The 288,358-nt window shown below is 38.9% G+C and overlaps 1 protein-coding gene across 5 annotated transcripts; it reads right to left on the bottom strand.

The window, feature by feature from the left end:
- Positions 1–104,828: 104,828 nt before the first annotated feature.
- Positions 104,829–243,046, bottom strand: CHL1 (cell adhesion molecule L1 like). Of its 5 annotated transcripts, XM_031049278.2 has the most exons (28): positions 243,019–243,046; positions 211,823–211,903; positions 164,642–164,831; positions 161,202–161,307; positions 159,399–159,589; positions 151,295–151,417; positions 150,028–150,198; positions 148,217–148,264; positions 146,211–146,331; positions 143,027–143,211; positions 136,885–137,016; positions 136,131–136,268; positions 135,326–135,437; positions 134,486–134,652; positions 132,766–132,931; positions 131,466–131,590; positions 128,590–128,691; positions 128,232–128,429; positions 127,311–127,381; positions 124,635–124,857; positions 122,497–122,612; positions 122,129–122,333; positions 121,779–121,901; positions 120,370–120,549; positions 113,598–113,759; positions 112,788–112,919; positions 111,873–111,945; positions 104,829–109,940 (listed from the first exon to the last, which is right to left on the bottom strand). In XM_031049278.2, the coding sequence occupies exons 3-28, from the start codon at positions 164,730–164,732 to the stop codon at positions 109,724–109,726; spliced, it is 3,678 nt and encodes a 1,225-aa protein (XP_030905138.1). In that variant the 5' UTR covers positions 164,733–164,831; positions 211,823–211,903; positions 243,019–243,046; the 3' UTR covers positions 104,829–109,723. The 5 variants fall into 5 exon arrangements, with proteins under 5 accessions (XP_030905138.1, XP_030905136.1, XP_030905135.1 ...); XM_031049276.2 differs by lacking the exon at positions 113,598–113,759 and having other exon boundaries at positions 243,019–243,043; XM_031049275.2 differs by lacking the exons at positions 113,598–113,759; positions 211,823–211,903; positions 243,019–243,046 and adding an exon at positions 197,023–197,234 and having other exon boundaries at positions 109,724–109,940.
- Positions 243,047–288,358: the final 45,312 nt, after the last annotated feature.

Genomic DNA, 288,358 nt, shown 5'->3' with positions numbered 1-288,358 from the left:
CAGGCTGGCCTGGGTAACCTGATTCAGCATGTAAAAGCAAGCTCCTCGTTTCCTGTTGTGCAGTCAACAGTGCGGCTCTAATGCCATGGGTTTAATAGGGTGAACATACTTTCTGTAATAGAAAATAATGGAGCACTTTAAATCTCCTAATACATTTGTTACATTATCAAGTAGAGCATATCATCCTCTGTATGTGGCAAACCATTAGCCTTGGTTAATTTTAGCATATAATGCAGATGGCATTTTCTTGGAAAGATAGAGTTGTGTATCAACTCTGCAGACTTCTCATGTTGTCCATCAGGTTTATGGAGCCTGGAGGAAAGGAGTTCATGGACAAGGAACAGCTGGCACAGGCTGAATTTAGGAAAGATAAACATAATGTCATTCAGAAAGGCAAAGTATTTTAAATAATCAGACAAAACACTAGTGCCCAGTCTCTATTCCTCAAGGGCTGTGGAGGCTTCTGGAAAATGAGATTGCATCAGGTTAGCTAAATGCACTTCTCATCTACTGCTCTGGGGTGAGCTTTATCTCTTCTTTCAGGGGGGGTCTTTTCCACAACAATCCACATATTTGTCATCTTCGTCCTGCATCATTGGCACTTGTGGATTGCCAGCTTTAATTGTTTTACTGCAGTACCTGGCTCCGTACACAGGGTGCAGGCACATGTCTGAGAAGAAATTTAGCTATTTAATTAGTCTTTTCATAATGCCTTGAAGTAATTCTGCACTGCTAGTGTTGAAAGATGTAACACTGATTGGAAATCTGTCCTTGAGCACGTTGTATGTGAAGCAGAATAATAAAACTGATAAGGGAACATAAACAATGAAATACAGTTGTTTGCATGGTGTTTTAGAAGGAAACAAGAACACTGCTGTGCTCAGTCCTGGGAGACTCTGCAGCTACATGGTTTAGGGCTCCATGAGCGGACTCCTGCAAGGCCAGCAATAGGATTTTAAGCTTGAATAGCTAAATGGAAATGGGGGGTAAATATTTCTCTATCCTGCTTTCTCCCATCTCTGAAGAAATAAGACATAGAAGCTGAAATCATCCCCCAGGTCCCCAGTAGGTATCAGTTGTTAGGCTGTAGGACAAGTCATGCCTATAGAATATAGATATATGACAGCAATAGTAATTATTTTTAATTTGCATTTCAGTAGTCAGGTTATTACATGTATAAAACTTCAATTATAATTTTAAAAAGCTATTTGGATGTGTTCCTGTGTGCATTGTGAGAAGTGAAATATCCATTGCCCCAAACCTGTTAATGGTGCATAGTGGCTGGTTCTTGCAGGCTCTGTTTTCTCTCAAGAATGGCTGTTGACAGGTTTTGGTAACATTAATATTGTGGTGTCAGCTGTTGGTATCATGTGTGTTTACAGAAGAATGAAATGTCACTACCAAAAGGAGGAGGAGGAAGAGATTTCTCTGAAGCAGAGTGTTTACTATCAAGTTCAGCGCAGGAGATGAATTTGTGATGTGGCCTCAGGAGTGATAAAGTAGTTTCTCTTTTATTTATTCACCAATGTCAATTGTAGCCATGTGGTCTATTTTTGATATTATAAATACCTCTATCTACTCTTTACCTTAGCTGGGATTGGATTGTAATTTGAGATAAGTGGGAGACCGTTTTAAGGCTTAGTGAATCTATACGCAGGTATCACAGCCTTCCAGCACATCCTCCAATATATCTGATGGATAACAGAGGGTAGACAGCTATTTGCCAGGGCAGGCAGAAAGACACAGAGTGCAGGGAGGTAGGAATGTGTTCCAGTGATTGTTGTAGCACTAAAGACTGATAATCAGTAAAATAATGGGGTTTGTAATTTAAAATGTGTCTATCACAGGGAGTAATGTCATCAGGTTTATATCTGTTTATACCCTAAAATCTGAAACAAACAAACAAACAGGTTGCTTTTGTTGTTCCTCTGTATATTCTGCAGTACCTCATTATACGTAGTGCCATTGATTTAATAAAATGTATGCGGCAGTTTAACCAAAACAAAACTACCTTGTGAGTATTTTCATGTTGGTGCAAACTCAGCCCTGAATAAGTATTTCATGGAATAAACATTAGGTAATTTAATACAATTAAGATTTTATTAATCATAATTAAGATTTTTTTTCATAAGATATTTGTGTGTAAGGCAAGAATTGAGCTTGATGTTAAAGAAGGTCAAGAGATTTCAGGTGAGATTGTGAGGAAAAATAACTGAATTTTAACATTTTGCTTTAAACCAAAGAGTGGGGGAAAGCTATGAGCAATAGACTTTCAATTTTTCACCTCCAGCACGAAAATGTACAAGTTTTGTGCATGAAGTATCAAAAGAAGGAGGAGATGGAAAATAGACTATCAAAACTGTTGTTCTGTTTTGATTTTAATAAGGTACATAGAAATTGTTGTAGACAAAGGGCATAATATACTGGAATCTGCATGGCTGTATGCTCAGTGAACCCAGTTCTCCATATTACCAATACAAAAGCACAATCTTGTCCTTTAAAGCCATCACTGCATCAGGATCAGCCTCTCTCATCTCTGGCTCCAGCCTGACTGAATTGCTGTGGGAGAATAAAGTTCGGCTCACTGACTGCAGAGCAAGCCTGTTCATACTGTGAGTTTTTCAGTCGTTTTTTGCAAAGAAAAACTCCACTAATGATATCATTCTTTAATAATTTCTTTGTTGTCTTGAAGCACACATTCCACTCACTTACCTCCCATCTCTGCTTTGCAATTAGCATCTCTGCAGGGGAAATGCTGCCAGCAGGTATATGTTCACCTTCTATCTCCGACGGCTTTTGCCATAGCATCCTTCTGGCCATAAAAGCTCCTCAGAGGACTGCATCTCCCTTCCTGCCTTAATTCTGATGATTTGGGAGCTTCAAGGGTTGTCTCAGCTATTCAGAAACATTAAGGGAAGAAACTAAATGTGTTTCTGTAACCTTCCCCACACTTGATTTCCATTCCAGTAACTTGCAGTCTAGGTAGAAACAGAAAAACTAGTTTAGGTATATTTTTCGTTGGTCTTGTACTATGTGGCATGGAATATCCAGCTGCTTCTCATAATATGTAATAACATTTCTGAATTAGTTTTATATAAAATAGAACTGGAGAACTGTCAGACTATCAAAACTTGGTAAAAGAACCAAAATTTAAGAATATTGAAAAGAAGAAATATCAAAATACAGTTTTATCTTTGTGTTTAATTACAGTGAAGTTGCAAAAAGATTATATTCCTCATGTGAAACTCAGTTGACCATTGGAAGTTCCTGTAGTTGTTTAGGTCCTTATTTATCATCACTGAACTATTGCTGTTCTTCATAACTTAAGACAGGATTATTATGATTTTTGAGCTGACCAAGTGATAATGTTCATCTGCAAAAAACACAAGCTAACTTAACCAGACATGCAATGGCAGGTTTTCCATTTAAAAGCATAAAACGCTATTAGTACTAGCAGTGCAAGTTTTTAAATGAGTACCCTCCTTGTAGGTTCAGTTTCTAGGCACAAGTGCTCCTCGATGTTCAAACAGTACAGGTTTAGGAGATTCTCTTAGCATACATGATGCCTTCTGAGGATATGACTTGCTCTCCACTGACAGTGGAGATGTAAATTAGCTTATCTTTTTGTTGAAAGTAATTATTGGCGGTATCATGAGATAATTATCCTCTATGCAGGTCATATTGTGCTGTTTGCACTACAAAGCTGGGTGAAGATGGGATCAGTAAGGATAAGCTTAAACTACTGTGTATCTGTCAATGAGATGACCAGCTAACTATTCCAGAGTATTCCAGTACATAAGTGGAAGGAAAAGAGATTATATTTCTTAAAGATTTTTTTCAGTTTTATACTAAGCTAGTTCTTGGAGAAATATATTAATTTAAAATCACTATAAAGACAGGCATAGGCTGAAAAAAATGTGCTTTATACCAGTGAGATACATAGTGGCTATTCTTATAATGTTATTTTAGAAAATTACTTTCTGTAACTTGTAGGTGTGTACAAATTTAGGCTTTCTCAGGCATCTATAAACAATCCCCATATGCCTAGATGGATGTAAACTGTAAATGTGAACAGAACTACTTAAACCTTTAGCACCCAAATCACAAGCTTGAAAACTCTACATTTTAGTATTTATTGGAATTGTAGCAGATGGGAAACTTTTTCTAGTTGTACTGTTTAAGACATCCCTCTGAAATGTACTTGTTCTTCTATATCGTGGGTTTTTTTTTTCCTACAGATAAACAGCAAAATTGGCTTCTGAGAAACCCAAATCACCAACTGCTTTGTTTATAATTATAATAGCAAGTTTTAAGTGAATGCAGTCAGGGCTTTCACAGCTGTTTTTTCTTGAAGGACAATAATAACAGTAGTCTTTAAGCAACTTTCATACCTGATAGCTTAAAATATCCTTGCAGAAAACCTCCTCAGCTGTGCCACATATTCTGTAGCACCTCTTCCTAAAGACAAGCATAAAACAAAAAGAACACAAAGAGTCTTTCTCAATGCATGGTGAAATGTGGAATAATATTCCATGTTATTTCAGGGCCAAATTCAATCCTTGCTGCTTATTCCATCCACCACCAAACTGGTGTATGGGGTGCACTGATGCAAAGCAGGGGTATATATCCCCTGTTGTACCTTTTCCACAAAATCTTCTTCTCCAGTACTCTAAATGTTACCCAGATCACCCCCCTCTGCTTAGTTTAATTAAAACCAGTTGAGATTTTTTTAAGGCAAGGGAGATAAAAAGGACTTATTTTATATCTCCTCTGCAGACTTTCTCTCTAAAGGATGCTCCTTCTTAAATGACCGCAAGGAAAAATAAATGACATAGAGTGCTTTGAATATGCACGTTAGGGCCAATGCATTTGGCATGTATAATAATTACCTCCTTTCCATTTGCTATAAAGGAGCAAGCCAACAACATCCAGGTTTTTTTCTTGGGGGGTAGATTATCCACTGTTGTAGTAATTTCAGAGGCAATCCAATTACTTATAAATATCCCCAACACAAAGCATAGCAATTTTGTGCTGGAGTGACTGCTCTCACCTACCCCCAGGCTGAGCTACGGTGCTCTTCACTCTTCCAAAAGTCAGGTCACTGGCAAGAAAGTTGTTTTTGCTGGAATTAGACAAATGCAGGTGCTAATGGGAGTTAATTATGTAACAGTGTGAATGCTAGATATCCTAAAGGATGTCGAGCATTTCCCACTGATCCTAATCTCTTTGGGAGCAAGTAGCACCTCTGAAGAAACGTTTCACATGACAATGGAAGTTTGGAGGAACTCAGCACATGGTCTCCTCCCAGGATTCCTTTTATGCTGAGTTTGAGCATAAAGCAGGGGAGATAACAGCTGGACAAGGACTACAAAAAAATGATACTATAGAGAAAAACATACAAGCTGATATGCCTGCAGGAAAAGAATCTAAAGCACATGAGATCTTGCTTACAGAGAAGACTGCTGTAAATTTCTGCCCATAGATGAATCTTGCTGTAAAAGGAAACTGAACTGTCCCTGTATGCTTGAGGTCCCAGTGGAACTGTGTGTGGAGTTCTGGGCACTGCATGGTCATACTGGGGAAGTGATCACACCCTAATAATAAAATAATAAAAGTCACTGGGGGATTAATGACTTTTAGTTGTCATTAAAATTGAATGAATTCAATAAAATTTAATTGAATTAATTAAATTTGAAACTGGAGGATTTCCCTCATCACCCACTTCCCCCTCCCCATTTGAATTCATCTTCTGCCTTTTGTTTTCTGCTTAGCTTTCTGTGTTTCTTGTAGCTGGTGAGGTGTAAACCCTGAACCCTACCAGTGCTCCGAGGTAAGTATGTATTTGTAAGTGTGCAACTTTGGTAGGCGAGAGCTAAGGTGAACAGCAACCAGGAGCTGGTTTTGGTGCAGATAACTGAAGGGTGTATGTACCTCTGAAAAACGGAAAACCCTCTGAAGTCTTTAACACTTTGTTAGGAAAATAAAGTATTTTCCCTGTCTTGACTATAAAATCCTGTGGCGCTCCTTCATAAAAGTCAAATTTACTGTTCTCACCTTTGGCATTCACCTTCTCTATTATCTGCTGTGCAGCACACAGTGTTTTACGTTTACCAGGTCTGCCTTGGAAACGACTGTATTTTAAGTAACTATAGTGTTCTGGAAAGTCTATTTATTTTAGCAACTGAATCTGCTTGGGTGTCAGCAGGACCCTTTGTAGGCTCAGGGGTAACACTGGTTGGAGATAGTAGCTGAATCAACCTCTATTTCAACAGCTTTGGGACATTTTGTTTCAATCCTAGTTCTTCCATCTGTTTACAGATTTCAAAACTTGTTGCTTATGACAAAAGTGCGTGGAGTTCAATGAGAATTTAAAAATCGAATGAAAGGGATGTGGTGGGATCCTCTATGCTCGGTTCATGTGTAGGGCAGACAGAGCCTGTAGTTTATTGGCTGTAGTGAACACTGAGTACAGTTGGTAGCTCGTTGTTTGTCACTTGGCAATGTAAGGCTGCCTTGTTTTGTGGGGAGGGCTCTGATGTATCTTTCATCAGATGATTGGCTGGTGTCTGCCCTGCCAATACTTAATAATGAGGGAAAAGTTAAATTTGGTTGTTTTGGGGGTTTTTTCCATGTAAAGGATTGCTTCAATTTCATTGGTCTGGAAATGAGCAGTCAGGCATATAAATTAGCTTTTGATTTTAAGAAAAGAAGCATTGTGAGGTGTAGGCATGGAAATCACAATAAGACCTTTTTAACTGTTTTATCATAGAAATGTGTTTTTTCTTTTAATGCACCATTGTGCTTAATGGCAGTGTAAATAGAGGCTGAAATAATAGCACTGACATCTGGTTTATGGTTCACATAGTCACAAACAGTAAGATCAGTACTATTATAACAACTACTGCCCTAAGCTTTGCTATGCCAACAGCACAATAGTTTGCACCTGTTGGTTAAATTGGGATTCATCCTGTCATTTAAATTTCAAAGGGTGGGTGCTAGTATAACCAAAAGATGAAAGTCAATATCATGCAAGGGATTCGAGAAAGGTCGTCATCTTTTCCTGGTTTAGAGCTCATGATTTTGGAAGATGCTCAAGTTCAGGGGCTATTCAGAGGGTGCCCCCATGCCGGCACTGGGCTGGTACAGAGCAGCTCTTTGGGTGAAAAGATATTCAAGGGCTATATGGCATAAATCTTCACACTGCAGTGAGTAAAGTGCACATGTGTCAGTGAAAGTGTACTACATGTTTCTGCCCAGCATCAGCAGGTATTAGGAGGCAAAGGTGCTTTATAGTACTGGCTGTCCCCTAGAATCTTATTGTAATTGTCAGTGCATTTTGTTTAGTTTTATAAATAAGAATGCAGGCAAAGAGGCTATTGAACCACAAACCAAAGTGGTTATTGAACCACAGGTATTTGCTAGAGACACAGTCAAGCTTTGGAGTGACTGCTTTTTAAAACATATCCTCCTATTAGCACCTGTTTCGTGTGCTAAAAGAAAGATGGGTTACCACCTGAAGGGGAGTGAGAAGGTATTTAAGACAGTTCTGTCTCCTGTTGGATCTCAAGTGTTTGGTGCACAAAAGCTCCCATTGTTTTCTAAAACATTCTCTTGAATAGCTGTTGTAATCAACAGCTTTTTTTCCTTTTTACATGCTTGGGGTTTGTGTCATATCCATCCAGGAGATGGAGCAGGTCCTTAATGCTATTAAGTTTATTGCCATAACTCTGAATGCATTAGAGATTCAGAGCACACAGTAACTCCAGCATGACTACTGCCAGGAAATTAGCTTTTACCTCTTCTACACTGTCATTTTATTTGAAGTGTAGGAAGTAAGGAGAGAGGTGACTGGCACTTAAAAATCGCTACCTATTATCAGTCTTATCATATAGGTACATCGCACCATATTGAGTTACGTTAATGTGAAATGACTCATATATGTATGTGTGTATTTATACAGATGCACACAGCAGAGCTGAACTCATTAAGCCAGGACAAGTAAAACATTCATGAAGAATACAGGACATCACCACCTACTCAAATCACTCAGCATGCAGAAGAGCCACAGAAAATGTCAGTACTTATCAAGAATGAGCACATTTACATTTTCCTGAAAAGTAGAGTTTACTTTTTTCTCACAATATGAAATTTGCTTTCTCCTGGAAGCTATCGGAATACTCTTCGTAGCCTGATTAATGCAGTCCCCTGGGAAACAAACCACTGTGCAGTTTGTTGCAGAGCTCATTTCAGCATGACTCTGGCCTTGCAGGATCATGGGATTTCTCCCAAGTTGATAAGACTCTCATTTCCACCATCAAAGAAATTCCCTAAACTGGTTTTCCCAAAGCTGTTTTCTTATATTACAATGAGGAAAGATTAATTATGTGCTGGTGCTTCTAAAAGCCTGAGACTGGGAAACATCCAAACATATGAATTTAAAATTAATTTTGCTTCCTAGAGTAAAATAAATATTGCTCCCCCACTATTTGGGGGTGGTACATTCTGACGCTAAAAGATCACAGATCAAGAAGTGGGGGATACCCTCCTTACATCTGCAGAGATGAATGGAATAATAAATATTAAATGATGTTTTTAGCCATAGAAGATGATCTGTATTCCACAACTGTATTTCATGTATTAAAGAAAGGGAAGTGAATTAGCATCCCATGGAGATATTTTATTTATGCTTTCTTATTTCCAAACTTGAGAAACACAGAAATGAAACTCAGACAGCTAGAACTCCTCTTAGTTAATACAGCTTTTTAGTCTAATTTTGCTGGAATTTAATAATTTAAAATTAAAACAGAAAAAAAACTCTCCTTGAAATTATCATCATTTGGGACTGAAAATATATTTGGGTTGGTTTTCTAAATACCAGGAAAAAAGACATGCCAGGAGAATTTTTAGAATTTCATATTGGAGAGAAATAAAGAAAACCTCCATTAGATGTGCATCTTCTCATGTACCTTGGTTTCATGGCAGCCCATCTAATGACCTCAGTGAGCTTAACCCTGCTTTACAGTGTTGCAATTGAGAACAAAATAAAACCCTTTGTGTGTTGTACAGTTGCATATATGAAGATAACTGGCTTTAGCATTCATTGCTGCATATGGTCATATTTTAAAGGACATCTGTGTACATTATGTTCACATGGATATTACAATATTCATCCCTAGATTTCAGGGAAATCCTGGGGAATGCTATTCACAATACAGCTGAATCATTACATCTGGACTGATCTTCATAGTGATTTGGTGCTTGTGTTGCTGCTAGTATCAGAATTTTTCTCATATCTGTGTTTGGGGAGGTGATTTTTGTTTGCTTGTTTGTGATTTGTGAGATGTGGGTGTTGAAGCCATCTGTGAGCGAAGGACCACAACAGGACAGAGCTATCACTGGCAGTGGCCACAGTTTAACCTATTCCACTAATTCTATACATTGAGAGATATGAGGAGCATTTAAGAGTTTTTTTTTTTTTTTTTTTGCTGTCACTGAAACCTATTCCTTGTGTTTAGGAGTGGATTATATCACATGGAAGTTGCTGGAAGAGGGACTAGGAACCCATGACAGGAATGTTAACATGAGCTGGAGCAGAAAAGGATGGATGGAAGGAGTTTCCTGAAGGAATGAAAAGAGCTTTATGCTTCAACATCTTTTCCTCAGCAGCTGCACACAAATGCTTTTCCTACATCTTAGAATGCCTGATTCAGAGATCTGGTACCCATCACCTGCAGAGAATTGACAGAACTGTCAGTTTAACATTGAAATTCTCTTGCAACAGCAGATGGCCTCTGCACCTTTACGTTGCATAGGCTAGTTTGGAGGATTTCTTTGGCTTCAGGGCAAAGGCATGCCTGTAGCTCAGCTGGCCTCTTAGTATTTGCAGATGGTATGTTTTCCAGTATATCATATGAATTGGAGACTACACACACCTGCCTGTTTTTTCAGGATAGTTAGCGAGTCTCCCTTTCCAATGATGCTCTTTAGATTTGTAGCCCAAGGTGAAGATGTGTGCAAGTTGCTGGGAGACTGGCCCAGGACTGATGGCATTGAATTGAGACTACTCAGAAAATGCTGAACCACTGATCATCTGGAATCCATTTCATTCCTGCCAAGGAAAGGCGGAACAGAGTGCTCCAATTAGCTTGTGCTTGTTTTCAACCATGTCAGTTAATTAGCTGAAGATGGGGAAGGATTTATGACACTTCTTCAGAGGTCCAGGCACTACCTGTTGCCCAGTTTCAGGCACTTGGTAATGGGATTTTTTTTCCCCTCCCTTTTTTCAGGACACTTAATAAAGGGGAGGAAGGGGGATTCCCAGTTCTTTGTTCCTTTTTGAGAAGGGTTAGGTGCTCATTAGGCTTTAGTTTGCAGCATACTGCTTGTAAACCCAGTGACTTTGCCTCCTAAGGCTGTCTCTCATAAAAGATGCAGCTATGCTTTGTATCATAAAGGATGTGAACTAGGAATGAATTCGGTCCTTCAGGTATAGAGGTATATTTGCTAGAGAATTTGTCTTTCAGGCAGGCATCTGCCCGCTGCCTTCTAGATCTCAGAGCCAGAAGGGCAGAAGCAGGCACACAATCCCTGCCTTGCTGGCTTGCAACTAGGGACAGCTGGGCACTGGGGACTGATATGTGTATTGCAGCTTGAGACTTGGGTAAGGAGCTGGAATTCTAAGTCTCACATTTCCTATTCCAGCACAGTTCCAACCATCTTGGGGAAGAATTTATCTTGGATTGTGGATACACACATGTGAGTTCATGTGCTGGACAATGATATTATGCAAATCTTATGGTCTCATTTGGCAATGCCATCCATTCGGATGTGAGCATCTGTCACTGAGAGCACTGATTTCCCTCTCTTCTCTCTGTTCTGTATTCCTCTCTAAAGCCCCCAACATAAGAAGGACGTGACTTATTGGAGCAAGTCCAGAGGAGGCTATGAAGATGCTCAGAGGGCTGCTGAGTAGAGAGGTGAGCTATGGAGACAGGCTGAAAGAGCTGGGGTTGGTCAGCCTGGAGAAGAAAAGGCTTCAGGGAGACCTTGGAGCAGATTTCAGTGACTAAAGGGGCCAACAAGAAGGCTGAAGGGAGGCCTTTTGGGCATGCAGGAATAAGATAAGGGGGAATGGCTTTAGGCTGAAAGACGGGAGATTTAGATTAGGAAACAAATCTTCACAATGAGGGTGCTGAGGTGCTGGCACAGGGCACCCAGAGAAGCTGTGGCTGCCCCATCCCTAGCAGTGTTCAAGGCCAGATTGGATGGAGCTTGGAGCAACTTCACCTAGTGGAAGGTGCCCCTGCCCATGACAGGGGGTTGAAACTCAACAGTCTTTAAGGTCCCTTCCAACCCAATCCATTTTATGATCTTGCCTTCTCCCCATAGCAGAGAAACTCATCTGCACATTCTTTCCGCCACCCTTTAAGGTTTTAGAGAATTCTATTTGCTATAAATGGAACTTCTGCCCTGTTTCCCCAGATGCTTGTCTTTGCATCCCTTAGCTCAGGCAGTTCCACAGTTGCTCACTTCCTTTGACATTTCTTTTATTGCTCTCTCGTGCACTAGCTCATCCTAACACGTGTTAGAACAGCAATGTCTTTTTGTAGCACTAGTTTTAATTAGTCTTCACCTTCCCCTGGGATGACTGTTTGCTCTAAAGCTTTCTGCAGGTACATATTTTGCACTCTGTAACTCACTGCACTATCTGTATGGTAACGCAATTGCCTTGCCAGGAGCTTGTGGTGGTTGTTTGTTGTTTAGGTGACTGACTGTGTTTCCTCCCCAGTGTGCAGAATTCTCTGATCTTGGCTGATGAAAATTGCTGGTGGTGTGGAAAGAATATTTTTAATGACAAGAGAAGGGAAAGATGAAGGTGGACACTTTCAAAGCTACTTCGTTATTTTGTTATTCAGAGCCCACTTTTTTGAAGGGAAATCAGCATCTGAGTGCCATGGATGGCTTTCAAGAAGTCTTTCAAAACGTGTTAAGAGCAGAAATGAAGAATGTAGATTATAAGACAAATAAGCAAGTAAGTTATTTTATCCATGTTTTGTTGTATTTACAATCACAAGGCTAACTAGCAATGAAGTTATATTAGTTGTGCTGTGAAAGCCTGCAGATGTGCACTCTGAATCTGCCATGTGACACTTTCATATTATTATATTCCTGTGCAGTGTCTTTGATAATTTCACAGTTCCCTGTGTTTAACTGGTAGGCTCCATAAACCTTGACTAATTATTTTTACATTCTACATCTTCTCATTACAGCATGTTTGCCTGAACCTCTGTGCCATGCTGTTCACAGCAAGTTTTGTGAAACATATCAGATCATCAGCAGTTTTGCTTCTCTAGGCTGAGGAAAATATAAACCCTGGCAAATTCTTTCTTAGTTTGCTTTCTAACACCTGGAATCTTGACTTTACTTATGAGAGCTGCATCTTGGCCCATTTAATTAGTCTTCTGTCTGTATGCTGTAGCTGACAAATTAGCTGTAATCAAAATATTTATTATAACTGGCCATTTACCCTAGCTGTGTATGTGCTCTGCCACAGGGTTTCTGTGTACACAGAAGCTCCCAGTAACCCCTGATTAATGAAGCAGGTTTTGTTTCAGTGGGAAAAAAAAAACCCAAGGTAGTTTTTCAGAGAGACTTCTGCCTGGAACAGAGAGAAAGGAGACACCATCCTTTTCCCTGGTCTTGACAAATCCCATTGTGTCCCACACTAATACATACAGAATATTTCAGCAATTAATATTTGGTTCTCTCATCTAAGTACTTTATCCCCCTGGCAGTGCTCCTCTTTGTGTCGGAGCAAACAGAAGCTCCTTGTTCTCATTTTCATTACCTCTTCCAACCCAGATATCTCCCTTTCATTACTAGGATCTTGGCTTCATGACTCAATACCACCAACAGGCATTGCTCATTTCTGAGGGTTCTAGTGAAGCCGCTGGGTGCAGGATTCAGCCCTCATCTCTGCTGTGGGAAAAGCTTCCCTCACTGTGCAGCCCTTCATTGCTCCCCTCCAAGCTCAAGCTTTTCCATTGCCTGGCAGTGGGTGGGCAGCATGGACTCCTCTGCTCACCTGGGTGTTAGTTTCTCTGTCCTTCATCTGAATTAAGGCATAAAGCATCAGCTCTATGAAGATCTAATGCCTGAAAGGGTGAGACACACACAGTGCTGGGGACAGCTACTGGAAAAAAATATCTATTCTTCTGTTCATGTGCATGTCTTATATACCACATGCAAAAAACCCTCAATTTTGGCCTCCCATTGTCTGGGCTTTGGCTGTCCCCTTATACTGTCAGGGAAATCCCCACCACTGTCTTTACTGACTGGCTTCTGCCACATGTGGCTTGATTACTTTTATTCTTTCATTTGCTAACTCAGCGAGCTGGGAAATCGTTCTTGTGCTCTTCATGCAACTAGACAAGAAACTGATTCTTTCGTAATTAGCTAATGCATTTATTCATGTGTTTTTAACATGTTGCCGTTAATCAATTACCATTGTGGGTATATATTGATATCAGTTTAAACTGCTGTTTCTTTTCACTCAGCCATTTATTGTCATGTTAGTCTGACATGCTATACCATGATGATTATGATGTGATAAATTGTAATACTTTCTCATGCCAAATTCCCATTATTACTTCAGGAAATTAGGTGAGGCTATAACTTCTGTTTGAGAATGTCAGCACTGGACCAGTGGGCTGATAAGTATATGGGGAGATTATAGCTTGAATTGCTCCTAACTGAGCTTGAGTTATTCCTAAAAGAGAGCAACAACGGGCAATATTGTATGCTTCACTGAATTATTTTCTTCATGAAGATAAATAGTGGTTTAAGGTTCTAGGCAGTAGTGCAGTTTTGGTTTATTTTAGTTTTAATCCATATTTTACTGTTCCATTCTTTCCTGGTGGTGTTGAACATCCTGTTCTGTTCTCTTGTTATTTCCACGAAGAGCAGATGTGAAACCAAAACCTGAGACTGTAATTTGACAATTGTCACTATTTCTCTCAGCATTATTCATCGTTTATTCTCCTTTCAAGAATGAAGCCTGAAAAGGCACAGCAGCAATGGTAACAACAGCCAAAAGGCAAAAATGCTTGCCTCTAATGCCAGGCAAGGAACAGTGTACAAGATCCTCCTTGCAGGAGGAGGAAGCTCAACCACTCACCCAAGTTCACAATAAACATATGATGGTCCCACATGGAGCAAACCAGAAAAGCATTTTGGTCTTGAATGCCTTCTTATTTCCTTAGTATTTGTTCTCCAGCATTTCTGTTTATGTCATACATGACCTGTGAACGTGGATTGAGCTGCTGCCTACGCAAGAGCTGCTTTTCTCTGAGAGACTCAGAATCAGGAAAATCTGTGCACATACACTTGCTTTTTAACACACTGTGATTTTTTTAACTTCAATTTTTCTGTCAGATAAATAGCTTTGGATATCTTAATTACCTTTTCAATTATTGATAAGTTATCAGAGGAAAGATTATTTGGGCTATATTGGGGTCCAGGGTGGTCATGAAATCTGTTATAAATTTTTACATCCTAATGTCTGAAAATGCATTATGCCAGAAACCCTCTCACTGACTTCAGTGGTTGACTTGTCTGGCTTGCATAAAGGTGACTCTGTTTTAAGCTGCATTGTTTGTACTCCTCAGTAGAGTTTAAAAGAGAAAAGTCTTAGAGAAGACAGACTTAAATGGCTGTGTCATTAAGCCTTCAGCATTTGCAAATAGGGTTATGGCACAGCTTGACTTCCCAGTGGTAAGTACTTTATTTGGTTTTGGTCATTTAGTTGCTTATTAGACCTCTCATAAAGCTTTTTCAATATTCTTCCTTTTGTTAACTGCTGTCACAGAAACTGTGTTTAATGTTTTCTTTCTTTTTCCATACTAGAGCCCTGCAACATTCAAGTTAAAGTGAAAATTGCAGTGATTTAATTATGAATATGGAAAAAAAAGTTTGCAGAACTACCTGATAACATGCACACAGTAATTTTCATGGCACAAGATGAGCATGTACTGAATCTGCCATTATATTTAGAGGTAACTGAATCCTTTCGTCTTGGGGAACTTTTTCAGCTTAGATCGACAACCATTTTCTTTAGAGATACTCTATCATTTGAAAACCTTACAAGTGGAAATTAGTACACAGTAACCCGCCCACAATCCAAAACAGCTCTGTGGCTTTTTTAAATATACCAAAGAGGCTCCTGTGTGGAAATAAGCAGGGGTTTTAACTGTTTCTGTGATGAGAATTGATGGGATTATTTTTGTTACAGTGTCCGCCCACCTTTCTTTTCATTCAAACAATTAAACACCAATTTTCTGGGAAAAAAAAAAGTGTAGATAAAAGAATTAGCTTGTGCTTCACTGGTTCTTCATTAATAAATGCAGCCGGAATTGTTCTGCAAGAAGACCTGACAGGCACTTCACATAGCAGTAACTATTACTTTTGCCTTTCCAAGTTAGTTTGAACCATCACAGGGGGTCTCCAGTGTAACTCTTAGAGTGAGATTTCCAACAGAAAAGCTTTACATCAGCTTTGCTGTACCAAAGGCTTACAGGTAAGGTAAGATGATCCAGTGGAGCATGTTGTGCCACTGAACTTATGTCAAGCTGGTGTATTCCTGCTCAGGACTTGGTACTGCACTCAATCCAGCAGCTTTTGCCTGGCCTGTGGCCATAGGAGCAGACACATGTGGGCCATCCATGCTGCAGGCTAAAGCCCTAACATGATGAACCTCACTGGACTCTTGGGTAGGTTTCTCAGACAGTCTCTCCAGGGAAGTGGGCATGGGGAAGTCATAAGTTTCAGCCATACAGTGAAGTCAGGTACACAGAACAAAACAAGTCTGCATGTTTTTTTCATTGTTGTACTTTGGCCCTCCTTCACAGCAGGCCAACTGCTTTGAAGCATCCAATGCTAATGTTGTACCCCTTTATGCATTGCTCCCAGGTACCCTCATTCACACACTGCACAGTAAATCAGCTGCAGCAGAGCTTTCAGAATGGTATCAGCTGATGCCCATTAAAAGCCAGCCAGCCAGTCAGGTACCATAATGCCCCAGCAGGAGCCACAGGAGCATTATCTCTGGATGTACAACTGACTTGATAGCTGCTTTGAAAAAGTCATGACCTAACTGTCTGTGTTAGATCTGAAAGTAATAAGCCCCAAAAATGCTATTGCCTAGTGTTTCTTTTCATAAATGAGATGAGCCTCTAACACAGCCATTAAACTAGTTGTGTGTGAGACAAGCTAATTTTATTTAGGGATGACATATAATTCCATGGTGAGTTTTACTTTGCTGTGTTGTTGCAGCCTATGTCTGTGTTACCTACTTCCAGAGAAGGGATCATGCTCATCAGCAGCAGTACCTTCTGAAGCCCACAGCAGCTGAGCTGACGAACTTCCTTTCCTACAGGAGAGGCAAGGTAATAGCTTTGGAGCATAACCCTGTTACTTTAACAAAGACATTTTACAGTTTTTATTCTATGATCTGCAGCAAATAGAAAAAAAAAACATGCACATAAGTATAGAAATATTATATACTAGCTATTTTAATTAAAAGTTTTATTTATGATATTTTAGTCCATTTAAAATGTTGAGAATAGCTCTAGGTTTAATACAGGAAGGTTTTTTTTTATCTACGTATTAAAAGGAAAAGGAATATGGCTGTTTTAACATTTTAAGTGCCTTTATGTCAAGTATAAACTGGCATCCTAGTTTTACTTTTTAATGAAACTTAATTCAACCTAGTTAGGAAACCAATAACTGTATTTCATAATTCAGTTTATTAAAGTAATAAACACAGCTATTCCAGGAAATGAAAACATTTCTGGATATGAAATACACAGTTCTCTGAAGAAGATACTCAAGTATGGGTACCTGACATTTAGCAAGTAAGCCTGTATATTTTTGTAGAAAGCAGAGTTCTTTATTTCTAAAGATGCTCAGTATCATCTGGTTTCCTGATGTTTGTGAACATTGCAGATTCTTTGAAACATTCTTCTGAATTTTTTGTTATGTTTAAGGGGTATTTAGATGTCTAATTTTAAGCAATGAGATATTTGAGTGGTTGTCTTAGGACCTGATTTTCAAATATGAAGAGAGCATTATAAACGGCACTAAGCCTGAAAATGCAGAACTGGAACTCATACTTCATAATGCACTAAACTCTTCAGAGGCTACAGTGTACAAATACTGTAGTACAGCATGGTTATTAAGAGGGGCCATTAGACAATGCAGCAGAGTGTTTGTTATGCATTATGATTACTGAATTCCTAGAGTTTTAAGAAAGAGCGAAGTGGAAAAATCAAAAATTGTTCTATTGCCATAAACTGGAGTGGGAATGTTCTTTTTTGGCGGGCGAGGGCTCATGCAGTTTGTATTGAAGATTTTTCTTCTTTTTTCTCTTGAGTGACAATCTTGTTTTACCCATGCTGGGATCCTGGAACTTCAAAGGAAAGGGTTAAGAGTCTGGTGCTGGGCCAGGGGAGATTTACAGCCCCAGCTGATGCAGGCTTGTGGAAAAGCCTGAAGAAACTGACCTTTCCCAAATCTCAGGAGTGGTGTCTGAAGGGAGATTCACCTTGTATTGGTTTCTGAAACAGATTCACTCTACAATTCGTTTGTTAAAATAAATAGTATTTTAAAGAGGATGTTTGGCTGCAGGTTATCCCAGAGGAAAGAGAAGTACAGCCCTAGACTGTTGGCTTCAGGTAGCAGAGCAGGGACTAAAAGGAAGGATGGTCTCAGAGCCACTGCAGACACCTTGCACTAAGTGAGCACTTGAGACCTGAGACCAGGAGACAGATATGCTCCTGACACAAATTGAAATTCTCCTTTTTCTCTAAAAACTTAGATCCTTGAATTGTAAGAGAGAAGGTTATAACTCAGTAAGATGTTTTTCAGCTATGAAAATGTTTGTTTAGAAACATAAGTAGCTTTAACAACCTTTCTTGTAAATCAATGCACTGATAACAGAGATACATTGTACAGCTATAGAGATATGAAGACACAGTTTATGGGTAAATATAGATTTTTGAGCATTGATCCCAAATCAGGCAATTCTTGATATTTCAACCTTTCTTTTAGGTGTTTCTGTCTTTCCAAAATTCAGTCATCCTAGCCGATGAAACTGTCCTTTCTTCTCTTAATATTATTTAAAAAGTATTAAATATCAATTAGAAGTGAGCTATGTAGGAGTGGATTCCTTGGTAATTGGAAAAGTTTGCATAAGTGTGGGCATTCAGCAGAGGTCACTTTCATTTACCATTTAATATTTTGAGAGAATTACAGGTGAGAGAAATGTGAGGTTCCCCATGAAAGCCACATCTGCTGCTCTGGAGCCTTCCCTGGTGGTGCCGTTCCAGGTGGCTGATCTTTCACTTCTTGTCTCAAGAACTGGACTGGGCTTGACAACCTCCCGTTCCCCAGGACCGGAGGAGCTGCAGTTAATTAATCTTTTCTTTTTTCAAACGTAATTCCTCTGATTTGCAATTAAGGGGTTTTCAATTTATATTTTTTTCCAAAAAAAGGGATGTTTCACTTCATGGCTGTGTCACCCGTGATTTCACAGAGGTGATTGGCAGAGTCCCGGAGTGTTCGTTCACTCCTTGTGATGGAGGTCAGAACTCCCAGGCCCTGCGCATCCTCAGGGCCCATCACACTCTTCAGTTACTAAGGAAGTTCTGAGCTCCCTGTTTCTTGTCTCAGATAATTCTATTGCTTTCTCTTATGACTCTAAGAACATTGGCTGGTTTCCTTTAAAAAGGGATGAGGAAAAGGGAGTGAACAGCTCTTAACAGCCAAATACACACTGACAGTCTGGGTAACATGAGAAGCCTTTTCCATTTGCACCAAGTAAAAGGTATTCAGCAGAGCTACAGAGAATATGATAAAAGGAGCCTATCAGTTACTTCCAAAGTCCTGTTACAAACCAGGATGTGTTCAGTGGCAGTATTTAGAAAATCAGCAACTTTCTGTTGCCCTCCAGGCAGATCAGTTGAGTGTGCTTTAGAGGAGCACTCGGAGTGAAACGAGAGCAGAGGCGGTCACGAGAACCAGGCTCTTGGAAAAATGCTTCTGAGATAGCTCCCATGAAAAATTATCACTGATCAGCAGCTGCTGAATGACGCAGCACTGTTGCCAAAGCACCAGCCTGCAGCACCTGCTCTCTGCATATTGCTTGTTTTGGCAGTGGGTTGGGAAGCCTGTCCCTGCAGCTCGTCAAAGCAGCAGCTCCCTGTATCGAGTCCTCGACACAGGGCAGGGATACGCTGCTCACAGGAGCGATGTTTTCTCTTTGCTTGCATTAGCCACAGAATATCATCTGGATCCACTTTTACATTGTGTGTGCCAAGCTTTGGCTTTTAATCCAGAAACTTTTTAGAACCGTGCAGTAAGGTCACTCATTGTTTGCATTCCAGCACAGTGATTACTGCAGTTTATGTTCTAGGAAGCGGCATTAACATGCTGTAATACATTTGAATAAAAATATTTTATTTCCTGCTGGAATTTCATGCTGCTTGTGAATTTATGAATTGGATTTCTAAGGAGTAGTACTAAGCTCAAAGCAATTTTCAAAGGGGCAGGCAGAAAGTCATTAGCAACACTTTGAAAATAAATTCTTCCTGCTCTGCATCAGTGAGATTTGTGATCCCCTTTACATATATTTTATTATGGTCATTCATTGGTTATCTTTTTGGCACTATTAAAGTAATCTGGAAAATATATATTGCATATTATAAGAACCACTTTGATTATACCAGCCTCCTAAGTAGGAACACAGGAACACTGAAAGAGAAATAGAAGTTGGAAACAATCTCCTGGGTTGGCATATCCTGTTTCCCACTGGCACATCACATCATATAATTCCTTTCATAAATATAAGTAATAGAAAACCCTATGTTCTCTTGAATCTGAAAGGAAAATATCATTCTTGTGTGTCTAAAGATGATTAAAATAAGCCAATAATAAATGTAATTACTGTGAATTGGTACTGACGAAGATTTTATCCCTAGAGTTGCCTTATTTTGAGATTTTAGAAAGAAGGGCTGGTTTTGTACTTTGTAGCTAACATTTGTTTCTCTGAGTAGGTGTTGTTGAAGAAACTGAAAAAACTTGGGTGTTTTTCTCTTCCACAGCCTTACACAAAAGCAAGGCTGTAACAACAGCGTGTCCATGCATATACAGAAGGAGCAGTTAGGTGCTCAAATGCTACTGTAAGTCATCCAATGTTGTTATTCTGCACCTCTTAATCAGAATAAGTGCATTTGCATTAGAGGTTTTGTTCAGCACAGGCAAGAGTGCCCTTGTGAAGCATACCTTCTGGTTGTGTCTTCTCCCCCTTACTGCACTTTGGTTGCCATCTCAAAGTACCTGCAATGGGTCACTTCTGGAAGATTTGCTTCAGGACAAGCCTATATGGTTCAGCTGTAGGGAGGTGAAGCATTCAGTGCATGGCCATGGAATGTGTCTAGTATGATCAGCAGGTCCACAGGACCATTTTTTTCTGATGTTCCTTCTTGCTGAGCCATACTTGCCAGCACACACACCAGTGTGTCAGACAGTAACAAGTCACCCTTGTTCCAGTAACATCATCTTCGATTCACAACTTGCCATACAAATGGAATCCCATTTCTCATGGTGCTTGAGAAATAGACTTCTCGCTACAGCACAGAGTAAATAAGATTTACTGTTGCATATCTCAAGTATGAGGTATTTTTTAGGCTACATCAAGGATTTAATCTAAAAATATTTTCCAAAAAGGAGAGAGATGCAACTGAAAAAAAGAAACCCAAGTTAATTCCTCAGTGCCTCACCTGCAGTGCTCTCTTTCTTCCAGCAGAACCCCGTGGAATTTAACAGCACAGTGGCTGAAGAGCTCTTTCACGTCATGGAGAGAACAAAATAGCTCCTATAGTGTTTTTCCTAGCTTGTTTTAGCTGTTTCTCTTTCCGGTTGAAACTGCCTGAAGTGAGACTAATCAGCTATTCCTCCAGAGGGGAAAAACAGGCAACAGGAAATAAAAACAATAAATCATGGTATTTTACTATACAGAAACAATATCTATCAAAGGAGTGACTTTTACAACCTTATATTGCTATCTTTAGCAATTGCAAACTAATAGAATAGGCTAATTTGAGTAGGTTGTTTCTAGCAAATTATCACACAAATACTGCATGTCTACATACACATTATCTACTTCAAATTGAAGTTAGAAGCTAGGTTTTGAGCAATGAGCTTTATCTTTACTATTTCTTTCTCATTTTCTGAACCTTCCTGAAACAGGGTTATTTTTCTTATTCAGAAGCACACTACAAGTGATGTAATTTATTAACAAATGGGCATTTTTTGCTATGCACTTTAAAGATACCAGTTACATAAATTGCAATTTTATTTTGGTGTGTACCAGAGCCTAGCTTTCTTTCAAAGGCATATTTTTTTATCCTCTCTGAACACAACTCAGGTGATATGATACACAGTTCTTGGAATAATTTTCCTTTTTGTTCAGCTACATATGATTTAAATAAGTGGTTTTCATATTATTTACTCCCATGACCTAAATGAGAAGGCCAGTCTCAAACACCATTGTTTTTCTGGTCACTTTCCTGGAGGTCCTCTCATTTCTTGCATGTTCATGTATTTTTGTATCACAGGATGTCATACTAATGTCTAAGAGCAGCATGGAGCTGACTAAAGGTTTGAGAAATTTGCAGTGCTGTACAGTGATGTTTGGTACACAGCTCCCAGTCATAAAACTGAAAGACTGATGTAGTACACAAGTCTGAAAGCCAACAGGAAGGCTAAATTCATTGTATCATAATACAATGTACAACACTATCTTTTAGCTTTTCACAAAGCAGAGAAGTCCTTCACAAACTGTTCTGAAATAGAAACGGCAATTGAATTCAGTGAAGTTTGAATGTCAGCAAGATTTCTTGAATGAATTTCAACATGTTTCCCCTCCAGGAAAATGTTTCTGTAGGAAATGTTTCTACAGCAAATTTCAACTTTCTGCTGCCTATTAAAAATAACTTGCAATTGTACATATATATTTGTTTCCATATAATTGTAGAAGAATCTATGGGGTTTTGTCAGGTTTTCCCAGAAGAGCTCTACACGTAGAGAAGCCATGTCTGGATGATTCAGATCCAGCTGCAGAAATTCAGAAAGTTAAGAGTTACTGAAAATGTGAGTTAGATTAAAATTTTTTGTATATCATTAACTCCAGCTGTTGCTTACCTTTTTAGAAAAAATAGGTTTCTAAACAGGAAAATGCTCAAACACATACAGAAATACATGAATAATTATGTTAGTTTCATTAAGGAAACTAATGAATCCAGAATTCAACAAAATGAAACAGCAATGATCATTACTGAATCACCTGAGTGAGTTATGAGTATCTGACCAGTCACCCTCCACAAAACATGGAGGGAGACAGGGGTCTTTCCAGGTGGAGATTAGCCCAGAATGAGAGATACTTTCCTAGATTGCTTCCAGAAACAAGATTTGTTAAGTCATAGTTCTTAGTTGTACTTGAGGCCCTGAGTACCTGAAAAACACAAACCCAAAGCCTGAATTTGCAGTCAATGTGAAGTCAAATTTCTCTTTTCTCATCTTCCCATGATGTTGGGGTGCTCCATCCTGGAAACTTCTGCTCTGGCACATGAAATGGACCACCACACTGAGGATTTCATGCAGGAGTTAACATCGCCTCAAAGCACAGTCCTTCACAAGGGTTATTCTGCTAGTACTCTTCCTGCATGCTGGCAAGCTTGCAAGTAAAAAATTAATCCTGTGTACTGTATGTTTTGTTCAGAGACTTTGTACTACCTGGCTTCAGAATTTGTGAGCACCAAAGCAGCTGTTAATCATACAGTGCGAATACATCATTGTTCTTGATTGGGCATTTCTGCTGTTAAAAGCACATTCAGACTCCTAATCTAAAGAAATACAGGTAAATCAAAGTGGTGGAAGATTGTTAATATATTTAAATAAAATGCAAGATAAATCTTGCTGGAAAAAAGAATCAAACAACTGCCTTTTGATAGCAGTATGAATAATATTTTTAGTTCATTTTCCAGTAGCTACCTTTTAATTGCACACAGTTCAACAGGTTTTTCACATCAAAAAACACCTAGAGTCTTTGTATGAGAATCTTGAATCTCATACAGTGAATAAGTGTTGCATTTTTAATGCTGCAGTTCTAACTTTAACTGTAATCATTTGATTAGTAACCTTAACATGAAAAGTGGCAGAGGCCTTGAATGGTTTAATAACTCAGAGAAGTCTTGGCTTTTGAATGAAGTTCATAAATGTGGCTTAGAATTGATGTATGCTATCTTCAGGTGAATATGTGCCATATCCTTGAAGGAGAAGTAAAAACAGCTTAAACAGAAAGATTCCCTGCAGAAATAAGATTTTGCTTAGGATTGTTTATGTTATGATATCCCCAGATGTATTACTTATTCCAGTGTGATACTGAATTATTTTGACATTCCACACTATCAGAGGACACAGGACAAACTTCTGTCATTAGAAAAAAAAATCATATATCTATGTGTGTGCCTGTGTGTGCACTCAAAACTATAAATAAGGATAAAGGGGCATTTTTCCAAGTATGCATTTATATGAAGCTAAATTATGCAGATTCTGTATTTCTTTGTTGAGGATTTTACTAAAGTTTTTCCCATGGTGCAGGGAGTATGTTCATTGTAGAGTCACTTCATTTTATGTGTCTCTCCTTGCTTTTATGGCACAACTGATTTTGTGCTGCTAACCAAATGCACATACTCTATGCATCTTCTCTTTGTTGTTTTCTCAGTACAATGCTGCTGTTGCATGCCTTTCACTCCAGCTGCTGCCTACACTGAAGTCATGACATTCAGCCCAGTTTGTGTCTTCTCTATAGACCACAAAAATTTTTCAGGATGTAGCTTTCTGGGTTGTGTTGTACTGCTGTTACACTGGTTATGTTGTTGTCTCCAGCCTTGTGTTTGAGTTCTTTTTATATCTCATCTTTCAAGGCTCCTGGTGTTAAGCCAGTTGACAGTTGCAGTGTTTGAATAATAAATGGAATTTGTCAGTTCAAATAAAAACCTCCATCTCTATTTTTTCACATTACTGTTCCTTTTCTTGTAAATCTTGCCCACTTACTCGGTCTAATGATCTTGATCTCTATAGCTTTTTCAACAAATGGAATGGTCAAACAGCCTCTCACTGTAATGCATTTCTGCTCTGAAGAAAGCTGTGCTTTGTGCATATTTGCTTCCCCCTGGTTCAATTTGTTGCAGTGCACTCTGTCTTTTAGAGTTTCAGTGTGATCTCCAGCACCACAACAAGTTGTTCTGCTTCCTTCCCTCTTTTTTAATACATGATGTATCAGGAAACAAATGGTAATGTACATACTGTTGTTTTATTTGCTTTTTAACCTACTAGTAGGGACCTATTTGTTTTTTCACTGACAACCTAATGTTTTTATCCTTCATTTGCTAAAAGCTTCTGTTCCCTTTTAAAATGTACTGTGTTTCATTCAATTATATTTTCAATCTTAACCTGTATATATATATATACACACACTTACGTATACATATGTTCATATATAAACGTATGTTTATGCACAAGGAATTTCACAGCATTATGTTGGTGAGGCCAAAGAACAGAGCAGCAAAGCTGAATAAGGTTAAAGAAGTGAATCCTTCAAGCTGACTGCGAAGATACAGATGAAATTGGACTGATGGGCAAAGGAGCTGGTTTGCAGGCTGTCTTTTCAGAAGACCCAGGAAGAGGTAAGCTGCTGCAGTGGTGACTAACTGGGGCTCACTCTCTGACTTCATGGCTTCCTCTCCTGGCTGAAACTGGGCTCCTCTCCAGATCCCAAACTGTTCTGTTTTCAGCTCTTTCTGTGTCTTATACATATCCTCTCTTGCATTGTACACCTTTTACACATCCTGTTCCACAGGGGGTTTATTGCCATAATCAGCATCAGCAGTCCACACAAGATAATTTTTCATCCCTTCAAGCAGGACTGTGCAGTGCTTTGCAACATGACATGTACACAGACTGTGACACCATAATATCTCACCTGATGATTGGCTGTGTTGCTTTGTTTATATATTTGCATCAGGTTGGTAAAAAATAATAAGCTGGTAGTTAAATTATTCTATTTTGCTGTCATTTCACTGTGTTTTATCCCAGCTAAGGGAGCAAAATTGTCATCTGTGATGCTGCTTAATAGAGTGGCGACAGAAAAAGCTGAGGTAGTCAATAGAGGTTTTAGACAAATAGGAACCTGAGGACAGTAGTGTTATTTTCTAGCCCTAAGAAAAGACAAATATATTATTGTATGGTTTGTAAAGGTTGATTAATGCTTGTACTCCACTTTTCCTCTCTGAAGCATGTAGGAAAAGAGCCTGTGGAAGTCAATGGATGTTTTGCCACTGCCTTCCATGATTGGGCTCTAGATAAAAGGTGATTCATGGAGCTACTTATATGGTAAATGTGAAAAATGAAAATGACCTATCCATTAACTTAATCATCATTCCATCCCTTCTCTAAGGCAAATAAAAAGTGCTAGATGGAGGCAGATGTTGTTGTAATTGAGGTCTTTTTTATTATTTGAAGGGACCAGTTTCTAAAGGTCATTGGTGGAACTTGATGGAAATAAGCATTTAAAGTGTGAATATTGATGGCTGAGTAAAATGAGTCTTCAGAAGGAAGACTGTGCAAAAAACACAGCTATTTAAAAAAAATTATGGGTCAAATTCTTCTCTCACTCAGGGCACTTTAAATCCAAAGTCATATGAAGAAATCATTGACTTCAGTGTAAATGAGGGCACAGCTTTCCTCAACTGGAATGAGCTTAAGTATTTTATTCTCCCAGAGGAGAACAGAGCAAACGAAAATTTACTGTGATTTTGCCACGGCCCTGATAGAAGCAGAGATCATGATTGTCAGACATCCATAGGAAAGTTCCCTTATTTTCTGCTCTTTGGATCTGCCTTCCTCTCGCAATCCACCTGTGCTGTACCAGGCAGGATCTTGCCCCAGTGTGCCAGCATGGCAGAGCCACTCCTGACTCCTAACAATTTGCCCTGTGCTCAGGTAAGCAGAGGCTGCTGTCCTGCAGTGCCTCCTATCAACAGCCCTACTACATGGGGAGGAAAGGGAGCTCTACAAGTCTTTATTCTATTGTGTATTAGAAATACCAATATGTAGCCCTTATACTCCTAGAAAATAAGGTAAACAAAGGTGTGAAGCATTTGTATTCTTACAAATGTACTGACTGGAAGGGAGAAAGAGTATCTATCACTTGTTTCAACCACTTTCTAATTCCTGTCTCATCCTCTGACTGGGTTTGCTTAAATTCTTTTATTCTCAGTCTTATGATGTGGTATCGGCAATCTTGCATTTGTTTTCAGGAATGCCTGTATAGGAGTTCTTCTGTGTGCTTACTACTTCCCAGAAAGTAGGTACTGCTGTATGGATTGTTTTAAGGTGTTTTTAGAAGTTCAGAAACATATACAGACACAATGCAGAGGTGAGTTTTTGTTTTAGTTTTGAGGATCAATTATATCTACATGTCATTTTTATGCTTTATTAAAAAATGTATGTCCCAAAATAAGCATGCTGTTTGTTATTCAAATAAAATTTTTACATTAGAGTAATCCCCCCATCAAAATAGTAGTAATCTGTAGTTTTAGACTATTTATGATGTGCTTTTATTGTTTCTATTGGGCAATTAAAATACATCAATGTATTTTCTTTGCACATTATTCATAATTATTTGTTTAAATCACATCTACATTTATAAACATAAAAAGAATATCCTTAGCAAAAAACTACAGTTTTTTAGAGCAAATGTTGTCTGACACAACCTTAGCTGTCATAGCACAAACAGCCCTACTAAAATTCATCTCTCATTTGGACAGCTGTTAGGGTGTGATACATAGCAGATAAAAGAAATCATAGACAAGAACCAGGATAGCCTAGAATATAGGAGTAAGATAAAAAAACCATCACAAGTAGCAGTCTCTCTCTTAGCCAATAAAAGAAAAAATAGGAGGTCAAATAAGTTCATCTTCCTGAGAATAACATAGAGCTCAAATATGCAGCTCCTCTCCAGGCAAAAAAGAAGATGAATTTACCAACATCCTAAGAAAAGGTATGGATCAGTGATGAGAATTGTGCTGCTTTATAACAAACTGTAGAATCATCAGAATGGAGAGCAGAGCCATAGAGCTGTTTTGAGTAGGAAAATCAGAGAGAGGCTGGCAGGAGAAGGGATTGTCACCGTAAGGAGTAGTGACAGCTGGGAGGATGCTAGCTGCTGTTTGGCATGCCTGAGAAATGCAGAGACAAAATTAACTAGGCAGGGTGACATATTTAAAAGAATAAGATTGTTCAGGAAAAGAAGTTTGGCAGGGATTGAAGAGATTATCCAGGAAGCAAAATAAATACAGATGAAGTTAAAAATAAGCAAAATCAAAAAGGTACCTGTACCCCACCAAACTGATGGCTTTGCAGGTCAGAATTGGAATAGCTCCTGCAGCTTTGTAAGGCAGAAAAGATAGAATTAGCTTTAACCAGTTTATGGGGAACTCCTCAAGGACAAGCATAGGTAGCTGCTGTTTTCAGTAATATTTAGTACAGGACTCTGGTTTGTTTCTTGGAGAAACTGCATTCTGCTAGTTTTTGAAATAGTTGTTATAAACAATGCCAAGCCTTTATATTGCAGCAGTAGGTAGTAAAGATGAGTTTTTTATTAGCACTCCACTGTTCCCCCCACTTCCATAGCATCTATACTACCCACAGCTACTAATTCCATTTATATTACTATTATACAAGAAACTGCTCAATGCAAAATTGTTAATTATGTTGAGGCTTTTGCAAGGCAAAATTTGCAAAGTAAACTTTAGTAAACCTAGAAAAAGGTTCCCATGTAGTGATTTCTTTGCAGGAATGCACTTTTCATAAACATAAATGCCATTTCAATGTAAATAGCCCTCTGTTGTAATAGAAAAGAATAAATATTAATTACACAGTTTACAAAACTAAGTTGTTTTGGAAGACTTTTACATATTTGTGTGTGCTTGCAGAAGGATGTTGGCATTTTAGTGATCTGTACTGAATAGACTTTTATCTTTTTCCTCTTGGTCCTGGAAAAGAAAGATTTTGAAAAACATGTAGTGCCTTGCAGTAGGTTTAATCACTTCTGAATACTTGGCCATCAGTAAATATCAAGGCACATCAACACAATCTTCTAGGCTGACTTGCTGTGGTGATATTTTCAGTTCAGGTAAGGTGGGCAGTGCACAGCTTCCACAGGGATTTGAGATCTCTATCTTGCATTTATTTTTTTTCTCTGGAGTAATCCCTGATAATCTTTCCCCATAGCTTTGAAAAATCTGTTCAGTCAAGTTTTCCCAATGCTACATAAGGATCATTTTGTGATGCCCATAAGTTTGTATTTTCTCAGTTGGGCACTAACCATTTCTATAAAATGGGGACGTTTATTTAGCTATGCCTAAGGTTTTCTTGGTTTCAGTTACCACTTTCAGAATGAATACCTGCTGACAAAACTAACTGGCTTCTGCAAAAGGGTTCATAAAAATCACCCTTTACTACATTGATCGAATTTTCACACAGAGTCTGATCAAAGAGCACTCTTAAAATCCCTGCACTTTCACAGATTTTAGGAAAGTTGGTTTTGATTGCTAAAAGAGGGGTTTTTTTTTGCCCATTTGTGTGCAGAAATTCTTCTATTTTGTAGCTGGTGATGTGTTTTCCAAGTTTGCATGGCAAATGAGAGAGTCAAAATGCAACAGAAAATTAGACACACAGATAGATTTAGCAGCATCATAATTTTAATCTGGTAGTTAAGACTTGCCATTGCTTAGGGGGAGGAAAAAAGTAATATTTGATCTGATCTCCCAAATGAGACTTTTTTTTGTCATGATTTTGGTATAAAATCAACAAAATTTGTACTGAATTCACTTAACATACTGCTAACACAACAACAAGGAACAACAGCTGGCAAGCACTAGTTCATTTAATACATTACTAAAACTATTCCAGGCACCTGTAAATATTTACAATATGGTTTTGCTACATTTCTGAATATTTCTGTTTAAATTAAGGCAACTCATCCCACACACATGACTTGGGATAAAAGCACCTGTGTTCCCACTCAAATGATATCTGCAGTTTGAATGGACTTTTTATCCTTAAAGCTTATGTAGCATGACTTGTCTTGATTGTTATTATCAAGTTTTATTGCGGGGCATTTTCCACTGACACATTTATATAAATGCAAATAGAAAAATGCAAAATGTTTAACCTTCTATTCAAGCCTCGTGATACAACACTTGGTGTGTGCAAAAATCCAGAGAGCTGTCCATTACATCCTCAACTCTTCCAAATTTCCCTGCCTGTCCTTCACACCTAAACCATCTGTTTGTCATTTCTTGGCACTCCCCATACCTCTTTCACAAACGAACCATCTGCTCAGAGCCTTTAAACTTCTATTTACAATACATACTCTTTTATCTATTTTACAACTCTTTGCATATGTCAAAATTTTAATTACATAGTCACATATTAGGATGTCATCAGCTCAGGGGGCTTTTTCTAACAGTGTCTGCGATGGGCTACAAGGCTTTCAAAATGTGTTTTATGGCTTGGTGATATATGCTATTTATGAAGAGCACAACAAATTTTGCAGGGAAGAAGCAGATGATGCATGAAGTCAATAATTGTTCCAAGACACCTCCAAGTAATTGATGTATACATAATTCCATAAATGCTACTGCTTTATTAAATATTTATTAAAATACAATAACAATATTAATTTATATGAAAATTCACTTTGGCTAACAGCTAATGCATTTAAATGTCATATATTCTAATGCAGTCTTATCTCCTGTTAGGCTGGGGGGAAAAGGGGTTTCTTTCCAGAAATTTACTAGACACGTCAGATCTCATAAAACATAAGAAGTTATGAATGGTTTTATAGGTGTTATAAATATGATTAAGATATCCACCTCACAAAGAAGGAGGGCAAAACTGAACTTGCTAAACAACACAGCAAAGACAATGAAAAAGTATCAGTTATATTACAGGTACTGTACTGCATGCATAATGCACACAGCATTTCTTCACTCCCTTCAGAGGGAGTTTCATCCACACAGATGAGACACTTTTCATACAAACTGTGGATGAATGTTCCCTGTTCTTTCAGGATGTGTTTGCTTAGTTGATGCTATTTTAGTACACCACCTGTTTTGCATGGTAGTCAAGAGTGGAGGGGAGTTTTAATAAGACAAAGCATTAAAGAAGAAAGAAACAGCAAGGGCTTTCACCACACAGCTCACTGAGCAATAGCACAGTGAGATTCCGCTTTGCTGGAGTTCATGGTCTATGCCTGAATCTCTCAGGTGTGAGGGTTGTTCATCTTGTCTATTAAAAAGGAGAATAAACTAGCAATGGAATCTCGTACTATATAGAATGCACATCAGAAGGGAAGTGGTTTTATCTTTAGCTCTGAGAGAAAAAACAACAGTCGAGAAAGATACGGACAAGTTCAATGCTATCAGAGGGAGGACTCCCACTGAAGCACAGATGAGATGAGTCTGATTACACCAGAGATGATCCTGAATTGAAGGCATGACTTGAAAATCGCCCTGGCTCAGATGCCATGCCTGCAGTCAGCTTTCTACAGAAGTAAGACATGCTCTATAGAAACCTCTGCTTCCCATCTGCTTATAGGGAGGACTAAGAGCTACACAGAAGTCCTATAGAGTAGATCCCAATCAAAACAACATTAAATACAGAAACACTTGCCAGTGTTTAAATGAAAAACTTTTGAAATGGCTTAATTTACTGTAAGTACAATTCTAGGAAACAATCATTGAAATTCAGCTGCTTAGGGCAACTCCATCTCAAACTGAGCACAGCATCACTCCAAACCACTTGACAGTAAATTTGTCTGTGAATGTATTGCAGGTGGCTGCTCCGTGGAAGACATACAGACAATAATGTCTGAAGACCAACAGAAGACCAGCTGGTGGGAGGCAGGATTGTAAAAATTACTTTTCCACAAATTCCACAGCCACAATGCCAGAAGTCAGACATTTCCCAAATAAACCTGATTCAGAGATTAAATAACCCCATCCCTAGGACTCCATGGCTGATTGCTAGACTGGCAGGTATAGCTGAAATGTAGCACCATAGACCGTTTTGTATGTTATTTGCTTCAGGACTGCTAGGAGATGGGATCCTGGAGAGAGAGAGAGTCACAGCACAATTAAATCCCATCAGGGACAGTGCAATTCTTCTTTTTCATTTCCATTTTTTTCCCTTGGCACTTTGTTATATTCAAGGAAAGACTTTTCATGGTACCATATACTCCAGTATTTCTGAGAGGAGGGGTAGCATTGCTGCAAGGGAGTGAGATAAACCAAGCATTTTGATACTCCTTCATCTAGTTCTGCTCAAAGACTGAAGGGTATTTTGTGAAGTTTTGTTAGCCTGACTAGAGTGATCAGCTGTCCTAAATGTAAAATTATAGAGTATTGGAGCAATTCCAAAAGAGTTATTGTAAGCATGCAAATGGATGTGCCGATCCTACCTTTTTTTTGTAATTGATTGAGATAAATAGCTAAAGTCTAGAACAATTTGAAAGGAGCTTCTTCCTTTTTAATTACACCTCTTTTATTAATAATGTAGCTTTTGAAATCATCTTTAAAACACTGATGGCAATTTTAATATCATTCAATTTTAATATCAGCTATTGTGTACCTACCTGCAATGACAGCTTCTTTACTGAAATTAAGGAATCCAAGTTCCTCATAATAGTTAAAATATTGACTAGCACGATCTCTCAATTTACCAACTGATCTTGTTACCTAACTAGGGCTGCACAAATGAATAACAGATTTAAGTAATCTCCAGGCATAGTGATTCCTCTTCTCTACCTATTCAAACAGTGGGGATTATACTCATAATGCAGATCAATACTAGCTGATTTAATACCTTATTGTCAGTTGCTTTCAAATCCTCAGATTTAATCATGCAGCCTGAATGAGCAGCTACTTTGTTTTGCTAAAGTTTATTTTTTTTTTAAAAAAGGCATATATTTTAGAAACAGGTTTAAGAAACAAGGCATCACATTCTTTACATAAAAACTTGTAAATTTTCAGCTGAAATGCTTTAATGTTTCTATAGTTTAAATGATTGACTTGGAACACCTTTTCTATTCTTCATAAGTTGATAAAGAATAGTACACAACAGAATTAATTTATTTCAGTATGGAATTGTGTAAGTTACAGATCCAAATAGAGGAAACTCATTAGATAATAACTCTTCCTGTGGTGTCAACATCACTTACCTCAGTGCTTTTTGTACTGTTTCTGTACTGGCAAAACAATAGTTTAGAATCGATTGATCTATATTTTCTCACCTAAGATGACACAAAAATATGATCTTCTGTGATATATCTGTTCTTTTTTTACTGTGTATATACAATGAATTTATACATATTTTATGAAAACCTTTCACCACAAGCTCTTGCAATCCTATAAAAATGCCTGCTTGTTGCGTTTTTTGAGATGCAGGAAGATTGATATTTGGAAGAATGATGGACTTCAAAAATGACTTTGGATTCTCTGGACTGCTTCACTAATGCATGCTGCTTTAAAATCAGAGTGGGTGGAAAGTGCAATTCACAGAGGACAAAACCTGGGGGCATGTCCTGAAGCTTCATGGCACTGATCATGACCTCATAGCCAGACACTCCAGTTGCTAGAGCTGTCTTCTTCTCCACCAACCTGCTAAGCCTGGTAAGGGAATTTATTAGCCCTCTCTGCCTAAGAACAAAGAATAACTCTGTACTTTAAAAGTGTCTGTCTCTTGCTTTCTATTTCCATCATAATTTAATCATTTTCCCACTTTCCAGCACTGTAATCAGAGGGAGGCATTTGCACCTTTTGTTATTAATGTTCTTTCTATCCATGATAGTTGCCACAATAGCTTCATCATCAACAGGCTTGAAGTATGAACAATTAGATCATGATTTTCTTTAAACATGTACCAGACATCACAAAAATCCAGCTGTGTGAACAAAGTAGAATCATCTTTGAGAGCAAATGCTGTTTGCAATCTTACAATTTGCAGACTAAAAATTAAATGACTATTTTTATCCTCCCTTTTCTGCCAGACACTAACTGAATTTGTCAAAGTAAGCATGCTTAGAATTAAAGTTTTATTGATTTTTTTTTAAGGCAAACTTAAACTATTGCACATAAAGTTTTCATAGCTGCATTAGATTGCAGAAGACTGCAGATTCCAACTCCTACCACCTCCAGTTTGCCTGCCAAGAGCTCCTGAAGCCAGTCACAGTGACAGTATTCACTCTACTGTGGCTACCTGGCTCACATCTTGGTCATGGCAACCAAATGTAGGTGCAGAGGGGTTCTTAAGGAAAGGAAAAGTGCACTAGATGGAACCTAATAAACATCTGTGGGAAAGAATACCACCCAGTAATGGGCATCATCTACAGGTTAATAGGAATCACCATCAATGCAGGATGTCACAGTCATGAATAGAATTTGGTTTATTCAGTGTTCACTGTAAGAGGCTTCTGTTGAGCTTCTCTGCTGCAGTATCATTTGTATACCTAGGTTTGAGAGGCAACTTAAGGCCTTTTTTAGTCTTGAATTTCCGTTAGCTTTGTCTTTCTTTTCTGTAAGCTGTCTTCCCATCCCTTCTCTAGCATTTACCAAATGCAAATCCACGGTTTTGAGATGAGAGGAAAAGCAGAAATAGAATTGCAGAATATTTTGTTAATATTTTAGGAACTATTGGTTTCAGTAGTTCCCTTGACAAGCTGCTTTCCAAAGTCATTATCCCCCAGCTTTCCATGACCTTCTAATCCCCTTCTCTTGAATTCAGTAGAGTCCCATGGTCTTCAATTAACTAAACTGAATTTGGCACAAATTTTTATCTGGTTTTCCAAAGAGCTCATTGGTGTTCACTACTTGAAATATTCCATGAGTCACCATTAGAGGCTTAGATACCTAGGTTTTCAATGTAAAATTCAAATTTAATGTAAAATTCAATATTGTTTTGCAATATTTTCATTTGTTCATTTACATAGTGAAGGAATAGAATATAAACAGTTAACTTTTTACTTGTGTTGCAGGAGAGGTCCTGGAGTCTTGTATTATGTACTTCATTGAGCACAGCTGAGTTCCTGAAAACTTCTCCAAGGTCAGTGAAATTCATTGTGTGGGATCTGTGGCCATAACTGCTAAGAGGTCCAAGAGCAGTTACAGTGAAGGGAAAAATAATCAGTTTATGATGTTATTTGATAAAGACAGGAGTAATTTTAATGCAATCCAGAGAAATGCACCAATTTGCAGCATCTGCTGAGACATCAGCTCCACCTACAGAAAAGGCTGTTGTATAGCTCCAACATAAGCATATTGAGCAGACATCCAAAACATCAGCACTTGCAGTAGTTGCTCTAGTTCAGAAAGATTACATACCTCTAAAGAGGTACAAACAAACAGATTAAAGAGGACTGGAGGGGATTACTGAGTCCTAGACAACTTCCTGTGGATGGATTTTTGACAACAGGAGAAAATAACTACTAGAAGGTACATTATTATGCAAAGTATGATTTACATAAAACAGAATTTACATGTCTTTTTCCTGAAGCTGTCAGGATTTTTCATATTTCTATTACTAATTGAAAACAGGATAAAACAATTCACATCGTCTGCCCAGCAGCATTTCGAGCCTCAAGTAACTTAGTCTCACAACTGCTGAGTATAATCTGTGGTGCTAGCTGTGCTGGGCAGGGTAAGGGGTTTCCCATAAAATGATCCCATATCTCAATTTAAAATTCTGCATTTACCCCTTAGTTTATCTAAAACGGAAGAAGGCTGCTCTCTCTTGCAGTCAAAACATGTCATATGCATATTCTCACACAGATAGCAGTAGAGGTTCTATAGCCTATCTGAGAGGGTGTTTGATTTCCTGGCTGCCTTATTTGTTTACAACAATGCTCTTAAAATTGTCTCTACCATCTGTGTGGTTTCAAGTTGTTTGAATGAGAATGAGATATTAAAATGCCATCCAGATGTCTAGATGCATATCAGCATTAACATATTATGCAAATTGTCACAAGGATAGGGTTTTTTTTCTTCTTAAACAAAACAATATTTTTAGCTGGAATGGAAAGAAGTAAATCTGTGAAGGATGACAAGCAAAAAAAAGAATGCTCTGAGCATATTCAGCTGAACTTTTCAATCACTTTTTATGACAGGGTTAGGTACAAAGTGTCCTTACTTGTTTTTACTGTAAATCTATAGAAGGACAATTGGATGAAAACATAATCTTAAAAAAAATATCCACAAAAAGTAACAAAGCACCACTAATCCTGGAGATCTCATAAAAGGAATTCAGCAAAGTGAAATATAAAAGTTGTCTCTGTGTATTTATCTCATGAGAACAGGACTTTATGAAAAATAATAACAAATACCTATTGGCTACTGAGCATCTAATTTAAAGAAACCTTTGGCTCTGACTCTATAGATGTTTATACTTGAAGATAAGTATACTTGGAATCAACAATGTAAGATAGTACTTGAGCCTTCTTTGCTCTCAAAAAATATGAACTGGGATCAGAAAATGAAGATAAATGTCTTTAACTGAGGTTGATTTTTTTCTGGGACCTTGATTCTTACAAATATAAACAAATGTGGTGTCTCTTGAACATCTCCCTAGTTTAATGTATTTTAAAAAGTCATTAATAATGGAACATTACACCAAAACCCCTGAAAATTATTTTTGCATCACTTAGTATCAAGAACTAAGGGTAGAAGATAGCCCCAGCTGGTAGGTTCTGCAGGGAAGCTGGACACCAATGCAGGGAATGAGCTACAAATAGAAGAGATTCCTATTACTTCTTTGATGTCAAGGAGTGACAAAGGACAGAACTAGAGCTAATGCCATGTAGGTTAGAACCACATTTCACTTATGTGAAGGCATTTCACCTCCCGTACCATCTTTCTCTAGACTACCCAAGATCAGTTATGTTAGGCTTTTCTCATACTTCATGTTTTCTACAGTTCTATTTTGCATGCTCTCCTCAGAATTTCTTTTAGTTAATTCATATCTTTTCAGAAATATTGGGACCAAGACAGGCCAGAGTACTCCAGCTGTAATCTTACTGATGAGTAGCCTTGAAAAAGTACTTCACATACTACATTTTCTATACTTTCCTATCCACCTTATCACCAAAAGGCATTAGGTTGGCTTCATATGATTTGTTCTTAAAACATCAGTGCTGGCTGTTTCCTTGCCATCTTTTATCTTCTGAGTGCTTAAATAGATTGTCTGACTATTTGGTATCTTTCTGGGCACAGAACAGAGAATGATTTGTCTGTAATTCTTCAACATTTTTAACTGTAATACCTTATTATTGTTCTTTTTTTTTCTGCTTGATACCAGTGGCATATAGTCTTCACAAAGAGAGTGTTTATTATGTGTATGCCAAGGGCTTAATCCACAGAGAAATGCAGAAGAAAGGATTGTATTTCAGCTGCTACTGCAGCTACTGCTGGGCAAGGATGGCAGTTCCAGTGTTCTGTGTATCAATGATATCACAAAAATTGATCTTTAATAAATAGGTTGAAAGTGTGAGTAACCCTTAGGAGACATTAAAAGCATATGCACTATGTTATATACATTATAGCAGAATATATGCAAAATTCCATCCTGAGGAGGGGCAAATATATAATTTCATAGCTTTCAGTTGGTTGCATTTTCTGTGTTTTTGCTGTAAAAATACCAGATGCTTCTAATGATAATTCTCAATGCCAGTCTAATGTCACAAGAGAGAAAGAAGAAGGAAATCTAATTCTATAATTTAGCTCCTTCAGTCATTAAAACAAGAAATTCTAGTTTGGTTGAAAAAAATATTGCTGTTTTGATGTTTGCTAGCTATTCAGAGGATAAATCTGTTTGTGGATTTTTAACTGCAAAGTAAAAGTTTCTTTGCAATGAATGAACAATAGCTGTGTTTTGTATTGGTGCGTTTAGAGTGTTCTGCAGCCAGAGATGTAAACATTTGTAAACAATCCACCCATAGGGCTTCATTCAGAGTTCTTGAGAGTTATAAACTTAACACCAAGAAGATAATAAATAGACTTGACAGAATTTTTTTTAAGATCTGATTTTTGCTTGGCATGAGGGAAGTTTTAGTAATATTTCTTAAAGCAACAAGGTTTTGTTTTCAGGTCATTAACTACAAAATGTAGAATTCCTATTGGTGAGCCCCTCCAGATGCTAAAAGCAGAACCTCATTTACAATGTACAAGTTCAGTGGTCCAGACTTGTTATGTCCCAGACTTCTGCACCCCAAAGAATTCAGAAGTAAAAGCTCTTGTGTTGTTGGTTTAGAAAGGAAACCATAGTGAAAATGTGTTTGGCTTGAACCCTTACGGACTGTGCAATCGTCCTTGGTGGCAGCTAATATTTACAGTGCAATTTTAGCCATTTTTTACAGTGTAATTTTATCCTAAAACCAAAAAATTAAAAGTAAGAGGGCTCAGGTTCTGTTGTTCAGATGCTGTAGAGGATTAATGTGCATTTCCTATGCATGGTTAGAAGCAGAATGAATCTCTGCTGCTGCTGCTCACCCTGAAAAATGTTCATGATCCCAAAGGCCTGACCAACTGGTTTTCAATCATTCACAAAATGTTTTAGTTTATGCTCTCACAAGTCTAAAGCATGAATGACTGATAGAATATATTATAGATTTTAGTTGTCATTCTTCTGGCTTTTATACTTACTCTCACACATGGTGGTCAGCCTGGATTTCATGTGAGTGTAAGCAGTGGCTGTTTCCTTACAAGTTTTCACAAGAGTGTTTTAGTGTGAACTGTTTTGACATATTACAAGAATGGCTAATTATGCACATTCAGAAGTCCCTTTCAAGGCCTTATCTAAAATATATTGATCCTCCATTGACTCTTGTTGCCCTTAATAGACTGGTGGGCAGTCAGGCTTGCTCTGACTTATTTGATCTCTGCTACTTACCAGAAATGCAATTTCTTTTCCAGGAGAGATCTGGACACACTTTTCATTTTGTATCTTCCTGCATTACCTCAGTAGGTGTTTTTCCTGCTGTTTGAACCTTCTGCACAGAGACCTTCAAGGGAAATAACAGAACAGCATCAAGGGAAATAAAAGATTTGATGTAATCCTGAGACACATTTTAGTTAAACATAGGCAATTTGTCTTAGAGCAGCTCAATATCTGGATATAAGTATATGGCCTTTATGTACCTGAGAAGATATTGTCGATCCCAAAAAGCTATGGTTCTGTTAATTAAAACAGATTAGATGATAGCAAACATCTTACTGGCATATTAAGAAATAATTATTTTTTATTTGAGCCTGAGTCCTTCACAATGTCTTTTGTCAAGCATTTGATCAGTGAGCTTCAGTTGCACAAAGCCTTCCTAACACGTTCATTCTAGCTATAAATATTTTCTTTGAAGTTATTCCTTAAATACTTCTCAAACAGTATATGGAGAGGCAATATTAGACTTTCTCAATTTACAGTATTATCCGTTTGTATGTAACTGTCATGTGCAGAGAAAATATCTGGTAATTTCCTTTCAAGCACCAGTACTTTTTCAGAAGATACACTTCTAAACCTACTCAGGAACATTTCACAGAGTAAAACTGATGAAATTAAGTTAATACATTATTTATGATGAGTGATTTGCTCAGCCCCATGCAAAACAGAGGAAGATTTTTAACCAGTTAAATCAAAGCTCTGTGAAAAGAGGTGAAAGCATATTATGTTCCTCATTTTTCTCAGTTTTGTGTCAGATTGCCTTAATTACCTATTAGGCCTTAACTTTGCAACTTGTCATGTGGCAGCTGACAGTAAGGAGCTGTGCCTGAAAATATGAGAAACATCTGGACAGGACAACTGGGAATAGTGATAATGCTATTTGATGGTTTTGTTTCCTTTTGTAGCCATAATGTCTGTGCCCTTCGCTTGAGGTTTTATACAGAAATGTCTTCTTCCTCCTTTAATTCCATTTATACACAGTTCTAACAAAGATATTGCAACTAGAGAAACAATAGGGTGCAGAATGCAAAATGAATTCATATTCATCATGCATGTACACCTCACTGGAAAGTTAACAGCACACCTTCCTGCTTCAATTTAGGACTTCAGAACTGATTAAGTGGCAGCTTTCACTGCTGTCCCACCATATAAGAAAGTATGGCAATAAAAGAGGATTCAGCTTCACAGCATCATGTAAGCTTAAATTTCATTGATAGTAACAACGTGAACAAGAAAATGTTCATGTTGGGGAAAATATCTCAGGAAAAAAAAAAGGATAAGAAAGTAATTCTTCAAACATAAAAATAAAAAAGGAGAGGAAAAGCGTACCAACAAATGTAACAAATTTCTAAACCTAGGTTGCGAGAGAAAACGCTTCAGTCCCACAAGAAGCAATTAGAAGATCCTGTGGAAATAGTGCATGAAAAGGATGAGTCTCCAAAGGAATGAACTGCTTTTTCCTCATATCTTTTTTTTATTATTGTTCACATGGAATTCATCTAACTGCATATTCTCTCCACAGTGTTTGAATGTTGCCTTCCCCTTTCAGACTGATTATCTGTCCTCTATTGTATGGAGGTATGAATAAGCAAAAGCTTTCAAGGCTGCTGCAGAGAATGAAATACTTTTTTATTTCTCTTTGTAGAACAGAAAGCCTGTAGGAGGGAAATTGCAAAATACTGTTCTAGAGAAGTACTTGGTTTATTTACTCATATCCCACCTGAAACAGCCCACAGATTCATTTAAATAAACTTGCACTACACAGTAGGTTTTTATGTGTGGAGTGGGAGGTAGGGTAAAGAGAGTAAGGGAAATTCTCTCTTGTGTGGAGTGGATTAGTCCGTGCTTAGGCTTTTTCTTTTTCTTCTTCTTTTAAGTTTTACTGCTTCCTTTTTGAAGAAGTTTGAGCTGAATTTGGGAGTCTCATGCTCTAGGGCACTTAGCTGTTGGCTTTAGGCATTAATCACTTTATAGACCAGCTCACAGGTGGCTTACAATGAATCTTTCATTGTAATTCTTCAGTCACGGGCACCTGGAATCTGAAAAGACTTTTATACCACTGAATATGTTAGCTGACACCATGCCCATAGTGATGCCTGCTCTTCCTTGGAGGTAACTAGATATGTATTGAAGATCTAGTTTAATAGGTTTTATGATCAAGTAACACAAAGGCATATACCTGTCCTATTAATAATGCAAATGTGATAGGATTATTGAGTTATGAGTAGCTTATACACAAATATTAACTACTAATATGTTCATTAAAGCTGAGTAAAGTATTAATTAGCTTTGATCCTGCTGGATTGCAGAGTAACAGTTAGTTTTACCAAGGCCTGCTCAAATTGATTAGTGTGATCCCATGCTGTGCACTGTGTTTCCACAACAGAATTGATCTTTTTCCTAGATGAAGACAAACAGCATTCTAAACCACATTTGGAGATGTTTCTAACTACACTTTGTTTAGGTAAGTAAGTGATAGAAATATCCTGTTGGAAGTTTTATCCTATATGGGATCTTATTCTAAAAGTAACCACGTTAAATTTGGTGTGACTATTTTTGGGTGCAAAAGCAAAGTAGAGCAAAAGATTCTTCACTTTCATTGTTCACTATAAGGCTATAGGCAGTCTATAGTGGGATTATTCTCCAGTATTCCTGACATACTACTTTCTAATGTAATAATCCTGTTCTGTCAATCTTATTTATCAAGAAACTGTCAGCTTTGACTTTTCTGAACTACAGGTAAACAAACCCACCAAAAACATAATAATGTCTACATAGGCAAATACCTGTAGCTCATGCTTATTACTGAGTTTTAAAAATGTGGCCCTCAGCCTCTATCATCATCCAAATTAACAGTGGCAAAAAAAGCTTCTCCATAATCAGGAGAAAGACCCAAAGTGCTGAACAGTGCAGTTTGAACACAAATTAAATATAAGTAAATTCAGAAAGCAAAAAGATCACAGCTGGCATGCATATTAGTCAGGCAACCATGCACTCCTCAAATATGCTCGGATATGAATCATGTATTTTAAAGCCAGTTAAATTACTGTTGCTGAAATAAGGTCATAAAATATTACTGCCAATCACTTGAAAGAGATAGATGTTCATTAATTATGCAACAATTGAAAAATGTTTTTTATTACATTGACTTTTTTTTGCTCATTTCATCTTGGAGGAACAAGGGCAATAATCATCCATGGAAAATGATTGTTAGACACTGTGGATTTCTGTGCTGGTGAAAGTAAAAATACTGTCCTTCTCATCATGCTGACCACAACATCAATGAAGGCACTCATTAATGAAGGTGTAAATATTTCTACTTTAATATCACACAGATGTAATAATAGCAGCTGTTTTTTTATGTATCTTTTAAAGGGTCTGAGGCAAGCCTATGGAAGACCATGAGATGATTTCTAACAATATTACTGTCCTAAATTGACATGGGGTCATTCCACTGCATGCATTGAGGGACTGAAAATTTCTTCAAAAGGTTTGGTCTGAGTGAGCATTGCACAGTGAAGAATGTTCTCAAGGTTTTGAAAGGGTCTTTATCAAGGAAAATTTCAGTTTCTTCCCAATTTTTTCCCTGACTCTAGACGGCTCATTGTCCCTTTAATATTTTCTAATTTCTCTGACTTCTGAAAGTGCTTTTTAATTTGTAGCACTTCACTGACAGTGAGTGGCAGTTGTTCATTAGCCATTATCTCTTCTGATTTTCTGTGAACTAATTGTAAGAAACATAAGATAAGCTATTAGAATAGTAGAGCATTGAGGGGTAAGAAAAAAAAAAGAAAAGAGCAGGTCAAGATTACATTGGGTCATCACAATTTATAGCAATATTTCTTTCAAGAAATGTGGAGGTCTAAAAGTCAATTGTTAAAAAGAAGGCAGAAGCAGGCCCGCTAATATAAATTTAAAAATCAATAGAAATGTCCAGTTTGAGATGAACTTCTACAGCAATTTCTAGGGAAAATACTTACCTTATGACATGACAATCATCTTTATTGCATAGGTTAAATGAGCCAGCAAAAGAAAAAGTATTGCTGGCATCTTGGAACATAGCAATGGAACTGAAGAACAGAAATAGCCTGGGACAAAGCTAAGAGAGGCAAGAATTAAAAAAAAGCATCATAAAAAACCTTATTTGAGCTGCTGCTTACAGCCCAAAGTTGATATTTCATGAAGGTAACATGCTCAGTAATCAAAAGGCACTGTTTATCTGGCTAATGTTTCCCAGAATTTTGAAAGAAATAGAAATATCAATATTAGCACTATTGCAAGTTATAAGTAAAGTAATTTTGCTCATGTCCATATTACCTTGACTAACCAGAGCAAGAGATTCCCTATAACTTTAGCTGATTAAGTATACAAACCATCAAGTTTGTATACATATCACTCATGGTTAAAATTCATTTTTGATAGCAACAAGTGAGGGCGATGAAAAATTTTAAATTAAAACATACTTGAACAATGTCCTGTTGTGTCAATGTGATTTCAATAACTCACAGTAAAAAGGTAGAAAAATGTGAATGGCAGTTGTGGGAATAAAATTTTTCATATTTTCCTGTCTTTCAGAATAATAGGTGGCTGTAGCATGAAAAGACAAACAATGATGGAAAAAATAGCTACATTGGTCACATATAACAATCAAGTAAGATATAAGCATCTTTATAAATCAAATCTACAGCTAGAGCACAGACGGATTAACAGGTGGTGAAACAACAGATGACATATACAACACTGATGGTGAAGAAATATGACCAGGTTGAATAGTTTGGACAAGATTGAATTCAACACAACACACTTTTGAAAACTGATGGCTTTTAAAATAACTTAGGAGTGTTTCTGCCCTGCTCACAGTGCCTGCTGGCCCCTGGTTGCCCAGGGAGGTTGTGGAGTCTCCTACGTTGGAGATATTCAAGGCCTGCCTGGACAAGTTCCTGTGTGATGTATTCTAGGTTTCCCTGCTCTTGCAGGGAGGTTGGACTGGATGATCTTTTGAGGTCCCTTCCAACCTTTGGGATTCTGTGATTCTGTGAACTAATCCAGCACCATTGTGAAGATAGAAAATAGTAATGCTAAGCAGTTGCTGCTGATCACTTGTACCAATTGGAAATGATTCTTGTGACCAATTATTCAGGCTGTGTCTGGCACCAGTTAGAGCTGTTCTCATGACACGATGCAGTATTTCCACAGCTCTTCATGCACCATCAGATCAGAACCTAAAATGTTAGACTAATGTAAGGCAAAGGATTCGTTGTCCCTCCATACTTAGGTGGGGACAGGAAGGGTATTGCTGAATTCCTCATGGATGAGGCCAAAAATAAATGTTAGCCTTGGAGCAGATTAAAGGCAAGTAAACAGAGCAGCAGATACATCAGTCATAATAATGAAGGTGGAAGTAGATGGCTTTTCCAGATTGGTAACCTTCATCAAACAAATGCAGGATGAGATCATCTGAACACAGACTGGAAGAGTTATGGAATGAAAAGTAAGTTGAGTAAATCAACAATCATGTCAGGTGATACTCTGCAGCAAAGATAGATGTTTCTTTTCTAATTTACTGAAGGGGCACATTCTGTTTGGTTGGACTGGATGAGCTTAAAGGTCTTTTCTAACCTAAACAATGCTATGATTCTGTGACTCTCACAAGGATGAAGCTATAAGGACTCATTTCCAAGAAATGCTACTGGATACACACCTGCACCCTCTCAACCAGAAGACTGTTTCTGTGTTTGCAGGACCAAGATTTCTGAAATAAATTTCTGTGCAATGTATGAAGTGTATGTACATGTGCACAGTTCAACTTAGGGCATAAAAAAGTACCTTATGTATAGCATCGATAAAATCAGAAATGCAAGCAGTGGAATAAATGAGACCAAGTGCTCAGTCTGTATCCTTTTTATCATTTAGCTGGTCAGAGTTTTCCTCTGCAACTTTCTTTAGGAAGCTCCTTGCCTGCTCCTTAGGCTGTTAAAAGGAAGGATTGATTCTAGGCTTTAACCTGAGCAGTTTCAGCTGGGACAGCCTGGCCAGGCAGGCAGTACATGAATGCTTTTTGAAGATAATAATATTCCATCATGGACGCTAACAAGCAATAGTAAGAAAAAGAAAGGTTGTGAATTATAGCATATCATAATGCCATTGGAAAAGGGGGACATCCAGTCAAGCTTTTTCATGTTTCTCCTGGGAACAGCACTGTGTTCCACTCACCTCAAGACTGTGCCCCAAGGGATATTTTGACCAAGAGAAAATAAAACAGTCATGTAGACAGGTGGGTACCAATAATCCTAATAATGACAGTAGCATGGGCGTGCCAGACATGCTTTCAGTCTTTCTAGACTTGTGTATCTATCTATCTACCACACATGCACTAATTTTGCACTTTGGGCAAGTTTTGAAGCCCATTCTGACTTCCGCACAATTTGAATTTTCTATTTAGATATTACTAATGTATTTAAAACTATTGTTAACCTGCTGCCTAAACCCTTAGAGATCTAAGTAAGTCTTCCAAAATATCTGTACTGTCTGTCACAATCCAAGAATTATCATTCTAGTTATCACCCATAAAGGGATGGAGTCACCTACTTGATACGAAATTTATGCATAGCACCAGTCACTTGTTCACCCAGGATACCACTGAATTCACCACTGGGGAATTTTGCATAACTGGTGAATTAAAGGCTGGGTTAATCATATGCATAGAGGGCTAAGAAGGGTATAATGGAATCGTGGCTAGTTTAAAAGGGTGGATATAAATGAGCTTATGTGGGACAGAGCAAGTATGGGCTTTTAATTGCTGGTGGTAAAATTAAGTTATTTTGGAGCAGAGTGTGGGGATGAGGGAGATGAACATCTATTCCAAAGAATGGATTATACTAAAACTAGATTTACTTAGTCTTTACTTTTGTACATAAGCAGAGACACAAAGTAAGATTTGGGATTGAATGTGCCCTCAGCAAGTTTGCAGATGACACCAAGCTGTGTGGTTCGGTTGATATGCTGGAGGGAAGGAATGCCATCCAGAGGGACCTTGACACGCTTGTGAGGTGGACTGATGCCAACCTCATGAAGTTAAACCATCCCAAGTGTAAGGTTCTACACCTGGGTCAGAGCAATCCCAGGCACAGCTACAGGTTGGGCAAAAAGGAAATTCAGAGCAGCCCTGCGAAGGACTTGGGGGTGTTGGTCAATGAGAAAATGAACATGAGCCAGTTTCAGTGTGCACTCACAGTGCAGAAAACCAACCGTATCCTGGGCTGCATCAAAAGAAGTGTGACCAGCAGGTCAAAGAAGTTGATCCTGCCCCTCTACTCTGCTCTTGTGAGACCTCACTTGGAGTATTGTGTGCAGTTCCGGTGTCCTCAACATAAAAAGGACATGGAGCTGTTGGAACAAGTCCAGAGGAGGCCACGAGGATGATCAGGGGACTGGAGCACCTCCCATATGAAGACAGGCTGAGAAAGTTGGGGCTGTTCAGCCTGGAGAAGAGATGGCTGCATGAAGACCTCATAGCAGCCTTCCAGTGTCTGAAGCGGAGCTACAGGGGTCCTGGAGAGGGTCTATTTGTTAGTGACTGTAGTGAATAGGACAAGGGGTAATGGGTTGAAACTTAAACAGCAGAGGTTTAGATTGGATATAAGGAAGAAATTCGTTACTGTTAGGGTGGTGAGGCACTGGAATGGGTTGCCCAGGGAGGCTGTGGATGCTCCATCCCTGGCAGTGTTCAAGACCAGGTTGGATGAAGCCTTGGGTGATATGGTTTAGTGTGAGGTGTCCCTGCCCATGGCAGGGGGTTGGAAGTGGATGATCTTAAGGTCAGTTCCAACCCTAACTATTCTATGATTCTATGATTTATGGCTCTGTGGTGAGTGTGTCCCAGGAGCCTGTTTTGACAGTTACAGAGATTGAAATACCCTATTGGGTCTAGCCCATGGCATTTGAATAATATAAAAAGTTACCTTTTTGGTGATGCAAGTAATATATAATAAGAACCAATCCAGCAGAAACTGCTGATAGGGAAATCTGGATAGGTTAATACAGTTATTATCTAAGTCATGCTGCAAGCTATAAACAAATATTTTCCACAATACATTCATTGTTAATGAACATCCAAGCTAACAAATTAAAATAAACCCATTTTGTCACTCAGAATTAATGACTTCCTACTGGGCCCTTTTAATGTTCAGAATTTGCCTTCTTTGAAGTACTTAGCTCATCAGGAAATTTTCTGTCAGTCTTTCATTTCTTCCTCACTGAAGGTTACTCTGAAATCTTCACCTTTTCCTTTCAGATGTTTATATTTAAAGAAAGATGACCACTGCCAGCATGAACAATTTCTACTCCTTGAGTTTATAATGCTGTTTGAATAGGGTAAGCCCTTAAGTACTGAAACAAGGTGAACATTCAGCTCAACAAATTTCAAATCCAGGTGATGTGAACTTGCTGATTAACTGAATGAAATGGGTATTTTAGTAGAGTGCTAGGATGACAGCAAATGTAAATCTGTCCTAAAATACAGTAAAAACTCAGGAAATACAAGATACCTGCTGACAAGCCAGCTTTTTTTTAACAATAATGTTTAATCTTTTTGACTCTTGCCTAATTCTTCTGGGGAGAGAGAACATGGGTACAGATTTCACAGCCTTGTCATCACCATGCTCGTATTAATCTAGATTTGCATGGTATGTGACTGTTGGCAATAAGGACAGTTAACATTCCAATATCACTTTACCTTCAAGGATAGTGAAGAGCATTGGAAACATTAAAGTTTGAGGTTGGTAATTTACTAATGAGAAAACTGATTCAAAAAGAAATTAGGACCTTAATCTCTCATCCATTGTATCCAACAGAAATAATTTTGTGATTTCATTGGGCAGACTGCGCATGGCTTGTAAAAGGTCGTAAAAGAAAGCACAGAAAAATTAGACCCAAAGTCCAGTGACTTTTTGCTTGTTCAGTACAAGAATAACTGTCCCTTATTCTATGCCTGAATCTTCTGTATCTGAATCCCTTTTCCTGAATCATTGAATAAATTAGTTAATCTTAGAATCAATCATAGAATAGTTAGGGTTGGAAAGGACCTTAAGATCATCAAGTTCCAACCCCCCTGCCATGGGCAGTGACACCTCACACTAGACTATGTCACCCAAAGCTCTGTCCAACAATGAATGCAATTTAGAAATATTCCCGTAAATTTATATTTGCTAGGATTACATTTTCTTATCACAGCTTTGTGCTGCAGCAGAGGAGACTTGAAACAACTAATGCCTTAGAAGCATTACTATTTTTTTATTCAGGCCCAATGTCACAGGAGACCTCTGTGGGACCTGAGGTGGAGCCTTTGCTGGTAGTGGAAGCTGAAGCTCCAAGGAGATTCTGGAAGCAAAGATCTCTTGGGTGAGTTTCCCTCAGAAGAAACACAATCCAGTTCCCCTGAGCTAAGAATCAAAGCCTTTGTATCCTGTTTGCATTCTCACAATTATTTCAAGCACTACAATATACAATACGACTGAAAGCCATACCATACGTTACAGAAATTAAATTTTCAGATTCTCTGAAGTGGTTAAATTTTAACAAAAAGCTGCTCTGTGTTGCTGAGACTTTTCATTGAACTAAAGTATCCAGTTTTCAGAGTGACACGATGACACTGAAGAAATCATAATTAAATTCTTCAAACTTGTTATTTTAGAGGTGGTATTCTCCAAGGACCTGATCCAAACCACTCTGTACTCAGCAGGAACCTTTCTGCCTTGGGGCTCCCTTTATGTTTTGCAAGATCCTCTATCTCTGCTAATATTTCAAGCAGTTTATTACAAAATTCCATAATGCAGTATGCATTGCTTGTGTGGATAGGAACCTTTATATCAGCAGTCTAGATAAATGCTGGTGCTGCTATCATAATACACTTCAACAGAGGCAAGAAATATAGTGCTGTATTTACAAATTTGATCCGTTCAGGGCCTAGGGCTGTAGTAACTTAGATATAGGAGTGTTTATGCGCAAAATCACTGGAGCATACATGCAGTTATTTATCAAGATGGTCTGTGTATAGTGTTAGTATTATGCATTAGCACCTTCTTGTTATAACAGGAATAAACATTTCATGAAAGAACATGAAGGACATTGGAAAGGTATATCATAAGCACAGTGTTATAATGAACCCATAGAATATTTATGTCATACATTCCACATAACATATGTGAAAGCTAGCCAAGTAAAGCCCTCCCAAAACTAGGTGAGCAGGACACTTTTATAACAGTGATATAACCGAAAGAGTATTCCTAGACTTTAATGCACCTTATGTGTCACTTAAAGGTCATTCCACAGTACAATTGGATGAATAGATGTATTTTCACGATATACAGACCAGACAAGTTTTTTGCATTAGTCTGGTCTTAGTAAAGCCTAGTGTGCAGTGAGTAGCAAATGTTTTATTCTACTGTGTCATATAAAGGATTCTTTCAGATGGTTGAAATAATGTATATAGTTAAAGGTTATGGTAGAATAATGTTAAAGAAATTCATTGTTTCTGGGCCTTATGGTAATATGAATGATAAAAAGGTGATGACAATTATAGCCTTGAAGCATTACAGTCATTTTGCTATGATAATAGTCCTCAGATTTGGTTATAGCCCTAATATGTTACGTGAAAGTTAAAAACAGATTCTCAGAGCTGTTGGCACATAATGATTACTTTTTGTGTAGAATGTAAATTCTTAAAGAAAATGAGAGTTAATAGTGAGAAGAAATCCTGGTTTCTTTTATCTTTTCCTTTTTTTTTACAAAAAAATAAAAAAAGTTAAACTTTGATTCCCTCTTTCAAATACAAACTCCATTTACAATCATCATTATTAGCTTGAAGTACACTGTGATAAATATTTGTCCTACTCCATGCTTTTATCACTCTTTGTACTAAACTATTATGGACCAGGGGTGGACAATGTTTCTGGTGTTAGAAACAATATACCAAAGCTGTCAAATGACTAAGAGCCTCAAATCAGACTGAACAGATATTGCTTTGGTTTTACTTTTGAAATACTTTAAACAGGAATATGCAAAGGAACAGCTTACAGAAAGCTGTCCTGCCTGTTGGGCTTGGCTGGGAGTTACAGAATCTGAAGGACACAAGCTCCAAAATGACTTTCATCAAACTGAGTCCCAGCCTTCCCTACAGATGTATATGGCAAGAGAAAGGAATCAGGTCATGGTTTTTTACTTCTTCCCCATTGCTCCAGGCAGTTGTGGCAGTTCTGTTACAAACGGTGCCCGTTATCATCATATTAGCTCTTCACAATCCGTAACGCTTATTTAATCCATCATTTTTAGGACTCTCAAATGAAGGACTCACTGTCCATGATCACTACCAGTCCAAAGTGTAAGATTGTAATCTTAGCTATAACAAGGTCACATAGTAAAGCACATATCAGAAGAAAGATTAATATCAATTTTCATTGTTTAATAAATATATAATAAAGTTTAATAGTAAACATTAGAAGAGTTGTGAAAGTCAAAACATTTCTATTTCTCATTCTTCCCCTGCATAGAAACATACACACAAAGAGAAGGAAAATGATGGAAAAGGAAGAGAATAATATTCCAGCTAAAGCTGAGCTGGTTCCAGACAACTTGGAAAAGAAATGAAATGGTGTCACAATTATATAGAATTGTAATTCAATATTTGTTCTGTAGTTTGTGCTCTATTTTACTTTAGAAAACTAAGAAATGTTTGATTAAAAAGGCTGCATTTTTCATTCTTCATTCCAGACTTCAGGTTAGTCACATACATTTCTTACCCCAGAAGCTGTCTGATGTCTCTGTGTTGCTGGAGCTTCACACAGGTGATTGGAAATCAAACATTCAGGGAAGATACTGCAGTTAAGTATTAAACATGTCTGCTTTTATATGTCTACTACAATAATTGATTTAATGTTATGGTAACCTTCTCTGCGGGTTAAAGTGGCAAGGATAGTTCTTTTTCATAAAGTAGTCACCGAATTATTATTTTTAAGGTTTTAAAAGCATTGAGGCAATTTACATTTCTGTTTTTCCCTTTTAAACATACATATAGATGAAGAATACAGCAAACACTTGCACAGGCAAGAGGACAACTTCAACCCTGACATTTCCTCCAAGAAAAAGAAGAAAAAAAATAAAAGGTAAGATAGTAAAAATAAGTTAAATTCTTGAAGGGAGTAGTTTTATGTTTATTTTCTTTCTCTTTGTTCTTGTACATTTTATTACCTGTTTGTGACCTCTTTGTTAGAGTAGAGAGCTGGGGAGTGCTCAATAGTGGCAACAATGCGCAATTTCTGGCATTTCAGAGTTCAAAGGCAAACAAGCTAACACTCTTTTAAACAATATGCTTTAATACATTGTCATAATGTCACTGCTGACAAATTTTGGATTCACCAGCACTCCTCTTGATGAGAGAGGTTTCAGAGGAGAACCGATACTTCTCTAGTGTCCTTGGTAGAAGGGGTTTTTCTAGGTAATCCTGACTGGAGTAAACAACTTGCTATCATGATCCAAAATGCAAATTAATCTGTATTCCAAAACACTGCTCCTTTTTAAGTGCATAAGGAAATAAAGGTGGGATTCACAGATTACTGCTGGACATAAGAAAAGTTGTCTAACTTTCCTTTCCAGGGTACATAGCTCTTGCACTCTGTTTCCGTTTCATCTCAACAAGTCAGCTAAGCAATTTAAATGTGAGTTCCTTACTTTGCAGGAAACTCCCTAAACTGAAAATAAGGTGGTCTATGTTGAACTGCCTGCAGTCTTCCCAGATATTACTGTTTTGTTTAAATACCTATTACACCTGGAAAAAAGATGCTGCTTCTGAGGGCAGCTGCTCCAGGCACTTGAGTCACATCCCAATCTCACTCAACAGTCATCTATGTTATGCCAAGTGGAAAACCATTAACTTCAGGATTAATTCACAAGATGATAATGTCTTTTTACCTACTGCTACAAGTAATTGCCATGACCCAGTGTCTGTTGAAGTAACAGGATTTCTACTGCGGTAAGGACCAAATCAGGCTGTATATGGTTGGAGACCAGTTCTTTTTCCAAGTAGTTTTCACTGTGTATTTAGGGTGAGAAATGAATGTTGCTTTCCCTTTGCACATTAGGACTGCTGAGCTGAAGAAAATGGGTATAACTTTTCTTTTAATTCTATAATCTTATTATCCTAGCTCCAGTAAAAACTGATAATGAAATCTGAGGATATTGAGAAGTTGGATTTTTTCCATTAAGTTTAACTTGATATTTTTTTCAAGCAATGTGGTACTTACTATAGTCCAACTCTTTTTTAAGACTATCCAGGGAAACATAAACCCTTGCAGCGAGCCATTTTCTGTCAAAATTACATCTGACCTGCATATTTTTGCAATTCTCTGATGCATTATACAGTCAGATCAGGTTGTTCCTTGACCAGTTGTTCACCCCCATCAATTGCATTAGCATTTAACCTGTCAGTTTAAATTACAGAGGTAACAAAGGTTTTAGAAGGTTACAATAGATCCAATCTCACATAGAAGTGTGGAAGAATAATCTTAAATCATCCTTCAATACGAGTGTTATTTTTTCTCCTGACATACATATACTCACCTTCTTAGAAGCATCACTGTTACTGTGGGCGAACTTTTATGGTGAAGACAACATGAGATCAGCAAAGCATGTGACATGAGAGAAGTACTAGCACTAGGAAAAGAATGTATATTTCAACTTGGATTGCATCTCTTATATCTTCATTTTCTCTTCTATTCTCTATCTTTTTTCAGTGCTAAATTTCTCCTTTTTCATTAGAGATTCTGTTCTTCATTGTGTCTGCATAATAAATTAGGCCTTATTCTATAGTCATATTAGCACATCATCAGGGTTTGGAGTTGTTTAAATCCTCAATCCTTTAGACTGAAAGATACTGTGTCTGCAAGATGGGCAGCCCAGCCTCTCCTCAAACCATCCATCATCCTGTTCTGTACACTTACAACTGTACCACAACAGGTTTAAGGTTTTGGATGATATATTAATAAAATACTAACCTATGATGCCAGCATGCTAAGAGAAAAATCTATTCTCTTTTAAACAAGTGCATATGCTTGGAAAAATCTAGAAATCCAGTGCATCAGGAGAGAGCACAGGAAACCACATTTCAGCTGATATGTTGGGATGGGGTCATCATAGTGTGTCTCTGAACAATCTTAGAATCATAGAATGGTTTGGGTCTGAAGAAACCTTAAAGACTGAGTACCAACCCCTTGCCATAAGCAGGGACACCTTCCACTAGATCATGTTGCTCCATTCAATCTGGCGTTGGACACTGCCAGGGATGGGGGAGCGTCTTTGGGCAACCTGTTCCAATGTCTCACCACCACCATAATAAAGAGTTTCTTCCTTATGTCTAATCAAAATCTGCCCTCTTTCAGTTTAAAGCCATTCTCCCTTGTCCTTTCACTACATGGCCTTGTAAAAAAGCCCCTCTTCAGATATCCTGCAAGCCCCTTCAGGGACTAAGCTGCTCTAAGTTGTCCCTGGAGCCTTTTCCAGGCTGAACAACCCCAGCTCTCTCAGCCTGCCTTCATAGGAGAGATGAATAATGGTGAGAGAACATATAAGAGATTGAACAACAATGCCAGAATTCCAGCTACCCACACCAACCTCTCTGTGCCCTACCCACCGCCAACACAGGCTTGCTGAGTAACATGAAAACACTCCATAGCTTTTTGCTAAGCTAAATCAGCACATGATGAGCCAAAATTGCCACTGACCAAATGATCAGGAAGAAAAAAATAATTAAAACCAAATAAAAGCACTAAACAAAAACATACACAAAAGCAAAATCCTGATTCTATTAACCTGTAAATGTCAATGTATTTCCCACATATTTTCCTCCCTTTCTACTGAAGGTGAAACAAAGGGCTTCTGCCAATAATATTTATATGCACAAAGCTCACATCAAGATTTGCCTGCATGGAAACTGCATCATTAAGAGAGTAAAGAAGTAATATTGAAGGTAAAAACAGATTGAGGCTCTGAGTTCAGGAAACGCAGTTGCATATGTCTTTTAATATAAGCAGATATATTTTAAATGGTGTTTTCATTGTGTCCAGAATGCATGCTAAAAAGGCTGTAAAAATAACAATGCCTGCTTGTATATTAAATTTGAGCAATGGATAAATGCTAAAAATAACAATATTGGAAAAATAAGTTGGGCATATATCTTTGCATGCTTACACAAATGCCAGCTTTACCACATGCAGCTGTGCCACATTAACTGTGCTGTGATGAATGTTGTTTAATAAGCAGAAGAATGGAGGCTGGCCTACATTTGGCTCAAGCACTTGTGCTGCTGAAATTAGGATGTGCTGGCTTCATCTTCCCAGATGTGGAGCAGCTGCTCCACCCCTCATGCAGAAGAGGGCTGCAACAGGGTTTGCTTGCTAGACTCTGGGGAAGACACTTGATTGCTATAATTATCTAGATACGTGGAGATACTTAAATGCACAACCGATAAAGGATTGTCATGAGAATCTGAGTATCCAGATAGGAAATACAAGTCCATATCAGTCGATATGAATTTCCAGTGAGTCTTTGGAGCCATATGTATGTCAAAAAAAGACAGTCTTTACAGTGACAAGACTAAGTCAGACCTTATTGATGTAACCTACAATATTACTGCTCTTGAGCAAACACAGGTAGATTGCTACAGTTGCATGCCAGGTTTTATCAAAGAGTGCATTGGGAATTGTCAGACTTGTGAGATTGCTATACCAGCTGTACGCTTAGAACGCTCTTATGGCCTTTCCCCAGCAACCCATCTTCTGTTTTCAATACGTATAGAGTAATGTTAAGGAAAGAAACAAAAGGTGAAGTAATTTTCAGCTTCACTACAGCATTCAGTATTCTGCTCCGCAGCTGTGGATTTTGTTATTCCTTGCACAGAGCTTGGATTTAGATTTTTGGCCCAGTTTGTAATAAGACCTATCATAAACCTATCATTGTAACTGCCCAGCTGAAGCTATTTCTCCAGAAGAGATTCCTCCACCAGACTTACCTTTCACTGATGGGGCAGGGGGAGAGAAGTCCTACAGCTGAGGTGGAGCAAGGTGATAGAGCTGGTGAGCTGGTTCCCTCAAGGAACATGGGGGTGTCGGGACAGATTTTCCAGTGAAAAATGCTCCAAGAAGAAAGCAGGTTTCATCTGAGGATTCTGCTTTATGATTCCACCTCCCTTGCAATGATACAGTGGATATATCCACAGTTCAGTGGATACATTTAAGAAGTATCCTTCTAAGTTTTAAAGGCTCTCTTTTTTTTTTACTGAAGAGTAAAACGTTAAAACCATATGAAGTGAACTGGCTCCAGACTTATTTAACTTTAGTCCTAAACTTTATATTCCAGAGAAAAAAAAAAAAACAATAAATAACTGATGGAAAAGCAAATACAAAAGTATTTCAAAGCTGTGTAAACATATTTTGGCTGTGCAGATATTACTTCTTTGAATCAACAGGAACTGCTGTCCTCTGATCAGGGATCTTTTAAAGGACAAAGTACTTCTCTTATCTCAGATAATATCCTGGGATGTTCCAAAGGAAAATAAGCATTTAAATATAGCATAGGCCCTAAAAAAGCATCTCATCAAAACCTGCTCAGTGCTGCCACTGGTGCATTGTAATATACTTTAGAACTTGTTAAGTGAGACAAGCACTAGTGAGCAACAGTCCTTTTCCAGCCTCTGTAAATATCTCTAGCACACACATGTAGAAACACTCTCATACCTACGTTTGTAACTCCAATTTAAACTGTTTCTAATATTATATATTCTTAAATAAAGTCCTAAGTTGTTTAGTTTCTTGTGGCATACAGCCAAATGCAGCCCCCAGTACTACAAAAAATAAACCTAAACACCATTTGCTATGTTTTTCCCAATGAATATTTATAGCAGTGTAGATGTCAGAGACACTTTTCAGTGAAAAAAAACCTTATTCAGGTTTTATTGATGTAACTCATGATATTACTGCTCTTGTACAATATAAGGTCACGCTGAAGTTATATGTCAGACTTGATTAAAGTGTGTGTTGAGAATCAACTCGTGATGCTTGCTGACCTGAGCACCTTGTGGTTCACGAACAGTAGCAAGGCATTCTCATGCCACACATTTGCAATATGTTTGCACAGTCAGCTAATCAATATGGGTAAGAATTTGAAATTTGAAAACAGAACTTTCTTGCCTTATCCAGGAAAATAATCCCATTTGGAGGATGCTAACTTTTAAGCAGAAACCATCCTGGATCAGAGAGCTGGTCTTTAAAACTTCCAGCAAAACGGAGAAATTTCACAAAAAGTTTCTCTTTCAACTATATCCCCTCCCTTCCATAGAAGGCTTCAGAAAGAAACAAAAAAAAAGCAAAAGAAATGCCCAGTTTCCTCTATTTCCTACTCTAGAACGATTCGCCATGTAAGTGAAATTAGGTCATGTATTCAGTATGGCACACATGCACTATTTATGGCCTGCAATCAAACTGCAAGCTGTGAAGTTCAGTGCTACTGTTTATCATGAAGTCAAACTCTGAGGCTAAATAACTTAATATCCTTAAATTTTGTATCCACCATATATTCATGCTTTGGAGAGCTGAAGGCTCCGATGCAATTTCTTTAGAGTCCTGACCTTCTTTTGAAGTATTACTAGTATTTGTCACTGTTATAGTCATGATAGTACTTTCGAAGTAGAGATTTACCCGTTCTTGTTGCCTGTGTTATCAAATTCGTTAAGTTAAATATTTAAATGGAAAATGGCTTTTGCATTTTACTGACATACAGAGTATTCCAAAGACAGGGACTTTGCAATACAACAGAGGGAAATACTTATGAAGTTGATGACTCACTGAGATTGCTTGTACAGTCTCAGTGTGTTAATGTACACCAGAATTCCACCCAGATAGGTACTGCACTGAATCTCTGATTAACAACAAGGAGAAAAAGAGATCATTTTCACTTACCACCTGCAGAGCTGTAGGGTTGAGAAGCTCCACAGGACCAAAAGCCCATCTTGCTTTTCTCTGTGTATTTCACATCACATTTTGTTACATGCAGGGCATTAACATTTTGCTGTAGTGTTTGGTTTGCTTTTTCTTTCCTGATGTATACATTTTGCCAGAACTCTAAAGATAAGGAATATAATGAAAAATATGTTTAATCACAGTAAGAATATCAGAATCCAGTAAATAAATGTTCCTCATACTTTCTGCTTAATCCTAAAATTAATGTAATCTGATAACTTTCCTAGTACTAGTGGAAAGCTGATGTTCCTGTAAGTCTTCAGAAAGCCTCTGCATTCTAAAGTTCAGTGGGAGCTAGTAGGCTGATTTCTGTACATGCCTCTGAAAAGTCCAACTATAAATTAAACAAAAAATATTAGATATTTTAAAAGTGATTTGGGAGGTCTCCTTTGACAGGTCACCCAAAAGCTGTTCTTCCCCCCACCAAAACCTGTGTGCAAAGATTTTGTGTAAAAACATGGACATGGACACAATCAAACATACACACTATTAAAAAATAATCATGTTTCATAGCATTCAGAAAACCACAACTCACATAAGAGATACATTGCTTGTGTATACATAACAAATGAGTTTCAAACTGACATAATTTGTATGGCATTAACTAAGGAGGTGAATTTTATACTTATTAAATTAGCCAATAAAAAAAACCTTAATTCAATTCCAAACTGTTTTTATTTACTATGGGAAATGTACAAGTGGAAACTCAATCAAAGAAAAATACCCCTGCTACTCCAATATATGTCTCCAGCTGATAGCTTTTCACATACATAAGTAAGTGGGGAGGAGGATTCAAATAAATAAAACAAAGGCACTGTCTTTTATGTTAACATCTGTCAGAGAAATAAGTATAACATTGGGGATAGGGAACTGATCAATATCCCCTTCAAAGTAGACTAGTTACATACACTAATTAAATTTAGAAGTCTGAAGAACAGAATCTCAATAGTAAAGCAGATGATTGGTACTCACCAGCCTGCTAAGGTGAGATATTTCCATGCACTCCACTGGACCTCCATTACAGACTGAATTCCTGAGGTCATGACCAGCACAAATTAGAGGCCTCATCAACTTATCATCTGTCCAGGTATTTGCAAAGCACAAAATTCACTTTCAAGCATCCTTTCCCTTCACCCTCAGGAGCTGTAGCTACAATTGACAGCCTCTGGCATGTGTTCCTAATGGTCAAGGACACAGTAATCCTTATTTCAGTAATGATCTTGCAGTCCTGAAGATCTTCTCTGCTTTGTGTTAAATATAAGGAAGATATAAATATAAACAGAGATCACAGAAATGTATGTGTGTATGTGCAAGTTTTTTCTTTCCCTCTGTTTACTGTTCAATAGATTCCCATTCATTGCAAGCAATTGCCTGAAGTGACAACAGCTGCATTCATGTTTATTAGAGGTAACCACAACATTGGTTTGTCACATTCAGTCAAATATTTCTTTTCTCATGTCAAGTTCTGTTTACATATTGCCATTCTAAGAACTGCTCCAGAAATATGGAGAATGGCCTTTGCAGAAACCTCTCTCCAAGAATGGCATTTGGATGAGTATGCAAGATGTGCTTGGCATGAAGCCCACTAGCTGGATTTTGGAAATGGATGGGGCAGCTAAGCAGCTACCACACTGAATTCAATTAAATACCAGGCAGCACAGCTTCCAAGTATGAGGCAGGATTTTAAAATGGGCTGTAGCCACAACACAGAGAGTCTCTGTGGACTGCAGAAGCATTAACATCCCAGAAAGCATTGTGTGTCCAGTCCCAGAGAGCCAAGAGGATATGATGTTGAATAGGACCTGATGCTTCCCAAAAGCCTGCTGACAGTATACTTTCTTTTTCACAAAATGTATTTACAATTATTTAAGCATCAGAAATACCATGCCATATGATCTGCACTAAAAATACCTCTGTTATTTGCATCAGAAGAAAGATGCTTACATTGCCAACGACAAAGAGGTTACAGGAAACTCTTGGATTTCTTGTCAATGCACAAAGCTTAGAAATACTATTTTGCTGAGCTAAATGTCTTTTATATTTGCTTTTTAAAATAGTTGTTATTTTTTACCTTAACTATAACCTTTCCATCTGCTGGGTCAAGGGTATTGGCTGACCATGGAGTTCAAAGTAAAATAATTCCAAACAGATCCTGCATCTTATTTTTTCTAAAAGACAGCTTTATCTCTTTGCTTCTAGTCAATATTTTGAAGAATTATTAAGAGTTTTATTCTTTGCTAAGGAAAAATTAATAATCATATCTTTTCCCTAAACTATCTCTTTCTATCCATCCCTTTCTTACAGCAAATAGTCTACCTTATACAAGCATACCACACAGTCTAACCTACATGCAATCACTGTGTAACAATACAGACTTTAGAATAATTTTAGTCACAAATTCTTAAGATTACTTTCATGTGGAGTATAACACTAATGTAAAAGGGAAACACAGTAGCTCAGATTACTCAGTCTATTATTAACACTACTGAGAAATTTAATGGCACTATCAAAATGAGATGCTGATATTTATGTCACAATAATACTGTCATATCTGATTGCGCGTACCAAATGCACCTTCTGGAAATGTTTGAGTTAATCTCTACTCCACGAAGTGAGAAAAATCCTGTTGCAACAACTTCAGTGTTTCCTAAAGTTTGATGTACGTTTCATTTGTCAGAGCAGACATGAAAACAGGTTTCAAGTACTTGGACACTGAGAATTAGGCAACAAATACTGCCAGGGCAGTTTAAGCTATCTTAACTACAAGGCCTGTTTAGACCATGGCATCTCCACTACCATCACTAGCATTACAGGAAAGCTAGACAAAAAGCTATCAAAAACATTCCAGGGCTGATCCTACCCTGGGGCAGAGCACAGCTGAGGTGTCTGAAGTTTCTAGCTACAGATTGAAAAATTACTTACATCTCTGAAACCCATTTTTGTCCCCAGATGCAAATGTCCAACAGCCCCTGGCAGACAAGTGAGAGTGAGTATGGCCAGGACCTGGTGTCAACCACAGCTCACCCCTGCAGAAGTGGATGAGGATAGAGAATCCCTGGGTCAAACCCCTCTATGACAAGACCTATTCATGTCATTTAATAAGCATATGCAGACTTTTAAAGGCTCTATCTAGAAGTACATGAACACCTGATTGCATTTACAGACTATCACTCTTAAAAATATTTCCCTTAGTCTAGCAGACTTATGGCTCTTCAGTACTTGATGTTTTGTATAACCTTGAGCACAGATGCTTTGCTCTATTCTGAAAGGTACAATACAAAGAAATTAAGGAACCAATAGGTAAACTTGTGAGAAGAGGTATAGAAGGTATGGCAGTAACTTCTGTGAAGGTGAAACTGTTCTACTGAATATAGTTCTCTCAGGCAGAACTGAAGTAGAGGAAACTCATGTTTGCATCTTGATGCGTAGTTTTTCTTTTCTCCCCTTTATCACAAAATGAAGTATTTCCTCTCCCATCTTCAATCTATGCACCAGAAAACAGATCAGTAAAGCTGTGTCAGAAAAAGAATAATGTTTCCAAAGCAATAGAAATTCTTGAAGAAGTATCTATGTTAGGTTGATAAATTATTTCTTCATTTCTATATTCATACAAAGCACATGTATTTTCATGCACCATTGAACATAGAAATACTGTGCATTTCCATAGAAAGCTGCTATTAGGTTATTTTTCTTTTACTGAAGAAGTTATTTGCTACAGCTTTTCAAACCATAGTATAAAGCCTTGCTACTCTTCCTGCACCCTATTGAGTGCAAGTGCAAATTAATTTTTCTAAAATGTTATTAATGGAAGTTTTTTCAATTCTACTTAATATTCATTTTCTCCAAACCAGACTCTTTTCAAACTAACTTCACAAGATCCTGATATTACAATAATGCATATATTGAGCAAAGTCATTATTGGAAATGGATCACTATCAGTTTATCACAATAATGTGAGGTTCAGTAGGATTGAGCTAAAAAGGAGATGCTCAGGAAGACCCCAGCAAAGCTAAGCAGAACCAGGGATAGGCTGGCACATGCTAAGGAGGAGCTGAAAGACAATCAGGACACTGAGCTTAGCTCTGGCACAGGGTGATGGATGGAAACCAGCTGCTCTCAAGAAAGCAGAAGACACCAAGCAGAAGACACCTAGAAGGAGGAAAACAGACTGTTGATGCTTTAGTCACCAACATGCTGATTTTTTTATCCCAGTTTCCCAAGCTTCCTATAAGTAGGGTTTAGAGGGTATCAGCACTGTGGCAGCATGGCAAGGAAGTTCCTTGCCGAGTGTGGATTGTTTCATTGTCCCACAAGTTTTCAACAGTTTGCAGAGAAATCGTGTATGAGACGGGGTGTAAATCTGTGATCTCACATTTCCACCCACCAACACCTCCCCCTCTTTTTTTGTCAGGTCAATCAAATTAATTGGTTTCAACTTTTTTAAAGTAGAAGTTCATTAAAATTTTGAAGAATTGCCATCACAAGAAAAAGCACAATCTTCAGTTAACAGTGTCAACCCGCTACTGCGCTGGCTTCTTTTTCTCCTTAATTGGATATGTTGAATCAAATTCCGCTCAGCAAACGGTTTTGGTTTTGATAAATCAGCATTTTTTCCAGTGGGAAAAAAAAATTGTCAAGGAATTCCCAACCATCTCAAGTAATTTCTCAAATGTGGTGGGAGTTTAATAAAGTTGTAGCCTACTTAAAACTGCATTCTGGAATCGTTTAGGTCTTCTTGAAGTATCAAGGGGTAATCAGTCACCAGTTGTATTCAATAAACTAGCAGATGATACTACAGCAATTGATGCAGCTCTATAGAGGTTTGAAAGATGTGCATATACTGGAGAAAGCAGTAAATAAAAATGAAGCTTCACTGGAATTTAGGTATCCAATGGGTGAGTTTATACTTGTGTTCATATATAGATAACTCAGCCAAAGGGAAGAGAAAATTGTAAACTTAGTAAGTATTGACTAATATACAAAAATAAGGCCAATGCCATCAAGTTATACTCTTTTAATTCTGCATTAACTTATGTAAAGGTCCTTGCTTACTGATGCAGATAATTTCTGGCTCTCCATAAAGAAAAATCAATTTGGTGATATTATAGACTAAACCAACATTTTCTCACTATATTAACAGTATTTGTTGTACCTGCACTCCACCATTGCTCAAAGAGGTGATTTTGCATTTCCAAAGGTAACAGGGACTGGCATTGTAAAGGTGCAGAAAGCATAAGGAATAATATTGTCTCAATATTGAGTTAATACTGTTAATGAAAACAACTTTAAAGGCTTCTTAGACAACTCACAAGACAACTTTAGTCTTCTTGAACTATTAAGCATTCTGAAAATAAACCAGATCATTGTTTTATCTGCAATAAAGTCAAAGGAATTGCTGGGTACCGCAAGATTATTCCACATATAGTTAACACTGGCAATTCATTCAGTAAAGCTCTCATTTAACTACAGGAACTATTACACTGAGTGATGTGTTAAGTGTGATTTGTGTATCAGCTGTAAATATTCAGAAAGAGGCCTCCCATAATGAAAGCAGCTCTCCTCCAGTTCCCACCGCAGGTCACTTCAGTGTGTCAATACAAGAGGAGGGCATGTCAACAGGACTCACAGCATCCAGACAGGTTGTGTGTGCCTGGTGAGTTATAGGCAGGAAAGAAAGTGGCTTAAACATTGTGGTCTGACATAGCTCAGCAACTGCCCTGAGTAGCCCCAGGGCTCACAAGTGGGAGCAGTATTTCATATCAGTACCTTACAAGCCAGCAGTTGTCACTGCGGAAACACTCAGTGTTACCTATCAATCAGAAGGAAGAATGATGCTTCCTTGCTCTTCAGAAGCATGGCCCTCAGCCACTGGTTGCAGACACAAGCCAATTGTGTGCCATGACATGATCTAGGTTATGTCATCCTGCCAAAAAACACTGAGAAATTTGAAATGGTAGAAATCTGTCACTAAGCCTGCCCTCTTTCTGCATCCAGCAAGACTGCATCTGAAATTATTAATTATGAATCCATACTGATCTGCACAAGGTTAGGAAAATAAAGGTTCCCCCCCCAACCCCCCAGTGTGAAAAAAAGTAAATACTCCTCAGACTTGCAAATAAGTTATTTCTGACTGGCACAGTATTACACACTTGTGCATGCAGTGTGCTCACAGATGTCCACCTGAACTCACTGCCCTCATTGCTCTTGTTCCTCCTCCCTTGGGTTATCCGAAGGCCGATGGAGACTCTGCACCCCAGAGCTTTTAGAGGGAGAGATATTTAGAACTGTAATAAGTCATTGCCTCTGTATGAACTGTACCTGTGCTGTTTTAATGCCAAAAGAATGGAAAAATCACTCTGATTACTTAAACCTTTTCCTCCACGGATCTCAGAGCTTTCAGAAAAAACAGCAGAATGAAGCAGTTTATATTTGAACATCACACATTTTTCAACATCCATTTCTCAGAAAATACTTATTTTATCACGAATTTTAAAAACAACAAAAACCTCAAACAGTCAAACGCAGACGTGTCAAGCCTAACAGGAGTTGATGACACTCATAAAAGGCATAGCTTTCTAAAGAGACATCTTTCTTGCAGAAAGCATTAGCCAATTGATAATACAGGTAGTGTTCAGCACTCTACATCTATGCTGAGATATAAAACTGCTGTCAAAGCTGCTGTCTTTATTGACATCATCATGAATACTTTGCTCCCGAGGTAAAGACATTATTGTCAGAAGTAGATGAAAACATTATAGAAGATATTTCTCAGTTTAACTAGGTAAAAGTCTGTTGTTAGAAACATTTCCAGATTCCTTAACATCAGAAAAAGACTGAAATAACACAATTCACAGTAGCACTTCTCACTTAAAGTCTTCAAAGTGCATTTTAACTGGAAAAAAAACCCACAGGTTTGGTGTGGCTGGTCAGTCCAAGCATGGGCAAGTCAGCTATGACGGCCCACATCACATCCCACATCCTGGCACAAAGGTAAGTATGTCCCTGGCATAGGGACATAGAGCCTTAAAGAAATCCAACTGATAAAGAAACTGTTCAGTAACTGATGCTTGAAAGGCTGAAATAAGAAAGTCAGTTCAGCTACGTACAGTCCCTTGCAAAGCTCTAGTTGTGTATTACTGTTGCAGCACACCCAGTTTCTGTGACAATGCTAATGAGAGACAGACATCCATGAAGGAACAAAGCATAAATCCCACCGTGCCCATTGATGAATTCTTCACCACACACTGAAAATAATACTGTAAATAAAGGAATAAACCATTGTCTCCCTCAGTGCTGGCCTTATTTAAACTTGCTATAATTAGACAGACAAAACAAGTCACTGAAGACCAAAACTGCAAAAAAGATTTCAAGAATTTGCTACATGCTGGAATTAAAACCCAGAGACACTTGCTCATGGGCAAGCTCATGCTTTGGTCCTGCTGCAGTCTCAGCCCTTACTAACAACCTCCCTGCCCTATTCAGAGAATCAGAGGTGAGCACATGCCTGCACCATTTCACCCCATTGCCATCCCTGTGACATTTTATCCCACTCAGCTCTTGCCTCTAATCTAATTTGACTGAGATGGAGAAACCTCGCACTCTCCAGAGATCGATTCTCCTCAAGTGCAGCACATAAATGAATATTTTACAAGTCATATAAATGCAGCCCTTTCCATTTTTCTTTCCCAGTTCTGCTGTATGAAGGCAGGCACTGGTACCAATTTACAGCATTAAAATCGCATCTCAGGAGTGGGCAGAAATTCCTGGCCTTCTGTCCAAGACCCTCACCAACCTCCTCCTTTGAAAGGCTCCAGAAATAACATGCACTGCTTTTTAGCATGTAACTTGAACACTATTTTAACTCCTGCCCAGTTGTAACAGTTGATAATTAAAATGTGTGATTGCTCATTTGAGTGAAACCTTCTTCAATAAGTAAACATTCTGCACATGGTTATATGCTTCAGCACCTAACGGTCAACAGCTAATGTACCTTGAATGTGGCTATAGGGAGTTAACACTTGACATTTTAGGGTCCCACTGGAGTAGCCTTATGCTTTTGACTTAAAAGGCGACAGAAGTGTAATGATGAGATCAAAGACTTCCAGTACAATTACAGGTTCTGAAGTTTTCAAGCCATAGAAATTGGAGACATTTTAGTTCATTTGTGTTTGTACTTTCATGAACTCCTTAATACTTTGAGTCACTGTTTAGACTTTTATGCAAACTAGTGTTTTGATGCACAAGGATCTGAAGATGCCAGGGAATTCCAGATTAATCTATGCTGACAGCAAGGGCTTTCTTTAGCTTTCCATTGATCGTGCATCCAGCACAATCAACAACCAGCAAGTTTGGGGTTTTATTTTTGGTTTGGGGTTGTTTGTTTTTTAAAAGAGAAGCTCTGCTACATGGAGCAAACACTGTCTTTTCAAATATGTATAGGCAGCAGTCCCTATTTTTCGGATGAGGCATTAAACATGTAGAACTTTGTTTCTGCATTTCACTGCCAGCAGAATACTTCACATTTTCCTGCTCCTTCCTACTACACCCTCCAACAGATCAGTTAAAACTCTGAGCTCTTTTCACGCTGCTGCTCTCCTATTTTAGGTCTCTCTTCTTGCACTTTCATTCTGTAACTGATTTGTGATTGTATGTAACCATCCCCTTTATTTTCATCATTGGCTGAGCAACGCCTTTCGGTCCACAGTTGCACAGGATACAAGCATAGGTCTAATCTCACTCTTAAAATATTAATCACTGAATACTTCCAGTCCAACTTTCTTTTATAATCAATAGCACAGACACAAAACACTAAGTCAGATGTTCAGAAACAAAGAATTTGCTCATGCACTGTGACAGATGTACAGTTGCCCATTTCCTGGAATGTACATTTCTTAAGCTTCCTTATCCTTTTCTATATTTAAACAATCTTTTCTTCTTGCTCATCTGTTTCCTTTTATCAATATGAGTTATCTTGCTTCCTCTCATGAAAGTTTTCCAGATTGCTACCTAACGGATTATTTCACACAGACAAATTGTGCTTATTATAAAATTCAGTATTTTTGTGGAAAAGTATTTTTAACTTCTTGCTGCACAGTCATTCGTAACCAAAGTTTCCAAAGCACAATGAATGCTCTTTCTATTTCCCCAGTTCCTGAATAGAACAACAGACTGCTTTAAAGCTTACAGACACAAGCTAGATTGTACATCCAACATTTGCATAATTACCATGACAACATGTCTATACTTAATATTCCAAACTAACTATAAAACTTCAGTACTAAACATTTTAATCAGGCCTTGCAATCCACACTATTCAGTGACCCAAAGTCACATCTGACAGTGCTTTGAGTAAAACTTGACCAAGTCAAATTGTACTTGAAAAGCAAAACATGGGCAACCACCACCGGTAGCCAGAGAGCCAGCCCCTCAGAACCAGTGCACAGAGTAGAGAATCAGTTTTGGAGTTTCTGGAGACTGTGAAACAGAAAAACTGTCAGCGTTCCTTGTGCATGAGTATTCCCAAAAGTTGCATTGCATCACATGCTTAAGTGTTCAGCTTGGAAACTAAATTGTTTATCCTTTATGAGAGATAATCTTTGAATGCAGCAGTGCACTGTGTTAACCCCATTTATCCACAATACTGTCCTGGGCAGGTAAAGTGGTTATAAATCTTGGCAATACTCTGTATATCTGGGGGGGCTAAAGCAGTATCCTTTTTCTGCACTACAGGGTCCTTGTAAACCAGGCTATATGCAGCAATAAATCTGTTTATTTTTGTTATGGCTCTTCCGTCACTCTCTGACTGCTTCTGTTTTCTCTTTGAAAGCACTTGATTGTACCATTCTCTGTCTGTTTTCAGCATCATAAAATGAAATTCACTTCATTGATCAGAAGATGACCTCTATCCAATGCCTCTTAGAGATAACAGCAGGCTGCTGTCTCACTGAGAAATAATTTCTTAAGCTCCTTCAGCTCCCTCCTTATTATGATTGCTTCCTAACATATCACTTAAAATCTGGAACACAAAACAAACGAGAATATCTTATCCCAGTGTTTATATTTTGACTTACCAACAAGAGAAAGCACATACACACACTCGGCAGCACTCATTGCTTTAGAATAAATCATTTTTCTGTGAAAGAAGAAAATATTTAGCTATAGATAGATGAGCTGAAGAAAGGGGAAAAATGGATTGATGTAAAGTCTACATTTTGTCTAAAAGACTTCATGCTTTGAAACAAGAAAAATTGTAGATGTACATTCACATGAAATTTAGATGGTGCATATTCAGGAACTGGTTTTTAAATATCATCATTAAAGATCACATTAGAATATATTATCACATTCTGCACTGTGGCATGTGTTACATATTTATAACAAGGAAAGCATGAAAGACTAATCACATACTATGAATAATGCCATGTTTTTACAGTAAGGTTTGCAAAACGTTATCTCAGACATTCACTTCTATTGTGGGCAGAAGGAGGCAGAGTCTTCTCCACCACTTACTACTCAGCCTCTCAGCATCTGCTGCAGAAAGGTCCCACTACAAAGGTACTACGCACAAAGTAGCATTTATCTGAAAACAAACATAAATACATGTATTATATCAGCTATTTCAGGCTTGATTGATTTTGCACATATAATCCTTTAGACATAAACTGTTGACCAAGTCTGGGGTGAAGTCTGCATCCAGCCACACCTAATCTCCCCTCTGAGAAGGGGGAACGATCTGCAAGAGGATCATTTCTGAGCTTCATGACTCAATGGGAGGATCTCCCTGAGAGTTATATCTAACCCTGTCATCTATGCAATAAACAATCAAGTGCACCTAGGAACTGAATCTTGTTAAAAGACTGCCACATTAACTATAAAACTTTGTTAAATCATTATTTTATATCAATAAACATACTATTCTCTCTTTATGAATGAAATGCATCACTTCATCCACAACAGACTGTATTTTGTTCCCAGGGCCCTGCATCTTACCACCTTTGGCTAAGCAATGGGATTGCTGGAGGGCTTGTCAGCCCCTATAAAGCCTCTCAGCTTCAGTTTTATCATCCTTCACTATACTGAAGAATGCACTCTTTAGGAATAAAATGAACTTTCCCCAAACAAGACTCTGAGTGCCTCAGACACTGGATTGGGGTTTTGACAGCTGACCTTCTTTTATCAAGTCATGTATCATCAAAGCAACACAAATCTGATCGTGTATTATACTAGTAAAGATGAAATACTGCAGGGATATATCATTCAATTAATGCCAGGTTTATGATATCTTTGCCCTAACATGAGCTACCCATTGGAAGCCCTTTCTATTGTACTGGGCTTTTCTTGCTTTATTTGAGGAGAGGTATCTTTTGAAAGATGGAGAATAGAGAGGAAACATGTTTCTTTCTGTCTCACAAAATGCAACAAAATCTGCAAAGTAGTCTATAAGGCCAATAAAAATTAAATCTGCCCCACTTGCTTTGCCCGAGTGGATGGTGCTGGAGTCCAGTCTGCAAGGTCTCCAGGGAAAGCACAGGGAACAGGGACTGAGTGCATTTGGGATTCTCTGCAAGGGTAGAAAGACAGCAGTTAAGTCTCAGGCATCTCTATGCAGACTGCACTGCAGGAAATTTAGATTGAGATTACAAGAGTGAGTTTGAAAGGAAATATCAGTGGTAATTCTGCAAAAAGGGGATGGTTCAATAGGAAAAGGAATAAGCTGCAACAGAGTTTGCCCATAAAACACACCAGTTACTTTTCAGTGTTCTGCGCCAGCAGATGAAGGCCAGCCTTTAAAAGCATTAATAACATAGCTAGCATGAGATTCTTATACTTTATTCGCCAGTTGTAACTTCTAAACAAAATTTAACTTGCCCTGGCTTCAAAAGTCAGAGCACATTCCCAGGTAAAAAGAGTAGCTATTGTTCAAGGTCAGTCTCAATCACAGAATCATGGATTAAAGAAAGTCTGAGCATTCCCTAGGTAGGAATATATCTAGGAAACATCTCTGTTTGTCAAGTAGAAAGTTCTTGGGATAGGGACTTTGCTCTGGCATCACACTGGATCCAAGGCTCTGCTGTAGACTTGTTCACTGACATTCTACTAGAAGAATACATTAATTCAGAAAACTGATTCTGCACAAAGCTTTCTGCATACTCAAACGTGTCACTAAATTACCCTTTTAAAAAAGAGATGGGGTATTTGTGTTAGTAACACTGCCATTCCCCTTTACGTGCAAGGAACCCAAAATCTCGGGTGGTCAGAGTTGGCTGGAGATGGTTGATCATAAGACATGTAACACGTTGCAGTGCAGAGCCTGACACTGTTTCAGACAATTTTATCTTTTCTGTGATTTTCAAAACTACTGAAAGCACACAGGTAGGTTGACAGATACATTTGTATGTAATATTGGCTCTGAAATGCTGATATTGGCTGTTGCATGACATTTCATATAACAGCATTTATATAGTCAAAGTTTACGCAATTTCTAAGTTATCCAATGCATCACAAAATTCAAACCCAGCAATTCCATTTTCTTATCAATTTAAAGCTCATGACGAATCAAGTAATATCAGAGAAGATAAATTAGCCACTGTTTATTTACAGTTTACATCCCTGCAGTCGATGTACTCCATGTGGGAATTGACCTGTGGAAGAACTATAGCAGCACATTATTTTTGCAGCAGTAAAATTGATGGAAATTGATGATGCCTGAAAAACACACAATTATAGTGTCTTGATTAAAAATGGAGCACATTTCAATGAACTTTTTCCCTTCTTCGTATGATTATGATACACAAGTACTAACATTAATGGTATTTTTTTATATAATGAACCATAAAATTACAGTTGGCAGTCAAGAGCACTCTAGCAGATAAGTAAGGCAATTTTCCTCATCATTTTTCCCTTTGTTGTCAATCTTGTTGCATAGCCCATTGCCTTTTCAATGAGCTGTAATGTGAATATTCAAGATCTTGCTTTTCCCCGGTGTATATATTCCAGTTGAAATAATTCAGTTTCATGCCACCCATTTTAATAAGTTTTATTAAAAAAACTTAATATTTTTAGGTTTTTCACTAGTACTAGAATTTGCCTGCACATTGACAAAAATAATAATGGCATTTAAATGGTTTCATGCAGATCGGGAAAAGTGCTTATTGAGTTTGCTGTGCAAACATGCTTGAAAGTTTGGTTTAGATTTTGCTCTAATAATGCCTTTCTCTCTGTACAGGAGGTTTTATGAAGTTTAGACATGTTTGAATACTTACCCTTGTAAATATGACAATCCAATTAACTATCAGTTTAGACTGAACTGAATTACAAGGAACACACTAGAGCTCTCATATTAAAACATTTTAGAAAGAATTTACTTTGTGCTATTTCTAATTGTCTGGTAATTTACAACTCTTGGCATTAATTACAGTTACTGTAGTATGAAGGATGAGTAAAATGTCACATGGTTTCATCTGTGTCTTACATGGAATACAATTGCAGTAAGTATTAAAACGTTATGCAGTTTGGAGTTTGAAAAAAAGATGTGAAATGCTCTTGAGGGGAATTATCATTCTCGCTTCCCACTACATGTAAACAAATGTCTATCAAATAATCACAGCTTTCTCCTGCTCTAGCAGTAGGATGAGATCTGGGCTGCACCAAAGATGAAAAGTTGGTCAGTGTGACTTCCTCCATGGCTTGCCCTGTAGGGTGAGAAGGATTCTTCCAAGTTTGAAAACATTACTTTTCTGTCCCCTTAGCTGTGGGATTTGTTCAGAGTTTAGCAGTCAGGGAAGGAGATTATGGAGATAGCTCAGATTTGTTAAAGATCAACACTTTATCATTACAGTAAGTGCAGAGGCATGAGAAACCCCTCTTCTGGACATGCCCAAACCTCATGCTGTCTGAAAGTCAGTCTGATTTTAGACTATTGTAAACAGCCAGTTATTTCCTGATTCTCACTTAAATCTCATTTATCATCTTATCTGCTTGTATTATTTGCAATTCGCCAAGGACACATGTTCTTTTATCTGAACAAGATGTCAAGAAGTTGGCGGGTTTCTACATGGCATCTAGCAATCCCTGAGAACAGCAACAGCACAGAAAAAAAGCATGTTAACTCTCTCTTCATAAATAAGAGTCACAATTACAAAGGGCTACCCTAAAAGTAGCAAGCAGCAATTCTTTGTGTTCCAGTTCATTGCTCAACCCCTCTGACAAGCACAAAATTGTGGCTCTGTTCTGAGAGCTATTCCTGGCTTCAAAACTGTTCACACTAATCCCAACAAAATTTTATGATCTTATAATTTTACTTTTTTTCCCCACAGACTATGAAGAAATAATAGTAGTCACTGCCACTCAAGAAAAGCAAAAGCAGCAACTGTAACTTGGATACTAGGTAATGCTACCAAAATCCCCACATCTGTGGAATAGTTATAGCTCGTTTCATAGCATTTGCTTGCAGAAGCCTAGGAATTTGCAAGACTTTGCAGGGCAGGAGTGTTGATAAAAGAATTAAAATAATTTCAAGTGTTTTGTCAAAGGCAGCTTGGTTTATTTTTGTAACTTTTAATCAGCAAAGATAAATTATCATTTAAGTCTTGTTACGTTTTGTCAGATCAGCCTACACTAAGAAATGAAGTACTCTAAAGGTAAATAGTTTATGAAACAGTAATGCAAGTTAAAGGAGGTGACCCTTGCTTTCATTTTGAATGTCTGCCACTATGAAACACAATGCTTATTCTACGTGGGGGGGAAAGGCCTCCTAAGGCCTCCTATGTGGCTGATTTAAATTTTGCAATACTCAATTTTAGGGCTACATTCTGTGGTATTTAAACATATTAAATTCTCATTTACTTCAATGGGATTGTTATTCTGTTAAAGACTACATTACTTCAAATGCTTTATTGATCTTTACTTAAACAACCATGCATAAGCCCACTAGGTCACAAAGATCTCTACAAACACAGGACAAAAATAAAGAAAGCACTAAGCCAAAAAAATCTATAGAACTGAAAAATAATCTGTAAACTGAAAATGAGACATCAGGATTTAACAGCATAGATTTAAGTCTTATGTACTGCATTTTCAGTGATGCAGCTGTGATTTAGCCATTAAAACTAGAGCACCTGGCAGCTGAGCAGCTGCATGTGGGTTCAGTGAAGAGTAAAGGGTGACACAGAACTCCCTCTCCTCCCTCCAAGAGCTCCTCCTCATCCAGGAGCTGAGCCGACAGCACTGACAAAGTTCCCTGATGGGGTGAGGTTTGCCTCATTTCTCCCACCACTTACAATCAGCACTTTTGTTTTCATGTTCCCTAGTCATCTGATTCCCAGATGCTTTGGGTTTGCATAATCTACCTTTAGACTTCTTTTCAAACAGTAACATTTTTAAAGATTTGTTTCTGCAATAATGCTTTTTTCCCCCATGGGTTTCCCACCTGTAAGGAAACTCAAAAGGCAAACTTCAGTGGGTTACTCCTTTAAAAGGGACAAGTGCTGTGAGAATTTCCCAGTGGTATTAATTCCATTAGGACCAAAGATGAGGCCCAAGAACTGAATACGCAAAGTTTGCTAGAAATTGCTGTGAAGAACCGAGGCCAGCTTCCCGGTGACAAGAAGCTGATGACACCATGCTGGCTACCTCCCTAGGTGGCTTTGAAACAGTGGTTAGTTTTATTCAGTTTAAGGTGAACATGGGATCAACTTCCAGCACTCATGGAAGTACTTATACACTCGTATTAGCTGTAAATTTGTAAGACTGGCTCCTCAGATGTCAGCTCCAACAACTACAATTCTTTCCTAAAATGAAGCTTAAATATAGAGTTGATAAAAGCCAATTTTTACAAGAAGACACCAATATATCTAGCACAGACTATTTCTGATCACTAAAGAAGAATTCACTGCTAATTTCAATGGTCTACATTTCAAGCATAGGCCTGTCTGTTGTGTAAAAGCTGCTACTAAGCCATACCAAGTCTATAAAATAAATCAGAGATGAATAACAAATTTTGTCATGAGCTGTGAATAATGAGATGTGTGTTTCTGATATAAAATACAAGTTGGTGAATAGAGATCCAGTGTGAAAAAAAAAATCCACTCTTTGATGGCTTTTGATACACATCCATGTAGCTTTCACATAAACAGTGGTAGCTAAACTTGGCTCAGAGGGCTCAGAAAAAAAAACCTATGGCTGAGAAATTAAGAATGTCAGGTTTGCAATGAGCTAATGTGGCAGAAGGTCAAGGCTGACAAATCAGTGCTAGCCTAATGTCTTGAATATGTCCACTGCAGCCTTAGTCTACAAAAGATAAATGAAGTATCTGAAGGGGGCCTATAAGGATCCTGGGGAGGGACTCTTCATTAAGGACTGTAGTGATAGGACAAGGGGTAACGGGTTGAAACTTAAACAGCAGAGGTTTAGACTGGATATAAGGAAGAAATTCTTTACTGTGAGGGGGGTGTGGCACTGGAATGGGTTACCCAGGGAGATTGTGAATGCTCCATCCCTGGCAGTGTTCAAGGCCGGGCTGGATGAAGCCTTGGGTGATATGGTTTTGTGTGAGGTGTCCCTGCCCATGGCAGGGGGGTTGAAAGTAGATGATCTTAAGGTCCTTTCCAACCCTAACTATTCTATGATTCTATGATTCTAAGAAACTGTCAGCCAATTCTAAACAATGGAACAATTTAAAGTGGAGGGAATCATAATCTGAAGCAATTTGTTTCAGACTGTACAATCATGATAAGGAAAATCTCAATTTCTCTCTATCAAATTGGGGTGTAAATAGGAGTTTCAACCAAAACTCTTTTCATCAGAATAAAAGTCACATTTCAAGGTATCCTTAAGGATAAGAGCCAAGTTTTAACCTCAGTGGTACAGCAGATAGATAAGAAAAAACAATTTTGGCTTGGTTGTGTAGCAGTAAATAAAATGCTGCCAGTTGTACTGCCTATTTGGATGTAGACAAAAACAGATAGTTGAAATATGCATTTATGAGATGCGGTGCTTAGCAGCAAGTCAGAAAAGCATTCTGAAAAACAAACTAATGTGTATCCCCTGACAAGGTAAAGTGTATTTGTAATTTATTTCTTGAAGGATGATATGGCCATTCAGTTCTTAAGGTATTCTTCTAAATCAGAGTACTCTTCTCATTTGCCCTCCAAGTAACATATCAAAAGGAGTGCACAAGAACCATTGTTTCTCAAAGATTTACTAATGCTGGCTCTTCTATCAAAGACATCATGGGGTATTCATCATGAGTTGTGCTAATAGAATGGCAGAGAGAAGATCATGCAAAAAGAAACCTGAATAAATAAGTTGTAATGTGTATGTTCACTACATAAAAATGGTGAACAGTATGCAATAAACCCACAAAATGAAAGAAATTGAAACTTAAAATTCTCACTGATTCTCTCTGTAACTTCAGTTACAGATTTTTATTTCCACTCTTTCATGAGTCTCTGATCTTATGATTTTTTCTCCCATTTTCCAGATTTTAATGAGCCTATCAAGACATTGGTACAGCACTGAAAAGAAGGTTATGCAAAGTCTGAAGCAAATTCAAATTGATTTTGAGTACAAGGCACTTGAACTTAATATGTATCTCCCTCTACTCAAAATAGCTTGTTACTACCGCCTCACACTTCCAACCTCACATTGATTGTATTTAAATAAAACAGGTCCTTATTATCCTATGTGGTTAATAATTCAAGGTCCAATCCTGCCAATGCCAATGGGAGCTATTTGCTATTGACTCCAAAGGGAAGGCGTGTGAATGTGGTATGTGTATCATGAAATTCACTCTGATGCCTGTAAGTTTCCAAAAATCCAAATATTTCAGAGAGCTGCCAATTTGCAGAGAACTTGCTATTTGGAGAGTCCAAGAATATACTATACAATTACAATCTGTGTATATAGTTTTCTGAAACAGAATTATTCCTTGTATGATACTGGTGATGCTGAAATGTTGGATACATTGGAGACATGAATAGCTCATTTGTGGTGATGCTCACATTCAATATTCCTGTTGCTTCTTTTGGACATCCATTTTGGGTCTTTTCCTTCTGCTACTCTAATATTGGTCTGGAATTTACTGTTTACTATTGGATGGATTCCCTAGTATAGCAGCTTGCCCCCACAAGTACAGATGGTACAGCTGTGGAATTCATCCCAGTCTTTCATGTCCAGCATAGTTTCACCAGAAAGGCTTTCCTTGGAGAAAGGGTTGTTCTGGAGTTCTCTCTGCTGATTCCTTCCCATCACTGTGCTGGCCAAAATGGCATACTCAAATGGCAACAGTGGCAGAGACTGAAGCACCTTCATTCTCCACTGATTTTTCATACTTCCATAGGCTATTATGATCCATTGTCTTAACAGGAACCTTGCAGCTAGATTTTAATCCCTCAGCTCACACTGAGTAGCTCTGTTAACTCTTTACATAGAGCAGTCTTAGCTGAAAAAGTTTACTACTTATATTTAAAAATAATAACCCAAACCTTACATAATGGCCTCCTAGGTGTTATTATTTAAAATATAGCTCAAATACTTTAAATAACAGTCTTGATAAAATATATTTTAATACATGATTGGTTTTTTACTCTTCGGGTACTCAAAGTTCTGCAGAGTATCAACAATGTAGTAGAAGTATAAAATTTGTACAGCAACAAAGTTTGAAGCAAAAAAAATTCTAGTTTTTAGTATTAATTTCATTTCAACTTCAACTGCAGGTTGCAGAATAGCAAAAATAGACCTTGAACAACCTGTAGGTGATAATCAATGTTTATGGTAAAGTAATATTTGGCACTACTAATGAAATCTAAGAGATTATTTACATGTTTAATGAGATGCATATAATTACACAGTTTCTTGGATCAGTGGAGCTCATGTGAGATGGATAGAAGCACTACAGGCAATTTTAAAACACTTGTGATCTAAGACTAAAGGAACTTCCTTTCCCCAGCTCACTCATCGTTAGGGTCTGACCCTTATAGCCTGACATGATTTCAGGTGCAAAATCATGCAGATTTTATAATGAATTATGTTTTCCTATAATTCTTCAAGGAAGTTGCACAAAGGGAGGAAAACCTCGAACAAAACTGTATGACCTGAAGCAACAGAAAAGAAGAAAGTAAGATAAAAAGAGGAAGCCAAAGGAGACTGCTCTAAAATTAGTCTGTGTTTTTAAGATGTGTCTCACAAATGATTTTTAGGTTTTTGTGGTGTAAACCAACCAACACTATTGACAGAACGATGACAGACAATTGACTCAGATGGGGAAGGATCCAGGCCACGTACATCACATCTCTCTCGCTGGAATTTGAGCCCTCAAAGGTTACCGAGAATGGATTCTATAAAGCAAAACCTAAAAAGTGTATTATTTCTCAGAGGACACAATTGTAACAAGCTTTTCCTGATGGCAAAAATCCAATTATTGTAGTAAAGGTTGTGCTCAGTTATTTCTCACTTCATGTCAAAGCAAATTGTAAAACAAGGTGCATGGGAACTCAGCTACTCTACCTTTACTGATACAAAAGTCTTGTTGTTAGTAAGACAGAGGGAGAAACTGAAGGCTAATATCATCAAGTACTGGGCAAGAGTGTGATATATAGATTTTCTTGTATTTCTCAAGAACTGCAAAGAAAAGTTTAGCATAGATTGGATCAAATATATATTTTTCTTTGGTGACAAAGATAACTTTATCTTCATCTCTATTGAATTTTCTTCTTCTCCGATAGTAGTGTATGTTAAACTAGTACAAGTGCTTTTCCTATTTGTTTGGCAGATGAAAAGAAAAACTCTCAAAACTGAAAGCTAAAGAAATTATTCCCAGCTGTATCTTTGTTTTCTGTGAAATGGCAGTACAGCCATGAGGAAAGCTAACTTGTTTTTTTTAAGGAAACCAAGTGCAGTAAGAAAGAAGACCTTAGTGAGTTTTGTGAGCTGGCCACTGCAGATGATTGATGTTATATTGCTCCTTTTCAGCTCACAACAGTATAACATCAGAGCACACCTCTTTGAACATCTCCTCCATACTTTCCTGACTTAGCATCATTAGGATAATACCTATAAAATGCCTTTTTTAAATTATCTTTTATTATTTTCTTTTTAGCTTTCCTTTCAGATGTTATGGGTGTATGGAAGAAAGGCACTTCAAACAATGCTCACTTGTTTGAAGGGGGGGCTTGCCCCCCTCTTATCTGGTCCTTCCATTGGGATAAACTCCCGCACCTGAAACAGCCAGTTGTTCTCTAATCTTTGACTCATGGGTTCATGGCACATGTTTCATTTGCTGCAGCTACTGGAATAAGACTTACAGAACTGTTTCCCTTTCCATAGCAGTTGATTTATCTGCTAAATATCTGCCACACATCTACAGGATAATACATGCAGCTGTAGCTACATTAGTTTTTCTGCTCAATTGTTATAAAGGTGGACTTATGGCTTCTCTCACATTAATATAATAGGCAAATACAAGTTAGGAAATTATTTGCATACCACTTTGGAAAGCTTTGCGCAGATTAGGTCCTGAAGTAGGACCTAAACTGGGAACAGATTCATGGACAGAATCAGTGCCAAACAGCAGCTGCATGCAAAAGAAAATCTGGACTGCATCCTTTTGCCATGAGTAAGCTAAAACACATCTTAAAAATCAGGGATTTTCCCAGGCAGCCCACTTTGACTAACATCACTTGAGATGACTTAATTCAGTTTATGAAATTCTTTTTAGGTGTTTGCTAAACAAGACTAAATCAAACAAACAAACAAACAAAAGAAAGCAGCTACAGATGAAATCTGACCTGTTGCATCCCAGATTCTGCTTAACATTAACAGTTACGAGTAAGCTTTCTTTGTAGAGTGGGCACTGCCAAGCTACATGCAAGATAAAATTAAGCACAAAACACAGCCTTCTTCATGTTGATGGGATAAAACAGCACCCAGTGAGGAAAAGGACAGGAGAATTAGGCCCAATTCATTTAAAATCAATTTACATTAGAAAGATTTTTGAAAGAATGACCATGCAATATGAACGCTGTATTTGAAAAAGTGGTTAGATCTCACAGACATACTACCCATCAGCTGAGGAAGTACTGTATCCATATTTAACAATAATATCTATTGGACTGAGCAGTTTAAACATATTAACTGGGCATCTGCCTTCAGCTGAGATAGATAGCACTTACTTGGTATTGTTTTGACGAAGATGGCTGCTGACTACAAAGTTAGATAGGTGAGTCTTTAATTGCTTATCATTTGCCGACTCCTAACTGTACAGTCTGTATTTAGACTTGAGTTTCCCCAAACAGATACTAAGTATGTTGCTTTTAGCAGGAGGTAGGAGAGGGGCAATCTCTTTCCAGCCACTCAAGAGATTATTTGACTATTTTAATAGTTATATGTCAGTGATTAAAAACAGTGAGAAGTTCTGTCTTTAGTGGTCCCACTCACCTGTCATAATTGGTGTTTTGTTTGGGGTTTTCATCTCAAATAGCAAAGACTGAGATCCCTTTTCTGTATTGAGCCATGTTGTTCAGTAAACATCTACATTGTACCTGCAGTAGTAGTAGGGCTTTTTTCACTCAAAACTTACAAATGTAAAGAACAAGACAAATCTCCAAATTCTGCTGGATATAGTTATTTGCTATATGCTTTTAGTAAATGTCCTGGGTTCAGTCTTACTGCCATGGTTTGAGACTAACACATAAAAGGCAATTGAAATATGATTTGTAGGAGACCAACACTTCTGAGAGTAACTTTACAAAACTGCCCTTTGCTCAACCTGAAAAGCTTTTATTAATGCTGTGACACTCACGACACATTTCCAACAAATTGATATTTATTTAGTGACCCCAACCTTGTGATACAGGTCAGGGCTACAAAGGGTTATTTGCCAGACACAAGACAGGGGCCTGCCCACTGGCTACTGTCAGAGTCCTTAAGTCTAGTTTCATTTATCTTGGCAAAAATCTTGCCCAAGTAAAAGCTGCAGGGCCTGGCTCTCGAAGTTTAGAACAGGTTCATTTCTCAAATTAAAATTTTATAGGGCCCTGGCTGTCAGAGCAATTTCCAGGCACACCAGCCGTCGTCATTTCTGCTGACACCAGACTGCCTACAACCCTCTGCAGCCAGTATGATCCCTTGCCAGTGCTTAGAGGGTTTGTTCTGGCCTTGGATCTGGGGGAAACACCACCAGTAGCTTACACCCCTGTTTGCTTTCTCCTTCACCCCAATGCAACCATGCTGGCCTTTAATTTTCTATTTCACTCAGCTTACAGGGGTGTTTTATGTGGCCAGGTTTATGATTGTCATTCTGCCAAGTCTCAGTCATGATTGTATTTACCAACCCAGCTGACAACAGGTATAAACCATTTCTTAAACACAGTTATGAATGCATACTTTAAAAAATAATCCTGAGAAGAGTGCATTTTTTCGGTGGAAAAGAAAGCCAAAAATGAAATGGACAAGTTTATTTGGAAGTAAACTATGATAAATAAATTTATTCATGTGGAATACTCCAATAATCTGGTTTTAATATTTAGACTGCTTTAAATATCATGCAGATTAATTTTGATATAGATGAAATTTCAGCCTCTATTTATCTGTATCCATACATATAGCAACAGCATAAAACCCTCCAGTTTGTGGAGGAGTCTGTAGCAAATTGGCAAATAACCATATCTACAGCAGCAGTGTATAATGTACCAGAATAATATACTGAAGAAAGTTGTCACTTGTTTGGCAATTAACACTGATATAGGAGGGAAAAGGAATGAGAGGATATTAACAGATTAATCTTGGGTCCTTTTAGATTGCACTGAAGTAAAATGACAATTCAGTTTACTCAACTCCTGTTAGATCACTGCCCTCTGCTGATCACTGCTTGGATTAAACAACCCCACTCCTGCAGCAAAAAAGCTCAAAACAGCCCGAAATACATTCAAAGTAAGCGGCTTTATGTTTGCAGGACAAGACCATACTTGAATTTAACCCTCAACACCAGCTTTTAAGTGAAGCTGCAGGCAACAGGAAAATTTAGCAACAACCACCTACACTAACAATATTGCCTAGAAATAAAAACATCTTCATATCTCTTAAAACCTGTAGTTTAGCCTCAAAACAAAAACTCCTCTGCTTGTTGCATTGCTGCTAAGTTTTGTCTTTTTGTCCTTTCTCATCAAGCAAAATGTTTTTAATGTATTCTGAAAGAAAAACAAAAAGAGTGATTGACAGTTTCTTACTGCAGCTGTATATTGAGATAATCTGTCTTACTTTGCAAACAGTCCATGCCATGACACTTGGCTACTCAAAAAGTAAAGAAACCCTTAATGTGATTAAAACTGGCACAGCCAAACCCATGGATGCATAAATAAATGATCACTAACTTGCTTGCAGCCTTTCTTATGCTGAATGAAGTAAAATAGAAAATGTCAAGCATCATCTTTCATATCTGTAACTTGCTATACACATATCAGCTTGATATCCTTGTTCAGCTAATAAGCAAAGTGCTAACATGGGGCAAAACCAGCGATAGTTGCATTCAGCAGATACAGGTGGAAGGGAAATTTCTTCTCAGCTACACATAGTATTATGTAAGTATGTTTAAGTAAGTGTCTTACTTGCAATTGAGTGAGTGTCACAAATGAATAAAGCCACAGAAAAGTATAAAGACTCTACTAGTTTAAAACCCCTAAAATCTAGATATAAGAAAGCAGAACAGTTATGAAAAGAAAAGGAAAAAAAATAATCAGATAGCAGGCTGGGAAATTTGACAGAAGACTAAGTTTAAAGCTGCCTGGAGGAAGGAACACATTGCTCCATGAAGAATAGACAGAAAGGCGCATAGCAATTTTTGCAGTCTGTTGATACTCTTTATATTAATTCCTCCTCCTTTTTACATTGAACTTTCCACTTATGTGCAACAATAAGATTCAGCCAAACTTGAAAAAAGGATCAATAAGGTTTTGTTCTGGGAGTCCCTCACCCAGCAAAGTGTTGCAAGCTGCTTTACTGATGTACAACCTCACTTCTAGTGTTTGCTGTTGATACTTTTCACAGAAATTAGAATAGAAAAATATTTCTGTAATGGCTCTGCAACCACATATTCCCTGCATGAGTACATGCCTCTGTGTTATTTCAAGGAGTGGGTGAATTTGGGTGCTGATTTTGTTTCAGATGAGCATATCTTCCCCTGTGATACCTCTCTTCATTCAGCAGTTTCAAAAGTCATGGAGCTATGCAGCACCTTGCTTCTCAGTATCAGTAATATATTACAATAGCAAAAGCAAAGTTCATAACATATTGGCTGCTGAATGTCCCTAGCTATCCCACCGATCTCAAATGAAGATAGGGAAGGTCAGTGCTCACATTATTCGTGAGCATTGCCACTCCCCAGCTCAGCATTACCACACAGTGTTTTTAGCAGTTTGCCACTGTCCTTTCTGTGCCATGAAAGTGCTGCACATGCTACAGTGGTGCTTTTATATTGCTCGAGAAGCAATCAGGAAAAAAAATAAATCACTACCCATTAGAGTGAGGAGTGAAAATGAATAGACAGCTTCTTTATCTATTTAATCATTTTAGAGTGAAAACACATGGAAAGAATGCTGGAGTGCTGCAGACAAGGACCTTGTCTCAGTGTGATTGTATATCACTCGGCACAGTCCCCAACCCTCCTAGAGCATCTCAGCACAACATCAGCACTATAATGGTAGCTGGCAAAAACACTGCTGACTGGACAAAGGGAACAGTAGGAGATTTTGTACATCTAGTAGTAACTGGGACACCCGTGCTGGGGCTCTGCATGCCCTGGTTTGTTACCAGCAGGTAGGGACCTTGGTGCAGGACCACAGCCTGGAACCAAGCCACCGGTTCCCAAACAACATATCCAGAACAGATGCTGGGCAATCTCAGGAAAACACAGGAAATAACCTCTTACTGTGCTCTTTTGTAGGACACACTTTTTTCTGCACTTCTATGCTAATTAAGCTCCTGGAGGTACCACTTCCTCACAAATCCTTCCCTAAGTGAAATGTCAGTATTAGTGCTGATTCAGTGGCACTAAAATCTACAAGCACCGCTTTTGCAGGCTAACATTTAAGCACAACGGTATTGCTGGCAAGGTACTACTTGGCAGAAAGAGAGGGAAAAGTTTGGCAACTATGGGCCAACATGGGTAGCAGATGTTTTTAATGCCAGCTTCTCTCAAATTGTAAAACAGCAGCAACAGCACAGCATGAAAGGAAAATACCATAAATCTCCAATGTGGGGACTAGTCCACAAGAACATAAATTCTGCCACTTGTTAACAGAATTTGCTGACAATCTCCTTGCTCTATTTAAGATTATGTGGCATGCAATCCCATTTGGCTTCCTAATAATAGTCACAGAGAACTCAGGCTGGGCTTTCAGACACAGGTTGCTGTGATACAGTTCTCTGTGCCATGAAAATCACAGGGGCCAATTTGGAGTACATAGATGAATCTTACATAGAGTAAAGCCTTGGTGCCAGGCATCTTTGCTCAACAGGAGAGGATTAGCACATGTAATCAAAGTTCCTTTGATTCTGAGGATGCAGCAGCAGTAACAGGATTTTCCCCTCACCTGCAGAGAAGCACCCATTGCTTCAACAAGCTGTGAGGGTCAAGTGGAAGGAAAAGTATTCACTCTACAAATGTAATTTTGGCTTTGGGCCCTCACTTCAACAGTCATCTGTCTCTTTCCTCTACTGAACTGCAAAACCGTGAGTTTTCCTTAGGGAGGTGGGCTGGACCAGCTCCCACAGGAACAGCAGCTTCTGAGTCAGCAGTTCCTACTGGCTGCTAAAACTGCTATGATGTACTCTCATGGGGTTTGGGGATGATTTCCTCAAATTTTTCTACAAAAGAAACAAACAAAAAAAAAAACCATGTGATATTATTCCTCATCCTCAAGAATGGGGTATCAGCCATGCACATTTTTTTCCTGGCTGGAGGCATTGGTGATATGGCTTGGGTGGGATCCCAAGAACAGGGATGTCCAGGAACACATTCCTGCTCCTCACCCTATCTCACTGTACTGCTTTCACTAAATGGTAAGGGTTAAAGCACAAACATAAAATTGCTGTTGGGAACTGGCCTGGAAAGCAAAGTTTATAAAACATTTATTCACTCATCTGACATCTGGAGGGAGATACTTCATTTAGGTCATGAATTTTTCTGTTTAGATCCAAGCTGACTGCTCATGCTGCCATATTCCACCACCCTCTGTTCCCCTGCACCTTGTAGCCCACAACTAATTTTCCAAACAGGGGGAGCTGACCCTTAAGAAGGCTTGGAAAAGAGAGGGTTTTTTTCTAAGCCGCAAGAAACAAGACCAATCACAAGAGAAAATGCAAGAAATGCATGTTTGAAGAGGAGCTAATATGAAGGAAAGAAAATATTCTATATTTATGGTAAAATAAGAATGTGTCCTCTTGAACCTTGCAGTCTGAGGAATCTAAACTGAATAAGTCAATTGCCAGACTATTGATGGAGGAAAAAAATTACTTGTCAGCAAGCAGCTTGCAAAGGATGTAGATAGAGAGCTAGACATATCAATCCACTATTTTCTAAACAATTAAGGCCAGACTCAGCTAATTTAAATCCACATAACAACATCCTAATCAATATAGCTGAGTTTCTCAGGCTAAACATATTGTTTGTTCAACTTTTATTAGCTTTGCTTACAAAACTGGAGACTATGGACTCAACATTCAGTGTTCAATGTCATTCCAAGAACCTTACTCTACCTTCTTTGGTAAGCAATGCACTTCTCAGCCCCCATAAATGTTATCATAAAGCTGGAAGGGTATTTGCAAAGGAAAGGGTGAAAACTGCCAAAGAAGTCAAAACCCATATACTTCTCCCTATTATAATACTTCCCAAGACAGAATCCCCTGAAGGAAGAAACTGTGTGAAAGTGGGAGCTGTTTCCCTCACTGACAGAGAATGGATTGACAGATTCAGTATTTGTTTTAAGAAAATAAATTTGCTTAACTCAGCATCATTAGTCACCCATCATCCATATTTCTCTCCAGAAATTAGAGTGTATGAAGCTATAGTCTCTGGAGAAAGCAATTACAGTATTAATTACAACTAAATGACAACTAGTAAGAGGAGGGAAAAAAATCAGCTAGTTTAAGGAGTTCAGTTCACTTAGATCCTGAGTAAGAAAACTACTTCACAAACATAGAAACCCACCAATTATCAATACAATCTTTAAACGAGTTCCCTGAAAGGCACTAGGAAGAGCAACATCCATGCAGGAATGCATTTCAGCAGTAATGACTGTACAAGTCTTCAGGTCTGTCAAGCCTCAAGTTTGATCATAAAATAGGCCAGATGTTTGAGGTGGGGGAATCCAGGCACAGAGATCCAGCTAGTTTTATTGGCATCTTTGCACTGGAATTTAAGGAGCTATTCAAGGGCCCCCACCCTACTGTCAGCCATGATATGTCTGACGCAACTAGGTGCTGTCCAAAGCCACACTGAAGCCTTAAGTGACTCTTGCCTTTAAGAATTCATGGGCTGGGAAATCTTGGTTGGAGGTGACCACAACAAATCATAATTTACCCACTCAAAATGGAGCTTTTCATGCTAGATCAAGACAATTGTAGCTTTTTTCTACCTAAATCTTGAAAATCTTCCAGGATGGAGACTGTGCAGCCCCTTGATCAGCCAGTTCTGGTGCTGCTGGAGGACAATTTGGAGAAAAGACTCCCCATCCTTTCTTAAACTGGAGAGCTGAAAGAAATCTTGTAACTCACTCCAGCTTTGAAACAGCATAGAAGGCAAAGTCACAGTATGAAAGTCATTATGCCCCAAAGTGCTCTGGCTGTCTCCTCATCTTTACTCACTGCTGACAAGGTCAGACCCATAACCTTCAATGCCCAGCTCAAGCGTGTCGTGTCATCACTTTAACATCAATGGGACCCTTTGCCCTAATTTAGAGCTAAGGCCAAATTCTTCCGATGAAATGGCTTGAAATGACAACAATATAATGATTGTCTAATTAAGTCACTTAATAATGAAAACCAATTATATACCAAGAGCATTTTCTTTGTAAGTTATTTTCCTTCTTAACAGTCCTATTGGAAACATGATGGCCTCCTATCCTCAGAGCATCACAAAATATTTTAACCCAATTGTATAGCTGTCAAATACACACTGAAATGTGTTCCTGCCAACACCAATGAAATTGATGTGATCTTGCATTCTAACTACACTGGCTGGTTCTTGACTTGAGCTTTGCTTTTATTTTCTTTCTGGCAAAACACTCCACATTAAAAACTGTAATAATGCTAAAATAGCTTAAAAAAGAGTGGAAAGGGTTCTTCTGAAAGATTTCAAGGGACTTCCCATTTCAAACCAGCCTCTTAGATCACCAGAAGTCATCTGGCACCCTCAACAAGTTTGGTGATGACACCAAGCTGTGTGGTTCAGTTGGAGGGAAGGAATGCCATCCAGAGGGACCTTGACAAGCTTGTAAGGTGGGCTGACGCCAACCTCATGAAGTTTAACTATGACAAGTGCAAGGTCCTATGCCTGGGTCAGTGCAATCCCAGGCACAGCTACAGGTTGGACAGAGAAGAGATTCAGAGCAGCCCTGCAGAGAAGGACTTGGGGGTGTTAGTCAATGAGAAAATGAACATGAGCCAGCTTCAGTGTGCGCTCGCAGCCCAGAAAGCCAACCGTATCCTGGGCTGCATCAAAAGGAGAATGACCAGCAGGTTGAAGGAGGTGATTCTGCCCCTCTACTCTGCTCTCGTCAGACCTCACCTGGAGTATTGTGTGCAGTTCTGGTGTCCTCAACATAAAAAGGACATGGAATTGTTGGAACAAGTCCAGAGGAGGCCACGAGGATGATCAGGGGACTGTAGCACCTCCCATATGAAGACAGGCTGAGAAAGTTGGGGCTGTTGAGCCTGGAGAAGAGAAGGCTGCGTGGAGACCTCATAGCAGCCTTCCAGTATCTGAAGAGAGCCTATAGGGATGTTGGGGAGGGACTTTTCGTTAGGGACTGTAGTGATAGGACAAGGGGTAATGGGTTCAGACTTAAACAGCAGAGGTTCAGATTGGATATAAGGAAGAAATTCGTTACTGTTAGGGTGGTGAGGTACTGGAATGGGTTGCCCAGGGAAGTCGTGAATGTTCCATCCCTGGCAGTGTTCAAGAGTAGGTTGGGCAAAGCCTTGGGTGATATGGTTTAGTGTGAGGTGTCCCTACCCATAGCAGGGGGGTAGGAACTAGATGATCTTAAGGTCCTTTCCAACCCTAACTATTCTATGATTCTATCTTCAGAAGGAAAACACAACAAAAATACCTTCCATTCTAGTAAGCTTAGTTAACTTCCAAATATCCACAATTTGTCACAGAACTCATTCTTTCTTCAGAGGACTGCAAACACCTGTGTGCCTTTGTCTGATGAGTTAAACAACACCTTGTTGAACAAAATGTGGAATAATGTAGCTGATAGTCTTCCAGAGTGACATTATTTTGTGGGAGTTGTGTGATATTTTCTGTTGGCTTGGAAAATAAGTGGAAGTGCTGCTTCGTTCTCTTTGTCATATAATATCACCCAAATAAAGATATAAGTATAAGGAGCCAAATAGGAGCTGCATCCCATTTCTTGAACTTCTGCTTATGCCTTCAGATCTGACAGATTCGAGTATCTGACCCCAATTAAGCAGCTTCATCACCATACTTCAACGTAGGAAACAAATAGGTAGAAGGGACTACCATATGTTTTGGGTTTCAGTTCATTAAATCCTTGATTATGCAAAACTTTTTAAGAAACATTACTCCATAAAATTCATACAAAGCTGTATTTTGTGTTGTTTGGAAGACTCTTATTAAACACTTTCTCCAAAGAAATATTCCAACCTTTTGAGAATCAGCATGACACTTAAATGAATTATTCATGCAAGGCTCTGCAAGATGGGCAAGTTTCCTGCCAAGACTTGCACAGTGAGGAGTGTTATAAAACTGAAATTGGAATGTGGAGATAACTGATGGAAAAGATTTCAAAGATCATCTTTATTGAAAAAAAAACCCCAACTTCAGACCTTTAAACTTGCTTCTTCACAGTAGAGAACCTTCTAAATGTTCCAGCTTCACATACACTTCCAAATTCTTCAGTTTTCAAATGTGCTCTCAGATACATGCTTTGAAATGAAGCCACTGAATGATGTAGGTGCAATTTGTGACAATCATTGAGAAATAATTTATTTCAGTGATCCTTAAATGAGGATTCCTCACTGGAAATTCTGGTAAGATTTTCCTCGTCACCTTTATGGGGTGCTACCCACTGACACCATAGAGCTCTTCCTAAAGTACTCAGTGCAGGACAAACCAAGAGTTGCCCCATGCATACAGAAGATACTGAAAACCGATCCAGGCTAAGAACAAAATTTATGAAGCCTAATTCAAAAGTTGACATATGGTTGTTACCAAATAAAGAGTAAAAAAATTAAAGTCTTAATTTTTACCCATATTTGAAGGTTTAGATGTTGATGAAAATGAATAAGGCTTACTTTATCCAGCACAAATATGCCACACCGAATAACTAATGAAAACCACATCTTCTATAATACAACAGACACAAGAAGGGACTGCCCATCATTAATGCAAAGCAAATCAGTACCACCTAACATTGTTTTAGTGGTAGTTGCGCAAGGGGAAAAAAGCCCAGTAAGCATACAGGGTTGACATGAGTGATTGCTGAGCACATTTTAATAATTAATTCCACAAATAAGTGAAGTCCATTTTAATTTCACCTTAGACAGCATTGCTATCCCAGTGAAGAAAATTGCAAGCACTCTTCTGTTACTATACCCAACACTGGCACTTTGGAAACATTACAAAAGCAGTGGGAATGTAATGAAAAATGTATATAGTGCTGAGACTTCTGAGCTATCCAAAGTGCTCTTTTAAGATCCTGCAGATAATCATTAGGGAATAATACAAACAGTTCTGTTGTATACAGTTACATTAAATGACTGTACATCATGATGTGATTGAAAAGTCATGCCCAAAAAATGCTGATCAGTTTGATTGGACACGGATTCAGTTCCAGCATCTTAAAAGGCCTGCAAAGAACAGCTTAGTAAAAAAAAAAATAAAATAACTAAAGCCACCAAAGAGATCACTCTTGTGTGTTTCAAACAGAAACATAATAGAATTATTTATCTGTGAAGGAACTGCTAAAAAGGACTGGGGGAAAAGAATGGTTGAAAACCACTGTTTTCTTTACCCAAAATGAAAAGTTTTGTCCTGTATTTTGGTTTCTCAAAAGTTTATATAAAGCCTTTTTATATCAGTGTCCTCCTAGATAATACCACAACACTGCTTTGCAAAGCCCTAACACGTGTACCTATTTTGGCCAGGAAAAACTTCATGCACACAGAGCAGATAAACTGGATACTTTTTCTGACAAGTGAATGTTTCTGTTTCCCCAGCTGCCCCCCCCCAAAAAAAAGGTTTGAAATTCACTCATAATTTCAAAGAACAGGCCCTCTTGTCATTTTTAGGTGGCATGATTTTTTTTTAACTCCTTTTTTTTCCCAAAAGGAGTGGATTTCGTCTCGGGAAATTGCATACATCTGGGAGAGCAGCTTCATATTTTACCAGAGGAACTCCTGCTTCCAGAGTAAAAGAAATGCAGTTTTGGAAGAAAGTTAAGACTTTTCATCAGTATCAGGTTTCTAATGTATTTCTCTGGTACCTGAAAATTCATGGTCCTATTCCAGTTTTAAAAGAAAAATCTCTGTGGACGCAGCACCAGCGATGTATGTTTTCTCTTACAAGAGAAGCTACATTTCCTTATAACTTAATTGCAAATGAAATAGAGCAAAAGGACTTAGAAACAATATAGCTTGAGCACTAGGTACACATTTTATTCCTGTTAACTCTGGAACATTGCAATTTAGAATTATACTCAGATTGTACTGCGGACATGTACTTTTTCTGAGATAAGACCTCTGGGATTTTTTCAAGATCAAGTCATGTGAGAGGTTATAAACACATGTTACAGAGTTTTCCCAGCCTAAAATATATTCTGCAGATACATCTTAAGGTTTTGTAAATAAGGTTACTACACAGAATCCCACAGGTGCCAGTATTATATGTACATAATAAAGCTTAAGATCTTATTCAATTTTCAGTTATTTTACAAGGAAAGATACTGCCACATTCTCAAGGGCCAAATATTTCATTCAAAGGCAAGGAGATATTATCATATTCTGAGTAGATATAGTAGTTAGTTTGTACAGCATCTCATAAAAGTGTAATTTGCAGACTTGAGGAGAAAAGGAAATGCTTTAAGGAACACAGGGAATATTTATGTAGCTACACAAATTACTTGGTTGAGTGGGGTTGCTTTTTCAGAATTATTCTTGAAACTGAAATTACTCCTTGCAATATAACTTTTGCCATTATTATCTCTTGCACTTAAAGATATTAAATCCTTACTTTGAAATTTGGCTCATGAACAAGCAATTATGATTAAAGCACTTCATCATCTTGGCCTGTTAACTCATCACAGTAACTAGCCAAATTCCACTGCACATGAAGTCTAGAATAAATGAAGCTGGTCCAGGCAATCCCAGTGTAATACAGCAAACACAACCACAGGCTGGGCACATCCTCATTTTCTTCCAGCAACAACATCACCTCCGCTTAAATATGCATTTTTGGATCTCAAGCAATACATAGCAAATAACCCATTCATCTCCTATTTGGAAAATGAAGTGACTTCCACATTTTCAAATAATTGTCAAAATATAAACTTAATAGATTACTTATGTGAAAGGAAGATGTTTTTCCTCATAACCAGACAAAAATGCTCAGGCAAGTAGTATCATTCTTTCTTTGCTCTGTGTTTCCCTGAATGAGCTGTCAGAAGAACATGAAACGTATTATACTGAATATTGGTGGAAAACTTAGATTATATATCATTAAACTAGATGATTCAAATGCTGAGCAGGCAGGTATGCAGAAGGGCTCTTAGACTTCAGTGTCAATATGCTTCCATTAACAATACAGTTAATGAAAACCATTGCTTCGGACAAGAATATATGCCTATCACAGTTTATCTTATCTATCTTTAATACATTTAGTCAATATACAATGATGCTGAACATATCTGTGCAAACATACCTAATTTTTTACCCTGAAAGTTAATCAATAATATTTCTGTTAGCATACTTCAGCTTAACTATTGGAAACAAGTGGCTAGAAACAAGTAACTGGTATTTTCAACTTGTTCTATATTTGTGGGCACTAAATCCATATTAAGATGACTGCTGAGCCTTGTAGTGACACCTCTTTGCAACGCAAAAAATACCCAAGAGTTAGTCCGCACTAGATATTTTATAAGACTGAGGATAACCCAAAAGGATTTCAATCAGCTTCAAACATTTCATGACCCAGAAGACAAGACTGAAGGCTCAGCCCAACCACATACATACACAGGCAGCAATAAGAACCCACACACACCTCAGCCTGACTGGTCAGACAACAGCAAGGTCTCTAAAAACTGCCCTTCCTCTTCATGGAAGCGTGGAGTGAGAGTCTGCTCCCCTGTGTCCTGGGTTGTAAAGTCTCTGTTAACATCCAGGTGTAGCAAATCTATGCACAACAAAATACAAGGATGTATTGTTATTTTATCTGTACAACTGTAGTCATTAAATGCTTAAGAGCACACTATAGATAAGTCACTGGGCAATGAACAAAAACTAAATACCTGCCTACATACAATACCTCTCACTGCAGTTATGTTATTGTACAATAGACGCATCCCAACTGGATAAGCATGAAATGGTCACATCAATTAATGATTACCAAAGCACAAATATAAAATAATTACCACCTTCAAGAGAAATTGAGAATAATAAAAAAAACCCAGCTGGTAAAGAACAACATAAGGAATACATTAATGCATAAATGGGCAACAAGGCTAGGCCCAATGGTCTCGGTCAGAATCCAGGGCTAGGACTCTTCTCCGTCTACTAATGCCAGGTTTCTTTCTCAGCTTGAAGAACACCACAAGTTTCATCATTTTAGCACAACAGATGAGACCCCCAGCTAATCCTAGCAAGCAGCAGAGATCTTAAGTTCCAAATGAAATTACAGATCCATAAAATTCATACTCATTTGGCAATTAATGTATTTTAGCACTAACACCAATGAAAGACAGCCTGACAACACTTAAAATATGTACATATTACAATAATGAAGACTTCATTAGAAACCCTATAAAAAGTGACTTCCATGTTGCACAAAAATTGGATGTTAGCTGCTCATTGATTAAATTTTTGCTCAATTAAGGAAATCACATTTGCAGCAATAATAGTTAAAGATTAGATTTCATCTTTTTTAGGACTTGGAAACAGCTGATCAGAGAACTAACTTTTGTTCACCATCACTTGAATCAACTAATACTTGACAAAATTCTGTCAATCAATAATAGTTTGAACATTGCAGGTCTCATTGGACAACGCTTCAGGTGCAAAGACAATGTCTTTTGTTAGTAGTTTCTTTAGGGGTAAAAACAAACAAACCAACAAACCAACACTGTTAGAGAATTCAAAGTTTCTTATTTTTAACACCAAAGATATATAGAGAACATTAAGAATTCTAAGATCTGTAGAACATTGAGTACTCAGAGAAAAAAAGCATATGTTAATAGGTTTGGATTGAAAGTGATGCTATCCTACTAGTTATATTCCATTGAGTTGGATTCTGTTGATTGAGGTTAACTTATAAACTGACATGGTTCCACCCAAATCAATAGAATTTCATTTACTTGCTGGAAGAACATTGATCATCAGGCTCATCAACATCAAAAGGAGCAGAAATTGATTTAGCAGTCACAAGGAAGAGCCAAATCAGGCTCCCAAATCCATCCTAACTCTGCTAGTCCTCATAGACTTTTTGCACATGAAGGTATCCAGTAAATATTTTAATAATTTCACAAATATTATAAATAAAGAGAGAAAGCATCAAAGGTTTACTTCCCTAAAGGAAGAGAAGATAAAGTGGAATTTTGAGGAAAAGGAAAGAGAAAGCCAAAGGAGAGTCTGTGCAAGTGAATTTCTGGAAACAAATATATTCTAGAGGCTGCAGAAAAATGTAACCTCAGCACAGCAGGTGTGAGACAAATGAGTTGTCAAACTGTTATGAGCCATTCATACTTTCAGAACAGTCATGTACCAATATGATTGTCTGTTGCACTAAGGGACTTCAACCTCCTGAAGTGTTTTTTACTAGTAGCTAGGTCTAGGAAACAAATATTGCTCTATTTTGTGAGAAATATCAATATGAAATTTTACCAGACTAGGAATTAAATGAAAAGTAAAAAACTTAACCTGAGGGAGAAAGGTAAAATAGAGAGGGGAAGTGTATTGCAAAAATAGAAACTGGGAATTTTCCCCTAGTGAATGATATGATGGACTTCATGTAGGTTTAATCTTCCAAAATATAGGATATTCTTACAATGTCATTTAAACCCTGAAAAGCAATTCTTCATTTAAAACCAAAGCTAAACAATACTTTTCTTTTTTTTTTTTACTGGGGAAATTTGTCAAAAGCATCTTTATTCCCGAACCACCATTTTTATTTCCATGCCTCCTTTACACATTTCCTCTGTGCCTTAGACTGGATTGCAAAAATCTTTAATCATTCTAGTGAATTTTCCCTTAGCTCCTTCTAAATTTCCAAGCAGCTTTATGAATCGTGGACACCAAAAACAGGACAGCAGCATTGCCATGTGGATCTACCCCATGAAAGAGAGAAAGATTCTCCTCAGACCTGAATCGTGTTCAGCTATTGTATACCACTTCTCAGGATAAAATCTCCTATCTGGAAAGTATCAGCTACATTCATTATTCTTAGATAGATGACCTTACATTTGGTGGTATGAAACATGTATTGATTGAATGCTCATCTGACAGGCTTGTAATTACTAAGGTCATCCCATTTAGCCTTTTAAAATAATGGCAGAACATGAGCTTTCTTTCAGCCTATTGAAACTTCCCTAGTGATCCAGGACTTATTAAAAATAAACATTAATGATCCAAAGAGTAGCTCAGCTGGCTCTTAAAAATTTTAGGTGCCAGTTACCCAGACTTACTGATTTAACAGAGCCAGAAGATAGTAGCTGCCATTTAACTGCCTCTTAATCACTGCTGGGATATAAATTCCCTGTGAGGGAGCAGCAGCATCACACTCTTCTCTCCTGGCTGGGGAGAGGACATACGCACTGACAGCACGGCTTCCATCTGCAAACTGACTGGTGCAACTGTTAAACTTCTTTTCACTCCTGTCATATTTAAAGGCCGTTATGAAATAGGCTTAAACTTGCTGGCCACACATTTTCTCATGCTCTTTTGCTTGTCAATCTTACCATGCTCATCTCATGTGTATTCTTCTGCTATGTACTCCTAACCACCCCACTCACCATTGGTTACAGAGTATTTTGTCAGGTGTAGGGATGAGGAGGAAGGAACAATTAGTGGACTTTTATTGTTTTAATCTTTGTGAAATTGAGTCTTTTGAAGAACAATAAATAAATTAAGATTTTTTCCTCCCAATTAGCACATACTAGACACAATAAAACTATGCTTCCCTGAACCAAGCAACCACTAACTTTTCATGTGGTGATCTTGCCATGGAGATAAGATCTAACATAAAGCTTCCTTCTGTTGGATGCAACACATCCTGAATTAGGGAAATATTAACAGTTTATAAGAAACACCAAGGACAATCTCATACTGTCTACCTGAGACTTTCTACATCCATTTCTCAGATGAAAAGATACAGCAATGCTGAAGTTCATCTCCTGCTCCTCCCATGAGCCCACCACCTCTCTATACTGCAAACACACCTTGCAAAACAGAGTGAAACAGACCCCGTTTGATTTGTTTTCCTAGCAGGCATGACCAAGTGCCCCATCTTGTATTTTAGCTATTAGAAAACTGAACTCAAATACTGATGGCTCATTTGTATTAATCGCCTGTGACTGACAGGGGTAATGCACTCTGGTCTAAGTGCTATTTCCCTATACATTCTGCCTACTCGCTTCTTCCAAAAGAACAGAAAGAGCCACTAATTGTTGTGTTCAATACTCTCTATTTCCTGCAAGCAATACCAATTGAATTAAATTTACATGGTTATAAGTGACCAGCTACAACTCCTCTCATCTATTTATAAAGCAACTAGAATTGATAAATCTCCATTTCATTGCTGACATTTTCATTTGAAGTGCTCCCTCAGTCCCCTACTGACTTCTGTTTTTTTTAAAGCTGTTTTCTACCCTTCCTGTTCAGCTATTCACAGTATCATAGCTGAGGATGGTTGAAATAGAGGTCTTCTTCCAGAGGAGGCAGGACAGCAACCCATAAACCACAAAACCCATTGTGAGATATCACCGCCAGGGTATTTCCCTTCATGCCTAGAGAATGAAGGTTCTTTAAGAAGAAAATCTGAATATTTTTCTTTCACCCATTTAAATCCTCTAAAGCCATTCACAGATGAAACCAGAAGCTGCAATGCCATTATCTTTAAGAGGTCATCATCACCCACCACTGTTGTGGTTATCTGAAGCCTCCTGAGACAGGCATTACAAGTGACGCTACATCACGGCAAAGGCACTGCAGTGTTCTCCAAAGTGCAAGCTATCCTGCTACTTTAAACCCAAAACCAAACTGACCTATGGGCACCTTCTCTCTATTTTACTGAGAGTCCTCTGGCTCTGCTCCTCCACCACCTGTATGCCATCACTGAGATTAAAGCTCACCCCATTCCTGGGTAGTTTTCCCAGGCAGCCAGGGCCAAGCTTCCATTGCAATTCAGAAACCTGAAAATCTGAATAAAGCAGCTTAAGAACCACTCCTGTTCTGTGGCTTCTCAGTAGCTCTCTCTTAAGTTAACTCATCTCTATGCCCAAGCCCAGAGGAAATGCTCAGATGATTCGCCCTTGTCCTGATCTCCAATTCCCTTCTAAACCTGTCTTTTCTGGGGGTCAGGCAGGAAAGCTCCTAGAGCCTTCACATCCTCCACTCAGTGCTCAAAGTAGGGTTAATCTAATGCAGGTGAGGTTACTGCTTCCAGTTGAAATCACTTCAAAGCAGTGGAGGTTGCCTTTGAAGGTCTGGAAGGAATAAAAATGAAACACAGTTTTCAACTGCATGAGAACGAAGGAGGGAGGAAGGAACAAGCTTCTGGGGCTGAGCATCACAGGTTCATCCTCAAGGCCTGTGCTCAGAAATCAGTCAGTGCTCTCTATGTTGCAAGACAGCCCCAGTGCAGACACCAGGCAGTAAGAGAGCAGCTTGGCCACTCTGAAAAAGTGGAGAACTGCCTTGAAGTTCACACATACTAAGGAGGCTCATCGCACTGCTCCTTCCCATTACACTGGGCACTGCCTTTGCTGCACAACACTCCCTAGGGAGAAAGGCAGCCACCAATGGGGACCTTAACAACTGGTTCTCTTGCAATTAATAGGGAAAAAAATGTCTTGGGTTGTTTTTATGTGTTTTTCATGAGATTGTGTTTTGATTTTTTTTTTCTGGAATGATGGAGAAAAATAATAGCAGTGGCAGTTCTTATAAATCACTTACCTGTAGGTTTCAAAGGAATCTGCAAAGATTGCAAAAAATAAAAGTGGCTTTATGTACAAGTGAAGCAGGCAGTAACTGCAAAACACCACCAGCTGTGGGTCTCAACTCCAGTGACCCTATCAACACCAGCTCTATCAGCAGATAGCAGAGTGGCATGCTGGGGACAAGAAGCCATGCAGAAAGAAAACCATCTTTCCCATCTCATCTGGCATTTTCCTCAAGTAAGAACTCATAGCAGAAAATTCACTTGGTCATGGAAATGTATGCAACATCATCCATGCAAAACTTCTGCTTGATGCATCATGCCACATTTCTGAGTACGGTAGTTAAGAAAAAAATGGAAACTTCAGAATGTGGAAATGTGTTGACCATAAATGCAGTGTGACTGGACTTCTATCTTTGTGGGGAAGTGGGGGTAAAGAGAGGAGAAAAATCTTTTCAGAAGGAACTTACCAAAAAGAAACCCACAACAAATCCATGAGCTGAGATATAGACAAGCTGACAATGAAAGTGCAGCTCAAATTGAGTATATTGTAAGCATCCCTTTACAGTTTGCGCCATGTCTAATTCACCTCGGAGCTGAAGTCATCATATTTCATGAGAAGCATAAGAAAAATACAGGAAGCTTGGTTCCCCATGAAAATAAGGCAAATCTTTAGCACAATGATGAATTATTTCTAAGTCATTGCAAGGGACTCAAAATATTAATGACATGGAGCTGTCAAGTAAAATTTATCTAAACAGCTCTTAAAATCTCACAGGGAAACTTCTTTCTTCTGCAAAATATGGTTACAATGAAGTGGGTCAACTGTATAAATCTAAAAGTAAATTCCTTAGCATACCATGACTAAATGAAACCACAATAAGATCTCTGTTTAAAAGCCTGACTTGATTTGTCTTTAATCCAGACAGTATAATTGCAAGATTTGCACTAGAAGCAAAAAGCTTCAGTATATGAACTTCTTAACGCAAGTGAGGGCCTGATTTCAGACTCCACGACAAGAATGTAACATTCTTACATCTACACTGTGACTTTAGACTAGTTAAAGACTGAGGCTGTTTGACTCTAAACATGATTTAAATCCTCAGTGCTCAGTCCTCCTGCATCCTTAAGTGTGGGTGAGGGCCTGAAGTATGGCTGCAACTCAAATCCAGCTGAAGGAAGCTATATATTTTATCTCATCCTTTCAATTGCTTTTGTCTTGTGGCAGCTCTGTGCATGCCTGACCCCTGCTAAAGCAACCCTCAGGCTATCCTGACTGCTACCTGCTATGGCTGCTGCAGGAGAAATGCAAAGGTAAATCACTGCAGGGTCTCTGGCCACTTTCTTCTCATCAGACAGTACCTGTAGCAGAGAGAGAGTCTTCAGAGTCCTCCATTAACTAGGAAGATGCATTTGATATGCAGTTGAAGCTGAGCAGACTGATTATACCACTGTTGCCATGTGTGTTAAGGCAGACTGAGCTCAAAGCAGCCAAAAGGCAAATCTGGCCCAGTTTCTCCTCTTTCCCTCTGGGGAGAATTCAATCAAGAATTGATTAATGCTTGAATTCTCATCAAGAATTAATAAGTTCCTGATGTGGTGAAAATGAATAGTCTCAGAGAAGCAGCTAAGCTTGTTGTTTTGTACAGGGCAAAAGAAGAAAATTACATATTTGGCAACTCTGATTGCGATGGCTAAGTTACAGAGAGGGGGAATTCTGTATTCCCTGACTGTTCATGCTTTTTTAATAACCTAATGAATTAATTGACTGAAGACCAGCTCTCAGAGATGACTTGAATTGCTTCCACCACTGTTTCCTCAAGCTTTGATATGATGCTTAGACTCCTTATAAACAGATTGTGAGATCCGGGCACATCTCTTCCCAGCCTTGGTAGGAGCCAGGTCCCATTAAATAGGGAACAGAGAAGCTCAAAATGCCTTTCAAATTTCTTAAATATTGTGTCTTTCTGAAGCTTTTGCATTTTGCCACTAGCAACAGCAGCAACTAATGCTGAAATAAGACTAAGGGATGTTTTTCTGCTATGAGATTGATTAGTTTAAAGCACCCCACTTTTACAGCACATCTTCCCTGGTTGGAGCATGCCTTTGGAAAGGGATCCTCCAGCCCAGCTGGGTCTATGTCACACCTCACAGGGTCCTCACTTACAGGGTGCCCCACCAGAGGCCCAGTCCCACCAGTGTAGGTGTGCTGAAGGAGAATACAAGCCAACATCCATCTGCCTTAGTATCCAATTAGGTCTGCCCTGGTCATACCTGCAGAAATGAAAGCATTTTCCACTGGAAATCCTTCCCTCAGCTCATATACTAGGTGGTTTGTATCATTACAAACAACTTTGGGGTACACAAACCCAGGAAACCTACAAGCAGGTGGTAAAGTTTAGTATTAAAATACAGCTGTATCTACATACACCACCTTATGGTCAAGCGCTTGCAGGTTAGACAACTAAGCACTGGACTCAGGTGTGTTAGCTGTTCTGAATCTTGAATCTTCCAGCAACAAAAGTTCCAAAAATAAAAAATAGATGCTGAAATACAGTTAAAGTTCAAGAACAGGAGGCAAGAGAGTTTGAGCACATTACAGAGGTGCAAGGAAGGCTGCCATTCAGTCCAGGAGGGAGAAGACACAGGAAAATAATCTCAGGTGATTTGTTACAATCACTATGTCCTCAAACTCTTTCAGAGGACACAGCCAAGGAGGTTATAAAAGTCATTATCTGAAGAGACACAGGAACAAGCAATATCCCTGGCACAATCAGTACTTGTAATTATCTTGAAGCATTTCCTGGAAGAGTCATCATGCATGTTGCAGCATCTGCCTATTTCCCCAGTGTAATCACAGCAACACTTGTTTCTCTGCTTGGCGTGGCAAAGAGCAGAACAGATTTGGGATAATAGCAGGGAGATGAAACACCAGGTGAATACTGCAGAAGACGAAATTCCTGGCTGCTTTTGTTTATATTTAGCAGACATTTGCTCTTATGAAAAGAGTTATCAAGTTGTGATCATCTGGATTTAAGAAAACCAAGCGTGACTTTCGTTTGCATCCCCAGTAGATGTTTTGGTCCACAGAAGGCAGCTGCATTAAAGATAGCTGTGCTGCACTGCTATCATTACCAGCCAGGAGGGATGTGGATTGTAAAAATGTAACTTAGTGATGCCCCACAACCATGATTAAAATTAAGGTGGAACTGAATAAAATATCATTGTAAAGAAATAATTTAAAAATCTGGATCATGTATCTCTTACACACAGGAGAAGGGTTTTTTTAATTTTATTTTACTGCTCATCTTAGAGTGGAAACAAGAAAACAGGTTTCTGTTGTTTCATTAGATTTAGTCCATTGCTGCATGAACATTTATGTACAAAAACTTATGGAACATGCTTAATTTCCATGGGAAAAATGTGTAAGGGTGGGAAAAAAATCCCCTGTGCACATGTGGGGAAAGGGATCTTGGGGGAGGCAGGAAAGAGCAGGTTTAAGACCAGTGGAGTATTTTTTCTCCTCACTTTGTGACAAGACCACGTCCAAAACTGATTTAATTCCACCTCAAATCTCTTTGCCCTTTCAGCTACTTAGCAGGCATGGCTTTGTCCAAAATCCACCTTCACATGTACAACTTAAAACGAAGTCAGTAATTAATTCAAGTGGAAAGTCTCAGCTGGACTTGCATGGTGTTTGCATAGACATTTGGATAGAAGTTTTATTCTCCTTATTCTTCTCCCTCCTCATCTGCCAGCTCAAGCTAAGCATTACCACAGAAAATAGCATGATGCTCCCTGGTCAGGGATCCAATAAGGGATTTTAATTCATTTTTATAAAGGGGAAAAAAGCAGCACCTAAAAATTACAAGAGTAAAAATACACTTATTTTTTTAGCCCTTGTTGACTTGCACTCTTTGATTTACACGAGCAAAATCAGGTCAGAAACTATTGTTTAAATACATGGCACTACTCTTGTTTTATACAAGGCCAGGAACAAAAAGCTCCATACATTTCCCCATCTCCACATGGCTGTGGATGTCAAGAAAACAATGTTTCTTTTCTTTCATTCTCCTAAACCAAGCCCATTTTTTGTGAAAAGCCTTGCTTATAAAAACAATCTTGGAAAACACATTCTTTTCTCTGCCTTCCTCATATTTGAAAGTGTGGGTACAATGGAGTCTGTGGGACCTATACCTGATTCTTTTGTTTTCTTTTCCTTGGAAGGAAATCAAAGACTACCTGAAGCAATACCCCAGCTCCAATGGAACCATCTCAGCTGGGGAGTGCTAAGGCTGTATCAGCCCAACCACACCACTTGGAAATAGCCAACATGACTTCTTCTGTCAGAAAATAACTATGGGCTACACCATAGCAGTAAAGCCCATTCCCTTGTCCAAGAAAAGTGTCACTAAAGGTCGAAACTCAGAAAAAGCACAATGCCAGTCAATACTTTCTTATCAAAACCTCACCAATATATCTATAAATACTGGTTAAAATGAGTCACAGCAAGTACTGATAGAAAGCGATAAAGCTAAAGAAAGTACCAGAAGTGTCACTAAATGCTTCTTGACTGGCTGGACAACTAAAATAACTTAAAAAATACCTTTAAAGAAAGAGACACGATGCTGTAAGACTAATTGCACCAATAATCAAAGGCTGTCTCTAATTCCTGGACTAGGAGGTCAATTACTGAAATAAATTTGACAGCAGATAGATGGTAACAGTATGCAATTACCATTTAAAGACTTTATAATTATGGCAAGAATTAGTCTGCATTTTCAACTGCAGCAAAATCCATCAATTTTTACTAGTTATTATCTTGATTATAAGGAGAAACTGATTCAGCTACATCTTGTCAAACTGACAGAAACCTGAAAATACAATGGGTGCTGATAACAGGCTGATGAAATAGCCCAGTTGAGTTTGAAGTTTCCTTTCCTTAATTGGAAGCTTAAATTGCAGATGTGAGAAAAATTTAATGTTCGGAGTATTCATCAAGGGGAGATGTAGGCAAATTTGAACTTGCAGATAATAGGACTTAGAAATGCATATTTTTATGAGGTTTGCCAAAATTAGTCAAAATATGGGCTTCTCTCAGAGACACTTAAGCTCACAATTTAGAGTCAGCTAGAGTCACAATCCTGCATGTTTAAAGAATTAGTGTGCTCTTCTTCCATTAGTCACCATGCCTTTGTGAACATTTCAGTTAATGGGTTCACACTTTCAAGGTTCCACAAGGTTGGTGAGGAGGGGGGTTTTGGTAACCATTTCTTCAAAAAATATATGAAAAGTAAAATTCTCAGTCGCAGACTGAGCTTGATGAGCTTTCTTTCTTGAGGTAGACTGTTTTGATAAGGAAAAATATATAAATGCAATCTGAAAACGTAACTGTAGGAGATTGTTCTTAGTAGCAATTACAATTACTAGTAATTTTGCAGTCCTGAAAAGCCAGAAGAGATTCAGAAAAGTCATACCTGGGTGAAAGCAGAGACCGTTCTGCCCTGGGAGGAAGAAGACCTGAACAGGAGAGCAGCGGCACTGCTGAGCTTAACGAAGCACACCACTAACTACATGAAGAGCCAGAAAAACATACAAAGCATGACAGCTTAAAGGCAATGTGAAAGCAACCTGGACGCCACTAAGAATTAGATAATCTGCATACTTGGAGTTGCTAAAAACAATGCAACCATAGAAAAGGTGAAGAGATGTTGGTTGTGGGTGGTTTGGGTTTTTTTTTCCTAAGTAAAAATTTTTCAAGAAACATATCAAGAAAACTTAAAATCCTCAACAACTGATTGATTCTAGGAAACAAAACAAAGCAAATATTTTTCAGCCTATGACTTCCTCACCAGAAAAATCCCTTATGACAAAAATCAGTTATTCCTGATGAAGAAATAATGAAAACAAGTGGCTTCAATAGCTACTGTGATGCTCACCCTCCCTCAATGAGCTCACAACGCCACTCAAAACCTGTGTTCCAAAGCTATTCCACCTCCACTTGTCATTGCTACTTTCAGATCTCTTTTCTGACACCACTCTTTGCAACAAAGATTTTTTCCTACAGAACTTTTTAGTAAGTCTTTTTTACATTAAGAGAATTAGTGTGTCAAATGATCTGATTTTGCTGCACTTTACACAAATTTATTTACTTAGCGGCCTCTCAGTTCCATGCTGAGTTTGGAAAAAAATATATGCTTCTTTTAATTATAAATAATTGACCAGACCTCCTGCTCTACTGGAAGTTGCTGCTCCACTGTCAATCTAAATAACCCAGTAATTTTTTTTTATACATGTTTTGCATAAATTGCCACTTGAAGGAAAAGAAATGATCAGAAAAACAACTGCCTGAAGTCTTAAAGGACAACAACCCTCTTACATGGTAAGCTGATTTTCATTAGAAACTGCATTATGCATGAAATTATTATTAAATAATTATTAAAAAACTCCCTTAAAAATATAAACCATCTCCATTACCACGAGCCCAGCCACATGCAGACATTCAACATGACAGAAGGACAAAAGAAAGAGCAATGCAAGTCGTTCTCAGGTTGAATCCTGCACCTGCTCAGGAAGGTCTCCACACCAGCAACACAGTGCTGAGGACCTCAGTACCTGCAAAGTCCTCTTCACATCACCCTGCAGAGCACATAGAAGCCATGTGGGGCAAACTTGTGTCTTCAGCTAAATACTCAACACCACCTCCCTGCCCACTGCTTTCCAGTAAGAAAACAGATCATCCTCCCTTTTCACTCTCCCACAAGTGAGTGTTTATTACAGAGAGTCTTAAAACCTGCAGATTAATTTCATACTTTTATTCCTTTTTTTAACAGAAAAAAAGAGTTTTAAAGATTTTTTTCTAAACTTAAAAAAAATAAAAAAGGAGGGAAACACCAAAAAACACACCATGAACAATTCAGACAACTTGACCCACAGCAATCTCAAAATCCCAGGTGAATCTGAGGGAGAAACACGTCTCCCACCCTGAATGGATAAGGGAGATTACAGGCAGTAAAAAGAAAAACATGATAAGGAAGAAGCACAAATAAATACAGCATTGATGCAAAGAGGCTGGAAGTTTTCCAAGCCCAGGGATGGGGGAAGTCAAGAGATCAATACAGACAAATCTTGAGAGTCAAGAGAAAAACAAAGCCAAAGTTTTTACAAGAGAGGCAACCCTGCTGCCTCAAAGAGAGCAAACTTGTTCCAGCAGAAACACAGAGGACCAAACACATCATCCATCCAGGAGAAAGGGAAAAAATTCAGAGCACGCACTGTGAGTCAGCCATGGTGGGGCCCTTTGGTAACTATCACAGCTCTGTAAATCTCCCCAGCAGGGCCTGCTGACCATCACACGTTGCTCTTTCATGTAAAAGCAATGACAAATCCATTTTCACATCACTGGTATGCTCTTACCTGGGTGTGTGGGTCATCTTCCCAAAGTTATCAGGCTTATTGTGCTCCAGCTGGCAAAATATGTTCTCACCTCCAAGTCCTACTCTCATGTGATAAACTATAATATCCTTACTGTGCTTTCTCACCCATGAAGAGGCAACCACTTTGTAGTTATAAAGATAACTGCATCCCAGATTGGAAGGAAAGGCCACTGATTTGTTACCATGATAATTAGTGAAGTACCACCTCTATGTCCTTTTCTTCAGGAGGAGCAACAGAAAATGAACCACAGCTGTCCATTGCTTCACACCCTCCCTCTCCTCCTCATACCCACTGCTTCTCCCCTCTGCCCCAGGTGAAGAGCAGCTATCTAAGCTAACTGGTTTTAGAGGTTTCAGTCAATAGGAGTACTGAAAGCATGATGAAAAAAAGCACAACACAAAGCCACGGAACTCCAAAACAAGACCAGGTTGTCAAAGCAAAAAAAGAACAACCAACCAAATAAAATGTACTGCTGCCTGTATTCTGTGTTGAAAAGGATGATGCTGCAACACTCAGGCTGGGCTGCACTTGCAGCGTATAAATAAAAACTCTATTCTCTTTTTTACAGTCAAAGGTTCCTACAGCAGTCAGGAATGTCTCCTGCACCTGCAGAGATGCTCTGCAAAAGGGGAAGCCTAGCAGGCAGTGGGGCAGGGTGCCTTTTACAGAAATACCCATTTCTCCAGGCAGCAGTAGGGTGGGACAGCTCTTCTGTGCAGGTTTAGCCACATCAGATGTGGGGATGTGACCTCAGTGAGGCCAGCAATGCTGCAAGCATAGCAAAAACACCACACACATCTCGTTAAATAAGGCTTATAAACCTGCAGAACTTACACACATCCGATGACTGAGGCTACTGTTATTTCCCACTGGGTGACTGAGTGATTTCTCTGCATTTCAAGCTTATTAACAGATGGTAAAAGTCCAGAAGCGATGACATTTTATTGTAACACTGAAGAACAGAGTGAAATGTCTGAACATTAAAAGTAACACTTTGCCCCCAAAAATAGTGCCAATAATGCCAATGTGGTACTAAAAGCAAAATATGAAATAAAGGCATATTGCTTCCATGCTCCTTAAACCTTTTCTTGAGGGTTTGTCAGCTGGGTGTCAGCAGATGTGGGATGTGGCAAACTGGGATCTGCAGCCTGTGCACCTGACAGTGGCAGCAGCACCTTTATTCTCACTCCAGTGAAGCACATGATTGTTAGACCATTATGTTACTGAGAAAAGTGTAAATCTCATTATTCCACAATACGAGTAATAATAAAAAACTTGGCATGCCCTTGATGCCTTCCTGTAAGGTGAGTGCTAGTTAGCACAGTCTTACTTGTTTCTACATTTGCAGTGAATGTATTTAAGGGTGTCTTTTCAGGTGAAGGATGTATTTAAAAAGTCCTGCTGAAGCGAAGTAGCTAAAAGCATGAGGGGGAAAAAAATGTACAATAGCATTTCTTTCACTGAGTGAAATACACACAGAAATGATGCCAAGGTTGGAAGCCAGGGATTATTTTCTCTGTGAGCACTGCCTAGATCTTCCAAATTTCTGTTAAATACCTTTTTTTTAGGCCAAACCCCAAACAACTGATTTTGCAATATCAGCTGCCGTGGGTTTGTCTGCTGACTTCTAGTGAGTCCTCAGTAGTGGCAGTTTTGCTGTTTCAGGTATCAGATGGGTGTACCTGTGTTCACCGTACAGGTCCTGCCTGTATAACCTTTCTCTATCCACAGGCAGAGTATAATTAAAGAGATCAGGTAGCACTGAATATTGAGGGTGGGAGGGAGGACAACAGGATGACTATTTTAATAGTAATAAAAGAACTAAGGTGTTTTGTTCTTTTCCTACCTTCATTGGCAAACAAAGAACACTTGTTATATTTCTATATAATGAGTGCTTATAGATTTCAAACTTTTAGCATAACTTTTCCAAACTAAGGGATAAGAACCATGACAGAGTATTACTGGGTTTCTAGGTGGCTGGATACTTATAAGATCACCATTATTCTGGTGGTCTTTAACAAAGAAGAGCAGAAATTCCCCCTGCTGGTCTTCATAGTTGTCTCCCAGATCAGTTCCTTTCACCTCTGTTCATGCCTGGAATGTTGAGCTTTTGTCTTCCATTTCATGGCTAAATGTATTTTAATACTGGATGTTATTTTTGCAGGTATTTCATGTGGCATTTAGCTTCAAGCTCTGTGTGCTTGGGAGGTTATGTGATGTTAACCGACACAGAGTATATAAAGCATGTTATAGATATTAACATTATATAGGATCATCATTTGATCCAGGAGATGATCATACCATGAAATAAATGATGCATTTGAATTCAAGGTGTTCAGGTTCATCACTACTTTGGTGTAGATCATATCTAGATGGTTTGTGGTGGCCAGCAGTCCCAGTGAAAGCCAAGGGCAGCTCAACCTTGGTGTGAGGGCAAGAAATCCCACTAGAGACCACAAGCTAGAGAGGACTATGAATGACAATTAAACCAGATTCCCAGCAAAGAAATGGTATTCAGGAGAAAAAAACTCACAACAAACAGAAACAAAAGAGAAACTTGCTGATTACAGCTAAGGCTTTTGAAGATTACATCAAGTCAAACTTTTATTAGCAAAGTTGTATTTCATGTAAAATGAAAATATCCTTTAAAACCATACGTGCACATATGCATGATACAAACAGCAACTACAGTACAACACATTTCTCTAAACTTTAATAAATGCACAGTAACATTTAGCTCAAAAAGTAACATTGTAACAGTGACATCACATTTGCTTTGATCTTTTCTCATGAAATTACAAAGTATCTTATTTAAAGTAGTAGTAATAATAACAACAAAAAATGAAACAGATAGTGTGCTTTGGCTCAAACCCACCTACTGGCTCCTGCCTGAAAACAGAATAAATCAGTGCAGATCACTTGAGACTTTTACATGAAAGATACAGAGCTGCAATGTACATGTGCTGGTATTGCAACACAGTTTATAGGCCTTATCTTGAAATATTAAACATTAACAGAGATGCAGCTGAGGGCTTGATCCATTGTTATATAAAGGAAATTCTCTTGCCACCAAGAATTCCCTTTCATCACATCTGTTCTTACAGGTATGTAAAATAATCTAGATTTACCACTCATCTGCAAAATGACAACTATAAAAAATTACAAGATTTCCTTTCAGAAGCACGCAAGCATCAGTGAATTATTCTAACTTCAGTTTACAAACTGAATGTGAAATTACTGTTAAAAAACCCTATCTTTTTTATATAGAAAGATTGTGCTAGTATTTGTTTTTATCACAAAAATTGTAACTTTCATTAAAGCCTCTCATGCATTGGATCTGACCCATTCAGTCAATGGAAGTAGTTACCAGAAAAAGACCTACTCATTTAAATTTGTGTAATACGAAGGCAGCAGAACAAATAACACGGAATCAACATAAACCATTAAATGATATGCTAATTAGATACAGTTAAAACTTGAGTTACAAAGGTTTTTTATTTAGAGTGCATACACACATTTTATCCAGAGGGGAAAGCCATTTTCTGATTTGATTCCTGGTTCTGCTCTTCCTAAACATCCAGCCCCGGAAGGGCTTCAATACCCAGTCCTGTACTGTTATCCTTGCTACAGAGCAGAGTCAAGCAGAAGTGAGGATTTCTTGAGTCCCCAGATTTTAGTCCCCAAATTTTGCCAGAGAATGAATCTGGGGCCATTCCTACAAGTTCTTGGATGTGCTATTTAACTATATATATATATTATAAGAAAATGTTGTCTGAGATTACAATCCATACCAAACCAATGGTACTCTGCTCTGTGAACACAAATGGCTCACTGGCACAGGAGCTAGCACACAGGGCTTTTTTTCCCCATTAGTGAGGAAAACCTGATTTTCTCTGCTTAATCTTATGCACACTGAAAACTGCACAACTTTTTGGGAAACATCTATCCCTATCTTGTTCCAGGGGAGGCAGCTTAAATCCACAAGCCAGCATTCCTATGGCCTGGGAAATGCTGGGTGAAATTCCATCCTGGGTGGACTGAGGTATCAAATCTGAAAGTGGCATTTCCCCTCTCACAGTTGTGCTGCCAGCAAAATGTAATGGCACTTTGTAACCAAACATAACCGAACTAATAGCCATGGCACTGAGTAATAGTTCCCTATTCAGCACGATCTGCATGTTCGCACACTGTCTGTTTCTGACTCCCTCCTCTCAGTAGGGAGTCTGAAATCCCCTGCTAAGCAGTAACCAATGAAATCACCACATATTTCCATCAACTGATTTTAATAAACACTCATGGCCGGAGTAAATAAAAATAAAACACATCAATGGTTTTAATGCACTATTTTAGAACCGCAGCACAGTTGGTGATACTTTTTGCTCAGCCTGCATGGCCACACTTCCTCCCACCTGTAACAGACCATCCTAGAAAAAAATGAAGCCCATCTCCTGGCAAGGACAAAAGATTGCTCAGGAAAATTTAAGCTTGCTGTTAGGTTAATTTTGAAAGAAAACTGCTGATAAAACCATGAAGGTCCTGCACTGTCTGGGGTACACAGTATGAGTGGTACCCTTACAATAGGAAATAAAAACCCATTGTGGAAAAAAGAAAGGCAAAGAAATGATTGAGAAAGAGGAAAAAGCTCAGGTGAGTGAGATTCCCCAGGAGTTTTAGCCATTTGTTTAATATTCATTGGGCATATTCCTCAAAAGTCAGTGCACACTATACAAATTCCACTGAACATCTTTTTGTCACTGTATCATTTTTAGGCCCTGAGGCGTCACAAAACACCAACATTGAGATTTAGGGATCTGAATTAAAATTTTAATAGAAAAAGCACTCATACTGGCACAGATGAGTAGCACATCACAGGAATGTCATAAACATCTCTTAGCAGCAACAGATCAAGTGATAACACAGGGGATTTATATTCATTATTCGATAATTTGACACTTACTAATAAGATCTGAAATTTGTGTCTGTTTAATGTAGGCATTTTCTGGGACAAGGAGTCTAGTGGATCTGCAGCAACACAAGAAATGGATGACTGGGGCTGTGGGTGGGTGGCATCCAGCCTCACCATGGGCATCTGCCCTGGTTAGGGACCCTGTAGCTGGGAGAGCTCTGCCCTTCCCTCTGCACAGGATAGCAAGGCTTCACGGGAGTCAATCCCAATTTTGTTTCCTCAATTTTTGTTCCTATTTTAAAGACCCTTGGTCATGCATTAGTGCATATGATTCCTAAAGGAAATCATGAAAACAGCCTGAAGCTTGCAACAAATGCTGGGCTGTCACAAGCCTAATCAGCTCTTAGACTTTATCTGTTTTGGGCTGCAGCCCACAAGAGTCAGCAGATAAAGATCATGGTGGGAAATGTCTCTGTTGATGAGATGCCAGTTTTCACATTTGCCCAATTACCCAATCTTTCTCTTTTAAAATGAACATTTTTTTCTTTTGTTTTGGTTTGGGTTTTTTTTGTAAGTAAAAATAACTTTGGACATTTTCAGCATTTCGATTAAGTGAAATACAGATTCACTCAATACAGATTGCGGTGATTTTTAAATCAGGGCAGATTTCCACTCCTCCTTTCATACTCATATACATGGCATCACTGGTTGTTTCAAGCTGTCTGTTTGGGGTTTGCTTTTTCCAGACAGAGGCTATTTGAAAGGCCCTTACAAGCTAAATTAAAAAAAAAAACAAAACCAAAAACAATTAAAATGGAGAAGAACAGATATGCAGAAGCATCAAGGACCAGAGGCCACTTACTGCTTTCAGAAATGGATGAATACTGGGGAGGAACCCCTGCTAAGGTGATCTGTGCATACACACCATGGCCTTTCTGATGGTAACAACCTGCACCTCTGTGTGCAGCCAGCATGCCTTAATTGTAGCCTTTACTGGAAACTCATAACCATGCAAGTAATTCTTGCTTCCTTTCTTCCTTCCATTGAAGTAATGGAGACTGTGAAGGAGCCATTGGGGATATTTGCCTAATTAGTATCATGATGCAAAATGGCTTTTAGGATCTATTCCTCCTGTAGTAACTATTTAAAAGACATCATAATTGAAGTGATGAATTGTAAGTGCAAGAAGAAATGAAGCCATATTGATACTCTATTCAAATAAACATATTAAAAAATACATACTTTTAAAGAAATTCAAGAGATTCCAATACAAAAAGACCAAAAAAATGTGCTGTACAGCTTGCTGAGTTAGTGTTGGAGAGGCAAGGAGCCAGGTTTAAACCAGCATCCAATAAACAAAATATAAAAGAAATTATACCATAATATTTTCTCTTTGCATTTGCTTTTGCTTATTTAACAATGAATATCTTGAAAATAAATGATAAGAGTCAGGTAGGTCTATTTTATGTGATACTAGAAAGATGTGAGATTTATACGACTGGTATACACACAGCTCCTTCTGAAAACTAGTTTTGCTGGTCCAAACTCATACTGAGAAGCAATTCTATTTATTCCTACATAGACTCATGCTAGCAACATATCTCATTTCAAAATAAAACAAGGCTGATTTTTACTTGTGTCAATATTAATATCATATGTACAACATCCCTATGAAATGTATGCTAGTGCACAAATATACAGATATGAGACAGACAACAAGCATTTTGCTTAGAAATGCAGCTCGCAGAGACTTGGGAAAAGAAATTAAAATGCTTTCTGATGATGGTGGATGGGAACCCTGTTTTACCTTGCCACAGGAAAGATACTGCAGCTTAACTTACTTAAGGAAATAGTGCCAGCTACTGGGCAGAAGATTCATCTACAAGGCCAGAGCTTTGTCTTTTAGGAACAATTTTTCTGTGGATAGTTGCATGTCTAAGAGTTGGATATTGCAGTCAGCGGTAGCCACTAAAATAATTTTAGAATACCACAAGCAAAGGAGTTTATTTCTTTATGAAAAATTATACAATATATAGAATATATTTCTCCAGTATTTTAAATTATCATTTTTCTCAGTAGGATGCATGGTGTCACTTTGCAGAGTAACCCGTTGTCTGTTCAGTTTTCTTGGTGTGTCATAACCTCTACAATGCTGAGGCCATGGTATTTGAGGAAATACTGTGTATACATGTATGTACAAAGTGACAGCAGCCAGACAGGAAAAAAAAAATACTATACAGAGAAACATATTCGAAACCTAAGACACACATGGATTTGAAGTTAAGCATACAGATGTTACACTGAGAAATTCTGTTTTTGTAATACTAAGACATTTGCTATAGTAAAGAATGATTTATTTTGTTTTAATTAGAAGAAAACACCTAGAAATTAGAATGGAAAATCATCTTTTAGTGGCAGTGACTTATTTTTGTATTACCTGCATGTCAGGTTCCTGACTGGCTCAATTGGCAACCTGCTTCCAATCACATGTGTCAACTGTGGAGCACTAATCAAGATAAATATCACAATTAAACATAAATCATTCTTGCCATTATTTTAGGCGTGTAGAGGAAAAGTTGCCGTAGAACTCCCAGTGCTTTCCACTGACCCTTTTTCCTTAGATCCAGAATAAGCTCCAATAAACGAACCATCTTCATTGAACATCCCATGTTCCCCTTCTCCATAATCTACCAGACTATCAGCACTTTCAGTGGCTTTAATGTCCCCGTTAATTGACTGGAGGCTGCCTTTCAGCGGCTTTTCATCGCTGTCACTACAAAACAAAGAAATGCCTTTCCAAAAATCTAGCTTTGAATTGCAAGCATAGAAACTACTCTTTTAATGTGGAAAACAGCAGCAGGAGGGAAGAGAAAGGGACACAATTCTTCGTGGGCTGTATATTGGAAATGATCAGATCCTGTGAGTCCTACTTGGTCTGGTGCACCTTACACAAGGTCATGCACACCGACCTGAATACCCCCACGTACATGATTTTGTGATTATTTTAACAATGGGATTGGTCAAAAAGGCAAACATCAATGAAAAGTACATGTGTGCTTTGATTTTTTCCCTTTTTTGCCTTGGACAGACAGAAGAATGGACAGAAAGTGAAGGGGGAAAGGAAACGGAATGCTGGAAAGGATATGAGGGATCCATACCAGCAATCACTGCTGATGTCAAGTCTTCAGCATCTTACAGAAAGAGATGATTTCAATTTACAAAAGAGTGGGCAATATTCAGGGCCTGTTTATTTCATTTTTCTTTTGAGGTGGATGTGGGAACTGATGTATATGTGTGGGGTGAGGCATCAGCTGTAGGTTATAACTCTCTACTTTGTGAGCATTTGATTTGAGATGAGTAACAAAGAGGCTTTTTTCCCTTTTTGCATCTATTCTGCTGTTATCTTACTATAAATGACAGTTTCTCTCTGCTAAAGGGGAGGAATAGGGAAAAACAAAAGCAGAATCAAGTGTTTCTATCTGCTCATATGTGGTTTATGTTCAATAGCAATTTCATAAAAAAGAACAGACCCTCCACAAAAAAATCAAGAAAAAAGGGAAAAAGTCTGTTCTCCTTATGGCACTGGAGAAAAAGCAAAGCAGCCTGACTCCTCTTGACTGAACACTATACTGGAGGGGTATTTGAACATAGATTAAAAGATTATCAAAAAAACCCCAAACAAACTAACTATGCCTCTGAACTAGGCATATAATGACTCAATTATGGTCCTTGCTGATGCCAGCTCAGTGTCAAAGCTTTGGTAATGTTATCTAAGGAAGGACAGAAAAATACACCTGAAATTTACCTCTTCAGCAGATCATCAACACTGTGTATAATCAATACAGTAAAAAAATTTGCTATTTTTCTGCATGTGGCATTTCTACTTATAAAAAAGATAAGTTTGGAGTTTGGGGGGGAAAAGAGGGAGTCAAGGTTATTAACCTCAGGACTTTCTTACCTTTCTAAATATTTGTCCCATTAGAAAGCATTAAAAATTAAATAAAGATGAAATTATGCAGAAATAAAACCCTATTCCAGTACAAATAATGTAGTATATATAAGAAGGATTTCATCAGAAATTTTATGCTTTTAAGGTCAGCGACATCAGTTTTCCTGCACGGTTCTTATAATGATGCATTTTCCTTCATACCATGGTTATGCAATATTATAAGCTTTAGTTATTTTAAAGCAGCCAAAGTGATTGTTTCAGTTCTTCTACAGAAACTTCTGTAGTGAGGTTTGTTTGGGTTTTTGCCATCTATTACTGTATTTCAAACTTTTGCTTTCTTCCATAAAATTAACATTCCCCATATTGCACGATTTGGGCCTGACCAGGTTTCAGAAACCCACTGATGACATAAAAGTCTTTCTCTTGGTTTCAATGGACATTACAGCAGAAACCCAAATTATCATATATATTTACATTATTCATACAATGATAATTAAAAGAAAAAAAGGAGAGAACAAAACCAAGCGAAAAATAACCACTGGCACATCAACATTTACTTATATCCATCTCGGATGGATTTAAGTGTACTGGATATACCTTTATATTCCTACTTTTATCCACTCCTATGAGGTTTGCTTTGAAAATGAAAAACAGCGTTAACTGCATGCTATAAAAATGTCCTAAATAATGATGACATCTGAAAACAAACAAAACCCCAAGAAACACAAATGCTTTTTTAAAGCAGGTCCTATTTACCTATATTCCCCAAAGATTTCATCTTTTATTGATTGAGCTTCGGGATCTGGATGCAAATCTTCTTTTTCTTTCACTGTACAAATAAAATAAAGTACAGATCTGTATGCCATGTTCTGCTGTGGATGTTTCTTTTAGCTGGTGCAATGGGGAAAGCACCTGTCATCACGTACAGCTTAACTTGGAGGGCAGCAGCTCTAACTGCATGTGAACACAACTGGCATTCTTCTGCAAAGAGTATGAGGACATCCCCTAATTTTTAAGAAGCCTATAAAGTGTTTATAGTGTTTTAGAATGGTTTGGGTTGGAAGGGACCTTAAATTTCATCCAGTTCCAACCCCCCTGCCATGGGCAGGGACACCTTTGACTAGACCAGGTTGCTCCAAGCCCCATCCAGCCTGGCCTTGAACACTGCCAGGGATGGGGCTGCCACAGCTTCTCTGGGCAACCAGATTTATACTTAAATACTTATACTGAAAACCTTACTCATTGCTTTAAATATTACGGAATTACTTTTAGCAAATCATTCTATTGTTGGGCGGTTTGACTAACTATGGAAGTTAGGCCAGTATGTCAAGTAATTGCTATTAGGTGGAAAGTGAGCAGGTAGCACTACCAGCAGAGGCTCAGAGGTACAGCCAATGAAGAACCTTGACTTTACAGCTGGTTTAAATGTTGAAGGATTCAACAAGCCCTATCAAGGGCCTTAGCAAAATCTCTGACCAGCACATAGCACTTTCCACCCAGAAAGTACAGCTTCACTTATATTCATTAGAATCCATTCTGCGGATATGTATCAAAAGCTACAAATCCTAATTGGATGTTTCTGCTTGCGGCTTTGCAGCCTCCAGAGAAAAAAGTCTGAAGGATGCTTGTTATTATGTGCAAACACAGTGAAAGGACAATAAATCCATTTACCTGAATATTTTCCTCCTTTATTTCTTCTGACAAAGCAAATAGTTAGCAGCAGTAGGGTGAGCAAAGCGATGGCACACATCAGTCCAATAAACCACCCCTGGGTGGAAATTCCATCGTAAATACCAGCATAGGCTTTGTGGAACAAAAAAGGAGTAAAAAAAAAAAAAAAAGAAGAAAATTAATCAGAAGAAAAGGGCATCACCCTATTATAACATGAACACATAACATATTCTTCACTGGATCCTAATTATGTCAGTCTATCGCTATTATTTTGTTCAACTTAAAGAAACGCAAGACAGAAATATATCCAGAGAGTGACATTTTTAGATTTAACAGGAATGTGCAGTCTAGAAGGCACAACACAGGCATTTTGTAAAGGTAATTCTGAGAGAGTCATTGACTCAAAAGATTAATGCCAAATAGGAAAGCTGAACAGAGAATTGTTAAGCCTCTCATGCAAAAGCAGTTTGTGCAAAAGAAATAGAGTTAAAAGTGCACCTGATACATGCAAACCACTGGACTTTATATGGGTTATATCACAGCACTACCCTTTCAAAATCGCATAGGAGGGAAAACTGCTCTGTAAAGGTTTGTAATTTTTCCAGGCTATTGTGCATCAAGTAAAGCACAGGACTCGTCCGAAAACCAGAGATGCTTTTATACTCCCATGGGATTCAACTGCAAGGGTCAAAAACCACAGAACAAAATGATGATTTTGGTACACTTTCACTGCACAATGCAAGATGTAACCTCAACATTTATTTACATTCAAAATAAATCTTTATCACTTTGAAAGGTTGCATGTCTCACCTCTCCCCCTTGTCTCAATTACATCTTCAAAAATGCTATTGTTATCAACCCAATTCTTAGTCACTAGACGAACTGTATATTCAGTTCCAGGCTCAAGTGCCTCAATGGGGTGAAACTTTTGTGTGGGCTTTACTGCTTCTGAAATCTTGCCGATCCCTTTACCTATGGAATGTACATATTCAAGTCATATTGATTAATGGTATTCATTAAACAAAAGGCCTGCAAAATGCATAGTTACAGATAATGTAAATAACAGACATATGACACACAAGGATTTTTAACATTTGTCATCAGATAATCTGATTTTCAAAAGCAGGCAGTGAAGTAAAAATCATTTTCCCCATTTGATTTTTAATATGTAATCACATAAAACAAACAGCAGACTGAAGTAATCCTGATGTTTATGAAGGGGTTTGTACATTTCCCAGGAGAAAAGTTAATATTGATGGGGGATTATGGACCTGCTTTAACTAATGCTTGCTTAAAAATTTACAACTTGAAAATGGGCTTGCTTTGTATAGATAATCTGGGGTTTGATGCTTCTCCCATTGAACTGAACTCAGCAGGGAAGCACAGACAGCTTGTTATCTAGAAATGGATTCTTATATGTCTCATGGAAAAAAAAAACTTTGGGATTTCTACTCATTTCTCTCCTGACGGTGATTTTCCATGTCCTTTTAATTCCACAATGCCTTCACAAAGCACGGTTTTTGATATAGCTGAAGTTTGCTTTTAAGTTGATGTTTAGGCATTTAGGTATTCCTGATAAGTTTAATATATGATTAAGAGGTAGAAGGGATATTCCACTACCCCTAGTTTCAGAGTCTTCTTACTTGCAAAACATCTACTGTGATTTCTGTCTGCATTAAGATTGCAGGGAATTGAATAAGCTTTTTTAAAATACCATTTGTGGACAACAGAAAAAAGGACACGTACAGAGGTTAGCAGTCATTGCCTGAATGTGAAAAGCCTGTTCATACAAGAAAATTCAGAACTCTGTGTGGACCTCTGGAGGATCTCTTTAGTCAACCAACAGGTACAACACAGGAGGGTGCCTGCCCTCGATGGCAGCAAAGAGATTTGTTGGGTTTGCACTTAATAACATAACATTTTAATTGTGTTCAGTTGCCTAATTTGCCTGCTTTATTCAGTCTTCTAAATTAAGGACTGAGCACAAAGTATAATTTGAAAACTACTTGACCAATTAGCACTGACAGTAAAATAATGCTCATTAATATTTTAACTAGTAAACAAGCAAAGCAAGAATATTTCAGAGATTAAGGCTTAGCTGACAGCTGAAGAAAAAAAAAAGGATTAAAATGAGTCTAAGCACAGTCAAAGCAATAGTTGAAAATAAGTTTTCCAAGCAACTATACATGTATTATCATAAGCAGTTAAATTAGTAGACCATTGGGACTCAGAGAGAGCACCTAGAGCTGAAATACTGCTGATACTGAAGCACAGATTATTAGCATAAATTAATCCATATATCAGTAATTTTTGCTAAATGAAGTATGTGAAACTGAGCTATAATTTTTAATCAAACTACAAATTAAGCAACAGGATACCACAGGTGTATTTTTATTAAATGTCCTAAAATCAAGACATCAGAAAAACATAGCAAAGGAAACACTACCCATACAGTAACAAGGATGAATATGAACCTTCAACCTATTGTGTATTAAATACCGTATAACACTTATGCACGACAGGATAACCACATGTTCCAATTCATACACAACACAACTCCCTTAGGAAGGATTTCTCCTAGTAAGCATAATGTTCAAACCCTGAGCTCAGTGGTGGCCAGCAGCTGTGGTTTTGTTCTGCATTTTCTTAAACCAATTTAACCAATCACCATCTATCATACATTTATTTCCAGCTTGTACCAGACTCTTCTTTTTGAATGGTCAGCTCTTTACAGAAGCAGAAAGGGGTAATTGATATGGCTAAAGAAAGAACTATTTTGTGCCAGGTTACTGCTCAGTTGTACCAGCCCCTCTGGCTGTGCCGCAACCCTGGCACACAAAGTAGGGCTAGGATGCATGTACTGGAATGAAGGTTTGAGCACAACCTGACCTGGGACTGGGGATCTACCATTGGCTCTCCAGGCTGTTAAACATCATCTATCCCAGATTACTAAACACAGTTTTTTCTTTAAAACTCAGTACAGGTATCCAGTGATGGGTGATTATAAGATTTCTATCCATGTGATTTCTTTCTGGTCTGTGTTACACACTCAATATAGTATCTACAGAGGAGAAAGCATTGTTAATTGGGGCAGGTTTGGTGGCTGGAATAGAAAAAGCAGTGTAGAAGCCTGAAAAATAAAAGCAAAGACAGACAGATAAGGAAAATCTCAACATACTGAAAGGTCAGTGAGCTACAGAAATTAGCTTCAGAAAATTGAAAGCAGTTGGGTTAGGTTTTTAATCTACAATAAGGGAGAAGAAGCATTAGTAATAAAGGCATATCACCAGCACTTCTCATCTTCCCCCACTATTTATCAGCCATACCATGGGACTCACATGAACATTAAACACTGAACAGCAATTTTACAATATTCCTACTGGGCTTCAAGATTTATGAGAACAACAGAACACACATTTTTTATAGAAGCTTATGGTATAAAGGGAAAAACAACAGAAACTGCCCCCAAAGACTTACAAGAGTGCTAGTTCTCCAAAAGTTAGCACATCTGTTATAAAACATACTTACATAGAAAAGCTGGCATTCTAATAGTGAAATACTAATTGTGGGCAACATCTTAATTTATAATCATACCTGTCTAAAAACATCTGCTGTGATAAATGGAAAAATGAACTTTTATTAATTTTCCCCTACTGACCATCTATTGTATCCTTCTTCTTTTTTAGTGCAGAAATTCATGTTAAATTTGGAATATTTTAAGATATAGAGATTAGTAAACCTGTTGTATGTAAAGTCTATTGAGAAGAATTTATAGGTGAGTTAGTGACCATCTCTTCATACTGATTGCATTTGTAGAAGAAAACTGAGCTCACAAGATGACAGGTTATAGATAGTTAATCTCTTGCTGCTTCTCTTTAGCTCTCAGTGTTGGCTATAATGGGGCAGGCTGATAGAATAAGAAAAAGGAAAAAAGAAATATACAGAAGACAAATAATCACAGATTTGCTTCAACTTAGCGAATAATAGCATGAAATACTCCAAGATTGATATATTTAATATATTACGCTTAACATGCCTATTTTTCTTGCTCAGGATGATAGGGGTGTGAAACAGTGATATACCTTTTTCCTGGTACAGTCTGCATGTAGCACCTGGGCTGGTGGGACAGTTTGTTGCTGCGATGAGCAACAGGGTTTGATGTGCTACAGGTCCCCCGGCCAAAGAAGAGGCAATAGAGTGGAGTAGCATAAACGACAGAAAAAAGAAACTTCTCATCAAGATTTCATCAGGTTCTCTTGATTGTGAGCAGGTAGGGTATATTTGGGGGGTTTGCTGGTAACCATATCAGTGGTTACATATGGCTAAGGAAGTTGTATTTTTCCTTTCCCACTGTGCCTGTGGCAAAAGAGAACTAAAACTGTATGTTTTGTTATAAATGGTTACTGTCCTCACCTTATGGTGTGTGGTGAAGATTAGTACCCTCTGGGTAAGATTTTCAAAAAGCCTTAGGAGTTACATGACAAGTGCCACTGAAATATAATGAAAATGGTGAACTTCTATTCTCTGTCTTCTCTGAAAAGTAAAACTACAGTGGTATGGCTTCCTCTGGATTTTTCATTAAGGTTTGAATTTCTAGACACACAGTAATAATTCTCAACATGTAATACATGTTTGATAATCCTCAAGAAACAGTGGTAACTAGATCAAAAGAAGCTTTGTGTTCATAAGGACTGCTAAATTAAATTAATTTTTTTCACTTATGTAAGAACATTATTTTGTGCTGTTTCTCAGGGTTAATGATCATTAGGAAATCGACATTTTCAAGGGGAAAACTAATTAGTTTGTAGGTCATTTAAGAAATACTGCCTGAAAAAGAAAAGTTGGAGATAAAACTAATTTTCTAAAGACTGCATACCTTCTTCAGTGGGATGAAACTAAGATGTAGTCAAAAAATTGAACTATTATTTATTTTGTGGTACAACACAAATATCCTTTTGCCCGGGTTCTTCATGTCCATGGTATTTTATCAATAAATTATAAAAATCTGTGGTTGTCTATCAGCATTTTGTATCTGAGATTTTTGGGGTATGTTTAACATCTTTCATAAGAAAGAGGCCTTTTATTTCATTGACAGTATAAGCTGCCAATGTCAGCAGCCTTGGGTCCCTCCTGATGGAGGCAATGGCAGAGCAGAGGGTATGATCACCACTGCCAGAGAAGCACAGACTGCAGCACTGCTCCACCGAAGAGTTAAGAGATAGAGATGTGAGCATATGACAGTATTCACTCATTGACCTTTTGCTAAAGGGTTGCTAACTCAAAGCAATATGTTACTCCTGACAAAAATCTGAATGGTTCATTCACAGAGGAAGATGCTGCAGTTGCAGAGAAAAAGGATGATCCACCCATTTGTCTATACAGGGAGTTGTATTTATTTAATACAAAAACACTTTTTACTAAATTCAGTCATTCATGCCACTGCAATCTCACCCTCAGGAAATGGGTTGCACATAAATTACAGGCTGGCAAAATTATCATTTAGAGCACAACAATTTTCCCTATACAGACTTGGTTTTAGTGGTGATACATGCATACTCGCATATGTACATATTAAGAAAAAAGATTGGCTTTTCTTTCTGATTCCAGACTATAGTAGCAGGGATAACTGCAAATAAATTGAAAGCAATAGCAGTGATGCAGATCAAGTATCAGTGATAAAATTTGAATGAATCCATAGTTTCCACCTCAACATCTCCACTTTTGTGGCAGAATGCATTGTGAAATTCTGAAATACCAATGGCACAGCCTGCAAAAGCTTTATTACAGCAGTGGAAGCTATTCAAACTCTTAAAATGAACAATGAGAGCTTTATGTTTTTATTACTAAAACCAGAACAGAGTGGATATAGAATCACTGAATCAAAAGCCAAAGAAACTCAGAGTGCTCTATCATGGAGTTTCATTTCAGAGGGCACCACATTTTACATCTGTCCTTTATGTGGGTCATTTTAAATTATAAACTTCGACTTTTGCAATCATTCCCTTTCTTCAAAAAGAGTGATTGTTTTAATTCTGAGCAATCGCCCTGCTTCCCATACCACAACTTAAAGCCCCAAGAAGGTCACTGAATAGAGTGATTATTTTTTTTTCAGCTTACCGTGTTTAGTTGAAACATATCTGAACAATTTAGCCAGCAAATAAAGACACAAAACTAATGGCGTCTGTGACAGATGCAGTGTCCTAATTTAAGGTGGCTTGAGAACTGGCAAGGAGCACATATTAATCACAGAACTGGACCCTTGCACCATATATCAATTATACTACTCTATTCCACAAGCATTTCACAAGAATCAGCTGTTGCCACTGCAAAAGAGTCTTAGCAAAGAAGAGAACGAGAACAAAATGAATGGCAACATTATCATTCTTTTAAGCACATAAGGCAAGGATGCATTTCATAAAACCTGACAAGGTTATTCAGAGGAGGTATAAATTTTACAGTGGCCAAAACACATTATTCTGGCTGCCCAATGAAGGCCAGACAAGACAACTAATAAGGTGAAATTTTGTATTTTTAGCTTGGGAAACAAATAGGGTTTTTTACTTTCCTTAATGAAAAATACATTTTAAATTATGCTGATTAATAATTACTACTGTGTGAGAACCTGTATTCTGTAGTAAGACTGAAGGCTACAAGACAGTTGAGAAGTTTCACTACTTAAGAAAATGGGTGATAGTTCATGACTTGATCCTGAACTGGGACATGCTGAGTTTAAAGTACATTTTATATGTTTTACCAGTAGCTGAAGAGATTCTGCAACTTAGAAGTCCAGTAAGATGTTGTGCAACTATGACCATTTTTCTATTTTATATTAACATTGTTCCAGACTATTGTCATTGCTTAAAGATGACAAAGCCAGGACTCTTGCTTATCACAGTCTCTTTCTCCTTCCCTGGGCTAAGTGCACAGCAATGGTTTCTGATTAAGAGCAAGGACTTGTTCCTCAGTGCTGTAGACTTTTCAGACTTCCAAAGCACAGTACATTTTATTCCATTTCAGCTGAATGAAAAAGATGAACTATCATATAGTGCTTGAGATTTTCCTTTAAATCACCGATCACTGGTGTTTTAGGACAGGGTATAGAGGCACACAAATGTTCACTTACAGTGTCTGATAAAATAATATTAAAATAATATATCAAATGCACTGCAGTCAACTTTATATTCATCTGGATTTCTCACGTCAAATGCCTGCCCCTAATGCTGCTGCTGGCAGTCCCCCATCCCATCTTCACAAAAGGGCAGAATTCGTTTTCATAATATTACTGAGAACAGATTATCTAGATCTTCAATTTTCTGTTTGTAACTAAACTCAATTCACTTATTCTAAGAGTTGATCAGTGAGAACAGAGACAGCATTTTACAGTAAAACGAAACAGATAAGCTCTGCTTTCCTGAAGAATTGCACTGCTACATTAAAAAGTTCATTGATTGTTCTCATAGAAAGAGAAACAAATTTATTTCCTCTAATTACCAAGGAAATGTCAAGCTTGGAATATTCTCAATAGATTTTTCCATTATTGTTAGAGCTTCTCCACATAAAAACATATTGCCTATTAACTTACTCCCTTGAGCCATCGTTAGTCCTTCTTCTGTGACTGGCTTCCCACAGCCTTTGACTGTACAAGCCTTTACATAGAATTTGTACTTGGTACTGGAGCTGAGACCTGAAAGCTTCCAGCTGAGCGTGGAGCGGTTTGTTACACTGACATCGTTCAGGGGTCCGATTTCGTGTGTTTCGTTTACTGAAAGGGAAAAGGCAGTTAAGTCACATCCAGCGGCTAAAGGCTATGAACATGAAACTTGTCCTGGAAGGGAGGCACTCTGCAGTAAGTAGGAAGGATGCAGACTGAATAAGCATATCTCACCTTCCTGCCAAGTACTTAAATGGGATTTATCTCTTCCATGTCAATCTCCCGACTACTCAGTGAGCTATTGCTGTTCTTAAAAAGCTCTCTGATTCTAGATATGCACATACTGAGTGGGAAGAAAAAATTACTGTCTGCTAGATCATTAAATATATATAAACTGCTTCTTGCTTTGCTTCCAAACATCTGCAAACTTTTGCAAGCAAGATAATGGCTGTTCTGCTTTGCTCTTCTGCCTTGGCACAGTTGGCAATTGAAGGAGGGGTTTTCCCTCCCAAACTGCCTAAATAGACAGATCCACTCTCAGCCCATAGTCATGAAAAACAAAAGGAATATCCAGCCTCCAGTTCCTGCTTGCAAAGGCAAAGGGGCAGTTCTGTTATCAGCAGAGATCAGTGCTGATGCTTGGTTACATGTTTGGGTTTTTTTGTAACTAGGGCACAGTCTAATCCTCTTCAATCCCCAAAACCCATGCAAAATACCCTGAATTGCTACCACACCTTACAGCTGTGGCATGCAGTTTCTCCCCAGCCACACAGTTCTTCAAGAAAGAAAGAAAGAAATACTCTTGGTATTTAGTTGTTTCTCAGTGTGGTTGGTCAATAACATGGCTCACGTAGTAGTGATCTGCATTTCTGCTGAGGCATTCTACAGGGAGGAGGTACTCACTGACACAACATTGAGATCTGAATAGATACGGCTAAAGTGCTCTCATTATTTTGCACTGAATGAGTTTCACTTCATAACTACTATGTTAGGCATAATTTGTAAATGTGGAATAATTAAAGTTGTCTATAAATGCGGAATAGGGCATGGTAGCAATGTGAGCTAACACCAGAGAAGTGCATAGAAAAACTCTTTGCTCTGGAAGATGACTTTAGCTTGCCCTCTAGCAGGCTGTGCGCGCATCGCAGTTCAAAACACACTGCTCTGATGCTGTGGCTGTGGTAGTGATCTCAGAAACAGCCCTTCACACCAGCCTCTGTTTTAAGTAACTGTGCACGTATAATGTGCAACCACTGTCCCTCCTCCAACCTTTTTTTTGTCTCGTTTTTCTTTAACTAATAATGTGTAAACTCTAAAATCAAAGTAAAACAAGCACATACTCATCTGGTATTGCAAAATGTAGCCAGTAAGGTGGCCGTTGGCTTTCTTGGGAAGTCCCCATAACAGAGTGACAGAGTCCTTGTCAAAGTTCAGGATCCTGAGAAAACGTGGCTGTTCCGGAACTGAAAGATACAAGGATTAACTTTCAGAGAAGACTGAACTGGTCTGTTGCTCCACATACTTGTTAAATGAGGATACAGTTTAGCTCAACATCTACAATTCTCTTTCTTGTGAAGGGTTTTATGAATATTAGAGATTTTACAACCCTTAAATAAGGAAATCAACTTGCCTTGTTACATGGACAATTTCTATTTATGTCTCTCTGCCTCATATTCTCATTTTGTCTTACCTCCTTCTGGAGTTTCAAACACAACAGGGGAGCTTTCTGGGCCATCTCCTTTGGAGTTGTAAGCCAAAACAGTTAAGCGGAATTCACTGAAGGGCTCTAGACCAGGAATCATCCCGTAGTTTCTGTCTCCTACAAATGTTAGGAAGTGTTTCTCTGGGTGATGCCTTTTTCCGTCCAGCATGCTCTTTGTTTTCCACCAGCTGACCTGCATTGAGATTGGCATATCTATAACAATTTATGTTGTATGGGGTTGAAAACTATGTTGATTTATCTTGTCTTCCCAGAAATGAAAGATTGCAATCTTTGATCTGAGATTCATTTAGTAATTTATTCAGCTATATACAAACATTTAAAGAGAAATTTGTAACCTTATAGCCTCTTAAATGTCCACGAACTCTGTCCCTTGGTATCCCAAACCAGAAGACTTTGACCAGTGTGCTGTTCACAATATCCACTGACACGCCGGAAGGAGCAGCATCTGGAACTGTAAAAACAAAAGCACTACATATTAAAGACACATGCAAGAGTTCAATTTCACACTGATCACAGCTACAGGGCTTGGCTTTCCAGTTCAAGCTGTAGCAGTTCATGTAGTCCTACTGCAGGCAAGAAAAAAGCATCCAGTGGGTGAAAGGGGCCAGGAAATATTATTTTGCATTATCAGGGCTTTCTGCTGATGACTGGAATATGGGTGCACTGGGACATATGAATTTCTAAACCACTATTTATGATTTCCTGTTCAAGTAATGCTTACAGCAGTGAGAAGAAAAAAAAATGATTAACATAGCACTCAAGAAGGCAATCATGAAGTTTTTTTTATAATCAATTTCATTTTACAGCTAAGCTCATTAAACAGTAGGATTTTAATCACTACGCAACACAGAGAGCTATTACAGTGCCTGAAAAAAAGAAGCCTTGATCCATGGATGACTGGATTGCAAGAAAGATTTTCCACTGATAGATACAAAAATTAAATGTATCACACAAAGGAAATAAACATGCTGTGGGTTTTCTTCCTCTTAGTTCTCACTATTCACCACCTCTTCTTCTATACACCATACAGGGGAGAGAAGCGACACTGCCAAACCTTCCTGCTGCAGGAGTATATCCAAAGCAAAGTCTTATTACAGTGGGGAAGAATCCTCCAGAGACACAGGGAGGTCTGAGAAAGGGCTGTGTCACCCAGGAGCCATGGAAAGTCACTGGACAGAAATCCAGACCGAAGAGGACCTGTCCTTCAAGGAATCAATGGACAAGGTGACACCCAACATACATGGGAATGTGGTATTAACTATAAATTCACTTACAGTGTGCACTGCTGGAATGTTTGCACTTAATTGCCAGAGTATGCAACTTCTGACAGTGTTAAACTGTTGAACAGGGCCCCAGACAAGCTAAAGGCTTTTATTCCCCACCACAACACAATGATTGCTACACTTCATAGGCTTCTTATGGACCGTGGCTTTCAAACAAGTTTCTGGATTAAGCCAGAAACTGAGATTAATAAAATTACAACTGACCTTTCCAAAAACACCCTCAAATTCTAGCATCAGCTGTGGCTGTGTCTCATCTAGCCCATCACCCTGAGCACTGGCATTTAAGCAGTTTTTGCCATGGGCTACCTAATCCATCACTCCATATCTGATTGTTTTTTATTGCAAGAATCATAGAATAGTTAGGGTTGGAAAGGACCTTAAGATCATCTAGTTCCAACCCCCTGCTATGGGCAGGGACAACTCACACTAAACCATATCACCCAAGGCTTCATCCAGCCTGGCCTTGAACACTGCCAGGGATAGAGCATTCACAACCACCCTGGGCAACCCATTCCAGTGCCTCACCACCCTAACAGGAAAGAATTTCTTCCTTATATCCAATCTAAACTTCCCCTGTTTAAGTTTCAACCCATTACCCCTTGTCCTGTCACTACAGTCCCTAATGAATAGTACCTCAGCAGCAACCCTGTAGGCCCCCTTCAGATACTGGAAGGCTGCTATGAGGTCTTCACGCAGCCTTCTCTTCTCCAGGTTGAACAGCCCCAACTTTCTCAGCCTGTCTTCATACAGGAGGTGCTCCAGTCCCCTGATCATCCTCGTGGCCTCCTCTGGGCTTGTTCCAACAGTTCCATGTCCTTTTTATGTTGAGGACACCAGAACTGCGCATGATACTCCAAGTGAGGTCTGATGAGAGCAGAGTAGAAGGGCAGGATCACCTCCTTCAACCTGCTGGTCACTCTTCTTTTGAGGCAGCCCAAAATACGGCTGGCTTTCTGGGCTGCCAGTGCACACTGAAGACAGCTCATGCTCATTTTCTCATCAACCAACACCCCCAAGTCCTTCTCCGCAGGACTACCATGAATTTCCTTTTTGCCCAACCTGTAGCTGTGCCTGGGATTGCTCCCACCCAGGTGTAGGACCTTGCACTTGGCATGGTTAAACTTCATGAGGTTGCCATCAGAAGAATCTCCCATGCAGCATGTTTTCACATGAGCATTTCCACTACTTACCATCCTCTCCTGAATATCCGATGGTAATATTTGGTTCAGGACCAGATCCTAAATTATTTACTGCTTGGACTTTGATCTCATAAGGCACAAAGGTGGGAGTGTTTCGCAGGGTCAGGGAATGCTTCTTCACCATCTCCTCATTCCAGTCCGCCTCGACTCCCTGCTGTCGCCAGCTGACTTTGTACTCCAACCCCGGCCCATTTCTCTCCATGGGTTTCAATGGCTGCAGAAGAAGTTAAAAGAGATCTTGTCTGCCTCTGTTGTAGCAATCATGAAACAGCAGCTGAGGGGAGGGGGGCAATAATTTTGGAGACTGTGTTACAACATTGGCAGAGAAAAGGGAAAATAGAAAGCTTTAACTTTTCACTGTCGTGTTAATTTTAGGATGACTGGAAGAAAAATGTCATGACTTCAAGAGAAAGGTGGGTGAAAGAGAAACAGTTGGATTAAAAAGAGATTAATTCCTAGTAGATATATTTTTGCATACTACATACATCAGTTTTTGTTTTCTTATGTGATATAACTGCATACCTTTCAGCACATCTAAAATGCAGATTTTAGCATAAGGCTGTGTGTGCCTTTTAGTACAGCTAAAATCTGCAGTTTATCTGAGAATTTTATGTAGCGCAGCAAGCTGGGTCATTAAAATTTAGATTTGTTCTAAATATGCACCAAATGCTTGAAACTACGCCTGGACATTTAATGTGCAACTGCTGTGCCACTCTTTTTTACCAGTCAGCTGAAGAATTCATCACAGCATGTTTCCCATCTATTTAAGATTAATTTATAAAATATCAGAAGACACATAGCAATGGCTTGTCATGAGACATTCTCCAGTTAATTTATTTCTTTGAACATGTACTCCTTTAATTAATAAAGTTAACTGGTCAGCTGCACTACCAAAAAAGATGAGGGTTATTTCAGTCCACTGAAGCAGCTGTGGGTGTTTCCCACCACTTGTCCTACTTTTAATAATATTTTAATTATGTATTGTACATATTAAATATATAAGAACTGATATGAATTAAAGTTGCACACAGAGGTCTGGAATGAAACAGCATCAACACGTAAGTACCAGCAGAAAACAATGCCCCACTAAGGCTCCTTATGTGTGTGGGGACTTAGGTCTGAAGGATCCCCTTCTTGGCTCTTAGAGTATGAGGACCTTTGGTATGTGATGAAGAAGCTGGTAGACTAGGCAGCTTTCCAACAGGCACTTCTGGGAGAATCACCTCCATGGCAAGATCCCACGGAATAGGATTTGCAATAGAAGCTGAAGAAGTAAAAAATTCCTACTAAAAAATAACTTCTCTTTTAGAGTTACATTTCAGCACTGCTTGACTCTCATTTTGATCTTCCTTAGTGCTGCAAATCCTTGGCTGAAAAGCTACTCTCTAATACGCATCTGGTCTCTTAATCCAAAGTAGGCAGATTAACATCATTTTGCAGCCTTTATCTGCCAGAAATAGCATGTTCAGTGCCTATCATTTCCTCTGAAAAGCATACAGAAAACACCATAAATAAATGAATATCCTGTTTACGACATTTAAATGATCCAACAAGATTTAACAAAGCCTGACCATCTCATTTTCTCCCTTCAATCTCAATTTTCACTTCTACTTTTAAACAGTCTGAGTAGTGGATTACAGGCTTCCCAGTGAGCAACACTTTTTCTCTGCTCAATGAAACACTGGTAATAGCAACGTTTCCCAGCCATGCTGGTTACAACTACTCTGCATTTCTGAGAGGCAGAATTTTCTTCCCTGACCATGGGCTATGTTGTACAGCAAAAATCCCCATTTGAATTCAAGTCAATATATCTGGAGGACCATCTCCTTTTGTTATTATAGTCCAAGCCATGAATTCATACTGAGGGAACATTTATTGTTCTTTGCTGTGAACAGCAGATTGAGAAGTAAATCTCATGTATATTGTGTTTAATTCCAGCCACAAAAAATATGCTTCCTTCCACAGCTGTGGATATTTGTGCTAAATGAAGGAATATGTATCTCTTAAAACTGCTGGTGCAGAAGCAACAAGATTAAAAATAAGGGAATTTGAAGACTAGAAACCATCCTCAAGATTTTTACACAATTCCTTTGACACACGTGTAAAAGAGCTTTATCTACACTACTTCTTGATGTAAAAATTCAAGCTCATGTTCTCTTGTGTCATTCTCAAACCTCAAGACTGGAAGGGCAGAAACTATGTGCAAATCATACCCTCCATGGGCCTGGCTGTTTCATCTGCAGAGCAGATTAAGACCACAGTTATTTTAAGCACTGTCTTGTATGCAAGATCCACGGAAGGAGAGCATACTGTGCTTTGTAAGACTTTCATACTTCTTAATAACCTGCAAAGTTAGATGTAAGAAATTGTCTTTTGAAACAAAAATGAAACCAGGGAAGGAAATCTAGAACACATTCAAGTCAATAAGAACTTTACCTTTGACTTCAGGAGCATCAAGGATGCTACCTATGAAATTTGCTAGTATTACCTAAAAAACAGAGATAATGGAAGGGGAGATAAAGCTAAGCAATCCATTATTTCTTTTATTACTTTTTTAGTGTAATCATATTACGACAACATCCTGATAAATTTAGAATCCTTAGAAACTGTTGCTAGAAGGGAGAACCCGTTTCCAGTATTGTAGCACTGACAGACACATTTCCTTACCTCCCATTTCATCACCATCTCATTTGGCTCTGAAGCTTCAACTCGGATGTTTTCTGGGTTCTTGTCTGGAGCTGGAACCACACAGACGGTTAGTTTGCATATTCTGGGTTTTAATAGCATTTATAATTTAAATGCAAAAAAAAAAAGAGATAGAAAAAGCTTCTCTTATTTCCACATTAGTGATAGTGAAAGACACCTTAACAAAAAATGTTCAGGAGATTAATTACTTGGATCAGCAAAGCTGCTATGACCAAAATGCATTGTTTATGCAGTTTTGATTCCTAAGTGCCCTTGTTGGTTGGAGCCACCAGCTAACATGAAACTGTGACTTTTGGATTTCAAAGCACCAGATGTAGGGGAATTATGAGGAAAAGATTTTTCTCCCTATGGGAACAGCAAACAGAAGGTGTATCATTAGTGGGATACACACAGCTGAGGAAGGACCTGAAATTGAAGAGGAAAAAAAAAGCCTAGAGAAAAATGCCAAGGAATGCAAATGCTGCTCTGAACAGTTGGTGTCCAAGATGACTTTCAGGGACACAACATTTCACTGTGATTTTCTGTCACAGTAAGAAACGCACTGTGAATGGAGATGTTTGACAAGCTTAGCACTGCTGAAGGCTTTCATAAACCGTCGTCTATGACAACTTCTTGTCCATAAAGGGCTTCAATGGCCTTTAAAGGTGCAAAATCAGAAAGTGTGATGCTAGGTGTGCCCTAGCCGGAAACACCCTGCTAACCACAGCAGCGTAGAGTCCTCCTTTGGCATCCCTGTACTGTTACTAAGCAGTGACTCTGTACTGTTACTAAGCATGAGTGACTCTGACTCCCTTATACCCCTCTGAAGCACAGGAGGGCACTGTTACTCCCAGCAAAACACTAAAACCAATAATATTCCGAAAACTAGATGGCAGTGTTTACCAGCCGGAGGTGTTGCATAGCGCAGGGATGGTTTACTGGGCTGGCTCCTTCCCACAGCATTCACAGATAGGACACGAAACTGGTAATTCATATACGGGGCCAGTGACAAAAGGGCTGTAGTATGATTTCCCACGACCCGGGTTAGCTCCTGCCACCTCCCCGGCTCCCATCGGTTCTCTTCAAACTCTATAATTGACTCTGGGGAGGAAAAGAAACAAAAGAAAAGGAAAAAAGACAAAGCTTGTATAAGCAGCTTGTAAACAGCAAGGATAGAAATGAACTTACAGCAAATTAACTGTCATAGTAAAACAAAGGAAGTGTGGCTGTGAGCACAGTTTGCCACTAAAATCCTTCATACCATTAACAGGGCTGTTATGACTGGCCCCAGCTTTCCAGGATAGTCGAACGCTTCGGTTTTGATTTTCTGAGAGCTGAAGATCTTCTGGTGGATCAGGAACATCTGAAAAATAATGAAGAAACGTCAGGAGAGTCACAAGCTACTTCTGTCTGGATTGGCATTTCCCAAAGGGCAGGAACCGCAAGGTCAGGAAGGATGGTGGTAAAATACCTTTTGATTGCAAAATGGATAAAATTAGGAAACTGAGAATTGCTTTTAAAAATCCTTTTTATTACAAAAAAAAATGCTGAATTTTCTGGTCCTGCTTTCTCTCTTATAAAGGAAATATCCCTTCTTGAGTTCATTTCCATCTGCTCTCATTACTGTGCTTGCAGAAACAGATTTTTCTTTTTAAATCAACATTAAGATCTATTTAATTGTTAATAGATATTGACACTGCTCTTAGCGGAGAGTTATATTAGCATCACTTGAATTTACTCTGGTGCAAACCAAAGTGGTAGAAGGTGACTCAGCTCTAACAGTTATTGAATTTAGCCTTTTAGAGAAAGAGTGAAAGGATAACATTCATTATCCCAGCTATGGGGATCTATATTAAAAGGAAACAAGAAAATTCATTACCTGCCACCTCAACTAATGCTGTCCAGAGAATATGTCAAGAGTCAGTGGTGGCTGGTATAACTGCACTGCACTATACAAGACCAAGCACAGGACCACCCTGTTGCTGTCAGAGATCACTTTTCAGGGATGTGGTATTAATCAGGGCTGAGGTCAGCAGCATCACTGAAACAGGTTGCTCCCCCTCCCAGTCCTGGGAGATTGCATGGGGGAAACATGTCTGCAACATGACTTGGCTTCTCAACAACATCAGATGCAGAAGAGATGATCTGAAATCAGGTGATCATTTGCCCAATTCCCTGCAACTGAGTGAATACTGTTAAATGTGGTGTTTTCAGACTGAAAGATGTTTATCTTCCTTATGGCTTGCTTTTGACAGTTTGCAGTCTGTCTGTATTAGATTAGTTTGGTAACTGCAATGTAAAAAGCCTGATATAAAAGAGTAATTTCTCACTGCAGGAGGAGTAACCCTTGTCCTGATTTCATCCTTCCAAAGTCACATACACACACTCCCCCTCCTCAAACATCAGAGTGGTGTTTCAAAATCTAGAAAAATTACAGACCAAGGAAATGAGATTACACAATTTCAGGCCTTTGACCTCCTCCTGCCCCAACATTCCAACTGTATTTTTTGGCTGACAATGCCAATTCTTACAGGAAAACCAGCTACCACAGTCACCAAGCCTGCCTCTGTCATTGTGAAACAAATTAAATGTGTTTGTACTGAGATTTTAAAATAATAATATTGAGTCTTCTTTTCTTAACTCATGGTATACCTAAAGGTTAAAAAGATTATATTTGTGTTGTTTTTTTTTTTTGTTTTAGATTCCTTTGCATTTCTTTTCCCTATTTCTGTACTACTTGGTGAAATCATGAGAAATCAGTTTAATCTATGGGCTTTTGATGCTCTGCTCTTGGAGCGTACCCAGTGTTAAAATTCATTATATTAATATATTTTAATTTAAAGGCAGTGATGGCACTTCCTAAAGATACTCACCACTCTATCCGTTCATTAATCATAGAACAGATACTTAGAAGTATTCTAAATGAACATTTGTTTTGTTTTTAGCTGCCCATATTCTGATATCTCCATCTGTGCCATACTTAGTTCTTTAGCTATTTCACAGGTCTTCCATTGCAAAAGCAGCCTGAAGTTTTAATTCAGAAAGTAACAGATATTGTTAATCCACCAAGACCTTTCTTATATACAATAAACAAAGGGAAAAAAGCAGAAGACTGTGTCACCTCTTCTGCAAATCATCTTTTTAAAATGGAATAAAGTGATTCATGAAATTTACATAAGTAATGTAAATAGTCTGCAAACATTTGGAATTATACAGCACTAAAGAACTCAATACCATAAATAATGTGCACAGCATCATCTTAATTTACTATTGACTGAAAAATGCCATTAATTTAAAGTGAGAACACATCTTGAGGTTCAGATTATCTTAGTTCTTGTTTCAATCACTGTCAAAAATATATAAAAATGTAAAATGAAGAAAACGTAATGAAATCAAATGATGCAAAACTATGCATGTAATTCCAAAAATATCCACAGAATTTTAGCTATTTGCTGATGCCCTTAAATGCATGTACAAAGGACTGCACATCACAAGTTCACTCCCTTGATTTCAAGTAGCCCTTCAGGAAGAAAGGCAAGCTGTATGGACAATCAAATAAAGTCAAGCTTCACACTCCCTAGGTCAAGGCTTTTCTCTGCTGTGTACTTGCTGTTTGCCACTGTTTGCCTAGATTCACAGAGATAATGAATCCTTTTAGGTGCTCAGCTTCCACTGATCTTCAGAGGAGTTGGAGATCTAAATACTGGCCTTATGTCCTTCTTCAAAAAATAGTCCAAGTGGTAATTTGTGTGCAAATCTCTAGTAAAGTGGGGTGAAGGACTGATCAAGGACTTCAAGGCAGAAGCAGAGACATTCTTAATATGCTGTTACACCTCCCAGCCTGGGCAACCTCTTACAGCCACGGTGGATGACTCCTGAACTGAGAAAAAAGGCTGCCTCATCTTAGGTATAACAAAGATTAAATATAAATGAATAGTTTGCATCAGCATCCTCATTGCAGGAGACACAAGGACAGCACAAATGAGGTTAATGAGGGAAAGGTACATTGCACCTCTGTGAAACTGGGTTATCAAGGCTCTGTAACTGAACTGGATAAAAAAGGCAAATAAGCAAAAGTGCTGCAATAGCATTATATGCTGCATGGAGCTTTTGGCACACTGGGAAATATCATCTTACCAAGAACAATTAACCATGATTCAGCTGTGACACTGTCCAGAGAAGTCCTGGCCACACACATGTAAACTCCTTGATCCTCCTGTGTCACGCTTGGTATGAACAGTGTATCCCTGTCCAGAATTATCCTATGTGGCAAAGAAAAAAGGAACATACAAATAAGAAAGACAAAAATCTGCAAGATAAGCATATGACAGATAGACACCACTGATCTCCAAGATACTGTTCATAAAAAGCTTTGTAACATGACATTTTGAATAACATAACTGTACATTGGGCCAACTACTATAAAACATAATTGTAGTTGTATTATACACTGTGCTGTAGACTATTATTTGTATTTTGTAGCGATTTAGCCTCCGTGGCTGGAAGCTGGTGTGTCTCTCTTGGTCTGAAAAGAGCCACATTGATATGCATCAGCTGAGTGTCTGGAACATAGGATTTTGGCACATCATTAATGAGGCAAATACATGGGCTTTATATTGAATTTTTGAAAGGGCTCAGTAAAACTAAGCATTCCCAACCCACTTGTGCAATGTCCAATGCACCAGGGGAAGTTGGCACTAAAACAGGCACATGGGCTCTCTTGCAGACATTGCATTTACTTGGCGCTATCTCCCCATGCTATGTGATCTCAGCAGGATCTTCAATATCTCCAGCACTGCAGTATTTTGGAAAACATCTCTCTTTGAGGGTAATTAATAAAGACATCTGATTACCCATTGTGGGACTCTTCATATGAAATTAAGGCTTAGCTCAATCCCCTTGGGGTCAATGGAAACACAAAAGTAGGGCAAAATATGGCCTGGACTTGCAAGTATGCACTTATATGTAAGAAACCTCATTGCTTTTCATGTGTGCAATTTCAGGCAGAATCCCAGATAACTATTAACCATCCACTTCAACATTACAAGGCCTCTGCTTTGGCCAAACAGGTGTAAAACAAAGGAAAAGACCAGTTCCACTGCAGAGGAGAAAAAAAACCCCACCCAGATGACTGCAGTAGAGCTAGGGTTGTATTTTTGGGTTGAACCAACATTTACACAACATTCTGCTGGGATAGTGAGAGAGTTAATAAAAAACAAAATTATTTGCCAGCCACGGCTCAAAACTCATATATATGCATTTATATTTATATGTATATTAAAAATGCAGACCTATTCATATTTTGCATGAAGAATTCTTGCAGACATAAATTTGCATTTCAAGCTATTAAATCTCATGTTTATTGAAACTCATGCTCCAACACCATACAGCTTTATTCAGCTGAGATCAAGAAAACTCTTGTTTCTTCCTTGCTTACCTGCCACCTTCTGTGCTGTTGACTGGCAGTTCATCTCCATCTTTCCTCCAGGATAATTTAAAACTATGTTTCAAGTGTGAATCATACTCAGCCTGACATTTCAATAAAATTGAATGTGATTTCAACACTCGGGGGTTCTTCGGAGTAACAACAAGTTTTGTAGCATCTGATTGATCACAGAAAAACACTTTGATTAGGAGAGAGAGGCTATTACATCAAATTTCACCGCACAATCCATACACCAAAATTTACCTTAGGAGAAAGGATCAGGTCTTTTCTGTTGTATGTGCAAACATTTCAAGAGAAGGATGGTTGGTTTTGAAATTGTCAGGATTTAATTTTTTATCTTGAAAAATATCTTTTTTAGTTCATGCCAAAACAAAGAGCTTCACAAAAAGAAACAAACAACAAAACCACCAAAAAAAGTCACAGGTGAAAATCCTTGTTAACAGACTCATGAAATGGATGAGGAAAAAAAAAAGGCTTGAATATGATTTTTATGTCCAATTGCAATTTTAAATAAGCTTTGGCAACGCTCCAAGAAAAATTACAAGCTTATTAAAGTCAAGTGAGAAAAAATATTACAGTCAAGTTTGTTCTTTTAATTGAGTCTAATCTGAATACAGAAACAGATGAATAAGTGAGAAGAAAGCACTTGGCTGAATTTATTTCTACAGTGAAATGTGGCTCTGTGAGAATTTCATTGTACATTTCATGTTTATTATCACTGTAAAATTTACAAAGCAAAGGGAGTGGGTACAAACAGAACACAAAAAGAGTTGGGGTTTTTTCCTTAAGTTTGTCACAGCAAAACTGTAACTGAGAGTCCTTTTGAGGACTTTGCTAATTGAGCATTTAAGGTTTGTTTTTATTGGCAAGCCCTAAATCCTAAGTAAATTTGTATGCAATACACTAAATTTAATCTGTGTGCTCAACAGAAGCTGTGCTCTGCCATCACACACTCCAGGGGAAAACCCCACCTGCCCAGCCAACCACATAAATCCCTTTAAAACAGAATTGAAGCACAAGGTAAGTATCTGATATTTATAAGTAAACACACTTCAGTAATTATTTTCCCCTATTTACAAATATTTGCCAAGTTAAGAACCAGGCAAAAGCCCAACACAGAGCCCTTAATCCAGCAGCATCCCCTATTCCTTCTGCAATGTGCTTAGTGTTTGCTGTAGACGTTAATTCAGTTTGGGATGTACCTTCTGATCAACAGGTGGGATGTAACTTTAGGAAGGAGGAAGACCACTTTTGTGGAACCCTGTCTGGCTCAGCAAGGACCCCATCAAGCCTTCTAAGCACAGGGAGGCTTCTAGGTTCTCTAGGGTCAGCCAAGAACCTACTCCAAGTGTAATAGGGCTGATGGCAAGAGGGAAGGAAAATCCTTTCATGGAAATAAAGTTAATGGATCTGGGAAGTGAACTAAAAGTTTTTGGTGGCTTATGCAGCTTTTGCAAATGACCAGGAGAAAGTAAACGAGCTGTATGAGCATAGAGAAATCACACATGATGAAAAATGAAGAAAGTACTAACTGTTACATATATATGAGATGTGCAGCAATTTCAGGTCTTAGTATGCAGAGAATTTATAGCCTCAGAATAAATCTGTATCTTGGAGTGAATGTTTTCTGATTACTTATTTACTGTAATCTTCTAAATAATGAAACTTGGGCAGATGTGAAAGGTCTTTCTGTTGATAGGTGAGACATTACCTCTTATATCCAGATTGGCAGTGATTGCTCTTTTTCCAACAGAGTTTGCAGCCCAGCAAGCATATGATCCTGAGTCTTCTTTCGTTGTTTCTTTGATCTCTAGTGTGCCATTCTTATTTAATTCATAGCGTAATGTTGAAAGTGGTTCTATGCTGTCATCCTTAGTCCTAAGGGTGGTAACAACAGTTATGGCTGAACAAACCATTATGTCGTGGTTAGCAGATATTGCAGGGGGGGACAGGGGTTCTGGGAGCTGGTCTCAGCTCTGCCACTGAGGAATCAATTCAAGATTAGCAGGTCCTTTTACCTACGTGCAGCAAATCATAAAGGGGCATAAGCTTCCTGCAAGCCAAAAATGCACTGACAGCCTCTAGCAAAGTCTTTAAACTAGTCTGGCTGAGTCCTTAATCTATAGCTGTCATCTGCAATTTTATCGCACTTGTCAAGGGTTATGACAATCCTGTGATTTCCAACCGTGTGGAACCATTTCCAGGTAAATATGCTTTGTAAATCTTTGCGTTTCAACCTCAATAATGTGTCTGAACTTAGAAAGCTGTCAATATCAAACTAAGACTAATGAAGCTGTAGCAGGATTTGGCTACATATAGCATGGCTTGGTGTAATGAATATCATAGCACTTGTCTCACACAGGTATTGACTTTAATTAACATATAATATTAATACGTAAGTATTCTTAACACAGAATACTTATATACAGTTTTGTTACAAAGTTTTAATTTTCACTCCATAGAAACAATAACTAGCTTTGTATGTGTGTGTGTGTTTAAGCAGACTATATGAGCTTGTTTCACATTAAAACGTCAGTTCTCAGTGGCTTACCATCTAATATCTGCTGCAGGTGAGGCAAAAATTTCGCAGTGCAGGAAAGCACTGTAACCCACAACTGCAGCATAGTTTTCACCATCTGAGGTCAGTATTAAGGGAGCAATATCTGCAGAAGAGAATGCAAAATGAACAGCACTTCACTTCAGAACTGGCAATATAAATACTGTCCCTGCATCATCTCCTTTTCCAGCAAAGGTCAAAGACTTAGCCACTTAATGGGAATTTCACCACCTTTTGGAATCAGTTACACAGAGCAATTGAGCTCTTATAACGGCTGGACATGTCAGAATATGAAGCATCAACATGGTCCAGGAGAGAAAACAGACCAGGTTCTGCTTCCTCTAGAGATTTCCTGTATCTCTGTATATCTGTATATGATATATATATATATATATCTATATCTGTATATCTGTAAATGCCCATCACTCTCTTTCTTCACAGCTGAGCATTGTAGCTGAAATTCAAGATTAACAGTAAACTTAAAATTAACAAAACACTTCAAAACCAGAGTTGTGGTCACAATTCACACCCCAGTGGTTTCAGTATATTTGAATTCAAAAGATTTTGAACCCAACCACAACTGTATTTTAAGAAAAGATAGTATATATCAAAGCTCATAAGCAATTATATCAAGGATATAGCATTGTCCACGATAAGGCTTGTTGCATTAGTTTAGACAATATGGGGGCAATGCAAAGGAACAATGACATGGTTACAAACCCCAAGCTGTTCTGAAGATTCAGTCAGCACTTCAGTTAGATCTTTTCTCATGCACGTGAAAGGCTGGGAGGGTACTCACTGAGGACATTCACATTGGCACTGGCAAGGATGGTGCCATGCTTATTGCTGGCCTCACACTGGTACACAGCACTGTCCTGAAGCTGAAGGTTGGTAAGGCTGATCTCTCTGGCAGAGATTCTCCCTCTGAATGTCCTACCTGGAAAGACCCAGACTGTGTCAGGAGCTGGAGAAAACATCATGACTGTGGAGCTCTCTGTCTCTCCTCATTACTTGAAGGCCAAAGGCAAGCACATCTTCAGAACCAAACCTGAAACTTGCTCAACAGCCAAGGGGCAAGTTGCAGAGCACTACCTTTTCCAGCAGCCCCATGGCCTAAAAGAAGTGCTCTAGAGCACCAATTTCCAGTAATATCCCCACACAGACTTTTTAAATTGTAGCAATAATACAGCTATATCAGGGAGCAGGCCCATGCTCTGCAGCCATGAAGTCACTTGTGCTTGTTCAAAAGCACAAACAAAGATCAGGTGCCCTCAGTGAACACAAGCTATCTGTGATCCCCAAAAGATAGGAGCATTACAGGGTGAGGCAGTAACTTATGAGTACCACTCCACACCCTTCAGCACTCATCCTTACTCTCTTCAGGGTCATATTTAAATATCAGCTTTATTAAGTAAGCAGAAACTCATGTCTAAATAGATGCCAAACTAGACTTCATGTAGTGTTAGGATTTGGGTGTTCCCTCTAACTGGGTGCAACCCAAGCACATCCCACCCAGCCACCACCTAAAGCAGAACATTGGACCTTGCACTCACTATCAATGGGCATCCCGTTAAGTTTCCACTGAATGGTTGGCTCTGGGTTGCCAATAGCTTCACACAACAGCACAAGATTTGTTCCCACGCTGTAAACACCACCTTCGGGTTTCTTTATCCACTGAGGAGGCTCTGTAAAGAGGGGACATAGCAGGTCTCAGGTGCCACAGAAATGTCTAACCCTGCTATTGCTCTGGTCGTCCAGGAGATGGCAAACGCTGCCAACAGTTCCCAGCCAGCTTCTAGCAGCCTACTGCGCGGCTGCGTAGTATTTTTTGCAAACTGATGTTACAAAAGGTAAAATTATCATCAGCATGCATCAGTTTCTGTACTCTGTGAAATGTGAGTGTCAGGGAGAGAGTATCGGAAATGGACAGTGTTTATCCAGGTGGAAAACATATGCAAATAGAGGTGAGATGCTGGGGAAGGAGGTAAATGTGAACGGGCTGGTGTTTTCACAAAGACCCTCAGTCGTGAGGTTGTGGTCTGTGAAATGAGGTGAGACTATTTCAGCAGCTCGAACAAGATGCAAATATCCATCCAGCTCAGCTCAAAACCACCTCACTAGCCACTAACAAGGGCCCAGGAACGCCAGAGTACAGCAATACCGCAGAGCTCCACAAAGGATGTAGCATCTCTATCTGCTCATCTAGATGTGCTGAGGAAATGCACTGTGATTTTTTATATTCTGGTTTTTCATCAGGTATTCAGATAAGAGGCTGATCCTTAACCTATTTAGGAATGATGGAACATTTTCTCACCCCTGGTGAGGGAGGAGAGAGCCATCATCCTGAGCAGCAGCCCAGAAAGTTTGACCACAGGGTGGTGGTAGAGGAGCAGCAGTGTGCTGTTGCATTCCCTGCACTTTCCTCTTTACCAGCACTGACAGCTCTGGGAAAACCTCTTCTTTAGAGCGGCCCAAGAGCAGCAGGTACCAAAATCTCATTGGAAAAAAAACAGCCATAAAGGAGGGAAAGGAACTGAGGGTAGAAAAATTCTCCAACCAACAGCAAAACCAAAACATTAATTTGATGAATCCTTTGTTCTTTATAGACTGAATGAAGGTCCTTGAGCCTTCCTACACTTCATTGGGTAGCCTTAATTCAAAACACAGCCTTAAATTCATCATTATCTCTCCCTGAGAACCAGCAAACTTCCAAATTTTAATTCCAGACCTGATACTACCTCTTCTGCATGTGCTGGGCAGATCCCTGAGCCTCTTTCCCTATTTGAAAAAGATGAGCTCATGTATGGGAAACATGAGGATTCATTAGTTAATGCTCATAAAACGCTTTGAAGATTAACAGAGCTGTTGCCTGGTAATACATCTCCAGATGTTATCAGTGTGATATGATAAAACAAATCAACATTGCTCATATTCACACAGATACATTAAAAAAACACCCCTGAATTGTGATACTACACACAGTCCATTTCCACAGTAGATCACCCATGAAGAGACATGGTTATGCAACATCTAAGGGCTGAAGTAAAATTCAAGACATTGAAGCTTATCTAAAATTATAACATCTTTGCAACTCTTTTACATGATACGGATTTCTTCTACCACCTTCCTCACATAGTGCTTGTTGCCCTCCCATAGTGCAGCCTGTGACATGACCATACTTACTATGCTTCCTTCTATTTGGCTCCAAAAACAAAGTCTGCAAGCAGCAGAACATACAGTTTTTCATATCTTTTCCCTTCTTGCTCCCTCTCATATACATTATGCTTTCATTAGGAAAAGACAGGTCAAAGGCATGATGGTGAGAAGGTTTGTAACAGTCCTGATTACTTTGTTTTTCCTTTCCTCTAGGTTTGCTGCAAACACAGTACTTGAGACAGGATATTTCCTTGTTTTGGAGGAGGTGAGACACCAAGCACAGCCTGAATACAAAACACTTGCTAAATCCCTTCTTATTTTCACCTGTATACACTCTGGAAGTGAGATGCAGATATATTACGTCGCAGCTTTCCTTTCTCTGTATGGAAATTGCTGTGGTTTTCCCAAGAAAGTGTTGTAGATGAAAAGCCATAGGAAATGAGATTTTGCCAAGTATGAAACATAATTTCACAGAAAGGCTAAAGAACATCTTTTCTGTGTGGCAGATATGCTATACTACTTGTAAGTATATAAAATATAAGAATAACAAAGTAGACACATATTTCCTAATACATGTCTACAACAAAAAAAAAAAAATCCCAGTGGTTGGATAATGGAAGTGTTAATCTGTGTAAGCAATATGGTATGGCAAATATTTCACCACATAATATATTTTTCTTGGTGAGAATTATGAATGTGGGCGTTTTGATTAAGACATTTATGTCTTTGTGGGAATAAAAGGACAGATCCAAGAGTAGAAAGGTTCTAAAATGGGCATCTAGTCCATCCTTCTGCAACAGAGCAGGACCATCTACACCTAAAACACACCAAAAGGGTCCAAACCTTCACCACAGCCTCCCATGGTGTGTATGGCAGCACTCTGCTTTTCCCTACGATTAGAACAAATTTTTAATGTCTAACCAACTTTCGCTTTGCTGCAATTGAAGTCTCTTCTATCTTACATAACCCCTAGGGAACTTTGTAAAGACACTTCAGTTCATCTAAAGCTGTTATGCATTCCCCAGATTCATTCTTTCCTAAATTAAATATATCTATCAATTTTTTTTTCTCAAATGCCACATTTTTGAGCTCTATGACTGTCATTGATGCTTTCTCCTGAGTTGTCTGAGTTAACCCCGTCTTTGATGAAGTCTGCAATGTACAACTGATTATGGTACATGAGGCCTTATCAGTACTCAGCAGTCTTACAACACCTTTCTTTATACTTTCCAGGATGATTTTTATTCTTTCTGCAAGACTTATATTTCTAAGTGGTGTTCAGCTTGTGATCCAGGATATCCTCCAGACCAATCCAACCAGACACTTTCCATCCTGTGCTTATGAAGCCAGCTAATGTTACCTGATGAGAACTGCTCTGCACTTGTGCTTACTGAAGCCCATCCTTTTTATTCCAGACTATTTTTCCAATTTGTCAAGATAATTTCTGATTCTCTGACATCTTCTCAAAAGTTGGCAACCCACACCACTTCAGAGGCACCATTGGTATCTTCAGCTATGGTTACCAGCTTGGGGTCCCTATTGAACAGTTTTCCACTGAAATACAAAACTACAATTTGAGTTAAAACCAGCCATGGTTCTGCCTCACATTAGTTGTATCTATTTTATTTTTCTCCAGCTGAGTAATGAAAGTATTATTAGACATAACTCCAAAGGTCCTTAACTATATATCATCACTTCAATTAATCATTATATTGTAATAACTATTTCTATTAAACACAGTCTAGGAGCCTCAATCATCAAGCTACCATTAGATCAGATGCTGTGATCATGACAAGATCTTGAGGCTATATGTACATTTTGTATTGGGCTTGGAGGATAATATGCAATAACCAAATAAATAAACATTTAAAGTCAAGACAATTTGTGGGCTTGCTCTGCTTTTTATTTATTAATTTATTTATTTTCTTAGTAGTTCTCTCTCATTCTAATAACAATGGTGATTTTGTGCCTGCTCCAGTGTTCCAGGCTACATCTTTCCTTGCAAAGAGAGATTAAAATGTTCAAACAGCCAAGCAATTTCCTAGCTGAATACTTTCATATGCTTGGTAATAATTGCCTGAATCTTCGCCCTCAGACTCCTGTAGGATTAGTAAGGGCAAAATGCAAATATCATTAAGACTGTTATTTAGAAGGCTGGGGTATCAGTCTGAGATCCTCAAATACCAGAAAGAAGAACAGAAAATGTGACACAGTGCAGAAATGAAATCAGAATCCTGATTTGTACGCCAGCACTCGACTGGGAATGGTTGGCAGTTATTAACTGAGATGTTTTTTCTTCCCTGTTTAATTTTCTCCTCCCTGCATACATCCTTTGAGAAGAGCCTGTCAGGTGCAAGGAAGCCCTATGTCAGCATAACCTCCCTGAAGCCTACTGAAATTAATGCTTGTTTCCTCCAACTCAAGATCTGCCCTTGAGTGCTCACACAGGAGCTGCTGCAAGAATGATGAACGTTTCCATCTCTGATTAATGATAGCGACATTTTCTGGTTAGAAATTCTAGAAAGAAACTGCTTTGGCTCAATTTTACCTTGGTACCCTGCATGTGAGGTGATTCTGAATAGAAGGAGTTCCTGCTACTGACAGTAGGCATTATTATTTACACACAAGGAAAATGAATTTAATAGCAAGAACATTTTTTAGGCTATACTGGCATTATCTTCCCTTTTTCTGAAGTACTTGTTTGTTAATGAGCAAGAACAATTTGCCAGGAAGCTTTTCTCCCTCTAGAGACTGGGGGAAGAAGGGAGTCAATATCCTCAACTGCTTAATTAATGTTATTTCTCTGGTATTTTAGGTTTTGCAGCTCCTGCAATTTCTTTGAAGAATTCAATTTTTACAGCCGAGAAAATGATAGCCAGATTGTTAAAATATTCAGCTACAGCAGAGATGCTCCAAACCATCTGGAATGATTTCTAGGAGTCAGCACTTCCCCTCCATTGTAGCTGAAAACTTGCCATGCCCTGGTATCCCCCTCTGCCAAACTTCCAGGAAGGGAAAGAAGACTGTAAGACACAAGGTTGTGGCAAAGTGAATGGGGATGATTCATCACATACTGAGAGAAAAGGCTTTTCCTCAGCTGAGGAGTAAATACAGAGCAGGTATTTAAAAGTCCTTTTCCTCCTGTCAGGACTCCTTGTGCCCATGGAGTGAGAAGCAGCACAGATTAAAAAGAAGCAGTTGGCAGACTCTGGCAGTTTAATACTGCCTGTGATTCTGTTTTTCTGTCACTCTGCAGAGCTGTCTGGAGCATATTTCATTGGTAAAGAGAAAATGTTTTCAGCAGTACTTCAGGATTCTCATTTTGTAGCTATTTATGGGCAGCATCCCTGAAAGAGTTGCAGTGGAAATGATACTTCCGCAAGTCTTGCTTGTCTCTGCTAAGTATCACTGGAGCTCTGCTTTGTTCCTGGAAAAGAGCATCTGCGCCTGCCTCGTGTGAAGGGCTCGCACCTTCAGGGTTTGGGGAGTAGGAGAAGGAAGACAGGAGAACAAAGGCAGAGCAGGCACTACATGCCTCTGTCTGCACTCTGCATGATGCCCATTATGGAAGTATGTTGGTTGGCTTAATCTGCCTTCCAGCAGTAGCACAAATAAATAACAACCAAATGGATACACAACCATACCAGGTTCTCTGTTTTGCTAGCCCAGCACAAGCACCCAGTGCTCACCCTGCTCAGCCACCAGACCTGTGTGCATGCTCACACACAAGGACGCACCACTCTACACACAGGTGTATGATACACACAAATGTAAACCTAAGATTGTTTATGAATGCTGTTAATATAGCATTGGTCATCCTTCCAAGCATGAAGGCTAGCATGAGGTGAGAACAGGCCTTGGATACTCAGTGGGATGACAAAAAGATTCATATTTAATTTCTTTTAAAAAACAATTTCTTTAAAATTACTAGAAAGTAATATTTTATTTTATTTTTTTTACTTTTTTCACAAGTTTTCATGATACTTCTCAGGGGCTACAGAAACTACTCTTAGCTCAGGTTGTCCGTGTATAAAATTAAGGGTGCAAATAAGAGAGAGGTGGCACCGTGTTTGCTCACTGCATTTTTACAATCCTCCCCATCCATTCACTTTTGGTGGGAGGCAAAGAAAGGAAATTGAGCTAAATGTACCTCTGATCTGGCCCAAATTAGCTATTTACACACTCTTGAAGATCAAGCTCTTTTTGTCTGACATTCAGATTAATGCAAGACATTTTATCAATATCTCTGCTTTTCTAACATCTCTAGAATATTGGATCTGCTCATGTATTTGTACTCCTGTCCACCACTTTGTAGGGCCTTCATGGTTCAGAAAAATAAATGGATTATTTCCTTTCATGTGTTTTTAAAGGTGATACTTTCTGCAAGCTTCCCAAAACTATAAGGTGGGTCCTTGGCTAACATAAGTGTAGGTTGAATTTATGCATTATACTGAGTGATATTAGGAAAGACCCTTATTCATTTCCCTTTGACTACCTCTTTTGTCAGAATCAATAAGTTTAGTAAAGTGTACATAGCACCTTCCACATGAACGTGGAACTCATGCTTCACTCTCCCCATGGGGTTGCTTGCCGTGCACTGGTATGTTCCTTCATCAGCTGTAGTCACTTGGTCTATCTTCAGTATCTTCCCAAAATTCTCTGTTTCTGGTTCATCCTTGGGCAAGTTTCCAGTGATCTTGACCCAGCTTAGATGAGGAGTTGGGCTAATAGCAAAGAAATAAAAGAAAAATACATATATTGAGTTCAACAGTACGCTGCTGCAATGCTTCATATTGGCAGAGCTGCTGGACTTCATGCATATATGGTTTGCAGGGTGAAGTTTTCAGAGTCTTTTGAGCCTTTTTAAAACACTGGGGCTATCCGAAGGATTATACTATGGACTACAACTGGTCTATACTGCTTCTTGAGTTGAAGGGTCTCTAGAAGTAGGCCATGGTGTGAGGCTGCATCCCTTGTATGCGTATTGGCATGGGCTGCAGGAGGGGGAATGGATCTCACTTCATCCTGCTCCAGAAGGGCACTTGAGGACAGACAAGGAAGTAAAGACTTCATTACAGTGACTTCACTCAGTGCCCTGCCTGGTTGGAAAGGTGGCCAACCATCGGAGATAGCTGAAAACTCTCTTTATGTTTTTAGAAAGCAAATGGCAGTGACACAGAAATTCAGGACAGACTGTTGTCTGCACATTCCCAGCTGGACTTCACGACCCCGACACCACACACAACACACATACACAGTGTCATATCTGCTTACTCTTGTGTCCATCTGTTATTGTGGCAAAATGCCCGGCACAAGCTACTCAAAGCCCCAGGTACCAAGAAATTATGGGTTTCCACGAGCAGTGAGCACAACTGTGCAAATACCCAATTATTTCCTGCAAGAGTCCTTGCCCTGCTCTTGTACCGAAGTCAGGCTCTGTGTTGCCTTGGTGCTGTAGTGGGGCAATGCCTCCCTGACACTGTCATTACTCAGAATATAAGTCTTCAAAAATGACAGATTGGAAATGTACTTAATTCCTTATTTTGCAGTTGGCTGCCCCTGATCTTAGTTACTTGAAATCTGGCTCAGTCTATCCGCTTCCGTGGTTTGTGGACATTTGGTGGGATGGATTGGCAGAGATATAGGCAAAGCTGATCATTTTTCTGCTGAAAATGGGAACTTTAGCAAATAAAAATATCATTTTATTTTGGTCTAAATTTTGCATTTTTGAAGGGTTTCAATGGAAACAATTCTTGCTTGGTGATCAGACAAAAAAGAAATTTGTCTTCTTTTAAAAGCTAGTACATTTAAAAACACCTTTTCGTTTGAAAAAATAATTTAGAAAAATGTTTCCTGGAAAATTCTGAGTGAAACAAACACATTTCTTTGTTTCTTTTTTTTTTTTGGGTGTGTGTTTGTCTTTTTTTTATTTTTACCTTTTTTTTCCCCAAAGAAACAGAAAGCTGTTGCTCTTCTTGTACATGACATTAATTCTCACACATGAAAATTCATATTTGTATATTTCAAAGGTGATTTACCTATAAAGGTCTTTGAAAACACTATAAACTCATAGCTGTGGACTTGTGGAGGTTTGTGGAGCTCCAAATTAGCTTGAGGGTTAGTGAATTAGACAAGGAAGTGTTTCAACAGGGAACTAAAACTCACTGCAGATACCTGGAGTGAATCCAATAGAGACAAGCAATTCACCTTCTCTCAGAAATGGCAACCAACTGCAGAGGTATAATCTTGCCAGCTTGAATGAGCAATACCCTTTCCTGCCCACATAGAAAAACAAAATACCCTAAACATGCTTGTTCAGGCAGACGAATATCCTGATTTTTGAATTTTATAGAGAGGATATAATTGCTAACCACTGTCTGCACTCACAAACCTGCAGCTCTACCATACAGCATGACAAGATGGTGATTTAAGCCTCCATTCAACAAAAAGCTCTATCACAAATAAACCAGAAGCAACTGTGCTTTCATTGTGGGTTTAGCGGTTGGAGAGATTTGCGTTTTACCTCTTTCTCTGGTGCCAACTCCTCCAAGGTAGACTATTACATCTACAAGCACACGGTAAAAATTGGAAAGCTGGATTGAGGACAGAGCGGAGCTTTTGTCTGTCTGAGTTATAGCAGCAAGAGCAAAGGCTCAGAGAGTTATTCACAGCTCCATTGTGAAGGCTGCACTTAACATCTATTTAGCCATTCCCTTTCCCTATTTGCCCTTATTTTGCTGTGTGTTATTACAATAAGGAACAAAATTGTCCTGATTTCTATCACATACCATCTACTTTAACCCTTTCCTATATTTTTACACCAAGCACTGAGATATTCTGCCATACTTAGTGCAGCCAGATCCACAATTAGAGCTTAATAGTGCCCTAATATAAATACTGATAACAATAATAAGCTTGACATATCCATGCAGCACAAAGCACAAGAGGCATGCATAGGCGTGGGCCCAAGCAGAAAACACAGGAGTGGAACTACATTTGTAGGTAGCCTATTATTGTTAGTTCCAGCAGGATCAAACCAGTATGGCTAACTCCAGTTCACTATATTTTTACATAGCTGTGGACTTTGTTTCTCAACATGCTGTTGTCTGTGAGAACATCATGGAAGAATATCCTTTTCATGGATATTCTGGATGCTGGTGAACAGCCCACAGAAAGTGTCTGGGTTCAGAGCCACTCTTAAGAGAGCAACTCCCACTGCAACTAGGGAACTCAAAGAACTCAAGAAGTTTGCTTTCAAAATCCTGAGTCTGACACCTGGAAAAATGGTGAACAACCTTTCAACCAAAACAGAATTGGCAAAACTAGACAAGAAACAGGTTGTGAGCCAAAGCACAGAAGCTGAATTCTGATATTTAGTTTCTCAGCTTATCAAATGTTGGACTACTTGAAAGTGTTCAATAATAGTGGGTTTTTTTAAAATAAAATAGAAAAATAAAATAAAATAAATGATAGTACCTTCCAGGGTATTATTTTAATTACTTATTTATAAGCTATAGCAAAGAAGAATACACAAATGTTGCATGCTAGCTTTGTGCTCCTTTACAAGGAGTATGCATACTTCAGGAAAACTCTGCATAAAGATCCAATTTAAAACTGTACAGGCAAGCAGGTATATTCATTTATAGTTGTATAATTCTTAATATAGCTTTTGCTTTGCTTAATACTGTTTCAAAAGGTTTGTGCAGTATTGCACATTACTCACAGCCCTTCAGCAATACATTCCAGTAGCAGGACACCTCCCTTGATGACAGTGACTGATGAGCTACTGCCAGCAGATTCAGGAGGGATCAGCAGTCTGGGTTTTCTTTCCTTGATAAAATTTGCTAAAAAATGAAATAAAATAAAAGTTAGGTATGAAATCTTAGAGCCTTTGTTTATCCTTCAATATGCCACAGGCATTACTTCTGTCAGAAGGTTTTGGACATCAATTTGTCAATTTTCTAGTTATACATATTGAGAATAATCAAGGACTTGCCTGTTTCTCCTGTTAACAGTCAGTAGATAGCTACAGTAATAATAACAGGCAGCAGTACTGGCGAAGCCCCTTTTCCTAGAGTTTCATGTCCTGCTTCCCAAGAACTGCCCCCTTCTGTCCTACACATCAAGCCAGACTTGGTAATCTGGTCTTAATTGCTGATCTTCTAGTGCACACCATCTTTCTTAGCAGCTTTCTTCTGCATTGAGTCTATTACATTTTGATCTAAGATGAAACCCCATGTTTTCTGACTTGAATATCCCATAGAATTGTCCTCCTTGCTACGATTATTAAATTTGCAGTAATGAAAATGAAATTTGTAAAGAAGACTGTTAAAATAATAAAACAAGATTGACCTGCATTTGATTTCAATGGACCATTTGTTCCAGCCTGCCAAACAATGGTTTCATGATGGAATATGCATAGAGTTAAATGGCTATCTAGTTATCACTATAATAACAATTAGCACAGTAATGAATAAGTCCCCAAATGGTACTACTTCTTGAAAAAATAGTCAGTTACAGATGGATTGGTAAAAGATCATATGTATCTCTCTGAAACATTTTCTAATGCGGGCTTTTTATTTCTTCCCTTGCTTTGTATCTCTACAAATCTGTGTCACAAGTGCTCTGAGCTGCAACAAAACTCTTCAGTGCCTCTGGATATGCTCACACGTTTTCCATCTGCCCTCCACCTTCCACTGCCAAAGGCAGGCAGTGCCCCTTCCCCACCAGCGACAGGAGCTCAGATATCTCTCCAAGGAAAAAAGAAAAACAAAAAAGGATTTTTGAGTATCTGTCACTCTGCACCAGCCCTGCTTGTTCTGCTCACAAGGCTTAGCCTCCATTCTGTGCTTTGTTATCCATCAAGAAACACTGGAGGAGAACCCCCATTTCAAAAACTTCAGTGCTTGTCCAGCAAAATGAGGTCTTACAGGAGTTTCAAATTGGGAATTTCAAAACACAGAGTTGCTCAAAAGCAATGTAACCAAATAAATCAGAGGCAATAGCTACATACAAAAGCCAGAACTCTCATTTTTACCTATTTGAAACAATATTAGCTCAGTGGAGAATTGCAGGAATTGCTGCTAGCTGCCTACTGACTTGTCCACATTGCCTGTATGAGCAGGCAGAATATATTCAGGATATTGTTCCACAAAGAAGAGAACACAAAGCAAGGGAAGATGTGACTCCCCAGGATAAGAAGTGCTGTGGTGATTATCAGACAAGGCAATACATGGCCAAGAGAGCCACCTCTCATATAACACCAGGTAGAGCTATAGATGGGGACAATTGACACAGAGCACCTGAAACTCTGTAAATCCACACCTTAAGTTCACCCTGAAGTAATGCAGCCCTGGAGTGACCTTTTAGACATGAATTCATGGTTTCAAACTGTGGGTACTCAACACCAGAGTCTTCTTAACTGCTCCTGCTCTGAACTGATAACACAAGAAAGGCAGGACATCAGCCTTCTTACTTACAGCACGCTATGAAATGTGAATGTTATTTTCTCAAGTAAGAAAGGTACCTCTTTGTTAAAAGCACTTCAGATTTCTGTCACAAAGTACAAGATGAGCAAATTGTACTCCATGGACCATTTAAATCCATCCCCATCGCAATAAAGAGGCTTTTGTGATTTTCTTTTTCCTGTTTCCTGAGCAGCAGCTCACATTTAATCTCAGATGGTAGATTCTCTGTTTAAAGGCTAAATAACAGATGTATTTAACTCACCCTTAGTAACCGCAGCATTAGGTGAGCCTGAGTCATTAGCATGCTTAACTGAAATAAATAAAAGTGACAACCAAACACAAACATGCATAATTGATATAGAAACAAAAGAAACAATAAATCAACCAAAACAAAACCATGCCCCCCTATTTCTGCCGTAAAAGAAAGAAACAAAGGAAAACATAAAGTAAAGCAACAGATGAGCAAAAATTTATGAAAATACAAAGAAAATTCTTCAAATATATGTATTATTCTGCACAGTACTTCATGGATGATATAATTTCATTCTAGCTACCTACTACAATAACAAATAAAAACATTAACCCCTAAGTAACCACTATTAAGAAATTTTATATCTTTATATATCTCTTTATTCTTACTGTTCAGCTTTTTTCTGTGTATTTTCTTAAGTACAGTCCCTCACCTGGGAATTGTCAGAGTGCCGTGGGCAGTCCCAAGCTGAATTTACAAAACCATTTAGGTGTGTGCATGTGTGTGGGACTGGACCCATTAGAAAATCCACAGAGAGCAACATTTCATTCTGATATTTTTCACACAATTATTACCCCAAGATATGGCTTAAGCAAGTATTAAGAGATACAAAGCTGCATTTATTCTTTATCTCTTTATCCCAACAAGAAAACTCTCAAAATCATAATAAATATTAGGCTTTCATTCATGAAGCAAAATCTCCTTGGCTTTCTGGGCTGCATAAGCCCAAAAGGTCAGAAGTATTAGTCAAACAGAAGACTGATATTAAGGGCACAGGCAGACTCAGCAAGTAGTAGAAGTGATACCAGAAACTATTACAGCCAAAAGAGATTCAAGCAAAGGAGGATGGATCTCCAGCTGGTATAAGCTGCCTCAGTTCCACCAGCTTCTGTTGGGCTTTGCTGATTTTGCAGCTGAGAGTGTGCCCAAAAAGACTGCTTTTGTTTGTTTTTTTTTAATATTTTCATTCTTTTCTTCTGTTTCCAACACTGATGGCTGTACAGCCTATACATTCAGAGGCTTTAAGAAGCTTGAATTAGCAGTTTGATACCGCAGCAGGTGGGTATACACCGAATAAATGCATGTGTATGACAGTGGAACAGAAAACCCCATATGCCCCAAGAAGACTCAGGGGCAGCACCTGAAACCATCTTTTGCATAAGACCCTTGGAGACTGCAGGAATAAAGAGATGTTAAGATAAATAAACAAATACAATTAGAATCATAGAATAATTAGGGTTGAAAAGGACCTTAAGATCATCTAGTTCCAACCCCCCTGCCATGGTCAGGGACACCTCACACTAAACCATGCCACCCAAATGCAATTCAAATACAAGTACAATTCAGTGTTCCCTGCACTACATTTCCTTAAGGAAATGGAAAATGCCTTATGTGTCACTATTGATGCTCAAGGAAGCTTACAAAGACCTGGCAAGCACTGTCCCTTCAATCACATTGCTGCACCCAGACCAACACAGTTGGCACCCCAGGAGGATATGGCCACAGAAAGTCCTCAAGACTCAGGGAAGCCCATCCATTGGTGACTGCAAGAGAAGCAGTTTTACCTAATGCATCACTGGCTTTCACTGGAAGGAGAATAGGAATAAAAATGTGGCCCTTTGGGCCCAAACAGATTGCAAACAGCATTTATCGGTTGAATTTAGCCCTTAGAGTAAGGTTTATAATGCAAGAATAAGCACAGTAACACGCATTTTCTTCAGAGAATCACATCATAGACACAGGGCACACATCTGTATTTGCTGATGCCTGGGGAGTTAGAAAAAAACAACTGAAAACAAGAAACTACTCATCCACAGACTTACAACGGGAAACCTTCAGCGTCATTGGCATTTTTTGCACAATCGTCCTCAGTCTTGGAAATGCTGCAAAGCAACAATAATCACTCCGACTGTCATTTTCTTCCACATTTGCAAAGTAGAGATCTCCCTTAAGGCTCATGGAGACCCTTTCATCTTGTGGAATGTGCTGCAAATCTAGCAAGAAAAAATAATTGTGATATGGTAATGGCGCTGCTATGTTTCAACAATATGACTACTAATGCTCCCCTGTCTTACGCTTGCTTCCACATACAGAATGTAACTGATGCAAAAGAGGCAGAAGACCCAACATAACAGACAGGTTATTTACCAAGAATCAGCATACAAGTGATAATAGACAATAAATATTATATATAAAATATGTATTTTATATAATATATGAAAAATAATTTATAATGAAAATGGGTAATTAAAAAATACTCAGTACAAAATTCCTGCTTAGGTGAATGGAAATATCCTGCACCTTTCCCCAGTACAAAGGCCAATAATGATGATATGAACATCACCATTTACAGATGTCCCCATGGCCAGTTTCCCAAACACTTTGCCCTTCTGTAATTACAGATTACAGCAGGGAAGTGTTAGTGTGAACTAAGGTTGTTCCTTTGTCTCATTGTTGATCCAGCCAAATACAGATCTGTGCTAAATATGCATGAGTAGAGAGGCTGCCTTATAAGATCAGAGGTTTAATCTGGCACCCTGTCTCTGCAAATACTTGACCAACATCAGAAACAAACTCTTCACGTCATGGTGGCAATCTGAGTTACTTTGCTTCCCAAGAGCCAGAATTTGCCACAAAACACAAATGCCGAAGAATAATGGGACAGAAACCCACAAGGAACTAATTATACATACCTGGCAGATTTTTTTTTCTTAGTATCATAAATCAACCACTAGTTTATGAAAAGAATAAACTACTAATGATAGAAATAATATATTGACACATTTTATCATCTCTACTGTAAATTCAGTAGTCCTCATTACTGGTAAACTCATTTACTGACGTGTAAGATTTCTGATGTCTCATATTTAATAATATGTTGTGTCAATGTACCCTACAATTTAGCTTTGTGTTTTGTAAAAACATATCCCCATTCACCATTTTTCAATTTTGTTTTTCAGTGTCCAGATCTTTTTCCTAAGCACTTGCACAATTACCATTCCCATCAATTATGAATCTGTAATGAAACTGCTCTGGAAGACAAATGTTTTAAACCTCCTCATATGAATCATGTTAAAATTGTTTACTTACCAATATTCATCCAATAGATATGCAAAGGTGGGATGCCTTTTGGGGGGTTGCAGTGCAAAATCACAGAATCACCATGCTCCACATCAAGAGGTTCAATTTTTTCTTTTGGGAATTTTGGTACACCTGCATAGAAACAAAGAAGTTCCTCTTATTGTTAGCTTTTGACATTTTGCCCTTTGCTTCCCCCTTAATATAGTTCTTAATAATATATTTACCTTAGCATCATTCTTTGCATTATCTGTCCTTAGTTACTACTATTGTTTACAAGGTGGTACAGAGTAACAATGCATTTACTAAAAGAAAGAAATCTCTGCTGCATCTTCATTCATAAAGCACACAGATTGCAGTGTTGAAAGCCAGGCAACCAAACTGTGAGGCTGTAACACTTGTCTGTGATGCCCACGGGCTTTGCTTAAGCTTTATTTCAATTCATTTATTTTCAAATGCTTTTTATAGCTCCTTTGTGTGCACTGTCTGGAAGGGACAACTAAAGGGCTGCTCCCAGGGGATCAGAAATCACTCTGAGAATGCTGTATGTTCTGTGAAGTCTTGGTTAAAAAGTGCTTCCAAACAAAGAACCACAAGTCAATGCAGATGAGGACTGACATTAGGCAGCTACTCAGCCTTGTGCCTGGAGTGGTCCCAGTTATCCACCTCCAGTATCAGATGAAGCAGAAGACTGGTCTAAAGACTGTATGGCCTCATCCTCTCAGGTGTAAAACCTCTGCTGTGCAGAGGCAGACTTTCTCAGCAAGCTTGTCTTTCGGGATGCAGAGACAGGCTTTGCATGAAAGAACACACAGGGTGCACAAGGGCTCTGCTATTTGGGCTTAAATATATGTCAAGTAATTGTTCCAGGAATTGTTCAAACAGCCAGAACATCAGCACTGATGCCAGCAGGTTGTCCAAAGCCTGAACCATTCTTGTCAAACCAGGGCAACCTGGCTAGTTTTGCCAGCCCAAAATGCCACTGGAGCACATCAAAGAAGAGGGGAAGCAGTGCTGGGCTGGAGCCCACACCAAGCCAAGGACCGGGAGGCTGCAGCTCAGAGATTATTGCAACAAAATCAGTTTGTGAGAAGTAACCACTCATTAAACAAATTTATCTAGGACAGTTTCAGGCAGACGTTGTCTTCTGCTTTCATTTTAGGCAAGTTCAAACCAGCAAAAGTTTCAGTTCAGGCAACCCCATTAAACAGCAAAATTAACAGCGATTAAACAGCAAAGGAATGAAAGCATCCCAGCTGTGCGGAGTCAATCTGGCACAGAAAATATTACCATCCTGGTGTTCAAGTCATGGCAGGGAACTCTGATAGCAAATAAGCAATTTGAAACATCAGTGGTCCAGCGCCTCTGCAGGATATCTGCAGTGTCACATTGCAGGAGTCACACTGAAGGAGGAAGGTGAGAAATGCAGGCCAGGACTCTCTCTGAGGAGACTATACATTGTAGATTAGTAAACACAAAAGAAGCAGTCACTCTAATACTGATTGCCTGAATGCAGATTGTGCATAGATTTTATCTCCAGGAGGATTATTAATGCGTTATGAATTCTTAGGAGAGGCAAAATGAAGCTAATGAGCATTACTCACTCTGTAGGTGAAGTTTCAGATAACAAAGTGACTATACGTTCAAATCCCAAATGTCCTCCACCTCGAACAAGTACTCAAACCACAGGTGGTCAGGCCTTCTGGGTTATTCCATGCTATTTCGCTTCATTTAGTTCATTGTGAAAAACATTGAAAAACTTTGATTTTTCCTCTCAATACATAACTTTGAATGTTTTGAACCCTTTAAGTTTTGCAAGAGAGGAAAACTCAACTTTCATGATAAGTTGCTGTGTCAGACCTTCTGACAAGCATATTTTCATGCTGGGTTGCAACAGTGTCGAAGACTAAAAAAATAACTGCTTCTGAATTCTTCATGAGGAGATTTATTAAAATGAAGAAGCTACTCTCACATTAGACTTTGGCTCTTGCACATTAATCTTCAGCATGCATATGTATTTTTTTTCAGTGTTCCTCTGTTTTAGTTAGTGGACATTCCAGAATCAATCAATACTGATTTGTGGCTGATTGCAGAAACTATCACATCTGAAATAAGCTCGAAAGTATCATACAAGATTAATTGTGTCATGAAAGTGTTTAATACTGTATGGAGTTATCAATGCAGCATACGGACACTGTAAAATTTACAGCTAATTGATCTCTTTGCAACAATACCATTAAAACTGTCATGTCAATCTTTTATGCAATTCCTCACACATAGATGTAATGAGGAGGGACAGAGAATCCAGTGTAGCTCCAAGTGCTACCTCTCACATATCCATAACACAGGGAAGAACAACACTATTCAATGACTCTGAGAAAGGCTTGCTGAAGTGCCAGGAGGACACTTGTCTCATGACACAAGCAATCAAGTGGCATGTATGAAACAGCCTTAGGGAAGATGAGAAGCTGCACACCTGGTTTCTGTTATGGAAACATATTCTAAAGGCCCACTGTGACATATAAAGCTCTCCAAACAGTCTTGCTGCCCAAGTGTTATTTCTTGATAAGGCTGTACCGTGCTCAAAAACCAGAATTACAGTGCTTTGAAAGTATGTAAACCATGGAAATGGAAGATTATCAGAGTCCAGAGCCATTTGTGCAAGGAACCAGGCTCTGTTTAATCCCTGGGGTGACTCAAAGTTTAATGACTGAACTGTGCTTGAGATCAGGCTGAAATACCACTGGCAAATTAGGCTGGCTAAGAGAAATATCAGAGAGGAGGCTGGGTCACTCTCTCCTACTTCTGCTCTGTTCAGAATATGCAGTATCTCAACAAAAAGCAAACAGGAGGGATACCAATACCATATAAAAATCTAAATTGAAATTAGCAGTATGAATTCAGAAATAGAGCAACCACAGTTGCGGTACTCCAGTCCCCAGCAGGATGGATTCAGGTTTACTCAGGTACCTATTAGCACAGTTTTGTTCTACTGCTTAGCTTTTGTCTTACTGTTGATCACAATGACAAGAATGGAGCCCATTCAATCTGGTATTTTATGTGTTTCTGTGTAAAGTGTTGAGAAATAGAACTGAAGGAAAAGGGTTTCTCCATGTAACTGCAGAAGTTCTTGAGACCGCTCTGTCTGTTTTCTGCCAGTATCTACTGTAAAATGGGAGCCAAGTCATTATGACAAATCAGCAATTAGCATTTTAGCTAACATATACTGGGTCTGGTTTTATAACCTTGTCTGTGGGCGCTGCTGGAGAAGTGTCCTGAGCTAGACGGAGGCGTAGATTCTCCCACCACGGATGTTCTTAAATTATTCCATACAGATAAATACTTGAAGGATGCAAGAATGAGGGAAAGTGGAAACAGTCAAGACATTTCCATATCCTGGAAATTCCCAGTTCCTCAGACACTTTAATTAGTAGCTGACTGTTTGTTACACAGATCTATATCTTGTCCAGTGAATAGCCCAATGCATCAAAGAATCTTAAACATGACTTACAGTCACTGATTTCATACATTATACTGAATATAACTTGGGCAGCTTCCAGTACTCATCTCAGTGTATCAATTGGTATTCTGATGCATGTAATATAAGCAGTAGCTAAAACTGTAACTTTCTTTGCAGCCTTTGAACTGTTTATGAGATATGATCCTGCTCATTTATGGACTTTTTAATTGCTGCATTAAATTGAAAAAGTTAGGAAAATCTGGCTGTCAGGAAGACCAAATGGCCATCAGTTCATTTGCTCTCAAAGAAGCTTTTATGATGGCCTTTTTCTGTGTAAATCTCTAGCGCCCTTTCCAAAATTATGGTCAGTGGCAAAAATCAGAGTGATACCAATGATTTAGATGGCCAGAAAAGTTGTCAAAAGTATAGGACACTGATTTAGGAGGTAAAAGGTTTCAATTTTATTTCCATCATCTACACATTCTCAGAGAGTTACTCTCTTTTGTTTTCTCTTCCATAAATGCTATACTTGAAAACCTTCACAAAACTTTCCATTTTACAATCAGCTCAATATCTTTTAATAATTTCACAATATTCACATCTAGATTTGTTTGTGGGTTTGTTTTGTTTTGTTTTTTTTTTTATATTAACACAGGTTTTGCTTTCTCTGGGAATTCTAGAACTAACATCATTGGCATAGCAAGGCCTGCCACTGCACAATTTTATGTTTAGGCTATGTTTCCGTTCTCAGATCTTTGGTCTTTTGGAGCAGTAGCTTTAGAAATACTGAGCATAAATCTTGATGCAGTCTACCATGAAAAGTCTTTTACACTGCAGTTAATTAAAGAAGTTTAAACTGTACTTCTCCTTCCTCTGGCATTGAGCCTACTCAGTAATTCAAGCAGCAGATTCCCTAAATACAAGAGGAGGGTAGCTGAAGTCTGTGTTCTCACCATTTAAATTCATTTTTCATGCTGCATGTATCTTGTAACAATCTGGACTTTTTAAATGATGCAAACATCTAGAGATCCTCAGACCCCATTCTTCCCCACGCTCCTTAATGTCAACATCATATATAGGGGAGGTGTGGTGTTTTCATTATGTAGGTAAGATTTAATGATCATTTCTACTGACATTTCTATTGCTTTTCTGGAATGACTACTGTGAGTAAACAGTCTTTTGTTCTCCTTTTCAGCAGCAACCTTACAGACTCAGTGTTCTACTTCTCCAGCGTAAATGTAATTTATGAGAAAAACCTGGCCTAATCTGACTTGCTGTTTTCTTCACTTCATTGGCATAGTGACTTGCCAAGTAGCTTACATTTTACTTGAATACAGCTGGCAAAGCACAGCCACCTTTGCATCATTACCATGAATGCATGTAGTGATCTCACATGTACCAGTCTCTGCTTCAAAACTTGTGGGTGAATAGAGGTAATTTATCCCAAACCTTTCTGTGTCAGTGATTGCCTAATTTACAGTGGATCTATGCATCAGCAGCTCTCTTTCACTTGAGCACAGTTATAGACTATCCAGCACTTTAAGAAATCAAAGGTGTCTTCTATTACCCTCTGAATTCCGATTTAATTTGCAGCATCTACATTGCACCATTAAATGAAAGATTTCATGGCAGGAGAGTATGAATAAAAGTAAATGCGTCTTAAAAGCTGTGGGAGTTCGGTAAATTCCTCTAATATTTTGTCTGTACCATGTATTTACCTTCTGGATTTAGGACTTTGCATATACTGGCACTAAAATTCCTCTCGCATTTGATAACAACCATGCTTATACCCTCTCAGTTAATTTGTTACTAACTACCCCCAGTATATTTAATATCTACTCAAGCTAGTATAGACAATATTTCATCAAAAGCAAAAATTATCTACTCTGAGTATCGACACAGTAGTCTCAGATACAGACATCAACTTGCTCTTCTTTTCCAATTTTAAGGATCTTTTTCAGTTCAGTAGCAAAGAGGCCCACAATATTCTGATGCTGGAGGTGACATACCTTCACTAAAACATTACATTGATGTCTTGAACTGCTCTGAATATTAATGAGTTTGAGAACCTTTGTTTAAAAGAAGTTTTATTAACTCCACTGACCTGGTCAAAATACAAAGGGAATAATTCTGTCCTGTCTAAAGCCCTGAGTAAGTGCATCACTCTCCCTGTTCCTGCACAAGATTTAGCTGACATCAGCTGTACTGTCCTACCTGTGGAGCCAACTTATATCATTAGTTCAATAAACTTCATCTTACTGTCTTAAAACTTTGTGCAATCATCTACTCCAGAATGCTATTCCCTTAAAGCAACCACAAGTTGGTAGACTATAGAGCAAGACATGTAACCTCAGTAATTCCTCACCAAACACCAAGCTATTGCATTAGGGAATACTATGCAATGCAGTGCAATATGAAATAAATTTCTCAAAGAAAATAAATTATGTCATTCAAGAGGAGCACTCATAAAGATACATTTACATGGCATCCTTAGCAGCGCCCCTCTCCCAGGAACTCTTCCAGCCCCTGTGCTGAATTTTCAATATGACCACAATGCCATGACTCTCACCACCAGCTATTATGCCTAGAATGATTCTTAGGGATGTTTTCTATAAAAAATGCATGACAAAAATGTTTATTCATGTTTCTCATAGCCCATTTCATCTGCACTGACATGCTAGAAGCATTTTTTGTAGCTAGGTAGACCTTTCCTGTCACTTCAAAGGCTGAGAAGACTGTGGAGACATCACCTGCCATATGAACACAGCAATTCCACATGTGCACAGTGCTTTCAGGTGACTTGACAACAAAACACTGCAGATCCCCTAGAAATACAGGATATAGTCTGAAAACTCCACTGCACTGCTGATTTTCTTCTTTCTCCATGCCACCCAACTCCATTGTAAAGTCTGCTCCATGTTTCACCCTGCTCCATTGTGGAGCCAGGGAAGTTTCTTGTCCTTTCTACTTTCATTAGGAAGGTTCTGCTCCAAATTCTCCTCTTCTTTCATGTATTTCAACCCTGAATTTAAGAGCAATTGTGTGTTCATCTTCCTATGTCATTTCCAAACTTCAAGTGCTTAAACGTATTTGTACAAAGCATCAATGTCATCCTTATCAGAACCTTGAGTTTTGTATCAGTAAATTTCATGCTACTTCTGGTCCTCAAAATCACCCATTCCCTCCTCTGCCCTCCCTCTGTGCTAAGGATAGAAGGACAAGTTTCTAGGATCAGTAATTTTCCTTACTATATTTTTGAGCTCATTTTCCATTCAATTTAGGTCTTTAATATTCTCCCCATAAGTATTTGTATCAAACTCTTAGTGGTACTGACATCAGACTCATGAACCCACAGTTAATTGGATGACATCCCTTCGAGCTTTCAAACATTTGTATCAGTTGCTATTTTGCAGGAATAAATTGCTATTTCTCCCATCCTTTCCCCCAGCTTCTGTTTCCATGTTCCTTCCTCTGAGATAGACACCATACTGTTCTCCCAGCTTCTGGGCACTCTGTCATGGTTGCCAAGCTGAAATATTACAGTCTGATGACTGTAGCATTTGCTTCCCAATAAATGTGTGGAAAGTGAAAGCATCACATAATGTCTAAATCTTTATCAAATACATTCCTCCAGTAGTAGTGAGAACGCTCCAAATTTAACTCAGGAGTTTCCCTGAACTTACAGTGTCTTTTACAAAATTTCCCCAAAGTGATCTGAGTGAAAGCAATTTTATTTTCCATGACAATGACTTCCTATTCCTTTATTGTCCACTACATTTTTAACTTTTATATATTCCTATTTCATGATGTTTGCCATTATCCCTATCTTTCATGAACAGCTAATATCTTTCAATAGCGGTACTGCAGTTAAGAAAGCTACTCTGATGTGTTTTTCTGTTATTTATCTCTCAAATATTTTAATTATTTTCATGATGGGCTGACATCAGCTCACAAATTATCTCTGCTGAAATTAGATTCAGAATTTACCAGACTACGACTCTTGTCAATATTTATGCTTTCTTCTTTGCAGAAAGAGAAAAGCATTAGAAGAAGAAACATCACAAGAACAAATAGTGTCTTTTAAGCAAATACAAATCAGAAAACAATTCTTATGGAGGTTATGGCAAAGGCAAACCAAGTACTTTATAAAAACATTTGAATACTCAAGTCAAAGTCATTTTCTGACACTGAACATTCAGCTCTCCTGAGATGGTTATTAAAAGGTTTATACTAATTTATCTATCAACCCATCCTCTACAGTCAAAGTGGGACAGACAATATTCAGAAAGTAAATAATAAATGTTTTCCAAATTAATATATCAGGGAAAATATATACATAATCTATAAAGTGCATTTGAATTTATAAAAGTTGGTAAGCAGCATCAGTATCAGCATGTAGAAACCTGTAAGGAGTTGATAGTCCAGAAGTATTCTCTGAAATCCTACATTCAGGTTTGGATTCTGTCCTCAAAACCAGGCATGAAATTAAATCATTCCAGGGGGCACACAGAGCTTTTTTCTTCCAATATTCACTGAATAACAGTGCATGTTTTACCATATACTACCTTAGTAATTCGTGCTTTCCTATTTAATTTGAGGAAACGCAGTTTTCATCTTAAAAAAGCCCCAAACCAAAAGCCAAGTAAAAACCCTTACTTGGAACAATTAGCTCAATTTCTTCTGACATGGCAGTTCCCAGCACATTGGATGCAAAGCAACGATATTTCCCTTGAAAATTGGTGATGATTCCACGGTTTTGAATCACAAATGTTCCAGAGTTGTTAGTTGCAACTATCCTTGGGTCAGATAACAAATCAAATGGTTTTCCATCCTTAGTCCAGTTAAAGCTGAAAAACAAGACCAGTGTTACACAAGACTGGCCACAGAACAGGGAGCACTATGGTACAAAACTAGTGGTTAATAGGGATCCAAAAGTGTACTATTAAAACAAAACAAAAAACTTTGATGTAGGAGAGAGTTAAATGGCAAAATAACCACTGTGCTACCATAAGTTGTGGTAGCTATTGGGCATGTCTCTCCTATCAGGCACTTTACTTTTGGATAATTGACTGTGACGTGAAATAAACACAAAGCTTAAGGCAAGGACAATAAATGAGAGAGGCCATCTGTGAAAGCAAGAGCACAGAGTGAAAAGAACTATATGTCTACAAAAAAGCTGTGTCTGTAGAAGAGGTGGTACTTCTGACTGGCAAGGATTGACAGGAGCTTTTCTCACTATCTACAGGAGATATGGTCGAAACAAGGAGAAACCGAGATGACTCAACTGAGTTTCTCCTGGTCTTGACACAGAATCAGTTGTAGTTTTGATGATACTAGCGTGACTTTGATTAATGCTGAAGGCTTGGTCATAGTTTATGTATCTGAAAGTCTTAGATGGATTGAAATAAGGCTGAAGTGACTAAAATCAGAGACAGTTGGAAATTAGACTATTACATGTATCTATGGAAGATGTACATTTTTCAATATTTTGCCATGTTTAAGAGAAAAAAAAGTCAACAGAAATGTATGTTTTGGTACTTCACTAATACTGGTAAAACTGCCTTCCTGCAGTATGGAAGGGAATATGGGTTCCTATTGCCTAACCCATACATTTAAATATACTGGAAAACTTTCATTAATCCACTGATAAACAGTGAAACAAAGGAAATTTGTTATCATGCTACAAATCTCCATTCAGAGTTCAAGTAAACATGCTCAAATAATCTTGATATAAAATAACAATTGTCTTTTTAAATCAAGTTTAAATCATGCTGAAGGTAAAGAAGGGAAAGATCAGAGTAAAAATAACATGCAAGCCAGCTATTAATTTAGCCCATGCACCATCCAGTGAGGAAAGCCTCAGGAGAAGCTTTTACTGTGTTATTACATTTTTGCTAATCACATTTTCATTAAGAAATTTTCCTTTTCACATTGGCGTAAAATATGTAAAGCTTATCTTTGGATATTTGTTTGAATAACTCCTTATGTGTATATTTGTAACATCACCATGGCCATGATGATGCTAGGTGCAGACAAGGTATCAGATAAAATGCAAATGTGATCTTTGAATACACAGTTTAATGTGCTTGGTATTTTTAGGGTTGCTGTGGAAAAGGCAGAACAGCTGGGACCCTTTGATTACCATTACACATCTCCTATCTTTTGCAACACAGCCCAGACGAGCCTTTTTAAATCAGACAGTGAACTCAGCACATGCAAGGAACATCTCCCAACAAGAAAAAGACATGTTGATGTCTATTCACAGAGTGAGTGGAAGTGATGGAGCAATAAAAGCTGAATGGCCTAAATGGAAACCCAAACCTTAACCTTGTCTTACAGTGATGAGCAGGTTACTGTACATCAGCTATTTCTCCCCTTCTCAAAACCACACTGATGTTTGGCAAAGGTTACAAGCAAATTCAATTTCTGCTTGCTTCTCTGGGTGAAAGCAGTACTCACATGGGCTGTGGGTTTCCTCTAGCTTCACATTTAATTGTAAAGTCCTCATCAAAGGGGTAGGCAACCTGGGTGTGGGATTGCTCCGTGATTGTTGGAAGCTGTGCAACTGAACACAAAGAAGTAGCAGGTTAAAACAACATCCAAGCAAAGCTATGCTCTGCTCAGGTCATTTCTTAGAAAGATTTAATGTCAGGATTGCCTTACACCTGCAGAGTGAGGAATTGCCAACACTCTCTGTTCCCCAGACTGAACACTGTTATTGCTCCGACAGCCAGAGGAAAGCTTGATGACACTGACTGCACCCAGCCAGCCACTCACAGGCATCAACTGCACACACTTCCATGTACAACCAACTCATTCAGGGCAGAGGAGAGCTGTGGCAACACTAAGCTAACATTAAAGCATGGGTGTGTGGAATGGTAAATTTATTCAGTGGTGAAGTCAGTAACTGGCTTTTCAATCCAAACAGATACACACACATGAAGTAGCAAATTGCTATGTCCACCCTGGATAAAATTGCCAGGAAATCTATGGACTCAAAAGATGACTTAATGTCCCCTCTAGGGTACAGCAGTTATCAGTGACATGGTAACACAATGATGTTTCAATAGCTTTTTTTTTTAGAGGAATGTGTTGAGAACGTCTGTGTAACAGAGGAATATGAGGGAAGATGCTCCCCACAGTGGAGCTGGGGATAATAGGATCATCACATTGCTATAAACAGCCAGGAAGAAAATTAACATGCTCATTGGTTTCTCTTTTAAGTCCAGGAAGCTCAAAGCTGGAGCAAAACGTGGTGCCTTGCCATGCCATGTAGTCTCAAAGCTGAACAATTCCAAGCCCACCAGCTTCACTGATCAGACATAATTCCTTTTTATTAAAATATAAAACGCTTCATTAAAGCAAATTAAGAGCTAGGTGGTTCCCCTGTGTAGGTACATAAAAGCAGTGGATGCCCAGACAGTTTGTCCTGCACTTTACAGTCACAGCTCCACTTTTACCTTATTTAAACACAAAGAGCCACTGCTGTACTTTCCTCCAAAAAACACCTTCTACTTCCAAATGCTGATAACCAAATTTGGATAGCTTTAAAAAATATCCTATAACACTGCTTGATTGATTCTCCTTTGCAGCCAGGGACATTGGCAGACTCTGGAGTGCTAACAGCTCACAGCAGGTCCACATGATGCCCTGCAACTGGCCTGTATCCTATTCTGAGGCTACAGTACCCAAAGCACTGCAAAGAGCCTACATGTCTTTTTACTTAGGTTTATTTATTTATTTCCCCCCACTGTAATTCATAAAATCAATAGAGTTTTACTTTGCTGGGTTTCTCCCCCACCCCCTAAAAAAATCAAACTATAGCTTGCAATCCTCCTGGTCCACTTACGTTTGAAAAATGCAAAGCCTGGGAGGTCTGGGCTCTACTCCAGGCAGTGGGGTCCACTGGTGTTCATTTTATTGCCCCTTATGAGCCTCATCCCATATTTTACATGTGTCCTAAAACCACACCAACCGTGTAAAACAGGCAGTTTGAATGCATTCACAGCCAGAGAGGGATAAAGGAGATGCTCCCCAGGGTGGTATGTAGGCGTAGGAAATACTTCTCTGGGGACTAACATATGCCTTGAGACATACACCTGCTCCTTTTTCAGACTTAACAGCAGGCTACAAGACAAGTAAGGGCATAGGTACCTCACAGAAGCTTCAGGGAGATTCAGAGCCAAAATGAGGAATTTATGTGAAGGATAAAATCAGTCCCTCAGAGCTAAAGGCTGCATTGGATTGCAAACACCAGATATATGATAGTAGGCAAGTTTGCTGCTACATTTACAGAACTATAGAATCATGGAATTTATGATTCTATGATTCTATTCATTCATAGAATCGTGTTTGGGTTGGAAGGGACCTTAAAGCTTCCAATCCCCTGCCATAGGCAGGGACACCTTCCACTAGAGCAGCTTGCTTCGAGACCCTGTGTCCAACCTGGCCTTGAACACTGACAGGGATGGTGCAGCCACAGCTTCTCTGGGCACCCTGTGCCAGTGCCTCAGCACCCTCACAGGGAAGAATTTCTTCCTAACGTCTAATCTAAATCTACCCTCTGCCAGCTTGAAGCCAATCCCCCTTGTGGGTGGACACCTTAAACCTAGGTCATCACTTGTCCTGCAGGCTTGTAGGCATAACCTAGCATAACCTAATCGAAACTATTTCTATTCTATTCTAGTCTAATGTAGTCCATTCAGTTCCATTCCTTTCTGTTCCATTTTATTCCACAGAGTTCCATTCTATTTCATTCTATTCCATTCCTCTCCATTCCATTTCCTATGCTCACCCTAAGTTGAATAACAATGAGACTGTTCTTTCCCTGTCCGAAAACACTTTCAAGGACACAAATCACAAAGCATAAAAGTTGAAACAGGATTTTATTATATGATTCTGTTTTATGTTGGTTTTGTAACTTTTAGTTTATGTTACATTATGTTATTTTATGGGATTTTGTTGTTTGTTTTGGGCTGCGTTTTTTACACTGTTTCAGAGCTGATGTTCATAAGCACATATGTAGCCAGGAGAAGACTGGTGCATTCATCATCTTAGCTTGAAGAAAAAACTCCTCCAGTCTGTGAAAGGAAAGCCAAGAATCATGGAAAGCAACAGTAGGAAGACAGGCCAAGCAGTCACTGTCTCCTGAAGAATGAGAACCAGAAACATGAGCATCAAGATCAACCACACACAAATGTTCAAGAATACCATGAGGTATTTCCCAAAGCATGACACCTACTGATGACAAGTTCACAACTTCTAACACTTGTTCAGAGGCTGTACTTCCTGGCCAGGAGTAAATGAAAATTGCTCTCCTGCCTGCCCGGTGATGGTGTTGCACATGGAGAGTTGGAAAGTGGCAGCTGTTGATGTGGCAGCAAATCTGAAGCCCTTCCAAGCACAGGCTGCTTTGTGCAAGCAAGAACCCACTGGGAAATGGAGCCAAGGGAAGAGCAGAGCTTGCTTTTGCTCTGAGCTTGCACTGAGTGATGGAGCCAGAGAGCACCAGTGACTGCTGTATTGCTGGGTGGTGACATGGAATTGAGAGGCATAGAATGGAATGGAGAGGCATAGAATAGAATGGAAATAGAATGGAACGGAATAGAATGCAATGCAATACAATGAAATATGAATCACTGGGGATGCCGGGCTCTTATTGAACAGGATGTTTAAACAAAGAGTGAGCATGTCCACCTAAACAGGTCCAAAAAAAGTAGCTTACATTTTTATCACATCTGAATTTCCCAAAAGCCATGTTCTGGCAGAATTAAATCCAAAATGGAACAACTGAAAAGGAGGATTTAATATTTTTTTCTTCAGTGAAAGATTAAAAAAAAAAGAAAGAAAGGATACCAAAACAAAACATCAGTGTGTTCAGTAAAATAGCTACAACTCACCTGATAATGGTATTTCAATAGCTGCTGCCAAACTCAATAGAAAGAAAAACAGGCATATGGTGATCCCTTTTGTGCTTAATAGCATCTTCATCACTCTTCTGTAAACAGGGAGTCCAAACAGAATGAGAGATAACTTATGCTTTCTCTCACCGTCACTTCAAATCAGATGTAAGGATGTGAAATTGAAAGTCTAGTGAGGGGAAGAAAGAACCACATTAGCTTGCAATATTAACTTGCTTCTAACAGGGTTACCAACTTATATCAATGCTTCAGGATTTGCAGCTAAATTGCAAAACTGCACTGAGTGGTACAATTTCCTCTTCTCTCTCCCCACCCCCTGGCTTCAGGAAAGTCCTCTATTACATTTCTGACAAAAAAAAATAAAATACATGCACAAAAGTAAAATCCATTATAGCACCAAAGTATAATTATTTTGTGCTTTGCAATTAGAAGTAGAGATGGTTTAAAAGATGGCCTATTTGTAATCATTCCACTTCATAAATTTTTCTAATGACAGCTGTGTAAGTTGGAAAATAATGTAATACATCTAATGAGAGAAATTCGGTATACTAATGACCTTGTTCATAAATTTTATGTCTTTCATCTTTCATTTATGTTTAAAAAAGGACACAATTTAGTTCATTAATAAGGACCAGAACATGAAACCTTTGCTTTTCTTTATAATCTCAGAACTGCTATACATAGATTTTACACATTATACATCCTTAGATTCTACATTACCAAGAAAAATGTCAGGTGCCTGCCAAAACCAGATATATTCAGCTCTAATGAGCATTTAAGTGTAATTCACAGAGCAGCAAAGGAGAGAGACCTGTACAGATGTGGGTGTATGGAGGATTTCAGTCATCAGCATCATTCACAGTATCTCAGCAATATATTAACCAGTATAAGACATGTTTTGTACCTGTACATTTTCTAACAAATAAGGCTTAAGGGACATCAGTCTCAAGAGAATTTAGACCTTGGTTGCCAAGACAGTTTTGCAAGAAAAATTTTCAGAGCATGGCTACTCTGCTGGAGATAAGGACCAGCCCACATGGCACAGCAAGCTCTGACTCAAGTCACCAGGCAAAGGTGTATGACCATGGCAATGTATTTCTAGACTAAGCCTGGCTCACACACAGTGCTTGTATCTTTGCACATACCACTCGGTTAATCCCTGGATCAGAAAAGCAATCCCCAGATCACTGAGAGCAGTTGGCATGCGAGGACAGGCAGGAGGTGTGACCTGGGTAGCGCACTGGGGACGCTCGCCCTTGCCCTGCACAGCTGGCTGCAGCTGGAGCAGAGACAGCACCGAGCCATGAAGCCCACACACTCTGGTCTGTAAAGTTTTGCTCCTTATGGTTGGCTTGCTGGACCTCTACACACAGGCACAAAGCAGAGATTTCCCTTTTGCCCTTCATGCTCCTTCTTGCATTGGCTCTCAGAGAGGAGCAACAGGTTGTGCTGTGGCCCGCTCTGCAGAGGATTAGCAGGATAATTTCTCTTCACATGGTCACCAGTTCATGAAAGCTTCCTGGAAGTTAACGTCTTTGAAACCAAAATCCTTGGGTGGAGATTGAAATTGGCCAACGAGGGGACAAGAGACAGACACCATAATCACATAAGCCTCATTTGTTTAGAAATGAGGCTAAAAACCAGATGTCTTATAAGTATCTCAGGCAGTGAGTATTCGCTGATGGAAGAAGCTGACTAATCTGCTTAGTGCCTCACTCTGCAGAGGGGGGTGGCACAGAGGGACACTGGAGGGGACAGGGACCCACTGGCTGAGCTGGCACCTCAGGCAGCTGGGGATCTGGGTGCAAATCAGGCAGAATCAGGCAACATCATTAAGTTCTGTTTTGTGGTAGAAGAGATTTCCCTCATTTTAATTTCTCCTAGCTCTAACTTGCAAGCAGTAAACATTTCCAAATCTCAGCCCAATAAAATCCAGGCTGTGTCACAGCGTGGGGAGTACACACAACCCACAGCAGCACCGGGCAGCAGGTACCTGATGGCTGCTCTACTTCTGTCACTGCAGACTGGGCTCTCCTCCCCTGCCTTACCTGGTGCTGGCAGACGCTGAGTTCCAAATCTGTCTGTGTCACCGATGGTAAAACAGATGCTCTGACAGCAAACCCTTTAGCCACACAACTGCAATTTAGGCTCATAAAAATCTGACCAGTGCTGCTGCTTGCAAACAGTGCACTAGTGGCAGTGAAGCCCTCTTCTCTGTCTGCTGACAGCTCCAGGTACAGAGCAACCCATGTCAGGATTCCAACCAGAGGAAGGGGAGGTAAGATTACAGGTGTGCAGCTTGTTAAGATTGCAGACTGTCTAGTGGGAAGCTTCTTTATATGTGAATGTTACAAAGCACTGTATAGATTCAGATTAAATTCAAGGAAAAAAATAGGACAACAGCTTGATTCCTTAACCAAACCCATTAGCTCACACTTTTTTCCTTTTTTTTTAATAAAGTGGCAGGGAGCAAAGAAATGTACCAAATAAAAGGATATCTTTTATCATGTTGTACGGCACGACTTGCCTTTGCAGGCTGCTGTAATTAGTTGGTCTGTCTAGCGCCTTGCTCTTTTTCCCTGTGTTGAATACTAATGCAGGGGTCTGACAGCACCAGCATTTGGAAGCAGCGAGCACTTGGGGCCCAGTGGTGCTAGACTTGTACACAGCAATCAGATACTTCCAAAGGCCACTTCGAAATGTCCCTGCAGCAGCATTTAACCTCTGCTGTTTTATTCTATGGCAGTTTCCATGAGGTACAGTCTCAGGGTGACCTGAATTGAGCAACAGTATCTTTGCAGAGGTATTTACCTAGTGATAACTATCCAGCAAGATAAGCCTCCTGTTCATATGTTATATATATTACTCCTAAGGGAGTAGCAGAGGTGTTATCCTGCTGTGCTGGTTGCAACAGCAGTTATTATGGAAGTCTAACACCTAACACACATCACCCTGTACGTGCCCCACTCAGCCAGTTGGTCTTCTATGCCCTGTTCTGGACAGTGATGGTCCTCACCAGACAGACAGGTGAGACATACATCATCCCTGCATGGAGACCTGTGTCAAACAATTAACCTTATTTAAGGTGATGTATAGACAGGCTTGCCAAGCGCTAATGTTCAGTATGGCTGTCACGTGTTTGGCTGTCCTACCAAGCCTCAGGCCCACAGCTCAGCTGAAACTGCAGAGTCCTTGATTAAATCACCAGCCTTCCCTCTCATCTCCAGCATCCAAACAACCCTGAGCCCCTTCCTAAATGAGTAATATCAGATATCCTCCAGACACCCCATCCATCCCAGCCTTAAACGCAGCCACGTACCCAAACTTCAGGCAGCATGGTCTTTCTCTCCTATGATGATTCAACTCCAAACCAAAAGTTCTCATCTTGTGCCAGTTCCTAGCAAATGAACAATTTAGCTGCTTAAGTAATTTGGAGAAGAGAATGAGGTAGCTGTGCAAACACTTGGCAGCTACAGGCAGGTTTCGGTCTCGCTGGTGCCCAAACACAATGCTCTTGTAGTGTCTAGTAAGTGCCAATAAGCAACGTGCAAAATCTTGACCTTGGTAAGAACATCAGTCCTGCCTTCGGAGCCAGTGTGCTGGATGAGACACAGAGCTTGCTGTGGACCCCCACTTTTTCCCAGGAATTCTATATTCTCCTTTGTTCTCAATGAGGCATTGGCTCGTTGGCTGCAGCATCCCTTGCGCCAGGGAGGGGGGGGGGGGGGGGGGGGGGGGGAAGATTACCAAAGAAAACCTTTCCTCAGCACAATGAATGAACATGTATTGCTAAAGCATATTACATTTACAGTCCCTCCTCTTCCTTTTTCTTTTCCCCCTCCTTTCTCTATTTCTATCTTTATGTTCCCTTTTCTCTGCCTCAGGCTTAAGCCAAGTAATTTGAATTCACTGCAAATACTTATCTGTAGTTCCTTACCTGCAATTCATTATTTACTGTGCTGTTCACTTAATAGTAAATACTGATTGCTCTAAAGGACAGCTCATTTGTTTGTTTAATGGTCTGCCTTTAACTTACAGTTAACAAATCTTTCAAAATATCACTATTCTAAAAAGCAATGCAGTTCCAGATTCTTTTATTGTATACCCTTGCTTCCAGAAGTATGTAATAAAAATATTGGACAACTAAACAAGAAAAAAAAATTAGATTTCCATTTATTTCATCAACCTAGTGAACAATTTTCCCTACATGTAATTACTACATTAAAATTGCTCATAAATAGTAGCAGGATGACAGCCAAAATTCCCAGATTACTGGTCTACTGCTTCCAAGAGAAATTATATTGCAGTACTAAACATGGCATCAACCACGGCTATTTGTTTCCCTTGCAAAATATGTAAGATTTGGTCTTTGTATAAGTCCCGTACAGCACAAATATTCATGAAAGTACTGGATTCCCACAGTTTAATACTGGTACATTGCTGGGCTGACCTTTTCATTAGCTAGAATCAGATTTAATTTTTCAGTGACATATATGTGACAGGATTGTTAAATAAAAGCCATTGGTAATTAGAAATCACAGCCTTCGGTGTGGCCCCAGTTAGAGAATAATAGAACAAAACTCTGGAAAAAAATTACTTCCTGGCATGAGAAATAAAAATTGGGTTATTTAATTACACCTTACACTGAAAATTAAGTGACTATATCAGACAGGTGCTTAATTAAGTGCTCTAATTTTTTCTCTATTATAATCACAGAAGCAAACAATCCTAAACACAGTGGAAACCACCATCCCTACACTGTTTGTAGCTGAAGTTCAGCCTGGAACCAGCTGAGGAGGTGCCTCTTACCCACATATTCCTCTGAAGATGAGCTTCTTGAAGCTCTATCACTTTTGAAGGTCTCTTTGGTGAGGTGTTGAGAAGATGACACTCAACCAAAAATCATAGTGAGCAAACCCGGCTGCTGAGGAATTTGAGTGTGAAAAGCAGCAGGGATGCTCCACCTGCCTCTTCCTGCCCTTGCTACTCCCTGGTTCAGGGGACGTTGCAGATGACACCATTTTGATGACTTTACTCAGACTTTACTTTTGATGAACTTTACTCAGAAAGTGTCCATCTCCACCCCAATGAACCTCTATGCCCATTTCTCTCTTCCCCTGCACAGGCTTTCACAAAATGGGTGACAAAAAGCTTGTGAGGCAAGGAAATGGTCAAATTTCATGGAAAAAGGGTAAACTGGCCCCACAGCAGCTCCCAGCAGAGGGGGCATGGTCCATAGGGGTACAGGCAGAGCAGCAGAGAGCACACAGAATCAATCACCTTTGTGTTTTTCCATGCCACAGGTAAGAACAGCTGCCTACTTGGCTAATTAGCTAAGAAAGGTTAAAATTTATGCAAGTAAAACCTTAAATATAATGTTACAGCAATAGTATTAATGCAGTCATAGTTCTTTTATTTTTCCCTAAACCCTCCCCTCCCTCTCCCCACATGCAGAGTCACTCATGTGTTTGGAAAAGATCAGAAGGAATATTTATAAGGTCCAGATTTTACTTCAGGTGTCAAAGTTATACATAGCTTTTCCCTAAAAGCTTTCTGACATCTCAGTGTTAGTACCAGGGAGAAGATAACCTTCACTTGACTCTATCCCTATCACCTATTTTTGGATGTTGTCAGTTCCCAGAAAAGCAGCCCAGATGCATATGCTGGAGGTGATTATAATAATCATCCAAATTAAAGAGATGTTCTTCCTTCCATGGTAAAGTATTTCCAAATAGACTGTAGCACATCAGCATGAAGATTTTATTTTTAGATGCAATTCCACTCTCAGGAGATTTAGTTAGAGAAGTCTATGCATTAAGCATCTTGCCAAGGACTTCAGAAACATTATTGGACAACACATGTAAAGTAAAATTTTCAGTGCAGTAAAACAACTTCAACATTATTTCACAAAATTTGTGTTTCAAACCTGATTGCAACTATTTTGCCTTCCCAATTCTGTAATCCATCAGTCTTTCAGTTCCTCAAGCCACAAGGAAACCTCAAAAAATGTGATAGAATGAATATAAATAATAAAGAAATATGTACACAAGGCTGTGGAATGTTCTACTGCAGCACAAGCAGTAGTAAAACATTCAAGTCAACGAACAGTTTAAGTATTAGAATTAATTTCCCTGGAGAAGACTTTAAGAAGTAAGTAGAGATTTTGGGAGCCCAGCCTGTCAGGTCCTGGGTTTCTGGAAGAAAAGTCACCTTTGAATGGTCAGGGCATCTCCCTTTCTGGGCAGACACAGCAGAGTCATGGCTGCTACCGGTCCCTGAGCCAGTGGTCTGCTCTCCCCCAGCTGTCACTGACATCTCAGTCTCATGTTTGTGGGGTAACTCAGTGGATGCTGCTTCTGCCTAAGATCTACTCTGAGCTGAGCTAAAGCTGAAAAGGTGTACGAGCATCTTCCGTTCCATGTGCCTGGCCATGGGAGAATGCATCTGTCATCAACTGTCTGGTTTTGCAAATGCTGCCTATCTACTCCCAGCTGTTCCCAATAAACTCCTAAAATGAAATCTCCCTTAAGCCTCAGTAGATCACATCCTGTGCTCTCAAATCATTCAAAACCTGACTATAAACGGTTAATGATCTCTCTTGGTCATCACTCTGCCCATATAATGGCACAGCACCTAACAGATTTGATTTGTTTCATACATCAAGTAGCTGAAGCACTTTATCATTACATCACAGATCACATTTCTTAAAGCCTTGCATATCTTTTGCACACATACAATGACTGAAAACTAAAGAAATGTGGTTTGTAATCAATGCAAATTATCTGCTTGCTGGCAACTGTCTGTTGACATTTGCCAATGTGATTGTTCTCCCTAGGATCTAGAGGCGCTGCTGCCAAAAAATGTGAGGTCTTCAGGTTTTCCTAAGAAAATAAGCAAAATGGATTCGCTATTGTCATTTCACCAATACAAGTCATACAAATTAGATTATCTCAATGCTTTTTTGCCTTTTCTTTATATCTTCTAACATGCGCCATTGAGTGGCTCTTTTCAAGACAGCAAGAGCTTGGTCTTTAAATACAGCGTGGAACTGAGCAACGTTTCTGGCAACACATGATATTTGAACTTCATAATTTGTCAGTACCCATTTTGGCCTAATGTCAACTAGACTTGACTTAGAGCAAAGGATCATTTGTAAACTTTGAGTCAAGCAAACTTAAATGAAACTTCCCACTTCTTTAATTGCTTCCTGTGAAAATCTGTGTGAGCAAGAATATTTGACAAAGCCACCAACTTAATACAAATTACACTACTGCTGAAAACAAAGTTCACTTTTGCAGCTGTAGATATTCATAATGGAAACCTACTCAAAAAATATCAGCCCTGCAAAGACAGCCAGGAGACCAGGTTTGCAGGCCCCATCAGATCAGCTCTGCTTGAGGTCAAAATGCCCCTGAGCAGCTCTTGTAATAAAGACTCAAAAGAAAATCCAGTGTAGAAATCAATACCTGGTTCAGGTTTTTCATTACCAAAGAAATAAACGTTAACTGTGAGCGATACATTGTTTATGATGAATACGTCATTGAACTTTAGTTATAACATTATTGACATGACACTTAAAAGTAAATTGAGATAACCACTGATGTGGTTACTCCTACTATTAGGAGCACATAAACGATGATGCCCAGCAGCCAAATTCCACCCTAATGAATGTTTTTAAAAATGTGGAGAAATACAAACATCTGTTTTGATTTAAAGAGAGCAACAGCACTTAACAACATCAGGACACCCAGTCAACCCAGTCACTCTGGCTCAGCCCTCCTGACTGGGCATTCACAGGTAGGCAGCAGCAGGAGTGCAGGAGAATCCTCTCCTGGTACATATATCCTCCTCGCTTCCTATAACTGCTTGGGAGCATTCTGAGCCAAATGCTCCATTTAACCTTTTGTCTGTAACAGCTACCAATGGGCCTTTATTCCACAAATCTAAATACCTTTTTCTTTTTTCTTAATTGATTATATACTTTGACCTCCACCACCAGAGATAACGAGTCCCTAAATACATACAGTGTTAAACTTGCTGATTAATAATCTCACTGGTTCTCCCTAGCTCTCTACATCTTTACATCACTTGTGATTGTGCAATTCCTTGTATCCCCTCTTTGGAATCCTGTTGCCAAACTGACCTTCCAGAGCACCAGGGTATCGAATTGTTTGTGTAAATATTTTGCAGACTTCTGAAAAATCTACATTTAATTTCTAAGGTATTTAAAGTAAAAGATGAATGAGAAAAAGAAACATGAATTTTCAGATCATATTTCTTCATTACACTATAAAGGGTACTTTGCATAACACTTGTACAGGTCACCACAAAATAAGGTTCCTGGTTTATATATACTCATATTTACAGATGTCAGAGCAGTCTAATCCCCACATGTGTATCTGTTTTATCTCCTTTACTTCAAGGTATGGCCATACATTCATTTCTTTTTTTTTTTTTTGTTAACCAATAAAATCAGAGAACTTATTCCAGCACAAGGACATAACATTGTAGTAGAGGAATGTTGTGAGCATGGCTTTTTCACAGGCCTGTACATATGCAGTGACTGTCACCCCCCCTTGCTGGTAACAAAACAGCACAGATTTGGTCTTTGCAGTCACATCTGAAATCACACCAGCTGGTTAAAAATTAAACTATTGTCTGAGGCTCTTGCCATTATGCATTTCCTCGAGACCCTACATCTCTAAATGAGCTTACCACATTTCTGGATGAAACTAGTTTTATATTAATTGAAATCTTTATCGGTGATTAACATTTCAGCTCATAGGTCAAGCATGAAGCATAAAACAAAGTACAGTAGCAACTGGGTAGGATGACTGGGAATGACAGTGTGCCAGCCACACACAAAGGAAATAAAGACAGGTTGCAGTTTGTTTTCAGATGAGACTGCTAATGTCAGCCTCCTCAAATGGAGGCAATGCAAATTCTTCTGCATTTCAAAATGAGTTTGAGGCAAAGGTACGTTTTTCTTTTGTATGCTCATTCGCTCTCTCCCAGAGCACAAAATAATAACAAAATCATGAGCTTTCTTGTGCTAATAAAAACAAACATGAACTATAGTAAAGCAACACTTCCGAGGAGAAATCCTACCTCTCCCTGAAAGCCTCTCCTGAAACTCAGCTCATGCCACAGTTAGTTTTAGCCATTCCCACTCCTGCTCACAGCACATCCTTCAACAGACACAAAGCCAGGCAGAGCCCTATTGAATTGGAAATGTGGGGAGGGGATCTGCCAGGCAGAGCTCCTTGCAAGCCTGGAACCTAATGAGATTGTTCATTCAGCATAAAGCTCAGTGAAAACAGCATATCACCCTCTCAAACACACACACACACACACTTATCTAAAGTATGCCACTGGAGAAATTCTGCACTCTATCAGACATTAAAGGAGGGGGAAGAATTTACAGCATCCAGCACCCACTGGGTTCCATTCAAGTGCACAGTGTGCTTGTGGTACAGGACCAATCCTTATGCCACAAAAATCATCTGACAACAACAGAATCCACTGCGGAGTAATGAAGGTTTGACTTGGCACTAGTGATTTTCACTAATTCACAGCAAGGTTTGTGTTTACTTGAGAGTTCCCTGTGCTAGTAGCAAGGTGACAACATGAACAGAGAGGAAAGAAAAAGGTATTTAACTGCAAATGAATTACCTCTATAAACAGCAGAAAATAGCTATTATTCCCACTTGTCCCATTAGAGATAATTTTTTCCTGATGCATCCCACATACATGAAATCATTCACAAGGTAGGACACTGTGAATACTGTCAAATATCAAAAATCCTAAATCTGAACCCACTGCTTCACATGCATCATGTGAGAGCATGCTTACAGCACTCCCAGACTTGGGGGAGTCTCAGTGTGTTCCCAAGATCCCGAGAGAAAATCCGGGAAGGCTTCACACATGAAATCTTAAAACCAAAGGAAAACTAACATCAAAACTGAAGCAAATCTCCTTTCTATATCAATACTATTCTTGTATCTCAGCATAATAGCACTACATGACAGTGAAAGTCATTGGGACATTGTGTGTTTCTAATTTAAATTGCAGTCAGTGCTTCATGAAAATGGAGAGTTTCACAGCAAGTGATCCTGTGTACTTTCTGCATTCCTTTGATTTTTCCCTCTTCTGTGTAATAAGAGAGATTAGCTCATCCAGCTTTGTGGAAGATCCCACAATACTTGCTTTTCCTGCTAAGTCAAATCCATTAAGCTTCCATGTTATTAAAGATACAAGGAATTACTTAAAAACTCAAGTGAAATGTATTGATTTAACCACAGACACAGCATGAAAGCATTTAAGGATACAAGTAAAACACCATCCACATCACTTCAGGTTGGATTCTGAAATCCCAGAATGTCCTCCCTCCTATAGCTTTGGGTATCTTGATCTGCTTCTACAGGACAATCCACACCTATCAGTTGAATTTACAGTTTACCAAGGAAGAACTACCAGAGGAATTAGGGCACTAAGTGTAGGATTTGGCCCAGTTTATGTTTGCACTACAGCAAACATGATAGCATAAGAGAGAAACCAATATTATATCCTGATTCTGCATTTCCTACTTCACTTGTGTTTACCTTAGATGAAGTCTGCATTTTCCTACACCATATCCTTTTCCTATGACCAACTTCACAGCTAAAAACCCCAGTCAGACTAAAGAAAAATACACACGCAAAAGCCTAGTCCATATATGTGAGCTGTTCTTATTTCACCTGTATTCTTTAGGAACTGATATGATCCCAGCAAAGGCATATGAGAAATTGATAGGACAATTTTTTTTGCTGGGATCTCTAGGGTGGAAAGAGTTTATAATCTTAATAGAAGTGCCTGAGGATATTCTTTTAAGTAGCATAATGCTACAATTTCTCTGGTCATCATTTTGTTTCCACAGCTTCTGTTAATGGAAACATTTTGTACCAAGGTTTTCCAGGGAATGGAGTTGTTTATTATTTCTGAGCATGGGCAGCAGTTTCCTCACTTGCTTATGTAGTTTTACCATTGTAAGAGAAAAGCGTTCAAAACACTCCTGATCCCAGTGATTTTCTAGCTTAACAGTTACTTCTCTCCATTAACACCCTTTTTCAGGGCACTGAATCAGAACATCAGTCAACTGCACTGAAGACAGCTGACAACATACTGAATGTATCTCCTGTACCTGTGAAAGAAAGGGAAGAGATTTCATAATTCTCTTTCCTGGTTCCATGTTCATCATCCCTTTCACTACTGGCAAGATGCAGAAAAGCAGCTGTCAGTGACTGAATTGTTTTCTGGTGATCACATAGAAGGTATTTCATTAGGCAGATCACACGCAAATGGTACGTTTTAAGGCACAGTTGATCTCTAGAAACACAATTTGACTCCAACTAAGTAACTGAGCAGGAACAATGAGGAAGCAACACAAGCAGAAAAACACACTATCAAAACAGTCTAGAAGTCTTATGAAACATAAGATTACTCACCTACTTACTAAGTACCTAGTGAAAAATGTACTGAGTAAAACTAAGTCTATTTCATCAGATAGCTGATAGGAGCTTGGTAAAGTATCTCCCAAGACCAGACAAATAGGTTTAGAAACAATCTGGAGGTAGCATCCACTAATTACATAAGTATAATTTCATCATTATTTTTCCTTTCTCTTCACTTTTGACATTTTGCTTTCCATGGCAACCATAAAACACATGCGCCTAAAATGTACTTCCAAATATTAAGTCCTTGTTCCAAAAGCTGGAGCTGGTGCTGGTCCCTCACAATGCAACTATGAACACAGCACAAACATACCATGTTTTCCCCTATCCCAGTTTTGGAAAATAATTAACTCTGCCTTGCTGGAAATCAAAGTAAAAAAATTAAACTAGAAGTACAACAAACATTTATGATGAGAGGAAAATTCCACTTGAATGATTAAAGTCAGTTCAAGTTACATAAAACTGTAAGGAGAATCTTAATGTTGAATGTCATGCCCGCAGAACCAGAGTCTTCATTACCCATTCTGTCCATAACATGATGTTCTTCAGAACAAGTGTGACTTTTGCTCACCAGCCTGTCTGCAAATGTATTGTACTAATCAATTTACATGCACATTGGGGAAAAGCGCTCTCCATGTCACACACGTGCAAACTGCATTATATACTTCATGCAGAGCTTCTATAGCATTACACATGTTGTTCTACCTTTTTCTTAAAAAGACAAAAAAAAGAGAAATCATAAATACTGTTGGTCATATCGTTTTTTATCTCCTTTGTATTGCATCATGCCAGTAGGTCCACTTCATTGCCCTCTATAATTGATTATGCACCTTAGAAAGACTAACCAGAAAATGACAGCAAACCATAGAGAGGAGTCAGTTACAAAAAAAAGACAAAACCTGCACAAAAGCTTTCATACACTTGACTTTCAAATATTTCTGACTTCTGCCTCTTCATGCTTCCCTGTAGCCAGCTGTGAGCCTACAAAGGTCCTTAAACCACAGAGAAGACTAGCTGCATGGCCTCACTCCTTACAGATCTTAGCATTTCAAATAGCTCTCCCCAACACATACAAATGCACGGACACCTCACATTCTTCTTGCTTCTCCAGCCTAATTGGTGTGTACATCCAATTCATCCTCCTTGGGGTAAACAGCATCATTTATTATAAAGCTGAACTGCATCTGGAAACCTGATGGACACTCTTAGGTGCCACCTGAAAAATGTGACTATATTATTATAAATAATATTTCATGTTAAATAAGTAGCATAAATCCTTTAGAGGTCCAGGTCAAAGCATAACATATAAAGAAAGCACAAAACGAACTCACAAAGAGCCTGATATTAAATGCAGAAAACTGTCCACAGGTAGGGCAGTTCCCTGACACGAAGACACAAAGCTAAACCTGATGGAGTGGGATATGCTAATCTATAACTTAGCCAGTGAATACTTGAAAAGAACTAATCTTGTACTATACTTACCAAATTCTGTTTTATTCTACATGGCAGAAAAGCCAATGGGAACCTTCCTCATTCCTTGTACATCTAAACTACAGGTAACAGGAGCTGGCAGGTGATGTATTGACTTTCTTGACACTCCTCTCTCTACTTTTTGCAACTCTAGAGCCTGAATTATTGTGGTTTCCCAAACAGCGAAAGAGCTAATGGCTACTAAAGACATTGCACTGTAAAAATGAAAAACACTTCTGCAATTACAGCACATGCCCTTTGAGCTTATCCCTTCACTCTCCTTTTTCTCCCTTTATTTATCTGAAGTTGTTTAAAGGACAGATCTGTTTAAGCAGCTGCTGCCACAACTAGTTGGCCCAAACATCTCTTTTAATTAAATATTTGCTGCTGTGAGAGTTTTGTCTCCCCACCCTGCAACCCTTGTGGACAGCATTTGTTCTTGCAAAGATAAGAGGTCTGCTGAGCAGCCTCTGCCTTTGCCTGCAAGGCCTCCTGCACTCCAAGCCCCATAATGATGTGAAGTCTCCATAAAAATTAATCTTATGATAGGCACCATGATATCTGCTATCAAGGAGAACCATCAACAATAAAGAAAAGAAACAAAACTTGCTGGGGTTTAATAATCATTATTAAATTTTCATTTATATAATTAGACATTAGTAATAACTACAGCATATCTCTTATGACATGGCAAATTCACAGAGCACTTCACAAAGTGATTTTCTTTTTCCTTCTCTCCCACCAATAATTGAAAAGTAGATTGGGTAACTGATATCAAAACACATACTAAGCAGATTTGCATAGAGGATGGAAATGGAGATAAGTATCACAATGCAAATAAGTGAACTCTTGAGAAGCATGGATTTTAAGCAGGTTTATTAGAAATTTCTTTCTCTTAGAATTTCTTCCTAGTCAGTGGCCAGGTACAGCAATGCCTCTGGACTTTATAGTATTTCCATGATCAGCAAGGCATTGGGTTTACTCTGCTATATGTATTAACTGAATTGTCCACTGTGCTCCTCCCAGCAGGTAACCCAGGGAATAGCATTAAAGGCAGTTGGGTTGACCAAATACTGGTAACAGCTTGACTTCCTCAGGGAAAATCTGCTGTCCTACTGACATCTCACAAAGCAGATATGTGAATTGACTGATCTTTACCTGGTTTAAGCATGACTCCAAGATTCACGCCTGTTTCCATACTGGAAAAACAAAGCCAATTTAGTGTGAAAAAAAACCCTTATCTGTTAGACCAGTTTGACACTGGAGGTAGAAAAGGTAAAGGAAAAAAAGAAATTAAATGCTTTGCAAGCCAAGATGTTTCAGTAGTGGACATGGACACTCGTGGTACACCTCCATGAGAAAACAGCAAGGGATCAGGCTGAGCAAGCAAAGTGCTGCAAAGCTGCACAGAGGATCACAGGACCCTGAGTGTGAAACTGAGATGGAGAGATACATGCATCAGGAAAAAAGAGGCAGCAAGAGAAGTACATGAGGAAATTAGACCAGACACCAACAAGCTTGGTACAGCTACGCAGGGCCTCAAAACAGCTGCCGTTAGATGTAGATGAGTGAGTGAAGAGATCTAGGGAGAGGACTGATACTGTCAAAATAGCAGGGAATGCAGATGAGCAAGGGATCAGCGCTGCGTGGAGACAGGCAGGGTAGAGGCTCAGGAGAACTGCTGGGGCTGGAGCAATAACACACTGAAGAGGAAATGAAAGAGAGCCTGGGTCTCAAAGCACCGAGCAGGGAACTGGAGATCCCACAATGGCAACAGCAGTTTGTGAGGATCTTAAGGAAAAGCAGCTCACCAAGGCAGAGCACAGCAGCAAATTCTTCATTCCACAAAGTATTTCAAACCTGTCTGACCTCCTTAAGCTGAGAGACACAGTGGGAATTTATTTCAAAAAGAAAGACTAATAACATCAAGCAAATTTTATTTTATTTTTACCTATAAATGACCTATATCAAGACAGACAAACTAGTTCAAGCTATTCAGCTACATCTGCATGAGAGAACCCAATTCCCACTTACTCTGCTCTACACCACTGTATCCTTTGAGGTCCAGATAGATGCTCCTGACTGACATCACCTTCACTGGCAAAAAAACAGTTCTGATCTTCTGTTTCTATGGGAAACATATCAAATTCTAGTCATGCACCTGATCTCTTCTATGTCTTTCTAGCTAAAAGAAGCAACCAATAAAGCAAAGCAAGGCTGGAGTTAGGGCCATTCTCTGTCACCTACCTCAGGACAACCCTTCTTGGGTGGATTTATTGAAATGATTTATATGGTTTATAAACATAATCAAATAAGTGAAATTCAGTGTGCTTCCTGAGAGAAACACAAAAGGGCAGTATCTCAAGTCACTCTGCTTTCCTCAGATCCATTCACAAGTAAGCCCCAAGCTCATTAGCCCTCTCACAGGCACCAGTCATGTCAATGCAGACTGGCAACATACACAGGTCCTTCAAATCAGTGGAGAAATTGTGAAGAGCCTGTGAGCTATTATAAACTGCTGCTCACATTTAGGAGTAGCCAGAAAATGAAAAACATAAAGGACAAAATCTCCAGGTAGACTCCCACCTCTAACAGACTTCACCAAAATCTAAGCACTATCGGACTGGAAGCACAGACATAAATCCAAACAAGTTTCTTTGTTCAGAGGTAACACCTTTGGCAGCTGCTAATCCACCTGAACATTAAGTTTCTGTTTCTTAATTTTGTCTGCTTTGTTTTTGCAACAGCTTTTCTCATTTTGCAACTTTTTCTTTATTAGAGTGAAAGTTGGTTTCATTCTCAACTTGTCTAACGTTTAAATGGGCTTATGCGAACTTGCTGGGCATGAGGAACACCGCTTTCACACTCAAAGGAATCAGTGTTTTCAACTTTATAATCCAGGACAAGTTCAGGCATCTCAAGCGTTTGGGAGTGGCTCTCGCTAGCTACAAAATCAGTTCTGGGGCTGCTACCATCAAGCTACAAGCCAGGAAGAAACATCCCAGGAACTGGTTATTATCTCTAGCACAGCTTCTCCTTCTTGAGAGGAAAATCCAGGACTCCAGAAGACATCCGGATGGGCAGACTGTTTCTGAGCCCATTCTGTTTCTGAGACCTAACGGACTGCTGTATAGACAGACCCAGCGTTGCAGAACACTTCCCAGTGTTAAGTAGGCTGAGTCTAACCCATTGTCTGCTTAGCATGACAGGTCTACAGTCTGTAAAACAGCTGAAGGTGAAGCATACACCCTGAAATATTCAGCTTAAACACACGCCTTTACCCTGCTAGCATAACTGAAAAGCCTCTCAGCAGCAATTTAGCAATGAATAGTCAGGAGGTGGCTTTAAGTTTCATCAGAAAGCTGACACTGCCTTTGCTCTAGGCTTCATAGAGATCAAGGGCTGAAATGTAACCTGCAGGAAGCGATGACACCAACCTGGTCCCAAAGTTATCTCCATTCCCCTACAGGTAACGAAGCCTCCCGCGGGTGCCAGGATCCCCATGTGGCTGCCAGCCCACATGTTACCCACTCAAACAGTTTTGCCTGTAAATGTTTCACTAATCCTGAACCACAAAAAGGCTTAAAATATCTGTCAATCACACTGCCTCCCCGCTGTCCTCCCCACAGCCCTCACAGCCTTGCTGGGAGGATTGCTATTGAGATCTGCCAGTGCTGCCAATGTACTGCAGAAAATTAAACCCCAGCCATGGAAACAATAGCTATTACAAAGCATGTAATCAGCAGGAGATGGGATGAATGTTTGTAATTTCAAGCTGTATAAAAGGTTTTTAAAATGCCTTTGGTCTCATCCATACTACTTTAATATTTTGCTGCCTAATAGTTGCATTTTATAGCTAGGCCATAATCTTATTGAGGTACAAACTTTTACAGTATAATGTCAAGCTATGTGGTAGAGTCAAGCAAACGTTTGTAGCAATTATATGCCCAGGAGATTTCATAACATCACAGAATTAACAAGCAGCTCAGTAAATTATATATCACTTGATCTGCATTTGCTCCGTCTCCAGCAAAGAACTCTGCTTCTCCTACAGGAACTCTGACACGACATGTCAGTGCATGGTGCAAACCTGTCAGGCAGTTATTGTGCACTAATGTTAGTTATCACCATATCTTGTAATGTTTTTTTTTTTCCAAAGAATTAAAGTACAGTCTTCTCACACTTTCTTTTAAAGAGAAAACCCAATCCCAACTAGCAGAAGAGAGTTTTCTCGCACCTTGTGATTGGCGCTAGAAATCATTTCCACTTTTCCTTCGCTACAGAGCAACCATCCAAAGAGATGAACTCAATATAAAGGTGATGGTAAACCTAATTCAAAATGGGTGTCTTGAAACATTTAAATGCTACACGGATAAGCTAAGCAGAAAGATGCAGCCTGCCTGCTGAGGAGCATCGTGCCCAGCCAGTGGGAGCAAGGCTCTTGCTGGAGACATATGTTACTAAAGCAGTCAGTCTGGCACAAAGCTCATTAAACGCACTGACAATCATTCTGATGAAGCATAAACCAAAAGCTACTGCTTCTCCTGCTGAAAACTTTAGGAACAAGAATGGTTCAAAAGATTTCCAATAAAGAAAAAGCAGATTTTTTTTTAATATCTCTCTACAGACTACTCCAGTGATACCAAGGTTACCAGTCAAAGCAATTACAATTGACCCGATCAGGTATTTGAGCACTACAATGAATTGCAAAAGCAGCTGCTTCATTTCAGCTCAGAGATGAGTGCCCTTTAATGTTTGCTAAAGTGATTTCCTACAAAACCTGTATCACTTGTCAGGCCACTACCTGAGAAGTGCAACACACTTAAAGAACTCACAGATTCGTCACCAGCTAATTCTGTTTTCTGAACAGAACAGAAAAATGAGACAGTGCTCAGGCATCAACTCCTGTCCTATTTTACATCAGTTTTAATGCAGACTTTTACTGTCTTACACGTCTGAGTGAGGCAGCCTGAGCTGCCTGGACTATGGGGCTCCATTCAGGACATGTTTCTCCACTCCAACCCTTCCAGGGATGTGTAGGGCCACAGCTTTGGCTCTGCACCATCCAACTTCTAAGAAGACAGGAGCAAAAAGATGGGGCACAGCTGGGGACATGGGTGACCTGTAACAACAGTGACTTCATTTCTTACATGGGAATCTATCTATTAATTTACTTAATTTTGCTGACAAATTTGATCCTGCTTCTCATCCTTTTGGTTGCAGGAGCAAAGCACTGGAACTGCATCTCAAAATGGGACTGACCTCACCCCTTGTGTATTGTTTCTTTTACTAAATGACCAGTTTATACTGTGCAGACTCTAATACCACTGTCATCTGCCAAAAGGTGTACAAGCCATCTATATAGCAACAGAGTCTATTAATATGTATTAAAAGTCACTTTACAGTTGACATGAGCCATTTCTGAACATGAATATGAAAAAATATGATTATTATACCTAAAACTTTCAACTAATCTTGCATCACTGATTTTCTCACTCTGAGTTTATAATTTAAACCTTTAAATATTTCATAGCAGCCTCATCAAACTAAGATTTCTGATGGCTGGAGAGCTGAGACAGCCCATTACAGTAACAAGAAAAAGAAGAAATAAAGTAAATAGGAATTTGTTCTTGAGGGAGCAGGAAAGGAAAACATGAAAGATTAAAAAAAGTAATCACTTTTACATAAAAATAAGATAACCACAAAAATTTAAGAAATAATGTACACCTGTTTCCTTCATTATTTCATATTATATCTGTCATAGTGCAAGTATAATATATAACATAAATCTGTCCAAAAGGACATCAATGCCCAGCAGACAGAGCAGCTTTGACAGACAATGTACACAGAACAGACAGATCAGAGGTGACCGAGAGCCTGTGTCCATAACAGGACCAGTCCTGGTAAAAGCTGTCTAGACATCAGATCCAATCCAGCTCACTGGTACAGCTTTGCCTTCTGCAGAGTGAGGGAAACATTCCTTAATTTATATTTCACTCACAGTTTCAGGGCTTTTACTCAGCACAGTTCATTTAAAACCTTGGGACTCAACAGCCTGAAACCTCTGAGATGTGGAAGCCTAGAGCAGGAGCACAAACTCCCAACTCTCTGCAGAAACCATTCCCTCCAGGACATCAAGTCCTCCAGGCATGTGACATGATTGAGACCAACATTTCAAGGGACTTGAATACTCTGTTCACATTAACACCATAAGCAATCTGTGTGCCCGATCTCCAAGGGCAATTTGAAAATCCCAGAGTGGGTTTTTGGTTTCTTTTTGGTTTCTGCATTCTCCTCAAGCACTGAGGAAGCAAATCCACTTATGAAAGCATTTATTAGACTTGCTGAGCTGTCTTTTTCCCATCCCTGAGTTACTTTGTGTGAATGTTAATCACAGTCATTATACATTTTATCTTCTATTAAATGCTTACCTTCATTCCCACACACACCCCCAACAAAAAAAAAACAGACCAGGATTGAAAATGAAGAACACAAAACCCAAAACCGGAAGCCATTTAATAAGGAATTATTTCCAGAGATTCAGATCCCTTCACCACTGGCCACACTGCTCATTTCCAAACCATTCCAACCACCTCTTCACATAATTGTCTTCAAAAACAATGCTGAGAGAGAGTGCAGTGCTCTCCCCCATTTAGGAAGATGGAAAGCTGAGAGACAGAGCAGGTATTTTTGCAAGCAAACATGCAGCTCAGTAAGGTTATAAGGGTTTCAGGTAGGTGCAATATCTCAGTCAAGTAATTCAGTATTCTTCCCAGCTTGTGTGCAGGCTCTTGGAGCTCTTCACTACATCAAACATGAATACACATAAGTATATATACATGAATGTATCTAGGTATGTATATATGCATGAACATGGAAAAAGAGACTGAGGTGGACAGCAACAAACTCCTTTGCTTTCACTTATCCTCACCAGAAATATTTGTTTTCAGACGTAAAGCTCAGTGAGGCAAGAGCTGTCTGGCCTCCATCCACTCACTACCAGCAGCTCTGCTAAGGTAAGGTGACAACACTAAACCAAGGAAAATCAGTGTACTTAAGCTAGAAGAGCTGCCATAAGCACCTCTCAATTCATAGCATGCTCCAACACGAACACAACTCTCACATAAATTACACCTTTTCTTTCATCATCCCTCTCTAAAGGCAGATTTCCTGGAGAAGTGGTGTGTTGGTGAGTTTCTACTTAGTCTGAGTTTGTCTTCTTGCCTTTTCCAGGCCTTTCTGTGATTAACAATGGCCTTTGCAGCACAAGCACAGACCTTTTAAACTGCTTGTCCTGCTAAGAGAATATTCCACTGATCTCAGCATATTCGTGGAACATCAGGGACTTTGGTAAAGCTAGAAAGAATCAAACATATTTCTGTGAAGATCATAACACATTAAAAAGAGAGAGAAAAAAAAGGCATACACACAAATGAACAGGAAATGTTTCTTAAAGTAATTCTGTATTGGTCTGACACACAGAAACCCTCTGTATGTAATAGTGAGCTCTGAAGAAGGAAAATCATTCAAGTGCTTTTCCACCTGGTGTGTGTTGGCAGAGCCATGGGCTGACTGTGTCTCCCCCCATCACTCCCCAGCCAGATACAGCAAGGGCTGGAATACAAATCTAAGTAACCCCTGTTCAAAATGCACTGTTAAAAAGACTTCCGCATTTGAATTTTGAAGCATGCACAAAAACAGCCTGTGGAGCCTGAAACTGCTCTCCATCCAAGAATCTTATATGCAGGAGAGTGAAGCACCTCAGCCTCAAAGGAAATATTCTTTGTTTCTCTCCTTTTTGTAATGGTGGCTGTGATAAATATGTCTCCTATTTTAATTATCTCAACAAGATCTTCTAGGAGGACCTGCTTGCTGGTTTAGAGATGCTTCAAAATTTAATGTAGATAATTAAGTAAATGATACAAGTAATTTAAAGATTCTATTAATCTAACTTCCATTTAAATCATATTTTTCAGATGATATATCCAAATCTTGGTATCTTATTCTATTCAACAAGTATTTCTAGCATGTAAGCCCATAACTAATTAAAGATATAAAAACCACTTGCCTTTGTCTGATGTACATACATTTGCAAGTCTGTCATTTTGGAATAAATCAACTTGAATGACAGTCACACTACTGCATCAGGAGCAATCTTCTGCTCACAGAGTTTACTCCTCCCTGGACCTGCGCTTTCTCCTAACACTGCTCTGATGTGAAGATAACCTTTACCTCCAGATGATGGAGCTTTAGAGATCAGAAAACTTGAAGATATAGTGACCCTGCATTTTGGAAACAGCACACAGTTGTGACATCAGTTGGGGCAAACAACGTACCTGTTACAGGACTAAACTATAGCAAAACTCTATGACATGAAGCAGAAGAATTTTAATGAAAACAAAAACCTGTGAGTAAGCTCTAGATTCTCTCATGAGTCCAAATTTTGATCCTGGCCTTTCTTTCAGAGTCACTGAATAAAAAAACAGCTATTGGCATCTAAAATGCTTTCAATAAATTATTGCATTTATTGATGAAAGATGAACTCAGAAAGTGGATGAGGACAACACAAACGAGGTTTTCTAAGGAACCAGAGAACTGCCATGTTTCAAGACTGATATATATTAATTGTTATGACTCTCTGAGGTTAAGATTACCTGGAAAAATAATGCATGCATAGAAATCCAGACTATGAAATAAAGAAGCTTCCTTCTTTATTCTGTATTCCAAAATAATCTTATGTAGTTTGTGCCCTGCCTCCTTTGTTGGCCTAGTATCTACTAAATTTTCCAAAGTGGTTCACTGCCCTTAGCAAAAAATACAATCAAGTAAGAAATCCCAACATCCTATTACTGTAACCATGATTTACAAATAAAATACATGACAAAATTTCAATCATCCATCTTAGTTGAAACAATTTATAGGACTGAAATACTGCAAGAAAACTAATTTGAAATGGACATGCGCTGAGGAACCTTTGGAGAAATAGCTGGAGTAATCAAGAGACGTCACATTATAAATTCAGCATAAGCACTCTCACTTTAAAGTATTCAGTTCATACACCTGAAGGATTTCTTTTATGTAGACTTGCTTTTCTCTCATTTAAGACTTCAAATGTCACAGCCAGTCTTGGTAACCGTGACACTAATGACATATCAGCTGCAAAAATCACCCACCTTCTGCCGTGGACCAGAATTGTAAGGGAGGCACTTGACATTGTACTTGAGTCTGAGGCACAAATCACACACCTCAACATCACCCGTGCTCACCTCCATGGCTTTGTCACACGAAGCAACAGTAGCAAAGCCACACCCTCTGAATTCTCAAAAAAACCCAAACCAAAACCCAGTTCCTTTTCAATGCGTTTCCTGGCAGACATTGATGTTCTTTTCTCTGAATGCTTGGTAAAAATATAGATGATGTATGGGAAATATGTCCCATTTTTCAATAACAAAACGTAAGTTAATGTTGAAGTGGGTTACAAAAGTATGTCATATCAAGAGGTAGAATTTATCCCCAGAATGCTTCCAGATAGACAAGTGTCCTGGGTTCAGCGGTAACAATCATTTTTCTCCTTCTTAATAGCTGCTGCAGTACTGTGGTTTTGACTTTCAGCCTGAGAACAGCGCTGATAACACCAGTGATTTGAGTTGTTGCTAAGTAATGTTTAGTCTGACCAAGGACTTTCTGAGTCTTATGCTCTGCCAGGGAGGAGGGGAAGCTGAAAGGAAGGAGAGACAGGATACCTGACCCAAACTAGCCTAAGAGGTATTCCATACCACAGCACGGGCAGTTACCTAGAAGGGTTAGATCACTACCGGGATCAGGCTGGGTATTTGTTGGCAGGTGGTGAGCAGTTGTATTCTCTTCCCTTGTTATTTCCCTTATCATTATTATTATTGGTGGTAACATCAGTGATTTGTGTTATAGCTTAGTTACTGCACTGCTCTTACCTCAACCCGTGGGAGTTGCATTCTTTCAATTCTCTCCCCATCTCTCCGGAGTGGGGGAGGAAAAGGGGGGAGTGAGAGAGAGGCTGCATGGCTTGGCTTAAACTGTGACAACAGGTTATGTTGTGATTAATTTTAATCTATCAGAATAATGCTTAAATATTAACAACATTCATCCCCTAATTCATTTAAATTATTAACACTTGATTAGCTATTAATTGATTGTATTATTTTTTCATCAAGTGCTGGAGCTCCTTTCTAGGAATATTGCTATTCCAGCTCCTTCCTACCATGCTGAAATCACCCATAGCCCTGCTCATAGTAGTAAACACTACACCCAGTAGTGAGAAATCAGCATTTGTATCTCATATGTGTCAGAAATTCAGACTTCTGAAGAAGTCTGTTTCTATGAAAAGAAAATATCGTTTACTCTAAGGTTGTATCACCAGTGACAATTTTACTGCTCAGCATCCTATTGCATACAGACAAAATGTTGTCCATCAGAGAAGAGCAATCACCTCACCTGTTAAGCGTCTGCTCTACTGCTGATCTGTCATTGTACAAACTTAACAGTTAGTTTGCTTTTCTTTGTAGCAAAATATTTTATCATACAAAAAGCAAAATGTGCAGCTTCTTTCAGGGGAAATCCTGTATTCAATAAAGAATTCTCTTTAACCTGGATGTGAGGAATTTATTACTTGAAAATGCCCAGATACAATAAGCATAGAACCATAATATCACACTGTATGTGTCATTATAGCTGCAGTGCAATGAACTGCATTTAGATTATAATAATGAAACAGTTATTTTCCCAGGATCTTGTGATGATTAAATTCAGCAATCCAAGAGATGAAGTAAAAAAGGCAATGGAGAATTTCATGATGCTAAGGATAGTGATGGCTGGGAAGCATCCTGTGCACTCAGCATCAAGGACTGTACTGATCCAAGCAGAAGCCAGCACCCCTAAGCAGGACCTAATTTTAGGACAGCAAAGGTGCCACTGTGCTCTAGCAATTACATATTAAGTCCAGATCCACAGGATGTATGATAAGAGGCTTGAATTACAGACCTATTATTCATAATTACTGGTTATTCACAATAAATCAATTTTTTTACCTTTTCCTCCATTCTAAAACACCATGTTTTCAACACTGATTTTCACATTGCTGCTTATCTTCAACAACAGAACTAAAACCAGGGATTTATAATGACTTACACAACTAATGATTATGGTATTTTGGTGTTGACTAGCAGGGTTTGGTTATGACTGGATTCTAAGTAAGATACAAAGAAGACTTCTTATGTGTGTTTGCAGACTATGCGCCTGTTCTCTGGTAATATGCCACAAAAATGCATACGGCATTCAAATGCTTTTTTTATGTAAAATACTTGGTATTAAAGGACAATGGGCAGTCAATGTTTTCAACATGCTCACTTAGAAACAAATATGAACCCATGGTATCAGAACAAAAGCTAATCTGATGAGGAGAATTTAGGATAGAATGGTGCTAGAAAGCTGGCTTGGAAGCATAAAGGAATAAGATAACTATCCAGAGAAGGAGAGGGGCTCTGAAGGTGAAAGAGAGGAGACATGCAGCTTTAAGAAAGAAATTTCTAAGCCAGTCTCTCTCACTTCAGCTACTGTTTTTATATTATGGACATGGCATCCCCCTTGCAGCAACCTGGCCACCACAATACCATATAGAATATCCCTCTGGCACACTACGTACGCATGGATTGCCCAATGCTTCCTCATCTAACATGGTCATTCTTCTATACATCACATGTTTGGAACATACTGAAAAAGCAGGTTTTGGGACTGGTCCAGCTTTTGGAAAAACTTAGCCCAAAGCCAAAGTGCATAGCAAAAGTCAGATAATGTTCGCAATGCATATGAGCAGCCATCCGTCAGGACACATGGTGACATATCATACAGCCGGGAGCTGCTGAGGAATGAAATGGGCCAGAAGCAGCACCCATATGACCTTTACACTCATAAATTAAAACGGCACAAGTAGAGAGTGACAAGACGACTTCTTGAGTTACAGCATATTAAAGGCTTACTGACACTGAAGTAATAAGAAATAATGAATATTTAACTTCCAGTTCATATTAAAAAACCTACTAATGTTTTATTTTGTCATCCATAATGAAACAAGAAATTAGGCTAGTGATTCCTAATGATGTGTACGGCGCTTTTGCAATATTGCTGGACCTAAACAAAGGCTCTCCTCAGTGAGGGTAGGCAGGAGCAGAAGCTGAGGTCCATATCAGTCTCTGTTTTGACTCTGCCCAGATTCATTCACAAACCAGCACTTCTTCTTGCACTTGAAATGTTTGTAAGGGCAGAATGTGAGCTCAGAAAAGGCTGACGGGGCTTACAAATCTCAAATCTGACTTTGTCGCTGCATTCCTTTGCTTTCCCAAATCAGTGGTGGATGGGCTTGGACTGGAGGCATAAATCCAGATCCTGGTTCTGGTGGACTTTACATGTACTTTTACTGAACCATTTTGTGTCTAGCCATGATGTACCTTCTTCTTCCATCTTCCAGACCCCTCCTCTATTCACACCATAAATTTCTCAGGATGGAAGCTGTGTGCAACAAGTATGTTCCCTGGATTTCCCATGGGATACACAGTTCTATTCTAGTAACAATAACATGGCCTGAAAGTACTGTTAAAGATTTACTTCTAAAGGAAATCCAGGCTTTTAATTATGAACAAAAGAATGCTTAAGTGAGCCCTGTACCAGCTTGTAAATGTTGCACAGCAGTTTAATAGAAGAAGTGACAATGCCTGTGATCCTATAAAAATGATGAATTAGAGATCACAAAATCCAAGTATTATGAGTAAGTAACCAGGATACTCAGCAAAGGGAAATTATTGGAATTCAACATTCTGTAAGAGCTGAGTGGGAAACACTGCGTGCTCCTGTATATCACTGTGGGCATGCAGCTTCCATGCTTAGTGTGCTGTCCATTGCAGATGATATGACTCCGGGAAATCAGGATATAAGTGGAAGTGACTGCCACTGGGTTTCCTGACACTCACTGCTGCTATATAAAACAGTGAATGGAGAAGCTTGAGATATACAGAGGAGCTCCAGTCATGGTCCTGGGATGGAGGCAACTGGCAGGAGCCACAAGGCATGTGCAATAAAACACAGGAATCAGTGACAATGTCAAAAGACACAAAAGTTCTCCAGTAATTCCTTTCTCCTACTTCCCCACACAGTCTGACAGACATGATAAGGTCTCACTGATAGCACCAATACCTGACCCAGTGCAGACTCCAACCTCCATGGCACAACTCGTATCTCTCCATCTCCTCACAGGTTTCATTGAGTTCACCCTGCCAAAGGGAGCAAAAATGCTCACTATTCTTTAACACCTTTGGTGCTTTTCCCTTTTCTCCTTCCACCAGGACCCAGGCAAGAAAACTGACACTTCATTGGAGAATGATCCTAACTTGCTGCAAATCCAGGTCAAGCCTGGGGAGCATGCTCAAATTTCAGATTATAACGATTTTACTAACTTGGGTTCAGCCAATAGAAGTGTTTAGTGCAGCATACTCCCCTGTTATGCTTTAATCATTTATTACATGACAGGACCTAAAAGTGTAGGTCTACTTTGCATATACTATTACTTATCAAGAGCATTTAGTAATAAGCCCCTCTGGAGAGTGCATTATGAAAAATTATGGACTAATTTGACCAAAGATGTCCCTGGAGAATACTGGTGCTTCAGTGCAGGAGACATACATGACTGCTGCTATAGCCAAAGATAAGAGTTAAAGAAGTCTAGTGAAAAGGTTGAAGCTTTCTGCTTTGGATTCTATACAGACTAAACTGGTCACTAATTATTTAATTTACTTGCATCAACATACTAGTGAGTCAATATTTGCTTTAACCTATTGCACAAATAGTTTGAAATGTTTCTTCTAAACCTGTTTCAATTTCATTTCTTAAAGCTAGACTACCTTTATTTCATAATAGACCAGTAGCCTAATTAAAGTTTCATGCTTATTACTTAGGCTCAGTCTCACAGTAATAAATTCCAAAACCCAGCTTCCCCAGGACTCCAGCTAGAGTGCTTATTGTTCCCTTTTGATATATATAGTGCACCTCTGGTTTGCAATGGATTTACATCAAACTGATTTGTTTCTATTATCATGGACCTTTAGTGTAAATTTAAAAAGAAAAATAAGTGTATCATTGTCTCTACAAATAGGGTGTTTATTTCCCCTCTATCTTCTCAAGTTTTTCCTCTGTGCTTTATGCCTATAAGGAGCAATAAGAGCAATTTTCAAACACAAAGTTTCTGATTTCATCCTAAATGAAGCCCCATGTCCAATTTGAGAACAAATCACTGGAATGTAAGTATCCACACTCGGTAAATGCTGCATGATTGTAATTACATACCTAAAAATCATAACATGATATCGTTAACAGATGCTTCCTAACAGATTTTTCTACCATTCTATACACAGAATACATCTGATCACATCTATATGTGATTGCTCTGTTCAGCCTTAGGCTAGAAATTAAAGGCCAATCTTTCAAACTATTACTTCCCGTTATGAATGTTTCTACTGGGAAAATTGAACACTTCCTTTCTCATTTGCAGATCTTTGTATTTGAGCCATAGAGCTAATAAACATGTCTCAAATTCACTTATTTTCTGGAAATACCAACTCAGATTGCACTACAACAGACATCACCCTGAATGGCTGGTGACTTTGAGACATTTAGTTGATAAACTTCAAAGGACTCTTCTATAGCAGGAATACTCAAACAGACAGATTTTCACTAGTCCATTTCCATAGCCTTTTCAACTGCAGTTGAGGAAGAAAACTATGGTTGGAAATGTGCCATTCATATTTCCAGCACTCTTATATAGCTGGATAAAATAACATGCTTAGATTTGTTTCCAAGTCTAAGACCAAATAAAATCACGTTTCTAGAGTGCAGGAGCAATCTTCAAACCTCCCTTTTTGGGAAAGAGTTGCCATCAGCACATCCTCATTTTACAGTAATCAACTTTGAATATTACATTAAGCTTTCCATATTGCCAGAACAAAGCTGGGACACCTTTTCCACTAGGACAAAATCAGAGTCTGAGAAAGCCAACTGGGCTTATGCACACCCATGGGGAGGCCAAAACCCCCTGAGAGCATGCAGCGAGGGGCAGCAGCACAGTGAGTGTGCCACCCACCCTGGCTGCTTCAAAGGCAGAACTCCACTGAGGGGCTTGGGAACCCCGTACCACTGATGATTAGCATCCAGCTCTCCTCTAAAGCAGAATGATCCCTGCTGACTTTACTACCAAAAGATACAGTATTTTTAATATCAAATGGCCACAGGGGGGGAAAAGAGGAAGAGGGAAGAAAAAAAATCCAAACTGATAAATTCCTAAGTTTCTGTGCATAAAGAGGATCAATTTCAGTCTAAAAATTACCCCAGTTTGGACATGTTATGGACAGAGCTCAGGTGTCTGCTCAGACAGCCAAGCTGAATATACACAGATCCCTCACCTAACACATAACTGCCTTTTCTTTAGGAAGGCAGCCAGCATCTCCACTGGCATACTGTGGAAAAAATTGAGAAGATCCCAACTAACCATAGCTTTATCTGCATAACTGCATATTTAATTGACTCCGTGCACAGTTTACAGTGAGGGGGTGAGAAGCCTGTGGTTTCAGTCACTGCTTTCATCAAAAATGATTTCTTTGCAAATGCAAAAGCCTGCAGAAGGATGCTTAAAGCTTGCTTTCTGGAAGCAGTAATGCAAAAAATCCTCATCACGCCAATGCTCCTGGAAAATAAGGTGAATTCTTTTAGAAAAATTAAATTCCTAGTCACTAAAATTACTCTTCCCCCATCTTTGATGTTATTTGCTTAGCTATAGGCCAGACTTGGCCTTCCACAGATAAAAGGGGAAAAAAAAATCATTGATTTAAAGACACAAATATGCCAGTGTTGAACATTCTGAAGATAGTTTTATCCTACTGAATCTTGTTATCCAAAAGGAGAAATGTCAGCAGTGTATTAAGCAGGCAGGAAAGCTGAAAGACTCATTAAGCCACATTTAAACTATGATAACATGCAAAATCGAATATTTTCCAGGATCATTAAAATAAAAGTTAATTACAGAATTCAGGTTTATCTGTGTCATCCAATGTCACAATACTTCAAGGAAGATGAAGAAGGGAAAAAGCAAAAAATTCCCTACAACTGCATTCAGCATCACAGCAGCATCTGCATTATTCATCACCAGTTGTGCAATGACAGATCCAAAATAATTAGTATTACTCACGTTAAGTTATGCAATTCCCCCACCTAAAGAGGAGCCATAAAGAAATGCAAACTAATTATAAGCTGGTCACATGCTCTGCTGATGCACAGCCACCTCGGACCAATGCTGCCATGGTGCCATCCTGGTGCCTGTGCTGGCTGGAAAGCCACAGTAGACCAAACCTCCAGCTTTGAGTAAGGAGGAAGACCAAACCTTCTCAATACCATTAAGTGACACAAAATGCAGCTATCAAAACAGAAAAGTAAATTAATTAAAGGTTTAGGTGTGTCCCTTACAGCTTAGTCAAACCTCTGGCTAAGAAATCAACTCTCAATATCACAGCATCTACCTTAGAATAAGGCAATTCATCATTATAAATGTCTCTTTCCTCTCTGAAGACAACCAATGCATATCCATTCCCATGAGTTAATGTATACATCCAGCACAGCAGAATGAGCAGCACTGGACATGTGGGAGTCCTGCACGGCTCCAGGGAAATCCCAGAACACGCAGAAACTCTCACCAAGCACCTAGATCATCCAGTGTCATTCCACACTGCTATGTTCTAATCCCTGTGGAAGGACAGCCTTTGCCATAACCCTATCTGTTCATCAAGGCTGAAAGGAGACAGGGGAAGAAATCCAATACAGGTATGGGAGGTTTATCCAGCAGGCAAACAGAAAAAGACTCAAGATGGGTCTCTGAGAGGTGCATGGTGCAGTTTACAAGAGACAGAAATTCGTGTTAAGAGCTAAGAAAAAGTACATTTATTCTGAGGATTTGATTGCTTTCCCTCCACCTTAGAAAGTGTAATTCTTTTTCCTGATAAATTTCCTTCAACTGCCATAAACATGAAAATTTACTCATATCTTATCAGCAACACAGGTATCTGTTTCATCTCGAGATACAAGCCCTGGAGCATTATCGAATGTGTTTTCCTGGAGAAGGAATTTACCTGAGGCAAAATTGCTGTGCTTGTACTTTGTAAAGAAACATACTGGTTTACCACTGCAAAACACACACCTGTAGAACGTACACAGACATGCTCCACTTAAAGGACTGCATTTCAGGGTGGAGAGAGACTGGAATACAAAACACATGGACAACGACAACATAATCAATGCTTAAAAGTATAATTGAATCTCTGATTGGTGAATAGAATATTCCCCTTCTTTCCCAAACTCAGGGCAAACAAGACCATTATACAACCTTTGTGAAATAAATCACAACTTCCATTCTACTCAATCACACCTAACAGCAGATAGGACGAAAACTTACACTATTTTCCACAGTGAAGTGAGCACTTTATTTGCACTTGGTACCACAGAACATGCTAGAGAAGAACAGAGTTGATACAGATTTACAGCAATTTAGATGATGATATATCAACCTGACATCCTGTTTAAACATTTATGAGAAAATAACTCCTTTCTTCTTTCCAGGGCCCACTCCCCCCCCCCCCCCCCCCCCCCCGCACAGCCCCCTCGCCCCCTCCCTGCCCGCCCCCTTTCCCCCCTTTCCCCCCCCCAGTTTCAACCACTTTAAAGCAATAGATTACTTTCCCTCCTCATCCTTCCTTCCTTCTCCTCTCAACCTGTCCTACATAAACTTCTTAACATGAGATTTTTCCAGTAATAAGAATAAAACATATATTTTCTTCAAGTTTTCTTATTCTGAGCTTTCATGACAACAGAGAAGAGTCCCCTTAAGTGGGGTATCTGTACAAGCTCCTCTGTCTTAAAAGTTAATTGACATTTACTTACTGTCTATATAAAGCCAAAGGTAGGATAACCACTAAGGTAACGTGAAAGTTAGCAAGAGATTCACATTGACTTCAGCAGAGTTTGGATCCTTCCTCCATAAGGAATTGCAAGACACAATGGCACAGTTTTGTTGAATCCTCAAAATCTAGAAGCACATGTAAGTGGGTTCTTTCTGTCTTATTTTTTTCTCAAGGTTCAAGTAAGAAAAATGAGTAAGTGAACACAGGAAACAAAAATATACCTGTGCACCCAGAGAAATCTGTTAAAGGTTTCTCAAACACAGGTCAGACACCATGAGAAACAGCCACAGAAGACACTGCCTTGATGCACAGCTCTATTTATTGAAAAGACAGAAAAAAGCTGCTTCCACTCAAATGAAGGCAAAAAGAAGCTGTCAGTTAAAACCTGGCACACACAACAGCAGCTAAACATGGAGCTCATTAAGCACTAGCACCTGCACATTCCTGGTGGCTTTACCTACTCTTGCCAACTGGGACTATTCAAGGTTGCAAATGGCTGTGGTAGAATACTCTAAAAATCTGATCAATGCTTAAGAGCCTTCATCAGCTTTTCAGCAGATGAAGTTAGTGTTTTTTGAAAGACACATTTCTACAGAGAACTGGGATTTCAGTTCTTCAAAACCCCGTATCAGTAGTATATTTTGTAAAGAAAATCTAGAGTATTTGGTGAGCAAACAACTGGCAAAAATCAAAATCCTCTATGACCAAGAAGACAGAAATTGTTCATGGAATTGTTCAAACAAAGGTTGTTTTGTGCATGTTTTAAAAAGAAAAAAATTGCTAGAATATAAACAGAGGTCTCAACTATGCTTTAGCTCAACATTTGTCATTTCAGCTCTGTCCCATCAACATGTTGAACTATGAAGGGATGTCAGGCATAGCTGCACCTTAGGAGCTAGCTGGTTCTAGTGAGAGATGGAGAAAGCAGGTTTTATTGAGAGAAAGAAGGAAAAAAAATCCCCATACAAACAAACAAAAACCCAAACCAAACCGAAACCAACACAAAACATCTGGGCTAAGACAGGAATTCAGAAATACTGACTTAGTAGAAAAACATCCTGATCTTACACCAACATGTGAAATAAACAAGGCTCTGTGATACAAAACAGTGAAGAGATGAAAGGAATACGGAGAAACAGACAAGAGATGTATACGAAATACCGCCTACAGTACTTGTATAAGCAGGTTGCAAACCTTTCACCAAAGCGGTCTGATCATTGTGATGCCCAAGCCCTGCTCACACCCCATAAACAGGACACTGGGACAAGACAATAATATTTCACATATGCTCTTTTCTGGCGATTCCAATCATTAATCAGCAATTTGACACCCAAACCCTGCCTTAGATCATCTTTTAATCAACTCAGAAATTTCAAACCTTCTTAGGGGTAGCTTTGGTGCTCCTCCTCTTTTCCTCACTGCTCAGGATGGCTGTAGGTGCCTTTCTTGACCCCTGTCCTTCTTCCAGCTTGACACCACCTTCCTTCCTCCCACCTTGCTAGGACCTCAGCAATGTGCTGCAGCACTGACTCTGCAACACAGAGGAGCTCCTACAAGAAACCATGCCTGTTCCAGAGAATTTCACCTGAAATGCTCTGCAGGAGCAATGAATGGCCATTTAAATAGTGAGTCATCTTTTCTCAGATCCTTTTAAGGAACTTAGCTGGCACATCTTCAAGGCATATTTCTTAATACTTAGTTTTGCAATTTGCAGGGTGATACATCCCAGAGCTGGAAGTATGGATCATATGGCAGCAGATCTGCATTTGTCAAGGGCAAAGCATTTTGCGCTATATTTTCCTATATGTGGTATTTGCAGAGCCTAATCTTAAAATATCTGGGTTGGTCCTTCTGCCCTTTATTCAATGAACATTTCTTTAAAAAAAGTCAGCTGAACTTGGCCAAGAAAGATTTAAAATTCTATCTTCTCTTAGAGCTGAGCGAATTATATTTTATGTATTTTTAAAATGCATTCCCAAATTCAGCTCATTTTTGTCTTTGACCATCATAGCAATCCAAAGCTTTTCCGATGCTTTTATTTTTCACAGTTACCAGCATCCTATCACCTACATCTCCACTTACTTTCCAGAGGCTTTCTGCGAAGATCAGCTTCAAACTGGGACAGTTTGAACCTATCCATAAATTTTATACAGCCAAACTACTGAATGTACCATGAAGCCCCATGTAGTGTGTAAAATAGCTAAAACTACTCAACTGTGGTTGCTTCCAACAGGTATCTACTAGGCTATTAGTGCCTCTAACAGAATTTCTCTAAAATCAATATGAAAGCTCCTTTTACCTGCACATTTTTCTACACTGAATGTATCCAGGGTGCAAATCCATATTACAGAGGCAACCAGGTTTCTTTCAGGGAGATCTCAGGATTCACCAGAAGAACCTCTACCAATTCATGTGGCACCTTCTCTTTTTAACTAGATTTTCAATCAGGAAATTATTTTTGATTATTCTAAATTCTCTAGTGGATGTCAGCATGCACCTGCCTTTGCTACGTCAACAAACTGCTGTGTCTCTGCCACTGACTGCTGAGATAATTCCTAGAAGTATTTTTAGCCCTCTTTTCAAATAAGCAATGGGCTGCAGATGCGTGAAAGTGGCAGACTTAAAGACAGACACTGAGTCAGAGAAGTCTGATAATTCATCTAAAATCAGTGAATTTATCACTTGGAATTGAAAGAAAAGATATTTGGTCTCATGTCTTGCTCTAAAACAAGTAAACTACGCTATTCAGTGCATCTAGATCATTCATTTGGACAACTCAGAAGGGAACTGAACAACCACCTAACATAGAAACAGTCAAAAAATAACAATTAATAATCTTATATTAAACTATATCCTTATGTTACAATTATTTCTTAATGAAATGAGGCATGATGATTAGTCTTGGAAGTCTGAAGAGATAAATATCAATGTAATATTCCTATATACGCACACAGTAATGGTGCAGGGATTAACACCTCGTTAGTCCATAAGGAGCAGGATGCTATCCTGTGCTTTGGATGTTAGGCCTCACTCTCTGGTAGTACAGAATTCAAAAGTTATTCTTTCTGTATCCATATATACATAGATGATCTTTAAAGGATACTTAACACACATCAGGAAGATGAATCAATGGCATTAATTAGATATTTTATGACTGAAAAGCTCTATTCTTTGCATGTCTACCAGTCAACAGCAAAACCCTCTCTTACCCTTTCACACATACACAGCAAAAAAAAAAAAAAAACAAATAAATCCAAGTCCTTTAACATTTTGTTCAAAATATTAATCTCTGCTTAATATTTTCATGGAAACATGTTTCTTTCTTTTGATGTATTTCTCACTAAGTGATGGCACAACATTTATTTGCTGCCTTGTGGCATAATTATCCTCCAACCACCAGTATCTGGACCATGGCTGTTAACTCCTGTGGTATCCAGTGCAGCACTCTTCCATCAGACACAATATGAAATGACAGATCACTTGCTTTGCCAGTGTGAGGATGACTTTGAACAGCAAATGGAGTGAAGAGAAACTGAAACTTAAGTTAATCCTAATACCAAGCAACCTTTTCTCACTGATTTGTAATACTTACAAGAAGGAAAAGTAAAGTTTCAGTTCTGGGCATTGCCAGGAAACCACAGGGAGTCCAGATACTACAGCTCATGATGGGAACTTCAAAAAATATGTCAAAAGCATTAGCAGTTCAGAGCAAGACAAACGACTGTGTTTGTATTCAAGCCCATTTGCTAAAGAACGCATCTAATAATGAGTGGCATCAAGAGCTGGCCCCATTTTTTTCAGCTGCAAAGCAGACAACAAGCGAGAAGTTTTGCAAGTGCTTTGTTAATATCACTGTTTCAGTGCTTCCACTGTCAGTGCCTTGACAACACTAAAAAAATGAAATGTTTGATAAAGCCACTACTTCCCAAAATGCTGTTTAAAAAACTAAAAATGCCTCTGTTATCACCTTGAGAACATCAGAGTGAATTTATCATTTATTCAGTGGACGCTAGGTTGGGCTTTCAGAGTTTTACTGAAAAAAGCTCAACTCTCCAAACTCCCAACAGCCCCCAGCTCCCCCCAAGGAAGGGGCATTGCCCCCTATCAGTAGGAGCTGCTTTCAGCCTCACCCACTAGCCTTGGGAACAGGACAGGAGCATCCTAGAGACATAGGGGGGATCCTGGGTAGATTCCCCTACCCCCTTGCTGGGTATTCACCCATCACACTTGCATATAAAACTCAAACATAAGCCCTTGTGAAACAAAATGAAATCTTGTATAATCAGCACATCTTTGGCAAGAACTGTGCATCTTTATTTGGGGATAAAGGTTACAATCTTGAAATAAATTGGTTTGATGAGAACGTTTTTCTTGGCAAAGGAAAAACACAATGCTATTTTCTAGAACAGCTTGTTGAGGAAATGAGGCTTTTTACACTGTGCAGCCTCTTCCATCTATCCAAACCCCTCAATTGCTGGTGAACAGGGAAGGTTCAAAGGAAAGAAACTCAAACTAGTGCCTCTACTGAGAAAAAGGACATTGTAAATTCTGTTTGAGAGCAGCTGACTGGCAACTCTTGATATATTTACTGGCAAGCCAGTCAGCCTGTACATAACACAGGCTGTGAGTAACCCAGTATTATCTCCTGCCTGCTAGGGAAGACAGAAAACATGCGAGCACTGCCCCATGCTGAGCAATTGGGAATGCAAGTCAGTAGGAAACCAAGTCAGGCTTTTAGGTTCACAGGTTACAAAATACCTCGTTTTGTAAGAAAGGCTCAATTTTTAATTACCTGGAGAGAACTACTTTCCCTGTTATTTTGTGCTGTATGGGTATTATTAACTTTTTACATAAATCTGAATTGCAGTAATGGAGACCAAAGTTGGTTAATGAAAACAACCGCCCTATAGAGACACAGCAGTTCAAAAAGAACTTTTGCATCATTAATCTGCATGATTTCATGATACCGCATTTGAAAGAATTAAGAAAAATAAGTATTTCTCTAATGTTCGCATGAAGCAGCCTTCAAAAGGTCTATCCTTTCCCCAAAACTACTTTGTCCAGAACCACTGCACAGCAACAAAGACTTACTCAAATCTGAAACTAAGTCATTAACCAGAAGGCACTAGCCCAGTAGAAGTGGTTTCATAGCCATCACGTCTGTGATTCATTAATTTTCAAATGAGGGATTATGAGCATAGACAGTATCCCTTTGTCTTTTAGCATGGATATAACGCTGAGTCCCTTATTAGTGGGTGTCCTCCTTACCCCTTGCTCAGAGACAGAACTTCTCATACGACGACAAAAACCACGCGGTGACCTCCAGCCAACGAAAGCTGCTGGGTAAACAGCTAGCAAAAAACGTGTATTTTACAGCAGCCTCTTCCAAGTTCTCAGCATGTGCAAATCTGCTGTGTAGCATCCTTGCGCCCTCACACCTCAGGCCTTTCCAACAGCCCTACTTCTACATTTATCAAAGCTCCAGCCCTCCTCAGATGCAGAAATCTACTGAGCATCTGTCAGGTGTCAGCATGCTATGCAGCAGATTACAGAAAAGCAACCCTTTGGAAAAAGCATGCCTATTAAATCTGGAAGAACGATAACAGTGTCCAAGTTCTTGAATTTAATGAGGCAACATCACTTAGGGCTGACTAGTACTAAAGGTATATACGGAAATAATTCCCTTGTAATGAACTCATGTGGCAACTGACTTTGCCCTTTCTGCATACTAATGATAATAAATTCCATCCAAATTATTTCAGGCACTGAATACCTGGTATACTGTATTTGCCCTTAGCCTTGTATGCAAGGACAAAACAGCAACTACACTAAAGGGGAGAAGGTGCATCAGGCCACTTAGTAATAATTTTTTTCCTCTTTTGCCATATTCAACATCAGCGATTTTTTTTGGCAGGATATAGAATGCTAAACTTGACAGGGAAGTGTTTACACTCAAATGACTTTTTTCAAAGGTAGTAGTGAGGAAATATGCAAAGCAATATATCTTCAAGAGATATCTGCCTGTTTGGTAATCCTACTTCTACACAGCCAAGAAGATGGTATAGCCAAATAAACAGATTACTAAACATGGGCTGTCAGTACAATTGAATGACAATCTATCGTCGGAATAGAGAATAGAAGGAATAACTTCTACTGCAATAATTTTTAATCTAGCGTGACTGGATGGGTTTTGAGGAAATATGTCAATAACATACCAGCATTTCAAGAAAATCCTCAAATAATTTGTCACATCTCTGTCAAGCCAGATTCAGCCATGCAAGTCATTCTGTAACAGCACATCGGCTTTCAGAAATTGGAGCTGCCATGGCTTTCAAGGCCTACGTTTTTAGCACATGGTTGATTTAGTTTGCCAGGGTATAATTTTTAAGTCTCCTCAGTATACATGGGTAGTATAGAAAACAAGAATCCATATGGGCACATACCATGCTTCCATAATGCACAATAAAATAACTGAGGAGAAAGCAGCAGTCCTTTCAGACAAACATCAACTTCTGCAAACATTTCCCTGTTACTACCCCAAGCACTTGTCATACATGGGAGACACAAGCACTTTGCAAAACATATGTGGTTTGGGAAGAGAAATGGAGGGTTGATATTAATGAGAGCTGGCACATTGCCATGGCTTGGAATGACAGGGAGGGAATCTGTGAACACTGCCTCTGTCGATGCATTGCTGGATGGATGCCGTGTGTTTTGTTTGTTCTTTTCTGGAAAAATGTCAGTTCAGTTAATCCAATCAAGGATGGATTGCAGCATCAGAATCTGTTTTCAGACTGTCAAAAAATAAAGCAATTCCTCAGCACTTAAAGACTTGGTTACTGTCACCTCAAGATAAAGTATTGGTAATATTCATAACTTGGTTCACAAATCATATCTGTTTGTGCAATCACTTGGGTTTTCAAAATCTTCCTAGTTACCACAAACTACATTCAGAAAAAAAAATGTAATTCCAATTTTCAGTCTGATCACCTTCATAATTTTTATTAATTTTGTATTTTACCTCATGAGAAAAAAAAAATCAGCATAATTCCTTTGCATTTTTCCCCCTTTTCTTCTTCAGCTGACTCTTTTGTTTTTTTCCCATTGACTTCATTAGAGTCTTTATACATTAGAAGTGAGAATTCTGTGAACTGGCCTCAAGACTTTTCCAAAATAAATGCCAGTGGTAAATTAATTCTTTAATCCTCTTTATGCCACAGGATGAAAAACTGTACACATTAAAGTTGCTTATCTACTTTTTGCTATTAATTCTCACATTTTTAATCACTTTCCATTCTCTATCATTTACTTGCACTATTCTGTCAAAGAATGAATTTAGAAAAAAAATTCAATAGCTCAGTCACCTTCACAAAATTAATTTATCTCAATTTCATGCAGGGAACAGTGTTGCTTTTTGTTTTATAATTTCCTTTATTCAAAAGTACAGAACTGCAGGCACCCTGTTATCAAATCACCCTCAGAAATAACTAACTGGAAAGTGGCATTGCAGAAAAAGGGAAGTATTCTTCATAGCAGAATTATAATAGCAGAATAATAGGCTGTACTTTTTCAATATAATCTTATATATCTTATAATGCATATTTTATCACACCTTTTTAATATGTATTTACAATATATTTATTATTCCAATGCTCTCTATTATTCTGTGTTACAGTGGGCATCAAAGGACAACACTATGGAATCATAGAATACTTACATCCTAATCCATAACTAATAGGCTACTAATGCATTAATGTATTGCACCCATATTTATAGACAGTGTTGTGGTAAAACCTCAAGATTGGAAATGTTTTTTCCTATCTGTAAAAAAAAAAAACAAAACCCAAACCTCACAAAAAAAAAAGCCATGCATTTTAAGAGCTCGTTTTGGTAGCACTTTTTGGTAACCTGTCAAAGGTTGGCTCAAACCTAGTTTTCATTATCTCATCAAACCAGAGTGTTGGAAAGGATTTCAAGAAGTCATCTAGTCTGTTGGCAGACTCAACCATAACTCTGTCATTCCTGGATGTATCTATCAAGGGACTGCTCCTTCCCAGCAGCTGGAGCCTCAGCAGCAGCCTCAGGCAGGGCTTGCTGGCTCAGTCACTGCCTACTGCCTCTCCAATGCCCATCCTCATTCATTCATGCCACAGTTTTGGCCTTACTCCCTGTTCACAATGGGAATTGCCCTTTACATTTGCCTTGTCTACATCTGAGGACTTGCTCCTACAAACACACACTTCTCTTTTTTTTATTTTCTTTTTAAACAGTGAACTGTCTCTCAAAGGTTTGTTTCTGAATGCATATTGTTCTCATTCATATAACCTAAAATGGTTCTGCATTTTCCCAGGGTGAAGACTGGCAAAAATATACTGGTTTCTTGTATATGTGTTACAAATCCTTAAGCTCTTTTCCTGGAAAAGCTTTGCCTTCTGTCCCCTCCAAATTCAGCACAGGATGCCACCTGCTTTGAGGACATGCCCTTTGCCATCAGTATAAAGAACCGTCACAGTGTTATCGAGCTAAAATCCAGTGCACACCAATTTAACAGATATTTCACAGTTTAACATTCCCCACCCCTCAAGCCTCCATGTTTGCTCAGCCTGCCAAAAGAGCAACTCCTCCATTTCAGTCCTACCACTGTTAGACCAGAGATGCTCCACCTCTAAGAGTGACTAACCATGACATAACTAAGGCTGCTAGAGTGGGACTTTGCTTCAGTGCTCCTGCCAGAACAAGGATCAGACACCAGTACTGCAAAAAGGTGCTGAAAATACAGCCAGGAAGGAAATGCAATGGGAGAACGTAACCACAACCACGGTGCACTTACAGAAGCAATATTAATGCTGTACAGTTTATATAGTTTTGGTGAGCAGTGCAAAACTACTTATCTTCAAGTCTTCCAGTTCAACTAATGAAGACTAATTGAGCAATAAGAAATACTTCATATAAATCCTAATGAGTTTTTCTAACCCTTCAGTAGTTAAATTAACTATAATTAATAATAATAATAATAAAAAAGAGTTGGTCAATTACTAAAGAACCTTTTACTTTTGATTATAAGATCCACTCTTCTTGCCTCCCCTGCAAAATGAGATTTAAAAGATGAAGGGAAGCATTAGCCCACTACCTAATAGGGAAAGAACAGAAAAATCACACTTCACATATAAAAGGTTGGCATATTCAATGCCTTTATTTTTTTCCCTTATGTTTTCACAAAAAGATGTTTCACAGTGACCAGACTCTCAATATACCTCATTTCAACTAGGAGCCTGAAACACATGCTAAATAGAGAGCTGAAGACTGTGTGAGTAAGATAGAACAGAGTAAGTCATTAAGGATTAAATTTATTTTTAAATACTTCAGGAATCAACTGAAGTTCTCTTTAAACTATTGGTAATTACTTTTTAGTACTCTCAGGGAACGGCTGAGGTCTCAGAGGGTAAGAGGTGGTCAAACAGAGCAGCTATTTTTAGAAATAGGAAAAAGGAAGACTACACAGTCTAGATTGAGTACGCAGAAAGACCCAGGAACCACTGATTAAACAATGGAATTTTATGCACCCAGAGGAATATAAAGTGAGAAGAAACTGCAAAATGCATTTGTGAAGAACTAATCATGTTAACCCAGTCTTTTTTAGCCCAGCCTTTATTTTGCCCCCTAATCAGGATAATTACCGTATCATAAGGAATTAGATGTGATACATTTTGAATAAACAAACATATTCCTCTATCAGACTCAGATGGATCTACCACTTTATTTCAGAACAGTTTTCAACTATCCACTTTCAACCTGAGGGAACCCACCAGTGTATCTCCACAGGTGTTTGCACTTGGTCCCATATTTTCAAGAGTGACCTAGGTTGTACAAGGTGTGGCAGACCTGCAAGCACTCTGGAAGACAGAACTAGCGTACCAAATTATCCTCACATTTTGGGAAAAAAAAAACCCATAAAATAATGAAGATAATTTAATAAAAAGATATGTAAAGTCCTACCTATTTTGGAAATGATCAAGTGCAAACTTTAAAATGTGCTTTATCAGGCAGGCAGCAATACAGACAGAAGAGAGAGGTTAGAAATGATAAAACCTAAACATGAGTCAGCAATGCGAATCTGCTGCCAGGGACAAGTGGTGTTTGGGGATATATTAACAGATGTTAACCGCAGGACATGGGAGGTAATTATTCATATGAGATTTGGAAAACATGACCTAGAAAGAAGGATATTTGTTCACACTATTAAGAGACAGGGCCAAAAAGTAGACATAGCAGCAATACTTCAATACAGAACTGGCTTTAAGTAAGAAAATTACAATCAGTTGTACTTTGCGAGCATGAGTAGTGACTGCCTTAATTCACAGAAAGGAAAATTAAGCACAGATACCATGAAAAACTTTCTAAGCTATATAGATAATTCATCTTGACCCTACACTGGAAGCTTCTAAAAAAGCTCTCGACACAAACATCTTCCCTGGAGCTGTGCAGTATGGCCCAGCAGGCTGAACCAGATGATCGCTTAGGATCCTGTCCTACATTTGCATTCTAACACTTCTAGTGTCAAAAACCAATAAACAACACCTTACAGAATGACTACCTTTTCTGGAAGAAAATAAGGGTAAAAGAATTATGTAATTTGGCACTAATGTGCCCAGTACAGCACCAGCTTCATACTATCTTTCTTCTAAAATTCATATTTTGTATTTGCAAGTCAGATTAAATATGTACAATTAGCTATCCATACTTGAGAGTTTGCAAAGAATCTGTCCACAAAAGGAGCCTCTTTATCCCAGTGCTGCCAGTTTTCGATTTTACTGAGAAACAAAATCAACTAAAACCAAGATAGGAAAAGCTACCTCGTTATGCTTCTAACACTCCTGTATGCATTGTTTTCTTAACATGGTATACTCTATATTATCTTTGGGGGAAAGTTTGGCATATAATATACTTCCTTCATTGTGATGGTTTGCATTATACGCTCTTATTCATTTTTCCTAATTTATTATGCATTTGGTACTCCCATGTGGTATTTTGCAGGAAAGCTTATTTGAGCATCCAAGCAGAATTTTATATTTCAATTTACTGAAGTAATATACAGGGTTTGCTGATGCTTAATTTATTTTTACATTGTATTTTTATGTGATTTTATTAACTCATTTGTATAAACCTGTGTTATAGTCTACTTCCAATCTATTTTCTGTGCCTATAAGTATATAGTAATATAGCAGATATATTTGAAATAATAGGAATAAAAAAGTAATATTATGTACAATTATAGCTAGTAGCACCCAAAATCAGACACTGTTAATAATAAATGACAATATTATAGAAAAGAAATACCATCCGAAAATTGATTTTACACGGCATATTAAAGACTTGATGGCTCAGGAGATGGGTAATAGAATAAAAACCCTTTCATCGCAAGGTCATCAATTCAAATACAAGTCAGACTGATAGCAACTGAAAGCCATTGAAGAGAGCTCTAATGAACCTAGACTCATTACTAAAGATTTAAGAACAGCCATAGCATTTTGTCCTTTCTCCTGCCTTCAACAGCAGTCAATAGAGAGATCTTACTGGAGCAGATCCAGTTCATCAGGTAAAGTTGTACTTCCTTTGTTGTACATTACCAGCCCCAGGCTATCGCTATTTTAGCAGTGTCCTAGCAGGTACCTGTTTGTTCTATTCCAAAGTTCAACATCCTCAGTGCTGTTGTGTCTTTTTATTGCTTGGAGGGTTGAAAAACGCAATTGAGCTTTCAGCTTCCTGAGTGACCGCTTCAGGTGATGCACAAGCAATATTCTGCCCATTTGTCTGAACCATAACAATTTGGTATATTAATGTGTTACTTTATCTGATATCTTACCATTTTCTGGTATATACCAAATAATGTACCAACCTAAACCAATGAATGCACTGGGAAAGAGAAGAATCCTCATGCAAACTAGAGCAACTGTTCAGCCAGCCAATAAAGTAAACGATGTATTGCATGACTTGACAAGCAAACTCAAAACCTTCTCAAAATCCTTGGTATATTTTCCTTTGTTCCAGCACAATGCCTTCATAATTTACTGTATGTATGTACTGTTAATCCTACAGTAATAATGTGATGCAAAGCACTGATAAGAAATCCCTTGATGTTGTCTTTTTGCTTGGTTTTTTATGCCAAATAAGATTATTTACAGAAAACAGATTGAATTTTCAATGATTCTCCAAAAAGCCTTCCCAGAAGCAATTTTGCTTTCATATCTTTCATAGGCAAAGCTTAACTATTTGCACACTCAAACTAACTCCTACAAATACCTGTTTGCAGATATAAATGGGAACACACAGAAAAATCAGTGTGACATACAGCAAAAGGACAAGTGTTCCCCATAATCTCTGTTTGGGACCCACAGATTCCTTTTTGAACTGAGGCATGCAGACAACCTCCCCAGACCCCTTCCAGCCTCAATTATTTTAAGATTCTAAAAATTAACCACCTCACAACCCATGTAAACGTCACCTTTAGTAGCATCTGGGTTAGGGGAGCCATTTGGGATTTCCAAAGTGACTAATAGATTCATTGTAAAGGTACCAAGGCCCCTAAAAATGCAGTTTACAACCACCATGGGTTTATGATGTCTGATAATCGATTCCCTTCATGCAATTTTTCCCCAGCGTAGCACAAGTGCCTAACAACCATTCTAAAACCAACCCTTACCTAGGGGAGACAGCAGAAATCTCCAAACTCTCACTTTCCTACTTCATCTAAAGATACGCCTCAGTACCTACACTTTCTTTTCTAAAACCTTAAGACACCTGTATTGCAGATTTGAACTTCAGAATTTTTCCCTAAATCCTGGTAATATCCTCATATTTATAACCCACATTTCAGTGGGATTTTCAGGTACAATGCTATTTCAAGTTATCTCACATTTAGTACTTAAGTAGGCACTTTGGAACATTCCCTCTTCTTCCGGTTCAGCCCTTTCAGAAGCAGATGGGAAGATGCCCAAACAAGCTGTGTTTGGACCATGTAACCTCCCCACAGAGCACTGGGATGGCCCTGTCACACCACTTAGCAGGAGTTTGATGACAGTTCACCTAGTTTTTTTCATAGAGAATTTGCTGGGGATATATATAAATGTGAGTTTCACCCAAATGCTTTGGCATTATGAAAGCTTTTCATGTGAAGGAGACTCAATACGTGTTTGAATCCCCATCAGCCCAAGAGGTGCATGCCCTTTTTGTCCCTGTACAGCCTGCAGCATCGGAGTGCTAACCTGCCTTTCCCTTGCATGGGGTCAGGATTTAAACAACTCTGATTATCTGAGGTTAAAACTAAAGATCATTTTGTTTCAGCAAAGAGCTACCCTCTGGCTTGCAACTCCAAATGGCTGTACTTACTTCTTGCCTGTTCAGAAGACTAACTGTCAAAAGTACAGAAATATGCATTTAAGTGGATTTTAGAGTGTGGAAAAAACCCAAATCCATCAGTTAAGGTCATTAGTTCATGTGACACACCTCACTGAAGTCAATTTTCAAGGATAAGCGTGTGACAATCTGACTGGAGGAATTCTGCTTTAATGCATTATTAATTCATTTATTATTACAGTTATTATAATCTTTATGCAGGGCACTGAAGCTCAATTTGTTCTATATCAGCTAATGTTTTTAATGAGCCCTTTCTTCTCCTCAGGATGGGAGCTTTCTTAACTAGTTATCCAGCTTTTAAGCAAGTAGAAAATGACATGATGGTGTACCCTTTTCATAATGCAGCTTCACATATCATGGCCTGAATTTTAAATAAAAACAAATGAGTACTAACTTTCACATTGCCAAATATCTTTTAAAAGGCAATAGACTAACAAACTCTAAATACAAGAACTTTATCACACAGTTAAATGCAATGAAATCCTAATTACAATTTCTCTCTCTGACAAAGAAGATAAATAAATTTAAATAAAAAGATCCTGGGTAAATGCAGTTATTTGTAGGAGAGCCGCTGGAGCACATATTAAGTCTGTAGCCCCATCTGTATGGCTTTGGGTTCATTCTCTGGTCACGCAGGGCAAAGAGGTCACAAGGCTGATCCCTGCTCTGAGAAACTGGTTCAGTTGGAGAGGAAGCAGCATATTAACTAGAAAAGTGGGTGTACTTGAAGTTGTGAACCAAAGGGAAGAAAATAGCACATTTCCAAACATACACATTGCTGACGCACCAAGAGCCAAGCATCCAGCTGGTTATAAAGGCTGAATCACTTTGCAACCTTTCTTGTTAAGGGAGAAGGTCAGGGTATTTAAAAGACATGTAGACATGGAACTTAGGGACATGGTTTAGTGATCAATTTGTCAGTGTTAGGTTCATGGTTGGGCTTAATGGTCTTAAGGGTCTTTTCCAATCTAAATTATTCTATGATTTACATAGAAATTTGCTAGCTCTACACTCAGAATATCATGCCTACATTCCCTGTATTTCTCTTGAAAAGGAATAGGTCAGCCCAAGGGATGCTCTTACAGAGAATATAGAATAAGGTTTTTTGGTGAAAAAAAATCCCCACAAACAACAGCATAACAATAAACAAAGAAAAAAGGAGAATAAAGTTTATACATTTTTTTGTAAGAAGAAACAAGACAGATTGCCCCACAAGAAAAGCACATTAAATCTTTATTCCCTTTGCTCATGCATACCTGAAAAACAGCCAGCCTTCACATGGTGACCTTTCCAACAGCTTGTCTTGAAAGAGGGAATGTTTATAAGCTAACTTGCAAACTGACAAGGGAACTTTTCAGTTCAGAGCTGCTCCCACAAAGAGGTAAATCAAAATATAAACAGATTTTATGGGGATCTACATTCACATGACGTCTGAATCCCACTGCCTGATTAGTCAGGGTTTATCAGAAATCAGTAAACTATTTTCTGCTTGAAACAATCACTGGTTGTAAGGAAAAAATATCAGTGGGTATAAAAAAAAGAACAAAAAAATACTGAAAAAGTTAAAGCAATATTCAGACATTTTGTTAATAACTTTGTCATTGTGACTTCTACAGTCTAGAAAAGTACCCAAAATTAAACTCAACAGCAGATGAGTGGTGAACTCAGCCCTGCTCTGTGCTGTAGTCAAGGGCAGTGAGCAGAATGTAGAAAATCCTAATAAATGGTGTCATAAAACAAAGTTGTGGTGTAAATAATTCCCATTATTCACAAAGCTTTAGCCTTAAAGCTCTGATTAATAAAAGTTAATGGGAAATGCATATTTAAGTTCCTCATACTGGTATCACAGACTCCCTTTTCACCTGTCACAGATGAGAAACAGAATGCAAAATTATAGATTTCTTTCATTATAGGATTAACAAAAAAAAAAAGGGATAGAAATCCCTTGCCAGTGTGATTATTTCTTCTAAGCACATCTCACTACAGGAAAGGTCCACAGACACTAGAATTCCCTGGATTCCCTGGTAACGAGCTACACTAGAGAAGCCCAAGACATAAATAACTCCATGTCTCAAAGACCTTTTTTCACTGATGAACAGTTGTTGGCCATGTCATCACTGAGGCCCTGCTCTTCCACTATTCCTTTTTAGCAGTCCTGTGCTTTATTTAAGGAAATGTGAGGTCTATCCACCATTTTGGAACCAGATCTAAAGTGTTTTGGGTAACTCACCGATGACCACCGTCACCAGCTGCTAGGAAACAGAGTGGAAGACATGCTTTCAAATAATAAGAACAGACCAATAACAACCCATTTGCCTACAGGTTAAAGGACCAAACAGATCCGAGTTGGTTTTTGGTTTTGTATGTTTGTTTGGGTTTTTCTTAGTGTAAAATCACAAACTCCTTACCAATCAGATGCTACAAGAGGGCTCAGCTACACATATAATAATGAATCACTTTTCTATAACTTGTAAAAAGGGAAGACAAACAAGTTCCATCAGACATTAGAGAGCTTTCAGACTTTGAAAGCATGTCGACATACTTCAATTAATTAATATCACAAAATTATTCCAGAACATACATACATGCACAAATATACACACATTTATGCTTTTATAGAAAGCATATTAAAGACAGAAGCAGGATCAAATGGGTCTAAAATGTTTATACTTTAACTGCTATGATTCAGAAATAAAGATATATAAAATTTACATCCAGATCACAAATACTTATAGATTTAAAAAGAACAAAAAGGCATTTCTAACCAGTACACGCAGTTCTTTCTTCATCAACACATGGTTAATTTGCAGTTTAACATCTGAATCATTCTCTTCACTTTACTGCATCTAGAGAGAAAGACAAATGTGTGATTTGAGTAATAGTATGCCATAAATTGAATTTATCTAAACATAGCATCTTTATCTGTACAATTCCTTTGTTTTCTTTTCTTTTTTTCTTTTCCTGTATCACTGAGTTTATGTCAGATCTCATTCTTTTTGCCCTCCATTTAGCTGGAAAAGGACAGGTTTTTCCATACTTGAATAACAGAAGCAACATACCCCATGGAATAGAAAAAAATGGGCTGAAGTGAGATCAGATTCTTATTCTAAATCTGGCTTGTGACCTTATAATGAGTCATTTCTCTGCACCTCTATTTCTCCTCTCTTTCTTTGACTTTCTTGTCTACTTGGATTACAAGCTTTCTAAAGCCTGTGAAGTGTTTATATAGTACCAAACAGATAAGATTCAGATTTCATTGCAAACACTAGATAGCACAAAACCAGAAGCAATAAATCTTATCAAACACCACTTACATTACTGCTCTTATAGTCCACTAATATGAAACATGATTTCAAAATTGCTTTGAACAGATATTTTTGTTTAAAATTAAAAAAAAAATGCCATGAAGGAAAAGTGTATCCAAGAGGAAACAGATCCCTAACTGTTTCTTTCCAGTAATATCCCCCCACTTTAAATATGCTGTCCAAGAGTTCCATTTCCATATTGATGTCTTATATACACAGACATGACACACCTCTGCCATTGAACTAATACCTCTGTATTCCCTTCTGCTTGAGCCACCTCACACCACCAGCTCCAGCCTCTGTTCAGCATCCTGCTTTGTACCTACATGGTGCTCTGCTATGTGCTGGGAGCAGCCGAGGCAACAGCCAAGGAAGACTTTGGAGCTTTATGACCACTTTTCTTGTTGTCCCAAGATAGAGTGCACATAACAGTGTAAATGTCACTCCATACCCCTGCACCAAAGAGCAAAAGAACTACACAAGCAAAAATTCTTCTTCTTTTCCTTTGTGGGTCACCTTTAAAAGTGATTTTCTTTCCAGCCTCTCTGTATGAATGACAAGATATTCAGTGAGACATCTTCAGGGAAAAGAAGTGATAAAGAGAAATTCAGCTAACCTATTTTCTTTCTTGTCACTACTTGATAATCTCTTTATCTGGTCTCATTCCACCAGTTGCAGACAGACTTATTTCCCTACAGACAGACCAAATCCTTCTTCCAAAGTGCACATGTGCACATGCACCTCCTTTCCCACAGTATTTCGAATTAATATTGTAATGTCTCTGCTATTTTGGTCTATACTTAGCCAAATTCAGCATACATAGATGCACACGTACTAGATGTACATGCTTATGGCCACACACATCTCTAGTCTTTAACAGTGCTGCTATGGTTATGGGCACATGCAGAATGTTTATACAAACCTTCCCATCAAAAGAAGTATGCAATTTCACTGAAATACAATTCACTAGCACATATATTTTAAAGTTCAGCCCCTTTGTCAATAAATTATGGGTTCTGATGTGAACAGAAAAAAACATTTTCTAGAGCTCTGCAGTGATTTAGAAACCTCAATTGTACTTTCAGCTACACCTTAATCCTTCTTGACTTCTACTGAGGCTTTAGCTTAGAAATGTTTGCTCTCCTGCTGGCAAGACACTTAGCCTTTTATAGCGTCTTTACCTTCAGAAATGTAGTTTCAGTTTGTAATGCCAAATGCAAATTACCTGATCTACAGCTTGTGCCAGCTGGGTATAACCCAAAAAAACCGTGGCAGCCTGGTCTAAGGATTGCAAGACATGCCTCAGCTAACTCAGTCCCAGTCCCACACACAGTCACCAGGGCTTGCAAAGAGAAGTAGAAAATATCTATGCCCTGAATCAGTGTAAAAAAGAGGCTATTTTTAGTATTCCAGTTTATCACAGGACTAGATTTAGACAGTTCAAGACCAGAGATGCTGCTATTACATCAGGTCCAGACTTCCTACTATTACATTTCCCCCAGTTATCTCTAAGTCAATTCACTTGTAATTGCTTAAAGCATCTACTCCAAGTAAAATAAAAAAAAATCCACTTTTTATTTAGAGACATGAAAAAAGAGAAATTCAACATTATTTTAGTCAGAGATTCTGAGGGAGAGAATTATGATTTGTATGTCTCCCTCCCCTATTTTCTAATCTAACTCAGAAATCACAGCAGAGAACAGTAACTCATATGCTTTATAGCTGAATTCTTTTTAATCAGCTTTCTCCTATCTTTACCAGCTGCTTGTCTGCTTCTCCCATTTATGCTGTGCATCTTGGACTTATCGATCAAGTAAGCTTTAAATTACAGCTATCCATAAAAAAAAAAAAAGAAAAAGCAGAGACAAGGCATAACAGGGAAGTACAGACCTGATAAAGGATTTCTGAAGGGCTACTCACTTTTGCTAGAAGAAAATCTTAATAGGATTTCCTGGAGAGAAGGTCTGTAGGTCTGAAGTTATCAGTGTACTGTGCAGACGAAGGAAGGGTAAATAAAGCTCAAGGATTGAAGAAGAGGATTTATGTCAAAAAGTTCCAGGGAAAAAAGTTCCAGGGAAAAGTAGGAGAAAACCTTTTTTTTTGGGAAAAACAAACAAACAAAAAAAAAAAAAAACAAAACCACAACAAAATAAAACCTATCAGATACAGTATTAGTAACTTAGTCTGTATCACTGGATGTTTTTAGTGGCTTAATTATAGCCAGCCAATTTCTAGCAGTTCTAATTGTTACAGGTGTAATAGAGACAGTAGAATTCACCACTCCCCAAAATCATTAAATTCTTTAACATTAAAAAGACAGAAGAGAAGAGCTGATTTTAGTGCTGAAGTGAGCCTACCGCAGCTTCAACTCAAAGACTGCTAAAGGGTATCACTTAGGCTTTCACCACTGAGCTATCAGGACTGTCTAACAGAAGGAACTAAGCTGACCATAAACCTCCACAATCCTTCTCCACCTCAAATCCAGTATTCCATTCAATGATACTGCAATTCTCCAGGTGATCTAAAGGAAGCTGATCTAAGCTCCTGGCAACACACATCACCTGGTGAAGGTTATCCACCATTTTACCCAAGTCTTTTCTGTAACTTGTGGAAAGAATTACAACTCATTGGTGTACGTCCCAGGTGTTCCCATCCAGGGTGATGCTGTCAGTAGGAAATTGTCAATACTCCCAGGTAACAGCTACCCAATAGCACAGATGGCTCTTGTTTCCCTGACTCCAAAGTAGTCCAAAACAAGCTACTTAGATTTAAGACTCAACCACAAGACTTATTTCACAGAGAGGTAAGATGATGACCTGTGGCACTCTGGGCTATGTGTTGTTATCACCACTGTGCACAGAAGCACTCACATGGCCATTTCGAGGCTGCAGAAAATATACACCTGTAAAAAAGGTCTAAAAGATTGCACCTAACATGACTATGGAAAAGAAAGAATTATGGAAACAACATAAGTCTTAATGAGAAAAACTGTCTCCCAATTTATACTGAAAACTTAACCTGCTCTTTGTTTTTTCATGCCTTGCGTACTAGAAAGGAACAATCTGCAACCTTACAAACTGGATTAATGATGACTGACCTAAAGACCTTGTGGCTGGAATCCAAGTCATTATGTACCCTGGCCTTGTAAATCTGTTGGGATTTTTAAAGATGAGAAATAAAAGTGTAATCTTTTTCCTCTGTGGGTATAGGCAAAGTGTCCGCATGTCTGGATTCCCAGTGCTGCTTCCTGTTTCACAATGGCATTTTATTGCTATAACATTCTACAAGTACAGTCACTTTAGTCTTTCAATCTTCCAAAAGGTTATAGGGACCTGACAGATTTCTAAGTGAGGGAATGCAGTTCACACTTTTATTCACCCAGCTGGTCACTCAGTGAATTTGACACTATATTTCAGCTAAGTTACGCATGGTGTGAAGGGGAGAAACAGCAGGGCACAAAGATGGCTTTAAGACATCTCTGATCCCTGTGTCAAGCTACGCGGGGGCTGCTTGGTCTCTGAGCAGAATTGTGAGCAAGTGCTGCAGCCAGAATAAGGGCTGCCTCTGGCCATGCCACAGATGGTAGGGGTGGCTTCCCAGGCTGCTCCATCTACTGACTGCAGAGGAAGAACAGACTGGAGTAGGGACAAGTGGTCCTTGCTGCAATGTGACCTTCACATTTCTCTGTAAAAGATGCATGAATCAATCAAGTACAAGCCTCAGAGTCAGGCTCAGATAATGTTCTGAAAATGAGAAACTAAATATTTAAACATTACTTGAATGGTGCTGCTGCAGATCCCCACAACACTGAGGAAAATAACTAACAGGTTTGGCCCAAAGGACTTGACAAAGCAGAATGGTGTCTGAAAACGGGAGTGCTGGCCAGGACGAAGCTCTGATGCTGCCCTGCCCACTCTCTGCAGGAAAGCCCTTCTGAAGAGCTGTGCTCTGCACAGCAAATCTGTTGAGACCCAATTCTGCCTTGCAGTGCAGACCATGAAGGCTTATACCATTGCAGAGTGCACTGTGTTGCATGTGGACGGCAAAGGAATGAATGGGCCAAAAATCCCAGCAGCTAGGCTTTGGCAGCATTCTCATCAGCTCCAGCACCAATGTGTGAATGAGGAATAAACTTCACTCATGCATATTAATAGCAGAAGGTTTTTAAAGGAGAAAGTTTTGTCAGACAATAAAAAAAAATGCATTAACAAGTTTGGAAATTAGCAAAGGGTGAAATGGATAAACTGTAGTTACAGCAAAATGCTGTCCTTACAGATCCCGCATAAGTGCAAATGTTCTAAAGGGAGTATTTGCAATGACATCTTCAGACTAATACCAAATATGTTGAGAAAAAAAGATATCTTAATTATTAAAAAAACCCACCAACAACAACATGTTTACACATAATTTTACCCTTGTGCATTATGAATACAACCTAACAAAGATGCAGGGTGGCTGAGAGAAGTTAGTACAACAGTTTTTCTACTGCTTAAATAATACGATTATTTTCTTTTTAACAACAGTAGGAAAGCACTAATTTTACAGGAATACAATTAAATTGTCCAGTTTAGTAAAAATGAATAAAAAATGTGGTTTGGGTCAGTCTCACGTATAGAATAAAATAATTCAGATTTACTGAAAGTACAATGTTGCAAGTTGCTCAAATATCTGTTTATCTATTACTGAAAGGACTATCAGAATATGAAAAGAGCCTTGAAATACTAATCATAGCTGTCTAAGACATCCCATTATGTTAGCCAACAATTTCTGTGATTTACTGTACCAATAAAAGAAGGTAACCATGAACATGTTTTTTGTAAATCAAGTACACTGAGCCAGAGTCTAGTCCACAATTAATCAGACATAAGAAATGTTATGGTGCTTTGCTGGTGCGTAATTCAAGCCTGTAGTGAGCTTGGCAGTATGGATGTATAGCATTTAAAGCTGTTATCACTGTTACCAGAGGAAAATCACTTTGCCTTGTCTGTAAGAAACATACAAAGTCTAATGCATACACATGCACACACATACTTGCTCACTCAGGGTTGTCACTAGCCAGGCACAACACAGGTATATTTTGTCTAAAAAAAATGTCACAGTCTGTGGCAAAAGCACTGCCACACAATCACAGTAGGTAAATGTACAGCAGCTAAACCCCATGCCATGACACATATGCATGCATTGAGTTAAAATTTACAGTGAACACCAGGTGTTACTGGCCCTTAAGGGGAATCGTGACTGGTAGAGAATCACCCCTGTCAATATTTCCCTCCTGGGTCAATAAATCCTGATAGTCAATAAAAGTCAGCAAGCAAAACCGACACCACTACAGGAGCCTATGAGTACCTTGGGGTAAAATTTGGCACACTTAGTATCTGCTTATTAGTTAGAATGATTTTGCATTTAATGTCCCTAAGGTGTAGAGCGCACTTTCAACTTGATTTCAATAACCTTCTAACACACAACACAACTGCGTTACAACCTCTCCCTGACTCCTCAACACAGAGCACATGTAAACTGAATGGCACATGGGCTGAGAAAAGGATGTTTCATGTACTCGTAAGGCAGCATCCTGAGTATCTACATGCCAAATAAAATATATCCACCATTTTTCAAAGGACCCATGCATTCTGACTCCAATACTGAGGTTTCAAGAAGAAATCCAGGTAGAAAACTTAGTTTTCCTTAGTTCTGTTTTGCAAACACAAATTAGATTTCAACTGCTCACACCCATGTTCCAACATGCACAACTCATTCTCAGATACCCTGGAGCAAATCTTCAACCAATATAAATCAGCACAATTTTTTTAAAGTTATTTTTATTTACACCACCTAACAAACTATTTCCCTAATGTTTCCTTGCTAAAAAAAATATGCATGGAGTATGCATATTTAACTGAAGATGCTTTTTTCATTCTACAACATCAAAGTCAATCATACGTCATATGCCATGATACATGAATTCAGAAAGATCAGAAGGACCTAACCCATGACATCAAGTGCAAGTAATGGAGAAAGGATTTGGAAACTATTTTTTAAATAATCAATTTTGCTGATGCCCTGTTCACAAGAGATTTAGAGTATAGTTTTAATGAAGGAATATATTCTTCCTGTTGTAAAGGTTTCTCACTGTTAATCTGTCATTTTCAGGGATTTTTTTCCTGGAAATGCCTTTTAAATGCACTTGTAAAATGTCCAACACAGAAATAGAAAACTTAACCTCATAATGTGCAATTCCATGTGCAGATTGCTAATGATCCTACAAACTAATAAGTAACTTATTTGGCATCTGAAATGATAAAACCATGAAACAAGCAAACTTAAAAGATTTCTAAACCCAACTGGCAAATTATTTAGAGACTAAAAATTTCTCTAGAGATTGACTTATAAAAGTTAATGACTTCCAAATAGAAAGAAAACATGAAGTCAATATACTGAAGTTGTTCATTATAACTCATTTGTTCAATTCTAATCTTGATTTGGTCATCAGCCCTCCACTTGCTCATTAGGACGGTCAAGCCAAGCAAACAAAGTGATACTTGTGCACATAACAATACTGAACCCTTATATAGCACTTTTCATCATCAAATCTCAAAGCATTTGCTTCTCAAAGCAAAGAAGGAGATCTTTGTTATCCACAATTCAGATAGGAAAATTGCAGCATTAGGATAATTGCAGAGCCAGAAATAACACTTCCTAGTCCCTGGCTAATGGCTGAAGTAACAGCACAGGGCATTTTATTAACACAGAAGATAACTGAGGTCAAGATGGGTGATTTCAGTATCACAGCTTTTGAACTGCTGAAAGCCCAAAGAGAAAAGTGCAACTGAAAAAAAAATACATCAATTCTGTGAGTGCTTTACATTGGCCCTTAAAAGTTGAAGCATAATATTAACTCCTTCTTGCATCAAATATGCAAAAAGACTTTATGCAAACAATCCCCCTTAAAGAAAAGGTATTAAGCATATTCTTATACGGTACCCCAAATGTTTAGAGTCCAATAGGGTTTCAAAATATTTTTTTGTCTATCAGAAAAAAAATCTGTTTCTGCTGGAAGAGGCACTGTACAGGATTAAAAATTTAAAATGTATGCTCAGAAAAGACTAATCAACCAGAATTGTTTCTCAAGACATTCATGTGTGGAGCCATGCTGTGAAACAGGTAATCAGTTTGTTGCAAGCTGATGTTCATGGTTCAGAAGCAGGGAAGCCAACAAGGAGGACACTGCTGTGGGTGTTTAATACCCATCACCCGACCAAGAACTGCTGTGGATGTTTGCTGCCCACCGCCCAGTCAAGAACTGGAAGTGTATAAAGCTTTATTCAGCCTTCACAATCAAAGGCCCTGGTCATCCTGGAGGACTTTAAGCACCTTGATTATCTGCTAAGCTGGCAACTGGTGGTGCACAAGCAACTGAGATTTCATAAGCACATCAAAGATAATATTGACACGGAACTTGGGGGGAGCAGTTTCACTTGCTCAGGGAACAAGCAGATGTCATGCCATGGATGACTGCCGTGGGGTGAAGAAGAGTATGGAGGAGCTCCCTGTTCTTCAAGGTAAACCTCAAAGCACAAGAACAATCTACCCTTATGAGTAGGAAGTGGAGCAGACGTGGCAGAAAGCTGACTTGGCTGTATGTGGAATCCCTGACTGAGCTCAAACACAAAAAGCAGTTGAACAGAAGGTGGAAGTGGGGATGGGCTACCCAGGAGGACTGTAGAAACCTTTCTCAAATTGTAGCAACAAAATAAGAAAAACCAAAGCCCAGGTGGAGTTGAAATGATCAAGGGATGGTACAGCCAATAAGAAAGGTTCGTCCATATGCACACCTGCAGCAAAAGACCAAGATAAAACACTGGTCACTCCCAAGTATGTCAATAAAAGTATTGACAAAGGATTAAGAGGAAGGATGAGGCATTCAACTACTTTCTTTGCCTCAGTCTTTACTGTAAAAGCCTATTCTCAGCCTCCCCAAGTCCATGTTGCTAATGTCTTTGTCTGGGGCAGAAAAGTCCTATCTAAGGTACAGGATGATTTTGTTAGAGACTATTTAATCAAACTGGACCTACACAGGTCTATGAAAGGCCGGCTGACATCATTCTGAGGCTGCTCTTTGCATCTTCAAAATATTGTGGCAATTGGGAGATTCTTTTGGTGACTGCAAAAGGCTACTGTCACAACCACCTTCAAAAAGAGGAAGAAGGAACAAAAATCACCAATATGCAACTGCCTGGTGATCCTCACCTCTGTCCTAGAGAAGATTACTGAAAAAATCTTTCTGAAGGCAATCTGTTTGACCATGTAATCTCTTCATTAACAACTTAGATAATGAGAAGGAATGCGGCAAGTTTCCAAATGACACCAGACCTGGGGAGCAGCTGACATGCTAGAGAGTGGGACTGCTGCTCACTGTCATCTCAACAGAGTGGAGAAGTGGGTTGACAGACAGCTTACAACATCAGCCAAAGCAGACACGAAGCTCTGCAACTGGACAAGACTCTGAGCAACCTGATCTAACTTCAAAGTCATGCCTGTATTCAGCAGGAGGTTGGACTCAATGACCTGCAAAGGTCCCTTCCAACTTCAATTATGCTAGAATTTTAATAGATTCTCCTTCACTTGATTTATCATAGGGCATTCACTTGTGTACTATCATTTGGAAATAATTATTCTTTATGCAACATTCTCAAATGCAATTTTTTAATTCCATACATATCTGAGAAGCACCCAACTGCAGGTGAAGAATATCATGGCTTAAAAGCCAGTCAGCCAGAGCCAATTAAACCACAATCAACCTCCCATGACAACAAAATGCCTAATTGAACTTCTACCCTCTGCAATATGAGGATTTTTGCCTTCTCTACAGAAGCCCAAACTGAGGGGTTCACTGCTCTGTCTCTGTAAATCAAGATCATAATGAAAACATAACAATCAAAACAAGAGATGCCTGCATTGATTAAAATAATGGTATTCCATCCACTAAGAAGAACGAATACTTCCCTTGCAAAGAGGTGACCTCAGATGTTTAGTCACGGACATCCATTTGTATGCTTCTGGCAGAATTAAACTTCAAAAGCAAGTGGATCATTAGTGTAATGTGAGAAAAACTAAGACATGTTCACATGGACAACTATGATCCAATAAAACCTGAGCTTGGTTTTAAAAAAAAAAACAAAGAGAAAAACTAAAGTGTATATTGACTGAAATATATAAACTTACAATGAAAATCACTAGGTATTTATAAATACTGAATAATTCACTTATTACTATTCATTCTCATTACTGTTCATTTTGCAACCATCACAAAAAGTATGGTGAGTGACTGGCAGCTTTTAAAATATTTTTAGATCTAAAGAACCAAAATAGCTGAATGAGATCTGCAATTCTGAATTTAAAAACTGCCAATAGTAATCCAATCTTCTCTCAATTCCTTTTTTCAAGTTCAAATCCCCCCAATCTTTCAGTTAATTTGAGTAATAGTTTTGGTTCATTTTTTTATTTTTTTGGTGGGGGAGGGGGAAATCATGTTTCATTCCTATTTGGCTTTACTAAGCCATGAGAATCTCTATCTCAGAAAGAGTACAAGCAACATTTTCCCCTAATTAGTCTATAAAAATGCTAATTTTTCTAATGAATCAGATTGAAATATCACAGGAGTAGGTAATAGCACAAATTCAGAGTTTGCTTACGGGTTAGGCTTTCAGATTCATTTTGCTAATCACTACCACAGTACTGGGCAACTTAAAAAGCCAATATTATAATGAGGATGGATGGGAAAAACATGCTTATCTTAATTTTTGTGCAAAATAAAGAGAGTTACATGTATATGCATTCATTTATATATGTGAAGAAAACCAGACGCACAGTTCCTCAGCTGCAGCAAGCCCTTCTATTCCCATTACAAGCAGAGATCCTTTGCCTGTTTACTCAAGCTGTGGATGTGGCCATAAATCTTTATTCTGTCCAATTTCACTGTTACTATAATCCATTTCTGAAACCGATAAAATAATACTTTCTTTTTTCATGGCCCAGTAGCTAATAATGTCACCAGTTGGAACTGTACAAGCGAGAGACTGAAATCATTGTCTGTCTGCCCCAGAGCATCTTTCTCTATTTTTTTTTTCTCCTGCACTTACACTTTTGCTCCTGCCTTCTGTGCTGGCACATACTAAGGCACTTGTATCCAAGCTGCAGATCTAGGAAGGAGTGGTCTTTTTTCAAGTCAAAACTCTAGCAGAATCAATGAGCTCTTAGATAAAATCTCTTAGGGCTTGACCTTCAGGGTGGCCTTTTTCTCTTTAAACCACATGTAAAACAGTGATTCTGCCAGTCAATCCTTAGTAAAAGATTTAAAGAAAGGGACTGTTGCCTATTGGTAGCACCAGAAATCTAAGCAGGAATTAAGCAGCTTGAAAAAGCCTTTAAATTCAACTTATCATTCTCTCAGAGATCTCCATATATTCTTTATGGCCCTGTGTTCCCTTACCCCTTTGATCATTTTATATTGAAGTAGTCTCTTGTTTAATACGTAGCTAAGATGATGGAGCGACAACATCAAAACAGAATGGAACATAAAGAACATGAAAGAATATGAAGTCAATAGCTTTGCCAACCACAATACATAAACAGGCCTAGTTAAAAGCCATGGCATTACAGTGCCGCCTTTATGCTCTCACAAAGCTGCATGCAGTGTTAAGACCAACTACAAACTGAAACTAATGATTAAAACTACATTGGGATTGCTTTCTTCTGCTTTAATTGTTGTTCACTTTGCTCAAAGGGTATAGCTCTGCAAAGCCAGCACCTAATCTTTGTGCTTCATCCCAGAAGCCCACCACACCAGCTGGTCTATCCATCTTTCTGTTAGAATCAGGGTTTCCAAACCAGGGTTTCCTTGACACATGGAAGCTGCATCCATAAAACATGGACATGTGCAGCTTGTATCATCATCCTTTCACCAAAGCTCCAAACAGGTTCTAACTGGTTCTAAAGGTATTTGTGATGAGAAGCAAAAAGCAAGCAGAGGTTTCATTGAAATCTCTCTCATGTTCTTTTAAGAGCATTAACCCAATTCAACAAAGAAAGAAGCCAAGTCTAATTACACAACTTCATCTTCTCGATCCCCAACATCTCCCTGTTTTACTGTTTACATAAAACTACACGGTATGTTTCAAAGGCCAGACAGATGGAAAAGTGGATGTCTACTGTCTAGAACTCATCTCACACTCAGTTTTTATACCATATTTCTTGGCTGCCTACGCTCATGCTAATCTGCTAAAATCACTTTACCTACTTGGAAGGCAACATATCACTTGTACCCAGTTCTATTATTCATCAGACAACCATGATGGCAGCTCCATGACTGACTGCTAATTAGCCTTTCCCACTGGATGTCAGAGACAGTTGTATTTTCAGCAGCAATTTATTCTTCCTCCCATGGAGTCATGAGGTGGAAGCTGAAGCATATTGAAGTCAGTGACAAAAGCCTCATTGACTTCAATTGTGTTGGGAATTCATCTCTTAATGGAAAGAAACCTGCTTAAGCGTTATTTAGTATATTATGTCAACACCTTAAGATAACAACTGACACAAGAATAACATGCACATTCCCAGTGGTGCCAGGATAGGGCACAGCACTCAAAGGTTCCGCATGCCGTCAAACCCCTGTCACAGGATCAGACAGGATGGTGACACATTCACATTTCAGGTTCCTACAGAGCAGCCTCATGTCTCGTCAAGCCCAATACACATGGTCTTGTAATACCTGGGAACAGCAGTACTTTGCCAGTTTGATGGAGACATCTCGTTTGGTGGGCTGGGTGCATACCACAGCCTGTAGGCTTGCGTTTTCATATTTAGCATCTAACAGGGAGATACAATCCCTGTCTACAAAAGTAGTCTGTAATAGCTACAGCATTATAAATTCAGTGTACACTGCATCTTAACTTCAACAGAAGCAAGGGCAAAAAAGACAATGAATGAGAAGGCAAAGGAATGCCACACTTCACTGGCTTCCTTCCTATTTCCCCCACCTAGACATGCTGTCAAGAAGGATGGAAGCATTGTCCAAAATGCTCACTATTTGCAGGAAAAGTCATCATCTCCACCTGGGGAATGCTTCACGTATTTAAGTGAGAAATGAAAGACAAAATCCAAACGTTGACAAACACACACTTGCTGAATTACAAGAGGCTTTGATGATAGTTTTGCTGGTTTGTTTCACTCCCTTCTCCCCTCCCAGATAAGCTACCCTGACTTGTCCTTTCTCTCAGCTACTGCCTTATTCCTCTCCATTACTTAAATTAATTAAAGTGTTCTACAATTGTGTCCTTTCACTCCTAGCTGGATGACTCCCTTTGCTTGAACTTCCAAATGGGATGATGGGGACCTAGTCCTCTTCCTATCGCTTGCAGACCATGCAGAAAACTCTTTCAGCTGTTTATTTTACAGTAGCTGAGAACATAGTCACCAATTTCTTCAGCCACTGTGCTGATCACAGCTGAATAGCCACAGTTTCAGCAGAGATGTTCATATTTTACAATGGTCTTTGCAGAGCAAAGCCATTCCCATTCCTCAGGGTAAAAATACCAGCAGGCTGATGGAACACAGCCATGTCTGAAGGCAAAGAACCAGCAGAATCCCATCATCTTTTCTCCTCCTGCAGAAGCCTGAGCAGGTAAGGGAAGGACAGTCATCTCCTGAGGGCAGCAGCAATGACAAGTCAAGCTGAAAGGTAGTTTTTAGCAGCTGGTGGAGACCAGCAGAGGCTTTAGCATCCATCTTACCCAAATCAAGCTGAAGAATACTCTGCCTATCTCCACCTTTCTCATGCACCTGAGCAATACAGATAGTAACAGAAGTCCTCTGTTAGTGTGCAAATTATATTTAAAGAACTCCACTTTGAAAAAGGAACCTCCAAATGCATTTAAAATCCTGTTCAAACCAAATTCCCAACACAGCTTGTAAGATTTTATTCAACTACATTTTTCTATGCTCCTGTATCAACTGACTGCAACTTGCTGGTCCTTTGTTTTGTGTGAGACTCATGTTCTCTTTGCTATTTCTGTATCACAAAAACCAGCAAACTCACCTCTGACGACAGGGGAAATCCATTCTCCTCATTCAGGATTGGTCTCTGGAGCACCTAAACCACAGAAGCCTTATATAATCTAAATACGCTTTTCTGATGCATGCTTTTACTCCTGTTGTTTAAAAACACTTTATTCAAAAGCATATTGTTTAAATTAACAGCAATTGTTACGCATGGAAGAACAAAGGAGAATGATAAAAATAAATATGATTCCTATGCAATATGTGCTATGAAAAAGCACAAGTAAAGATGAATTGTAAAGCTAGATGGATCTTAAAATATGAAGCCGAATCCACAAGAGCAACACATCAGACTGAAAATAAATAAACACATTTAAAAAAAAAAAAAAACAAAAGCAAAAACCTCAATGTGCACAGGTCTGGTTGCTTGCAAAATTAGACAATTAATTCTGTGTAAACTAACCTATCAGGAAACCACACTGTGGGGATTCTGATAGCTGTTATTGCAGTACACTATATTAAGAAAAGAATGCTTTAATGAGATCCCCAGAGAGTCTCCATAGACTTGGATCTTCCTCTTGAAAAGACCATTTTTACCCCATTTAACTGCCAGTATGCTGCATCTCTGCTATATGGATGAATTTAAAAAAAATATATAAATAATAATAATAAAAAAAACCTATTAACACAATTATCAGTACCAATAAGCATTGTGCTTTTCAGGATAAAAAAAAAAAAAGACATTATGCCACTTTCAATATATAAGAACCATCAGAAATAACATCTATATATTAAACCCCACTGAACTTAAAACCACTTACAGTTAGAATAGCAGCAGCACAAAGAAAGCTTTTACAAAGGGCAGCATAAAACCCCATAATAATAATAAAAACATAAAAAAAATTATGTATTGCTTACCAGAACAATCTGCAATCTGACTTTTCTTAATGCTTTATTTTTCTATAAGTGAAGACCTAGTGTAGAGCTTGCCAAATACAATAAATACCCCAGTTTAACATTCGACTTCTCAAGTAAGTATTAGGGAAAACCACCTTCAGTACCAAATTCAAAATGGCTGTATTTCAAACTGATTGCTTGCTGTAAAGTAACAGCTGTAAAACATCAAGGCAGAATATTTTGATCAGAATCTTAGTAGCAAAGTTAGAAGACGTTCTTCTATTTGCAGGTTCTCTGTAAAAACATGCGTAACCACATTTATGTTTTCAATCCGAGGAATCAATATCCTCAGGTTTCATAAAGCTTTTCCATTGAAGCCTGTGGATTTTTCTCGTCTTAGCTGTTTAACAGAAATGATTCTGCTAAGTGATGCCTTAAAGGGGAGAAATTTTGTTAATTGCGCTCAGTGTGAAATGCCACTAAATAAACATGTCAACAAAGAAACCCTTATACACATTTAAACCACCCTGCAAATTTAGATTAATTAATGCATTTCTAATTCACCTGTGCTATTATACCTTATGTAAGTACAAACTCTTTACGTCACTAGTGTAACAGACTGGGCATTACTAATATAATGGACCAGGTTGTGACACCACTGTTGATCTGCAATATTTTCATACTTCAGCAAGTTAGTAGGTTAAGGAGTTAGTGGGTTAAGGAGTTCAGAGGAATACTCAGAGCTTAAGCAGCTGATGAATGCAAAATAACACGCTAGTATATGATGAACTGTTATTGTGCCACTGTCATTTTACCTGGGCCAGCTTATGTGACACCTGCCATCATGGAAATAGGCTTCTACCTGGACCATCCAAGACACACCAAAAGCAAAGCTGGATGAAACCAACCTGCAGGAGATCACCTATGGACAGCCATCGCTGAAGTCAGTTCTCCACAGGGAAGCATATTCCACCATGTCTTAAGCACCCCTAATTGATTTTACAATGTTAGAAAACTGAAAAAAAAAGGAGTTCAAATCCAGTCTTTGCATCCTAATATTTACACAGGCAAACATTTGTTTATTTGCCAGCAGTGTAATCTCATAGCCTCTGTAGAGCTTGGGACAGCTTCCTAAGTAGCTTTCTCCACTTTTGATTAGCTGACTCCATAGCCAACCTTATAAATATTCTTAACATTTGGACCCAATGGACCAAGTATTTTGTTGAGCAGACTAATTGGTTCACAACCCCTGCTAAGTATCAGCCATATCATCCCTGACTGCCATAGGCTACTATCATCATTAGCCAAGTGACAATCTCCTAGAGAATTTTGGCTCTTTAATCTCCATTTTCCCTGAGGACATCAGACTTACTATGGGTTAAAGCTATCAGAGTTTGCTCTCATTCCTTTCCTACACTGTATGCTCAGCACAGAAGGAAAAATCTTGTGGACATGGTGATACAAAGGAAGCTCATGTCCACATCTCCCTAAAGGGATCATAAGATGTTACAGACCTTAGGGCTAGCACAGACAAGGCAGAGGGACAGAGCCTGCCTGCATAAGAATTTCCTCTATTACACTGATTTCCAAGAGAAGTGTAAATTAACAGATCCCAGTTGAAGTCACACTTTGATGGAAGCAGCTCTTGATCAGCATCATTCCTTCTGCTAACACTGTGCTAACACCAAAACACCATGGTTGGGATTGTGCCAGAGGCTGCAGAAACATCCCAAGTGACAAGTACACCTGCCCTGAGACCCAGCAATGGTGAGGTGAGGAGAAGTAGAAGAAGAAGCAGAGAGAGAGATGAAACACAGGTCAAAAGATGGAGCAAAAGATGAAAAAGAGAATAAAGGTGGGAAGAATGAAAGGCAAACTGTAAAGACTCAATATCCTTGGAAACCAAGAACCCACGCAAATCATACCAGCTTGAAACAGTGCAAATCTGACCTTCATTATGGATGTGCAATAAATCTAGAGATTTAGGCAAAAAAGGGGATGTTTCTCTTCGCTCTTTTTCATTAGGAAGACAAAGTTCTGCTCTTAAACTCAGGAAAAACTTTAATATGTTGGAGATTTGGAGTATTAAAGTCTCTTACTTCAAAACCACCCAGATACCAATAGCTCAAGGGATGATATTTAGAACAACAGATGTTTCCTCCATTAATTTTCCTGAAATAATTTTAAAAACAAACAAACAAAACACAACAAACCACCACAATTATGAAGTGATTCCTTTCCTCATCACACCTCTCACCATTCACAAGGAGAAAAACAATCATCTTAGTACAGACAGAAAGCCCTTTGCAGCCCTCTGGCAAACTTTGTCAGGAAGCATCTTCTGGATTGACTACTTTCAGATCAAACTGTTTGCACTCTTAAATACCTTCTGCTCACTGATGCTAGAGATTCACATGGTCATTTAAAACAAGTAGTGGAAATGAGACCTTAACCCACCAGTCACCATCCCAGTTTACCTGGAAGCAGCAGGGAAAAAAACAGCTCTGTGGTGTTGGCCTTTATGTAGCATATAGAGCAAAATGGTTATTAAAGGAACAGGGTCAAAGCAGCTCACTCATGGGCATTGCCTCTCTTGTGTCCAAATTTGTAACAAAGAATAAACTACAGATTTCAGCACCAGAGCTATACCAAGCATCCTCCCACCACAGCAAGTGATCATCATGCACAACACTTTATTTCTTTGAGTCACGCTGAGAAATCTCTGCAATTTGTAGCTTTGGAAAGCCTCCACATTCACATTTAATTTGAAATGATATCCTCCCTGTCAAAACATGCCTGGGGGCAAGTCACTTATGAAAAAACAAAAATCCGAATCTTCCTGTCTGCTCTGAGTCATAACATCTGCCACAGCGAGTGTCTGCAGCCAAACACAGGAAGGTGTTCTACAGAGGAGAGCACCCAAATAAAAGCAATACCCCAAAATAGAAGGAATCTGAATCATTCCTCCATAGCTAAGGTAAGACCTAACTGTTAAATATTAGGAACCAAGAACATTTATTAGCATACAAGCCTTCCAGCACTTCTCATATGTCTGCACAAGCTAAGGATCTGAATGAAATACACATTTATAAATAGAAGGTATATATGCAGTTGTATGTGCATATGCAAACACATACATTGTAGGTGTGTAATTTCAAGTGTCAAAATTCATGTCTGTGGAATAAACTTAAGATTTTTATATGGTCCATATTGAGCTGCTTCACTTCTGCTTGTTTCCCTTTCAGTCACGTCAGAAGTTGCTGGTACTCTGGTTACTTTCAGGGACAATAAAGTAATATCAGATTTAAAAGCCCAAGGCAAAAAGTTATTGCACATTACACAAAATGGTTTAAGGAAAATAAAAAAAAATACAATGTTTATCTCCCAAGTGATCTTTTTCCATGAACTGCCATGATGATTAAACAATTCTGTGCAAAAACATACCTCTATAATGAGCATTTTAATTAACTGTGTGTATATATAAATATATATATATTATACATATTATACATTGTATATATTATAGTGTATATTCTTAACACTTTATCCACTCAAACTACAATATCTTAAGAAATGTCCAGGAAACCCAGTTCAAAGGAAACAGTGAAAAACCCTGCAGGAGACAGTTACAGAATAATCTACCCAGGGAGACATTAATTTCCGATCCCTATATTTAGAAATGGCCTATGATCTAAAACATGAGACTTTCTCAGAGGGTCATAATAGATTTGTTTCATTTTATTTAACTGAAGTTAAATTCACCAAATAGCCCCTGGCCCTCAGCAGGCTGAAAGAGAATAGTGTTTCTATTGGATTGCTTTCTTTCTACAAAAAGAAAAATCACTCCAATAGAAAGCATCTGTCAGCAGCCCAAGGTGGTCAAGATGCAACTGAGATGGGAGGTACTGTACAGAATGCATTAGAATGGACTAAAAATAATTATGGTGCAAGATTAGCAATTTAGATGTGTTGCTAATATATTCTTACCTTTGACACTAAGTATAACTACATTCAAAGGGCATTCAGAAATTACAGACATGGACTAAACGGGCCAAAAATACAGAAAATATCAAAGGTCCCTTTAAGAAAGGAATGAAAAGAATTATTGCTATTTCATGTACAGATGAAGTGTTTCAAGGAATGAACATGACAGACATGAGTATTTATGAAAACAGGTGAAACAAGGTCAAATAGTCATTTTAATGATCACATTGGAGTTAAGAGACAGCAAATTCAAAACAGGAAAGAAAATCACAATAATTAACTTCGTGAACCTTCTGACACAAAACCGTTATTGATAAAAAGGGCATGATGATTAGGAGAATGATTAGATGTTTAAAGTGCTAATAATAATACTTTCCAAGTCAGGGTAAGAATTTATAAGGGCTATTGATCTCATGTTTCAGGATGAAAGCCAAGCAGCAAGCACCTCGTAAGGAGAGGAAAAAAAAAATAAAAAGAAATCTTTCAGGGATACTTTGTTCCTTAATTGTGATAATGAGAGAACAAGGGAGGAGGGAGGAAGGTTTGGTCTTGGTTTTTGTGGTGGTTTGGGTTTTTTTCCCAGGGTGTTAAGTCATCTAGTATTAGTTACTAACAGAGGCAGGATTGTAAGTTAATTGGATCTTTAATCGGATTGAATAGGATAATTCCTACCTCTCTGCGTTCCTAATGGATGTCACAATGTCATGAGTTAAATGCTGAAGTGCTGCTCTGATTTGAGAGCAGCTTCTAGGGAATCCTTAGGCAAAGACAATTATTCAGATGTCCATTGAGAAAGAAAATTATCATCAAGGTCTATGTACTTCCAACAGTATTTTGGAATAATTACTGCCCAGTTAGTCAATTATTATAGGTAGTGCAGACATTCTTGAATTCCCCCTTCCTCCTCCCCACCAAGAAAACTGTTTATTACACTTCATCAGTCTTCCTAGTTCCAAGGGGGATATTACCTTGGAATAAGGGTTAATAAGGTAATACCTGTAAGCCCTGAAAATATCCACACTCTGGCCCAGAAGCCTGAAAACTGCTGTTTGGTGTTGCTGGAATTTTAAATGTCTATGGCCATATGAGACAGAAATAGCTGGCCCACGTTGATGTACAGGTAATTGGGTGCTTTAATTGATCACAGAATTTATGTTTCTGTTAAACAGTCCAAAGGAAACATGCTGCAAATTTCCATTGTAAAGATCCTGAAATAAATTCTCACTTCAAATCCAAAAAAGCAATACAGGAATTGTTGCTAAACAAAGGTAATTGCTTTGTGATGGAGCTGTAAAAAAATAACATATGCGAGTTATTTCTCTCCACATAACAATTACAGCAGGATTCTCTACTGTGGGCATAACACAGCACTTTCAAAATATTTTCTGGAAAAGTGATTTCCAGTCCTGGCTAAAGAGCTTCCACAATATCAAAGTGACCTGCAGTCCTCTGCAGTCCTTAGGGCATTTGTTTCGCTTCCATTATAACTGGAGATCCACAAAACAAAAAACAAACCCAGCAGCAAATTCACCTGCCCCGTGATCTTGATTGAACCATTGCACTTCCTCACAGAAGAAAAACAATTTCATGTAAATTAACGATTAGCTGGTTATTAGGCACTGTGAGCACTTGAAATACAGAATGTTTCTTCTTTTATCGAAGATGACAGTCACTGATCTGGTGAAACTGCTTCAATAGGACAAAAATATACACAGGCAATACTCATCCAAACCAGACAAGACCACATCGGCTTCCCTGCTGAATTTCCCAAAAGCTTGTTTTTAATGATATAAATGTTCATTATTTCTTTTAAAACTTGTATGTATAACTGATGTTAATAAAGTGAAGGGCACACAAGGGATGACAGTGACAGCTCGTTGCTGAAAAGGTAAATCATGCCACTGCCCAGACAACACATGATTTGCCACTGCATGGCTCTCATGGTACATACAGCCCTCAGCTCCATCACGTCCAAGCAAAGTTGATTGCACACTCTTCTCTCACAGCAGCAGAACAGGAAGCCAATGGTGCCAAAAGCCCAAACCACAAATAGGAGGTTTCTTCATCATCATTAACAAAGCATAGAATCCAAAATTGCTGTTTTGACTACAGAACAGATGACTCCAGCACTGCCAGCACTCAAGGTGTTTCCAATGCCAAAACTCACTTTGCTGAGACATATGCTCCTACACTTGGAAACAGAAGCTCCTTCTCTAGATTAAATTCCTTTCTTTGCCCTTTTGGTGCTTCTATTTCTCTTTTTTATGCTTCCAATACATGTTCCTGCTTTTTCTTATCTTCTTCCTCTGATTGTCCTTTCAAAGCTCACAGATTTTAAGGCTTTTGCACCCTTCTATACATCACCAGCTGCTGCACTTTTCCCTCCTGTTTGCAATTCATATACAGTACCTTGTGTTTAACTGATCATATGCACAAGGTATCCAATCTTGATTTGAGCACATCATAGTTCATTCCAGTGGTTAATCACAGATAGAAAAATTGTGTTTAATGTCTAATTTAAAAATGTCTGGCTCAAGCTTCCAGCTATTGGATCTTATTTTTCTTTTCTCCTTTTGATTAAAAAGCTGTATATGCTTCCCCCATGAAAATACTTGTCCCTGTAATCAAGTCCCCTCTCAATCCTCTTTTTGATGAGCTAAGCAGATTGAGCTCTCTAAATCTCTCACTGCAGGAAATTTTCCTACATTCTTCAAATCAATATTGTGGTTATTTTCTTGACTCTTCAATTTTGTAAATTCTTTTCCAGCTGTTGACACTAGAACTGACCATAGCTTTCCAGTGTTGTCATGCATTCAGATGAAAACCCTGTGTCAAAGGATTCCACTGTTCACTAAATCATAGCATCCTACTGTGGAGTCATCTTCCTTTCTTTGTTGCTCGGAAGTCCTTTATCAGCTGTGACCCCGCCATATCCTTTCACCCTCTTCTTAAGGCTACACTCTTCCAGTGCATTGATTAAGGCACGGATTGTTGGGAGGACAGAAGAGGCAATGCCTTGCCAGACAGTCAGTCTGCTCCATATAGCATTATTTCCACACTACGGATATTGCCTCATCCACAGCTTTGGCAGTAGTCATTCAATTTCTGTGTCCAGATTATTAATAGAGATGTTAAGCAGTTTCAGGACTAGTTCTCACTCTTGTGAAACTGCTAAACCAACACATCTTTCAGCAAATAATCCCCATGGACAAACACCTTTCCAGCTCTGTTAGCTAATTTTTAATCCATTAAACAGCACTGCTACTAGTTCTACATGCTCACTTTGTTGGATTGGTTTGCTTCTAGTTGAGATTTCATGAAATACCAAATCTAACAGTCTGCCACAATGCTTAGTTACTCATTTATATCAAAAACATAACCCTATCGGGAATGGGTTCCCTTTTCAGAAAGCCATGGTGACTGGCCTTAATTATCTTTCTATTCTTCTATTCTTTATATATTCTTTCTATTCTATATATATATTCTTTATATATTTATTTATATATTCTTTCTATTCTGTATATTAATTATCTTTCTATTCTATATTCTATTTCTATTCTTATCAACTTATCCATTGTTTTCATGGATTGATGGCAAGCTTTCCAGACAACCAATCATCCTCTACCTCCTTCTGCTTTCCCTCTGTGTACATGGGCTCCTCCAGTATTTCTGCAGAACACTGAGATACATAGGAACCAAAAATACTGCGTTATCCTTGTATGATGTATCACCCTATCTTTTCCAAAGATACTAAATAAGACCTTTTCCAACAGACGTTTTAACCCTTTGACTCTCCCTCCCACCACCATTTCTGTCCACGCATCCCAGTTTTCCTGTCGCTCAAGTACAGAGAAGCCAAATCCAGCTACTAAGAACAATGCAGACCACAAAGGCTATCACCACAGCCTGCTATTTCAGAGACTTCACTGATAGGTTTCAGCTGTAAAATTGGATTTTTAGGAGAATTCAGCTTTGGCCTATCTATATGATTTTACCTCTGTAAGAAGGGTTTTTTTCAGGGATACCTGCTTCATCACCTCTCAACATCCTTTTGAGTCCCTGTCTGAGAAGCCCATTTAGCACCATAGATTAATTGAACTTTCAAATGTCAGCCCAGCACTCAGTGATCCTAAGTGGACTGGACACTGTCTCCTCTCAAAGGTGCACTGCAAATTGCCGGATTAGCACCACACAACCCTAATGCAGTCAAGCATTTGGAATATAAAATGTCTTACATTATTTACCTGTAGCAAAGTTACAGTTCAATTACTGAAGCAATCTCTCATTCAGGCAGAACAAAGGAAAAAAGTATGCAAATGAGTGAATTTAAATTCACTTAATTTGAAGGCCTAAAATTTTTTAAGGGCACATTCCCTCTCTGGGGATATTAGGGTTTGGGAATTATTAAATGCAAAAAGCTATAAATGGTTAAATGGATTGCCATTGCCCAAGCTTCAGAAGTTTGCATATGTTATTCTTTTCAATGAGTACATTATATAATTAACACTGCAAATATATAGTGCTCTTGCCTATATCCTATCCTATATAAGGATAAAAGAATCTGGTCTAACCACCACCACCACAAGGAGCTTTGTGCACAGACAAGCTTAGCATTCATTTTGGAGGATGACAGTGGAAAAGGTTTGTATGGAGAATGCTGCTTGTCTGCTGAATACAAAGATGATTTTTCGGTGATACACATGATAAGGTTTGTGAATAGCCCTTGATGCTTGTTGCCTGTTGGGGTTTTTTGTGAGATTCTGGGTGTTTTAATAAACACTCAAGCATGTTTCTTATGCAACAAAGATGAAATTTTCATCTTGCTATGCAGCTGGAATTATGTGAGCTTTCACTGCACAGTGATGTCTGACAAGGGGAATGGCTGACAGTGAAATTTTGCTGTGCTGGCAGGATAATTAGGTACAATGCTCTGAAAGGTAGGATCCTGCACACATGGAAGTAAATGGGAAAAACTTCCTTTTCTTCAGGGGCTGCATAACCAGACCAGCTGTATTACTTTCTGGTGCCACCACACTTACTGCACTTTACCTTTAATAAAGCTTTGTGTTATTATACAACTCAAACAGATCTCAGTTTTCAACAGTTCCCTGGAATGTAATGTGAAGCTAAAAAGATGAGTGCAAGCAGTTCCCAGCAGGTAGGCACTGTCTGGGCAGGTATTAGCTGAAAAGAGGGGTGGGCAAAATTACCAGTTGAGTGCTGCACAGAAACAGACAGCAGGGATGCTGTAATTCAACACAATAAGCAGAGATAATAAAAATCCCAGATTTAGGTGAAAGCCTAAGTCAAAAAAACTCATAGAATCAATAATAGAAAGGTGTATTTGTCATGCAGGTAGTAAACCCTGAGCAATTACTGTGGATTTCAGTAAATTTAATAAGTATGTATGCCTTTGCTTTGTACAGCTGGCAAAGTCCTTTAATCACTGTTACTCCACAGCTTACATTATGACATTTGTAATTTGTATGACTCAGAAAACGAATATTCATTACTGTTTCCTGGTTATTTGTTTCCACTCAGAATATGAGACAAGAATATGCCACTTGATAGGAGACACCATTATAAAGCTCATAACACGCCTATTTCCAGCGAGCTTGTGCACACAGCCTGTTACAACATGCTTGGCAATGGACATGGTGAGCCCATGTGGAGACTGGACACAATCCTCCAGAAGCCCAGATGGTGTAAGTCAGTGTAACTCAATCATCCTCAGCTGAACCACAGTAATTTGTTTCAGTCAAGGACCTGAGCCATTATGCCTATTTCTCAAACTGGTTAGGTTGCAAATTAGATTTTCATCACTCCTGGGACAAAAACCTGACTCTGCGGAGGTCAGTGGGAGTTTGACCATCTATTTCAGTGGCGCCATGACTTCACCAGTGGTTTTCATGTGCAATATTAATCCTGAGAGTCACCACAGTGTATTGGGTTTATTATTTACAAAAATACATTAAATAAAATCTTCCATTAGGAAGTGCAAATGCCAACAGTTCAGTTCTGTGTTATTTTCTTCTGCTCAAAGGTAACAAAAGCAATATGTATCCCAATGGATTTGGGATTTTAATAACCAAAATAGCTACAGTTTTGATTGGTGCTTCAGCAGAACTTATACAAAGTAAGTACTGAATGCAGTTTATTCAGCTGTCTCATGACCAAGAAGATCAGACAGGACCTTCTCTGAACTAACCCCAGGTTAGAATAAAAATCTTCAAAAATTTATTCCCTACAATGAAATTTTACTAGAACAAAGTCATTGGAGGGGTAGTATGAAAGGATAATCTGTGAAAAATAAAGCATGGGACCCTTATCCAGTTAAATACCCAAGCAGTAGCCCCAGTTTTAGTTAATAAGGTTCCTGAAAGCTGCAGACATACTGTGGCTTGGAGTATTTTTCCTATGAATAAGTAAAATGAGGCAACAGGCATGTGTAGAAGCATGCACGGGGACCTGTATCAACACAAAAACCCCAGTACCACAGAGGGAAAGATTCTAGTGATGTGACAGGCAGACCATATTGGGCTGAGATCACTCTTGGGGAAAAAAAATGTAGATGCTTCAGAACCTACAGACAAGCTTTTATTATTTGCAATTCTTTGGTTTCAGTATACTGCAAAAAAATGGTGCATTCTGTATGTTCAAAAAACCAAAGCAAACCATTGGGTTAATCACTACTGTAAGCTGAAAGTGTTGTTGTGGTGTTTTCTAACACAAAAAAAACAAACTCTACCCTGGAATAATAATTTTACTTTTGCTATAAACAGAACAATCTTTCATCAGGACTAATCCTATTTCAAGCACTGGGGATACAGCAATGGCACCAGCCATTTTTTACTGAAACACTGTTCCAGGTTTCCATCGGTTTTAATACTGTAATATACATGACATAACTGAAGGATGCATTTTTCAAATATACTTTAAAGCTGTGGGAATACACCCCTTAAAGGCAGTTCTCTCTTCCTTTCAAGTGCCATACAAGCACAGCAGGCAGCATTCAAAGCCACCTCTTCTGTGTCAGCCAGCAGGAAAGGCTGACAGGGAATTGGCTGTGTCACACTCGAAAAGTCACCAAAGGAGACACAGACTGAAAGGTAGATGGGCCCAATTCTGCAATTATTTTTTCTACACCTCTTAGGGGATTACTGCCTATCCAATTAATTTCAGCCAGGAGGCTGTCCCGAATAATGACCACTAACCCTTCAGAGTTGTCTCCAGGGTCTCCCCAAAAATGGATACACTTGAAATGAGATTTCTTTCAAAGCACTGAAGTGATCTGATTAAACTATATTGAAGGGTAGGAGGACTTTGACTTACTGAAATGTTCAGATATGCTTCCTTGGAACTGGAGTCCTGCACTTTCACTGCTTGGCTTGTTTATAGTTAAACTTTCTATGCACGAGGGCACTAACACTTCCCAGCCATCACAGATCTGTTCATGTAAGTCCATCCCACCTTTGAAGTTACAGCCCTGTCCATCTCTAAAAAAATCCAGCAGCCACAAGCACTTATGAATGCACAACCCACATGCTGCCTTCTACACTCCCATGAACAGGAGGAGGAGGAAGAGGCAGCAGCAGGTGCAGCAGTGGGACCAGCAGTGGTGGAGTCCAGGCTGCAGACCAAGAGTGATCACAATGAAGGTCACTGGTGAGCATTTTGCTGCTGCACTGAAGCAGCCCAGGGAGAAAAGATCCATAGCAGGTACACAAGGTTCACCTTTCCCCATTCCTTGACTGCAAAGTTGGGGAGGATGAAACAGGGACATTAGGAGAATCACTTGTTTTGCCACAGAGAAAGCAGATATTTGAAGGTTACCTGTTAGGAGCTTGGCATGAGCTGTCTCCAAGGCAGCACAGCCTGGCTGACAGACCAGCTATTACAGCCAGACCAGGAGCCATCTGTTAAAACTGTCCTCGAAAGCTGTACTCTCACAGAACAACCCTGCCCAGGCTCCATTATTGGCTCCTTCTCCCCCAGCTGCTCAGGCCTAGATCCAGACAACTCTGTTTCTTCTGTGCAGCCTTATTCCTGTTCTCCCAATCTCCCCTGCACCTTCTTTAATGCGAGTCTTGCCCCTACCACACCTCTAATTTAACTTCATCCTGTTGCTGACTCAGCAAACGGAGAAAACTACCTGAAAAGAGAAGTCAGAAATTTTTTTGATAAATGGAGAAAAGAGGGGGCTAGTGAGGGTCAAAATAAATTATAAATAATTATTTAAAATCCCTAATGAAGAAATAAATCTAGTCCTTACATGAAGTAGGATCTGCATCTGGAAGTCACACTCAAAACAACAAACACTAGTTCAGATGGAACAATAAACATTAATTTTAACAATAAACTGTTTTGCATCTGCATTGTTTTGAGTTTTATACATTCAGGTGTAATGAAGGAAGAAGGAAACATCTGGAAGGGAATGCTGCAACCTCAGAAAATAACACATCTCATCAGTTGTCATAGCTCCACATATAACCTTTATGTGGGTGCCTGGATGCTGGAAGGAAAAACCCAAAACACCAAATATTACCATGTACCTTCATCTATTTATAATACAGAGGCAATCACTACAATGGCCAGCACTAATCATTTTGGTATGCAAATGCATTTACAGATATCAATACATAGATAAAAGGAGAATAGCTGGAGATAAGAAAAAAACCACACAAAACCCCTACAGACAACAATCTTGAGTTTTGGGCATTGTCTTTGCTACATAGAAAGAAGAGGAAAAAAAAAACAACAACAAAAATCAAACATGCACACCTGTACCTAAATCTTTACCTGAATCTATCTAAGCCTAGAAAACCAATTACAAGTACACACCCAGTGAACTATATAATCTTAGCCTAGGAATATTGGCAATGATTGAGATTTGGTTCACTGTGGTCCAAATATATTAGCAGTTATTATGTGCACTGCTGCAACATCCCCTTACAGTCCAACACACCAGTAAAGCATGTAATACCCAAGCTTTTTATCTAGAAAACAGAGAAACACCTGGATTCCTTCTTCTCACTAAAGGGAAGAAATTTTACAGAATAACAACATCTGTCTAAGTAAAATAATGCCATGATAGCCTGCAGTTCTCCTAGCCCTAGTATGCTTTCTCTTAGTTACAGTTTTAGAAGGAAAATAATATGTCTATGTTAGCAAGTAGAAGAGCTCAAAAGGATGTAGATAAGTAGAGCAAAATAGTGCTGGGAATCCCAAATCCACCTACACACATTACAAAGGCTTCACTTCAGCTCTAGTCAGGAGGCCACAGATGAAAAGCCCATTAGCACAAAGTAAATCTCTGAAACAGATATTCTGGCTTAGGTTCACCAAAATTAATCCAGTTTGTTGGATGTCCTGTCACACAAACCAAAGCACAGTAAGTGGGGATGGGACAACTGCAAGATTCTCTTCCAAGGTGCACTTCAGAACTAATATTCCAGTATATGTGGACCCAAGTGTAACAATAAAGGTTTTACCGACATAAAAAAAAAAAAATTCAGCATGTAGGACTGTGCAGAAGATGCCACAACTTGGTTAAAGCCAACATTGGTATTCTGGGGATGTATAACTACAGTATCATTTATTTTCCTTCTGCCTTGTGAGTTCTAAATCTGTTAGTTCTTTACACAAAATAGATCCGTTAGACACCAGTGTCTTCTCAGAGGACAGCCTAGCAGAGGTCTCCAGCCCTATGGGTGACAGAATGAGCTAGACTGCCCTGACATAATTCAGAATGTGCAGTTTGATGTCCTTGTTGTATTTCATTTACTCCTAATGGAGCATGGGGCAACAACACAAGACCTTGCAGGATCTCACAGCTCGAGAGAGCATGAGGGGAACTGTTACCAGTTTGCACTTGGTAGATGACTGTCTTTGTTAAGATTTACTTGTCTCACTAATAGGTTTGGGTTTTGAACAGAAGTCTAACCAAGAAAAGACAATTGAAACTTGTTATAAAACACTGAGCACATCACCACCAGAATATGGATTACAAGTAAGATTCCTGTTCTTATTTTTATACCCATGCTGCTCCCCAGGTTCCACACTGAGGCATCAATTGTAATTGTATATAATGAAATGTTGCTATAAGGTGGGCTTTGTGCTAGAAGAAAAAGATATTTAACAAAACAGAATTGCGACTTTACTGGACAAATACACCAAAAGAAACTGTGGCATCTTGGGGGGTTGCTAAGCAACAGAGAGCGCCAGTGTCACTTGTTTGTGATCAATTCGAGTCATTCATCAGGCTCTGAAGCACCAGCTCAGGAATTCCAACAAATCTGTGCCTTGGGAAAGCCACGGGGACTTCCTGCCACACAGCAATACTTTCTTTCCTCCAAGATAAACTTTGTAGATCACACTTTGATCTGTGTGATATGTTAATTCATTACTCTTAACATACAGCTAATAGGAAAAGCTATAATTAACTGAGTACAGCACTGTAACACATGCAAGATAAACTGAACTAATTAGTAGTGTTTAGAGTAGACCCTGTCCCCTCCACTGGGGAAAGGAACACATTCTTTATATCACAGAAACAACTGTCCACAACATCATTGTATGTAATGCATAGATACATTTTTTCTTCATTTTTCATGCCAAACGTAAGTGATAAAGCATATCTTTATTGGCAAAAAAGGTGGCTACAATCCAAGCAGCTCAACATGCATGTTGTGAATAATGTAATCTTTCATTCAAAAGAGGGGTTATCTGCCAGGTGTCTTGGAATAAAGAAGTGGACTGTTATATTTTCATTCATTGGGCTCAGTTACTTAAGTAACATATACTAAATATATATGACACATATACATAATAATTACATTCACTCACACTGAGAGTTAAATGTAATCAAAATGTTAGCTAAAGTACAGTCTCTTTATGTCAGCCTCTGTCATCACAACAGCCTCACTTTCAGAATTCACTCTATTTCTACTTTGATAAATATCAACAAGAGCTTAGAGAATGAGCTTGTTTAAAAGCTGCATGTTGCATGGGGCAAAACTTCTACAACTCTTGGATTGCTGACAGGTTGATGGATTTACTAGATATTTAATGATATTACACATACTGTGTAATACTCCTGAAGAAACACCACTGCCTCCTGCAAACCTTGGTTCTTATCTTTTTCATCTTATTTTAGTAAAACATAGTGCCATTTTGTAGTTCTTGTGTAAGCCATACTCCACTGACACAAGTGTGTGGCCTAAGTTAGGACCACAGAAAATGGCTAACAAGAACTTTCTAGGTTTTTAATGAGCCAGTGGGAGAGGTAGGGTTTGGTTTCGTCATATTTTTTAGAAGGACAAGGAAAACTCATTACTTTTAAGCGACAGAAAAGTGTTCACACCTCAGTAATAATGCTCTTTGATACTTCACATCAGTAAAAGCCAAGTGGAGGATCATGGGAAGCAATGGGCAAAGGATCACGTGCACACATCCAGCGAGGCTACATTGCACGTGTGCTCACAAATGGGCAAAGACTGCATATTCATTTTGAAGGTCAGGGTTTTCCCCATCCCCTTTCCTCAGGCCTGCAACTAACCTTATAATATTTGTTATATATTCCTAATGGAATGGTATTTGGGAGAGCTACATAACAGGTATTTAACTCAGCCGTATCAAATAAACCCTTGACAATCAAACAAAAATACCACCTGTCAAGTCTCTGATGAAATCTTCCAAAACATATTTCAAGAATAAACTACTCCTAGGTAACACTGAGAATGAATTGACTTGATTTCCATCTGTTGAGTTATGGCTGAATACCTGTATGTTAACCAACATAACCATGGCTTATCTCCCTTCTACCCCAAAATATGAAGCAGGTTAACATTAAGCATAGAAGTGATAGATGAAAAGTCTATTACCTGTGTCGGACTACTAGAAAACATAATTTCCTTGCATTATAAAAACCTAACCTGAGACTGCCAACGCTCTGATCGCGCTACACACGTTAACAGCACATAGCACAAGACACGAAGGCTTACAGGTTCTTACAGCTCTCCTAGAGCGCAACACATCACATCGCTTCCCGAGAAAAACACCGCGGAGTTTTGTCATTATTTAGTTATTGCAGGATAAAAAATACACGCTCCAAAGCCGTTAGGAAGTCGAGAAGGAGCAAGTGCTTGCTCACAGATGAGCGGCACCCCTGCTTGCAAACTTGAGCCCACCTAAACCAGCGTGAGACTGAGCGAGCCGGGCCGCAGCCGAGCCCGCCGCCGCCGCGCTGCCTTTATCCCCGGACCCTCCCGAGCTCCGCACCCTCCTGCGAACTTTCTCTGGGCAGCGGCTGCTCCGCCCGCAGCCCCGGGACCTGCTCCCGACAGCGGGGAAGCCCGAGGGCGCCGGGGACAGCGCCGGGGAGACTGGGGTCGTACACAGGGACTGCGCCCCGCGGACCCTCCGGGTTTCTCCCTGCTCCTCGGGCACCTCCTCGCCCCTCCGCTAGGCTGAGCTCAGCCCCGCTCCCTCACTGCCCTGCAGGGCGCAGCCCAGCACTTGCGGTGCGGGACCAGGTGCGGCATGGGGAAGAGGGAAAAGAGATTTGAAAAACAGTCATTGAAGAGGCTCTCTGTAGCGCGGCACAGCGAGCGGATGCAGCGGCTGGACACCCCCCGGCTTAACACACAGCGCCCCGCAACATCCGGCAGCCCCAGCGGGGACAGGACCGACACCGGTTCCCATCCCGGCACCCCCATCGTTACCTTGAGCCCGGCGCGGACGGAGGCAGCCGGACCTGCGGGTCGCGGCGGCAGCGGCTCCGTGTCCGCAGCGCCGTCCCAGCTCACCAAATTAATCGCTCCACCCCGAAAAAAAAAAAACCAAACAAGGAAAAAAACCACTCAACCACCCCAAACCCAGCCCCGCTGCACACCCACGAGGAGGAAGAGGGGTTCCTCCGTGACTGGCATCGCTATCTCCTCCGGCAGAGCTTGCAGGGAGCCATGGCAACGAGTCCCGCACCTCCCCAAACCGCTGCCAGCCTCCCTCAGTGGCCGAGCCCCCCCACCAGTTCCGGACATACCCCAGTCCCACTCGGCGTTCCCACCTGCCCGGTCCGATAACACCTCTGCGAGAGCTGGGAGCCAGCGGCGCCTCCGCCCCGCTGCTCTCCTCCGGGCGGCACCTGGGGAGGGAGAGAGGGAGGGACCGAGGAAGGAGGGAGAAGAGCCCCGGACCGGCTTGGCTTTGCCTGTCCCGCCTCCCGCCCGGCCACGGGTACGACGGAGCCCGGTCACGGCTGGGCGGGGGACACGGGAAGCTCCGGCCAGCCCAGAGCGAGGCAGCGCAGGGGATGCAGAAATGGCTGAACCAGGGGGAGTATGGGGACGTCCCAGCGGCAAGGACCCCAGCAGCTATCACAGCCGCGGGGCAGCCAAAAAACCTGTCAGAGATGGGGCCGCGCAGCACCCCCCGGCCCCATCTCACCCACCTCTCTGAGTACAGAAGTGCTATTCCTTTTCAGAGAAGTTGAGGAGTCATAAAGCCTCAGATGTGGAAAATCCTCCCCCCGCCCCCCGTCCACCTCTGAGCTCCCCGTGCTAAAACCCTCGATTATTCATCATCCCAACTGCATACATCCAAACCACTGAAAATCACTTTTCCTTTTGTTTTGCAATTGGCCCTCTCCCGTATTTTCACTGCGTGTGCTCTGCAGCACACACAACTACTAAAACAGGTCAGATCTGTGTGTGTGCTTGAGCACTTGGACTTTCTGCCTGGATGGTTCACTTCCGTGATCCCTTTGTGGAGCGGGCTGATTTTTTTAGGGATTGGTAAAGACGGTCGTCACAAATGTGCAAGTCATTTTCTCAAGCGCTCCATCCAGAGTCGCTGTGTGGAGGTGGTGAAGGTCAGACATAATCATTTTCATGAGGGCTCTGACTTCTCAGACGATTTTCTGTCTCATTGCTGACCTTTGAGTGTTTTTCTTTTCTCTGAGCCTTGTGTAATGCAATGAACAATAATCATAAAGTAACATTCACGGACATTAAACCATAAAACCACCCTAGCGAATCACAGTTTGCACTCACGGGGATTATTATCATTTGGGTTAAAGATTTTTTCAAACAGTAGTAGCCAGAATTTGTTGATGTGCTGACCAACTTGTGTTGCTCATCTCCTGTGATTTAGGCAGGTGAGCTTATTTTTTGGATGGGAAGTAAATAATTATATTTAAGGAAAGGTATGGTAAACTAAAGATGGTAGTAAAAGAAAAAGATCTGAAAACTAGTAGGGAAAGGGGTAAAATAATTTAATATACTTGTCCTGTGTTAAGAAAACAAATGCAAAACTCTGTTAAAGCAATGTTATGCTTGCTATTTTAGTTGTGCAAAGTCAGGCAATTCATAGATATAATTTTCATATTAGACTACATTTAAGTCAACTTGTATGATATAAATGCCAGACTTCTCACCAAATGCGCAGAGAAAAGCTTCTATTATGAGAGGAGAGTGTGCTGTGGTTGCTTAAAAAGCTCTGACATTGGGCAGTCGGATCTCTGTGCAGTGGAGGCCCAGCCCAGAGCACACATAAGGGAATGGGAATTCTTCCTTTGAATCCCTCTCTCATAGCCAAATCCTGAATTGACTTACTGTTCCTACCAAAGACATTAAGATGCTATATTTACAGCACATTGCTTTCCAAAGCAACCAACAGCTAAGCAACAGGCTTGTGCCCCCATGCAGTGGAAACCTCTGAAATTAAATGGAAAAGGAGACAGCTGTAGAGGAATGTCCCAACCATGTCAGGGCTGCCGATGCACTGAAAAGCCATTTGGCCCAATATAAACATGGCCATAGGAGATCAAGTCAAAACCCAGAGATGACTGGTGATTTACTGAAGTATTGGCAAAAGCTGAAGACGCCAAGGGTGGGAAGCTGTGTCCTGTTTGTCTGGGAGCAGAGATAGCAGAGCTGGCTGTGGAGAGCTGTCATTGCCCCTCCTGCTATTGCCAAGAGGATGAAAAAGGGGGGCAGTGGCTCTTACACACTTCTGGCCAATACTTCCCTCCTCCCGGAATGCCTCAGCAGTACCAGAAGTTTCCAGGTTGATTTCTGCAGGGCTTTGACATAAAGAAAAGAAACAACAATTTAATTACCACCAGAGACTGCTTGAGGCAGGACTGCTGCCAAAGCCAACTTCCTAGGCTGCCCATACCTATGTTGTTACATCCACTACCCAGATACCCTGTGCCACAAACAGAAGGAAGCTGGGCTTCCAAAATACAGCAACAACGTATGCTTTCATTTCCCTGGCTAGCTGTCCCAACTTTCAGATCCTCTGTGGCAACATGGTTTCCCCAGGGTCTTCTCACATTTTCAGGTTTCAGCCCATATTATGGTTATAATTTTTTGACACAGGATCATGCAGAAAGCTTTCCTTCCACTAGGAAGCCAGCTGATGGAAAAGTCAGAGTACGTCAGGTTACCAAAAACTCCTCCACACTTCCAAATTAAATGCGCTCCTGTTCATTACAAGACATGGCACTAATTACATCTATTTCCGAGGCTAGGATTTGCCTTAAGTAAAGTGTAAACAGACATAATCCATTGTGCTTCAGATTTCACTGGGTAATGAAACAAGGCAAATGTCATAGCACTTTAGTCTGCACAGAACAGAAATAAAGGCAGAGAAGCACAGTTTGGTCCTCCCTGTGTCTCCACAGAACTGCCCTTTATTTTGGGATTTCCTGCTGAAAATCAAGGGGCCTTTTCATCAAACCCGCGATGATGTGAGAATGAGGGAGCAACACTGCTAGAAACATTGGAAAAAGTCATTACATTAAAGGCTAGTACGAATCACATGCTTAAAATACATGTTAAACGCATCATATTGCCTCAAATCAAGTGAGAAAAAATGTCAGAATATTTAAATCAGGAATTGTCTAAAATAAAAGAGTAGAAGGTGTGTTTGTGCCTATACCAACTGTAATGTGTTACCTGATTCACCGAATGTACTCTCTCAAGAAACATCTACCATTTTAAAATCAATTGCAGATTCTGATAGGAGGTTTAAAAGATTTCCAATCTTACTCCAACTCCCATTTGAGACACATGAAATACTCAGGACAAAAGAACAGATTGGCCATATTTTCTTTAGAGAAAATCCATTTTTCTTGTAATTGCCAGCACACTGTATCCCACCACCACAGCCTGTTAATAAAGGTGATATAATTTTTTTAATAGGTAGATATGCAAAAATTTGAATATTCTTGATTATCAAGACCTACAATTTTATATATAGATATTGTATTTTTTTTTAATTATATGTTTCTGGGGGATTTATTTTAGTCCTGGACAAATGAAATGGCTAAAATCATTGACATTATGCCAACCAGCTTTTTTGACATGTCAAAATTTGTTTTGGAAATTCTGCCCTGCTTCAACATTTCACAATATTTCTACTAACTTTGGAATTTTTAGAATATTCAAATTATGCCAGCTGAGATATATACTGAGAAGCACAAAGCTGCATTTGAAATGTTGAGCTCACAGGGAAAGATTTATCTGTAGCGGGAAAAACAGAGATGAGAGAGAGAGTCAAATCCCACTAATGGTTTATTAAACATGTATCTGAGTATACATCATCAATGCTTAGTGTTGAAATGTTGAAAGTTAGATGAGTCTTGATCAGAGCAGAGAAGGTTACAGACATGCCAGAAATGCTCTTCATAATGAAAAGACAGAAAAAATCCAAGCAATGAAAGTCCATCAAATTTAAAATTAATTAAAGAATCCACCACCTTTTGCAGTTCAAATCAATCCCAAGAATTTAGGTTTTGAGGAACCTGGAGTAAAATGTTGGGATTTTTTCTCTTAATACAATTTTTTTAAGGCTGGATAATTTTATGACTGCTAATAACATTTGTAACTATGCAAGCTAAGATAATAACAATGGTAATCAAATCTCATGCTTCAGGGCATAAATTGATTGCTTGAAGGGGCTATAGAGTTTTTTCTTGTTTTCCCACTACTGAGTACATGATTTCACAACTGACTAAGTGTATTACAAGGGGAATGTTGGCTACTGCAGCTAGACAATTGATCTAATATGTAATAACAAATGAGACCCCAAAATACAGTGAGATGCCTATTTGCTTTAAAACACTAATACACTTAGGATCAAATTCAGTTTAATATTTGGTTCTTATTTTCCTGTTAGTTTCCTACAGTTCTTCTGAGAGAAAGAAGTGAGGTTTAGATAAAAAAAAATTACAATCAAGCAAACGAATTAAACAAGCACAAAACAAAATCCCCAACAGCCTCACAAAACTTAGGAGCAAGAATCTCACAATGAATCTTAAATACTGAAGCTGGGCAAGTGGATTCCTCCATCGCTAGGTTCAGATCCAAATATCAGGATGAAAACAATTCATGGAATATCAAGGCACCATGCAGGCTGACCCATGCAGTTCCTATGGCCAGCTTGTAAAAACTTGCTTTTGAAGATGACTTTATGCTTCCATTAAAGCAAGGTTGTGGACTTTTCTCTGGAAAACAGGTGCGGCAAGAGATGAGAGTTCAGCCTGGAGATGGGGATTTAGGTTTAATTCCCAGCTGTATCAGAAAGCTCCAGACAGGTTTGCACTCTGCTCCAGGACAGATAGATTGAGCTCTGTATAACATATTTCATGAAGCAGAAAATAATTGAAGATTCACTGGACCCAAGCTGGAGCAAAACTCAGCTTAACCTTTGTTACGGCATTCATAGAAGGAAGGCTTAAGCTCCAGAGGTGCCTCAACAGTCTATTCATGCTTTTCCCTTCAAGTATTCACTAAAGATCCTAGAACCTGTGCAGAAAGCTTCTTTCTGAATGAATATATAATATAGTACATAAGAATAACTTTGTAATTTGGCATATTTGATGTCATGACTTCTTAAGAAAGACCTTTAACATTGCAGATTTTAGGTTTGGGTTGATTTGGTTTGGGTTTTGAATTTTTAGTTTGTTTGGGTTTTTTTTTTGTGTCTGGGATAGTAGTGACAATCTCAGGTACAACACTTAAAAGCAGAACTCCATAGCACAGTTTTCAGGTACATACTTGTATTGAAAATAGAGATCTGCCATATCAGTCTAATTGGCACTCCACCAAAGACACCTTCTCCTGCCCAGTTATCTAGTTGGTGTGTACCAGTTTCTGGGATGAAGCTACAAAACTGTAAGTCAAACAGAAAAGCTGTGCCTGAATGGCAGACCAACACATGCCCAGTTATCCACCACACAATGGAACAAGGTCATTTATAAAGAAAAGCAAGTCTCGTACTCATGAAAAATGCTATCTGGAAACGTATCTTCTGTCTCTGTGCAGAATTGGCATGAAGCCCAGAAAGAGCAAGCCACAATATTTAGAGAAATGGAATCATGACTCACATCAGGACAATGGCATTGATCTCATTCATTTGTAGAAGCGATTAAAGAGGCCTAGGAATAAAGATTTTGTATTTGCTGAACAATAACTGTTAGTCACTGGACAAAACATCGGCAACAAAGTCCCCACTATGAGCTTATTCTTTCCTAATGTGGAGGTGGAATATGTAGAAAAAAACCATTTGCCTGGATAACCCATGAACACAGACATAACTTTTTCAGTGACGGAGATGAGACCTATCACTCACCAACTACTGAATGCTTTCTTTTTGCTTTCTCTTAAGGTCAGCCGGCATAATTTGCACTAAAAGTCTACTGCCAAAATCCTATATTGGTATAACACAACCTGATTATCCATACTCCCCTATAAAAGATAAAATCAACTGTTTTAAAGAAATGTTTTGTGCCCATTTTTCCATGAAGAGTCAATCCCATTTGTATTATAGTAATGACTAATACGTACAGAATTACTGTAGCTACCCTTGAAAGCAAGCAGTCACAGTTATGAATATAAGCAGCTAATTCAGAATTATGAGGGTCTTCCCTCCCGAGTTCTGCAGACACATGAACAAGATGATTACTGGGGAGTCCATTTGGTTTTCATAAGAAAAGAAGAAATGACAAAAGAAGGGACAAATAGTGGTCTAGGCTAATGCTATCATTTGTATTCTTTCTTTTTTTTTTCCAGGCATATAGTGAATTGATTTTATTAAAATAACCCACATTAAAGTCCAAATCAAAAACAAAACACTAGATGGGTTGTTGCTGAACCATTTGGTGCTCCCTGCATTCCTTTACCAATTTAATCTGACTGGTGGGCTGCAGGGTGTTCAATAGGTCACCTGCATCAGCAATTTCAGTCCCAACAATTTGCTTCTAAATACTACATGGTATAATACACATTTTCCAATTACATTTCATACTGCTTTTAAACCAGACAAAGTTATATGAGGAATAGAAGGGTTAGGAAAAAACAGCATACAAATAACTGTATATTAGAATTTTTTTTCCATACAGTCAAGCTATCAGCAGTTATACAAAATTATTGATACAAGCAGTGAAGTAATAGCTTGATCAACAACAGAAGACTTCTTTTAAAAATACTGACAATTCTCATGTAACAGAGTACATCAATGATTTATTCCTCTTCATTGTCCTTCAGACAAGACATTCAAGTAGAAAAAAAAAAAAAGTAGTACTGGGAATATTGGATACAATAATTGGAAAAACACTCCATAAAAACAAGCATACATCTGTCTTACCCTTCAACCTTGTATATATTAAAAGAATAAATACATCAAAAATTTCCAAATCAAAGTTAACAGTAAATGGAGGTCCATGGTACAGGGTGACCTTAACCATTTTGTAGCTAGCTGTAAGCAAGTACCCGTTTTCAGAACAGCCGGTGAATGCAATGTGATGGAGCGAGGAACAAGGCATGCAAGTGATAGTGTTAGGACCCCTCTGGAGAACCTGTACTCTGAGTGGGACTTAAGTCTAAGAGGGATTTGAGAACCATAGATTGAACCTTATGTATCTGGAAGGCCACAAGATCCATAGCTCTATAAGCAGAGGACATTAAGTAAGTATAAAAAGTCTCTATTGCTTCTGTATTTTGTGCTGGTATGTGTTTTGGAATTCAGGTGTCTAGTTCTGCCTTCTGCAGCTCAGGATGGATAGCAATCTGCTTGTTAGGATTCAGAAAGGAGTCAGGCAAACAACTACAGCATTGGAAAGTGCATCTTACCGTCAGCAAAGAGAATTCATCAAGTAGCATAAGAGGTGATTAGATCCCAGTCTGTGGTGCCAGAAGGAAAAGGTATTTCATAATGGAGGGCTCTTCTATCCAGCAGACTAAGTGTAACAAGATCTGATGACTGGCAGATGAAAAAAATGTGGGGTTTTTTTTGTTGTTTTTTTTTTCTACACAGCAAATTTCATTAACCCCTCAGCAAGATTTTCCTATTTGTGGTAAATTAGTCACGATGGGCCATTATAACACCAAGATTACATATTTTCTAAAAAAAATTTTTTTTGGCTCAAGAAAAAAGATTGAAACTGGAACATATAATATAAGAAATCCATATTAGTTGACCAAAAGGGTTGCACTGCAGCCCTTGCTGATGCCCAGCAATGACAAAAGCACAGCTAAGCACCAGCTCTAGACCTCAACAGAAACCAGTCAATCCAAGTACCCCTGACAGCTAAAAGAAACCGGTTTTAAGACCTAACTGTGAAGTGGCTGAAGCTGTAGCAGACTACACAGGCTTAACTTCCTCTGGCAGCCTTCTTTTCCAGTTTGCATAGTCCAGCTCCAGAGTGAAGCAGAAGAAATGCTCGGTTACTATGTCTTGCTTGAGGCCTTGAAAAAGTTTTTCAGAGGTAATATGCTCCCTTAATCAACAGCAAAACCAAGATATGGCATCTTAAGCATGCATGCTAGTTTGGCTAGATGTTAAATCCAACATGGCGGGGAAACAATACCAGAGAAAAACTGCTGTCATATTTACCTGTATCTGTATCATGTGGGTGTGCTCTGTTACATACTGATTTAATGATACAAAATTATCATGAAGTTCAAGCTGAGCTGACTTCCAGCTCCTTGAATACAGTATAGCAGTGACATTTTCCAGCAGCTGAAAATTTATCCAAATCTATCCAAAATCTATCCAAATCTATCATCTCTAACAGCTCCCAAATTTCAACTTTGTTGAAACTGCTTTCTCAGTCCTTCTGCCATCTGCTTTTTGCTGGGCTCACATGTGTTTCTCTGGCAGTGACTCCACAGAACATGCTAAAGCAGTGAAAAGCACAACAGAAAGGATATCGTAAGTGTCTTGCCTCATTTAGGAGTTAAATGCACTTATATCACAAGTGCATAATGATAAAAAATTTATCAGAAACCAACACATCTACATGTGGGTATAAATTTCTCTGCAAAGTATTCACTGACTGCTGAAAAAAACAAGCTGTTAAAAGGTCTGTGAACACAGCCTAGCATATATTCCACACTTGAAGAGTCGCGTGCATCTCTTATACAATCACTGAAGAAAGAAATCCCCATGCCAACATCGAAACTCTGGACAGGAATGCAAGTCAGACGTCATTTTGTCATGATGACAGTAATCACCAATGTACAAAAAGATCTTTTCTAAAAGGAATTGTTTCTAGAAAGCTATGTTCAATCCTCTGTCCAAGTTGTGAATACCCAAACTGTTTATATTTCTCTTACTTTTGCTAGAATGAATATCCTTCCATAGTGCCATCCATGATGCACTGAAATATATTAAAAGAGGGAGCAGGAAGGGAGAAGAGGTTAACATTTTGCCTCAAATTATAAGCAAATAAAAAAATCTGTCAAATTTTACTTTTTTCTACATGACTACATCTCATTCCAATCCAGAAGATACAGTTATCTTATGGGTTCATTAGCTAATTTATTCCTTCATTTGTAGAAGGGACTGTATTTTCCTTTTTTTGCAATAGGCAGTTGATATAATCTTATGTATTTGTTGAAAACAGATGATTTTGTTCACCACCGTTTCTGCCAAGAGACTGGATTAATTGAAAATAAAGGGAGGGATATTAAATAATGCAATTGCAGTAAACCATTAAAACACTAACATAAACCATTAAAAAAGGAAATCCTTATAAGATAACCTGTCTATCCAAAGCGGAAGTTAGGAGGGTTGAAAAGACAAAAGAAGACTTCAAAATAGGCATGACTTCCTCTGATCTGAGTTTTTACACTCATAAAAGTTTTAATTCCACAGTAAGATGGATTTCTTCAGCCACAGCGGTCGAAATACAATGGGGCCCTTAGGTAGAAAATTAGAATATAAAGACTATCAACTGCCAATTAATCTTGTGAGGTCAATGGGAAACAGCCAGAATTGCTGTTTCCAGATGGGTGAAAAGAGGCTGTGGAATTTGATTTATCCTGTTGCCAATGCACTCTGGCAGATTTCCTAGCCCATGCCCTCAAAAAGGAACTGAAAGACCAATGAGTCGGCAAGATTTGGAGCTTTACCTGTCAGCTTCTTATAGTGCCTGGGCTGAAGATGTAAATTCTTCTGCTAAGAGGATAGATGGGACACATTGCTGTGCCACCCTTACGTGGCAATAAAGAATGGTCTGCAGTGGTTATCATAATGTGTCCAAAGGTGATGTGTTAATTGCACATATCACATACAGCCCAGGAGGTACATAGGAGAATGATTTGCTGTTTAATATTATTTGACTGTTAATTTAAATATCAGTGGTGGTGGTTAAAAATCTCTGAACAGTTAAAAAGCTAGTCACACTTTACATCGCATTGTATGTTTAAAGGGAAGACAGTATTGACTTACCAGAAGCAGCTGAGTACTTTCAGTGTTAGACGTTGACACGTAAAATGGGCTAGCAAGTTGTGTTTGTCAAGAGCAGCTGAGAGATGTTAAAATAAATAAAAAATAATCCCGTCTTCAAATAAAAGTCTCTGAAATCTTCACAGCAATGGCTGAAGGTGTGAATGCTGTCACTGAGTCGTACAGCTTTGTGCTTCACTAGGAAAAAAAACAACAGTGAGAAATATTTGTATTACTGTGTGTTTTGACTCACATTTTCTCATCAAAAGGTGCTATTTGAACTTAAATTACTGAGCAAGCTGCAGCATATTTATGCCTGTGCATCTTCAGAGACAGTTCTGAATACTGCAAGGAGCCCTGTGCTGACAAAGCCTCTTTTAAACCGCAGCCGATCAGGCCACTCAGCCCAAGCTGATTTTAAATAGCTCTGTAATAAAATCAGGTATAACAGATAACCCCTGTGGGCATCTGTTATGGCCACTACCCTATTAATTCACTCATAGGGTAAAAAAAAAATTAATAGTCTTAAATATGAAATGCTGTCTCTTTAAAATATGTTGTGGTGTGTATTAGCTCGTTACAAATGGTCTTAATAGAGTACTGGTAACAGCCAATGGTATAGGTGAAACCCTTACAGACTCGGGTTATGATATTTGTACTTGATGGTATACAGTTAATCTTTATCCTAAGTTACCATTTGTGACAAGGGAAATTTTGCTTTTGTGTTTTCCAGAAAATGCCACCAAATGTCCACCAAAAAAGACAAGGTTAATAAATGGACAAGTGAGAGGCCACAGATTTCCACTAGCTCTGTAGAAGACAAAAGTATTTCTTAACTGGAAAGTCAATGTGATAAGAATGCAAACCACCAAAAGGGGAGAGAAAGTAAAATATGGCTTAACTGTGATGAAGAGGATAAGGAAGGCTTATGGGTGTTTACACTGATGAGGTTAGTGGCTTGGAGTGTGACCCAAAGAGTGGATAAGATGGATTGCTCTAATGTTGTTTTTATCTGGTCTAGGAATGACAATGAATAATGGGGCTTTAATTGGCAGATGCCTTTTCACCTGTGCTGAGTAAGTACTCTCACTTGTGCCTGCTGCAGTTACAGATCCTAAAAAGGACAAAGACAAGCTGGAATAAAAAAAGACAAAGTAAAAGACAAGCACATTTTGACTCAGTGAATCCAGTGTCATATTAGGCTGTGTGCACACTCCTGAGGTAACATTTATAAAGATAGAAATCAGGCAAAGAATAGCACAAACAATGACAATGTAATGGGGAAATTTGGCAATGGGACTGTGTGCTTTATAGATTAATGCTGCTTTTGCAGGTTTTTTTAATAACATGAAGTTGTTTTGTCCTTTCATAATGTAACATAATGGCTGTTTTGGGTTATTTTCTCTGCTGGAGGGGAAGAGCTCCTTGAAAGTGAAAAAAAAAATGAAGAGCTGAGTTTCTCATTTCAGTTCAGACAGTGTCAGAATTTAGGTTTCCTTCATGGAAGCTGGGGTGGGGGCTGGTTTTCCCCTTCAGAAGACATTTCAGTCTGGGGAAGAAGGGAAGTCTGTGGGATCACTCCCAAGCCTGGGGTAAGCTGTGGGGTTCAGAAGGTGCGATGGATGTCCGGAGGCCACACCAACCAGCCTTGAATGCAGCTATGGACTGCTTCTCAGGCTTTTTTCTCTTCTGTTGTTATGGAAACAGCCTGCTGAAGGGCTGCTGAGGTTCTAATTCCTGGATGTGCAATGAGGGCAGGTAGGCAGGGGATCACTCTGTAGTTTTCAAGCTGAATAAAGATGCGGATATTATTTTACATATATATTAAATAAACACAGATAGTCAAAGCCCTAACATGGAGGCATTTTTAGGATTGCAATGTTCATAAGAAAGCCTGTTGGTGGGAATTTCTGTAACCACCTGTAGGCATGTACAGCATCACCGTGCAGAATGCCAAATGTTTTCTTATGAACACCACGTTGTTATGCATCCTTGCCTAAGGAGACACCTGATTATACCCAGAGACAATTGTATGTGATGTAGATTTCATTAAGAGAGTGCCTATGTTTCTCCAGTTAATTTCAAAGCTGTGTTTTTAAACCTGAAGTTCCTGTAGCAAAGACCTGAAGATAAAAACCTGCCTGGATAACAGTGATGATTTGGAGAAAAAAGGTGATCTGACACCTGAGATAATTCAGCAACTCTCGATGCTTGAAGGCTGGAGATAATCATTCCAAGAGTGTTATTTCATCCATGATAACATGCATCATCCAAGTCATTGCTTCTAATTCCTTCCTTGGCAAACCTGACTGGTTTTTTGGACCTTCAGTTCTTTGTATAGTCAATCTGATGCCCTCAGCCTGTGAGCCAAGACAGTTTTCTTTGAGAGACTCAATTACTTCGTTGAAGAATGAACTTGCAAGAGGCAGCTGCTAGATGTATGCACTTATGTGAACATGCCAGGGAAATGTGTCTGATAGCAAAAAGGTCAAAAGAGATGACTAGTCCCTCCGTGGGCTTTCTACCCCACCTTCTCTGCAGGCCATCAATGGAAGAAAGCTCCTTTCACTTTCTCCCCCAAGCACACTAGATTCACTCGCTGCTCCCTCTCTATTTATTCAGCTGCGCAATCTGCCTAAGACTATGCAAAGTCTGTAAATTAGGCAGCAATATTTAAGCATGGTACAAAACCATCACAAGCCAATTCACAGAGTCTCCACAGGGAGAAACAGGAAAGAAAAATTCTCCAACACTGTTTCTCTAATGAACCTCACACCTTTGTAGTAAAAGCGAGATTGTCTGCAGTTCTCTTTTCTTCCAAGTATATTTTCAGCTCTTTGCTTAAGCTGCTAATCAATGCACCAGATAATGCCAGCTCTGAATGTCATTCTGTATGTGAATATTTGTCCATTCAGTATTGCCAGTAGACGAATTAAACTCACACAGGGTGCTGCAAGCTGTCATAGGTAAAACCTCAGTCTTTCCAAGTTAGACCATGAGGTATTTCTGAACCTGGGGACAAAGGAATACGTCCAGGAAAGAAACAGTGGCATTGTAGGAAACTTCTTCCCTTGCACTTCCTATCCTAGGGTGCACTGGGATGGAGTCAGATCTTCTGGTGCCCTCTCCTGGTGCCATAGAATCACAATCTCCCCCATAGCAATGGAACAACCAGAGTGGTCTACTGGTGGTAGACTGACACCACAAACTGGTATTTGTTTACTGTTGCCTGTGATAATCTCCAAATTCAAATCAGCAAGCCTCATGCCCTGGGAAACAGGGGGCTTGATCAAACCTGGAAGATGTGTGACCATGCCAAGGCTGTCCAGTCAAATGAACGGCACTGCAGTTACACACAGGCGTAAAAATTGCTTTTGGAAGTACCACAGCCATGTGTTCAGGTCCATGAAATGATCCCAGGATTTTATCTAACACAGCTCTTTTGATCTGAAGCTGGTTTCTTCAAGGCTAGCTTTGCGCTGCAGTGAGCTGCCTGGTGTAGATAAAACCAAACCCTCTTCTTACTCTAGTGGAAGGGACTGCTTGTGTAAGGAGTCTCACAAACAGGAGACACAGGCTTGTAGTCAGGGTTACTGTCATTTGAGGGGCTTCCTAAATAAATCAACCCACACATGTTACACCTTTAGTGTAGATAACAGTGACAGAAAACTCTTGCGGGCACAAAACAAGACATAAAGATGCTCTTTCCTTCACAAAAATTAGATGCTGCCAGCTTCTTCTGTCCTTACCTACAAGACACACAAGCTGTTTCCCCCAGCAGTGATTTCATTCCTGAGAATATACAAATATTTGGTGTAATGAGCAAAGATCATTACTATGACTACCAAATGAACAAGAAAAACATTATGGTACAAGCAACAGAAAAAAAAAATGTGATGAATAGACAGGTTTTTATTAGCTGATAACATATGAGATCTCAAATTTCAGTACAGAAAGGGTGAAACCTGGTATTCTACAGTCCGACCCTACCTTATTTCCTCTGTCTGAAAAGGAAATCATATAGTATTTTTCCATCAGTATTTGCTTGTGAAAGTTACATTGCCTTCAGTTAGCCTGAACTAAACTGAAGGACCAGTTCTCTTGAAAGTGTGCTTCTCAGAGCAGGCAGCATCTTGGAGAAAAGATCATCGTGCAGGATCAAGATTGCACTAATTGGAGAAATTGGTGTTTCAGCTGCTGCAGTTGTGGAGTACTGGAATGAATTAAAACAGATGAAGCTGACAAAGAGGTATTGAGAAAAAGTACCAAAGACTGGGAAAGCAGAGCTGTGTGCAAGATGAGGCAGTATTTTATCAATGTGTGATGTTTCATAATTCCATAGCTCTTCATTTCACTGATTATGCAAAGCGACCTGAGTCTTTCTAACAGCATGTCTGTAGGATATAGAAGAAATATCTCGCCATCAACCTGCAGCAGATGCCAGGGACACTCAACCACTCAGCAGGTCAGCAAGACACTTAGAAGAGACCAGTCTTATCTGCCTCCTGAAGTCTTCCTCACACAAACTCACCCCTCAGTTGCCATGAGGAAGTATCTTCAACTTGAATATGTATCATGTATTTACTATTTTTTTTCTACTTCAGGGCAGTACACTGCTATCCAACACATAGAGCCTCATATGCGTCAGTCAATAGATAAAAAGACAGTCTCGAGTTTACAGCTGCACCAACAAAAGCTATTTGAATGCAGAAAAGAAAGAAATTGGCAAGGAGAAAGATGAGACAATGCAGAGCATTATTCCCTTCCACAGGGCTCTACGAGGCCATGAGTACTAGGTAGTGTCTTCTAACAAATATATACTTTTTCCTTGATTAATCAGACTTAAACTAAAATGTATACACAGACAAGTGTTGCATGTAAACCCCTTTTTCTATTGAGAGCAAATTCAGTGAGAGCATTTTCCAGAAAATACTGATGTCCTCAGGGAAGCATATACCATCCCTTCAGCTGCTCATTATATAGCTTGCACAAGCAGTTCATGAGACTGAATTTTGTATCGCAGGTGCTGATGAACGAAACATTTTGCCAAAAAAAGAAAATAAAAGCCCTGTTTTGAAAAATTTCTAGGCACTGATTTTATCACTGTGCAGCATTTGGGAGATTTAGTGAGGTAAAGGCGGAACTAGATCCAAGTAGGTCAAAAGGTGTTACATGAAAATGGAGGATAAATCAGTAATTGGGTAGGGGAGAGGTGCTGTTCTTGGGCATTCTTGCTTATAATCTTTCATTTACATAGTAGAATAATCTTCAAAATAGGGATTATTATAATGTATGACTGCCTAATTGAAAGAAGGTGCTGCAGTTAACTCAGGAACCGCTTAATTTCAATCCCTTTTGTCATCCCTAAATGTGAATCCAAATTTAAACATGGAAGAAAAATACATGGTGTATTCAGGAACAAACAAAGGTATTGTCTGACATAAGGAGCTTATGTAAATGGGGGATGGCAGAGCTCCTTTCACAGGAAACCTTTCAAATACCTCAATAAATCATGAAAGAGAAAAAATAAATCTTTCTTTTAAGGAGATTTGCAATGGGATTTTACCTGTCCAGGACTGAGGAGGGGCAGCACTGTTCAGGAAAAGGAAGGAGCTTTGCTAGCATCTTCCTAAGCAATAAATTGTAAATAAATATCAGGTTTTTGTGTGAGAAGGCTTCCATTATGTACCCACTGACAATATGTTGATTTTAAAACAGAGGTGATATCATGGAGGGATGGATGCACCTGCAGCAGTGTTTTATATCCTTTCAGTCTCCCTTTACATACCAGAAGATTTATTTTTGCTTTTAAAGGCACAGAGCCTATTAAAAATATATAAAGATGCCTGTGCTACAGTAGCTTGAAAAGACACTGGATGTGAACCAATGGATAAAATGAAGGATCAGAGACCCTGGACATTTGTATTCTACTGAGCATTGTCACTGTCCTGCCCCATAATCTCAAGCAAACTACTTCCTTCTCTCTTGCTATTCTTACATATTAGTTTTCCATTTAGACTGGAAGTACATTGGAGATGGAACTATTTCCTACTACATACCTATAGAGTTCTTTAGTTCACAGTGTTCTGCTCTCAGTTGTTCTTGGAAGACTAACAATTATAATTACATGGAGGCAGGATGCATGTGGATGCAACATTACTTTGTTCAGGCTAATCAGCTCAATTCTATCAGTGAAATCTCTCTCAATTATAGAAGAATCCATGTGTGCGACTGAGACAGCAGAAATCAATCCTAATTACTCCCCACTGACTGCATGATTCTCCTGTGCAAATCAAGGAGAAGGGACATGAAGTTCCCACCACGGGTGGTGGTCTCTGCAAATTCCAGTATCTGTTACTGCCCTGTTAGGAAATGCATGTGCTATGCCATGCAAGAATACCAGCAGTATTTATGTCAGCAATGATAACAAAATGACCACTTCAAGCAGAAAAACAGTTATAAAACTCATCACACACCCTTTCTAGAAAGAACAGTGTCCAACCTGCCTCACTACCAACAGGATGTTCTGAGCAATAAATTCAATAGGATGTCTAAGGAAAAATACAAGAGATCCTTATGCTCTATGCCATGTGAGAACTTCAAAAAATAATTTCCTCCTCTCAAAAAAAAAAAAAGCTACATTTAGCATTCTTAAGAAATCTCATTTATTCTGGTATAGATTCATGAATCTGTCTTAAACCCAAATTCACCTATGAGTGGGCACTGACTTTAGGTACCACCGCTCCCAAGGCATGCAGAAGGAGAGAGGTGGGTAAACTCTGCGGCTGGAGAGGACAGGGATAGAAGCAGACACTAAAACTGAACCACACCTGGCAGGACCTCCTGGCTCACTCTGCAGCCACCTTCAGACTGCCTGGAGATGAAGTGGGACCTGGTTTGGTCCCAGTAGCATCAGTGGCATGCACAGACAATTTTACAGCTGCTATAAGTACCTCTTGAGCATCCCTGATAATCAAACTTCATGTCTATGTGTACTGTTACAAAATGAAGGAGTGAATGGGTTGCAGTATTTCATTTCATCATCTTTATTGTTATATTAGACTCCTGAATAGGTTCCTTCATGCACATAAGTCAATTTGAGTTACAAAAGATACTGAGCACTGTCTACCCAAAACAGTTATAAAAAGGGATTCAGTGCAGACAGCCTGTGCTCATGGCTGCAGTGCCATTTCATTCTGATTGCTCACCTCAGCATATAAACCTTTTATTTCTATCCACCAAGATCCGAGCGCCTGTCTTTTGAAATGTCTGCTATAAAACCACACAGCACCCACACAGGAATTAGAAAGCTGCTGTGTCACAGAAAATAATTTTTGTCCACAGTGTTTACACAAATCAGAATGAAATTATTCAAGAGTTGAAAAGTCAGGACAAGACAGTGCAGTGAACAAAACAGAACAATATCCCATGCCTTTGTGCAGCACAACATCCTCTCTCTATTTGATGCAGAGACAGAATGCTTCTTCCTGGCATGAACTGCACCTCCAGAGGTTATATCCACACATCGGAGAATACAGAAAAGAATATAAAATAAAATTGGAGGAGACAATCAGTGGGATTTTATTTTAAACTTATAGCCTGAAGATCGAAAGTTCAACTTCAAGTTTCCAGCTTTTCTTATAGCAATGATTGGCTGAATTACGCAGCTCTTCTCCAGGGCTAGATCTGGAAGTTACATACATTCTTTGTTATAATTTGACCTCGCAATAATCTGCCACAATAGGGATTATAGTGTTGTCAGAAGATTATTCTGCACCTGTTTCCATGACATTTGTCCCTCGCAGAGGAAGTGTAAATAGTGGTGACACCTACCCTCAGTGATGCCTTGTCACTCCTGTTGAGACATAGCTGGGAAGCAGAGAGAAACAAGAATGAAAAAGGTAATGAAGAAATAAAAATAGAAGCAGAAAGTGGAAAGCAGTCTAACTTCTCCTGCCCTAGCACTCCTGCCAACAAAGGAAAACAGAAAAAGAACACAGGAAAAATCAGTACTAGTTAGTAAAAAGAAAAACATGTTGGAAACATACACAGAGAGATGCAGGACTACCCAGGCATTTATAGTAAAGTCATATTAAAAACTATCTCGCTCTGAAATATTGGGAAAGCCTGGATAAAACACTCCTGATATAAAGGACTGCTTGGGTTGAACTGGCAATATCAATAGGGGAAAAAAGACAGGTAAAAAGCAGGCTATTGCAGCTGGATGCTCTGACTGAAGCTAGACATTTCTTAGTGGGAGAGAAAAATAATAACTTTGGAAAAAAAACCTGAATAAAGTTAGAAAGTGTTCTCTACAGAATGAGTGAAAGGCTGGTGTCATAAGCACTGAAAGCAAAGCTTGAAACAAGCTTGAAACCCCAGTTTTCAAGCAGTCCAAAGCTCTCCCTCTGGTCCCTGTTAACTTTCCAGTAATCACAAATGGGATGAAAGGACCTAAGTTATTACCTTTTGCAATTTTTATTACCTATATCTTCATACAGGCAAGCTACTCCAGGCTTACAATCCCTTGATATTAAGTTACCTCAGCCCTTAGCTGTTGATGGGAAATGGGAAAACTAACTTTTCAGGGCTGTTATAAAACTCTCATTCGGTCTCAGTATCACTGATATATACTGCCTTTGGTGTAGATCTCTTCTGTTACTCTCAGAAAATGAGCTTTTCTATGGAAAAAAATGTAGTTTTATTTACTGAACAACACAGTATGCCACAAACAAATCTTTAGCTTAAAAATCTAAGATGGACACCTTTCTTATAACTTTCAGTGTTTTGATCATGTCATGGCTTAAGCCCAGGACAAATCCCATCTTACTGAACAGCAATATGAAAAGAAATAAATCTGAGTTTTGTAGCTATATGATACCAAAATACCACTGATTTCAGATAGACCATAAACATATCACTGTCCTAAATTCCCGTTTCTATAAAGACAGGCTGATATTTGATTTACAAGAACATATGCCACTTCTAAAATATTCACCAGTTTTTTATCTTCATTCATTCTGATGCACATATTTAAACAGTTTCCAGTATTTTTGTTTTCTTGGCCAAGCAGAAATATTTATTATACTTGTTAAAGTTTATATTACCCTGTAGCAAAGCAATTTATCATTACTATACGTGGGTGACTTTCCTGATTATTAAAATACTGTTAAAGTGAAAACTCTTCAGCTCACCACACTTCTAATTTATTCTTGTTGTTTAACTTCAATCGGAATATAACTGCAAAATAATACATCTGGTCTAGAAACTGACACATGGGATAGATAGTCAGAAAGGTAAGGTGAAGGGTCCTGTTGACAAGGCTGAGTGTATTGCACAGATATGGTCTAGGTTCCCAGACTGTCATCAGGGCCACATGACCATAAAATGTTGATTTTACCTCTAGATAGTAGGTCTCCTTCAGGCTTGCATTAGTAGTGTCATACCCCCTTGGACTGAGGATGGCATGTGCTGAGAAATTCCCAGTGGGAAATACACCTTCAGTAAGTAGTCTTGATATGAACTTTTCCTTTGCTACTTGCCCTCTCAGCCATCTGCCAGAATGACATTGCCTGGCAAGTTGGTCGCATCCTTAGGAAAATGCACTGGTCTGACAGAGAAAATATACATAGAACTATGTAAGTGCTAAAATCACTTCAGGAAGCACCTCCTATGCTTTACAGAAGCCATCATTCTGTGAAACCTTCTGAAGAAGCATACATATTGCCATCTATATTGGTGTTGAATTTATTCCTGTTCATAGCAAATCATGGTGCAAAGAGGACTAGCTTTATAAGCAGTGGCATCTGAAACACTCTGGAAGCCTATCAGCAGAAATACAAGCTCAAAAAAGCAGTTTCTATAAAGTAAGACACATGATAGGAAGGCCAGCAAAAAAGTAAAGGGATGAGTCAGGAAGACTACACTGGAGTCACTGGAGTTCAGATGGCGTTGGACTACCTGAGGTATCATTGTACCAGGCTGAAGCGACTGAAACTAATTCCCAAAATTAGAGCTTGATTATCAGTTTGCATCATATTCTCACAGGCATAACAGAGAAGGTGAATGTCACCCATCCTGAGCACAGCACAGCACAGCTAATGGGAAAGACAACAAAGCATCTTTCTTAACTATACTCACCTGACTTAATCTTACAGGTATTCACAGTCTTAAAATGTTACTTCTGAATTAATTTCATATCAGAATGAAATGAGGTTTGGGAACTGAATGAACTTCTGCTTATGGCCCTGAGGGAAAGAGTGATGGACTTTGTCCCAGTTGAACCAGCTGGTATTTTATATTGTCCACTCCTGCACAATAGAAAACTTTCCTCACTGAATCCAGAGGTTTCAGTAGAGTCATTTTTAACAATCAGTGGGAGAAATTTCAAGATCCAAGCGTACAAAGAGGAAAAGTATGTAAATGTTCTAGATCTTTTTTCAAATCCAATGAAAATGTTTTGATAGATTCAGATATTTCCATTGAATGTAATAAAAGTGACAAATTTCCATTGTTGTTTAAAACACCTCCTTTACATGACTTTTTACAGACTCTGTGACTGTAGAATTTTGCATAGCACATTTCCAACTAGCAGAGCTTATTTATGGCTGAATCATCAATTCCTGTATACAAGGAACTGTGATGGCAGTGCTGACAGAGAACAGCCCATAAACGCTGCAATGGGTTCTGCTATAAGTTTTGCATAACAGCTCCTTCGGTCTTTGAGAGAATCTTGTAAAATTAAAACATAACAGAATTTAAATGCTTGTAAGCAGATAAGAGCACTGAGCTCATTATATCTGTGCTTTTCATTCACTAGCAGTTACATTTTTCTCTATCATTTGTTGTGTTTGTAGTGATAACTCACATCATTTTAGAGCTGTCATGAAATGAGATTTTCAACAAAACATTTATTTTCAGTCTGAATTCGCCACATCCTTTTTTCTGAAACTGAAACTCAGGTCAAGTTGTCGACTGTTCTTTGCTAACAATAAAAAACTGCACCAATCAGAGTATATGCTTTACTTCTTAATGAGCTATTTTTTTTTCTGTTTCTTCCTCTGTGTTATCTTAAAATGCAGAAGATGGTAATTTAGTTCAGTATACAGAAAATCCCCTCCAGTAAAAAACACATTCTTCTGAAGCCATAGTGGCCAATAGCAACTAAAGTTCAGTTCTTCAGTGATGTCAAAAACAATGTCTGATAGTAACAAAGCCAGCTGCTTTGATTTATATTGCCTTCCTCTAGCAATACAAGCCAGCATTCTGCTTGCCCTTTTCACTGCAGTTGCACATTAAGCTGAATGCTTTAGAGATTTTCTACAGCAACTCCCAGATCTCTTTCCTAATCAGTATTCGACACATCTTTCCTTTTAGCAGATGCGCTATTTTTTCCCTTTGTTCCAAGATTCATTGTTCTCCATTAACTGCAGTTGCCATTTATTAGTCCAGATGCAGAAATGATCCAGCGACCCTTCATAAGTCGATGTGTTTACACCCACCCACACGTCTGTGCACCAGCATGCAACAGACCTTTGCATCATCATATATTTAAATATATGCATTGAAACTATAGGCTGTTTACATGAGATTTATGATGTTTCTCAAACATACATATGATAATGAAATGAGATTTTGAACTGTTAAAAGTGAACCAGCTTTAAAGATAGTTTCTGAAGATGTGCTTTTCTGGGCTTTGAGAATAACATAAAAATACATGGAAGCAGATCCTCAGCTGGTGAAAAATGTTGTTAGAATTAATGTTGCTGTGTTGATTTACACCAGGTAAGAGTGTGATCAATTAAATCTGTGCTGTGAACTATATAATTTTCTAATGAAAATTTAAATGTAATCATGCTAGGCCACAATAGTTATTTTGGAGAGAAAAAAGAGAGCAAAATTAAATATGGAAACACTAGAAGATACCGTTCTTGAAATACAGACAAATTGGAGTGAGAAATGGAGTGTGTAATATTTAAATATTCAAACTACTGATAATATAAACAGGTGGCAACCATATAATATAAAGTACATTAACTTGGAATTCTTTAGACACTTAGATGATAGGAAAATAGGATTTCACATCGTATTAGTTCACTGGTCCATGAAATCCTATATCCTTCTTTCAACATTGGCTAGTAGATAATTCTTCAGTGGAAGACAATCCTACCCCTCATAATGCATCTCAGAAATACAAAATGTGCAGGAGAAGCAGGAAAATAAAACGTAAGACAGTCACTGAAAAAAACTGGAAAAGCCAAAATTAAGAGCTCATAGCTTTAATAATGATAAATTATTTACTGTCTTAAAACCAAGCTCAGTTGGATATTGGATAGCTAGAAGTATGATGTGCTTTCTACCCTCAGGTCGCTAACTCAGCTCATCTACCCCATCAACGCTGCCTAAAATTTATGATCACAGTTCCCTTTGTGAATAAAGATGTTTCCACTCCATAAAATCAATGGCATTACTAGCACTTACTCTTCCACTTCTCCTACCGGGGGCAACAGGGATGACAACTCAGCGAACCTCCCTTGGTGACAGTCCCCCCAAAACAGTACTGAGAGTCATTATAAGGGAAAAGTTGGGAAGCTAATGTCAAACCCAGCAAATGCTGCCTTAGCTACCGCATAAATAAGTCTGGGTTTAAATTAAATTAAATATTGTGGCATATTCTGACAGTTAATATTTGCAGTTGCCAGTGGGTTGTGAAAAGAAATAAAACCCAAACCAAAACAATTCTGCTGTCTTGTTTTCTCACTAGAAACCTCTACTGTTTAAAACAGAATAGACACAACCATCCACCATGGCATCATCTTTATTCTGGAGACAGCAGTTCCCTGCTCAGAAGCCCTGGCTTCAGGTATCAGTAATGTCCAAAGGTGATTATGATGACAGGCAGGAGTTAATGCGACCTGGCCTTAAATCAGCCCATCAACTAAAACCCCACCCAGAATCAGAGAGTTGATGCACAGAAAACTCATGCAAAGTCAGAAAGGGTGAACAACCTAAATCAATGTTACCCATCAGAAAACTCTTTCTATTCCTAATTTCTAAAATCTACCTATATTTTTTCTGTCCTGAGCAGGTTTCCCTTGTGCCAGCTCTCTCAGGGCACTGATAGCTCCTTTCCAAGCATCTTTCCAGAAAAAGACAAATTTTAGCAAGAGCAGCAACTGCTGCTTCACCAACCTAATACTTTCCGAGGTGTTCACCTGCAGGGGAGATATTGCAAACCAAGACAAGGCAAGAGCTGAGATCTGAACCCTGCAAGGAATTAACACAAACCTTTGCAAAACCCATCAATTTGTTTCTATATGAACCAGCAGAGAACAGAATAAGGAGAAGAGAAAAGGAAGAAGGGGTTGATCTGGGACTATTACAAGAGACATTCTGCTTTCTAATGAACATTGACTCAGGCCCATAAAGACATTTCTATAACATATTTTTACCTTTTAAGAAATTATCTTTCAACTCCCTTGCAATTGTTAAGTTGGTAACAGGTATAGCACTGGCAATAGTGCTAAGCTTAAAATATGCATAGGTGTGAGATGTACATGTCTGTAGAGACAAACAATAGTGAAAGGTAACCAAGAACAAGAAAGTGAAATAGTGGGAGAAGGCTGTATACCTTATGTACAAAAGGAGTTACCATTACACCTGAATTCATGACTTCCAACGTTTTGCTTAGTTCAGACTTTTATGGAAATTTTTTTTTTCTTTTCTTAGAATTTTTATAAAATTCTCAAACCTCCTACTTTCTCTTCATTTCTTCTCAATTCCCTGGGCTGCAGCTGCCACAAAACACATTCCCAGGCATTCAGCTTGCCTCCTCTTCCTCTCCTATTACCTTCTTCCCACTTGGCAAATGTGCTCAGTCATCACTCAGCCAAGTGAGAAGGGTCTGATTCATCTCCATGCATATCAAAAGGTATAGGTCACAACTAGAATCACTGTCTCCCAGTGCACACATGTGCTTGTCAGAAGGCATCATGGATGCATTGATTCAGCTGCAAGTGAGCAACAGTACTCACTGACCTAGCAAAACCTTTTCTGATCTCTCAGGGACTCTGTCAGCATCCAGAAATCCCCCCCCACAAGCAGTGCAGTAATATTCCCTCTCCACTCAGGTCCTAGATTTTTCTCCACTTTTATAAAAACAAAAAGAAAAATCAAGGTGTCCTTGAAATTTAATATAGCCACTTAATTGTCTCTGATCCTGGCTTGAGCTGTGCAGAGGAAGAAAATTAAGAACTCCATTTTGTGTGCTTTCTAAAGGTCTGGAGCAACCCACTTGCTTTATTTCAGCCCAGGAAAGAAAAAATATGGATAAATACCTTCCTACACTACAAAGACTTCAAGTTGTCTTTTACTACCAAGAGGCCGTGCAGAAAGAGAACACATTGCAAGAGAGATCACATTAATCTCCAGAAAGCTGCTGTAGGGTGCATGATCAGAAACATTCAAATAATACCATTTATTGTCATGAGCCTGGGACAGCTCACACATAGTACCCTGAGCAGCTAGGTCGGAGCTGTATTGGGCCATCCCAAGTTTCTTTGTGTAAGCAGAGCATTGCACCCATGTCTTCATTGCTTTCTAAGATGTATTTACATTGACAAATAAGTACGGAGCAAGATCAAAGGATGACAGAAGAGACTGCTCATTCTCCAGCTGGGGCAGAGACCACATTGCAGTGCTGCTACCTTGTGCCACACTTGCCTCAGGCACAAGTTTGGTTTTCTCCTCTTTTTGAAGAGTGACAGAAAAAAAACCCTCATAGCACTCAGGGGAAGTGTCTTGATAACCGACATGAATTTTGTACGTAAACTGAAAAGACACCATTTTCCTGTTTCCTATTAAAGAGCATGGTCACCTCTTTCCTTTGTTCCCACAGGATTATTTCACTAACAAACACCAATAAAATGACCATTTACAGTGAAATGATTTCAGAACTGTAAAGCATTCTAAAAGCTGGATTCAGGCAGAAGCTAATGATACAATAGATCTAAGTGACTAAGCCAGATCTATGCATACGAGGATGATTGGAAAAAATATAGTCTGATACTTTTTTTTTAATATACTTTGGATAGCAACAGTATGCAGAGCAGCATCATTTAATATATTCAATGATCCATCTTGTCATGTTATGGCTTCATCTGATATGATCTATCACTTAACAGCATGCTATTATGTATATAGAAAAAAAATCTAGCCTGTAATAAATTATCACAGCCTCTATTTATTTTGCAGTATGTATTTACTTTCACATTTGACCCATGCCAATGTAAGTCCATTTACAAAAACATAGATCCACAAAAACATAGATCCATTTCCTAATCTTTGTGAGCTTTTTATAAGCATGACCCATGGGACCTTGTGATATCTTTCCCGGATAGCAAATGTTCAGTACATGACCACTAGACCTGAAGTCTTGCTGATATACACTAGCACTAATAAGAACTTTGATCCATCTTCAAATATGATGAGCAAGTCAAATCCTACAGCTACCATGAAAGGAACAAAATCTAAGCAGCTCAAATTCCCTCTTCTGTTTCGGAAAGTTTCTTCCATAATGCTTGTTCTACCCTTGAAATAACTACTTGATAAAAAGCTCAAACCTGGATCCTACTTGTTGTTTCCAGAATAAAAATTGCTCTTTCACATGGCTTGAAGTTGCTTAGTGAAGGGGTTGTTCCTGGGAATCACAGATGGACAATCAGGTTGTGAGTTTAAGATCTGAAGATGATCTAAAAATGATAGATCTCACAAAAATGCAATAATAGGGCAGGCACCAAACACTTCTTAATTCATCCAGCAACAAGCTGTTTTCCAGTTCAGGTGCAGATCCAAGCAGAGCTCCATATCAAAACTAAAATCTCTTGCATTGGTCAAACTGGAATTCCTAAACAGCTTTACCCCTCCCATTGTAAATGATATCTCTTGAGATGGTTTATCTCATTTTTCCATACAAATTACATTGGAACAGTAGAACAGCGTAAAAAAACCCAAAGTATCCCTGCTGGATTCAGCAACTAAAGTTAAATAAGGTTGTTTTTTTTTTTTCTACTTGATCGTAATTGTAATATTTCAGATTCTTTCTACAAAGAGCAGAATTTAATGGCTGTTTATAGATTTTTTTACCCCCTTAGAGAATTTCTGCAAAATTCAATTATTTTTGGAGACTGCTTGAGTTTATATCTCACAGTGATGATGAATTGCCTATTGTACTGGCAGACTTAAAAACAATACACAAAAATCAATTCTTTGACAAAAGGAAAGACACAGAGAATCCAGGATTGGCACACACACTGCCTTTGCCCTGTGTAACGATTATCACAAGTATTAAAGAGTTTTGCTTAAACCTATATATTCAGTACCAGATATAAGCAATTTTCATGTTCAGATGTGACAGCAGTATTTAAGATTACTGACTGCCTGAAGTAAGAACAATATTACGCATCAAACAAGAACATTAGAAAAAGCAATAAATAACACAGAATAGAACTTAAGTAATACCTTTTATAACCAAGAGGTTCACACCTCAAATCTGTTAATAAAAGTAAAACATTGCACCAACCAGAGCAAAAATCCTTCTGTGAAGCTCTGAGATGCAGTTGAAGTGAACTTTTCATTCTGCCCATGAATCTACAAACAGGCTATATCACATACTTTGGGTTGAGTAGTATACAAATTGTCAAGAAAAAATATGGTTAGCCTGAAGCTAGCAATAAAAATTTTTGTATGCCAAATGCTTGGGCTTTGTGAACCAGCTGATCTTCCCCCTCTAAAAGTATTTTCATATTAGTCTGATGCTAATCCAATTTAAAAGTATTGTGCTAGTAAAATCTGACTTTGTGTGGTTCTGTGGTTTTACACGGCAAACCTGTTTTACACTCAACTTGTTCTCACCCTTAGACAATCAGATGCTATGATTTGGGTTTTTTTGCCATAAACTTCTCAGCAACCTTGAACAATCCTAGTAGCTTTCATGGGGAGTGATACTGAGCAGCCACCGTGGAAATACTGCTGTAAGAAAGGCATGCAGCATGCTGTCCCTCTGAGAAAGGCTGACAATATTGTCCACAAGAGACAATTGTCTCTAAACTTCATTATGAGGAACACTGGCTCTGAACACAATTTCCTATACAATATCATCAGTGCAAAAGGAATGGCAGAAACACTTAACATTCATCTTCTTGAGAAAGTGGCCGCTGTACCTTTTCTCTGTTGTTGGGCAGACACAAGCCTATTAGCTAGATGTGTAATTTATCCTGCTTTAGAAAAGCAGTGTGCAAGACAGTACCAGCAGCATAGTCCACATTATCTCCATGTTGCTGTGAGGCACGTATAACCCTTATCACCTGCTTGGGGTTGTCTTTTCACTGCTAAAAGTAAAAAATACTGAGAAAGCACAAATGTACATCTCTGGGATGCATAGCATACATTGATACATCTCTGACATTCATGGCATACATTGAAGTTAAGGTGCCAGCTTGCCAGTTTTAATGGGTGACCTCATGTCAGGCACTTTGAAAAGACTGTTTTCAAAAGGCAATCAACATTTCCTGAGAAAAATCAGTTTCCTGACAAGGGGCTCATGCTGAGTATCTCTCAAGAAAGAGCTACCTTGCATGGCTTAGGTGAAGAGATTTGTCAAAAATACCTGGTTATTTTTTATTTGAGGATGTCAACGCTTATTACTTTTCTGGTTTTTCATTATTTTTATTAGTATTGCCAAGATACTTTCAGTCTAGGAAAAATGTTCCCGTTTTGAATGTCACCCCATGGATCTCCTGCCAAAAAACACATGCAATTATATTGTCACTGAAAAACAAGTTAAATCTTGAAGCTCTTACTCACTTGTGTAATCTCACTGAATCCAAGCAGTGGGATCAAGCTGCTAATTACGTATCCCTGAAAGACATTTTGTTATAATGCTCCTGAATATCTCCACTGAAGAGCCTCCACGACTCTCTTGCATTACAAGAGCTTTGCAATAACTCATGAAAACACTGTAGCTCTGCAGACAAGCTGTACAGAGCACGGGGATTTGGTTTTCTTCCTTCCTGCAGAGGTGAACTAAAAGCCACCGCTGAGAGTCTACTGTGCAGTGGCCACATTGCTTTCCACCTATTTACAGATGAAACTTTCCCCAGTGGTTTTCACACTGGTGAGTTACAAAAGGGAGGCATTGAGCAAGTCCTACACTCACCAAAGGTAGAAACAAAAGGTTTCTCACGGTCTGTAGCTGTGACAGAAGTGGGAACAGACCATAACTTGTAGGTTAAATCATGCGCATGAATGCATAAAATTCTGGTGATTGCATTAACTCATTGTCTATGTAAAGGTCGTCTAAACTGCAAAACCATCCTAAAACACCTTCCTAGCACAGACATAGCTGATCGCAGCAAAAACCTTCAGTTTAGGTAGCTTTAGCTGCCAAAATTAAGTTAGTTCTACTAAAGGATAACTTCATCCATATGAAAACATTTGCCAGTACAAATACACAGGCTGACGTGTGTCCACATGTATGTATGACATACGCAATCTCTGACTGCCTTGGGACTTTTAATTGCATAGCACACAAAATTAAAGTTTATGTAAACTCCTACAAGACAGAATGCTAAAATAAAACCACAAATTGTCCACACACAAAAGCATACAGCCTAATGGTGAGGGAAGTCTGCATCAACCCTTGTTTAATTAACAGTGTCAAGAAAGCCCACCTCCACAGCAAAGGCAAAGACACTACCTTGGGGAGTAAAGGCAAAAAAACAATTAAAAAGAAGGGAAAGGAGGTAGAAACAGCAAATATTCTCAACAACAAGCTGCCTGTGAATAAAAGCACCACCACATATGCACAAGTTTGTCCCAGTAGCAGAGTGAATAGCCACAGGACATTAAGACATCACCTGGCATCAGCAGGTTCATTCAAACCTAAACTTGACTGCTGCATGGTCACAGCTCAACCCAAAGTACCTGATATCTAGAGGCTTGGTCTGGTTATAGGCAACATCATTTTTGTTGCAATCTTCTTCCCCACAAAGCCAACAACCACCACAAAGCAACAAACCAAACTATCATTTGTGAGACAAAATAGAATACTCTCTATCCTGTTTTAACACACACATATGATCCCCACCCCCTCCGCCCCGGCACATTATTTGGGGAAATTAAGACAAATCCTGTCATTGCAAAGTCCACCAGCTGACAATATTTTCTGACAAGCACCTTGAGGGCAGAAATCAGTTAGAGCAGCTAGGCAAGCCTCCTTTGCTATTACTCACCTATGCTGATAAGCCATCCTGCCAGTAGCAATATATAGCTAGTCCTGGACATATTCATAACTATATATTTCAACTGCTTTCATTTCTCTTAACTTCTAACTGCAAATGCCATGTCTCCATCACTTTCTGTAAAACTTCCTAAAAATCAGGACACCTTTGATGCTCGCTGTACTTTTGGTCTAGAGCCATTATTAAGTGCATGTATTTCTTTGTCTTTTCCTAAAATACAATTACTGAGAAAGTGGTTTGTACAGATATAATTTATGTGGGTGAGAAAATGCATTGCAATTTAGCTACATTATGACACAGGCTCAGCACCTCCATGTGCTGAAATGGGGAAGATCAAGAGTTATGCTCAAGAGGAGGAGGACAATGCTGTCACCATTCAGCATCATTCCCCTACATTGCCAGGGGCAGATGCATTTCCATGCAGCTGGTAACATTAATTAAGGTTGCCTTTTAGGGAATTCCTTAAGGGATCCATACTATCCCTTAAGTTAAGCACTGCATAAGCAGAAACATGCAAACAGAGCAGTTTTTAAATCAGTGAGGCAAAACAGCATCCCACCTATATCAAAATAATAGATAAAAGAGAGGAAAAAAAGGAAACAAAGCCACAGGGAAAAGAAATATGCAAATCTTGTTCTTTCAGTACCATATTTCACATGCACCTTTATAGCGCACAGAAATGTTCCAGGGTCTACTACCCACCTGTTTCAGTCAAATCCTTGATTTGTCCATTATGTGAACCAGATCATAATTCTGAAAATAACAGTAAAAGAGACATCAGTGGGGTCAGAGATTGCCCTACAAACAAGATCCACCCATTATGGCCTGAGATATTGCCATGCTTCAATCTGCAACCCTCCACATTTCTTACTCCTGCTTATCACAGATGTTTTGACACTTTTCAGATGCTCATTGTTCTCATTAATCTCATTTTTGGCAAAAATTTTAGCCTGTAGCTAAGGAACTGGTCTCCTGATCTGCTTTCTTCTACTTTCATAGTAATAGAGGGGGGGAAAGGATACATGGAAAAGCAGAGCTGATAAAATCAAATGCCTCTGTTTAGGGTGCTCTAGTTTTCTAAAGCCTTCACCAAGTTTTACTAAAACAAGTATTACAGATGGGCCATACAGCCCACCAGGGCTGGTGGGGTAGAGACATCTGCATAACCTCAGGGCTCCCTCATGCGAACTAGGGCAGAAAAGCATGCTCTGAACTTAAAGACAGCGCTGTGGTCTGCTGGGCTTTGCTCTAGTGTGTCCCACTTTCTTCCTGCTGTTGGAAGCTTGGCTTTTCCACTGGCTTTGTACACACAAGTGAACTAGCTCCCCAACTTTAGGAAATGCCTGCAGAGACTCATAAAGGGTTAGCCGTAGCTGTCATTTTATACAAAATGCTTCTTGCTGTGATGAAATGGAAATGCAATGTGCTCCTCATCAAAATCATACTTAATTGCAGCTAATTCCAGTGCTATCAGAGGAAGTGTTTGCATGTTTGCTTATCACAGCCACACTGGCAGACACAGTTTTCCTGTTGATTCCATACTCAGTTCAAAGCTGCCTGCCTTAAAATTCTCCATGGACCACTTCCAGTCATCTTCACAGATCTCATGCCCATGCTAGGTTTCATTGAAGTCACTGGGAAAATTTCCACTGATTTTAATTGAACAGGCTGCTTAGCTCCCCCTGCCCTACTCTGGCAATAAAATATTCCAACCAAAAAATTCAAGACCATGTGACTGTGGCTCTCCTATTTTATGGCAAAACTGAAAACCAGTTAATGTTCTCTTCAGGTTTTGTTACGATTTACAAAGAACTATTTTCATGTGTTTTCCTCTTCAAATGCACACCAGTTGTGTAATTGGTATGAATGTGACAGTGTTCCAAATTATGCTTCAAGATTGCCTTAAACAAGACTTTCGAAAATCAAGTATTTTGCATTATACGTTATACTAGCAGTTTCTTTCCTTAGTCTGTGTGTTGATTCCCTTTTTTTTCTCAGGGAAAATATAATAATTTATACATAAACCATACCATATTTTGAAACAAGATTTCAGTCAGGGCAAATTTATTGCAATATATTGCATTACTGCAACATCTGAGCCCCCAGGTTTGCTTGCTCTGCAATGGAGAACTACAGAAAGGTGAAAATAGGCCATTTGTCATGATTCTCACCCTTTTTTAACTGACTGGAAAGGAAAGAACAGTACAGGGACAGCTGAAGAAGACCTATTGGATGACAATGGTGAAGGAGTCTTGCTAACTCCCTAAATAATTGTGCCCTGACACTAAGCATCCCCCAGGACTGACACTCCTCTCCTGCATTTGCTTTACTCTTGGGAAGGAAGATTCCTTTTCCTTGTCAAATTATATGAATGCTTTGATTACGGTGTTAACAAAGGTCTGATTCCACTCAAGTGCGATGACGGAGACTATTCAGGGTGCGTATTATGGCTGCAGGGTCATACACTGACAGTGAGATTCCTTCCATGGTAACGAAAAGAAATCCACAACAAAAGAAGTCCAGAAAGTTCAAGCCTACCTCAGGTTCACTGGTTTCTGCTCTATTCTTTCAGGCTATTCATTTACTCACAATGAAGTACTGCAGAATTCAAACACATATTCTCTATGCTTCTTCTGTTATAAAAAATGAGGTTGATTCAATGAAAGGGAAAAAAACAATTAAACAAAAACCCCAAACAAAAATAAAATAGTTAGAAATAAACAAAAAAAAAAACCCTACCAGTGAAAACAACCCCAAAACACAAGACCTCACATACACACCCCCTAAAAAAAACGAAGCCAAGCTGTCCCTTTTGGACTCAAGTATCCTATCACAGAGACTACCCACACCGACAGTTAAGTGAAGTTCATTAATTACCTGGATTCTTCACAAAATCAAGTCCTAACAACATCAGATTCCAAAATTTCTGTCTCTGACAGAGCAAAAAACGCCACCCCTCTGTGTTTGGCCACAATAAATACATTACTTAATAACAGATATTCCCTTCCACCTAACACAGTGTTAATTGAATGGATCCCATTACAATATAAATAGGAAGGACCAGATTAAAAAAAACACCCAAGCCATCTGTAAATGAAGCCAACGATTTTGATGGGAAGAAAATAAAGGCCAGCAATTGTGTGGTGAAGTGCATCAAAATGTTAACTGCTTATAGTCACATGCTTCTAGTAGCAAAGAAAATTATGAAGATACGGTGCAGTAAAATGTCTTTTCAGACAGCAGACATTCTAGTCCTTGGCTATTCTGCAGTGGAAATAGCACAAATGTGGAAATGGGTAAACTAAGAAAACCAGTTGTGCAAATTTATGACCTCTACCTTACAGTGAGCCCTAGCAATCTACATAGAGCTAAGGTCCTTGCCTGCATACACACTAGATGTGGGAAATTGATATTAACAATCCAAAAGGATTATTTTTTTCACATGTGCTTAGGATATTTCAAGAGGTAGTTTTGGAGGCACTAGTTTTTAGACAGGCTCTGTCTACAGTAAACTCCTTTCAAAACGTATGCTTTCTGTGAGAACAGCACAGTAGGCAACAGTCACCTAAGGCAGAAGAAACTGGAGAACCTAGCCTTAAACACAAGTCCCAGGTTATTCCGAAAATTCTTACCTTATGGTCTCCAGAAAATGCTATTCAGGCATGTTATGAAGAACTGAACATAGCTACAGTCCAATCCTGGCTTGTCTTCATCTGCACAACTCCAAACCACATCAGTCACCTAAAGAATGGCTCACATTGACTCCTCAGCTCCCCAGTGCTCTTTTAAGAAGGGAGGAATGCACTTCTTCCTTGTTTGTGTGTCACTGGTAGGACTGGGAATTAAATCTCAGTGGTAAAGTATTGACAATGGGTGGTGATATCCAAATCTGAAAGAACCATGTTTATCTTTCCAGTTTTGGGAGCTGGATGTGGAAGAAATGTCCTTTTTACTGGTGGTGCAAATCAGGACATAGAATGAGAATGATTAAAGAAAATACTCTGTCATTCCTGATGGAATAATGATTCATACAAGCCTCCCTTAATATTAAGGGAGGAAGTACTGATTTTAATCTGATGAATCCCAAAATTACACGAGGCTCACAAAGTCACACAGAGTAGCCCAGGTGAGATCCTCCTAGCTTTCATTCCTTACTTGTAACTACAGAATATCCTCACAAGTGCCATAAAAGGAACTTCGAGGCATGAGAGTCTGGGGAATTTTAAAATGTCAGAAACATGCAAATATTGTGGATTAGTATTCCACACAGAGCCATAATTTTCATGTTTGCACTCATTTTAGCATTCCTTTTAAATTAAAGACACAATACGTAAGTTGGCAGCGTGCAGTCGGTTTAAAGAGTTTAAAACATCCTTATTCAATCTTTTTAACAGAAGCTATTTAGAACCCTATTTTTGTGCTCTTTAGAAGGCAGTGGGATTTGATCTGAAAACTAAATTCAGCAGGAAACCAGCAGGTAATTTGGGTTAATGATTTTGTGTATTTAAATACAAATAATATGAATTAATAATATCCCTTCAGATATTTAAATGTACCTTCAGATACAGGCATCTAGCTGTGTAGGAAAGATTTACAATGGAACTGTAATCACCAGGGAATGGGCACAGGAGAAATGTACCACTTAGGAGTGCCCTGACGTAGACCCTGAGACCATTGCTCCACTTATACAAAGGCAGCTGGGGGTAGATGAAGGATGTAGGAACCTTCACTGCAGTGCCCATTGCCAGAGGTATACTCTAGGAGTGCATGAAGGTAATCAAGCATTTGCAAAATACAGGGACAAAAAATCCAGAGGTTGATCAAGTGGGTTTAGATGGGTGGGTTTAGAGTCAGCCATCAACAAACACTAACCACAGGCTGAACTCATACTGCTCTCTGACTTAAAAACACTGCTTTTCATTTGCAATTTTGGGTCCTATTTCATCTTCAGATGCTGACTGAAATGCAGAGAAATTGGCATCGATATGATATATTTTACAGTTTGCTCACCCCTAGAAGTGCAAGCTCCATGTTCCCTTTCCTCTCTGTCTGATGAAGACCTAACACATCAGAGGAAAGTGTATCACCAGCCAGCAACGTGATGGAAACATTAAACCTGGTCAGTGATGCTGGAGCTAGCTATCCTGAATTCCACATCCCAGTGAGTGTGCTGAGCTCTGAGTTATCCTCTCCGATTTTCTCCCTTTTTCTGGCCTCAGGACCTTAAGCCTCTGCTGTGACAGCTGAAAGCAGTGAGTGCTGCTTGCTCTGAACAAGCTGTGAACAGACTATTGCCACGGAAAAGAAGATGATGGATACTGCCCTTCATCCCTGAGCTCTCAGGATACAGTCTATGCTTCTCAGAGCAAGGCAGTAGTTAGGAGCCCTCACGCTGTCTCACCACTGCGTCATTGTACAGAATGCAACTGCTGTGGTTGCCACCTGGAAGGGAAACACCATAGCTGTGGCTTGTTGAGCTGCTGGCCCCCGAGAAGACCTGTTGCTCACCATCCGGCTCAGGTGGAGGACATATGGCTGCCTGTTCCTTTGGGGGCAGCTCCAGGCCATGTGCAGCACTAGAGCAGAGAGAGGTTTGGGAATTTTAGTGTCAAAGAGAAGATGAAAAGCATTTGTTTCTCCCTCTGTCCTGGCTGCTTAAAAATGCTTGTCCCCTTCAGCTTGCTTAAAGTACTGTCTTTATGTGCCTATGAGCACATAAAGATCATAGAATCATAGAATAGTTAGGGTTGGAAAGGACCTTAAGCACTACCAGTTTAAATAGACTTCCCCTTGCTAAGCAGGGGGAAAGCACACAAAAACAACCCAAACAAACACAAGCTTATCCTATTAGTTAGTTGTCAATTATCCTTGATAGGCAATTGTACCAGTGGCCAGAGGGAAATGCTGGCAGGTGTAATTACTAGCTTCTTTTTCCAGGGTTATAACCTCTGACTTGCAAAGCCTGTCTTCAGGTACAAGAAAAGAAATCACTGCATAAATTATGATAAGCTTCTGCCCTGCATAAATAAGGAAGATTTCAACTGAAACTAGACAATTTTAATTGCAAAAGCATTTTACTTCCAGTGATTCTCCACTCATAATGGGCAAAGTGAGCAAGTATTCCCACAAAATGTGGTCTCTTGGTATAATTTACAGGTACCAGCACAGGATATTATAAGGAAAAACATTTATGTAGAAAAACATTGCATGCTGAGTTGACAAGAATCTACTTGTGCTTATTACAAAAAGATACAGTGCAGTTTAAAACTGACAAACCATTACCAGAAATCCATCTTTTGCTTAGGATGATAAACCAAGATTGAATTATAGATTTCACAGTAGCGGTTCCTACATTCTGCATTTAAATCCACACCTGCTTCCCTAAACCTTTTTTAATCCATTCATTTCAAATAAATGGTCATGCTCAAAAAATAAATGCCTTAGTTCATGAACATTTTCATTGCAAGAAACAGCAACTCAGTTGCCCAAATTGTTCACAGACCTTGTTAAAAGGAGCTCTTGCATCAAAACCTAATTTTTAACATTTATTTATTTATTTGTGTTGAGGTTGATTTGTAAACAAGTTCATGTCCCAAGTACATATCTGCATTTCCTACTTAATTCAGATTTGCAGACAGTGCTTAGAGATAGTTACATTTTGGGCAGGATTCAGATTTCAGACCATCACCACCCATACATAAATATTTAGTGACACATGAAGTCCATCTAATCCACCAACTGCAATGCAAGCAAATAGGACAAGTTTGTTATCCACGTTCTCCTACTGAATTAAGCATTTCTGTCTTGTATGAAGTTATTTAAAACTGAGATTTCTGTTCACTGTACTCTTTTCAGTGATGTCCCCCACAGCTCAGCAGCTGTAAATATGGGCCAGCTCCTTCAAACTGATTTTACCCTAGGAAGGGACAACAGCAAGTGCCCAAACTCAGACTGCTGCTGTTTGCTGCTCCTTTCACTTTGATAATTCAGTTACAAATAAAAGCAGTTAAAACAGTCAAAAGCTTACTGGACTGAGCAGTCCAGGCCAAATCTCGTGTCATTCTTCCTAAATAGTCATCCCCAACTTGTAAACAGATGTGTATGTGGGAGAGAGAAAGACTTCCTAACTCCCTAACCCCCATAAATCTGAAAAAGTTCAACATTCAAACTCCACCAAATGTTAATCAGTCTGCCGCCTTTTGTTATTCTTATGAATGACTGTAGTCAGGCTATTTAAAGCAACTGATGCATTCAGTTGTTAATTGTAAGTGCCCATTGAGGGCACCTCAAATGAACCACAGCCTCCCCTCAGCTCTCATCCCCTCTTCCCAGCAAAGGTCTGGAAAGGCTTTAAGAGAGAACAAGAAGTTCATCTACTAAGCCAACAGAGTCCTTCAGAAATTATTGTGGAAAGGGAAGGTCAGTCTTGGAGGAAAGAGAAAACACAAATATTTTGGTAGTTTTCTATCTATCACCCAGACCTGCCATAGCTCTGCACTTACTTGTTCTCAGACCTTCTGAAGAGAAAACTACCCTGTTCCCATTCATCCCCTGCCCCAGCCAGTGAAGAAGGGTCCCGTGTGAGATGGTGACACTATACAATCATTGCCAATGTCAGTATAATCTTTACAAACCCAGGATTATTCTGTCTCTGAGACTTTTGCTTACCTTTTCCACTTGTCTGCTGAAGTGGAGGCAGAGGTTTGTGTTCCATCATTCCATAAGTGCTATTTTATATACTAGCAAGCCTCTGTTTCAGCCAACTCAATAAATATCTGTCAGCCTTGCAAGTATTCATGAATGATTTCAACTTAAACAAGCAGACCCAATAATTTGAATGGTTTTATTTGCAGAGTGTAAAAATAAGTACACTCACTTTTGTTGTGTAGGGCGATAACTGGCTTAGTGTATGTGCTCTGCATGAAAGTAAGGAAACAGCCATACCATCCTATTGAAATCCCATATAACCATCTGAAGGGTATGACAAAAAATTAAAAAGAAAACTACCTTCAGGGAAAGATCTTTCACAACATGAAATAGTCACAGGACTTCTTCCTTTAACATAAGCAACATCACATGAAAATAAAAGTGTTGGTGTTCCTAGATACAGCAATTCTTCTACACCTCTTGTCTGTGAGCCTTAGTGCTTTGAATTCAAAGCAGAAGGATGCAAACAGGTACTGCTGACAATACAAATGCCTTTTGTAGGGCCCTGGCCGTGAGCAATGCTGTTGAGCTCAAAGCCCCATGAGGGAGCAGGAGCATTGAACAGCCTGGGCTGTGAGGAAGCAAAATGAATCAGGTGACTTGGAGCTGAACAGAATCAGCATAGCAATGCTAATTCAGCCCTCCTCATTAGTTAATGAGAGAGAGTGAGTCTGTGTTTGCATAAAACAGAAAGCTGAGGCTTTGGGATACATAACAGGTATTTATCTAAAGAACAAACACACAAACCTAAATCCGAATTCATACAGTCTAGATATGCACAGTCTAGAAGCTTCAGGTACATAAATAGCAAGCACATCAAGTAGCATTTCTGCCAGAGTGACTTATCAGACATGCAAGTGGCTCAACAATACCATGGATAATGTCCAGCAATGTTCCACAACTCATAACACGCAGTCAAATTGAAAGAAAGAGTAGTCACCATTTTTTTCTCCTGATTATTCACAAAGAATTGAAAGATGTTACACTGCTGCTTAATAAATGTAGCTGGTTTAAACACTAAGCAACCACGTTTTATTTCTAAGGTATTTTTCCTCCCCTGGCATTTCTGTCCTACTCCCTTGTAGCCTGAGAGACACTTCTAGGCAGCAGCACCACCTTGAACATCAGTTTCTAAGCTTCTCGCTGAAGTGTCAAAATTACAAGACCTAAAACCTGGCTTTTCATGCAGTCTGATTTAGCAGCCGCTGTACTTTGTGAAATCTGAATTCTATTACCAAAGAAACCCTGCCAAAGACATGATATTACACAGCATGAAATCACTCCAGCATCTCATCTTGTAAGCGACTTACATGACAAAAAGAATCAGCAAATCTATGCAGTCATCGTCTCAATTTTTTCCCGTTTCCAAGCTTAAACCAGATACCAGCCTGTTTCTGAACCCTGCATGCACCTGAGCATCATTCAGAATAAGGAGCAGATTTCTTTATGAAAGGAAACCACATTAGGATAGGTAGATTAATATTAAAACCAATTCCCACACCCTCATTGTCTCCCAGAAGAAACAGAGGTCTGAGACTGAGCTTGAAAGCAGGTGATTTACAGCAAATACAGCCATTTCCTAGTATACTGTTTTTAGAAAAATGGAATAACAATAAAGCCCTGAGGTATTATCACTTTTTCTACCTGAAAGGACAGGAAAAAGGTTCAATCTACATTCTCTTCATAGCATTTTCTTACCATTCACAGAGACACAAGACCATCACATCTAGTATTCACACACTGCTGAGACTGCAATACCAAGGAGATACATATGATGCTGCCACTGATCTACCGTCCCAACTCTACAGGTACCCTAGTGAGTGTATAGTTACCATTTTTTCTATTAAAAATGTAAAGAAGAAGAATAGGTATGGAAAAATGAACCACAGAGAAAGGCAAAGGAAGATTTCATCCTTCATCAAGATACCCTACAACAGCATGCAGAGCCAGGAGGCTAAACACAGTATCATCATTTCAGACTAAGCAGAGCAGTAGTTTTAGGAGAAAAAAAAAAGAACTAAAAAGCAACCATGTGGCTTTTAGTCAAGATGAATCCTTCTCATTTGAATTATCTAGGAACCCAAGCATCCCAGTCCCAAACGCTGGAGCCATAGATGACCCACTGACTTTAGGAGAGTTCAACCATCTTCCAGAGACAAGAAAATGCAGCTCTTCATCACCACAGAAATAAATGAGAAACAGGGAGCCTGATGAACAAGTTAAATCAGAGCCTGTCAGCCTTCAGAAGCTCCTTTTTTACTGAAAGCAGTGTCCTGTGTTGTAGCAGAAATAGCCTGGAAGGGTCTCCTCAGCCACATCACCTGCTGTGGGAGCTCAGGCACTGTGGTGGCAATGCAGAAATATCTGGTGAGATGTTCTGCAATCATTAGCATGAAAGAAAAATAAAAGATATTTTGAAACACCTGCAAAAGCAAATGCTGTCAATTCCCTGAGACGTTCATTGGAGCTAAACAGTTAGTGTAAAGATTTTAAGGAAAGAAACTGCAGATCTTCAAGTGGAAACAAACCAATTGACATAAAAGTGGGGCAAATGGATGACAGACTAAACTCACACATTTTCTCGTAGGCTCACTGAGGTTTTTAACTCTGAATCAAGGACTCCAAACATAATGTGACAGGACATAATCAGCATGGATTTCCAGGGAAGAATGCTGATACCCACAAAAATTACACTAGGAAATATTTCTCAAAGCCACTCTTAATATTTTATTTGTGTTATACCAACCTATACCACATAGACAAATGAACAAACAGTATAATCAAGAAAAACCATCACTAGAAAAAAAGGCTGGGTTCATGTGCTAAGGTCATATTGTTGCTGGGTTACACTTTAATACTACACAAGCCCTGGGTTAGCTGTGGTTTTGTCTGACTCAGCTCTTGAGAGAATATCTAAATCCCAGTCATTTTGAAATCATGCCAGCCCACACCAGCCTGCAATCAAGTGCTTGCAAAACAGTAATACTCATATAATGTATGCCAAACTGGAGCCTTGAATCTCTAGGCAAATACGACATCATTTTGATCTGCTAATAAATAAGCTCTGTCCTGCTTAGTTTGGAGTGTGTTTCATTGGGGTGACAATGGTGCAGGCACGCGGATGAAGGCAGGAGTGAGGATGGGGTCTGAGGCACGGTCAAGGACCCCTGTCCATAACAGCTGCCCTTTTGCTCAGTTACATGTGATTTAAAGTATCTGTGCAGACACTACAGGGCTTCCATGGTACCTTTTCACAGAACACAAATACAAAGGAATAACCAGTATTTAATGAACAATAATATAAGTCAGGAGAAATTACACTGGCAGATTGTGACTACAGCCTTTAATCTTCATTACGGATTCAAATACAAGCATCTAAAGTAAGATTCAAGTGGGATGATGAAATTCTTTTTGTTTAATGGATAACAATCAAGTAAAACATAATCCCTTATAGCAATGATTCTGCAACTACTCTGTCCCTTTTATGTGCATAATAAATCTTAATGGGTTTTACAGCAATTTAGGCCACAAGACGAAGCATCTGGCAAAGACTAATTTACAAGAATGTCACTCATGAGTAACATATACCATCCACAGAACTGAAATATTTGTTGGTACAGGCACTTAATCCTTCTGCTATCCAGAAGTCCTGTAAATACTCTTCAAGAAGAGAATTTCTAGAGAGCAAGAAAACCTCCTCAGTGCCGTTATACTTCTTTATGGCATTATTCGTCTTTTAATTGTTATCTTTTGAACAACATACTTAGTTTTCACTCATTAATAAGATTATCTCACATTAATAGAGATATCGCCTGCGTATTTCCTAGATGCCTTTGCAGGATATCAATGCCTCAAAGCTCATAGGAAAGCAATGCAGTCACCATGTTTGTAGAATTACTAGGATTTTTAATTAAAAGCAATTTCAAAGAGAAATTTATCATAAAATGTGGACTAAAATAGCTATTGAGAAGGTAAATACAAACAATATATAGATTTCAGTCATTTCAGTGAGGAAATATTGGGAAAGATGGTGATTCCAGTGCATGTATGCAGGTAAGGCAAGCTAGGAAACAATAAATGTATGGAAAAATGGGATTAACATTTCCTTTCCAAATACACGCAAAGACATGAGACTAAGAAACATTTGTTTAAGAACACCCTTACTGATCATTACTATATTCTGTCAATTGAAAAACACATGATGTGAACACATGTATGAGCTTATCTCTTACCACAATGTTATTCAGATACTATTGAATTTAAAGGATGCCTTTCCATAAGGACCTGAAATATATTCATGAGTGCTGTTAAATTCTATAGCACTACAGGTAGTTTAGAAACTTTGATGATATCTACATTAGTCATTAATTTTATCTGATGGGTTAATACTGACCCTGGAAGCCTTTTGAATGAATTCTTGCTTGAATTAAAGACCTTGCAGGAGGTGAAATAATTTTCTTTATAAATATTGCTGTTGAGAGAAAATCCACAAAACAAATATTCTGTTGTTGAAATCATCAATTGCTATTCCTATTTTCTCCTGAAAAGCATCTTGTAGTAACTTTTGAAAGTAGCTGATTATCCAGATTTGGGTTTTTATAGGGAAAACAGAGACTATTTGGTGAATTGTTAATATTTACTTTGCACCTGCAGTCTCCTACCAACAGACACATTTTCTAACTACTTTACTATTCTGAGTATTCTCTGTACTCCCTGAAATGTCTAAATTGCAAAAATTGTGTTAATACCACTCTGTTCCATAAATCCTGGAATGTGTGTGACCTTTCAGTTGCTCACTTTAATGGGGGCTGTTTTTCCACTGATTATTAAACAGTAGATTTCAGGTAATTTTGTGACTATTTTGCAGGCATTAACCAATTGTGTATTACTCACATTAATTTACAAAGTCCTGATATGAAAAAAATTAAAGTTCAAAACATTGTTTAAAGAATATTAAATTTTCCAGATTCAGATGTTGACCTTGTCTCTCAGTTGAGAACCAACTTAATGTGAAGAAGCTAATTCAAAAGTATGTGTGCCACATGGAGGGACAAACTCAGGTTTTCCTGCTCACCGTTCAGAGATACACACTGAGAAAAGTGGTACCCACAGTTTCAACAATTTGATCTGAATATTTCCTAGCTGCTCCAATAGAACTGAGGCTGCAGCAATTCTACCAGAAGTTCTCTGAATTTATACCCTGCCTTAGAAAGGTGAATATTGAACAAAATTATAATTCTTTCCTATATTCTGGTCAGGAAAGCTGAGAAACTAAATGAGAATTATGAGGTTTGCCATGCCATCAACAGGGAGTAGGCACTAAGATCTCATTCGTTTGATCCTTCAGGGTCCAAGCTGTGGCATCACATAAACACAACTCCTCTGGGCCAGAGTCTTCGCATTGTTTGCAATGTGATCTTGCTAGCAGGGTTTTTGTGGTTAATTTAGGTTTGAGGGTTTTTTATTATTTTTTTTAATGACTGTGTGACCAAACCATCTCCCTCTTCATCTGCTCAATACATTTATTTTGTGTTAGGCTACATCTGTTTCAGCACCTTAACTGTTCCAATCAGAGGACTATTGACATTTTCATTATGTGCAAGTTGACAGTACATGGGTATATTAAGGGATTTCCAAAGACAGAGGGGGAGGGAGGGGCTGTGGTCTCTGCAGAAATTTCTAGTAGATAATGCTTTTCAGTATGGCAAAATGATAATGCAAAAAGAATTGGGACATTTTTGTCAGCGTAAGAGGACAAAATCTCAGCATCCTTGTGAAGTAAGTGCTGGTTGGAGAGTAAGGTATGTGTTATTAATATATATCAGTATCTATATTCCAGCAGGAGATAGCCAAAGACTATAATTAGCTCTGAAGCTAAAGAATGAGCAGCATAGTAATAACTATTAGACCAAAAAGGAATGTAATGAATAAAAGCTCAATTCACAAAGGAATAAAATGTTAATATGGGAATTTGGACATGTTAAAGTGGTAAGTTGTAAAAGAGGAGCATTTAATGACACTCTTTGCAATTTATTCAGGACAGATAAAAAAAGGAAACAATTATAATTTACAAGAAGAAGGAGTGTTTTATACATGTTTTGCGATAGTCTATCAAATGGATCATTGTCTTTATTGCTGTCTGCATTGTACATGTACATAAACTCTATGTTACACAAATACACACACATATGTATATAGATATATAAAATTAGGTCCTACAGCACTAAAAAATGGGCAAAGAGAACAGTGTTGGAACAGATAGATAGCAAATATCTCTTTGGTTGTTCTCCAGATCTGACCTTGACAGACTGCTTACCAATGATTGTCAGTAACTGCTTTCTCCCTTTCACTGACCAATTATTCACACATTTCTATTCAAACCCAAGGCTTAAGAAAATGGGGAAAGGGAAGAAACTTAATGCTGTGGCTTTGTCCTCTTTAAAAGGTAGCTGTTGTTCTGTATCAAGACAAAGTTGTTTAAACACAACACAAACTAAAAAAGACAAAGACCATGTTCCCTGTATTCATATTCCAGGCTTGTTATGAGAAGGCAAGATCAAAGAATAGGCATTTCACAATAAAAGCTACCATCCCAAAGATATTGAGATATTATATTTCAAGGTAAAATACAAATTTCTGTTATTTTCGAAAGATCTGTATTGTAAATTGATCTATCCTTTTTAATATAACAAAATACTTCTCTTCAGATTTAAATTTTGCTGAGGAGGTTGCAACTAGTGAAAGGGGAGAGATTTAGATAAAAAGAAGAAAATTAATTAATTAAAACCCACGAGCTAGTCACATTTTTCTCCTATAGTTCTATCACCTCTTTGATTTCACCAATGACTAACTACTCAACACATTAAAAAAACTTCTGTCACTATATGCAAAAGCTGCCATGCTCTTGACCCGGTCTATGTACCTATTCTTCTTCCTCAAGACTCTCTGTTCAACTATTTCTATTCCTTCCCTCATATCTACATTAATATTTACACTGCATTCTCTATATCATCTGTCATCCTATCACCTGTACCTAAAAAAATCTGCTGTTTTTCTCTAACAAATATTTTATCTCACCACATGCAAATCTCTCCTTATAAATAAATAAAAATAATCTTTCACAAATTAATGCTCCTCACCACTGATAACAATGAACTTTTATTATTTACATGGCAGCTTCCTAGAAACTTTATGAACAATTTTCCTCTTCCACCTTACCTGAACTATATTTAAGACATACTTTAAAAAAAAATGACATAACTCAAACATAATTCATGCAGGAAGGTTCTAATATTTCAGTTTAAATCAGGTTGAAACCAAGTGCAAGTTTCTACTTATTTATTAAAAGAACTCACTTCAAAACCAAGAGTAAGTTGATTTAAGTAGCCATCAAAGATGATTTAACTACATTGGCCCTACAAAAACTAATTTTGTGAAACCTGTGTAAATGGAGGGGGCAGAACTACAGAGAACAAGATGGATTACCTATTTTTTTAATACAACACTCTTCCAGTGCTTTAGTACCACAGGATTCGAGACAGCAGCAGACCAAGCCTGTTATTTATATCAGAAACTTCAGATTTTATCCAAAAGTCTAGGGATTGTCTCAGTTTGAGCTAAACCTTACGTGTGTAATATACAGCAACAAATGGAGTTTATATATGCAGCATATTTTGAGAGTCTATCAAAAATTCACGCTACAGTGGTGTGCGAGATTGGCAAGGAGGTTTAAAAGTTAACATAGCTGTAGACAAAGCAATTAGCATCTCAATTATGTGAATATTGATCCAGCTGATCTCTCTGTTAACAAACCTTCTAAAATGAGATAAGAAAGCACTTGCTAATAAAGCTAGATGAAACAGATAACAGCAAAATGATCAATTAAATGGAGTCATATGATGCCTACTTTGAGGATCAAGAAGGAGTGGAGAGATCAAATGAAGAAAATTATAATTTACAGCTGGGAAAATTCTGTAAGATGTTTATTTGAAGCCAAGACTTGATAATGTAATCCCATGAAAGAGGAACAACCGGCATCCTGAAGGGATGAGAATGATTCTCTTCTACTTGAGAAAAGCCTTCCCGTGCCTCACTCAGGGTGCAGGGCTGGATGTATCTCTCAGTCACTGCGGTTTCTGTAAGAGCAGGGACTCATTGCCCAACGCCTACGTGAACAAAGTGTGCCAAATACTTCACTGTACACAACATGGTTCTGTTAATTGGGAGAGCTGGAGCTAACTGCCAAAATTCAATCAGCTCTTTTTAACTCTTTCTAGACTCTTGAGACTCCCTGCCTTTCCTCTCCCTCCTCCCCCATTATACA

Source organism: Melopsittacus undulatus, chromosome 9 (assembly GCF_012275295.1).
Source record: "Melopsittacus undulatus isolate bMelUnd1 chromosome 9, bMelUnd1.mat.Z, whole genome shotgun sequence".
NCBI lineage: Eukaryota > Metazoa > Chordata > Aves > Psittaciformes > Psittaculidae > Melopsittacus > Melopsittacus undulatus.
This window is presented reverse-complemented; position numbering and strand designations above follow the sequence as displayed.

Bases quoted from the DNA above. Each gene is read 5' to 3' on its own strand.
- CHL1 (XM_031049278.2), bottom strand. From the start codon at position 164,732: ATGAAGATGCTATTAAGCACAAAAGGGATCACCATATGCCTGTTTTTC. The intron at 151,418-159,398 runs GTAAGGGTTTTT...GTTTCTATGCAG, and splicing joins AATTGAGCTAATTGTTCCAA to GTGTACCAAAATTCCCAAAA. The intron at 131,591-132,765 runs GTAAGCAAGGAA...TTTGCCACATAG, and splicing joins AACAGCACAGAAGGTGGCAG to GATAATTCTGGACAGGGATA.